The sequence below is a fragment of the Diospyros lotus genome, chromosome 5 (genome assembly GCF_014633365.1).
Source record: "Diospyros lotus cultivar Yz01 chromosome 5, ASM1463336v1, whole genome shotgun sequence".
NCBI lineage: Eukaryota > Viridiplantae > Streptophyta > Magnoliopsida > Ericales > Ebenaceae > Diospyros > Diospyros lotus.
This window is the reverse complement of record NC_068342.1, coordinates 15,671,371-15,920,888: the sequence shown is the minus strand read 5'-3', so window position 1 is coordinate 15,920,888 and position 249,518 is coordinate 15,671,371. Positions and strand designations below refer to the sequence as shown.

General features: G+C 37.6%; 8 protein-coding genes, 1 non-coding gene and 1 pseudogene across 26 annotated transcripts; 5 read left to right on the top strand and 5 right to left on the bottom strand.

Annotated features, from left to right (window-relative positions):
• Nucleotides 1–9,037: 9,037 nt before the first annotated feature.
• LOC127801293 (elicitor-responsive protein 3) lies at nt 9,038–11,837 on the bottom strand. The gene is made up of 5 exons (XM_052336257.1): nt 11,400–11,837; nt 11,187–11,252; nt 10,972–11,110; nt 9,516–9,651; nt 9,038–9,330 (listed from the first exon to the last, which is right to left on the bottom strand). The coding sequence occupies exons 1-5, from the start codon at nt 11,464–11,466 to the stop codon at nt 9,181–9,183; spliced, it is 558 nt and encodes a 185-aa protein (XP_052192217.1). The 5' UTR covers nt 11,467–11,837; the 3' UTR covers nt 9,038–9,180.
• A 128-nt stretch (nt 11,838–11,965) lies between these two features.
• LOC127801292 (pentatricopeptide repeat-containing protein At1g11290, chloroplastic-like) lies at nt 11,966–14,216 on the bottom strand (annotated as a pseudogene).
• A 6,190-nt stretch (nt 14,217–20,406) lies between these two features.
• Nucleotides 20,407–23,125, top strand: LOC127802314 (gibberellin 20-oxidase-like protein). The gene is made up of 2 exons (XM_052338047.1): nt 20,407–22,215; nt 22,309–23,125. The coding sequence occupies exons 1-2, from the start codon at nt 21,857–21,859 to the stop codon at nt 22,913–22,915; spliced, it is 966 nt and encodes a 321-aa protein (XP_052194007.1). The 5' UTR covers nt 20,407–21,856; the 3' UTR covers nt 22,916–23,125.
• A 1,742-nt stretch (nt 23,126–24,867) lies between these two features.
• LOC127801775 (transcription factor EGL1) lies at nt 24,868–34,479 on the bottom strand. Of its 2 annotated transcripts, XM_052337174.1 has the most exons (9): nt 34,203–34,479; nt 33,724–33,867; nt 32,423–32,677; nt 31,923–32,019; nt 31,722–31,736; nt 31,020–31,076; nt 30,001–30,909; nt 25,309–25,749; nt 24,868–25,155 (listed from the first exon to the last, which is right to left on the bottom strand). In XM_052337174.1, exons 2-9 carry the CDS (start codon nt 33,846–33,848, stop codon nt 25,084–25,086), a joined length of 1,971 nt encoding a protein of 656 aa, XP_052193134.1. In that variant the 5' UTR covers nt 33,849–33,867; nt 34,203–34,479; the 3' UTR covers nt 24,868–25,083. The 2 variants fall into 2 exon arrangements, with proteins under 2 accessions (XP_052193134.1, XP_052193135.1); XM_052337175.1 differs by lacking the exons at nt 33,724–33,867; nt 34,203–34,479 and having other exon boundaries at nt 31,923–32,051; nt 32,423–32,571.
• A 16,086-nt stretch (nt 34,480–50,565) lies between these two features.
• Nucleotides 50,566–82,889, top strand: LOC127801942 (beta-amylase 2, chloroplastic-like). The gene is made up of 9 exons (XM_052337487.1): nt 50,566–51,114; nt 57,950–58,027; nt 58,290–58,493; nt 77,294–77,488; nt 77,843–78,007; nt 78,229–78,489; nt 78,634–78,852; nt 80,942–81,161; nt 82,402–82,889. Exons 1-9 carry the CDS (start codon nt 50,860–50,862, stop codon nt 82,440–82,442), a joined length of 1,638 nt encoding a protein of 545 aa, XP_052193447.1. The 5' UTR covers nt 50,566–50,859; the 3' UTR covers nt 82,443–82,889.
• Nucleotides 82,890–84,384: 1,495 nt separating this feature from the next.
• Nucleotides 84,385–128,394, top strand: LOC127802584 (beta-amylase 7-like). Of its 4 annotated transcripts, none has more exons than XM_052338473.1 (12): nt 84,385–84,836; nt 85,276–85,825; nt 96,822–97,112; nt 98,861–98,938; nt 99,287–99,490; nt 122,113–122,307; nt 124,285–124,449; nt 125,234–125,494; nt 126,165–126,383; nt 126,582–126,801; nt 126,911–126,970; nt 127,831–128,394. In XM_052338473.1, the coding sequence occupies exons 2-11, from the start codon at nt 85,397–85,399 to the stop codon at nt 126,958–126,960; spliced, it is 2,112 nt and encodes a 703-aa protein (XP_052194433.1). In that variant the 5' UTR covers nt 84,385–84,836; nt 85,276–85,396; the 3' UTR covers nt 126,961–126,970; nt 127,831–128,394. The 4 variants fall into 4 exon arrangements, with proteins under 4 accessions (XP_052194433.1, XP_052194432.1, XP_052194431.1 ...); XM_052338472.1 differs by having other exon boundaries at nt 84,386–84,821; XM_052338471.1 differs by having other exon boundaries at nt 84,386–84,826.
• A 470-nt stretch (nt 128,395–128,864) lies between these two features.
• LOC127802586 (uncharacterized) lies at nt 128,865–159,917 on the bottom strand. Of its 5 annotated transcripts, none has more exons than XM_052338477.1 (6): nt 159,819–159,917; nt 158,423–159,254; nt 140,531–140,589; nt 139,696–139,824; nt 138,808–138,943; nt 128,865–129,433 (listed from the first exon to the last, which is right to left on the bottom strand). In XM_052338477.1, the coding sequence occupies exons 2-6, from the start codon at nt 159,125–159,127 to the stop codon at nt 129,113–129,115; spliced, it is 1,350 nt and encodes a 449-aa protein (XP_052194437.1). In that variant the 5' UTR covers nt 159,128–159,254; nt 159,819–159,917; the 3' UTR covers nt 128,865–129,112. The 5 variants fall into 5 exon arrangements, with proteins under 5 accessions (XP_052194437.1, XP_052194438.1, XP_052194436.1 ...); XM_052338478.1 differs by having other exon boundaries at nt 158,423–159,133; nt 159,819–159,908; XM_052338476.1 differs by lacking the exon at nt 159,819–159,917 and adding an exon at nt 159,612–159,808.
• Nucleotides 159,918–166,871: 6,954 nt separating this feature from the next.
• Nucleotides 166,872–236,191, top strand: LOC127801064 (acyl-CoA hydrolase 2). Of its 10 annotated transcripts, none has more exons than XM_052335878.1 (18): nt 166,872–167,017; nt 167,101–167,193; nt 167,295–167,362; nt 167,461–167,542; nt 168,060–168,106; nt 168,221–168,346; nt 188,215–188,292; nt 189,376–189,463; nt 207,304–207,416; nt 227,330–227,392; nt 227,468–227,523; nt 228,912–229,016; nt 229,152–229,208; nt 229,673–229,774; nt 231,719–231,767; nt 231,867–231,935; nt 234,035–234,531; nt 235,495–236,191. In XM_052335878.1, exons 1-18 carry the CDS (start codon nt 166,996–166,998, stop codon nt 236,096–236,098), a joined length of 2,319 nt encoding a protein of 772 aa, XP_052191838.1. In that variant the 5' UTR covers nt 166,872–166,995; the 3' UTR covers nt 236,099–236,191. The 10 variants fall into 10 exon arrangements, with proteins under 10 accessions (XP_052191838.1, XP_052191842.1, XP_052191839.1 ...); XM_052335882.1 differs by having other exon boundaries at nt 235,485–235,647; XM_052335879.1 differs by lacking the exon at nt 228,912–229,016.
• Nucleotides 236,192–243,463: 7,272 nt separating this feature from the next.
• On the top strand, nt 243,464–243,537 carry TRNAV-CAC (transfer RNA valine (anticodon CAC)). The gene has a single exon. It is a non-coding gene; the product is annotated as a tRNA-Val (tRNA).
• Nucleotides 243,538–243,731: 194 nt separating this feature from the next.
• LOC127801016 (UPF0187 protein At3g61320, chloroplastic-like) lies at nt 243,732–246,775 on the bottom strand. The gene is made up of 4 exons (XM_052335778.1): nt 246,007–246,775; nt 244,991–245,158; nt 244,671–244,877; nt 243,732–244,256 (listed from the first exon to the last, which is right to left on the bottom strand). The coding sequence occupies exons 1-4, from the start codon at nt 246,655–246,657 to the stop codon at nt 244,077–244,079; spliced, it is 1,206 nt and encodes a 401-aa protein (XP_052191738.1). The 5' UTR covers nt 246,658–246,775; the 3' UTR covers nt 243,732–244,076.
• Between the last annotated feature and the right edge of the window lie 2,743 nt (nt 246,776–249,518).

The window sequence follows — 249,518 nt, the reverse complement described above, 5'->3', positions numbered from 1 at the left end:
TTATTTCATTCTATTGATCCCAATATCTTTCATTGTGAAATATGCATTATTTCCAAACAACATCGTCTTCCTTATCCCATGAGTAATAAAATCAGTTCTAAACCCTTTGCTCTAATTCATTCTGATGTATGGGGCCTTGGAAAATTCCTAATTACTTTGAGGCTCAGTGGTTTATCTCCTTTATTGATGATCGTACTCGAATGATATGGGTATTTTTGCTAAAAGATAAGGCTGTCATAGGAACAGTGTTGCTAAATTTTTGTAAGATGATTACTACTCAATTTGGAACACCTATACAGAAACTTAGAATTGATAATGCCCGGGACTATTTTAATCACTATATGCATGGGTTTTTTCAACAAGAAGGAATTGTTCATGAATCTTCATGTATAGATACTTCACAACAAAATAGAGTAGTTGAGAGAAAGATAAGATATCTCCTTAATACGGCTCGTACCCTACTTCATCATCGTAGAGTTCCTAAAAGTTTTTGGGGAGAAGCTGTTATCATTGTTTCTTTTCTTATTAATCGAGTACCCACACAAAGCTCCTTCACCAACAAAGCCTCTTACTTGTCTAACCACTCATTTTCCATATTTCAATGTGCATAATCCTCTTCCTCTTAGAGTGTTTGGGTGTGTCTCATTTGTTCACATATCCAAACAATATTGAGATAAGTTAGATCCAAGGGCACTCAAGTGTGTTTTCCTAGGGTATTCTCTTACCCAAAAGAGATATAAGTGTTACCATCATTCTACTCGCAAGTTGTATGTCTCCCAATATGTTACCTTTATTGAGTCCTTTCCTTTTTTTGGTTCCTCGCTAGATGGTCCCTAGGGGGAGAGACTTTAGTATGGGGACTACAACTTCAATGACAGCTTTGATGATATTCTCTTGTTTGCCTCTCAACATACCCCACATTCCAATTCTAATTCTCTTGACCAAACCAGCCATACTACTACTCAAACAACTCAGCCATCACTAACCCCGACTTTCTCATCCTCTCATTGGTCTGTCTCCTGGAAATCAGAAAGAATTACATGATCAGGCTGAGTTGGGTGAACAAGCTACCATCAAAAGGCTACCTTCTCTAGTTCTATACAAGGGGCCTCCTTACGTCTACAAGCGAATGCAGTCTATCCAAGACACACAGCATACACCACCATTGGATTCTGGTCTAGGTATGAATCTCACGTAGGATATTTTCTCTTCTGATAGCCCTTATCTTTGATGATTTAGACCTATTTATTGCAGTTAAAAAGAGGGTTAGAAGTTGTACACAACATCCTTAACCAATTTTTTCTCCTATCATCGTCTCTCCCAGAGGCATAAGAGTTTCCTAGTTTCCTTGGATTCAATTATCATTCCTAAGTCAGTAAATGAGGCATTATAGGATCAAAAGTGAAAACAAGTTATGTTAAAGGAAATGAGTACCCTAAAAAGGAACCATACATAGGATCTTGTGTCCAAACCTAAGGGGATCAATCTGGTGGGGTGTAGATGGATTTTCAATGTAAAATATAAGGCTGATGGCACCTTATAGATATAAGGCCAGGCTAGTAGCTAAGGGATACACACAATCTTATGGAGTCAGTTATGTTGAGACATTTGCTCCAGTCACAAAAATGACCACGATACGAATCTTTCTCTCATTGGCAGCCTATTTTGGATGGAATCTATAGTAGCTAGATGTAAAAAATGTATTCCTCCATGGGGATTTGAAGGAGGACGTATATATGGAATTGCCACCAGGGTTCCAAAAAGGGCATGAAAGGTAGGTATGTCAACTTAAGAAAGCTCTATATGGGTTTAAGCAGTCTCTTAGGGCTTGGTTTGGACGGTTTTCCAAAGCTATGAAAGTTTTTGGGTATGACCAAAGTAGGTGAGACCACATTCTCTTCATAAAACACTCCAAAAAAAGTAAAGTGACAGTTTTGTTAGTATATGTAGATGATATGATTGTCACAAGGCAATGATAAGGAAGAGCAAGGAAAACTAAAGGAAATGTTGTCTGGGGAATTCGAGATCAAAGACTTGGGGATTCTAAAGTATTTTTTTGGAATTAAAGTTGCCTATTCTAAAGCTAGGATATTTCTTTCTCAAGGGAAGTACGTTCTGGACTTGTTGGCAAAAACAAGGTTGACAGGTGAAAAAATGTCTAAAATCCCTATTAAACCTAATAGTAGGTTGTGGAACAACCCTAATAGCCAACCAATGGACAAGGGAAGGTACCAAAGAGTTGTTGGAAGGCTGATTTATCTCTCTTACACAAGGCCTGGCATCACTTTTGCAGTTAGCCTTGTAAGCCAGTTCATGCACAACCCAACTGAGGATCATATGCTTGCTGTAAGAAAAAATCTAAATTACCTCAAGGCCACTCTAGGAAAGGGAATTTTATTTAAAACAATGAATGAGCTGGACATCAAGGGTTTCTTAGATGTTGACTATGCTGGGTCAATCACATAGAGGCAATCAATAGGTGGTTACTGTATCTAGGTGAAAACTTGGTGTCGTGGAGAAGTAAGAAACAAAGTGTTGTAGTAAGATTAAGTGCAAGAACGAAATTTAGGGCTATGACCCTTTGCCTATGCGAAGTTTTGTGGCTAAGAATTATCCTTGAAGACTTGAAAATTCAAGCCTAATGACCAATTGGGCTTTGGTGTGATAACCAATCAACAATCAACATAGCCCATAATCCTATCCAACATGACAAGACTAAACATGTTGAGACAGACTGACATTTCATCAAGGAGAAATTGGAAGCCGACCTAATTTATTTACCCTATATGCCATCTGAATAACAAGTTGTGGATATCCTAACCAAAAGGCTACCAGTGAAGAGGTTTGAAGACTTGGTAAACAAGCTGGGAATGTGGGATTTACATTTTCTAGTTTAAGGGAGAGTGCTACCATTCAAAGAATTCAAGGTGATATGGGTTTCCTAAAATCAATTTAGGGAATCTTGCCTAAACCAGTCTTAAGAAACTTTCTTAAATATACAACTGTTATTTTTTCCTATTGTATAGTTTCCTATTGTATATAGATCTATAGTTTCCTATTGTATAGATTGATTATTTTTCTTTTTATGTAAATATCTTTTAGATTGATTGTTTTCCTTTTTATGTAAAATCTCTTTTATAAGAGAAGAGCTCATGTAATTAGATCAAGGACATAGTAGAAATAGAGTTTTTATTCTATTGTTTACAAAAATGTACCTTCTCTTTTGAGGTGTAGTGTAACACCTCAGTATTTTGAGAATGAATAATAAATTAATTTTATTTTTGAGATAATTTATTTATGATTTATGGCTTTAAAGAATTTAATGGAGGACATTAAATTTAATTTTGAATGGGGAAGTGGTTAGAATTTTGTGAAATTTCTTGGGTTTAAATGTAATTTAAAAAATTTGGACTTGGATTAGTAAATAATAAATTTCGGCGTCCACATGTAACGAGGAAGGTCGCAAGTGTGGTGGTCACGTGGGTGTATGATAAGTGCTGTGGAAGTAGGTTCAAATCATGGTGACAACAAGTTTGGTATTTATTTTTGGCTAAATGAGCATACTTGGAGCTGAAGGCATACACGCTGGCTGTGCGGCCTAGCTGTCCCATGCGCCCACACATTTCTTTTTCAGCAGCCTTATTAAATTCAAAAAAGTGTTAACACGTCCCCTAAATTCGGGAAAGTTGTGAGAATTTTTATTCGTGTGAATTTGGTAGGTATCTAAGAAAAAATAGGCACTTTATTGTGGCTAGGAATTAATTTTTTTCAAACTAAAATAGTGTAAGTTGTGTATAAATATTCGACAAAAATCTAAAAATAGTGAATTAATTTGAAAGAAAATGAATTAGTGTAAATGAAGAGCAACATGTAAGCAGATGTGTGAATTTAAAGAAAGATTTGAAGGGGAAAAGCAGCGAAAGTTAAGTAGCAAAGTAAGTAAAATATATTTGGTATTAGATAAAATTGAATTTAGTGGTACCTATTTAAATATTTTTTTCTTATTATGTTTAATTGTTAATAGAGTAATTTTGAGGTGTGACATTGGTGATTCTAACAATTTAGAGAAATTTGTCAAGAAAGGCAATAAACATTATTTTGATAAGGGTTTAATATGTTTTCTGTATAAATTATTTTTGTCATGACTTACATATGATAATAAGGGAATGCCTAGGTATGAGACTATGAATTTTTATTTGGATAAGACAGAGCTTGTGTTAGGGTCCATAGAAAATCATAGGGGGCCACCAAGAGTTCGAGAATGGTGAGATGGATGGGCCTACATGCATAATTCATTTTATATTTATTTATATTTGTTATGATTTACAATTTACTATGTTTACATATTATCTTTACTGAGTCCCCAAAGTCACCCTTTATAAACATAGCAAATTGTAAACATAGTATAGGAAAAGCAGTGGTAATAGACGATTTATCGATGAACGTGGTTGACTAGCCGTGACAGAGTCCTTGATGTAATGCGGATTTATGAGTATAACATATTCCTAATTTGTAATATATTTGTGTGAGAGAGACGATATGTTAAACTTATAGTATTTCGTTAGAAAAATAATTTAATTGCAGAAAATTGAGTTTTTATCCCAAATCATTGTAAAGTATATAGTTCAGCCAAGATATGGGTGCCTTCGTTGCCTATATTGTTTATGGGACCCAAGTTTTTAGACGAGCAAAGGCGGTAAAACCTGAATCCCACCCAGGGCACCCTAACTTGTAAAGCATAACCGACCTTTAAATTTGTCCAATGACCGTGATTGTAACTATGGGTTAAGGTGACACCTCGGATGTGGGACCAAGGACACCACATGTAGTCAGCTCAATGAATTATGATCTCTATTTTTAATAATCATTTCTCAAAGTTGTTGCACATGTCCCTTTAAATAACGATAGTCTTTTTCTTTGTAAAAGAATTAAAGTATAATCTTTTTCTTTTTCTTTTTTTTTCTAAAACCTCATATGGGTGCCCTTCGCTACCTATGTTGTTTATGGGACCCAAATTTTTAGACAAGCGAAGGTGATAAAACTTGAATCCCACCCAAGTCGCTCTAACCTGTAGAGCATAACCGATCTTTAAATTTATCCAATGATTGTGTTGTAACTATGGGTAACGGTGGCATCCTGGATGTGGGACCGAGGATGCCACGTGTAGTCAACTCAATCAATTATGATCTCTATTTTTAATAATCATGTCTCAACGTTGTTATACATTTCCCCTTAAAGAACGATAGTCTGTTGCTTTGTAAAAGAATTAAAGTGTAATATTTTTTTTTCTTCTAAAACATCAAGTATACCAAATGGATTGAGACGTTAAATTTTGGCCATCTATAAATATTGTTAGCTTTGTGTAATTAATGACACCTCACACCCAAGAAATGAGTGAACTAGGTGTTCATGATTTTTAAAAATTTGTGAAAGTTTTCAACAATAAATAACAAAATAGTGATATATAAGCAAAAAGAATCAATCAAAATATGCTAGAGACATAAGAATTTAAAGTGGTTCGACTCAACCCAACCTACTCCACTATTCTACTTCCCCACTAGAGATTTCAAAATTTACTATAACATTTTGTTTTACTAAGTAAGCCCTCTAACAAAACCTGTTAAAAATTTACAACCTCTTACTTATACCTAAGTAGGTCTTCTAGTACAACTGTTAAGAAATACAACACAATGTACAAAGAGAATAATCTAAAAGTTGACACTCTTAGTTACAAAGACCTCTCTAAAAATTACAACAAGACTTAAACAAAATGATACAAACGATAAACAGACTTGATTGAAAGAAATATTTAAAATACAAACACTAGTAAGAAGAATAAGATCACTGGTAAACTCTTATCACTTTATTTGTCTCTCTAGTGCATCTTTGGACTATTATTTATAAGCTTCTCCGAGCATTGAACTTACTAGCCGTTGAAAACATTAAAAGCCTACAAAAACTAGCAGTTTAAACATGTCCGAAAATGAGCAATTGACAATTTACCAAAGTTGTCGACAATTTTCTTCAAGAAATCTGAAGCGCACTATGGCTTTGGACGAATGGTCGACTTTAAAAAAAAAATGGTCAACCATTTTCACAACAAGTTGACATTATATAATAGTTTCCGACATTTTTTGAATTTACGTAAGAAGCTTGAAATTTGTCCTATCAATAATTCAAGAGAACGGTAGATTGTTTTTACTAAAAGGCCAAAAACAATCGATAGTTTTAACAAATCGGTCGATAGTTTTGCCTTATTTCGACAATCCAAAACTCAAAAGCACAAAACGATTGACAGTTTCACTAACATGGTCGACAATTTTACCTTTAAAAGGAGTGCTCATGATATGAAAAATATTTTAATAATCTAACACATTTGATTTGAAAATAAACACACACAAAAATTGATTTCAAAATAAATATAAAATATTTTACATACATTAAAAGCATATATATTCTTTGGCATTGATTGGATTGATCATTTTCAAATTCCAAAGATAAAACAGAATTAATTTTCAAATGTCAAATATATAAAGTTTTTCATCATCAAAGACAAAACAACATATGCTTCTAAATTTTATCTCATGAACCTTATTTTGTTTCTCGAACCTTTTCTCATGAACAGTACAAGCAACCTTAAATCCCAAGTCAAAACTTAAGGAACACATCTAAAATCTATCACTCACCACAATCATTGAAAACCAACAATGATCTAAAAAAACCATAATCACCAAGGTATAATGTCTTATAATTATATGTCTAGCACAATGAACAAGATGGCCCTAACAAGTCCATTTATAGTCCCTGAATCTAAATCCAAGGACGCATCTAACATCTTTCCCAACAAAGTAAAACTTCATTTATGTCGCATTAATAGTTAGATTCTAATTTTTCATGTCATCCTATCTCCATTGTAACGGATATATTTTTTCTTTAGACCTCACCACAATAATCTTGTTATTTCAAATAATCAAATGTTATTGATGATGTTGTGGCCGATCACTTTCCCCTGTCTAGGGCTAGATACCTGCAATGAAGTCAGGGACTTGCTCCCCTGGGATCATTCCAACGCTCAAACTAGATCACTGGATTATCTTAAGCTCAAAACATATAGTTCAGAATTTAGAGACAAAGAGTGGGGGATCATTTACCCGTCCATGTTGCTTTTCTTTTATATCATTTTGTCGAGATAAGGATTTCTTTTCGAATCGTTGGGATCCACATTCCGTCCCCCGCGGAATCATGATCCTAACGACATAGGATATGGTAATCCCTTTCAGAGGGTTTGGGATTGTCCTTATCCCCACAATTCTTGGTGCGATGGTTGATCTCGAGGAATCCAGAGAATCTTTGCTGAGTAACATGTTAGTCGGTGTGTTGAGGCATCTTTATCACGTGTCCTCTCTATACTTGAGTAGGGTGACATCAGTGGAGTGATCCCTTAATGAGCACGTGTCACCTGTTGCCATTAGTCGTATTCTCGGGATATTGGAGTAATTATGGACCTGAGAATATTTTCCTTATCAGTTATCATCACAAAATATGTTTTTTTTTTTTATAATTTTCAATATTTTCATTTCCAACAAATGTTGTAATTAATTTTCACATTTTAGAAAAGTTGAGCGCATAGTATGGTATCCATGCCAAATATTTCACATGTATGGAAATAACTTTTCAAAAGATGTATACATTATATAAATAATCACTCACCTAATTCTTGCAATATTATCAGAATAGTCTAATTTCACAATAATCATTAACCTGCATCATTATAACAATTCTATATCAGTGTTACTACCTTCATAAGAATTTGGCCTAAAGGTAACTTAAAGGGTCTTTTCGTCATTTTTGTAAACTTAATTGGGGCTTTTCATAATTTTGAAAACTTGAAGTGTTGATGAGTTAATAATAGAACACAGGAGCCAAAAGGCAAAAATAAGTTAAAAGTCTCCTTAAAATGAGTTGGGTCAATTGTATTTCATGAAATTGGGATCTTGGCTCTATCCAAGGCCCAGAGAGCCCTTGTAAGATCCATTCAACAAAGCCGTCAACCTCTTTCTTGTTTAGCCATGACTAAACCTTCTAGTTGAGTTGGCTTTATACTTATTTATGGTAATCAGAAAAAGGGTAAGATGATTAGTGATAATTGGGTGGTTGTTAAAGTTTTCTATGTCTAGATAAGACAAGAAATCAAATACACCAGACGAAGAGGAGAGATTTTCAAATTACCAAATCAAATGCATCAAATAAATCTCTCTTTTTCGACAAGATCTCTAATTTTTGGTTCTAGCCTTTAAAAAAACTTTCAAATTAGCCACAAAAAAAAGAAAAAGAAATAGAGATTTTTACATTTGTTTCGTTATAGAGAATGCTCCTATAAGTCTTTTAATCTTTTTTGTTTCCTTTTTCTTACCATCAAAAGCCATGACAGATCCCTCCATAGAGCTCCACAAACTCCTCATACCTCTTCGACTCCTTGTTCTCTCTTGCTCTCACTAATTTGAATAATGATTGATACTCTAAAAACCTTACTTGATAATTATTTATAAGTGTCTAATAGACACTTGAATTAATTTTTAAATTAAATTTTTTTCTAACTTTGATCTCTCTACCTTCTATAATTGTTGCCTCTTGGTTGGCCCCTCTTCAGAAACCTCATGTGTACCGATATGAATTCAAATGCTTGTCCTTTGGCGCTCTACTCGAGCATTACGATTTGTTTAAATTTAGAATTTGAATATTGTAAAATGATATTTTTTAAAATACAAACCCTTCATAATTTTTTTTTCATTCCTAAATATGTGCCATGTGGGTCATGCCTAGCTTATAAAATTTTATTAAAAAAATTAGTTAAAATAGAATATACGATTGTATTTGACATTTTGGTGTGGTTTTCCAATTTGTTGGCTAAAATTCACCAAATCCAAATAGATTTTTCTTCTAACGATGAATCAGATGGTGCTTTTCATAAAAAACAATAATAAACAGACCAAAAAATAAATTCAAAAATCATGGATGTTCTCAACTTCTCGGAAAAGTTCAAGCACTTCCTTTCTTTGTAAGAAATTACATACACCATCACAAGCATACTTATTAGCACATAATGCAAACCCTTAGAAAAGCAATGGACAGCCATTAGTGAAGTATATATATCTATAAATATCACACATCAATTGCCTCCTAAACCTGCTTTTGCTTATCACATGGAAAGAGGAACCTCCAGGTCGTCCACCATGGGCTTCTCCAGAAATTCATGATAGCTCTGCAAATTGGGAGTCCTATTCCCTGCTCCTCATCCACAACTGTTGTTCTCTCTGTATAAGCTTCTTTCTGCAGCAAAGAATGATGGTTGTTTATGTTCTCATTGATCTAAAAACTCCCAGAAAATATTGGTATCAGAAAGAAAATTATGTAGTTATCCAAGTCCTAAGGCAAACAGAATTCTAATGGCATTTTCCGGGAAAATTTTGCAAGGATAATTTGCAAGAGATATTATTGGTAAGCTCCATTCTCACATTAGGTATGAATTTCAGCCCTATCCTTATCTCTCCTTTGTAGGTGTCGTCTTCAAGCACTACATTGTAGCGTGTTGGTCTTATTTCCAGAAAATCCTTGTCATTTGCTTCTGTGATCATCCCCTGGACATATAGTCTGCATTGCAGAAAGATGATATATTAAAAATAACAAAACAACAATGATTACATAGTTTTCCCAGAATAATTTGGAGAATGCAATAGGATTTCGAACAACACCCCCCCCCCCCCCCCCCCCCCAAAAAAAAAAAAAAAAACAAGGAAAGATGATAGATATAAGCAGCTTGTTCAATTGTAGAGAACATTTTTTAATTTTCTAACTCCAATGTTCTATTGGATCAACTAACAACTCTAATTAGAGAACACAAAACTCAATTTTCTAATTTTTTGACTTATTACAATAAATTGGAAACACATCAAAAAGATATTTTCTAATTTTCAGGAAATGAATGCTATTAGTTTTTGAAATATAAATTATTAGGACTGTATAGTTGTAAAATTAGGAAATATTCTCTACAACTAAACATACCCTGGATATTTAGATCCACTATTTGCATTATTTTATCAAATGCTTCAACATAGCTCTAAAAGCTTAATAGTCACAATGTTCACATCATCTCAGAAAATCTCATTATGTAGACGGCTGCAAGCTTAAACAGGGGAAATTTACCATACACCTTCTAAGTTGTGGTTATTTGACTCGATACCCCCCCTGAATTTTAAAATTGACCTAATTAGTCCATAAATTTTTCAAAAGTTAGCCACGACATCTCCTTCGATACTAACGACATTAAGTTACACTCGCTTAACTTTGGGTCTTTGGCCTAGCATCCCCTGAAATTTTATTTTCATCAAATCAGTCTTTGAACTTTCCCGAAAAGGCCAAGACTGATTTGGCAAAGAATAAAAGTTCAGGGGGCATCCAAGTCAAAGACCCAAAGTTTAGGGGGTATATGGTCAATTATGTAATGTTGTTAGTAATGGAGGGGGTATTGTGGCTAATTTTGGAAAAAAGTCGGGACTAATTAGGCCAATTTTAAAGTTCAGGAGGTGTCTCAGCCAAATAGCCAAAGTTCAAGATATGTATAGTCAATTTACCTACTAAACAGTCGTCGTTGCACATATCTCGTGAAATCTCTCTCTAAAAAATGACTAAATTCCATAGGTCAGGATGCTAATGTCAAAGTTATGACTAATATTCCTTCATAAGATTTTTTAGTACAAACTAAAAAGGAAGTTCAATGATGACAGAAAAAGGCAATCAAGGGTGATCATTCTCAAATAAGAAAGGAGAAAAAAAAGAGTTTAATCAATTAGAATGCCAACTGCAACAACAACAATCACAAGCTCCAATCTCACACTGGATGAGGAATCAATTCGAATGTCAAATAAAGCAAAATGTAGAAGAAAAAAGATGGTGCAAGTTAGAACTGCTCACATTGTCTCTCCAACAAAGCCGCCAGCACTGAAATACTCCTTGTCCATTATTCTAAATTTAACGTGGGTCAAGTTTTTCCACTCTGAAGATGCAAAATGGAATGTGAATTTTTCATTCCAGCAAATTTCTTTGTGTTTGCCTGCAGCAATGAATTCCATGACTAGGACAATCACAACATATCATGATAGAAGTAAAAAGATTGGCGAGGACCAAACGTTTTGAAGTTTTGGTTCTTTTCACTTGAGTTCCGCATTGAATGATGACATAGTAGGCTGGCCTTCCTGTGAAACAAAAAAGGTTGAATTCAAGCAACCAATAAGCCACAATTACCCAAAACATAAACAATAACATTCCAAAGGCAGAAACATAGAAGGTTTGATTTGTATAACGTTGCACCAATCAATGTAAGCTGAGGGGGAGGGGAGCACCGATGACATTGGTGTGTCTTATGCCTGCAGCACTAACAACTACAACTTCAAGGGTTCCTTCTTTCATTGGAGAAGATCTATGGAGATGTGAGGGAATGAAGAAAGTAAAGACAATGAGGGTTTGAAAAGTTAATTCTATGCGGTAGTATTTAAGAAAAAATAGTAACAGCCTAGATGAGTAATTAATCCCCTGCCAAATTATAACTGCGCACACACTAAATATACAAGTTGTAACTTACTTCACAAAATTTAAAGTACTTGCCTACTTGGCGCATGTCATGAGAGTGATGAAACAGCTAGACTCAATCCATGTAAGCCATGTATAATTTCCAGCTTAAAGTAGAGAGTCATTTCGTAATTCCTAAACAAATTGAAAAGAAGAGTTCGTCTATTCTTTTAAGAAAGACGGTGAACTCTTCTAATTCCGGTATTTATATCCGTCAAGGAAACATCATGAGCACAGAAGCTCAGAAGGGATAGAATATTTCGTGTAGTTGAAAATTTAATGACTATTTTTCAGGCGCAGGATGTGTTGTATTCTACATACGAACCCCACCATAACTGTTCAACAAGAGTATAATTAACATAAAAAGAGGATATCTGAAAAACCAAAAGGAAGATCGTTGAGTGAGAATAAATTCTACAAAACGTTTAGGCGCTTTCCAAAAAGTTGAAACAAATAACATGAAATCTGTCAAGAAAAATAATCTATTGCAGTTGATTTCTTTGATAGTACACGTTATAAATTGGCTTCAAGCATGCTATATCCTGCTTCCTTCCTTGACCCTTTCTTGTCCACCAATTCCCGCAGCCTCTCCATGTCCGCCCATCTACCCTGCTCTGCATACAAGTTTGACAAAACCACGTAACAGCTGGTATTTTCTGGGTCCAAAGGCAAGAAGCTGTTCAACAACAAATTCTGCCATCTCAACAGAACTACACGTTGATCTACATCCAGCAAGAAGTGCCCCCCAGATTCTTTTATCCGGCTGAATACGCATACCTTTTACAAATTCTAAAGCTTCTTCTACGTGTCCTTGACGGCTCAGCAAATCCACCATGCAAGCATAGTGCGCAAGTTTTGGAGTAATACCATGTATATTTTCCATTGCATAAAACCAGTTCCAGCCTTCATTCTGTAGACCACAATGACTGCAAGCAGATAGAAGAGAAATAAATACGACCTCATTGGGTTTTATTCCAAAATTCAACATTTTTGAGAAAGTCTCCAGAGCCTCATTTCCACAGCCATTTATCCCATAGCCGTTGATCATTGAGCTCCAACATACAAGATCTTTGGTTGGCATTAAATCGAAAAGTGCCTTTCCTTCTCTTATTCTTCCAAATTTACAGTACAAATCTATCAATGCTGAAGTTACAAATGCATTGGAGGAGTGCCCAGCCTTAGTTATATGCGCATGAACGCTCTGACCAGGCCCTTGGATTCCTGAAGTAGCACAAGCTTGTAATACACCCACAAAAGTCATTTCATTAGGCTTCTCATTTGTTAATTGCATCTCTTTGAATGTATCTAAAGCTTCAAAAGGATGTCCATTTTGTGCATATGCTGAAATCATGGCGCTCCATGCAATTAGATCTTTCTGATGAATCTGATTAAACAGAATTCTGCCCGACCCAATTTCACCGAACTTAGCATACATTTGGAGAAGTGCAGTAACAACCGAAACAAACGCCAAGAATCCAGTTTTCTCCACGTAACCATGAAACCCCAGACCAAAACTACGCTCTTTTGCTTCTGCCGAAGCCCCAATTGCATCCAGGGTAATTACTTCATCTGGTTTCAAGAAACATCTCCGCATCCCAGAGAAAATATCCATTGCAATTCTTGGGCACTGATTCTCAATACACCCATGAATCATAATTCTCCAAGTAACAATGTTCTTCCTGTCAATTCTATTAAAAATTTGAATTGAGGTCTCAAGAAATCCACATTTTACATACATATTTACAAGTGAATTTTGAACATTAGTAAGAGAGTACCACTCTCTTTTTATAGAGAAACAATGTATCTGCCTGCCAAGGTACAGAGTTCCAGGATCAGCACAAGCAGGAAGTATGCTCACAATGATAACATGGTTTGGCTGGACACCGTTGCATTGCATTTCTCTGAAAACCTCAAAGGCCTCAAAGTATAACCCATTCTTCGTGCAAACTGAAAGCATTGCATTCCACGAGACCATATCCTTCTCGGGCGCTTCATCAAACAGCTTCCATGCAACTTGCACATCCCAAAGAGAGTAAACACTGAAAAGGGCAGTCATAGCCGCCGGTTCTGATTCAAACCCCATTTTCATCAGCAAACCATGAAATGTCCATGCCATATTTCGGAAACCCAGAGCCCCAGAAGCCCGTATGACGCTCAAAATTGTCACGTAGTTTGGCCTTTGTTCATTTACAAGCATAGCTTTGAACAGCCCAATGGCCTCTCCGGGCTTATCTCTCCTCACCAAACTGGAAATCTTCGATGTCCAAGATATCACGTTTCATTTTCACCCAAAAATCCAATTGAGTCTTCGAAGTAGGCATGGGTCTTGACCAATGTACCCTGTGATAAAAAATGTACCAAGTTCCAGATAAAAGGTGTCCTTCTGGCTATTTCATCAAACAGTTTGTGTGCATTCCGAGAAATAATATACATGTCATAGATCCTGGAGAATAAACTGCCTGTGTATGGTTTTCTGCAGATTTAAAGACGAAAGAGAGATTTTACGGACAAAGACGGGACAAAACGTCCCGTATAGCTGACCCAAGTGGACTAAAGAACACAGGTCCTGCTTCTTTGGCTCCCGGAGGCAATTTTTTTTTCTTTTTTGGTGAATAAATTGGGTCTAAGAATATATAATAAATAGGGTAAAATATCAAATTGACTCTAATCTTTAACAAAGTTTATTGGTACTTTAAAATTTAAAACTACATTAGTATTTATAATAGAGGATGCTTAAATACCATCACGAATATTTATATTTTATAAATAAAGTTAAGTTATCTCAAATCAAATCTTGAAGTACAAATTTAAATTAAAATCAAAACTCCCTTCACATCACACATTTGGAATTATTGTCCTTACGTGGTTCTCGTCACTGTCACTCGTGTTCTCTATTTTGACAGATGAAATAAATCGCAAGTAGAGATTTTATCTTACTGCGCATGAACATTTATCTTTTTTGGTGGGTTTTTTCCTATTTGTAACAAAAACTAACAATGACAATAGTAACTTACGACAAGACTTTAGCTGACAACAAGATCTCACCACTAGTGTTGGTGAAAAATGGAGAGACAAAAACTCACAGATGGTACCATGGCAATTAATAGAGGCCTTTGATGATAGTGATGAAAAAGATAAGCAAGAAGAAAAATAGAGAAAGAATAGAGAGAATGAAGGCAAAATTGATCATCGATAGAGATGGAGGACCAACGATTGAAATGGGTTTCAAATTTGGTGAAACCCTTCATCTTCCCCAAGTAACAACGACGAAAATGATGAAGAATATGAGAGATTGAGAGAAAAAAAGAAAGCGACAGTGGTGGGGGTTTAATCAATTGAAATAGGTTCCAGATCTAGTGAAACCCTTCATCTACTCCAAGTAACTACAATAGAGGCTATCAATGGCAACAATGAAGAAGACAACAAAGAGAAAATGGAAGGGGAATAATAGAAAAAGAAAAGGTAGAACCCATTGCCGGCAACAATAGATTTCTAACGATTAAAAGCAAAGTTAATTCCCTTCTATGGTAACAAAATGAGACCCTCTCAAGCAGTTACCATGCATTTTATTTAGTCTTTCTTTTCTCTCTTTGTGAATGGCAACCGAATGACACCATAAACAACCATTCCATATTCAATGTTAGAGTAAACCACCATCATGAATTAACCACCTTTTTTCTACCTCCAACCTCCGTGGCTTATCTCTATTTTCCTTTTCTTTTGCTAAAACCAATAACGACAAAAACCTCATTGTCGTTGTTTAGAAGTTAACACCAGCAATGATAGGGCATTTTTGTATTTGTTTTTTGATTTTGATTTTTTATTTTTATTTAACTTATTTTAATATAATTAATTAGAGTTTAAATAGCTAAATTTCACTTAATTCATGTTTAATTGAGGGTGTTTGTAATGAAGGGGGTGTTTGAGTAAAAAATAAATAAATTATAGGGAGTTTGGGTGCTATTTGTCCTAAAATTATAAGGGTTAATTTGACCCCGAGTGTAAAAATATGAGATTCATTTGGCCTTTTCAAAGTAGAAGTACCAATTTAGCCTCAACTAGAATTAATTTGACACTTAATACTAATAAATATAAAGGACTATTGGAAAAAAATCATCACATTGCTATGTTTTTTTTTTCCACAAAATCAAACCAAGGGAACAATGCAAGCCCAATCATATATTAGGGCAAACTTAACGACTAATTTTGTGAAGGAATATGAGTTACCTAGTTTGATTACCCTTGGATGAGATATTATTTAGAAATTAATGTTCATTCAAAGTTGTATACTTTGGCAATGATTTGTTATTGTCTTTCTTGATAGGTGAATAGAAATTGGCATCTTCTATGTTCAAATGAATCGGTGAAAGACAAGCCTTAATGAGTATGTAATTGATCAAGCTTGTTCATTTGGAAAATATGAAGAACTTTAATAGATCCATTTTGATAATTAGAGGGTTGGTGAACTCAAGATTTCAAATTTGAATCTTGTGGCTTCAGATAAACCCCCCTTAGGTCTTATGTGGTCCCTTATTTTCATAGGGATTTAAGAGGTAAAAAGATGAGTGACATTATCGCAAAAGCCTAGAAAGGTATTGTTAAAATCGTTAAACAACATAAGGGATTTAAGAATAGACATAGTCCAACGTCTCCTATGTGTTGTGAATACATTTATTGAATTTGACTCGTTTCTCCTTGCCAAAAATGCAATGTTCACAAAATTTTAGTTTTTCAGTATTTTGCTCTTCTAGAAATCCTATTTTTCTTAATTCAGTCATACCTATTTCACTCATATATTCAAGACGCATATGCCACAATTTAGTGATATCAATATCTGACAAAGAAGAAGTAGTAATAACATCATTTGTAACAACAAAACCCTCCAAAACATATAATCTTTCATACTATTTTTTGCCTTTCATTACAACAATAGCACCTTACTAACATTAACGACTCCATCTTCACCAATGTCGTTGTACCCATTTAAATCAAGAGTACTCAATGAGATAAGATTTCTCTTTAAGGTTGAAAACATGTTTGACACCAGTTAAACTTCTAACAGTGCCATCAAACATCTTAATCTTAATTGTGTTGGATATGAGCCCTTAAGACTAGTTTTTAGTGACACAAAGTGAGTCGATCTTGTAATTATTTAATTATCAATAAAATGACAAGTTTATATTTTAATTTAAATTGCAATATGATTTAAATTAAAACATATATCTATTAGTATAATAAGAAGTGGATGCATTCCTTAAGAGTTAAGGATATGAGTGACGGTTAATCCATGATTCGTTATGCTATAAACATATTCCTAGCTATAGAGTTCCTAATGTAGATAATAGCAACTTGTAAAAACTAGCATATCGTTTTCCCTTTTGTTCAGTATGAGATGCTAAAGATAAATATTGGTGAGTTGCCATTCTATATGAGATATGGAAGGAAGATGAGTGGGTGATTGTTACATGAATGAATTCACTGAACAAGACTATTAATATCGAATCACGTGGGTCTTTACTCACGGTTCAATGATTCAATATTAGTTGCATATTTGCAACTAGTCTTGAGACCTAAGATGACATAGATGCTATACATTGGTGAATTAGGAAATTAATGATGTTATATAATTGTTCTAATCAAGAATATTTTTTGCATATCTATGTGCTTAATCTAGTAGTGCATAAGGTATGTGTACATCAGATATAGAATCTATTACATCGGGGTATGCGAAAAGGATATTCAATAAGATCCAATAATCACTTGACAATAAATTTTTGGACCAGGCTATTATGACAATAGAAAGTGTATTCCATGAATTGTGTCATATTAATCAAGAAGGATTTTAGATTTTGTTATATGACAAAATTGAGAGATTTAACCTACTGTCCATGATCTCATATCTTGTCGAAATATAGAATGATAGAGAGACTATATTGCATGGAGTCGTAAAAGAAAGGTTCACTATACTCGCTTCACATTAAATTGGGTAATCATGATATACTGTTAGATATCACTCATAACTTATAAGAATTAATATGAAATTATTCTTATTGTTAATTTAATTGTGAATCTAGAAAGTCTCACAAAAAAGAAATCATTTTATAATAGGAGAATACTAAAATTACTAATTTTATAATGTTTATTACGGAAATAAGAATAATAAAGTAACTTTATTATGAATAAAATTACTAATATTATTCAAAATTCGATTAGGATTTAATGCTAGCACATTAAATCCTAAACCAAACGCACCCTAAGGTTTTGTGTGGATTCCATATTAATAGGAACATAACACATAACCTAATAGAAAAGTTTTAAGAAAAGTTTTACCACTCTTCTTCCTTCTTGAATCTCTCTTGAATCAAGGTGATTTCGAGTGGACAGACTTGGTATCCTACACTTGGAAAATTATACGGCGAGTGAACATACGCTACAATCGAATTGCAGTGAAAATGTATTTATCTATTTTCTTTTTTATTTATTAAATTGTAAAATTAGAAGAAAAAAAAAGTGATACCTAAAATTAATTTTTTCACTACATATGATCTGATCTAATTTCAACAAATTGTTCCAATGCTAGTAATTTTACAAGAATAATTATTTCACAAGGTATCACCAGTAAATAAAGTTGATATGCCAAATAACAATCATTATTAGAAGACATATAAAACGTTCATGCTATATCAAGGATTCAATCTTCATAAAATTTGATAATTTCATTAGTTATCACCAAAAGTTCCTCAACACTACTGTTATTTTCACAAACACTGGTTTCACCTAAAATATCTTATTGTTTTATTTTCTACTCAGTTTCTTATCTCTTAAATTTGTTCTACAACTTAAAATACTTATTTTTAATGTGTCATTTCTTTAGGTTTTTTCTTTATTTCTAAACTTTGATCTATCTTTTTCTTTGCTACTAGGCTTTCTCTCATGTGTTTTCCTCTAATAAAAAAAACATGTCCCTAAGTTTCTGAAGTTCTCAATAACTACTTATTAATTTTCTCTTTTGAGAAAAAAGAATCATAAATTTCTTTTAAGATAAAAGTGTCACAACTATAGAGTATAGTATCTTTAAAAATTGAATATAAGACTAGCAGAGCATATAACAAAATTAAACCAAAATCTTCTTTATAATATTTGACCTCTATGTTTTTCAAATTAGAAATAATTCTTTAAAAATTGTTAAATGATTTTCAAGAAACGTACTTTTTAACATTCGATGATAATATAATCTTTGTTTTAGATACAACTTACTAGTCAACCTTTTAGTCATACATAATTGTTCTAGTTTCAACCATAATATAGTAGTAATTTTTTCTTTCAAAATAACTTGCATAATTGAATTTGATAAATACAAATATATCTTATATAAGTCTTTACAATTCTTACGTTGTTTTCCTTTAATACTCTAAAATTATAGTATTTTATCAAATCCCAACAATGCATCATCTAAATCTATCTATGTCAAAATTGCTCGCATCTTTACCTACCATGATGAGAATCTAAGGTTGCGTTCTCTTTACTGTTTTCAAGTCATTTTTAATTTTCAGTTTTCTAAAATAATGAAAACGTGTTCTCTTTACTGTTTTTAAAAATGCATTTTTGAAAACAAAAAAAAAATTGTAAAGAAAACTCAAAACAATAAAAAATTGTTTTGAGTATTTTTATCCAAAACAAATTTTAAACTCAAAATACATTTATTTATTTATTTATTCATATTTTATTATTGTAATGGAAAAAATATTACAAACTTCATTAACTTTAAAATGTATATATATTTTTAATAATATATTAACATGAAATATTTATAATTTACTTAATAATCAAATTTATTGAATAAAATATCATTAAAAAATATTTTCAAAATTTCAAAAAGAACGTGTTTTCTAATTTTCTGTTTTGAAAAATAATTTTTCAAAATGACAAAGAGAATGCGTTTTCAATTTTTTAAAAACAGATTATCAAAACAGAAAATTGAAAATAAATTTAAAACTCAAAACTGAAAATTGAAAAGTAAAGAGAACGCAGCCTAAGATTGCGTTCTCTTTACTGTTTTTAAGTTATTTTTAGTTTTTAATTTTCTAAAATAATGAAAACGTGTTCTCTTTGCTGTGTTTAAAAATTCATTTTTGAAAATAAAAAAAAATTGTAAAGAAAACTAAAAATAACAAAAAGTTGTTTTGAGTGTTTTTATCCAAAACAAACTCAAAACTCAAAATATATTTATTTATTTATTTATTTATATTTTATTATTGTAATGGAAAAAAATATTACAAAATTCATTAACTTTAAAATGTATATATTTTTTTAATAATATATTAACATTAAATATTTATAATTTACTTAATAATCAAATGTATTGAATAAAATATCATTAAAAAATATTTTTAAAATTTCAAAGAGAACGTATTTTCTAATTTCTTGTTTTGAAAAATAGTTTTTCAAAATGACAAAGAGAACGCGATTTTAATTTTCTAAAAATAGACTACCAAAATAGAAAACTGTAAATAAATTCAAAATTTAAAACTGAAAATTGAAAAGTAAAGAGAACGGAGCCTAATATTTTGATTTAACAACAAAATATCATATTTCAAAATTATCATTAGCAAGATCAAATAGTCCCAAACAGTACCAAAAGTCAACAGATGGAAGCTGGGTAGATCTAGATTTGTCAGATTTGGGCTGGACAAAACTGGATCTATTCGGTTTGGGCCAGACAAATTTGGACGGGATGGGTCGATTAGGCTAGATTTGCCCGATCTGAGCAGATCTAGGCGGCCCTTGGTGATGGTAGAAGGCTCAGGAGCTATCGGCAACGGCAATGGCAAACAACATAGGGGCCGACAATTATCATGACCACTGGAGAAGGCCGATAGTCGATCGCAATCGATCGGCGAAGACAAACAAACGATCGAGGAAGATGAATGCAAACAGCCACGACAGCCGGAGAAGGCAGACAGACTGCCATAATCGACCGAAGAGGACGAAGGCAAATGGACAATCGATTATATGCTCAAATGATTGCAATTCATAATTACACCTCCAAGTCTACTAGACCCTGTTGTATTCTACTCAATATTGTCCAAAAACTCGTTTCATCAACTGTTTAATCATTCTTTTCTGGTTTTTACTTCTTCTTTTTTTTGTCTTTGGTCTTTGAGTTTGTCGATTGGTTTCTGCCTTAAAAGTTCTCCTTTTCTACTACAATGATTTCCTGGTTCTCCTTGCTTGATGAAAATCTTTGGATTACTAGGCTGCACATCATGTAATGTCAGGTACAAACTCTGGGCACCGATATGCATTTTCCTTCCATTGCTAAATGGAAAACAAAAATCGTTGCCATCTGCATTACCAATCAATCTTCATTCCCACAATTTTGTCGGCGGGTTGAACAAAACTCCTAGACTTATGATCTGATTAGAACTCTGTGAATGACATGGTTGTAACAATTCCTCATCATTTCGAAACAAAGCAGGAAGATCCACCCCCTCCGCCCCTTTTTGTTTCCTTTTAGTAAAGATAATCATGCCTTTAATCGCAAAAGTTAACCAAGTGTGTGATCACAGAATCCATAAAGTCCACTATAATTGGAATGCTTATCGCCTTTCTGATCATTCAAGACAAAGTAGCTATGATTTTGCCGCCTTCTTTTCTAAAGGCAATTGTGCCTTTACCATCAAAAGCCCATTCCATATCATCCCATTGGAATTCACAAATATACAAACTTTGTCTCTAGAGCATTTGGAATTGGAAGTAACTACCTCATATAGTACCATGTCTTTGACCTTGTACATCTAAATTTAGGTGTTTCTGAACTGTACATGCTTAATAACAAAGTTTTGGACTGGTCATAATTTTCCCCAGCCATCCAAACTCGAAAGTTCATGCGTCGATCCATGAATGAACAGATTCAGGTTAGCTGTAAAAACTTCCAAGTTGTTTGTACATGAAGGTCACAGCATAGCTGTAATTCCTGTTAGTGCAATATATATATATATATATATATAAACTAGCAAATGGAATTTCATGTAGCTGAGTCAATGGACGTCCCCATCTGCTATAAAATATTTTTCTAGTGGACGTCTACAGTAATAGATTCATGCTCATACACACAAATATGCATCTATGCTGCTTTTCTTCTCCAAGGCTAGGACAACTAACAACCACCCTATTTAATATAGCCCCAACCTAGATGGACAAAGCCAACCTTTTCTGTATAATCTAGAAAATGGTGTTTGAATCTCAGACATCCATACAACTACCAATCGTAGACATTTCTCAGCCACTGGAACCATCTTCTCTGTCCTCTCTTGTTGAAGCCTGCAAAGAATTGGGTTTCTTCCACATTACCAATCATGGGATTTCGAAAGAGCTTTATGCCAAAATCCGCTCACTCTCAGAATACCTCTTCGGCCTCCCTGATGACAGAAAAATTAAACTTGGTCCTTTCTCATCGATAAGAACTTACACTCCGCATTACATAGCATCTCCTTTCTTTGAAAGCCTCAGAGTGTCTGGACCAGATTTCTCTAGCTCTGCTCAGAGTTCTGCTGATGTTCTCTTCGACGATCACAATTCTGAATTCAGGTATTATTATCACTCGCTAATCTGTCTCTACTATGCTCTCTTATGTCTGTTTCTTGTCACATATGGTTGAGAATCTTCGTTTCTTTGGATTAGTGAACTATTGCTAGAATATGGGAGCAAAATGACAGAATTGTCAGAGAAAATTGTGAAGATTGTGTTAAGGATCCTGGGAGATGATATTGAAAGGAAGTACTATGACTTGGAATTCAAAAACTGCCACGGCTATTTGAGGATAATAAACTACGCGTCTCCAGGGAGCTTGGAAGAAGTTGAGGGTCTCGGGATGCATACTGACATGAGCTGTGTAACAATTGTGTATCAAGATGAAATTGGCGGCCTCCAAGTGCGATCAAACCATGGAAACTGGATCAACATTGTTCCATGTGAAGGGACCCTTGTGGTTAATATTGGCGATATGCTGCAAGCTTGGAGCAATGAGAGGTTAAGATCATCAGAACACCGGGTTGTACTAAAGAAACTGGTGAACCGTTTTTCTCTGGCTTTCTTTTGGTGCTTTGAGGATGAGAAAGTGATTTTGGCACCTGATGATGTGGTAGGAGGAGGAGGTAAAAGGATGTACAATCCATTTGTTTGTGCAGATTATCTGAAATTCAGAGAGAGCAACGAGAAAGGCAACTTTGACAAGGTTGGCTTTACAGTTAAAGATTTTGCTGCAATTGGACATAAATTTAGCACTTGAAAATGTTGAAAGTAATTTCCATTCTAGTTGAATCCATTTTCATCTCTTCTTGTGCAATAAGTTTGCAAAACTGGGATTCGCTTAAAGCTCCTTGTATGAAGTTCTTGTGTTTGTTGTCATAATGCAATCTTAATTAGTTTCTTGTGATCATATTCGAGAATTGTATTACTTGTTTGACTTCTCAGTAGCTAATAAATTCCTGTACAATAAGATCTCCAACTTCCCCCCTATAAGGCCTATTTGGTATTGTTGTGTTGTGTTGTACTATGCTTTATTATACTATGAAAGCAATGTTGCTAGAGTTGTATTTAGTAATTGACAAAAATATTGTGTTTATTAATTTTAAAAGTAAGTATACACTAGTACATTAAATAGTTATTATAAAAAGTGGTTTAATTATGAGGAGAAAAAATGATTATAAAAATAAATATCATTTTTGACAATTATCGGTCTATTAAAAGTCGTCGTGTTTTTAATTAAAAACATTAGTATTTCTTGTTTTTACTTAAAAATAGTTTACCTAATTTTTTTAAAAGAAACATTTATCCTTTAAAAGCAAAATTACACTTTATCAAACTGTCTTTCTAATAAAAAGTAATTGTGTTTAAAAAGCACAACAATATCAAATATACTCTTAATTATATGTGAAGTTAATTATTGTTGCGTGTATTGTATAATATTCATAATAGATATGCAACACTAAATATAGAAACAGTTTCTTGGCAAAATAAGGTTGAAATTAAGTGTAACGATTTTTTCCTCACTCTCAAAAAATAAAAAATCTTATACATTAAAAACACCTCTTTAGAATTGTCAAATAAATACTCTCCACTTTCTTCCAATAATGCTCCACGAGGGCATGCCTATAGATCAATGAATTTTCCTTCTCTACCAGCGACCTCAATTGTGCCAAACCCACTGCATCCTTTTAAAAAGGGACTCAAAAAGTGGTGGATTAACTAAATTTTGCTTTTGAGTTTCTAAGTTACTTCTTATCTGCTACTTTCTATATGCTCACTCGTTGAATGGGTAGGAGAATTTTTGTTTGGGTGGCAATTAGATAGCAGATTTAGCGGCTAACCTAATTGAACTAATAATGTGTGGAAGGCATGAAAACATATTGTAAGGCATTTGGCAAGTCTCTTTGACATTCTTAGGCATGCGTCCCATGTTCATAGCTTTAGTTGGGGGGGTTTTAATTTAATTATATATCATACTGGGTCTACAAGTTAAAGAGGTGATAACTCTTTTGTGAACATATAATTATTGCTTGAAGAATTAATGGAAATCACATTAAGCATTTGAATAAAGTTAGCAATTTGTCTGTCTTTGGCAGACCCATTTTGAATAAAATACTTCTCTTTTAAAGCTGCTTTTGTCAACATCTTCTAAATTAATTTTCCAGCATGATTATGCAGCCACACATCTTTAATATTCAGATTAGTTCAAGACTCAAATGATTATCAGTTTCGCTGTCAGCCTCCGAAAGGGATAGAGCTCTGGAATGCAAAATCATTTTGAATTTCATGTCATATAAAATGAAGATATTAGCGGAGCTGCAGAGGTTTGGGAGAGTCCAATCAGGACAGGCTAACTAATCAATTGAATGGGGGGGAAATGGGGAGAAACCAACCATTCAATATCTCAAGATTGTTTTCTGGTTGTTGTCCCTTAGTCACAAGATGGCTAATTAATTGGTTTCTTGAGATTGAAAGGTTTGAAAACTGATTGTTGACCGTCCAGTGGCAGGCTAAGTCATGCATATCATACAGAATCATGAAAACTGAAATATTTTTAGCTTTTCTATGGACATTTTCCTTTCTTTTTCCTTCCCTTTTTTTTTAATTAGCGTCTTACAGGGTTTTGATATAAAAAAAACAATTATTAGCCATAAAAGCAATTAGAGTAAAGTATTACCAAAACTGAAAATTTAGAAGTCTATAGACATGAAATTAAATTAAACATAGAGCAGATAATTTATCAATTAAATGTAGAGTTATAGTTCTCCATCACTAAGACAAAGTCACCTGCCAAGTGATAGTTTGGACAAGATGACTGCATATATGGAATGTTTGTCAAGATTACACAATATACAAGAATAAGAAGCAAAACCCAAAGATTTCGGGCATTCAAGAACTGGTAGTTGGGAACCTGTATTTTCTCCATTCTCAACATTTTCCACCAATGGTTGAAAGTGCTTGTTTGATCATTCTTGCCGATGCAACTGCTGCTCCTCGAAACTGAAAGCAAATTAGAATCAGCATTCAAAGATGAAGAGTGCATGTTAGAGAATGATGTATGATGAACCTTGACGTTAGTTTCCAACTGGTTTATGCAGGATGGGCAATGAAATGAATCACCATTAAAAATCTCCTTAAATTTGCGGTACAAACCTTAGCTTGAAGGGTTACATTGAGAACGTCATCGGTGGTGGATGATTGAACTGAGAAAACATCTAGGTTGAGATTGTTGAGGGTGTCAATGATATCGAGCAACAAATAGTCTCTCCACTGACATCTCAGCTCAATCACAACATCCTGCTCTTTTATCTTGACTTTCATATCTAAAAGTGGCCCGGCTTTTGGAACAACACTGCTGAGCCCTGGATCTGTTTCATCAATATCACAAGCCTTCCTTTTGTTGAACCAATTATTTCCATTACCAATCCTTCTATCTTCAGTGTTTTCACATGTCTGCTCTACCAGATCTGAGTGTTTTCTTGTAGCTTCAGTCTTACGCTCACCAAAGTCATTGAAAGATTCCAGTTCTTCCAGTCTTGCCTCAAGCTGTCTCAAGTATTCTATTGTGTTATCCAGGACTGATACTTTATCAATCTACATAAACAAGAGGAAAAAGAATAAGAACAATGATACTTTCTATCACAATTTAGGATAAAAAAACAAAACGCAATCAAACTATCAGACACACAAACGAACACAAATTTTTTTGTAGAAACCCAAATAAGGGAAAACTATGGGCAGAAAAAACAAAATATCACTATAATGATATTGCTAGTAATTCTGAGGTATTGAGCACCTATTTATAAATCTACTACTCACCTATAGATATACACAAAAAATGATTTAAACAAATTTATATTCTAATCAAAGGATAAACCACAAAGATAAGTTTTTAATTGGAGATGTATCTCAATCACAATCAAAGTTGATGTCTTAATCACGGTCAGATTAGAAGACCCAATCACAGACAAATTTGAATTTTGAGTCCCAATTATGACAATCGCCACTTGACACGTAATTCAAACATGAAATTATTCAAAATTATTTCTTCTAGCAAAATCATGGAAAACTAATCTCCTGATAAATACCAACCAAATCCACACAACACTCACTGCAGTCAATGCCTTCAACCACACTCAAAGTATAGGCAACAAGATCAGGCTTAGCATACCTTTCAGGAGATTCGATATTTCTTCTAGCTCTATTTTTAACAATACAATATTTTAATAGATCGGCACTTTCTTTTGGGCTTGACTTAATCTAGGACGAGAACTCAAATATATGGCTCTTATTAATTTCAAGCTCCACCTAAATGTCAAACGTCTACTAACTATAAGGTTAAATTCTTATACAAACAAACCACGAAGTATGGTAATTTCATTAAATATAACATTTTTGCTAATTACGACTTTAGATGCTTTTGGATCCCATAACTTATTGCCCTTAACACAAGATCTATAACTAAGGAAGACGCATCATTTAGACCTTGATTCCAATTTTCCATCATCAACTGGGCAAATGCAGGACATCCAAAAATTTTCAAATCAAAATAATTTGCAAGAGTACCAAACCATGCCTCTTCTAGAGTTTTCTTATCAATGGTAGTGGAAGGAGATTGATTAACCAAAAAATATGTCATGTTTGCAACCTCAGTCCAAAATGACTTAGGTAAACCAGAATTAAACAACATACAACATACATTTTCTATCAAGGTTTTGTTCATCCACTCAACTACACCATTTTGTTGTACTATACTTGGAACTATTAAATGACTTTGAATTCTTTCTTTCCTGCAGAAATTATTAAATTCATTCGACCAAAATTCTAAATCATTATCTATGTGAAGATGCTTAATCTACCTTTCAATTTGTTTCTTAATCATAGTATTCCGTTGTTTGAAGGTAGCAAAGACATCATTCTTCTGTTTCAAAAAGAATACCCAACTTTCTCGAAAAGTCACCAATGAAAGTCAGCATATATTTGGCACCACCTTTAAAGGGTACTCTAAAAGGAACCCCAGAGATCAGAATGAACATAGTCTAGTATCCCTTTTATATTGTGAATATCTTTATTAAATCTAACTCGTTTTTACTTGCCAAAGATGCAATGCTCACAGAACTCCAATTTTTCAGTACTATGTCCTTGTAGAAGTCCTCTTCTACTTAATTTAACCATACCCATTTCACTCAATGTCCAAGACACATATGCCACAATTTAGTGATATCAATATCAGATAAAGAAGAACTAGTGATAACAATGTCACCTATAACAATAGAACCCTACAGAACATATGATCTTCCACACTATTTATCTTTCATCACAACAAAAGCACCTTTACTGACCTTAATAACTCCATATTCACCAATGAACTTGTACCTATTTAAATCAAGAGTACTCAATGAGATAAGATTTCTCTTAAGGTTACAAACATATCTAACATCAGTTAAAGCTCTAACAATACCATCAAATATTTAATTTTAACTGTTCCAATGCCAGCAATTTTACAATAAGAATTGTTTCCCATCAACACATCAACAGTAGTCAAAAGTTTTATATGTTGAAAACCAATCCCTATTAGGAGACATATGAAACATGCATGTTGTGTCAAGAATCCAATCTTCATAAGCCTTGGTAATTTCATTGGTTACCACTAAAAGTTGCCCATCACTACTGTTTTTTCAACAACACCAAATTCTTGCTTCTTAAGTTTATTCTGTTGCTTAAAACATTCCTTTTTTATGTGTCATTTCTTCTTACAATAATTATAGATTTTGTCTTTATTTCTAAACTTTGATCTATCTTTTTGTTTGTCACAAGAATTACTATCAAGTGTTCTCTCTCTAATCAAAAGATCCCCTAACTGATTTTATGAAATTCCCAATAACTGCTTATCAATTTTATCTTTCGAGAATAAAGCATCATAAACTTCATCTAAGGTGAGAGTGTCACGACTATAGAATATGATGTCACTAAAAGTTGAATAATAAGGACAGTAAAGAACATAACAAAATTAAGCTCAAATCTTCATCATCATATTTGACCTCCATACTTTCCAGATCAGAAACAATTTCCTTAAAATTGTTAAATAGCTTTCAATAGACGTACTTTCTGCCATTCAATGAGAATATAACCTCTCTCTTTTTAAGCAATTTATTGGTCAATCTTTCATTCATACATAGTTGTTCCAGTCTCAACCATAAAGCAGTAACAATTTTTTCTTTCAAAACATCTTGCAAGATTTGATTTGATAAATGAATATGTATCTAAGATAAGCCTTTACGATCCTTACACTATTTTTCTTCAATACTCCATGATTGTGGCATTTTATCAAAACCCAAACGTACATCATCTAAATTCATCTGTGCTAAAATTGCACGTATCTTAACCTGGCATAGTGAGAATCTAATATTCCGGTCCAATAATGGAATATCATATATTCAAGGTTGTCATTGTCAATATCAAATAACCCTAAATAGTGTCAAAAGCCAATAAACAAAAAGGTCAACAAAAAACAGACCAGGGTAATAGATCTGAGCAGCAAATCTAGGTGAGAGAGATCTAGATCTATCGGATCTAGGCTGGGCAGATCTAGCGAGTCGAATCTAATCTTGAATGATCAGATTTGGGAGGATTTGATCTGGATATGGGCAGGGGCAAAACTTGAAGCAAAGTGGCAATGGTGAAAGGCTGTAGGATCGTTGTTGGTAGCGATGATAGCGAAGAGCACAAGCGGCCGAAGATCGTGGCAGATCTTGTCGGCGGCGAGGAAGTTGAAAGGCACAAAGGTCGATGGTCGATCGATGGCTATAGCAAACACAACATCAACGACAATGGCAAAGCAAAAAAGGGTGGTTGAGGATTGAATAGTCGTGATCAGAGAAGATGATAGTGAACTAACATTTGGTCGATGAAGACGAAACAATGGCGACGATGGCTGAAGGCAAGAGTTGATGATTGAGGAAAAACGCAACAGGCAGTCATGATGCAGCCAACAACTTCTCCGAAGTAAAACAACGACAGTCAACGGTGACGGGGCACAGGAAGCTGACGACAGTTAGCGGTGATAGAGCAAAGGCAGTAGTGGTCGACGATAGCTAGAAACCCTAGCTATTGAAGATGATGAAGGATTGCAGATTTGACAGCGCAAATCTGCCAAAAGCTGATGGTTTGATCTAACAACTCTGATACCAATTTGTTAGAATTTAGGATCGAAAAACAAACCACAATCAAACCATCAACACAAAAGATTTATGTGGGAAACCTAAATCGGGAAAAACTATAGGCAAAAAGAACACAATATCACTATGATGATATTGCTATAATAATTTCAAGATATTAAGCACATATTTATAAATCTACCATTCATCTATAGATGTACACAAAAAATGATTTAAACAAATCCATATTCTAATCAAAAGATGAGCCACGACGATAAATCTTCAATTAAATATGTATCCCAATCACAGTCAAAATTAAAGTCTTAATCACGGTCAAATTAGAAATCTCAATCACAGACGAATTTGAATTTTAGGTCACAATTATCACACTTTCCTTGTTTTAAAATATACTAATTTTCATTTGAGTAGCAAAGCCATGGTGATATATTCAAGACTTGAGAGTAATCCATCAGCCAAGTACATTTTTTGTGAAAAGAGTTGCTAATCTTGCTTTAATGACTAGAAATCAGTAAAGATCAAAGATTATAGCACAGAGTAGATGTGTTAGGTCCAGAAATTTGAACAGACTTTTTTTTCTTTCTTGGTTTGGGGCTCAACAACACTACCTTCTCAGGTATCTTTCACATGGATGGCAACATGGTATTCAATGGATGACAATCATAATTACCTTGCTAATAGGAGGAATCATTGACCTGAGAGCCAAAAACTTTTCATTCTCTGTTCTCTCGTATGAGAAAGGACGTCGCATGCAGATCTCACCACTCATTGGTTTTAAGAGCCAACCTTTTGTGTAATTTACTTTCTGGGACTTAAATGAGCAAGAACCATGTAATAAAGGGATGAGAAATAAAATCTTCTTTAACATCTTCTGTTGTACCTCTGGCCAATGACTTTTAGCAATTTCTCCTTTTTTCCAACTTACAAAACTGGACTTGTAATCATTGCTCCCAAAACGCAAGTTCTCAAGAAACCAATGAGAATTTCTCAGAATATTAGTGAGTGTTCTTGCATAATACAAGTCACTATGGGTTGCCAGGTCCAAGGAGCTGGATTTCATGTAGTTGCATTCTTGAGGTTCTTTCAAGTGAATTTTATCCATATAATCACCTTTGGTGGGAGAAAAAATATTTTCCTGGTTCATAAACGGTTGAGATATGCAGTTACTCGAATTCATGGAATCTTGATCGCAGTTGCTGAAATCGTCATCTCTGAAATGCTGACTCTGAACTTGGGAGGATCCACCATTAATACCTTCATGCAGGAAGGAGTCCTGTGTCTGATGATGGTGTTCACACCCATTTGAACAGTCATCTGGAGAACTCACAGTGAGATCATCCTCAATATTTCCATTGAATTTATTTATTTTTTCCTCTTCAGATCTGGTATCTTTTCTAGGGGAATGGAAATTATCCAATACTGTTGTATCTTCTATTTCATGGTCGAACTTCGTGTACATGCAGTCCATGTCATCATCTCCACTGTAAGGAGCTGAAGAAGATTTCTCAGAGCAAATAGGCTTTGAAAACTCTAATAAAGAAACCTTGATATGCTGAATGAGACTAGGATCCTCCGGTACCTAAGGAAACAAATACAAAGCAGAAAACTTATTATGGGGATAGTTCATACAGAATCAAATGACTCTCAGGCCAATCTATTAGTAAACCTAGTTTTGCAACAGAAATTTACCAGTTCAGTCACGCCTAGCTCAATGACACCACGAAAATGTGGGAAACAGATGACAGTCTGCCATAAACAATGGTCATTGTGAATATTAATACTTGTGGTAGTGTTAGAATTATAGTGCAAGCCTAGGATATTAGTTTCTTAACATGAATGTATCACAACTATTGAGGAAATGGTCAACATCTTCTATCTGCCAAATGCAAAAGGGCAATTGTTATCACATGTAATATAATTCTTCCCTTTCCAGTGACAATTTCATGTTCACCCCAGGCCTTTTCAAGTGACAATTGCAGGTAACTTCATGTTTCTGTTTTCTTTCGTATGTTTTTGAGAATCTCATGCTCTATGCTCTCTGAAGAAATATTCAACTTCAAAATAAATAGCTATAGCAACCTCAGAAAATCTCTGTTTTTCAAGATTTGAAGACAGACATGCATTAAAATAAGTCTATTTTAGCTCTGTTATCTTAAAACATTGACCAAACATTTTGAGTGAAAACAGAAGAGAGAAGATGATAGACCGATGCTGTATTTAGAGGAATTGAGGGATCCATCAGCTGCATTAACAAATTGTTCACTTCTTACTTAACCAATAAATTTTATATAGAAGGTTTCAGCATGTGTGCACATATGCACTCAAGTGTTCTGGGTTCTGTGTGCATATATCCAGAATTGTTTGATTCTTCATAAAGGGAGATTTTTATACCTGAATCGATGCACTCTGAGGAAAGGTACGATGAGCCCAATCATTTGGAAAGGAACAAAACCCCAGTGTTAGTTGATGAAACCAATTGTTATGCAACTTGAACGATAAAAGTACATTGAGCTAGAGATCATGCAACCTATTAATTACTACAATCAAAATTGGAAGGAATCTAAAATCAATGGTAGGCTAAATCGAACTAACCTTTGCTAGAAGAGAGCGAGAAAATACTTTACTGTCAGCAGAGTGAGCATTACATAACCAGATGGGTTGACCAGTTGCTAATGATCTTCCAGGCAAACTATGCAACAAAATGGTCATAACAACATGGTACTAAACATACAGAAAAAATAGAAAGACTCAGAAAATTACCAATAATTATGGTAGCCAACTGAACATATCATCTATATTGATTGCTTCCAATATATTTACTTGTTGACTTCAAAAATGGGGCACACAAGAATATGCTGCCACCACCATGAACGAAGGTAAAGAATCAGAATGCTTTCCCTCTACACATACTACATCTAATCCTACCACGATGGCTCCTCGTCTCTGTAGTGTCTTATTCTGTTATCTTTTCTCTTTCTGTCTCAATGGTATTTTTGGCATTATGATTGTATAATTCTCAGTGACAGTAAAAAATAGATTTACAGCACCTAGGAAAGAAGAAAATGCACAAATTGATAGAAGAGATTTCGTACCCTTGGCCTGGATCGAATACAAAGGACATGCAAACCAAGTAATACCACTCCACATCTGTAAGATCATCTGGAGATAATGCAGCAGAAGCCTTCTTAGCTTGTTGATCCGGTTCTCCCTCTAAGAGACACTCATAAAGCTCTCTCAGTTGCTCACTCCTCTGCAAACCCATTCTATCTGGTTTAAGTTCCATGCCCTGGACCATCTTCCTTGTCTTAATGTCTCCATTATAGTACCCACCTCTCCACTCCAGAACCCTTAATAAAATTACATCAAATTTTTTTGGAGTAAGCACAGGGAATTAAAGGCAAAAAAGGCATTTAATTAGACAACATTCGGCACTATAATGTTTGTTTACTGAAAAAGTAATTGTGGCATAAACTTTTATATAAAAATTTGTTGACGTCCCCAGAGAAGTGTTATCTTAATTTTAGTTTGGAGTTATTTTCTTTCAATCCCTTCCCTACTAGAATCCTAAAGCTTTCCTATCATACAATGTCATGTTCAGCAATCAGAAAGGATAGATTTTCTAATCTAATCTCCTGCATTTAAAGCTTAAATAAGCCGGTAGAAGAATAAATTAGTGAGAAGTTGGGATCTGGGCTATGTAAGAGCATATGCTGATGGATTGCAAATACACGCCAACATTTTTTTTTTTGTTTTGAAAAATTCATGTATTGGAAGCGCCAAACCAGGTTGTAGGCCCAAACTTGACCAGTTTTTAAGCTTTTGCTAAATGCATTTCAACATTATGGGGAGTCCACCTTTACTTGAGTGTTAAAAGCAAACAAATACGGTAAAACTAGTTGGATAACCAACAGGAAATGGACTTACCCTCATCTACTTTTCCAGATATATCCAAATCACAATATAAGTCGATACGAGATGCTATTTAAACAACTATAACATAACAGTAATCTAAAAATTGGAAAACAGAAAGACAAAAAAAGGTCATAACTGACCAGAAAAATCTGTCTGTTCAGAAATTCCAAGTGTTTATGATTAGACATTATCACAACTTTCCATCCAGACAAAAAGAAAAAGAAAAGAAAAGAAAAAAAAAAAAGGCCACAACTGACCAGAAAAATCTTTTTGTGTTCAGGAATTCCAAGTGATAATGATTAGACAAGTGTTTATGATTAGACAGTATCAAAACTTTTTCATGGAACCAAAAACCATTTAAGGACTGGTGCATGTCAGATTTGGAAATTTATGCAAAACCCAGCAACTGAGTGTAAAGAAGTAGGTTGAATTATAATGTGCTGGACAAATAAAAATGTAGAACTCTAAGTAAGTAATCTACCCTTCTTGTCTGGCTGACAGTGACCAAAAAATTGCATAGCTCCACTGCACGCTCCTAACAGCAACGGCAAGTTGCCTTCTTAGATTTTCTGGCACCCCTTCTTGGTTTTGTACCGTATTGGCCATTGCCCACGCAACCCTAATTCTACTCCCAATTCAAAGAAGCCATTCAGTCAGTCAAAAGATGCAAAAGCAAAATCCCATATTAAAAGGGTGAATTTCATGGTTTCAACGTGAAAACAAATTTAGTCTGACCCAACAAAATAAAGCTAAAACCAACTTGATTGAGCTTCAGTTCAGCTTTTGCGTGAACTGAAAAGGACAACGGAATTCATCGACACCAGTTTTTGGATATTTTGAAACAAAACCATGGTTTTGCAGGTTTGAGAAAATAGAAGAAAAGGGAAGGCAAGTAAGCCATTTTGGGGAAGAAAATAGATCAGATAACACTGTGTTACTAAGATCACATGAGGAACTCACCCTGGGGGAGCTTTCCTGTGAAGGGTTTCTTCTTAATGCACAGTTTTTTGGCAAAAACTGAGTTCAGAACCTGCCCTTGAAGCCAAGAGAAGAAGAAGAAGAAGAAGAAGACGTGCTTTTATGGGGGCGATGAGAATGGCAAAGCAGGCAGTTAGATGATCCTATTATCATCAGCTTTGCAATAACTTCTCTTGTTTGGAAGCTCTTAAATGCAATTTTCTACTGCCCTGGTCCACTAGGAACCCCTGCTAAACACGAGTGAATTCATTCTTGTGTCATTCTAATTGAACACATGTTTCCATGGAAAAGGAATATATAGGACAATAATGGGGTTTAACAAGAAAAAGGAAAATAATTTCCCACAAGTTCCTGACAGAATCTTTAAATATGATTTTATGTTCATAAAGTTGTAAAGAAAAATGAGGCAAGTCCATGTTCCTGTTCATTACGGACTTTCCAGAGTTCTCCAAAAGCCATATTAACAATTTTCTTCTATTGTTAGTCACAACAATGCCTCTCTTATTAATAATGTTAAGTAAATTAATGTTATTGTTAGTCACAACAACCTTTATTTTACTAATAACGTTAAGTAAAGTAAATTGACCCAACACTTGTATATTTCATTTTTTTACCAAATGATTGCTTGTATAAAATAATCACGATACCCTTTTCTTACAATTAAACTAAATTTAGATTAAAATTATCTTTAATCCCTATTTAATTAAATCAAAATTAATTTAATACAAAATAATAATTAAATTGTACAGGTTCCAAGGGAAGTAGAAGAAGAATATGACAAGAGATTAGAGACAGGATTTAAGAAAGCCATCCGCTGGTGAATTGTTTTTTTTTTTTTAATTATATTTTGTATTAAACTTGACTTCACTTTAAGTACATGAGATACATGATGAACTTACTTTTACTTTAGTTAACATTGTTAATAATAATGAAAAAGGTGTCCGATTATTCTAACAAAGTTTAGAAATTAATTTGAGAAAAAATAAAATAAAATGGAATGTTGAATTAAAAACTCAAAATAGAAACAGTGCACAATGAATTTAAAAAAATTAAATAAAAAAAAAACGAAGATGGCTGGGAATGGACGTGCAATAATTTATGGGGTTTGAAAAATGGAGTGACTTGATAGTGATAGTGCTATATAGGGGTAAGTTTAAGGGGTTAAGGAGGGTCAGGAAAATAGGGCATTGGCATTGGCATTGGCATTGGCATTGGCTGTTCCAAAAAGTTACATGAATTATTGGGGGGAGGGAGGGGGGGGGGGGGGGAATAAAGCAAGGCATTGTTCACGGACAGAAAGTTACGTGAATATGAATTGTTAGGAGGACTTAGCTTAGGACCCACCTTCCTGTTGCCGTTGCTGTCCCTGGCACCTAAATACGGAAGCAGTGCACCACCACAGCCATTGGTTTCAGCCCAATATTCGAGGAATCTCTAGCACCGGTCCTAAGTTGTCGTTTTTGTCTCTCTTTTCACGCTCACCCTGCGCGTTAGACATTCATTCAGTCAGTTTGTTTTCTATTTCTAAAAAAATTATAATAATTTTTTTAAAAACTGCGTTTGAAATAATATTTTTTTTATTTTAAATTAGAGTAAAATAAAAACTAAAATAATTTTTTTATAATTATAATAATAATAATAAAATTTATTATTTTTTTAACTGCCAAGCATAATTGAAAAAGAATTTTAAGTGAGACCAAATAGATAAATAGATAAGATTATAATCAAATCAAGTCGATGTAAATTTTGTTGAGCTCAACTTGAACCTAAAAACTCAAATTCGATTAACTTATACCAAGCATGAACTCGAGCTTGAGCTCAATACATACTTGAGTTTGAGCTCACTAGGTTAGCTCAAGCTCCACAAGCTTTTGGCGAACCCGAGCATGGGCTCGAAAAAATCTATTAATCTAATATGTAAATAATTAACAAATATAACTTTAAATAGAATATGATAATTAACAAATCTTAATAGTAAATTAAATATTAATTAATTAATCTTCAAGTCACAACATATTTTATTATCAACACATTTATTTAAATGAAGTGTATTAAAATTTTACATTTAATTTTTCATTGTAAAACATTATCAAATCAAACTTAACAAAATTTAATAATATTGTTATAATAATTTAAAGTTTGATAAATTTATATTAAATAATATTTTTATAAAATTAAAAATAAATTTATTAATATATTTATAAACCATTCTATTCACAAATTCTAAATTAATTTTAAATTTAATTTATTTATCATAACAAACAAACTCAAAAAAAAATTATTAAGATAAAATATCAAATCAGTCACAATGACTGAACTCATTTAGAGGAAGGACTACCGAAGTGGCTTGACTAGAGTTGATGAATGGTTGGGGTGGGGCACCTTTTTCCTGTTTTCTTCCTTTTAACGCTTGACCTGTTGGTTTCATTCATTTGGAGAGGACAAAATAATTAATTTCATTGGGTCCGACTCCTACTCCTGCTCCTAGTCGATCACTACCAATCCCACTTTCATGCATCCATCATGGTGGGTTCAAAGCACAATGGGATTAATCTCTAGCCTAACTTCCATTATTGGACATCCCATCCTGTCTTTTCCTTACCTTTGACTGCCTCTCCTTACGTATATATAAAAAATAAAATCATCTTATATTTTTAAGGCATGGACAAGGATAGCGAGTGATGAGTCACATTACTACATTAATACATATTACTAAATAGTTATGTGTATTAATTATTGTTTGTAATAATTAAATTAATAATATTTTTTATTGTGATATATGTTAAATATTAATGTTAGTGTCTTAATACTAAATTCAGATGACATGTAGTAATTTTAATAATAGAATTAATGATATGTTTATTACAAATATAATAAAATATATTTTTATATTTTAAAATCGTATCTTCATTCGTAACTCTCCGATCAATATATATGAATGAGTTCTTATATTTTCTAATAAATATCTTATTCTTAAGTGTTAAAAATACGTGACAAATAACATTTGGATTAAGAATCTCTTAAGGTTATTCACAGTCCTTAGACTTCTCAGAAGGGAAATATGATTAGTTGAGTACGAATTGATCTATGTGATACTACATTTGATTAATATAAGATGTTAATAATAAAAGGTGGTGAGTCGCATGCCATAATTCATAGAATGTATATATTATACATGTGAGTAGATCCTAGTGAAACATCTATTGAATGTGACGCATGATCTATCATAGGGTTAAGAGGATATATGATCTATCATAGGCTTCAATTGTGTTACTGGTCCTTAGATTGGAAGCAACATAATTGTCTTATATGTCGGTGCCAGGAATTTGCCATTGCTAAGAACCATTTGGTTATCGAGTGGGAGATGCATTGTATGGTTCCTGTGTAGTGGCGTATGGATGCATGTTATTGCTAATGAGATTCGTCAATCTCCGCGTGTGAGGTGAACATCCTATGAAATCAATGGTGGTTCTAATTGAAGAAACCCCTGGCCAGGATACACTTGATTGGAAAATGGTTCCAATGTTGGAAAGAGTTCTGATGCGTCATCTCAATCTCACCACACTGATTTTGCCATAGATATCGAGTCAGTGAGTTTGATTAGTTCATGACTCTCACTCGATCGGGATGCTATTCAATGGAGAGATTATAGTTCACGAGAATCAAAAGCCCAAATAAGTTTTATTCTGAAGTAAAACTTCATCACTGGTAGAATCACTTTGACATAATGCTAGTTGTCATTTAAGATCTTTCGAGATATATTGAGGAGATGGAGAGATCCTTGTTATAGACCAAAATATTTTATTGACATCAAAGAGTTGACACGTCCTGATAAATGCTTAGTAATGAATCTAGAAGATCACATGCATATTCGGGTGTGGTTGACTAAGCGATTAAAGTTAAAATTATTATTAAGAGTTAATGATATTACCATTAAGAGTTAATGAATCGGGTTTAATGATCAAATTAATAAGAAGCAACTATCAAGATTTGATAGGCATGCCGTTAAGTGTTAACAGGGGCCTCGATTTTATCATGGATTGGTGAAAATGTTATTAAGAGTTAATGACAGACCTAAATGCAATTTATGAAAAAGTTGTCCAAAAACACTCTATAGTTCCTTAGAGGTTGTTGATTGTTCATGTCGATTGTGCCAATCGGTCGACAATTGCTTATAAGTTGTCCACCATTTTTGTTACAAAGGGTCGCGAATCGCACAATTGATTTGTCGTTTTTATAATAAATTTAGGGACATGTGGCATGGAAAGACGAAGGAGGCGACGACATACGTCTTTCTTGTCGCCCCTTGGTATTCTCTCTCTCTTCCACAGCCGATTTCCATCTATGGGTTTCGTATATAAAGAAAAATAAAAATAAAAACAAAGAGAATAAACCTTTTACATTTTATGTTAATCTTTCTCGACTTTTTTGTTTGTTTCTTCTTCTCCATCCAAAACTCTTGGCTCATTCTCCATTGCTCCTTGCCATCATTGCTATTGTATCAATTTCCACCATAACAATGAGACTGTTATTGTGTTGTTTTTCTATCCCGATTGAACCCCATTTAAGTTTAATCTCTCTCACTTTTTCTAGCTAGCACATAGAGTGAGTTGAGGGATTCACCCACTCACCAAAGCGTGGACTAACTAGGCATTTCGTGCATTCAGGGGTCAATTTGGTCTAATCAAAGTTCTATTCAAAATGAGATTGAAGGCACAACGATTGCTACCTAGGAGATTTTCAGACTCTACATCAGCTTTCAAACCATCTGAGAGGTATACCTTAAATCCCCCTATGGAATGGTTTGCATATGTATTGCATATGGACATTGGAACCGAATCTTGCAAGGTGATTCTATGTTTTCTTCTGTTGTCTTTATATGTGTTTTCGAAAAATATTTTTGAAATCTAACAAAACCCTTGCATTGATACACCAATAGTTAGCACTCCTCTTTATAACGACCTATATCCCCAATTTCGTGTCGTTAATCCAGGATATTTTTTTTCAGGAACCTCTATAATCTAAGATCAAAATCCCCATACATATGTGCATACATTTAGCATTCCAAACAATAAAATAAGGAAGGTTAAATTCTATACTCACAAAAGTAGAAATCGTAACCTAACAAATGATAAAATTTTTAGTAAACCCAAATCATATCACATTCTCTTCCAGTAATCATAAATTACATGGTCTAATAAATACATTAACATGGAAACAATATAGCAGGCTACAATATGGCCAAAACTACCACATCTTGGCCTAACATTTGTACAAAATAAAAAATTATAACCTAACAACTTCCTTATCTTTTTCGCTACTCACCCTATCTAGAACGTTAAATATCCAAAAAATAATGTTTGTATTAGAAGATGAATCTTCTAAGTAAAGGTTTTAAAAATATTTTTTTTTTCATGAATAAATGATGCAAAGACATGTACCAACCGACACCTTAGAGTAGTTTTCGTTTGCATTTTAATTCTAACACGGAACCTCAGGCAGTTATCCTGGCAAGCACACGCGACACGAAATGCCCTTATGGTTATTTCGGCAACCACACTGTTATACATATTTCTCACACCACTTCTTATGAGCTAGACTCAGTTTGATAGACCGACTCAATTGCCTAAAGCCCAGTAGGCCCAGCCGAGCTCGTTAGGGCAAGCTCATACATCGTAGAAATCCAAGCTCAGATTGCTGAACCAAGAGAGCTCCCAGCAAGGTTTCTGGCGAGCTCTCAACAACATACCCAAGGAGCTTCCAACAATGCTTCTAGCTCACTGACCTAACCGTTCAGCTCGCCAGTCAAACTATTCTGCTCGCATAACAACATTGTTGCTGAATAACCGAAGACAGGGACCCATCTACTTTATCTGATGTTAACCAGATCCCTGGTAATACGAAATCCACTCCCGATTTTATGGAATTGATAAGAACATTTTGTCCCCATGATGTCATTTTTCCACTTTGGGAAATTATGCAATTGTAAACACCCCTCATTATAAATAAGGGTCAAAAACACCATTATAAGGAAGAGAACAAGAAAAATGCTATACTGTTACTCTGCCGGAGTGCCCAGAGAACAGTCGTGGAGTAGATATCATTCTGGCCGAATTACGTAAAATTTCTCTGTCTTTGCTTCCACTTGATTTCTCCTCTTTGCATTTGGGCTTGATTATTCTTTGCGGACTTACGAATCACGGTCGGCTAATTCTGAACGTTGACACATACTTAGGGAAATGTAGGTCAAACTACTAAGGCAACATCCCACTCCCATCATGGACAACACAATTATTGATGTGCCAATAATTTCATGCCCAATGCATAGACACGTTTATCGAGACAACATAGTATGCACAAGTATGTCAAGATGCTCATAAATCACACATAATTTGACAAATCCTAAAAAATTCCATGCTTAATTAGACAAATTATTTCATGTATAATTTTTCGAGAAACCACTTACCTTGATTCTAGCTTCCAAAGCTTTCTCGATATGCATGCCCAAGTATTTTACTAATCAAAATTTTTGAAAAAAATAATAAAAATTAATTTCCTAATTTTTTAAAATATTTCCCATTTTCCCTATATTTGTCCATTTTTTTCTATTTTTCCTGACCCCACATGCCCGCGTCCAGTCACCTCATGTGTGCACTTCATGCGCTCAATCTGCAACCATTTTATCCGACCTTCTCTTCACCGCTAGCAACTGGTTCGTCTTTTTTTTCTTCGTTTGTCCTCCTCTTACTTGCCCTATTTTTTCTTTCGATCATGAAATACCAACCTTAGCTCGAAAATATGGCCAAAACATCATTAAATTGGCCAATTACTCCTCGACTCCAACAACCCACAATTTTCCGGTGAGGCTTCAAAACCTCTTTAAAACACCACCAAACTCCCTCAATTTCTCTAGAAATTCACCCCTCACTTTGGAAATCAAAAGCGCCCCCTAACAAAACCCTCCAATTTTTCCCCTAGCACTTGAATTCCTCAACTGAAGTTTTTGATGAAACCCTCGGCCAAAAACCCCTTATTTATAGCATTTTTGGCTGACTTTTCGGCCAATCCGGTTGCTCCTTTCCCTAGGTCTCATCCTTTAAGCCATGATGACCCTAGCCTTTACCTGAAACAACAATTTGACATTGATAGCCGGCAGCCACAGTGCAGTCGTCAACTTTGTTGTGGTGTTTACACTGCATTTTGCGTTTCAACCCTCATTGTAATACCCCATGTTCGTATAAGCTTTCCATGTAATTTCGATGAGTTTAGAATGCTAAAAAATGGGATTGATAGCAATTATAAGTACCGAATCGATTGTAGGGAATGCCTCGGAGTGAAATTGTCTAAGAAAAATAATATGGTCTTGATGAGCGTTCCGAGATAGGATTTATGGTGTTGAAAGAAATTGGATCATGAACGATTTTCAGTACATCTAAAATGTAGCTGTCATTTAGGCTGCAAAACCATATTGTCGTAGGGGACTCCTGAAAAATCAACGAAATCCTAGGGAGGCTCCGGTTTTTCCTAATGAACAACCTTTCAGTAGTTTCAGGATGAAACGATAACCCAGTGAGGACGCTGGGATAGAATCGCCATTATCGAGTAATCTTGGGTTATTAATTTTGTGTTTTCAGTATTAATATGAAAATTTAATTGATGTTTGAGGGCATGGTTGCAATAAGAAAATTACCCAAGTGATATTATGATAAAATTGAGATTTAATGTGTAAATTCTCTTAATTTAAAGTGTAATATATAATTATATATATATTTATATGTATGCGTGGGAGAAGCCACACCTCTGCAAATTTCTCATGCCCTGCAAGCTTTGCCTATGTCTCTACCAATTGTCCCATACCTTGCGACCCATTCCCTGCAACATTTGGAAGATTTTGCACGCCAAAAGTGGTGTCCAAGGCTGATTTGGGGGCGGTGAAATGCCTATAAATAGGCATGAAGCTTAGCAAAATGAGAAGCAGTAGGGAGACCGAGAGAGAGTTGAGTGAGAGAGGGAGCTTGGGCTGAGCATAGCCGAGAGAGAGAGAGAGAGAGTTGCACAAGAGATGGAGGCCGATCGATGGAGGCCCAAAGCAGCAAGCGGCCATGGCCGCAAGTTCAAGTGGAGCAGGGGCTGCCATGGCAACCGAGCAGCAACCATCGAGGCAGCGAGCTAGGCGATGTGAGCAGGGGAGGGCCAAGGCGGCAAGGGACGGCTAGCGGAAGCGCGCGGTGGTGCAGGCAAGCGACGACGAGGGCCACGAGGCAGCCATGCGCACAGGCGCACTGTGCGCATTGGTACGTTGCAGTGGAAGAAGAAGAAATGAGAGGAAGTATAAGAGAAGAGAAGGAAGAAGAAAAGAAAGAAGAAGAAAGAAAAAACAAAAAGAACCAGAGGAGTTGCAGGTCGCGTGGGAGGAAGAAGAAGGGAGGGAGAAGAAGGGAAGAAAAGAAAAGAAAAAAAAAATGGAGAAAATTCTTGAAAAATCCTGAAAAAATAGGATTTGGTGATTTATTATTATTCTAGAGATTTTGGCAAAGAAAAATTGTTCGGGCAAGCGTTTCGAGATTAGGGCACGCATACCGATGAAGCCGAATATGCTAAGTTGAGGTGAGTAAAATTTTCTAGAAAATTTTAGAAATTCAAGAATATTATTTTATGAATTTTCGTAGTGATATAGTTGAGAAAATATTTAGTTTGGATTTATTGAGGAAAAATAGGAAGAAATAGAAAGAAAAATAAAGAAAATGCAAGAAATTATGGAAAAATAATTTTAATGCTTATTTAAATAAATATGGTGATTAGGATGTTTTGAGGATTAAGTTGAAGTGACTTGTGCAAATTTTGAGGTTGGCATGCAAATTGAGGCGATGCACATATTTTAAGGTAAGGCACGAATATCGAGGTAAGTGATATTTCCCAACTAGATTTAGTTTTATGAAAAATAGTTGGTTGTAGGTGATTTATGTCTCAAACCCCGATCCTCGAGAATGCTTTCATCATATTAACATGCTCTGATATGTATCAATCACGTAGACTGCATACATGACATGCTATGAAATGCATATGTACATGTTGATATTATTGATCACGCGCATCATGGCCATAGGGAGTACGAACTAGTATCGCTATTTTACCAAGGGTGCCCTTATACACCTCAGCTTCGAAAGAGATGGCCGTAAAAATGGTAGGTAGCATGAGGGGTGCAATTGACACCTACGATAAGTAAGATGGCATTCATGCACGAAATATGTTTTTTGTACCTTTACTTAGATGATTCATCATCTAACTTGGGTTTTGCCCCTAAAATATTCAAACGTTCCAGATGGAGATTATAGCAGATATGAGGATGAATGAGGCATGAAATGACACTTAGAATAGTGTATGATAAATGAAATGTATGTAATGTACCCCCTGTATTTAAGTTATGCTACTTTAAATTCTGGATGTTTTAAAAGCATGAGGATGTATAACCTTATTTAGGGTTAATATTTGTTAAGAACTTATGTTTTGTATTAAGTTATGTTAAGAAACGATGATGTAAGAACTAAATTTCGATTTATGTTAGGATATCAGGTTCGATCCTTGCTTCCGCATTTGATGTGTATAATGATTCTCTTTCGAGATTAATGTATGAGAATTCTAAGACGGATTCGAGAAATGTTGTGGTTTAGCATTAGTTTGAAATAAAAAAATTTATGGTTCCAGAATTGTCCCAATTTATAACGAGCCCGGGAAAGCAGGGCGTTACACTTATTCTTTAATTCTCTAACACTTTGGCCCTTTGCCATCAAGTCCTCAACTTTCCAGAAATTACACATATCCTCACAACTTTAAAAAATTTATTCTTGACCCACAATTCTGAAATATTACTCTTATGCCCGAGCATAATTTTTTTTTTCTTTTTCGAGTATTACACTTTTCAACACCATTCAAAATAATCAAATTAACAGTTTTATGTCGTTAATAGTTTGGTGATGTGTATTAATTTAATGACGTGACTTATTTTTATTTGGAAGACAACTAAGGGAATAGGACATGGGGACAACATATCTAGACTCTCTGAACCCACCTAGTAACACCCTTGATTTTTTCAGGCATTAAATAACTTAGGATTTCAGGAATTTTTTTTTCCAACACATTAACTGATGTACAACATACAATTCCTAAAAATTCCAATTTTACCTTTTCAGCCTATCAAACCCAATGATCAAATAGCTGAGACATGTGATATAAATGCGGAAGCTAGATTGAATCTAATATGGTAGATAATCATAATGCTTTATTTATCATATAAGCAACCGTTCAAAATGTCTACAAAATGAGTTACATGGATATCTTATCTCGAAACGATAATTGAATGTTTCAAACATAACAAAGTTTATATAGGTTCGTACAAAAATCAAAGACATGTTAAACATGCTACATATGACAAAATAAGCTTATTTTTCAGTTATCTCATTTCTCTTAAAGTCGCTTATCAAACCTGAAATGTTTGAATATTCTAGGGACACAGTCTAATTAGAAGATAACTCTTCTAGTGAGAACCCTAAAACAATTTATATACATGCATGAACAGATATAAAACAAATTAATAAACACCGAGGACTATTCTGAAGTGTCTTGTGAACATGTCAGTCTCCTCCAACGAGAGCTTTCTCAATAGCGCATGCATAGCGCTTCTCATGAGATCTCTAACCATGCCACATTGGCCCGACTTCATAGAACTCCTGCAAACACTACATCCATTGTCCCTTAAGTTCACGATTTTTCCCATGAGAGCTTTCTCGATGGTGCACGTATAGCGCCTCTTAGGAGATATCTTGACTTTTGCCTTCGGGCAACAACAGATATGTACAACAGTATGGTCACACGAATTTTATAAATGCAATAGTTGAAAACCAATAACATACATTTCCAGGGGAAAACACATTTTATATATGCAACATGATTTCATGCAAGAAAACAACGAGATTTTGTGTACAAGAACGTTATACAATACACGTTTCATGCAATAAGAGCTTTTCATGAAATATAAGTTTGAGTATCGAAGTCTCACTTTGAACTTAATTCAGGATTCTTCGAAATTCGTGCCTTACCTCGATTCTTGTGCTAGGCTTACTATTACTCAACCTCGAGTTTCAACGATCCCTATTTATCATATTTATTCAAAATAATATCAATATTTATTTTTCCTTTTTTTTCATAATTTTCCTCTATTTTCTCCTTGAAAATTTCAAAATAAAAACATCCTCAAGGTTTTTCCCAAATTTTTCTTCACCATAAATCATAATTCATTTTTCTCAAAATAATTAAAAAAATTTCAAAAATTACCTAGACCTCACGCGCCCTCATGCATTGGCGTGTGGGTTCTGTGCGTGTGCTACACACGCGCCTTGTTTTTTTCGGCAGCCACTTCACCCCCGGTGACCTCCACTTTGCTCCGATGCTCGATTTCTTCCTTTCCTCTTGGCTTACTCAACCTTCCGACCAAGTTGGATGTAACATCCCGTTCGAGCGATAGGAAGGACCGGAACAACTTACCCTGATGGGCCTACACGAACTTCCTAGGGGGTCACCCATCCTTGGATTGCCCCAGGTCAAGCACACTTAACTTGGGAGTTCTTTGCCAACATTCAGCCCAAAAGGTATCCAGCTGGTGTTGTTTCCTTTCTTACACTATCCTCGATATATACTAACTTCTCTGGGCCCTCGGGGTATTACATTCTCCCCCCCTTAAGCACATGACGTCCTCGTCATGCGACCTTACAACTGGTCCCAGACCTTCTCCCCTTGGGAGCTGCCATCCTAGAAGCTTGCCAGAAGTCGCTCCTTGTACAGGCCCTCAAGCCCCGGCGCCACTCCCCGCCCTCATCGAACCGCCTTCGCCAAGGGTCGGCTCTGATACCATTTGTAACATCCCGTTCGAGCGATAGGAAGGACCGGAACAACTTACCCTGATGGGCCTACACGAACTTCCCAGGGGGGTCACCCATCCTTGGATTGCCCCAGGTCAAGCACGCTTAACTTGGGAGTTCTTTGCCAACATTCAGCCCAAAAGGTATCCAGCTGGTGTTGTTTCCTTTCTTACACTATCCTCGATATATACTAACTTCTCTGGGCCCTCGGGGTATTACATTGGAAGTGTCATTGACTCGAAAAACTCTGCCAAAGTCTCCGATTTAGCATATTAAACTTGTGGCTTCGGCGAGCTTCGACTTTTCGGCCACTCTTTAAAATACCATTAAATCAACACCAAATCGGCCCAAAATTTTCAGATTTCATCCTCTCAACACAAGGAACAAAAACCCCTTAACCATTTCCTTCGAATCACTGTTAAATGTGAGGAATTTGATGCCTCAATTCTTTGAAACCTCCGGCCTATTTATAGGTGAAACTGGTCTCTTTTCGACCAATCAACGGCATAACTTTGCCCGCACACTTCCTAGGCCCATGCTCGGCCATACCCTGGAAAGATCCAGCTATCTCATCGCCGAATTTGGCCCATGTGCAGTGGCAGGTCCACGACCATGTTTGCTGCAACAGTTTTGGGATTTTAAACTGTTGCCCCATTGCAAATTTCTTTTGCATTTTGGCCTTCTTCTTGAAACCCTTGAGTTATTCAATAATTTCATTAAGTCCTATAAGTTCTAAAACCTTAATTTCATCCCCGAAAATTTAGAAAAATCATCGTTTTGACCACTCTTAGCCAAAATTAATAATTTGCACTTAGGTCCGAATATATGTTTCGATCGTAAACCCTTTTGTTTCATCCCGAACGACATAAGAGTTTTTTAATTAAAAAATTAGAGCCTTTTTAGGGTTCTATAGATCTCCCGGAAATCCTTTATCATCATTCGGTCTTTCAGGCTATAACTTAGTTGTATCGAAAATTATTTTGGATTTGATTTTTTTCGGCGTCATAAATCCCATCTCGAGATGCTTGTCAATGTCATATGCTTATCTTTAGACATCTAAGTAATTTTGAGGCATTCTCTGTCATCGATTTGACGATTTATTTTACTATCAAACAAATTTTTCGATGTTTTAAGCTTGTCTAAATTACGTGGCAACTTCATGAAAATATGAGATATTACACACCCGATTGCCAACCTTAGCTTTATTTAAATTAATTTAATTTGTTATTATTAAGAAAAAATGTTAAAGTAATGATTAACAAAAAACGCATTTTGAGAATACAAATTCTTCTGATAGAGTGTTACTGTAACGTTCCAAAATTTTACGAATTTTTTCCAGGCATTAAATTACGAGAAAATCATTAAAATAAATTTAATTGATAAAAAAATTAAAAAATTTGATACCATGAGATTACCAAAATCTTTTAGCACTTTACAGTATCATTTTTTTAAAAAATATATATTAAATGAATTGTCTAACGACTTATTTGAAAATTTAGGTGCTAGTGTAATTATCAAATTTTGTAAAATTTTTGAAAATTAATTTTTGGGAAAAAACCTTAAATGGGTTTGATCGATCATTATTTAAAAATTTTAAAGTATCAATGTGATTATTCAAAGTTTGATAGTTAAATAGCTTGGGAAAGTAATTTTCGTGATAAATTATTTTTTTTAATTTTTTTTAAGTAAAAGTTGTAAAATTTGGGTGCAGGTTAAATTCGATTAGTAATTAGATATTTATTAAAGATAAAAAAATAGTAAATTTTAAAATTTTATTTAAAGAGTCAATGCTAGTTTAAAAAATTCATAAGAGTTAAGAAATAGTATAATTGACCAAAGTAATTAGTCAAACATATAGATATTTGTAAGTGAGAGAACAAGAATGAGATATAAATATATATGCATGCATAAGAAAATAGATTAAATAAATAAGTTACCTTAAAGATGGGGTGAATTCAGCTCATTTTAAAAAAATTATATAAATAAATCATACAAACAACATGTTAAAAGTTGAAATAAAGAATGCAAGACACTAAATTTTAAAGTGATTCAGTCTCAACTGTTTATGTTTATTATCTTAACACACTGTTAAGGATTTGAATAATTTACTATACGATAGTTTTTTAAGAGGATTAGATATAACCTTTATACGTAATTTTTTAAGAATTAAGTAATAACTCTTACATTGAGTTTTTTTATTTTAAGTTGAAATACAAACCCTTACAAATTAAGATAAGTTGAGGTTTTAGTAAACAATCGGAATAAGTTTAAGCAACATTAAATGAAGTGTACAAGAGGCTTCTCACATAAAATTTCAAAAGGTATAAAAGATGTGATTAAGTACAAAAATCTTTTTAAATAAAATAAATCAAGGGATGAGAATTGAAGGCCGCAATTCTCTTTGTTGTTTTCAATTTATTTTTAGTTTTTAATTTTTTAAAATAATAAAAATACGTTTATTTTGTCATTTTTAAAAATATATTTTTGAAAATAAAAAAAATTATAAAGAAAATCCAAAATAACAAAATGTTATTTTGGTTGTTTTTAGCCAAAACAATCTCTAAATCCAAAACATGAAAAACACAATCCATTTTCTATATTTTGGCTTTAAACAAGAAAATAAGGGAAAAAAGAAAAAAATATTCTTAAATTTTAAAAATAAAATTGTATATTTATTTAAAATTTAAAAAATGTAGTATATCTATATTATAATTAAAAATATATGATAACATATAGTATATTATTAAATATATTACACATATTATGTATAATAATATTTAATATAAATTATCATTCAATGTTAGTAATTTATTAATTAAATTCATTATTTTATTTTAATAGTAAAATTTTATTAAAAAGAGTTAATTTTATTATTTAATAATTAAATTTATTGAATAAAATATCATAAAATATTTTTTTTTTCAAAATTCTAATATAAACGTGTTTTCTAATTTTCTGTTTTAAGAGATAATTTTTTAAAATAAAAAAAAAGAACACTTTTTATTTTTTAAAAATAGACTATCAAAATAAAAAATTAAAAATAAATTAAAAATTAAAAATAAAAAACGCAAAAAAATACAGCCGAATATTTTGATCCAAGCCTGTCTTGACTTCAGTTATTTTTCAATTGAGAAATGTAAGTGTGTAGCTCAGACTTTTTTTTTCTGTCTATTGCTTTTTGGTCTGGGAGTTAGTTATATATATATATATATATATATAGTTTTATGCAGGATACTTTGTTAAGACTTTTGAACTTGAAAAAAATAAAAAATGCTATTGGCACACTTTAGACTACATAAAGATGTATTAATGATAAAAGTTCCTCATGAGATGCATAGAGACGCGTGAGGTGCATAGAGATGAGGGATATTTTAGTCACAATACTCATTTATATAACCTAAGATGTACAAAAATGATGTATATTTAACATTATTCGAAAAAAATATTATTATTTTTTCTATGCCAACGGTTAGAAATCAATGCAACAAATCAATTACAAGCTTATTTAATGCAAGATCATTCATATAGCATTTAATATAATTTTGATTGTTTGAATTTGAGAAATCAGTTGCATTTAATGCAATGTAGCGGATATTATTCATATAGCATTTAATATAATTTTGATTGTTTGGATTTGAGAAATCAGTTGCATTTAATGCAAAGTAACAGATATTATTTTGAAATGTTGTGAGGATTAATCAATTAATATCAGTGATTAGTTGATTAAAGAAATAATTACTCGATTAATATCAAGTCTTATTTAATTAATATCAATTACAAGAATCAATGATAGTTGAGTAATTTTTAAATAAATATTCTTAATCAATTAATATTTTTGGACACCTGATTAATAACAAGGTGATTTAGTCTAAGTGACATTTTATATGATTAATGACTATAATCAATCAATTATTATTTCAACAAGTTCTTTGAACACTTGTATAATCAATCAATCAATTATTATTTCAACAAGTTCTTTGGTCCAGTCCCAAGTTCAAATATTTAATTCCTGCAGGCTGCCCGGGGTGGGTGGACTTTTGTTAAGATTTATTGTATTATCTTACGTTCTAAGGGTTTTTTTTTTTTTATGAGTTTTTGATATTTTAAATAATTTTATTTAATTTATATTAAATAATATTGATGTGATAATTTTAATATAATAGTAGGGGTTAATTCTAAAATAATTAAATGAGTGAGTTTTATATAATAATTATATTTAAATTATCATATTAACATTTTTTTAATATAAATTAAACATAGTTAGGAGATTAAAAAATTTAGTTTAATTAATAGAAAAAAATTGAAGCCGAGGAGGAGTGACTTCAGTTTGCCTCAACTCAATATTTTAAATTAAATATTGGATCCATAAATCAAACCTCCAATTCCATCCATCGAGGATTGGTCAGGATATATATATGTATACATGTATATGTGTGCATACACAGGCGAGTGTCGACCTATGAATCCTTTGGGAGCAAAAGTGAAATCGCTCACCTTGATCGTAGTTCAGCCTCAAGATTTTTATATGGGGTTAAATCACAGAATCGAAGATCGAGATTCGAACACGGGATCTATACCTGTCTATATAGTAATCTACAGTCCAAGGCTGTTGGGAGCAACTCGTGAGTGCTGGGCTATGCCCGTGGGGCTGGACCTATGAATCCTTAGTCGTGGAGTTTGAAGAGAGAGAGAGAGAGAGAGAGAGAGAGAGAGAGAGAGTTCAGATGGCGATTTCATCTGTTCAGCTGTCCCGGAGCGCGACGTCTCTCAGTTCGCCGTCTCATACGGCGGCGAGGCCGCCTGTTTCGGCTCCTCGGAGCGCCAATTTCGGTCGCCGAGGCTCGGCGGAACACTGTTCGCATCTGTTCGGGGGTGTTTTTGTTAAGCCGACTGCTAGGGCATTGGTCAGGGAAAGAGGGGGGAGTACCGAGGACGGTCCTCTCGCCGGTGATTCAACGGAGACTTCTGATCACAAGCAGGTGATAGCAGAATTCCCCTTTGTTTCCACTCCATTTTCCTCCTAATCTTGTTTTTGGCTTTCATTTGGTGATAATTGTTGGCAACTAGGATTCTTAGAATATTTCTGAGAATATTTTTTTGTAACTGGCATATCCTTTTGTATATCGTTTATAATCTTTCTATACTTGTTTATTACCTATTTAGGTTAGTTATAGAATATATATATATATATATATATCCATTGTATTCATCCGAGACATAAAACACAACACAACACAAAACAATATGATAACATCATACTGTAGTGGTTGCTTGAATGAATCTGTGCCTTGTTTCTGCAACTGTCGTAAGTGGCCGTCTGTTTTCACCATCTACCATTCTAGCTATCCACCATCTGATTTGAATTTTGATGTAAAATTTTCTTCGTATATACTGATGCTTTAGACAACCCAGTGACGGTCAGACCAAGATTATTTTTGCTATGAAGTCCTAAAAATTGATAGTTATCACATTTTGTGAAATGATCACACAATTTTGTTGAATACTTTTGAGTTCATTTTCTGATTAAGTGGTCTAGCAGTCACATATAACATTCTGGGACCCCTTATTGAAACAGAAGGAAGAAAGGTGAGAAATGAAAGAAAACTCACAGAAGATTTTAATTGAATGAAATCAACCTCAAAATAAAATACAACCGAGAGGCTAGTTTATATACCAGCCTTAACCGCCTCTCCTACATTGTATACAGCAGCATTTAAAATAAATTTGATCCTCTACATGTACAAGCACAAACTAACAGTACAATCAACTAATAACAAACATAAGAGATTACACAAATGTACTGTCTAGCAACTATGTTGTCGACACAATCTCTTCCACATGACCCTCAATCTGGACTTCCCCAAGGTAATCTCTTAATCTCTATAGCTGCTGATTGCTGATGTGTAGGGGGTACTTTAAGACCGAGTTTTCACATAAGAACAAGAATCTATCTTTAGGCAACCCTTTAGTGAATACGTCAGCAACTTGATGCAATGAAGGAACATATCGAATCTCAACATCACCACCTTCAACCTTTTCTCTCACAAAGTGCACATCAATTTCTACGTGCTTAGTTCTTGATTGAAAAACAGGATTTTTAGCTATACACTTGGCTGCCAAATCATCACACCAAAGAATAGGAGTATTAGTACATCAAAACCCAAGCTCAAAAAAGAGTGATTTCAACCACAAAATTTCTGCCACCCCTTGTGCTACAACATGATATTCAGTTTCACCAACAGATCTTGCAACAACCGTTTGTTTCTTAGAGCTCCAAACAAGTAGATTATTTCCAAGAAAAATACATAGGCCACTAGTGGATCGTCTTGTGACCTTGCAACCTGCATGGTCAGCATCAATATACACATGTAGGGGCAGATTAGAAGAGGACCGAGTAAAGACCATACCTAAGCCAATGGTTCCTTTAAGATACCTCAATAATCTCTTACAAGCCAGCCAATGTTTAGGAGAAGCCAAAAATTGACTCAATTTGTTTACCACAAATGCTACATTAGGTCCGGTGTATGTTAGATACTGAAGAGAACCCACTATGGTTCGATAAAGAGAGGGATTAGAAAACAAATCTCTTTCATCAGTTAAAGATGTGGCTACACTCATAGGGATAGCACAAGACTTGCAATCATACATTGCAGCATTTTTAAGCAAATCTAGGGTGTATTTGGACTGAGTCAAATAAAACCCTGTAGAATCCTGATAACCTTCAAACCCTAGAAAATAGTTTACTGAACCAAGAGTCTTTAGAGCAAAATGAGTATCTAACTCATGAATACAACCATGTAAAGCGGCATAATTTGACCTAGTGATCAAAATATCATCAACATACACCAGCACAAACAACACAAATTCAGGGGTTCTTTTAATGAATAAAAATGCATCTGAAACTTCTCTCACAAACCCCCAATCCTATAAGGCTAACCTTAACTTAGTGTACCATGCTCTTGGAGCTTGCTTGAGGCCATAGAGAGATTTCCTTAAATGATGCACATGAGAAGGAAAAGACTGATCAACAAATCCCTCAGGCTGCGAAATAAACACTGCCTCATTAAGATCTCCATTTAGAAATGCATTATTCACATCAACTTGTTGGATATCTCAGCTAAAAGTGACAACAAAAGAAAACAACACTTGAATTGTAGGAGCTTTGATAACTGGACTAAAAGTCTTAGCAAGTCTATTCTTGGTGTTTGGAGAAATCTCTTTGCAACTAGACGAGCCTTGTATTTTAGAATAGAACCATCAGACTTATATTTAACTCAGTACACTCACTTATAATCGATAAGATTCATGTTTGAAGAAAAGGGAACAAGGTCCCAAGTTTTGTTCCTCTTTAAAGCTGAATATTCCTCCTCCATGGCTTTAATCCAATTTGAGTCTAAGAGAGCTTCTTGAACATAATTGGGTTCTAGAGAGCTCACTAAGGCATGAGGAGAAATGAGGGAAAGTTGTTGTGTTTTGGCTCTGGTAAACATGGGATGTATAGAAAGTGTTGGGGCAGCCTTAGTTGAAGTAGGTTTAGGCGTAAGAACTTGTGCAACAAGAATAGAAGAGGAAGAAGATAAAGGCGTCTCATGGACAACATGATTAGAACTGGTGGTAGGAGAAACTAAGGAATCAGGTGGTGCTACTGGAGGTGAATGACTAGATTTAGCTGAAAAAGAAGAAAACGAATTCAAAATAGTAGTGGGCAAATCCATGCTAGACATTGACTGTGGAGTATGAGAGTTAGAAAATAAATGAGGAAACGGAAACTTCTCAGGGTTAAAAAGAACATGCCTTAACACATAGATTCTACCTGAAGGATGCATACACTTGTATCCGGCTTGTATATGGCTGTAACCAAGAAACACACATTTGGTTGAATGAAAATTGAACTTGTGCTTGTTGTAGGGTCTGAGGTAGGGAAAACAAACACAACCAAATGGCTGCAACTACATATAGTTTGGCTATTTGTTATAAAGTTTCTTAAAAGGAGTAAGGAATTTAAGTGGTGAGGCTGGTAGCAAATTGATAGTGTAGACAAATTGATAGTGTAGACAACTATTTGAAAAGCCTCTACCCAGAACTTTAAGGGCATATTAGCATGGGCTAAAAGAGAGACCCATTTCAGCTATATGTCGATGTTTTCTTTCATCAACACCATTTTGTTGGTGTGTATAGGGACTGATAAAACGAGGTTGAATGTCAAAAGTATGTAAATAGGGTAAAAGGGCCTTAAATTCTCTACCATTGTCAGTTTGAAGGGCCTTAAGTTTGAATTGATATTATAATTCAGCAAACTTATGAAAGGTCTGAAAAATGGATAGGGCTTCGGATTTGAGTTTCATTGGATACAACCATGTATATCTAGTATAAGCATCCACAAACATAATGCAATATCTATAACCCTCAACAGAAAGAATAGGGGAAGGCCCCGACAAATCCAAATATACTAATTCCAAGGGAGGTTTAGCTGTGATTTTATAATTTGCAAAAGGAAGTTGATGCATCTTACCCAACTTACAAGAATCACAAAATGACAGATGAGTAGAAGAACAAGGAATATTGATTTTATTTGGAATATGTTGCAACACACGAAATGAAGGATGCCCCAACCTAGCATGCCACTATTGATAGATCCTATCAATACAAGCTAATTGCATGTTAGGTTTATTAGAAGAAGGCAGACTCTGTCTATTACAATTGTTCAAACTAGACACAAAAGACTTAGTAAACTTTGGTGAAGAAACACCAATAGAAGGGACAAAAACAGCTGGTGATGTAGCATGGACAAATGTTGGAGCCAGCTGATAGAGGCCATTCCTAAGAGTTCCTCGGAGTAGCACCTTGCTTGAATTCTTGTCCTTAATCAAGCAAAAATTAGAGTGAAATTCATCAACGACATGGTGATCATTAGCTAGTTGAGAAACACTAATCAAGTTCTTTGTCATATTAGGAACATGAAGGACTTAAGGTAAAGAAATCACAGAGGTAGGATCAGTTTGTGTAAGCATTTTATTGAGACCAACATTAGCAATAGGAAGCATCTTACCATTGCCTACTGCCACTTTATCACTACCACCGTAGGGAGTATGAAGAGAGTGGTTATTCAGGCTGGAGGTGATTTGGTTTGTAGCACTAGAGTCTACACACTAGGAGCTATCACCAGGATGATAAGATGAAGAAGAAGAAGGTTGCGATTGATTGTCCAAAGGTTGGGTGGAAAGACCATAATGAGTCCTTGGTGCAAACCGTAAGTCTGTCAAGAAAGCTCCATTAGCCTCATGAAAAGCCATCAAAGCCTAAGATTGAGAATCATTTCCACCTATACCAAAAGAATTCCTTTGAAAGTTTCTGTCAAACCTATGGAAGCATCTATCAGCAAGATGTCCAGGTTTCCCATACAGTTGGCAATAAGTTCGTCTACCATAAGATCGACCTTTGCCTCTACTTCCTCTAAAACCATTCCCTCGGGAATTAAAACCACTCCTACGAGGAAAACCTCCCCGACCAATGTTGCCAATGCTACCTTTAGCTACTTGCGAGGCATAATTGACATTCATAGCAACAGTATCAAAGTTATGAACAAAGGACATATTAGACACATTTTTCGTAGCCAACCATTGTTCATGCATCAAAAGTAGGTATTGCACCTTCTCTAGGTTTATATTATCTATTTGATATGTAATTAGGCTGACAACAATCTCATAATCCTCATCTAATCTGTGCAAAATGACCATTAACAGATCCTTATCATTTAAAGATTCTCCAATTGCTGCTAAAGCACGACTTATAGTTTTGATCTTCAAGATATAATCATTTACCGACATATCATGTTTCTTAATATATCTAAGTTGCTGCTTTAATTGAGAAGGCATTGTAATTGTTTGTCGAGAATAAAGACTTTTAAGAGTAGTCCATACCTCTGCTATAGACTCACAATGTATTATCTGACCAAGAGCCTCCTTGTCTATTGTCAAAAACAACCGCCCTAGCAAGAGCTGATCAGATTTGATCCAATTGAGGAATTCTGGATTGACACTTGACTTGTCATTTTCAAAAGTAATATATTTTGATGGAACATCTGTTTTGTTGATAAACGGCAATAGATCAAAAGGCCTAATTGTGGCTAGGATCTATGCCTTCCAATACAAGTAGTTGCTCGAATCTAGTTTTGTAGGAATGAAACTGTCACGCTACGAATCTGACCTTGGGAATATAATTTTGATTTCTTGCATTCTGTTTTTACTATGGTGTTATTTCTGTAATTTCAATACTACTGTGATTCTCTAGCTTGTTAGAGGATTGTTAGCCCAAGGGAATTCACGTGCAAGTGGAATGAGCTGGCAGAGGCGGTTACAACAACCTAGCTGTAAGGAATCTTCCTTGGCTGGTTGTATAAATCATCTACTACCCATTCCCTGGGATTTTATGAAAAAGAACATCAGATCAATTATCTCTCTCACAATCTCTCTCTCAATTCTCTCTTACTTCTCTCTATCTACTTCATTTCTCCCTCAGCTCATTACTTAGTCCCTTAGAGAACATCTCCCCATTCTTACCGAATAGAAAGAAGGAAGGTTTGCCCGGTTCAGGTCGTGATAGAAACTAAAGGTCTTAGCAACGGAAGAAAAATCGGACAAAGAGGTAGAGGACAAGGAAGAAGAAGATGAGGTTGAATCTCGAGAAGCCATGGACGCTAGTCGTGGCTCTAATACCATGAAACAGAAGGAAGAAAGGCGAGAAATGAAAGAAAACTCGCTGAAGATTTTAATTGAATGAAATCAATCTCAAAATAAAATACAACCAAGAGGCTAGTTTATATACTAGCCTTAACCGCCTCTCCTACATTGTATACAACAGCATTTAAAATAAATTTGATCCTCTACATCTGCAAGCACAGACTAACAGTACAATCAACTAATAACAAACATAAGAGATTACACAAATGTACTGTCTAGCAAATATGTCGACACAATATCTCTTCCACACTTATATTTCAAACATCTAGTAGATTAGCCTATGAAGGAGGTCTAGGAAATGATTTTACTCACCATCTTGTGCATGGGATCTGATGTGAGCTTCTATTTATTATGAGATCTTGACATTTGTAAATCAGGCAATATAGAACAGGGTGAGGAGTTATGGTAGAGGAACGATAGCAAGTGGCCTAGAATGATGTGTGGTTAAGTGTAGGTATGTCACTCCACGTTGCCATGCGAAGGCTCCATGGCATCTGCTATAGGTACTTGCTGATGTGCCATATTGACCTTTTGGAGTTGCTATATGGTTTCCATGGCAGGCTGAAGCAACCTGGCAGTGCCTGTGTCTCTGGGCCAGGCTTCTGGACATTCTTCATAGGCACTCCTAGTACAGTTGCCATGATGGATGGACACCCTGAGGGGGTGGGGACCTGAACAAGTGAGCTTCTACCTTATCCATTATCCTCTTCTGCAGTGCAGCCTAGTGAGCCTGCATTTTAGCATGTCTACTGCTTGTGACATGTTCCATGCCCTTGGCTTAACAGGGAAATAAACAAGTCATGAAATCATATTCTTCCATCACTTAGCGTCGAAAATGCATTAATGAAAACAGGAACTAATTTTGTGAAATTATGGAAGAAATCCTTCCTATCTGCACCACACCTTTTCATATTACATTACCATGGAAGCTTTCTCTTATAGTTTTCTGTCTATGCATTCATTATCCTAAGATAATTCTCTGGATCTTTTATAATACTTGTGTTCAAATCACATGTTGAATAAGTCACTTTAAGATGATCTAAACTGGAGCGTTGGAACTCATTACGCTTTGTAGGTTGCAAACAAGCCCCCAAAGTCGCAGGAGCGAGATTTTTCTGGCACTGCATATGTGCCTGTATACGTCATGCTGCCAGTGAGTTGCTCAATTTCTCTTGTTTTTGGCATGGATTATGTTCATTCTTAGTTATTGCTCTTCATCCTTCTTTTAGTTTTATAAGATGTGGCTGGCAATGCAATATCTTATTAGAACTTTTTTTTTTTTTTCAAATTTATTCATCAACTGAACAATTATTTTCTGTGTTAAACCTTTTGGCTTTTACCTCTTTGTCAATCCTGATTATGAAATTGGTAAAACTTTGTTCCTAATCCCTAGCATTTACTTTTGGTGGGGGCAGCTTGGCGTCATTAATATGGACTGTGAACTGGTTGATCCAGATAATCTGCATAATCAGCTGAAGACATTAAAATCAGTTAATGTTGATGGTGTTATGGTTGACTGCTGGTGGGGGATAGTAGAGAGACATGTTCCACAACAATATAATTGGAATGGCTATAAGAACCTCTTCCAACTTGTGCTTGACCTGAAGCTTAAGTTACAGGTCAGAATCATAGATTGTCCTCTATATCGTTTCTTACATCTGCTAATAGGGTATGCACTTTTTTTTTTTTTTAATTTTTTTCTTTCTGGCTTTTTTTTTGGTTAGTATTGTTTGTCCATTTGTAGATGGATGGATACATGGAATATATTGCACTACTAGCTTGTAATTATTAGAGGAAAGTGGATTTCTTTAAACTCTCTCTCCATGGTGTGTGTATCTGTCTGTCTATCTGGTGTTAGCATTGAATCATCTTAGAGCGATCGACAATCGCAAGCCCTAATTCTGCTAGGTGGGATCAATTACATGACTTCTAGACCTCTATCAATTTCTATTCATAGCCATACCTTTATAAGGCCAATTTATACAATGTCATGTCTAAGGATTTTTTTACCCAGCCTTCTCTCTCTCTCACTGCCTGCTACAAGTTTCCTTTATTTCATCCATTCTTCACAGATGTGCTTCTATTGGTTTTCTTCTCTATATCCAAACCATCTTAATTATGGCTCTTGCATCTTATCTTCAATAGACGTCTCCCCAACTTTACTATGAATGATCTTGTTTTTTATTTTGTCTTTTATTATATGATTGCTCTTCTATTATAATATTCTCATCTTAGCTATGCTCATAGTTTGCACATGTTGGTACTTACCTACTAAATGTTGAATTTTTAACCACCATTTCATCCAAAAGCTTAAATTGTTAGATAGAGGGTTAACTTTATTTATTTTTTATTATCATTTTTACTCTCAACATGCCCGCTCATATGTGGTAGATTTCATTGCATAACTAGTTTAACTTTAAACATGTGTACTATTTAAATATTGGGTTAGCGATGAGGTTTGAACTTAAGATCTTTGCCTACTTTGATACTATGTTGAATTACTAACTGCCATCTCATCTAAAAGCTCAAGATGTTAGATAAACAATTAATTTTATCTATTTTATTATCATTTTTACTCTCAACACTCAACATTCTAAGTTATATAAGAAAGATAGTTGTATAGTTATCCAACAAGACTTCCTTTTTAGTTGTAAAGGGATTTTACAATCGTAAAATGCTAGACACACTTCTCTACTTTTAACCATTATGCCTTTGTTCTATTGAAGAAATTGAATAAAGGAATGGAATAATAATTCATTCACAGCATAGGGAGAATATATACAACCGTATATTAGACTCCCATCATTGGTAGAAGTCTATCTACTTTACAACATATCTTAGGCTTATTTAAAATACAAACTATCTAGCTCTAAATTTTAGGAATTCAACTTATTACTAGATAAGATAAATAGACTTATCTTCTTTTAAGAATTCTGATCCTTATCCGACACTGCACAACTGCTTTTAATCCCATTATCCATATTTCAAAACCTGACTAATATCTCGCCTAACAACTTCCAATCCTTCTTGATTTCCACACTCCCCCTCAAGCTGGGTTGAAGATGTTATTCAAGCCAAGCTTGTAACTCAATTCATCAAATATTCTTCTAGATAGAGCTTTAGTGAGTACATCGGCCACTTGGTTACTAGTAGGGGTATAGATTAGCTTGAATACTCCTTCCAGTTTTTCCTTAATAAAGTGTCTATCAATCTCCACATGTTTAGTCTGGTCATGATGAACCGGATTTTTAGCAATGCTGATAGCCGATTGGTTGTCACACAATACCAGTACTGGTTTTGTTATGTTTATTTGCAGCTCTTGAAGTAATCTTTTCAGCCATATTCCTTCACAAAATCCATGAGCCATAGCTCTAAATTCGGCCTCTACACTGCTTCTAGATACAACCGATTGCTTCTTGCTGTGCCAAATCACTAGATTTCTCCATACGAATGAACAATACCCTGAAGTTGACATTCTATCTAAAATTGAACCTGCCCAATTAGCATTTGTATAGACTTTGACCCCTCAATTTGCTATTTTTTTTTTAACATTAATCCCTTGCCTGGAGTTGATTTTAAGTACCTTAGGATGCGATAAACTGCTTTCAAGTGCTCTTCCTCGGGATCATTCATGAATTGATTTACAATACTCACAGAAAACCCTATATCCGGCCTTGTATGTTATAGGTATATAAGCTTTCCCACTAACCTTTGATACCTTCATTTGTCAATTGGATTACTCTCTTTGCCAATGTCCAATTTTGCCGTAGATTCCATAGGTGTCTCTGCTGGTTTGCAACCTAACATTCCTGTTTCCTTAAGGAGATCCAGGATATACTTCCTTTGTGTGACTGAAATTCCCTCTTTGGACCTTGCAACTTCCATGCCTAAGAAGTATCTTAGACTTCCTAGGTCTTTGATCTCAAATTCCCTTGCAAGTACTTCTTTAAGGCTTTTGATTTCAATAATATCATCTCTTGTGACAATAATATTATCCACATATACAATAAAGATAGTTAGTTTAGCTTTCAAGGACCGTTTGATGAATAAAGTATGGTCAGCTTGGCATTGATTATATCCATGCTTCTTGACTGCCCCTGTAAACCTCTCAAACTAGGCTTAGGGATTGTTTAAACCCATAAAGAGATCTCTTTAGCTTGCAAACCTTGTTCTTTGTAAGTTTAGTCTCAAATCCATGGGGAATCTCCATGTAAACTTCATCTTCTAGATCTCCATTTAAGAAAGCATTTTTCACATCAACTGGTGTAGAGGCCAATCCAAATTTGTTGCTAGGGATAATAGAACTCTTATGGTATTTAACTTTGCTACAGGAGCAAATGTTTCTTGGTAGTCAATACCATAAGCTTGGGTGAAACTCTTTGCCACTAACCGGGCCTTGAATCTGTCAATCTCTCCATCCTCCCTATATTTTATTGTAAAAACCCATTTGCAGCCCACTGGGTTTTTTCCAAGAGGCAAATCATTGATATCCCATGTTCCATTCTTTTCCAAAGCCTTGATTTCCTCAAGAACAGCCTCCTTCCATCTAGGGTGTTGAAGAGCCTCTTGAATATTATTAGGAACCTGCATTTTGTCCACATTTGAAACAAACATACTGAATTTTGGTGAGAGACCCTTGTATGAGATATAATTTTGTATAGGATGTTTTGTGCATGTTCTCACACCCTTCCTCAAGGCAATAGGCCAATGTAAATTCTCATCATCAATAGACATAGTACCAGTATTCTCACTAGTTGTATTTCTTTCTCTTTCTACCAGTGATTTTGATTTAGCCTCTTGAATAGTCCCAGGGCGTGTTTGAGCCTCATTTTCCTTAGGTTTGGACTGTCTTCTAGAATAAACCTGCAGTTCTGTGACAGTAGAAGCAGGAGTAGGGGCAGAAAATTCCTTGGCAGGGGAAGGAAGATAGCTGGTAGAGGTGTTAGACACAAGTTCCTTGGTCTCCTCAAGTTGTTGGCTGTCAATAGAATCACAACTGATATTCTAAGGAAGTATCTTGAGTGTTCTCCCCCTGAATATCAGTTTTGTGATAATAGGGTTGATTCTCAATAAAGGTGACATCCATGGAAGTAAAGAAATTTTCCAACTCAGGAGAGTAGCATTTATATCCTTTTTGATGAGGAGAGTAGCCTAAGTAGATGCATTTGTGAGACCGAGGCTCAAGCTTGCTTCTAAGATGATTATGTACATGAACAAATGCACAACAACCAAAAATTCTTAAGAGGAAGATGTGAAAGGATCCGAGTGTGAGGAAAGGAAGTAAGAAGAAGTTGATTAAGAGTTTGATGTTTTAGGATGCGTGAGGGAATTCTATTGATTAGATAGGTGGCCGTTAGAATAGCCTCATCCCAAAAATGTGGAGGAACATTAGTAGAGAACAATAGGGATCTCGCAACTTCCAATAAGTGTTGGTTCTTCCGTTCTGCAACCCCATTTTGTTGGGGCGTATCAACACATATGCTTTGATGTATAATGTCTTGTTGGGAAAGATAATGACTAAGAATAGAATTGAAGTATTCTTTTCCATTATCTGTTCTCAAGATCTGAATTTTGGCGTTGAATTGTCTTTGCACCATTGAATGAATTGAAAGGTTTGAAAGATAGAACCAGCTTCAGATTTTTCTTTCATAAGGAATACCCATGTTAAGCGAGTATGGTCATCAATAAAGGATATGAACCAACTAGCTCCAATAATATTTCTAACCCTAGAAGGCCCCCACACATCACTATGAATCAAGGAGAAAGGAGAAGATGGAGTATAGACTTGGCTAGGATAAGTGTTCTATATATGTTCAGAGAATTGACAGATTTCACATTGCAACAAATGAGGATCTTTATTCTTAAACAATGAGGGAAACAATTTTTGAAGGTAAACAAAATTAGGATGACCTAATCTATAGTGCCATAACATGATAACACTATTATTGGAATGAAACATTAGACAGATAAATAGATGGTTTAAAGGAAGCACAGTTGTTGGATTGAACAAGTTTACTACTAGAAGGAGAAGTCCTTTTGAGGATGTAGAGGCCCGGACATGCTACAGCACTGCCAATCGTCCTCCTTGAACTCCGGTCCTGAAATTCATACAAATTTTGTGAGAATTTAACCACACAATTACAATCAGTAGATAACTTGTTCACTGATATTAAGTTACAGTCTAAATTTGGCACAAAGAGAACAAAATTCAGGGTCAAATGTTCTGAAACTACTACTGTTCCAATTCTAGCCACCTTTGACAATGAACCATCAGCAATTCTTACCACCCAATCTTGCTTGCTGGGTTGAACATTAGTTAATAACTTAGTCTCTCCAGTCATGTGGTCAGAAGCCCCTGAATCAATAACCCATGCAGTAGAAAGCTCACTTTTAGCAGTTAAAACATGAGATGATTTACCTTTAAGGGCTATAGAGCCAGACGCCAAGTTAGAGGGCTGAGAAAAATGGGTTTTTCCAAACATATTTTGGAGCCATTCCATTTGTTCTTTACTGAACATATTTGGTGCTAAGGCTGCTGCAGTTTCCTCTGTTGAAGCTAGTGCCCCTTTACTCCTTTCTTCATAGGCTGGTTTCCAGTCAGGAGGCTTTCCATGAATTTCCCAGCAAGTGTCCTTAGTGTGTCCAATCTTCCAGCAATGCTCACACTATGGCCGGTTCTTTTTTTGTTTAAATTGAGTTTGCTGGCTGTTGCGGGTGACCAAGGCCGATTGTTCTAGGGTTGGACTAGTAGACTTGAGCATGACTTTCATATAGCTCTCCTCCCTTTGGACTTCAGCATAAGCCTCTCTAAGGTTTGGCAAGGGCTTTGTTCCAAGGATTCTTCCACGCACTCCATCTAGGTTCTTGTTTAAACCTATAAGAACTTTGTACAACCTCTTCTTTTTTACAATATGTTTGTATGTAGCTGCATCCTCTGTACACTTCCATTGGATAGTATCACACTTATCCAATTGAAGCCAATATTTGTTTAGGGAGTTAAAATAATGAGTAACATGTGAGTCACCTTGCCTAAGGTCATCTAACATGCTCTTAATTTCAAATAACTCTGAGGTATTTTTAGCATGTGAGTAAGCTTCCTTAGCAGCCTCCCAAATCTCTTGTGCGAAATTATAAAGCAGAAAATTCTCACCGATTTCGTTGGTCATTGAGTTGATGAGCCAAGACATCACCATGTTATTTTCTGTCTTCCAAACTTTGTACCCTGATTTCTCTTTTCTTGGTTTGTCTATAGCCCCAGTTAGGTAGTCATCTTTGCCCTTGCCGCATATGAACATCAACATTGATTGTGACCATTGAGTTTGTGTCCCATAATGTTGATCATGCTGTTGTTATCAATGGTTACAACATTATTGCTTGGTACAGGAACAATCTGGGTGGACTTACTACCACTCCTGGCCATGGTAGATGAATTTTGGAACTACTGGGTAGAAGAAAGGGGAAAAAGAAGTGGGTAAGTGGTGGCTGGTCTCTGTAACGATAGCCTGCTTAGGGTTTGATAATAGGAAGAAATAATTCCTACTCTAATACCATGAAGAAATTGAATAAAGGAATGGAATAATAATTCATTCACAGCATAGGGAGAATATATACAATCGTATATTAGACTCCCATTATTGGTAGAAGTCTATCTACTTTACAACATATCTTAGGCTTATTTAAAATACAAACTATCTAACTCTAAATTTTAAGAATTCAACTAACAACTAGATAAGATAAATAGACTTATCTTCTTCTAAGAATTCTGATCCTTATCCGACACTGCACAATTGCTTTTTAATCCCATTATCCATATTTCAAAACTTGACTAATATCTTGCCTAATAGTTTCCGATCCTTCTTGATTTCCACATCTATGAATAATATTCTCCATAATCTCCCATTCTTTTTGAACAATTTATCAAAAATATCAAAAATTGATCCTTTTTTGGGGGTGATGGGGGGTGGGGGGATACTTCGATCTCCAAGTTTTACAATAATAACGTTCGTGCTTATATTTTTACTGAACTTACATTCCACATACTTCGTTTAAAACTTTTGGATTCTAAGGCGTTTCTCCATCAAGTTTATTATTTACACCTTTTATCTCATCCATAAAAAAAAAAAAAAAATCTGCAAATGGCATATATCAAAGCACTTTTTCTTAATGCATTTTGTGAGTTCATCCATAACTATATCAAAGCACTTTTTCTTAGATGCATTTTGTGAGTTCATCCATAACAAGATCAACGAGGTAAGAGCTCAATGGAGATCTTTGATGTAATCCAATTGTAATTAGGAAAACCTTAGTATCTCTTCCACAAGTTCTAACATATGTTTTTGCTTAATGATACATGTCTTTAATAACTTGAATACAAGCAATCCATACTCTCTTCTTCAGCACTCTCCACAAGACTTATATGGCGACTCTTACATAGGGGTTTTCCAAGTCTACTATATGCAGATTTGTTTGTTTATCTCTAGACCTTTCTGTTAATTGTCTATTTTAAATTGTTAACCACCATATCATTTAAAAGTTTAAGTTGTTAGATAAATGGTTAACTTTATCTTTTATATTATTATTTTTTCTCTCAACACACCCCCTCATATGTGTCTAAGCTTCATTGTGTAACTGGTCCAAACATATTCAACAATTTAAATATTTGGTTAGTAAGGAGGTTTGAACTTAGGACATTTACTTGCTCTGATATCATGTTAAATTGTGGATCTCCAAACATCATAATTCCAAGAGTATTAGTTCCATAAAGTTTGATATCTCATAGAAATGTATTAACATCTTCTTATAGAGAACCCTCATATGATAGTGTCAACATATGTGGAGTAACACTTATTCTTGGCATATACCCCGCCATCAACAATATTCCAAAATCTTTTGTTGCATAAGTTGGAGTATCGGGATCCCATTTGTTTGACATAAACAAAGAGTCATCTTCCATGAATTCATTAGTGCATCCTTCCCAATGATTCCTTTAGGGATGAATGTAAGTACTGTAGTTTCTTGGCCTAGTTTTTTGCACAATAAGATCATAAGCTCTATTATAGTTGAACTTAGTGCTAACACACACAATAGTGAAATACAGTCGAAGGGGCATCAAGAGAACCTTATCAATTACTATTTCCAAGGTATCCTTGAAAGACCTTTTGAAAGAGAAGGTGAAGGATAACTTTGGGTGACTTAGGATGCGGTGACAAACGAACCTCTAAAAGAGGCAAACACACACAATTGATGTGAAGCATTTGGCTAAAAACTTCTCTAGAATGTTTTGAAGCACATCTTGGCCTACACAGTCGGTTTCATTCTCTCTCTAGTTCCTCGTACTCCTCTACTTGGTTGTAGAGATTGTGTTATTGGAGTGGCTATAAAGAGATCAAGAGAGGCAAGACGACTTAGAGAGGCGGGGAGATCGAGAGAGGCAGGGAGCTTGGAGAGGTGGGAGAGATTAATAGATGTAGAGGGCAGGGGTGGTGCTGTGAGCCTGCAATAGCTCTTATGGTTTGAGATAGGAGAACCTAAAAGACTATTAGAGGTGAGACAAATTGAGAAAGGAAGAGACAAATAAGAGATGGGGAAAACCCTAAACTAGAGAAGACAATCCGCAGTGACAGATGACAATTAGTTTTTTTTTTTATTATTATCTCTAACCATCTCGTCCTTTCTCAATCTCTCTCACCTTTGATAGTCTTCTCTAGTTCTCCCAACCCAAAACATAAGCCCAATCACAGGCTCGTAGAGTCGCTCTTTGCACGTCTCGATCTCTTTTGCCTCTCGATCTCCCTCACCCCTCCAAGCTCTCTCGCCTCTCTTGATCTGTCTTTAGCCACTCCACCAACACAATCTCCATGTCACGGTTATGTTGTGACAATAACAATCCTTCTAATTCAATGTGAATTAGAAGGGACGATTGAAGAATCGTGAAAAGAGTGGGAGAGATTGGAGAAGAGAATGAGAGAGAGACAGAGAGAGAGAGAGAGTATGAATCGGATTCTTGATTGAAAATATTCGATAACTCTTACCGGAGTAGCCCCTAACTTATATAGTTTGCTCAAGGGTGCTACCACAGCAAATCATATCTCCTATAACAAACTGTTTTGTCCTATTCTAGCCACCTTTACACTTGACTGTACTATCTAACTAACTACCAGTTGGAAAAGGAAAATTACAATTAAAAGCAGCAAAGAGAAACCAGTAAATAGCAATTAAAATCCGTAGCAAAATCGGCCATGATTCGGGCTCTGTTTTGTGACACTCCACAACCATCACCAAGCAGAGGTAGAGGAGTATGAGGAACTAAAGAGATAATGGAACTGATTTTTTAGGTCAAGATGTGCTTTAGAAATTCTAGAGAGGTTGTTAGCCATATACTTTGCATTGGTTGCGTGTTTTTGCCACTTCTAGATGTTCATATGTTGTCGTGTCCTACATCACCCAAAGCTATCCTTTGCCTTCTCTTTCAAAAGGTCTTCAGAGGATACCCTGGAAACAATAATTGGCAAGGTTATCTCAGTGCCCCTTTGATTGCATTTCACTATTGCATGCGTTAGCATTGAGTTTGACTATGAAAGAATAGTTAAGGGAAAATAATTCTTTCACCCTTAAAACTGTTTGATTAACTTATGAAGGACTTGTATACAAAAACTCCTAAAAAATCTCCTACAATATCTCCTACTTTATAGCAATAGATAACAACAACTATTAACTTATCTATTCTACAATTTTGTATCGGGTAGGTCTTAAACATCTTTAGCAAATCACTTTGATCCTTGTCCTTCTTCATCTAGGATTCCTTCTTCATCTAGGAGTTTAACCTGCTGTTACCTCTTACTTGCATGCAACCTTTTCCGTATGTTTCCAACACTCCCCCTCAAGCTGGTGAATAGATGTCCATCATTCCTAGCTTGCCTCTAATCACTTCAAATCCTTGTTTTTGCATTGCCTTGGTCAAGATGTTTGCTTCTTGATCTTTAGTAGGAACATAAGTCAAGCTTATGTCTCCTTTCTCGATTTCTTCTTTGACAAAATGCCTGTCAATTCTAATATGCTTCATTCGATCATGTTGTACTAGATTATTTACTATGCTTATAGTTGACTTACTGTCACTATAAAGTAGTTTAGGTGAGGTTATAGGCATAGACAAATCTTTCATCAACCTTTCTATCCAAATTACCTCACAAATGCACTATGCAATGGCTCGATATTCAACTTCTGCATTGCTACGTGAGACAATTTGCTATTTCTTGCTTCTCCATGTGACTAAATTCCCCCAAAGCTTTGTGCAATACCCTAATGTGGATTTGCTATCCTCAACTGATCCAATCCAATCCGCATCTGCATAGCTTCTTATTCCTTTTTCTTTGTTCTTCTTGAACATTAATTCTTTCTCAGGAGTTCCTTTAAGATACCTTAGGATATGATAGGCAGCTTTAAGATGTCTTTTGGTTGGAGAGTGCATAAATTGACTGATTATGCTTACTGCATATGCAATATCTGGCTGGATATGTGATAGATAGATTATTTTCCCACAAGTCTTTGAAATCTTCCTCTATCAACTTGATGCTCTTCATTGTTTTCTTCTTTATTCTTCCAATTAGGCTCTAAAGGAGTGCTTGTACGCTTACACCTGAGCTTGCTTGTTTCTTTTAGCAAATTTAGAGTGTATTTTCTTTGATATGAAAATACCCTCATTGCTCCTTGCAACTTCCAAGCCTAAAAAATATCTCAACTCTCCCAAGTCCTTTACTTCATATGCTTCCCATAGTTGATGTTTTAGCTTTTCAATCTCTTGAGTGTTATCTCTAGGGATGATTATTTCGTCTGCATAGACTATCAAGATAGTCTTCTTACCATCACAATCTGTTTTTGTAAAGAGGGTGTGATCATCTTGCCCTTCCTTGTATCCAAGCTGGTTTAGTGTATCACTAAACCTCTTAAACCATGCCCTAGGCGATTGCTTAAGGCCATATAAGGATTTTTTTAGCCTGCATACTTTCCCTCTTGTATCTTCTCTTTCAAAACCAAGGGATATCCTCATGTAAGTTTCTTCCTCCAGCTCACCATTCAAGAAGGCATTCTTTATGTCTAATTGATGGAGTTTCCAATCCAAGTTTACTGCTAATGACAATATTACCTGGATAGAATTAAGTTTGGCCACTGGTGCAAATGTTTCCTCATAGTCAAGGTCTTGAGTTTGAGTGAAACCTTGAGCTACAAGTCTTGCTTTGTATCTATCAATTTTTCCATTTGATTTGTATTTTACTGTGAACACCCACTTGTTCCCTACTATATTCTTTCCATTCGACAATCCCTCTATTTCCCAAGTATCATTCTTTTCCAGGGCTTGCATCTCTTCCATGATTGCTCTTCTCCACTTTTCCTCATGTAATGCATGATAGATGTCCTTAGGAATAACCACATCATTAACACTGAATGTGAATGCCCTGAACTGAGGAGATAATTTAGAGTATCCCTGAAAATTGGAAATGGGATGCTTAGTGCATGATTTGACTCCTTTTCTTAGAGCAATGGGAATATCTAGATCATACATACTCTTGCTTCCTTTCTTGTTCATCTTCCCTGTTAGGAACCTCAACATCTCTTTCAGCTGTTCTTTCTGGACTTATCCTTGGTTCGGATAATATGACTTGCTGAGGGTTATGAGATCTTCTTGAGTATATCATCAATGGTGGTTTACTTTGAACTTGATCATCCTCCTGGTTTTGGTGTTCCTTATTCTCTTCCCCTTGATGGTTTTGGGTAGGAGGAATTGGAGCTTGACAAAATTCAGGTATAGGTTGGGAGGATTCACTATCAGGGATAGGTGTAGGTAAGGAAGTGGAACAATCTAAAGTAGGCGTCATAGGATCCCAATGGTTTACTGTTTTAGTGAGGTGTTCTTGCTTAGAATGAGCATGAAAGAATGGCTGATTCTCCATGAATGAAACATCACAAGAAACAATGAGCTTTTGGGTACTAGGATTGTAACATTTATATCCTTGTTGAGTGTAGCCCACAAAAGTACACTTGATGGCTTTAGGGTCTAGTTTGGACTGAGTGGTTCGATTTTTGTGAACAAAAGCAGTACGTCCAAACACTAGAGGAGTGAGAGAGTCTAGGACTCGAGTATGATGAGGGAAGGCTTCAAGAAGAACATCCAAAGGAGTCCTAAACTTTAGAATTTTTGAGGGAAGTCTATTGATAAGATAGACCGATGTCAATATAGCTTCTCCCCAATAAGAATTTGGAATTGAATTAGTAAACATTAGGGCTCTTGCGTTTCAAGCAGATGACGATTCTTTCTTTTAGCTATCCCATTTTGTTGGGGGTGTTGGGGGTTGTAAGGACATGAGTTTTGGTGAATAATACTATGCTCAATTAAGTATTTGTTGAACTCATTAGAAAAATATTCTCGGCCATTATTAGTTCTCAATACATGAATTGATGTTTGAAATACATTTTGCACCATATGATGAAACCTTTTGAATACAAGATAGGCTTCTAATTTGTCTTTCATTAAGAATACCCAACATATTCTTGTATGGTCATCTATAAAAGTGATGAACTATCAAGTATTAGTGAGATTTGGGGTTCTAGATGGCCCCCAAATATCATTATGAACTAAATGAAAAGGTTTTGAGGGAGTATAGACATGGTTAGGATGAGGACTCTTGGTTTGTTTTGCAAGAATGCAATGCTCACAAAAGGAAATCTTGAATTTTATTGCTAGAGAAAGAAGGATACAAAAATCTAAGATAATCAAAACTTGGATGTCCTAAACGCTGATGCCATAACATTATATCTAAATCTGAAACAGTAGATAAAGAAGATTGAATAAGAGACCTAAACGCAGTAGAATGATCAAGTCTTGGTGTTTGATAGAGACCTCCTTCCATCTCAACAGTGCCAATCATCTTTCCTGAGGATGGGTCCTGAAAAACACAATAGGATTGGAAGAATGTCACCATTCCACCCTTTTCATTAGTTAGTTTACTAACTGAAAGTAGGTTACACTTTAACTCTGGTACATATAGTATTGATTTAAGAGTTAAACTTGCTACACAAGCTATTCCTTTTCCCTTTGCAAATGATATTGTACCATCAGCCATAAAACATTTATGTGTTGATCACAAAGTTCATAATTTGACAACATATTAAGAGAACCTGTCATATGATTTGAAGCTCCAGTGTCTATGATCCAACAACTTATAGGAACTTTTGAGAAATAAGAGTATGTAGCATTACCTTTCTTTTCCAAGGACACCATTGGATTAGGGTTGTCTGAACTTTCAGATTTAGTAACCTTTGTTTGGCTTAGCAGTTATTGTAAAGCCTCCAATTGATTTGCTGTTAGGGTGAAGTTTGTGGAATTTCCTTTTTTAGCTTCTACCATATAGGTTGATTGCCCTCCAACTTGTCCACCCCTCCTTTGATTCCTTGGCTTCCAATTTGTTGGCCTTCCATGAATCTTCTAGCAAGTTTCTCGAGTATAGTAAGGCCTATTGCAGTGGTCACACCACTATTTCTCCTTTGGAGTCTCTCCCTTAGCTAAAATAGGTGTTTTTCCTCTAAAAATATTCAGGGCCGCTGGTGAATAGACCTCATTGCTGGAATGCTCTGAATCAGAAAACATTACCTTCTTCCTGCTCTCTTCTCTTCTAACGTCAACAAATACCTCTCTTATAGATGGAAAAGGCTTTGTTCCGAGTAGCTTGCCTCTTACCTCATCTAGGTTTGAGTTTAGACCATGTAGGAAGTCAAAAACCCTCTCTTTTTCTACCATCTTATCATATTTTTTTTTTCTCCATCAATAGAGCATTTCCATGTGATCTCATAAAACAGATCCATCTCTTGCCACAATTCTGTTAGGGTATTGAAATATTCAATAACTGAATTGGTACCTTGTCTTGTTGTTCAAATAAGTGATCTGATTTGGAAGCATTGGGCTGTATTCTCTAGGTCTGAATAGATTTCTTGGACTGCCTTCCATATCTCACAAGCTGTCTTGTAGAATAGGTAGGTTCTTCCAATTTTAGGTTCTATTGAATTAACCATCCAAGCCATAACAATGGCATTCTCGGCCTCTCATATGCCATAAGTTGTTGATTCTAAACTTGGCTTTGAAACGGCACCAGTTAAGTAGCCTTTCTTCCCTTTTCCTCTAACAACTAGCAAGATTGATTGGGACCATTTACTGAAATTGGTACCATTCAGCTTGTGTTGTGTAATCTAGAGAGAATGACTTTCAATAGCTGTTGAAACAGTTGGAACATGAGAATCCCTCACTGGAGGAGGATTGGTGGTAGAAACTTCACTGGCCGAGTGTTTTTCTGCCATCCCGTAGACTTAATTCTCCTTGAGGTAATTGAAACCTACAATCAGGTATCACAAGGACTTGGCTCTGATACCATGAAAGAATAGTTAAGGGAAAATAATTCTTTCACCCGTAAACTGTTTGACTAACTAAGGAAAGACCTACATACTAAAACTCCTAAAAAATATCCTACTTTATTGCTATGGATAACAACAACTATCAACTTATCTATTCTACAATTTTGTATCGGGTAGTGTCATGACCCTATGAGTAATAAAAGGGTATTATTGTAATAGGGTAAAATAGTTTGTTAGGGATATTCTAGCAATTAGTTAGGTGCACATGGCTGCATGTGCAAGGCTGTTAGGGGACAAATATGCCTATATAAGGCTGATGTAAATGGAGGGGATGTATGCTGAAAAATTGATATTGAATCTCTATTTTCCTCTCTACATTTCTCTCCAATTCTCCCTCTCGTTTCTCTCTATTACTCTCTCCCTTTCTACTGATTTCTCCCCCCATTTCTGCCCCATTTCCCCCTCCTACAATTCTGATTTCATTCCCCAATTCCTCTTCTAACCCATCACGAACCCTAGGTTTGTGACAATTGGTATCAGAGCAGTCGTCCTCGGCTGTGAGTTCGTAAATTCAATAGTGTTTGATCCGATTTGGAGGTTCCACCAGGAGTCGAACCTAGGTCTCTGGATTCAAAGTCCAGAGTGCTAACCAGCTAGAGCCGAAGCAGAGCAACGGTTCTTGGCGGTGGTTCTGATTCGTTTCAAAGGCTGCTGAAATCAATTTCAGTGATTAAACGGAATAGGCAGAAGTTCCGAGGTGATAGCAAGTCCGTTGGTGTTGATGCGAACAGCCAGGAGGTCGCGATTTGGACTTGGGAGTGTGGCGACTGTCCAAGACGAGCGTGAGTTCGTCGAAGGTGAAGCAGACGGCCTAGGTGTGTGCGACTGAAGCGGAAGACAGGTTGCAGGAGCTCCACTGGAGTTGACGATAGGGGCGAGGAAGGTGTCGCGACCATTACCAAACGCAACCAGTGGGTAGGAAGAACCAGAGGAGGATTCGCGACTAGAGAGAACGACTGGGACGGGAGATCCGCTGAAGTTGGCGACGCGGACAGCATCAGAGGCAACGCGAACTGTGGAGCCTTCGCAATCGGAGTCCATCGAAGGTGATCCAGCAATAGATTCGGAATGGGCGAGGCAAGATGTTGATGAACGGCAGCGAATTTTAATAAATCTTGCTCGGAATTGAAGAGGACACAAGCTAGGAGAGTGTTGACGGTGATACTGAGTTGAATCTAAAGTCAAATCAGAGTGGTGCAGTAGGTATTGGATCGGAATCAAAGCGACTATTGAAGGTGGAACAGTAGGGTGAATTGCTATTGTTTTCCGAGTTGCTGTAGTTGATCAGGAGGCGACGCGAGATGAGTGTAGGGACTTCTGCAACTGGCGAACAAGAAGGCGGAATCGGATCCGTTGATTAGTGGTTTATTTTGCTAGAGGACGGAAGATCGCTAGCTGTGGTGAGGCAATCGCTAGTCTTGGGCGATTGTTGTGAAGTAGAAGAGCAGGTGGATTGCGGCTATTTCCGAGGCTGGGCAGTGTGGGTCAGCAAGCCGAAGCAGATTTGGCGGAATTGGAAGCCAATTCATAAAATACTGTAGCCATCAAATTCTCAATTCTGGAGAATTCTGTTAGTTGCAGCACAATTGAGCAAGGGAGGCGAAGCCAACCCAAATCTCTGCGGATTCCGTTTGAGGCGAGTCGACTTGGAGGAATTTTGCGTCATAATTGAAGGCAATTTTGACGGTGACCGTGGACATAAGTGATCGTGAGTCGGTTTGGTTGTGATTTCAAGTCCGGCAATTATATACTTCTACGGATAATGGAAGTAGAAACAGGCTGATTTCCAGAAGGCTGATTTCCGGAAATTGATTCCGATGTCCGGTTGATAGACGACTGTCATTGCATTGTGGGTTGGAGTTCGGGAGGCAGACATCGTCGGCAACGTAGCCAGGTAAAGTTCGATCTGTTTAGTCTATTGCCAGCTGATATGATTAAATTCCAAGAGAGAGAGCAACCCTTCGTTCAGACGTTTGAATTTGGGAGGCGAAGCAGGGTGGACAGCGCTCCAAATTCTTGGCCTGTGTCTCGTTCTGCTAGCGAAAGTTTTGCCAAGGCAGGCAGTGCGTACATGAGGCCATGGGAGACTCAATGACAGCCAAAGAAGGCTGCATTTTCAGTGGGGTGTCCTACTCATGAAGTTAGGAGAGGTTGTGAGCAAAGGGAAACAAAGGCAGCCAAGGGGAGCAGTGCATACATGGAGCAAATGAGCCCTAAATTGCAGCAAAAGAATGCTTCATTTTCAGCTGGAATGGAGCCTCAATGGCAGCCAAAGAAGGCTGCATTTTCAGTTGGCAGCAACTAGGAACATAAGAAGGGGATCAATCAATTGGACAAAGGAACCAGCAGTGGATTTGATGAAGAATGCAAGGAATTCAGTCGAATGTTTCATGAGAAGTTGCAAGAATTTGCGATGATACTTATTAAGAAGTATCATTACAACTTTCCGGTGGAATACTTTGATGATTATCATGGAAGTTTTAACAAAGATGAATTCCTTAAAATGGAGCAGTCGAAGGAGAAATTTAGGAGGCAAGAAGCAGATTCACTGCCTACCTCCAATATGGAGTGGAAGAAGTATGTCGGCCTAGGTGGAATGGACAAGAAAGGTGACAATAATAACAATGCTGGCAGCAATAGCAGACTTTGCGGGGGTTTGGTACAAGGTGTGTGGGCAAAAGGAGAATTAAAGGAACACATCGATTCCTTTGGAGAAGAAGTTCTCGATGGTGATGTTTTTGGGATTCTGCAACAAGAGCAGTCCAACTTTAAGGAAGAAGGGGAAGAGGAGGAGGAAGAAAAAAGTGAGGAAAAGGGATTGGAGAATGACACTCAATCAATTGACAGCCTCTCAAGCACTCTTACTAGTGCTGAAACACTTGGTCAGGTGTCAATTATTGAGCAATCGTTGGCTGGAAGTGAAGTTGCAGCAGCTCCTAATGTTAATGCTCACAAACAGCCTTGGTATGAGTATTCAAGGAAAGAATACAAACCTCATTGCTGCATTTTGAGGTTGCTTTTGATATTTCTGCAGCAAAACATGGCTGTGGGTTGAATGGGGATAGAGTAACAACAACAATGGCTAAAGATCTGCCCTTCTTACTTGTTTTGGATGGTAATGAAGTTGTCCCTATTGAAATTCTGGGCCAATTCATACTTGGAATTGGTCTTGAAAACCTAAGAATGAAGAAGAAGAGACCTAGAAGTAGAAAAAAAGAAAGGAGGATTATGCGCATAGAAAAGGTTGGAATTGGATGAAGAGCAATGGCTACTTGCGGCAAGTTCTTGGGGACAAGAACTCTCTTATGGAGGGGGGAATTGTCATGACCCTATGAGTAATAAAAAGGGTATTATTGTAATAGGGTAGAATAGTTTGTTAAGGATATTCTAGCAATTAGTTAGGTGCACATGGCTGCATGTGCAAGGCTGTTAGGGGACAAATATGCCTATATAAGGCTGATGTAAATGGAGGGGATGTATGCTGAAAAATTGATATTGAATCTCTATTTTCCTCTCTACATTTCTCTCCAATTCTCCCTCTCGTTTCTCTCTATTACTCTCTCCCTTTCTACTGATTTCTCCCCCCATTTCTGCCCCATTTCCCCCTCCTACAATTCTGATTTCATTCCCCAATTCCTCTTCTAACCCATCACGAACCCTAGGTTCGTGACAGGTAGGTCTTGAATATCTTTAGCAGATCACTTTTATCCCAGTTCTTCATCTAGGATTCCTTCTTCATCTAGAAGTTTAACCTGTTGTTACCTCTTACACGTATGCAACCTTTTACGTATGCTTCCAACAGACTATAATAGAGCTTGTGATCTTATTATGCACAATTTGGGTTGAGAAACTATAGTAGTTACATTCCTCCCTAAAGTAATCATTGGGAGGGCACGCACTAATGAATTCATGGAGGATGACTTCCAATTTTTATCCAAGTGAGAGATTCTGCAATGGATTTGGTGAAATGCAGAGATGGTATTAGTCCTTCAACTGTGACTCATAGGGCCAACATGATTTGTTCCTATAAGTGAAATGGCTATCACCATTGTTGAGAAAAGTGATGTCCAATACTATGTTTTATTGGATGGATAGGTTACTAGAAGTGTTGATACAAACCATAGCCAACCAAGCCCTCGAGAAAAGAGAATTGTTGAAGCAATTTTGAAAGCAAGTGAATATCCCTTGTCGATAGTTTTAGTTGGGGTTGGTGATGAACTAAATATTGGGATAGCAATGATGTTTAAAATCAGGACTTTTACCTGCTCTAATACCATATTAAATTATTAACCATCATATAATCTAAAAGCTTATATTGCTGAGTAGAGAGTTAACTTTATTTTTTATATTTTTATTTTTACTCTCAACAGTATCAATGAATAAATAACTTTCATTGTTGATCTACCATGCATAAAACCAAATTGGCTTTCAAATACATTAGTTTTTTTCACTAACCTTGCTCAATTGCCCTCTTCAAATGTTTCAGAGTGACTTGTTAGCTTGACTCCTCTATAATTTTAGCAACTTTTAACATCTCCGTTATTCTTATAAATAGACACTAAAGTGATCTTTCTCCACTTGTTTGAAATGTTTTTTGATCTAAGGATCACATTAGATAATTTTATTAACCAAAAATTTCCCTTTTCTCCCATACATTTTCATGCTTCTTTGAGGATATCACCTAGTTCAACTGCCTGACTATTCTTCATCTTTTTCAATGTTTGCTCTATTTCATTTGATTCTTTTTCAAGCACATCTATAAAATATGTAACTTCTATCTTTTCATATTTACTGAGATGCCCTTTTCTCCACCTTCATGGAATGTGGGGAAAAAAAAAAAAAAGATTCAAGCCAAGGTGAAAATGAATATACACGAAGCATTGCGATAAGTATGAGCATTCTTCTATAATTGATTTATCAACTTCACAGCTTGGTATTGAGCATTAAAAGAATGGCACAGGTTGTTATGTCGTTTCATGAATGTGGAGGCAATGTTGGTGATGACGTTCATATTCCTCTCCCCAAATGGGTGACAGAAATAGGTCTAAGAAATCCTGATATATATTTTACAGACAGAGAAGGAAGGCGCAACCCTGAATGTCTGACTTGGGGAATTGACAAGGAGAGGGTTTTAAGAGGTCGAACTGCTCTTGAGGTATTGAAATTTGTTGTTTTCTCTAGGTATAAATGTAAATATAAAGTTTGAAATTTTTTCTGTGATATTTATAGCCTTAATCATATTATTTGTTTCTCAATATCTAACATTAATTGTGATCAACCTTCTGGCAACCTTACATGTTCTCTGCTGCTGCTGCTGCTATCAGTATTTCCAACTAACACTTTTCCATCTTCCGGCTAGCAGTTTCATTATTTTTAGAGATAAAAATGCACCCCATCATCCACATTTGGGTTATGATCAACTTCAAAAGTTCTATGACTAATGCTGAAGATTCCTTTCCTCTGAAGCTTTATTTTTAATCATAATCTTCAAGCATATCATTTGGTGAAGGTTTACTTTGACTACATGAGAAGCTTTCGGGTAGAATTTGATGAGTTCTTCGAGAATGGTATCATCTCTGAGATTGAAATTGGACTAGGGCCATGTGGGGAGCTCCGGTATCCCTCTTATCCTGCAAATTATGGTTGGAAATATCCTGGCATTGGGGAATTCCAGGTAATTTCATTAATCTTTGTATAAGATTTCTACTGTTTATGAGAGGATCTCTTTATTTGCAATTTGTGATATGCATTTTATCATACTAAAATTATTATTGATGGTTGCACATATACACCTTTAATATGTTTATCGCTCATTGAATTTTCTCTGATTAGCTCATGTAATTGGTCATCTCTATGTATTTACATAAATTTTCATGGACTTTTTGTTTCTGGCAGTGTTATGATCAGTATTTGTTAAAGAGTCTGAGGAAGGCAGCAGAAGTGAGAGGGCATTCATTTTGGGGGGAAGGACCAGATAATGTAGGTTCTTATAATTCACGACCTCATGAAACCAGGTTCTTTTGTGATGGAGGCGAGTATGATAGCTATTATGGAAGATTTTTCCTCAATTGGTACTCCCAGGTTCTGGTTGATCATGGTGATCGGGTCCTAGCTCTGGCAAATTTGGCTTTTGAAGGCAATTGCATTGCTGCAAAGGTGAGTCAACTCCATGAGTATTGTTCTTCACCAGGAAAATGAATAATGAATTTCTTTTTGCAAAATGAGGATTATGGTGAAGTTCATTGTTTCTGTGTTGCTAAAACTTCAAAATTGCTTTTATCTGTTTTGATTGGTGATCAGTTATCAGGTATTCATTGGTGGTACAAGACAGCAAGCCATGCTGCTGAGTTGACTGCTGGTTTTTACAACCCTTGTAATCGTGATGGCTATGCTCAAATTGCAGCAATGTTAAAGAATCATGAGGCTGCTCTAAACTTCACATGTGTTGAGTTGCGTACATTGGACCAGCATGAAGACTTTCCAGAGGCACTGGCAGACCCTGAGGGATTAGTTTGGCAGGTGAGTTATTAAGGGCCTGTTTGATTGCACTTTCATTTTCAATTTTTTTTGTTTTCGTTTTCAAAATTTTGTAGACAGGAACAGAAAATTCTGTTTGCTTACCTAATTTTGTTTTGAAAAGTTTTCAAAAATTTTCAAAATTTTGAACACAAAAAACTTCGTGTCATTTTTTGTTTTCACTTTTCAATTTCACTCAATGTTTAACTCACATTGATGCTCAATAACCACTACTGATTTGCTCGTCACTACAAATGTCAAATGAACTAGCGGAGCTTTTTGGACCAACTTGTAACTTGATGAGCCAGGCCAATCCAATAGTCTGTGGGCCTTAACTGCAAGCTTTTTTTATTTTGTTATTTTAAAACTATGATATATTTTTTATTTTTAAAACTTTCACCTTAAAACATAGTTGTCAATGGCACAGCTTTGTGCGCCTCATCATCCCCAAGGCGCAGCGCCATCCTTGAGGCACTACCTAGGTGCATGAGGTGCACACCTCATGCAAGGCACAGGCTAATGAGGCACATGCCTCATATATATAAGTGTATTAAAAGCCTATTTCTTGTTCATTTGTTATCTCAGATCTTATTTCTTGTTGATTTGATTGCATATTCTTGTATATTAGTGAAAGTCTAACTTAGGAATGTAAGTCGAAGGTTTGCTGAATCTCCCACTTGCTGCCAAGATCCTTTGATAGTGATGTTCACTCATAGGAGAATTACTCATGTCTGCATTTAGTTTATTTTTCTTTCTTTCTTTTAATTTCTTTTGCAATTTAGAAAAAGCTAATTCTTTGTTGTAATTGTTTTTCACTATGTTCTACTCATTTTTTTTTTCTTTCTTCTAATTTTTGTTGCAATTCACAAGAAAAATTGTTTTCATTGTTTATTGTATTGATTTTTTTCTCTTCTAATTTCTTTTGCAATTTGAAAGAAACTAATTGCAAACAAAACTAATTATTTTTCTGCAATGGTTTTTGCTTCATGTTCTACTGTAATTTTTTTCTTTCTTTTAATTGCAAAAGAAATTAGAAAAACTAATTTTTTCCTTGTAATTTTTACTTGTAGTGATCTACTATTAAGTTTTTCTTTCCTCTAATCTCTTTTGCAATTAGAAAAAACTAATTGCAAAGGAAACTAATTGTTTTTCTGCAATAATATTAGTTGTTATTATAGAGTTGGTTATTTGTCATTTATGATTTGAAAAGTTTGCAACTATTTTCTCATGGGTCTACTTTGAAAAGAATAGCATGTAAGTATTTTATAACATTTTAAATAAATGTTTGCCTCACGTGCCTAAGGCTCACACTTTGCCTCACACCTCATGCCTAGGCCCCAAGCACTAATTTGCACCTCAGTGCTCCTTGTACCTTTGACAACTATTCCTTAAAATTAAAATTAATATATTTTTATATATGAATCAGTTTATTTTTTTAACCACATAATGGTATAAAATGGTTGTAAACCAGTTGTATTCTAACTTAAAAAGGCAATTATTATCAGAATTAATATTATAAATCTCACAGAATTGTTGTTTCCAATGGTCGGGCACTGGCGGTTGCATGCAACTCGACTCGTTTGATGTCTTTACTCCTTACCTGTAGACCAATATTAAGCTATTGTCTATTAATTGACTTATTACTCATCCTCAAATTGATCCTTTTTTACACCAAACATGTTCATCTTTTTCAGTTCCAATTCGACTTCCTTGCCGGGGCACCTAAAATTTGGTGTTCTTGTGAAACCTTTCACAAAAATTTAACGTTTTCTTGAAAAAAAAAAGAAAGAAAAGCAATTCCAAGTGTGTCAGTTTGTGGTAGATTGCTTTACCAATTCAAACATATTGTGCTCCTTTTCTGACATTTGAGTTTCCCTTCTTAAGGTATATTTTCTTTACTATTTTACCATTCATTTTCCTAAATGACCTCTCTAATACATTGGTATGCTTGAAATGCATGTGATTTTGTGATGAGATTAAGCTTAGATAAAACCATATTGACCATGATCGTGACAGTGAGTTCTAGTTGATAATCATTTGCATATAATAAGGCTTTCAAAGTCTGCCTGTGACTGATCTATTTAGACTTCAGGTACTTAATGCTGCATGGGATGTTAGCATACCAGTTGCAAGTGAGAATGCTCTTCCTTGCTATGATAGGGAGGGCTATAATAAGATATTGGAAAACGCAAAGCCCCGAAATGATCCAGACGGGAGACATTTATCAGCTTTTACTTACTTGAGGCTCAGTCCTGTTCTTATGGAGAAACGCAATTTTATGGAGTTCAAACGATTTGTGAAGAGAATGCATGGTAAAACACATCCTTATTCAGTCTCATTTATTTTTTTCATTTGGCTGTAGTTACCTTCTATGTTTTCCCGCTTTGCCTTACATTTTTTGGTGCCTTGAGGGGTGGGGTAGCTGCTCTGATATTTTAAAGAAACTGAAGACAAAGATACTAGACCATTGAAAGCTATAATTTATATATGTACTCCAAAGCCTTCAAGAAGATTAAGCTAATTTTATCTTTGGCTATTCCCAAACTCAATCAAGCTCACAAGGCTTGGTCTGCAAACATTTGAGTCAGAGAATAGGTTCTGTTCCTAACAGAGGTGACAGAACCTATGGGATCTTTTATCTCTCTTAACTGTTTTCCTCCTCTTGTTGCTCATGTTTAACTTTACATGGATGACATGTTGAAATGTGGGAACAGACTGTCACAAAGGCAAGGTTACTTCCGTGTGACCTATCTTATCCCCTCATGGTCTATGCTTCCCATTGTTTATTTTTGCAAGCATAAGTTATCCTCAAGTAAGCATAGATTTGCGCCAAATTTTTCAATTGGTTACATGAAATTAGCTAAGGAGGGATTAGAAATATATCCTTTCTTAACAGAAACAAAATGACTTTTCATTTGGTCATGGTCATTGGACTCTTAGAATACATTTTAATGAGGTATGATTATACACCCACTCAAGAGTGTGTGTGTGTGTGTGTTTATTATTGTTTTTAATTTAGGGTGGAGGGAGGTCATTACTAGGCTATTACTTGGTGTAGAGTCAGTGAGTAGCATGTAGAATAGGCCTTAAGTAGTCGTGAGCTATTTCAAACTTTTGGGGTTCATATTCACGATCTCTTGGGTACAGATTCTCGACCTCATATTCACATATCTTTTATAATTTTCATGGTTCATATGTTGTGCCTACTATCCGTTCCAATGGCAATGGAGACATCCTCGGGAATGCTTCCCAAGAATATTTGCATAATCTCTTTTATATCATCTGGATATGAAAATGCATCCTGACACTGATGACTGCTTCAATCATCATGAGACAAACTAAGTTTCATCGATCTTGGAAAAACAGAACTAGACATTTTTATGACATGGGCTATCTTGCTACAATGATTTGAAATTGGCATGGGATCACCCAACGCGAGTCACCACGGTTTTTGTTTTTTGCCTTTTTTAATACAATCTTTCATGTTGTGATTGGAAATCTTGTAACATCATCTCTTGGACAGCAATTAACTGGAATTACTTTCATACGCAGGTGATGCAGTTTCAGATCTTTCATCGTCACTGAGTGAATAGAGTAACGAAGCTCAGATGATGAAATATGAGGTTGCAGCTAAGAAGGAAGAAACTGCTTATACAACTGTAAGTTGAAGCAAATTTACTTGACGGGTACGGCGAAATGGTTGCAGAAGTTTCATAGTTGAACAGTTATGGAGAATGATATGGTTCCTTTTGTGCCCTACAACCAGAGACAGCTTATATTAAAAAAAAAAAAAAAAATACAGAGAAAAGCCTCCAACAAAATAGTGGACAATTGACCCATAAAAGGATGAAATAGGATAAAAGCTTTTATAATCATGCACCCCCTTTTTGTCCTGTTGTGGCATAGTGGACTGGAGATAAAAGAAATCATCTATAGTTTGTGCCCAACCTGTTGTTGGTTTGGTTGGATATTTCCATAGCAAGAGACAGTTCATTCATAGAAAGATGATGACTTTTATATACAAAGTACTGTTAAAATGATACCTTTATGAGACATTATGCTGTAAAAAGGCAGATCATTATGTTCATATGATTACACTATGTGGTTCCAATTATAAAACCACATGGTAATCATATAACCGTTCTTTAAATGGATTCTAAAATTAAAATGTGGAATAATAGCAGCACTTGGTCGATTTTGTAGATTTGTAACATGTTTTTGGTTTAATTTCCAAGGGATAGTCTCTGTATATAGTTTCTTATAGTGACAAATAGATACTTTTGTGTATCATTCAAATTTTTTTTAGGGCAGTTTAATTACTTATATAATAGTGTAGATAATGGGTGTTAGATTCCTTTACAAGAAGAGCCCAGCCCAGATTTTTGCAGACATTCAAACGATAATATATATGCATGTATTTGATGAGTGACTGTTGGAAGATACTAATAAGAGTAAACAGTGATAAAATTATAATTTTATTTATCTATCACACACACATTTGATTCTATTCAAATCCAAGAATAAAAAAGCAAACTCGATCATCGAAGTATCAAGCCATGCTAGTAAATTTTTGTTTTTTGGGTGATGTTCTTAGCCTAAGCTTGTGATATTCTGACTTGAAGGAATTAGAATTAAATGTCTCAAGATATATGATGTTTATGGGTTACTATTATTTTGTATCTCTTTGCATGCAATGCGTTTCCTACGTTAAATAACATATTTCTTGCAGTACATATTATTTTTTTTTGTATTTATATTAATATGATATATATTTATAAATATCATAAAATTTCCGACACGATCACTGTATAATTGTTAAATCAGAAACAATTTCTGCATTACGTTACGTTACGCGCGTGATTAAACAGTAAAATGGAGGGCCACTTGCATAATTTAATTTAATAGTGGCCCTAGCCCCCATGCTTGACAAATAATTCATACTAGTTTTACTTACATTGAATAATAATTTATAATAGTAAATGGATTTGTTATTAATTTTATGTAAAATTATTGTGAATGTATGTGTGTCATGTTAAATGTATTTGAATGAATGTATTATGCAAATAAAGAATTTATAAATAATAATTATATAATATATTATAAATTATATATTTTATACTATATAAGAAACCCACATACATAAATAAAATAAAATTTTCTTAAATTATTTATTTAATTATTTAAAAGTTTGAACTTTGTTCGATTAATTCACAAGATGGTTGATCTTCTCTCCTGATGTATATTTTAAGTAAATTCGGATGCGGATAAAGTTTATATATATTTAGAATTGGGCATTCGGTATAATTTATGTGAGATTTATCTTTTAGTCTTATTTTTAATAATAATTTTATAACAATAATTATGTCTCGTATTAATTTAAATTTTGATATAAAATTTTAATTGCTTTACCGGACAATTTGCCCAATCTCTTGGTGACGCCTCCCATGGCTACAGCTACTTGAAGAGCAGACAGAGCCCAAAGTGATGGTCATGGTCGGCACCGCGACACTGAGCGCGACCCATAGCTCGTGACTCGCCGTGCCAGCTCATATAATATAAAATAAGCTCGTCCCTCAGCTACGCACGCTCGATCCCCTCTCGCACGCGTGTCAAACCCTAGCCCCCGCATGCTCGCACACTCCTCTCTCTCCTCCGCCGGACCTTCGCCGGAAAATCCATCCTTTCGCCGGAGCTCTGCCGCTCGTTTCTCCTCTCTTCCCCGCGTTCCCCTTTCCGCGGCCCGGCCTCTGCCGGGATATTCTCCCCCAACGACGCCGTGGAGATCTGCGCCTTTATCTGTGCAGTTATAGAATTCGGAGTTTGGTTCCGATTCAGAAGAGGGAGTAGGACAGTTGTGTGTGCGTGTGTGCGCGCGCGCGCGCGCGTATGGAAAAAATGGATAATTTCGACCTTTTCGGGGTTCGGATTTGTGGAAGGCTCGGAATTGACATGCTTTCCTGGAATCTGATACCGTACGGTAACATGAGGTTTTCCTTGTTATTTTGTTCTTCCTATGGTCTTCTTCGTTTGTATATTTGTTTGTAAGTTAAAATTGATGCCGTAGTACTCAAAATTTTGCTAAGAAAAACTCGAAAAGTCGCGTTTCATGTTTAATCCAATAACAACTCGAAAACTTCATGTTTAGTCCAATACAATTGTGTAGTTGAAATAATTTCAAGTTCTTTAAATTATGTTAATTGACGTGAAGTGTTACGTTTACGTCATAATTGTGTCAAAGCTGCTGGTATAGTTTCTCACTTTAAGTCGACGGTAACTGGATGAGCTGAATTCGCAGTTAAGAAGTAATTTTTTTGTTTCTTGAAGTGGAAATGAGCGATAATGTTCTCTTTTGGAAGTAGCAAAGGTGCCCTGAAATGTTGATCATTTGGAGGCTTGTGCCTTTTTTTTTTTTTTTTCTGGGTACAGATATTTCTCAAGTGTATGCCTGAAGAAGACAAGACTTGACAATGGCATTTTCATCAAAAATACTGATTGAGCTGTGACATTTAGGATTCTAAGAGTTCCATATTTCCTGCAAGGGGGAACAATGGCAACAGAGATGCAGAGGTTTGGAACAAGTGAGGATGATGATGAGGATATGGGGTTGGGTGTGAAGGAAGAAGATGAAAATGACAGCATTGAAGAGAACAACACAACATCAATAATGATGGGTGTGGATGGGGGGCTTGCATCAAGCAGCAACGGCAACCGGTTTCAGCAGCACCAACAATTTCAAGAGCTACAAACTCCCCAAGCAGGGGCTCGACGGTGTAGACCACTAGAAGAGAAGGAGAGGACAAAAATACGAGAGCGGCAACGGAGGGCAGTCACCGCAAAGATCTTGGCAGGACTTAGAAGACACGGGAACTATAATCTTAGGGTTAGAGCTGATATTAATGATGTCATCGCAGCTTTGGCTAGGGAAGCTGGTTGGGTTGTTCTTCCTGATGGGACCACCTTCCCTGCTAGATCACAGGTACTTATTTTGAAGCACAAAGCTTCGCCTTTTATCTTGTGTTCATGTATTATACAACTTATAGCTATATCTATCCATGCAAATGCTTGGTTTGTTTGATGTTTCAATTTTTAGTTTTAATATGATGTAATCAAAAGCAGTTATGCAAGATTCATACAGCTTGATGTGAGAATAGGTGTTATACCTAATACAAAGGGAAGCTTTTTTTGATAGATGGTATCTTGAAGGTGGCCATAGCTTCTTTTCATCAGCCAGTGTGCAATTTTGCTCCTGTTTTTAGGTTCTCACCTTTTTTTTGTTGAGTTGTATATTGCTCCAAATGAGAAAACTGATGCCAAAAAAAAAAAAAAAAAGTCAGAACAAGATGAAATTATATATCAATACGACTTTTCGTATCATAGAAGGATTGAAACCACATTCATCAAGGTTTAGGAACTGGTTTAGGAAGAGGAGAAGCTGAGAGGAGTGGCTTAATTCACATTTCTTTCATTCTCTAAGTTTGATTCAGCCACAGGTAGGCTGATCAAAAATAAATAAATAAAAAAAGGATAAATGTCACTAGCCCAAAGACAAGGGCAAAATTGATTTCATGCTACTATAACTTAAGTATAAATATCTTCTTGAGGTCCTGATGCTTTGAAGTGTGCTTTCTCAGTGTCAGTGCCCAGGCTGTAGAACAATTCTCCATGGCATGGTGTTTAACAAGTTACTCATATACGTAGATAAGTAACACTAGAAGCAATATGTGTAACACCTAACTCTCGTGAAAAGCTTGGGAGAATAAGGGAATTAAGTGAGCTAAAAAACTGGTACTCTAGGCTTCCTAAGATCCTACAAAAGGTACTCAAATGCCTTCAGGTAATTAGAGACATTAGAAAAAAGATTTAAAGGAAAGGAATAGTGGCCAAAAAGCTGTTAGAATTCTTTTCAGATAAGGAGAATGAGGTTTAACTTATGACTAAGTGTGAGACCAAAACCTACTTGGAATAGGGAAATTTAGTCTTGAACGTAAGGACCTGATTACTGAAAAAATTGAATTCAGAATTGACCAAGAAAGAGTGGGAATGGGGGCTCAGGTGGCCTGGAAAACCTGGTTGGGAGCTTGTCTGGGGATCAGCTAGCTACAACCCAGCCAAGCCAAATGAGTAGCTAAAGACAAGAAAGAGCCAAAACTGTAGCAGCATCCAGCTGCAACAGAAAGGTTTTGGAAGCTTTTCCTGTTGCTTCCAGGTTCTTGTGGTCCAGAGATGGTACAAGTCTGTCATTGGGCAGAGAATAATTTTATACAAAAGGCTAGGTGGCTGTTAGGTAGAGAGAGAACCAAATCTGGGCTGAGCAAAGCCAACAGAAAGTTTTCTCTGCAAAGTGCTGCATGAAGAAAGAAAATGAAAGAAGAAAGGTAAGAGGCACTAAGATCCAGCCCCTGAAGACCAACAACAAACTTTGAGGAGGCTCATGAGAAAGTGTTAAGAAGGTTTCTTCAAAGGTAAATCCATTCCACTGTTGGTTTGTTGCCTTTGCACATTTTCATTATGTTTTGTGATGCATTAATAATTTTTTTATGAAGTGCTGAGCCTCTAGGTTCAGCTAGGGATAGCTGAAGTCTCCTCTCAGGGTAGAGAGGGCTTCGATGCCATTCAACTAAAGAGGGGACTGCTTTGGCCCGCCTATGTTGTAGATTGAATCACATTTCTGGTGTGCACAGAGTTGAGGCCCTGGACACTTTTTTTGTGTGCTTTGCATATGGATTTACCGAGCTTGAAGCTCATCCCCTTGTGTGTTTTCATGCATACCAGAGTAAGGGATCCTTTGGCAAAGGAATGGCGGGTTCTTGGAGGTGGAGCCAACTGAGGTTCTTAGAGGATATATTTTGTATGTCTTGAGTTATACTAATTTTATGCTTTTGAACTGATGTACTGTTATTATCCCCATGTTGCGGGACTTCATATAAGCCTTAAGATTCTCATTGTGAGCTAGGTAGTAGGGGTTTCATGCTTGTAAGCATGAGGGATTAAACATTGTCATAAAGCTTCCCTGACTAAAGTTTTGAGTTGACGCAGGATGCATGCATGAAGAGTAGTTCCAAATGTAATATTTTAGAAGTAAATCTAATTTTATTAATTATCTTCTTGGATAAGCTTATAGGATTGATTATCTTATTAGATAATTACATCTATTTAGTTATCTTATTAGATAAATCTTGTAAAATAAAATAAGTGAATACTTAATTGTTTTTCTAGATAAGTCTTAGAAAATAAATCCCTAGAGTTCTAGTTAGAGACAAATTAGGTTTCTTTCCCTGGTAAATACCCACCATGTATGATAGAAAATTTCATTGAATACAATTCAATTATTTGACATTCTTTCTTTTGTCTGGCATTACCAGAATACTTTTCTTTGTTTTTACAAGGTTGAGGGTTCAATTTTCTACTTCACCCTTTTAACACTTCCTGCCTCTTCATGAGTTGTTTTGTATCTTTATGTGAAACCATGGTTATGTACTGACTTAAACTTCATTTATTTGAATATTTGGAACTCTAATTACTTAGATTTTGTGTCTATGTTGGCTAGCTAAGGCAAGCTAAGGATAGAAAAAAGGGAGCTCTAACTTAGTGCACCCAGCTTTCTTGTTCTGGTGTATGTTGGCTGCCTTGGGATCTAAAGGGTCAAAATGTATAGAAAATTGAGGAAAGCTTTAAAATAAAAAGGGACCTAAACTACATAACACATGTGTGTGCAAGTGAAAAGAAGAAAGCTGTTAACTAAGTTAAAGAGGAGGAAAAGAGAAAATGGCACCCAATTAGGCCAATGTGGCTTTGAAATGCTTATCAAGGTTCTAGTGGTCATTCCTAACCTTTTAGAGGGAAAAATCGTAAAAATATCACATACTCCTTAAGAGTAGGAAAAAATGTGTGTAAAGTTTCTGTCAGATCCTTGATCTGACCGATAGGTTCTTCCGTAATTGAAGAAGAACCGAAATAGGCGGGAAGTCGAATAAGGAAAGAGAGGGAAAGAAGAGAGAGAGAGAGAATTAGGAGAGAAAAGATCAGTGGTAATTTCCGCACACGATCCCCATCCTCAGTAGTATTCTCTTATTTATAGGAGAGACAGTTATTTACATCTTCTAGAACAGCCAAGTGGCCATGTGCACTTGGTTCTAATCCCCTAGATACAACCACTATACAATCGTGTAACTACCCAACTAACTAGGTGTACCCAATTACAAGATTACCTTCTCGAGCTGTGACAACCCTCCCCCCCCCCCCCCCCCCCGAAGTATATATTGTCCTCAAGAAATCAGAGAAGGCTAGCCATTCTGGGATGTTTCTGGATAAAGTTTGGAAGGTACTCCCAAGTGGTGTTGTCAGGGTGTAGATGTATCCATTGCACCAAGACCTGTGTAAGTGGTAGTGAGTCCTAGTAAATCACTCTCCTTTCTAGGACTGCTTTGGGCTCCACTTCCACTATGGAATCTTTAATTAGTTCCGCTACTTCCTGGCTAACCTTTTCCATTGTGCCCACGGCCTTCTTTAAAGGGGAGACATGGAACACCGGGTGTAGCCCTACTCCATCAGGAAGTAGCAGCCTATAGGCCACGGGACCCACCTTCTTAGTAATCCTAAAAGGCCCATAGTAATTGGAACTAATTTTAGATATAGGACCTTTAGTGAAAAGGTGTTGTTGAAACCTCTTTCACCCTTCAAAAAAACCTCCTCACCCACCTCAAAATTCCGATATGTGTGGTGCCTATCTACCATCTGTTTCATTCTTTGCTGAGCTAGGGTAAGTTCTCTCTTGATCACCTGTAGGGCCTCTCGTCTAGCTTGCAAATACTGATCTATTGTGGTTTCGAATGGGCTGTAGTGCATAATAGCAGGGATGATAGGGGGGGTGGGTATCCGAACAAGGCTTCAAAAGGAGTCCTCTTGTGGGCCGTGTGATAGTTGGTGTTGTACCACCACTATGCCAAGGCCATCCATCTATTCCAACTTCTTGGTTTAGTAAGACATAGGCACCTTAGGTATGTCTCTAAGCACTGGTTAACCCGTTTAGTTTGTCCATCAGTTTTCAGGTGGTAAGCTGATGACAAATGCAATCCTATTCCCTGTAGAATAGCTGCCTAACTCGGTGGTATGTTACATTCAACCCTAAATGCCCTCCAATGGGGGAATCATGTCAAGATTGTAAAATCTTCTTCTTCAGTTGCTCATCTTCCCCAATCACCACTCTAACATTGTATTTGAGCAGTCCTCCTTTTAGAGTATATCCCGAGTCATCTTAGGGTTGCACAGATAAGCGGGCCAGCACCTCCTTGATCCAATTAGTCTACTCATAGCTGCTGGTTATGCCCTGCACCCAATTGGGTACCAGAGCTGATATTGCATGGCAACTACCCTCCATCTCTCTTCTAGACAAGGCATATGCCACCAAATTCTCTCTCCCTTTTCTATAATGGATTACATAATCAAACCCTATGAATTTAGAGATCCCCTTCCTTTGCAGTTGATTGAGAGCCCTTTGTCGTGACAGAAATTTCAGGCTTTCATGATCTGTTTTGATGGTGAACAGTCGACCCTCCAAGTAATACCTCCACTTCTCTACCACCATGTGGACGATTAGCAGCTCCTTGTCATAAATACTTAGGCCAATATGCCTTGGGGCAAGAGCTTGACTTAGATAAGCTATTGGCCTGCTCTCTTGAATTAAGACTGCCCCTACTTTGGTGTCACTAGCGTCTGTCTCCAAGATGAACTCCTTAGAGAAGTCCAGTAATGCTAGGATGGGAGCTTGGGTCATGGCCTCCTTAAGGGACACAAAAGCCTCCTCAGCCTCTACTCCCCACTGGAAGCTGTTCTTTTTGAGTAGGCTGGTGAGGGGCTTACGAATCACACCATACCCTTTTATAAACCTTCGATAGTAGCTCGTGAGTCCTAGGAACCCCCTCAATTCCTGGGTCTTAGGTCTTAGCCATTGTGTCATAGCTTCAATCTTTTGGGGGTCAGTACTTACCCCCTGACTGGATATGATATGGCCAAGGTATTCCACTCTAGTCTCTGTGAAAGTACACTTGACCTTTTCTCATAGAGTTGATGGTGTTTGAGGATTTCAAAGGTCTTCCTTAGATGGATTAGGTGCTAGTCTAAGTTAGGACTGTAGACTAGAATGTCATCGAAGAAGACCAGCACAAATTTTCGAAGATGGGGAGCAAAAATATGGTTCATGAGTGTTTGGAAGGTTGCAAGTGCGTTTGTGAGGTCAAAGGGCATGACCAAGAACTCATAGTGTCCTTGGTGGGTGCAAAAAGTTGTTTTAGGATAATCATCTTTAGGGTTCATTCTAATTTGGTGGTATCCTGAAGTGAGGTCCAGCTTGAAGAAGATAGAGGCCCTAGATAGCTCGTCCAGGAGATCCTCAATAATGGGAATGGGAAACTTATTTTTGATGGTTATGGAGTTGAGCTGCCGATAATCCACGGAGAACGTCCATGACCCATCCTTTTTCTTTACTAATAGAACTGGGGATGCAAATGGGCTTTGACTTGGTTGGATCAAGGATTTGGACAGCATCTCCTTGATCAATTTTTCTATTTCGGCCTTTTGGACAAGGGAATATCGATAGGCTCTGAGATTGATTGGTTCACTGTTTGGTTTGAGATGGATGGAATGGTCAAGGAATCTAGGAGGGGAAATGTGGAAGGTGTGACAAATAAATCCTCAAACTCCATTAACAATGTGTGAATCGGGCCATTGGGGTGTACCTTAGTGGTTGTTGATGATAGGACTTGGCCATGTTTTGCCCACCACTTCTCTGTCTTCCTGTTGCATATTCCTCTTTCTCCACCCCCATTTCACGGGCATATAGGGAATGTAGCTGCCCTATTGATGTGCCCCCCCTGCTCCAATAATCTTTGCAATCTCTTCCCTGTTATTGCCTTGCATTCCCTTGCTCCTTGGCACCTCATCAGGGTCACCTTCTGGCCTTCTTTATCAAAGGTGACTTTTAAGGTATTGAAGTCAAATACGAGGGGACTTACAGTTCGCATCCAATCTACCCCTAGCACAATGTGGCATCCCCCCAACCTTAAGATTTGCAGATTAGCAGAAAACTCATGCCCATTCATCATCCATTTGAACCCAACACACTTAAATTGACTCACCATCCGGCTCTCATTAGCTATCAAGATCGATAGTGGGGGCGTCTCCTGTAAGTGGCATTGTAGAACAGTGGTTGTTTTCTCATCAAGGAAACTATGGGTGCTGCCATTGTCAATGAGGATTACCAATGTTCTCTTTCCCACTATACCTTTCACCTTGAGCACCTTACCTGAGGGCTGGCCTTGCAATGCGTGCATGGATAATTTGCCACCCTCTTCGCCTTCCACAAGTTCTTCCTCATCCGCTTCTTCCTCTTCTTCTTCTCCCTAACCTTCCATTGTTAACAACAACCTCTTGCATTGATGCCCTAGGCTATATTTCTCCCCGTACTTGAAGCAAAGCCCCAATTGCCTCTTTTGTTCTATAGGCAAAGCCTTGGTTGGGGTTGGGCTTGGTGTATTCCTTCCGGTCAATCCGCTCCTTAGCCAGGGTTGGCTACTTCCTCTGTTTATCCCACTACTTCCTCTATTTATCCCACAATAGGAAGTCTCATCTCTTCCACATTTGGTTGATAGGCGGTGCCTCTTAGCGAAGGTCTCTGATGACAGTTCGTGAAGGCGAGCTTGTTCTGTTGCTTGTTCGATTGACGTCGGATAGAGCATCTTCACGGTAGGGCGGATCATGTCATTCAGCCACCCAATACTAGTAAAAGACTCTTTCACATTGCCAGATCCACCACCGGGGTCTGTTCCTCTCAAACGGAGGAATGTCCATTCGTGGCCTTGGTATGGTGAAGTGATTACCCCCAATTCCTTGGTTCGAATTGTCTTGCTTTGTCTCCATTCTTTCTCCTGTCTCTCCTTGATCGTTGGGTCTCTGCCTCTCCATTGGTGTCATCAGAATTGGCGCCAAGAAAGATTTGGGAGGAAAATCTGTGGGAAAACTGGCATGAGGCTTCCGAGCAGCATTCAATTGCTGGTTGAATTGTTGACTTAAGCCAGCAATCTCCTCTCGGAGCCCACTTATTGCTTGATCCACCATTTGGTCCAAATTGGCCGCATACTTCGACCGGCTCCATCTCCTCCTACGTGTTCTTGATGCCCAATTCCAAGATATCCAAACAATCCTCTACTTGCTCTTGGTACTGTCGCATCCAACTTGGATTTCGTTTGTTTCACCCTTGTTCCTCCTGCCATCTCCACAGCCCTCGGGTCATCAGCTCTGATACCAAATGTTAGACCCCTAATCTGACTAGTAGGTTCTTCCATAATTGAAGAAGAACCAAAATAGGCGGGAAGTCGAATAAGCAAAGAGAGAGAGAGAGAGAGAGAATTAGGAGGGAAAAGATCAGTGGTAATTTCCTCACACGATCCCCATCCTCGGTAGTATTCTCTTATTTATAGGAGAGGCAGTTATTTACATCTTCTATAACAGCCAAGTGGCCATGTGCAGTTGGTTCTAATCCCCTGCAACAACCTCTATACAATCGTGTAACTACCCAACTAACTAGGTGTACCCAATTACAAGATTACCCTCTTGGGCTGTGACAGTTTCATGTCTAGGAAAAATCGTTTAAGGGGTGTTTAGCTTGGGAAAGACTGAGAGCCTATTTGGCTGTGTGCAGCAAACTAAAAAAGTGCTTCTTTTTTTTTTTTTTTAACAAAATAGCTTTTGTTTGTTTTTTTATAGTGTTTGTCCAAATTCAAAAGGTGCCTCTACACAACAACAAAATCTATTTTTCTGCTGTGTAGCAGAAGCAGAAATTTGGAGCTATACAGCAAAAGCAGAAGCATAAAGTAAAATTATTTTTGTCAAAATTATCCTCATCATTATTTAAAATTGCAAACATTACCCTCAATCTTATCTAATCCTTTTTCCAATCTTGCTTTTGTTCCAATCCTTTCTCATTTTTACACACCAACAGATTGTTGTTGTTCTTGACCAACAACAGAGCATTTTCTTCATACTCACAAATAAATAGTAGCTCCAAAACTGAGTGTTAAAAATGTGGTTGGTCATGGAGAGCAGACAAACCCACAGAGATGGTATGGCAAAGAGAGAATGATGCAACAGAGTTGGTGAGGGTTCTTGCACCTTCACTCTTTCACTAACCCTTTTCTGTGATCCGTAGCCCATGATCACTCCATGGCCAAAGCATTTCACACTATCTATAATGGCATCAACCAATCAAAGTGAATGAGAAAAAGGCTCAACAGAAGTTTTTATTTTTATTTTTTTAATTCCATTCTAGTGAGAAACCCTGTTTCTTCATAGCTGTCCATTGATTCTACTACAAACCAGCAGAACAATGAGAGAGACACAATCATCAATCTCTGGTTGGATGGAACATTGAAATTCCTGAGATGTTAGAAATTATTAGAAGATTGTTAGACTCTAAGGTGCTGGAATGCTACTCGTAAGTAAGTTGTGGGACAAATCAATGGCCTGGAGATTTTTGTGTTGCTTCTGAAACCCTAACAACAGTGGCAGAAGTTTCTTTTCTCCCTTTCTTTCTTTCTTTGAAGATGCATAAGTCTTAAGAAATTTGCTGAAAAAGGACAAAAATCGTATATAAGCTACACCTTTGTCAATGTCTTTTCTGGTAATTTGATTGTTAAAAGACTTTTCCAATAAATGGCTAAACATACATAATAATACTGAAAGCATTTCTTAAAACGATATGGCCAAACGCTAAACTGCTTCTTCCTAAAGTGATTCTTGCAAAATTGGTTTCATGATAGCAGAAATTTATCAGCAATGCCAAATAAGCCCTAAATCTTTGAAATTTTCTTACAAAAGTTTGGGTAAAAACAGTCATGTGATGTACAGAGCTTTGGGAACTTGACAAAATCCCCAAAAATGGTATATAAGTCTTGAGTGTGATTTTAGAGGAGCTAGCTATGCTTTGTGATCTCAACAGATTTGTCCATTTGTGAAAGCTTGAATCTATGTAGCTAGCCCCCATCTACAGGTATTAGCTTGTGATGCTGGTGATGCTTTCAGTTCTGGAAAATTTGATATTAACTTCTAATTAGTTTCACTTAAACATTGAATTATGTTGGAATCTCAGGTAAAGATAGTAGGGAAGACAGCTGTAAGTATATGGTTATTATGGAAAGGTTGACCCTAGTGATGCAAGGCTGTAAATGGCTGATTCTATGGCAGTGATCAAGGAAGAAAACAAAGCAATCAATCTAAAATAAAATAATTGTGAATGTATATAAGCTGTAATTAGGATGTTTCTTGTATATACTTTCCTTATGTATTCTTTCCTCTTTTAGATTCCTAAACTTTCCTAGATTTTGAGGATAATCTGAGGAGGCTAGTAGTCTTTTTTGCCTATACTTTCAAAGCCTGGTTGCTGCTATTTTTACAAATTACTTACTATTCATTGTGCATTATACTCATTGTTTGAACATTTGAATTGTAGGCTTAATTCCAAGGAGTTTAAACAAGTAGCATTGGTTTGATATTTGAGCTTTTATTTAGTTAAATGCAAAATGAATGGAACTCATGAGCTTCAAGCCAGCTTGTTGACATTGATTTTTAACCTGTGGAAAATGAATCCTGTTATCTGGTCTTTAACCTAATGAAGCAAGGCTTTTCTTTTTCTGAATATACTATAGGTTGATCTGTTGTGGCATTGTGTTATGTAGGAGTTATGCTGCCACTGAAAATTAGTTGAACAGAAGAGATATGTTAAGAGAAAAATAATGTGATCATGAATAAGCATATCTCAATTCTCAGAATAATTATGTATATCTGAGATTTTGTATATTTAAAGAATTTTTGTTGCAAAAGATAAGGTCACAGATAGAAATGATTGGCAAGTTAGAATTCATGTAGCCTCCCCTTGTAGTGAAATAAGTCTTGGTATGTTGTTGTGCTGCAGAATACTTTTTGCCAAAGTATCCTTATGACATCATAATGTGAACAACTAATGTAATAACATTATATGATTGATTCTTTATTAATCCTTTTCCTTAATGGAGTTCATCACCGTTTTGTGTTTTCAAATTTGATCAAAGACAATTACCTGGCCACTTCTTGTTCTGACAAGATTCTCGTGTGTAGACCTTGACAGTCATTATATTCCAATTGACATCCAATTGTTTTCTGTTCAATTGTAAAGTGTGTTGTGCTTCTTGCCTTTGTGATCTGTCTTATATTAATTAGCGTCTGCTACTAATGGATACATCTAGTTTAAAACACATTGCAAAGATTTGGTCCGTTAGTGGAGTTGTATGTGACAACTGGCAGCTTAATCTCTTCCTGACATAACATGGGAGGTGGATTGGTAACTTAATTTCCTCCTGACATAACTCAAAGGTGGATCCTGGGAAGACCTTTTCATTTTTTCTCACTGAATGGAGACCAGTTAGTTGCCTTGATCATGGAAACCAGAATATCATCTCTCTCTCTCTCTCTCTCTCTAAAAGCAAAGAAAAAATGCAAGAAGTGCCCTTTTCAACTTCTATTTTTGGATGTTCCATCGATGTGATTTAGTGTAAACTCCAAGGAATCCAGTTTCCTATGGAAATAAATTTGAGCACAGAGGTGACTCTTCAGCTACGGTAGAAGATAAGGTGTAATATGGAAAATTAATCATAAAGGTCAAATATAGATGCATTAATCTCATCTACCAAAGAATGAGATTTTGAATAAAGACTGTCACTGTGGGATGGAATACACACTAAGAAAGGAGACTGTGATTGTGGTTTTTGTCTACATCTTGCTTTCTTCCTACAAGTAAATTGACAGTGGAAAGTTACATATTTTTTGTCTTCTTTTTCCTCTACAACATCACATTTGTTGCTCTCTCTAGGCATAAATGATTAATATATACTTCTGTAATACATTGAAGAAGATTCGAATTGGGTATTTGCCACTTAACTTTGTAGGGAACCAGACCTGCTGGTGGTGGCACGTCTACTACTGCTTTGACTTCAACATCTTCAGATATGCCAATGGAACAGACCCCACCTATTTCATTGAGAGGAATATGTTCTGATTACAAGAGTCCAGTGGAATATAATGCAGGTCACATGAAAGGTGTTTTTGTGCCATCTTCATCCCCTTATGATGTATCATCAAGTGCCCGGTCACAGACATCAGCCATGGGTGGAGATGGAGGAGCAGCAGAAAATCATCCTCTTATTGGGGGCTCCATGGACTCTGTCGAAAATAAAATGGTATTAGATTCTGCACTGTTTACTGAGGTTACATGTATTCCAATGTTTCCATGCTAGTATATTTCTGGCAACCTGCAGGTTTTGTAACATGACCAGCTTTGTCTTCCAGGAGCAAGAATTTATGACTGAGCATTCTTTATTACTTTTTTCCTCTTCAGTTTTGGCCTTGTGGAAGTTCATGCTAATCGAGACTTTGCAGTTGATGGCATCCCATTTCTCATACTCAATATTTTGTGTTATGTGATAGTAAGGTCAAGCACTGAAATCTACTAATCAAAAGGAGAAAGAAAGATCCAGCTAATCAAGAAGAAAGATCACTCTGACTATAGATATCACCCTTGTTTTTGTTCTTTGAATAACTACAGCTGTGATCATTCAACTGATACTTCCTACCTGTGCCTCTCAGATTGTGTTTACAATTGAAAATATCATTAACTTGAGAAGCATGAAAACTTTTAAATGATTCGACCATCTTATAACAATACCTCTCATAACCTAGTGGAAAACTATCTGATGTTTCATAAAGCATTAAATCAGGGTTTGATTGTAAACAAACCAAGCATGTCTTCCAAATAATTGAACCTTCTCCTCAAGGGGATAAGCAAACTTTGTTGACTTTGTTTCCAAATATTTTTCTTAACGATATACTCTTCAATGTAGTAGTTGCATTTGTTAACAAAATAACTTTGCTCTCAATAGATCTTTTTGGTTTTCTTTCTCTTTTTTAATAAGTTACATTTTTCCTACATTTAGAGCTGCAATTGATACTGATGGTACTCTGTGAAGGACATGCTTTTGAGTTGCGGAAGCAACCTTTTTGCAAAGCAAGGATAAGGCTATGTACAAAAATGACCCTCCCCCAACCCTCATAAAGCAGGGAGTCTTGTGCACTAGGGATGCCCTTTTAGAACAGTGATTTATAATATATTTTTTATATATAACTTGAAGGAACTTGAAACCAAGTCTCTTTATTTAGGGAATTTAGTCTAAGCAGCTGGGGAGGGATATTTAGAACAGTGATCATATCTAATAATATGAGTCAACTTGTATTGTATTTCACCATTTTGGTTTTTCAAGGGCAATAATATGATTTAAATGCAAAATAAGATATCTTTCTTTAATATTTGAACTGAAGTAATTTTTTAACCTTCTTCCTTTGGCAATTCTATGGATGCCGCACTCATTTAAATATGGGGATTTATTGGCCTTTGTTGTACTTGCTTGTGCCATCATATTGATCTCCCTCATGTCATCTTCAATTCTTACTATCTCTCTATCATCTCACAATTTCATTAATTCTTAACTGCTTCTCTTAATTTACTGTACATCCAGTTTGGCATCATCATCCCAGCTATATTCATCTGCTAGCATTTTTTTTTTTAAATTTCCCCCATAAAACCTAGTTGATCTTTAATGGTGTGTGCCATTACATAAAATACCTGAAGCATTGTACTCAGGAACACATTCCCATAATGATATGACAAACTAAATTGTTGATTTAATTCTTATGCAGATAAACTCATGCATACATACTGCACTATAGCTGTCATCTCAATGCCTTTTTCATTTTAAGAATAATATATGTCCCACATCAATGTTGGTATTCATAACCCACAGGCCTGGGTCAAACTAACTTCTATTGACAAACCACACTTATGTTCTCATTTTATGTTTTTAATCTTACAATACAGTTTGAATGCCTTCTGAGGTTATTTTCCTTGTCACGTGTTTCTTGACCTTTCTGTTAGGTTGCCAATATTCCACAAAAGTTACAGGAGCGCGATTTTGTGGGCACACCTTATATTCCAGTTTATGTGATGCTCCCAGTGAGTTCCAATAACATGTTTGATCTCTTACCTCTAATCTATTTTAATCTTCATTACATAATTTATTTACTCATTCTGACAATTTGTTATATAATCCTTTCCTAGGTGGCAACTTTCTGATTTTTTTGCAATATCATTAATTTTTGCGCGTGGAACAGTTCTCCATTCACACTTTCAGTCAACTTCAATATTTTTACTTTTGTTTCCTCATCGTACTATAACCTGAGATATAATATTCTAAAACCAGTGTGTATATTTTTTTTTTTTGGCCCTATACCAATGTTAATCATGACCGTAATTCAATTGGTTCTGCTGCAATTGTAATAAGTACACACTTGTGAGTTGCAGTTGGGTGTCATCAATATGAAGTGTGAGCTTGTCGATCCAGATAGTCTGGTAAAGCAATTAAGAGTTTTGAAATCAATCAATGTTGATGGTGCTATGGTTGATTGCTGGTGGGGTATAGTTGAAGCTCATTCCCCGCAGGAGTACAATTGGAGTGGCTACAAGAGGCTGTTTCAGATTATACGTGAGCTTAAGCTGAAGTTACAGGTCAGTTATATTCATAAGGATATGCTGTCATGCAAAATGATGGTTTCATCTTTTATCGTCCTATATTGAACAATGCAATCAAAATATTTCTATGCATATGAGATGAACCTTGATACTCAATTTTAGATTTTGTAATTTCAAAGTTATAATCAATCAAATACACCATGTGAGATTTTGTAATCCTAGCCTATCACGGTCCATTGTGAGTCCCATGACCAACTGCTAATCCTTAACTAACCAAAGACCCATTAAGATTAAGCAAGCCTCTGTACATATCATATCATGATAATAATAACAATGTCGAATAACTGAATCATAACAATATCTATTCCAAGAATAAACTGAATAATTGTTTGTACGATCCCTGCCTATAACAATCTTGGAGCAAACCAATAAGAAAATTAAAAAGTTCTAAGACAAAACTAATACCCACAAAAACAAAGTGGGACATACCGAAGCGCAATAACCAACCTAATTGAGATAAACCAAATTGTCTTCCTCCTTCACACTGTCTAATGCGCTAGTTCCACAGTTGAGTAGTCACTTAAAAATTTATAAGAATCTATAATGAGTCCAAACCCAATGCATAGAACAATATATATATCGTGGGGAATCGAGACAAGCAATACGTGGTTTTATACAAGAAATATTTTCTCATGAAATAAACGCAAGAAAATTTATTTTTCGTAATAAAGCAAATAAATTCTTTTTCAAGAAAATTCTTTCTTCTCCAAATAAAACTATTTTCTTTTTGAAACTTATTGAGAAATCAATATTATGCAGAAACCCAAACCAAAGAAACAAGAGTAATTTCAATTACTCAAACCAAATATCATTAATTAATATTATTCACCAAAGTTTGACCTCCAATACATCACTAAAGGATTATTTATCGACAACTAATAGATAAAAATCTACTTTAACTAGGATTCCTTGATCTGATCTATTAAGATTATAAAGATAATCCTAATTTAATTAGGATTCTAAGAAATAAAAGAAATCAAAAGAAACTAGGAAACAAATTAAAAATAAATAAACTAATAAAACAATATTAATTTCTATTTTTACGTCTAAAATATTATTTTCCAAAGTATTTGTTTCTACAATCTTCATCATTCTCCTTTGGTTGAAAAGAACTTGGCTCCGACAAGTTGGACTGTATATACCACTAAGAGCTTAGGATCTAAGACTGAAAAATCCTATTCAGTAATGCAAGTGTTATTTGAATCTAGTCGATCTTTCCATTTGACAAGAAATCATCGATAACCACCACAACAGGAAGAAGCCACAATCTCATCGTTATGCACAACATCAATCACATCCTTTTGTTGGGATATGTGGGATACAAGGAACCTAGTGACCGGCAGGAACACTAGTAGGCAAGAGAGGAGGCTCAAATGTGCCTTGGTAAGGAGTTAAATCTTCCTCATTGAAAGTAGGACTAATATTCATTTCATCAAGTAAGTCAAGTAAATAAGCATTAGGTCCAAGTTTTTAAATGATAGGAAAGGGGCCACTAGCTTGAGCATGTAGTTTCTTGAAGGAATGATTAGGGAAGCTGTTAGCGGATCAAGTCCATGGGCGATCAACTAGATCAAAAGCTAATCCCTTCAAAGACTTTTGTCCCTATTGGCCTATGTTGAAACTAGGGCTTGTTAGAGAAAACCTTTCAATCTCTTGCACACTAAGTATGTTGTAAAACTATTCTCATTCCTTTTCATAACTACAAGAAAATATTTATAATCACACACTAAAAGACTCCTACTAGGAGACAAATAGAAACTAACTGTAGTCTCCTAATCCAATAGGAAAACAAAGACTCCTAATGACACAGAGCTTTCATTTTATTAATTTTAATAATTTTAATAATTTAATTATTTTAGGGCCTATTTTACTATTTTGTAGGAAGATTTAATTTATTCCTTATTCTAGAATATTTAAGATTCCTATTTTGTTCTAGAATATTTAGGATTCCTATTTTGTCTTTGACTTAGCTCTAGTTTTCCTTTCTTAATTAAGATTCATTTATCTCTTAGAATAGGGATTGTAAAACCCTCTATAAATAGTAGGGCCTTAAGTTTATTTTATTCAGTCAATAACATAATTTTTTCCCATACAATTGATAGAGTTTTCTCTGGTTCTTACACCTTTGTGCTTGTGCGAGGATTAGCGACTGTTTTCCTTTTGTTTATCATGCTATTCGTTACATTACCTAATAGTAATAAGAAACTAACTAAAATTAGGAATAGGAATAATCCTATTCTAATCAAAATAGGAAAAGAAATAACCCTATTCAGTCGTGGGTTTATTTCTATGCTTATAAATTTGGTTAATTGGAGGTCGAGTGGTATCTCCCCTAACATCGCCCCCTGCTTTGGAAATGTGTTTGTTTGCAAGCTCAAATGAAGGAAAATTGGCCTTAAGAACCTCCTCTTGCTCCCAAGAAGCTTTAGTTGGAGACAAATCAACCCAATGGATAAGAAACTCCCTACAACCATTTGTTATGTACCTAGGGTTTAGCCTAGGGTTTGGATTGGAAATCGGAAGAATCCAAGGGGTTTAGGATCAAGAACATGATGATTGGAGGGGAAATTAGACAGAAATGGGGGGAGATAATGGATAGAAATGAGGGAGAGTTGCAGATCTGAACAGAGAAAGAGAGAGATTAGAGAGAGCTAACAGAAACGGGAGGGAGATTGAGAGAGAATTCAAGAGAAGGAAAATGAGAGAATTCATTCATCAATTCAAAACATCCTTACCCTCCTACAATAGTGGCTTATTTATAGTCTCATAGCCCCTGCACCCATGTGCAATACAACCGTTTGGCCTCAGCCCATGCACCCAAGTGCAGTACAACTGTAATCCTAACAAATTGAAAAATATATCCTAACAATTATTATATCCCTATTACAATATTACCCCTCTATTGCTCCTAGGGTCATGACACCATTCTGGATGTGAGTCCAACATAGGTTGAGGGCGAAAGCGAGGTGTTACCCTGCATGGCAAGTAGTCCACCATGAAAGCACTTCAGACACAAAACATGAAACATAGTGTCTACTTGGCTGTCCATTGGCAAGGATAGCTCGTAACCAACGTTGCCAAGGTGGCAAAACATGTGAAAGGGTCCACAGAAACATAGAGATAACTTCTTATTGACATGAGAAATTATCGAAATCTATTTGGAAAGTCGCAACTTCAATAACACCCAATCCCCCACACCAAATTGTAGATACCAACAGTGTTGATCTACTTGTTTCTTCATGATAACCTGGGCTTGTAACAAACAATCCCTTAAGGTCTGCAAAATGGATCTTGTTGTATTAAGGCATAATCCACAGCCTCTAATCAGGTTGTACTCAAATCATAAGATCCACGGAGGAGCGCGCCCGTAAACCACCTCAAAGGGTGTGGCTTGCAAGGCGGAATGAAGCCCTATGTTGTAGCAATTTTTGGCCTAAGGCAAACAATACAACCATTCCTAAGGTCGATACCCCATAAAGCAGCGGAAGTTCATCTCAATGGTCCGATTAACCACTTTAGTTTAACCATCAAATTAAGGATGGTAGATTGAATTGAAGTTAAGAGACGTGCCAGCCAATTTAAATAGTTCTTTCCAAAAGTCACTGGTAAAGGTAACATTGTGGTCATTAACAATAGACTAGAGCAACCCATGTAAGTTGAAGACATTGTCAAAAAAAATACGAGCCACCAACTGCACTAAATAGGGATGAGACAAGGGAATAAAGTGAGCATACTTCGAGAAACAATCCACCACCACAAAAAGGACGCTCTTCCCTTGAGATTTGGGTTGTCCCTCCACGAAGTCCATGGAAAAATTAGCCCGTATTTGTTGCGGCTTGGCCAGAGGATGTAACAATGCCTCTAGCTCTAAGTGCTTGATCTTATTGTGTTGACAAACGACGCAAGACTGAACATACTCTTTGGACTTGAGATTTCATCCCTTGCCAATAGAAGTTTGATTGTACCCAATGGAGAGTTTTCTGGTATCCTTCATGTGTTTGATCATGAAAGATAAAATTGTCTCCCTGAGAGGGGAATTGGAATGGAGATACACTCGTTTCTTGAATAGAATTAGGCCATTATTAACTTCCCATGGTAGGTCAAGCTCCCCTTGCTGGATTTTAGTCAAAAATTCCCCCAGAACTGCTGACCCTTGAATTTCCTCTTGAACGGAGTAAAAAATAATCAATTGAGGCATAGAAATGGCCATTAGGACCCCCACATCTTGATCCCTATTAGACAAGGCATCAACGACAACATTTTGTTTTCCTGAACGAAATTCAATTGAGAAGTCATAGCCAATTAGTTTACTCAACCATTTCTGAAGTGGAGAAGAGACTTTTATATTCCAATAAGAATTTTAGGTTGTAGTGGTCAATTCGTTCTAGGAAGGACCTGCCCCACAAGTATGTTATCCAATGCTTGCCTTTACCAATCCCATCAACTCTTTCTCATAAGCCGAAGGGCAAAGGTGTCGTTTTGCTAAAACCCAACTGGGGTTATCCCCCTTGGTGTAGCATTGTGCCAATACTAGCATCATAGGCATCACATTCGACCACAAGTGGTAGAGAGAAATCTAGCAAAATAAGTACTGGGGCCAAAGCCAAAGCCTATTTGTGGCAAATGAAGGCTGCTTTTGCAGCCTGATTCCATATGAAGGCATTCTTGTGAAACAAAGTTGTCAATGGTGGAAAAATAGGGCCAAAATTGAGGATAAACTTCCTGTAAAAACCTGCAAGTCTATGTAATTTGTGGAGATCTTGTATAGTGTGTGGTTATTGCCATTCCAAGATTGCTGTAATCTTATTGCAATCAACTTCCACCCCCTTGTGAATCTCTCTCTCTCTCTCGATTCTCCCTCTTTCCCTTTGTTCCTACCTTAATTTCTTTTCTTGTTCTTGAAATTCTTCTTGATTTCCCGAATTGTCCAGACCTCATCTTGAGGGTTGACACCCCCCATCTTTTTTATTTCGCCCAGGGAGAAGGGGGGGGGGGGGGGGGGAGAATTACACACACTCACTAACATGTAGTGTAGAAAATCATGTAATTACAATTTTGTATTTAAGTGTACAATTAATTTTATCTCCAGGCGACAATTTTTCTTCTTTAACCAACTTAGTTTATTCCCTTCCTTAATCAACTCCATATGGGTGGTTCCTCCCTTGTAATTTCTATATATGTATGTTCAATCAAATGAAAAAGTAAGGAGTTTTACGGTCCAAACTTCTTCATGGTATCAGAGCATTTTTTATTATAAAATTCCTCCATCATCCCAATGGCATCCTTCACCACAGCAGTCTCTACTTCTTCCTCTCAAGTTCTCGTTGTTCCTAATTCTAATGGACATTCGGTTGTGATGTTCATAAGTGGCAGTGGAAAAGATGACTATCTTAATGGTGAAGCCCCTAAATTGAATTCAATAGATTCGAAGTACAAGACATGGAAGGCAGAACACAATATGGTAATGTCATGGCTTGTCAATTCTAGGACTAATGAAGTCGGAGAAAATCTCATCGTCCATGAGATGGTACAAGAAATTTGGGATGCCGCAAAGGAGATGTATTCTGACACTAAAGACACAATAGAGGCATTGTCAAGTAGACCTCTCAGTCACCCAATATTTTAGTAGTCCAACTAGATATTAAAAACAACTCAACATGTTCAAAGTGACCTAAATTGATAGGCATTTCATAAAAAGAAAAATTGAAGGTGGATTTCCTACATGCTAAGGATCTACTGGAGACTACCTACTAAAGACTTAGTTTGAAGATGTGAAGATCCAAGCTAGGCTTACTTCATATTTATAGCCCAATTTGAGAGAGCGTGTAGATAACCATGTGCAGAAATATAGGAACCGTTAGGCAGTTAGGCAAATTAATAGGGACAATTTAATTGATTAATTATATAGTTATTTGTTTTTCTAAGTTAGATAGTTTTTTTTGTGTTTAACTATCTCCATAGGGCAATTACCATTTGTAATATATATGCATGTCCAATCCGAATAATAGATCAAGGAGTTTTATAGTCCAAACTTCTTCATGTAGTTCAGCCACTGAACCAATCCTTACAATCGCATGACCTAGTCACCTTGTTGAAACACCATGGTCATGTGCATGAAATCCCATTCAATTTTGCCTACCTGTCATGAACCTAGGGTTCATAACAGGGCTGTAATTGGCAATTTGAAGGATCCGAGAGGCTTAGGATTAAGAACAGAATGTTTAGAGGGGAATTTGAACAGAAATGGGGGAAGATAACATATAGGATTAAGGGAGAGATATTGAGAGAAAGGGGGGAGAAACAAGAGAGAAACGTGAGGGAGATTGAGAGAGAGAATTCTAGAGAGAAATGAGAATATTCCTTATCAATTCAAGCATGCTTTCTTCCTACAACAGTGGCTTATTTATAGCCCACTGCTCCTGCACCCATGTGCAGTCCGTTTGGCCTCACCCATGCACCCATGTGCATAACAACTGAAATTCTAACAAATTGCAAAATACCCTCTAACAACTATTTATATCTCTATTACAATTTTGCTCCTTTATTGCTCCTTGGGTCATGACACTAGCATACTCAGCCAGTCTACCCCTAAAATGACATCAAACCCTCCTAAATGGAGAACAAACAAATCACCCTTGAATGTCTGCTGACCCACTGTAAACTCAAACTTTTCTGCGCAACCTGGTGCTCCTAACTCGCTCACCATTAGCCACCATGCTTAAAAATCCTTGTTTGCCCCCTAGAAATGTTGTCAAGTGTGCTGTTAATGTGGGGCTCACAAAACTATGAGTGTTTCCTGGGTCAATCAGAATTAGGATTGGAATCCCTGTTACCTTAGCCCTGAATTGCATACTTTTGAGAAGTTATCACACTTATAATTGCATGTCATGATATGGCAGGCAGGCTTGGGTAAAAACTTCACTTCCTCCTCTGGTTCGTTTTCCTTATCACAATCGCTTACAATGGTGGTTCGGTGTGAATAACTCGTCACAATTAAAACACAGGCCCTTGGCATGGCATTCTACCATCTCCACACATGTCAACCGCTACTTGGGAGGGGTAGTAGATCTTGGTGTAGTCAACTGGTTACTGGTTGCAGTCTCCTTGGGAAACGCCCCATAACCAATTTGGACTTGATATTCTTTTGTTCATAAATGCTGGTCAATCGCATAGCCATGGCTAGCTCTGCGGTTGTTGTACTTCTACATCAATCTGTATTGATCCTTGCCCATTGATGTACATCTCAACCTCTTGTGATTTGGTCATCTTCTCCGGTCTTGCCAACAATTGCTCAAATTTCCATTGATAGTCTGCCATTGATCCCATTTGTTTCAGTTTGGATAGCTCTCCAAATCTGCTTCCTTGAATGGGTGGACCAAATCGGTTGTAGCAATTTTCCTTGAATTCTGCCCAGGTTAATGTCAAAGCTTACTCTTTAAAATTCAGGAACCAGATCTGTGCCTCTCCTTCCAGGTGAAAGGTTGCTAGGCCCAGTTTTTCCTCTTTTGTGGTCCATTGGTGTCGGAAGAAGTGCTCACACCAATTTAGCTAAGGTAAGGGATCCTTCTTGCCACTGTAACAAGGGAAATCCAACTTAGTATAACGTGGCACAAATCCACCTCCTGTATCAATGCCCCTGGCAATTTCTTCTTCTTGTTGTCTTGGCCGAGGCACACTGGCCTCCTCTGTACCCGACTCTGTGGAACTCCCTTTCATGGCATTCATGTCACGCATAAGGGTTTGTATCTGAGCTGACATTCACTCTTGTTCTGTTGTCTCAATCGCTTGGTATTCTTCTTGCCCCCACACATTCTCACCATACTGTTTCATGAATTCATCAAAAGCTTGTCAGAAACTGTTGTCACCCATGGCTGGGTCTGATTCCAATTTGTTAACGAATCTAACCCTTCAATCATTACAATCTATTGGAACCAGAGTGAGCAATCTCAAGAGTCTTTCAATTATAGTGGGAAGACTTGATGAACAAATGGCACAAGTTCTCAAAATACTAGGTAAGCAAGAGATCAGATATGATTTTGTAGAGTGCCCTGATTCTAATGAGTCTGTGCATGGCACACTCAATACTCCTACGATACACATTACTTCCAATAACATTACTTACTCACATGTGACCCTACCTCCTTTTGGACCTAGGCAACCCCATGATAGAAATACACATCATGAAGCACCTAGGTATCACCGTAGGCGTCTAAACTTTAAAGAACATGTAGGTGGCAATCCTAGAATAGACACACATCATCAAAGGAATCTATAAAGAGAATATAGGCAATCACCTCCACCCCATAGGTATAGGCAGGAAGATCATAGAGACAAATAATAGGAATGTGAAAGTGGATGTTTAGGAGTATGATGGTAGGTTAGGACCTAAAGTGTTTTTAAATTGGTTGGATGACATGGGAAATTACTTCATTTGGTATAACACGACTCATATTGAGAGGGTTCGTTTTGTCAAAATGAAATTGATTGGTTATGCAAAGAAATATTTTCAAAAGGTTCAACATAATTTGAAGAGATAAGTGAGCCTCCTATCCTATCACCCAATAGGCTGTCATGAAGCAAAAGTTGAAAGAGAAATACCTATCCTCCTTCCATAAGCGTCAGTTTTAACAACAATTGCTAAACCTAGAACAATTAACTTCAAGTGTAACTAATTACTTGGCCCAATTTGAAAATCTTCTCATCAGATGTGATTTAAACGCTGGTAGGTTCTTTCTTTACAATGCAAAGGCTTATAAATAGATTGAGGATAAACATTCAGAAAGAGATTATGTTGCACTCCCTCGAGACTGTAAAGGAAGACTATTGTAAGGCCTTACAAATAGAAAAATACCTTAAACTCTTGTTTGTCAAGTGTCCACACAATCATCTGACTCTCATCCATTAAGGTCCTTGTCATGAACCTAGGGTTTAGCCTAGGGTTGGAATGACAATCGAAAGGAGCTGATGAATAGAATCAAGAACATAATATTTGAGAGGAAGAAATGGACAGAAATGGGAAAGAATGTAGAGGGAAGTAGAGAGAAAATGAGAGGGAGATTGTAGATAAATTGTAGAGAGAGAATCAGATTTCATTCATTTAATTCAAGCATATCCTTCTCCTCTTACAATTGGCCTTTTTATAGGCATAACTAGATGTTTAACTAATTTCTAACAATATCCTAACAGCACCTATGTGCTTCTAACAATTTGTAAAATATCCCTAACTAACTATTATACCCTATTATAATAATGCCCATTTATTACTTCTAAGGTCATGAGAGTCCTTTCCTCAACCTCTTCCTAGAGATAGTAATGTCAATAAGGTAGTCTCTTATTCAGCCTCTAGGGATAGCATTACTCTGATACTAATTGATGTAGAACTTGAACTAAAGAAACAAGAGTAATCTCGATTACTCAAACTAAATATCATTAATCAATATTATTTACCAAAGTCTAACTTACAATATATCACTAAAGGATTATTTATAAACAACTAATAGATAAAAATCTACTCTAATCAGGATTCTAGGAAATAAAAGAAATCAAAAGAAACTAGGAAATAGATTAAAAATAAATAAACTAATAAAACAATATTAATTTCTATTTTTATGCCTAAAATATTGTTTCTCAAAATATTTGTTTCTATGATCTTCATCACAATACTTTTAGTTTCATGGGAGTACACTAAGCAAAACAAACCCATATAATAGTCAATGGCCACATTTATCCCAAAGTATAACCACGAGTTGATCTACGCATGTGATTAGCATTACCCGCTAACTTGCGTCGTCTAGCTGCACCAGGGTAAACATTTACTGCCGTTAACTTGCAGTATTCTATCAAAGGTCTTCCCAAAAATAAATTCATGTGTCAATCAACTGTACTAAAAGTTCAGTTGATAACAAATTAATCATCAACATTTAACAAACTGATTTATAATAAACAATCCAGGGCACTATACAGTCAAAATTAGTTAACCATTGAGTAGTTAGGAGGAGTAATAAGGAACTTGTCCTGACAATCTAGGCTCTAAAATTTTAACATAAACAATTTGGCATAGAGGAATAAAAGATTTTGAAAAATTATTTTTCTTTTCCCATAAGCGTTGCAAATTTCAGTTGAGATAAAAAGAAATTATTGCATGCATGATATTTGACAAGGAAATAAAAACCATTTGTCACAATATATATTGTCTACTCACCTTGACCGTGTTTGACTTTAAGGAACAAACTCGAATGTGAGCTTCTTAAGAACTAGGCTAGACCAAAACGTGCTAATGATTCCTTTCTTTAATCCTTATCTCTTCTCTCTATCTTCTACTTTCATCTTTGTGTGCTCTCTCTACCTACCCCTCTAAGTGTATATATACATCTACGAATGTATATTCCAACTTGGATTTGGGAAACCTATTCCTATATGAATTTTGAATAAGATATATCCTTATTTCTATATTTATTTAGGAAAGCATGTATACATACCTATGCCTACATGGATTTAGTGTAACATATATATAACAAGGATTTGACATAATCCACACTCCAGTAAGGATTTGGTTCCACAAGTCCTTCCTTAGCAAGGAATTGGTTTGTTTACTTATTTATTTTTAAACAAGTGATTATTATCTTTTCTTTTTGTGAGAAAATAATTAGGAGAGAAAAATCTAAGAGATTATACTCTCTTAGCTTACCATTATAAAAAGCATAATGGGCCTTAATCTACGAGCTTAACCTATGGCTAATTACAAGGCCTAATAATTATAATAAAACACACATAAAATATGTACAATTATACTAATAATTCTAATACTCCCCCTCAACCTGGAGAATAGATATCTTATGCACCAATCTTGTTACAAATATATTCTACTCGAGGATCCTTTAGAGACTTGGTGAAGACATCTGCAAGTTGATCATTGGAGTTAACAAACTCTATAACAATAACACCTTCAACCAACTTCTCTCTAATAAAGTGATAGTTGATTTCAATATGCTTGGTCCGTTCATGGAACACTGGATTGGAAGCAACGTGCAAGCCAACCTGATTATCACAAACAAGGTTCATAGGGGACACTTCACAAAACTTGAGTTCCTACAGGAGTTGTTTAAGTCAGACAAGCTCGCAAGTTGCATTAGTTATAGCCCAATACTCTGCCTTTGCATTGGATCTAGCTATTATATTTTGTTTCTTACTTTTCCAAAAAACTAGATTTTTTCCCATAAAAACACAATACCCAGAGGTTGACCTACGATCAGGAGGAGATCCTGCCCAATTTGCATCTGCATTACAACAAATATCTGTGTCCCCCTTATCCTCATAGAGTAGCCCTTTACTCGGTGCTTTTTTGATGTATCTCAGAATTCGGATAACAACATCCCGATGAGAATCACATGGAGAACTGAAAAACTGACTAACTACACTCACAACAAATGCAATGTCAGGACGAGTGACTGTGAGATAGTTCAACTTGCCTACCAATCTTCGATACCTTCCAGGATTTGAAAAGAGCTCCTTTTGTCCTGGCAAGAGTTTTGACATTTGGGTCCATTGGAGTGTCAACCGATTTGCAGTTCACCATACCAGTTTCTTCTAAGATGTCAAGTGCATACTTTCTCTAAGAGATTGAGATACCATCTCTTGATTGTGCAACTTCAATACCCAAGAAATATCGGAGTCTGCCCAGGTCTTTGGTCTGAAAATGCTAATGTAGATGTTCCTTCAGCTTCTGTATGCCAACCTAATCACTCCCTGTGATAACAATGTTATCCACATAAACAACAAGATAGATGCATAAAGAAGATGAGTGTCGATAGAAAATCGAATGATCAGCTTCACTCCAGGTGAGACCAAATGCTTGAATCACAATGTTGAACCTGTTGAACCACAAAGAGACTTCTTAAGTTGCAGACTACATTAGATTCCCCCTGAGCAACAAAACCAAGTGGTTGCTCCATATAAACCTCCTCCATCAAATCACCATGGAGAAAGGCATTTTTAATATCCAGCTAATAGAACGACCAATGATGCATGGTAGCCATAGAAAAAAATAGGCAAACAGATGCCATCTTAGCAACATGAGATAAGGTATCACTATAATCCAGCCCATAGATCTGTGTAAAGTCTTTAGCAACCAGGCGGGTCTTAAGACAATCCACCTATCCATTGGGGCTCACTTTAGGGGTGAACACCCACTGGCAACCAATGGGAGTCTTTCTTGAGGGTAAAGGCACAAAATCCCAAGTACCATTTGAATGTAAGACTACAATCTCATCTAACATAACCTGGCACCAACCAGGATGCGACATGGCTTCACCTGTGGTTTTAGAAACAGAAACAGAGAATAGACTCGGAACAAAGACACTATAATCAGGTGACAAACGGTCATAGCACAAAAAGTTAGAAAGAGGGTGTGGATTATAAGTAAACTGTGTACCTTTGTGGAGAGCAACATGAATGCTATCTAGCTTAGGATCTGTGGCAGGATGAACCATTGACGGAGAGAGTGAGTTAGGAGAGTCATATTTGGGAGGAATGATGGCGCCGACAACGAGCTGAGGACGATGATGATATATAAGAAGTGGAGGATCTGTGGAATGTGGACCTAAAAATGGTCATGGGGGGTCCACAAAAGAAGAGACAGATGGAGCCGAAGAGGGCAGCGGAAGAGAAGAAAAAGGAATAGGCAATACCTGGTTAAGACACTATGAATCGGGCTGAGCAACCAAGAAGAAAGACTGTTGTTAAAAAAAGGTGACATCAGCAAGCATAAGATAGCGGTTTAGCTCAGGTGAGTAACACTTGTAGCCTTTCTGCAACCAAGAGTAGCCAAGAAATATACACTTGAGAGATTTGGCAGCAAGTTTATCATGTCCAAGTGAAAAGGAATGCACTAAACAGATACATCCAAACACACGAAGGGGAACAGAATAACGTGGTTGTGTAGGGAACAAAAGAGAATGAGGAATTTTGTTCTATAACACTGAAGATGGCATGCGATTTATCAAATAACATGCAATAAAAACAATCTCTCCAAAATTTGGTGGGAAGATTGGCATGTAAAAGTAGTGTCTGTGCAGTTTCAATGAGATGACGATTTTTTCGCTCAACACCACCATTTTGTTGAGGTGTGTAAGGATAGGAAGATTGATGCAAGATGCCATTAGCAATCATGAAATTAGTAAATTGGGAGGAAAAGTACTCAGGGACATTGTCACTATGTAAAGCACGTATAGAAACTCCAAACTGTGTTTTTAGTTCAGTAGTAAATGTTTGAAAGACAAAAAACAATTTGGACTGACTCTTCATGAGAAACAACCAAGTGCAATGAGAGAAGTCATCAATAAAAGTAACGAAATATGAAAAAAACTAGAGTAGAGTTGACTCGACTGGGCCCCCATACATCAGAGTGCACGAGGGAAAAGGGAGCTACAACCCTATTGTTGATGTGACTAGAAAGAGAACTATAAGCGTGTTTAACACATTGACATGACTCACAATTAAAGTTGGATAATGACAACAAACTAGGAACTAATTTCTTCAATTTGGAGAGGCTGGGATGACCAAGATGAGAGTGGAGAAGGTCTGGGGAAGCCGCACTGGTGCAAACTATTGGCGAACTAGGCACAACAAGATGATAATGGCCCTGTGACTCACACTCAATGTCAATCGTCCTCCTTGTACCCCGGTCTTGCACACAAACAGAAGTGGAAGTAAAGGTTACTGAACAGTCTAGTTTTCTAGTAAGCTGACTAACATAAAGCAAATTAAAAGAACTATGTGGGACATAAAGGACAAATTTAAAGAGAAAGAAGAGGTAGGAGAGGTTTTCCCTATCCCTTTAACTAGCGTTTTGGTGCCATCTGCAAGAGTGATTGTTGGTAAATGTTCAGAAAAGATAAAGGTAGAGAAAAGATCTTTATTACAACACATGTGATCGGTGGTGCCAAAGTCCAAAATCCAAGTCCTAATAGAAGGGCTTTGAGTAACACAAGCCATGAGATTACCAGTAGATTGCTGAGATGCCTGGAATTTCAAGAAAACCTCATAGTCAGTAGCAGGCAGGGTTACCATCAGAGGGCCCAATGCTAGACTAGGGTCACTCCGTGCAACGTGAGCTGCTCGGGATGTCTGATATGCATGAGGGCTGTAATACTCGGGAATGATTTGAGGCTATAGATGGTATTTGATAAAGGGTATAAGTGGAATTATCGAAATAATGAGGCTATAGGGTACACTGATGCAGTTTTAGACAACTGAATCAGTCGGAGGGAGTACCCCGGACCCGAGATAGCCAAGGAAAATGGTATAGTATTGACGGATGATACAAATTATGATTTTTAATGATGAAAAAAATTGGATCGGGAACAGTTTTCGGTACAGCTGTGGACCGAGCTGAGAAAACCGAATCGACGTAGGAGACATCTGGAAAATCAATAGAGCGTGTCAAGGACGAATGGATTTAGGGTCAAAACGAACAATCGGGCCAAAGTGCAATGTTCTAATTTCCAAAAAGATAATTTTTCAGAAGTTTCAAGGATGGAATGGATAATACAAATCTTGTGGGCCTTAATGTCAGTATTGGATAGTTCAGGGGTGCATGAGAAAGGCCAAAATGAGATTTGATGAAATCAAGGGGTGAAAAATGCAATTTAGCAAAAATGGGCAGTGTGGACGCGAAGGAGAATTTGGCAGCCGCAAATCGCCGCACGTGGAGGCCGAATCCAGCGATGGGACGGCCAAGGGTGACTTGGGGAAGGTAGCATACAGCCGTGGGAAGCTTGGAGGCCAAGCCTCGGCCGGTGATTGGCCGAGAGATGGCAGGAATTTGGATATAAATAGAAGCAAAGTGGCTTGGTATAGATCGAGGATCCTAAGGAAAGATTACCAAAAGGAAACAGTATGTGTTGGTTTCATAAGATATTCCAGGGTAACGAGGATCAGGATGTAGCCTTGAGTCTTATGGAAGTTTTAATAGAGGAATAGATGTATCGAGGAAATTAACCTAGGATCAGACGAGGAAATCAAATTAGGATTAATTGAGGATCGAATTCTTGTGTGAGGTGTTCTAGAAGTTTTTCTCGGTAGTAGTTGGCTTGAATAAAATGCTCTAGGTAATAGTGAGAATTTTCCTTTTGAGTGAAATCTTGGAGATTAGAAGGATTTTGGAATTTCGAATAGTGACTACAAGACAAAGAGGGAACGACCGTAAATCAGCTATAGTTAAGGTCGAGATGCGACCGAAAACTACTAGGTTATGCAACATGAAGTTCGCATGTTTTGGGGATTAGAATTTTCCCTTGGAAATTTGAAAGAATCTTTTGGCTTATAGAGGATTTGCAAAATAAAACCTTACTTGATGATCTTGAGATTGTAAGGATCAACGATAGATTAGAGATTCGTGATTTAGGACGAACCTTGGAAATTAGAAAATTTTGGATAAGAGAATTACAAATTTGACTTTGATGTTTCTACAGGAAATTTAAGCGTACTGTATACACTTGGAGATAAAAAGATATTTCAACTTATGGAGACAATGTTATTTTAAGCTTGAAATGACCCTAGTCGATTTAGGAAGGTTCAAACTCAGAGGAAAATAATTAGCAAGGTGTGCGGCAGTCGGATCAAAAATTATACGCACAAAGGGTCGTATGAAAGATAAGTTCTTATAAGCCACATAGTTAGCACGATAATTGTCAAGGACCAAGAGGTAATCATAAAAGTCTTGGCTTGAGTTTTAAGGCACCGAGCAATGAGATAGGACTTGATAAAGCTTGATTAAGCTCGTAAAGATATCTTGGGACATTATTAGATCTTAATACGTTGAGGTTGATCCTAATTGATCCAAAGAGAGAACTAGGAATGATTGAAAAAGCGTCCTGTAAAGTGAAGTGTCAAGTTGAAAGTCAATCGCAAAATAAGATGTCTAGAACATATAAAGGAGGGCGGAGCTTCTAAAAATAGATTTGTGATAGACGGAGCATGTGGTTGTAACATAAGTACGATTACACCCCCTATTATAATTTCCGAATACGATAGTAGTGCTGGATGGATTTCAAATAATTTTGGAGGAAATGATTATAGCACCTATAATGGTAGCAACAAGAAAGAGAGGTTCTATGTCAAGTTGGAAGTTAAAGGAGATTAGATTGTAGAAGAAAAGTTGAGGTACTGAGAATGGTTGGGATAAGGATGCACCACTCAATTGAGTAATATTTTCAAAAAAGAAAATTGAGAATCAAGGAGATCAGAGATTTGGACTAGTAATAATAGAACCATTATAGCTCCCGGAGATGGAACAAGGAATTCTAGCGTAGCAGTAACACCATCGGTGTTTGGCCTGTAACAACGGATCTGAGTCTAGGGACCAAGGCAGAGGATTGGTGGTTGGCTTGCGGTTTGGGGTGAGATACCCATGGGTCGGAGCAACACAGTGAACTGTGGAGACGGTCAGATGTCAAGGTTTGGGCGGCAACGTGGAAGTTATGTACGGATTAGAGTCCAAGTTCCAAGGGATCGGAGCATCGTGGCAGGATCTCTAATCATTATAAAAAGGTTGAGGGCTAGGAAGATGACCTAAGCTAGATAATTGTTATGTGGAATGATAAGTCAAAAACATAATCGAAAGAAAGAAATGTAATCTCGAGCGAAGAAATAGTGTTTGAAAGACTATTACTAGAAATTTGCGGAAGGACTTTTCTAGGATAATTGTATTCACAATAGAAGCTCGTGAAGTTATGGTTACCAAGAATTGATGAGTGGGCCTGAGAATTCAAAAGTTGTGGTTATGTTCCTAGGTCGAGGTATGGAATAATCCTTGGTATAGACATGTGTTGTGGAGTTGTTTAGGAAAAGTGTATTTCCACATTAAGCAAGTGGTGGGACGATTGTTTCTCAGATATAGCCTTTTGGAAGAATTTAATTACGATTATTGACCTAGTTTTTGGTTGAGTGTATTTAATATTACGCATCTCAGGAGTGTGAGCAATTGGCTCTGATTTAGTTGTCTTGAATCTTACTTTTGGTATAATTAGAACAATAATAGGTATATCTTGGTATTTTCAAGAACATGAGTTGATCTATAAAATGATACGAAGACAACATGAAGATGTGGTAAATTAGATGTTGATAGGTAATTGAAAGTGTTTTTCTTCTCGAGAGACATGTTATGATTTGGAGAGGCATATGAATGAGCCATTATAAAGGAAGACGTGAGTTTTTAGTTCCACTATGAAAATTTTATTTGTGAAACAGTAGGCTAAATTATTAAAGCTATGCTAGGTGTTGCCAAAAACCCAATGGAAATCAGAAGTTGTCCCATAAGGTTTTCCTTTAAGGAAGTTGTGTGAAAACTAGATCGCCTAAGAGGGACGAGATTAAATCTATTCTTAGGATCGAAGATGATCGGGGATCTTGTCTGACTCAATAGAGAAATTGTTTCTCACGTAGGAAGGATAAGGGAAAACATCACTTAGTTGATAGAGCAATTCAGCAGTACTAGGTTGGATACCACAAATGATGTATGTGTCTAAGGTATAATTATGGAATGTTGTTTTGTGAAAGATGAATTGAAACAACACTAGAGTTCTGTGTTGAGACAAACTGATCGGATTTATGGATAGTATTTGGAAGAGAAATAGTATCATGTCAGGATGTTAGGTAGCCGTAAGAGAAATTGTGTTCTTGAGAGACCTAAATGGATAATTTGCATGACCAATTGTAGGAGGCTAAGAAATTATCTCTAAAGCTAATATGCAACCAAGGTACTGATAATTGGGAAAAGGGTACGCCAAGTTAGTTCAATGTTATCAATTTCTATGCAATCATGGCAGCCGAGTTAGTTCAATCTTTATGTGATCATGACATATGCATTAGCATAAGAGTGGGTTGAGAGATTTAGGAGTCAAATGAAATGTATTTTGAGGATACAATTGGGAATGATATTACATATTATCTTGGATATTTACAACCGCCTGTATAAAGCTACAAGGGGATATCTTGGAAAATAAGTAAGATGTTTGGTAAGCATGGATCGTGTTAGGATGTAAGTTGTGAATGATTGCTAAGGATTATGAATGGTATTTAGGACATTTCAATTGGGAGTCATTAGTAATAGTAGTGATACAATTATCACGAATCAAATTTCGAGCACGAAATTTATTAAGGGCGGGAGAATGTAATACCCGGGAATGATTTGAGGCTATAGATGGTATTTGATAAAGGGTATAAGTGGAATTATCGAAATAATGAGGCTATAGGGTACACTGACGCAGTTTTCGACGACCGAATCAGTCGGAGGGAGTACCCCGAACCCTAGATAGCCAAGAAAAATGGTATAGTATTGACAGATGATACGAATTATGATTTTTAGTGATGAAAGAAATTGAATCGGGAACAGTTTTTGGTACAACTGTCGATCGGGCTGAGAAAACCAAATCAACGTAGGAGACATTCGAAAAATCAACAGAGCGTGTCAAGGACCAATATTTTATGTATAGAACAACTCTTAAGTGATTTCGGGTTAAAACGAATGGATTTAGGGTCAAAATGAACAATCGGGCCAAAGTGCAATGTTCTAATTTTGCTCGAGGGAGGTCAAAAAGATAATTTTTCAAAAGTTTCAAGGGTGGAATGGATAATACAAATCTTGTGGGCCTTAATGGTGATATTGGATAATTCAGGGATGCATGAGAAAGGCCAAAATGAGATTTGATGAAATCAGGGGGTGAAAAATGCAATTTAGCAAAAATGGGCAGTGTGAATGCCAAGGAGAATTTGGCCGCCGCAAATCGCCGCACGTGGAGGCCGAATCCAGCGATGGAACGGCCAAGGGCGACCTAGGGAAGGTAGCATACGGCCGTGGAAAGCTTGGAGGCCAAGCCTCGATCGGTGATTGGTCGAGAGATGGCCAGAATTTGGGTATAAATAGATGCAAAGTGGCCGAGGGTTTTTGCAAAAATGGAGCTTCAAATCGAAGGGGTTAAGAGGTCGAATCGAAGAGAGTGAATAAGGGGCTTTCGATCCTTGCATCAAGGAGAAGATTTTGAGAGTATTTTGAAGGAACTTGGTGTAAGTTTGAGGCTGGTTCGAGGCTCACCAGAAAACACGAGGCGGTCTGCCTCGCCGGACCTGCAAGTGCCCGTTAGGGACATCTTCCGGTGGCCTTTCGGCCGAAAATTGGTATGGTAGTGATCGACATATCGAGGGCTTCAAAGGGGTATCATTATTTTAGCCATCGGAGGAGTCATCGCCGGCCGGATCTAAGGAAGAAGACGGTGGCGCGTGGCTACACGCGCCAGCTTTCACGCGCAGCCACGTGCAGGGCACGTGGATAGGGGTATTTTGGTAATTTTTCTTCCAGAATTTTTATTGAATTATTTTAGGATTTATTGTGTTGAAAGATTTGGAAAAATGTTTGAGGAGATAATTATTTTGGAATTATCGAGGTAAAATTGGGAGAAAAATAGAGGAAATTAAAGAAAAATGGATTTTAATGCTTCTTTAATTAATATGGTGTTTAGGGTGTACCTTGGCTTGAGGTTGAGAATAAACTCGGGTGTTTGCGATTTGGCACGCAAATCGAGTTGGTGCACGAGGATCGAGGCAATCCGAGTACGTTCGAGGTGAGTGGTCTGACTCTAGTTTTACCCTTGTTTTGGAAATGTCTTGGTATGAGTATAGTGAGTATAGGTGAGCGGTCTTACCAGAACTTGGGATGCTATGCTTATGCATTTTATTTATGTGTTTATGGCATCATTTGCATATTGATCATGTGTGTATTGCATCAACTGTTTTTACTTATAAAAGAGTTGGTGCATGGTGTGTGATTTTCATATCATCGGGGTGTCGATTTTCATGTCGTTGTTGGGTCCGTATGGGACGGGATGGGGTCTACTTGAGAATGGGACAAGGTTAATCCAAGTGAACGAGTGATACGGTAGGGCTCTCGAGAGATTAAGTATGTCGCGGCAAGGTCAACCCCAACAGTGTGTGGAATGGATTTTCCACGGGAGGTTGAGTATGTCAGGGAGATTTCTCAAGTTAGACGTATTGCATGTTGTTGTGTCTGTATAGGCCATGCTCGTATGTCTTTCACGCATTATGTAAACTGTTTCATGCCGTTACTTAGATATTTTATCATCTAATCTGGGTTATGCCCCTGGAACATTCAAACATTCAAGTCAGGGACTGCTGCGAGGGCGAGGACGTGACTAGTTGAGACCAGCAGTGTGTAGCTTGCTAGTCATTGTATCATTTGGAAGCTTTAGTATGTGTTTGGTTGTGTATGAACGGTAGTATGAAAATATTGTTATCATTTGATAGTTTTGTAATAAGTGTTTCGGTGTTGGAACACCTTGTATGAACTCGTGGTAGGCCACGGTATTGATGTTAATGTATCTGTTGCGTTATAATATGTCTCGTTTAGTTGTTAAGATTATTTATCTTGTTAGTTAAACGGGCAAGACTGGGGTTCTCGATAATTGTTTTCTATATGTAAAGATGGTTCTTGAAATCATCGCGCGTGATGAACTTAAAAAAAAAAAAAAAAAATTCTGGGAATACCCTTATAGTGACACGCCTGGCGAGGCGGGGTGTTACAAGGGCCAGCTGGTCTACCATGCTTCTTCCAACATTTATCTTCCTAATGCACCTTCTTTTTTTGCAAAAGTTGCACTGAGGACAAGAGCGGCTACCAGACCGGCCTTGATTACCACCTAAAGCTTGAGATATAAGAGCTGAGGCCTCGAGAGGGGTACTTGTAAAAGCACCAGTAGAGGAAGAATTGCTAGCCATATTAAGTAATCTTTTGTGTATATCTTTCATAGTAGGGTTAGTGGACCTAGTCAAGATCTGATGGTGGACAGCCTTCAACTCGGGTTTGAGATTGGATAAAGTAAGGACCATGAACATTTTTCCCCGTTGAGAATCATGATTGGCTTTGGAAGTAGCGTATGGAAGAAGAGCTTCAAACTCTTGCATGAGAGAATGCATTTGGCTCAAATAGGATTCCATAGATTGACCCTGCTAGATGTTCTTGATAGAGTGGACAATAGTATAGAGACGTTGAATGTCGTTGGTATAACACTCAGCGGCTTCTTTCCAAACCTCATAACAAGTTTTAAACGGCCGAAAAAGTTGCAAAACATATCGGTCAATGGAATTCCATAAAATATTACACAACTAAGCATCAACCTGTTCCCATTTAGCCTTGTTGGCTACGTCAACATCCTCTGCCTTCTTGGTGAGATGGTCTACTTGTCCCTGCCCCTTGAACCATATCTTAACAAAGCTGCCCATGAGAGAGAGTTGGCAAACCCTATCAACTTGTTAAAGGTGATAACAAGGGTCCCTATGTTGGAAATGGTGAAAGGTTGAGATGCAGATGGGGCATTAGGAATAGAGTTAGCATCACTCAAGGATGACATGGTGGGGTTCAAGCTAATAGACTGAAACTCCGATGTTTAAAAAGCTTTTGGGTAATTGATACACATAGATTCAGGAGGCTCCGTTGAGGCTTAGGTGAGAAGACGGCAAAATTCCGGTGATGCACGTGCTCCCATGCGCTAGCGCGTGGTAACTTGCCAGAAAAAGTCAAGCAGCGAAAGACAACACTTGGAGGCTCCAGGGACGATGGGTCTTCGGAGGTTAGTCGATCTAATGATGGGGAACCCTATGGTGGCAGCAGTGCTAGCAACCAGTGGCCGAATAGTGGAGTTTCGGCCTTGACAATGGCGGCGAGAAGAGAGAAAAAGATGATTTTTTAGGGTTTGGAGACTATTGGAAAAGATACATAGCGGCAACTTAGGGTTTTTTTCATCGGTTGCTCTGATAGCATGTGAGAAAATAATTAAGAGAGAAAAACCTAAGATATTAGACTCTCTTAGCTTCCTATTTATAATAAGCATAATGGGTCTTAATCTACAGGCTTTAAGCTATGGACTTAACCTATGACTAATTATAAGGCCTAATAATTACAAACAAAACACACATAAAATATGTATAATTATAACACTTTTTATCTTCAATATTTATTTGCTATACACAACTTTATTGTAATATGTGTAGATCTATTTCATTATCTCTTCTTCTTCGTTTTTTTTTTTCTTTGTTTATGTTTCAGATTATCTTTTATATATGTCCATGTTTATATATATACACATCTATATATATCTTTGTATATTTATATGTTCTTTATTGTTATTATTATTATTTTTCTAAAATTTTGAGTTTCGACATAGCACTTAGAGATTCTTTTGAGAAGCTGGACAAGTTGAGGGCATTGATTCAGAGGTAGAAATGGCTCCCTTTATCCTGATCCATTAACCATGTGGCTTCAAAAACATAGTATGTTTATAATAATTAATAATGTGAAATAATGGCTATGTCCCACTTTAGTTATCATTAAGCTGACATGATATATTTGCTTGATTATAACTTTGAAATGTGATCTAGATTGGTTTGAATGCGTTAGGATTTATGGGGGGAAACACCTACAGTTTGGTACAAAAAAGCAATGGGGCAATGGAACTTTCCTTCTATCTTGGTTGCATTTACAAAGACCTCCTTAAAACCCATGCAGACATTGATCGAGTTTATTGGCTCAGGTTGTAATGTCCTTTCATGAATGTGGAGGCAACATTGGCGACGATGTTTGTATCCCATTGCCTCATTGGGTGGCAGAGATCGGTCGTGCCAATCCTGACATATTTTTCACTGATAGAGAGGGAAGACGTAACCCTGAATGCTTATCATGGGGAATTGACAAGGAACGTGTTTTACGAGGTCGAACTGCTGTAGAGGTATTGTAAATGGCCTTAATATATCTGATTTCATGTGACCTTTATCAAATTCTTAGTCATCATAGTCCTTATCTGGAAATTGTTACTATAATCTTCATTGAGTATAATTGTTTACAGCATTCATATTGTAGAAATAAATACAGGATAGGTATCTCTAAAGATATACTGTTTCTACTTTGTTTAATTATCACTCAACTTTTGTTTGGAATTTAAGACAGTTCATGGATGTTCTAGGACCTACAACTCATGTTTCCATTTCATTTTTTGTTACTAATTATCATATAATTTTTTCTTTTGGTGACAACTGCTAAATGTATGAAAAACAGAAATCCCAAGTAGGACTGCTTCATGACACTAATTTTCACACACCCCTCCACAAGTTGTGTAACTGGCCATGAACCCTAAGCCAAGACTAGTTCACAATGTCTAAAATCCTTCCATACTTACATAACTGAAATAACAGAAAATAACTGAATATTAAACCATCCTAAACTGTGTTCACTGATAATCTCCTAATCCAGGTGGGTCCAGCCCTTATTCCTGCTCACCTGAAAAATATGTTAGGGAGATTGGTGAGTTTAAAGCCTAGTGAATGTCACCTCGCATAATAGATCAATACCAAAAATAAAGAATTTCATATGTATTCAATAAAAATAAAATTCAGTTTAAAGATTCACCAATATTCCCTATGCAACAAGTATCATCAATACCGTTATATCACATCAAAGCATATGATGTAGCTACAATTTTCCATGATGTATAAAATATCATTTAACCAAGGGAACCATAATATCATTCTATAATCAACTCATATCTCAATGGGCAATATAACCCTAGATCCAATCAATGTACAAGGGGATCCAGTAACTTCCCTGGGTTCCACCCCCAAGTACCCAGTGGAGCATGGAAAAATAATCACTTCATCTCCTCCCGTTGAGAAACTAAAATGGCACCTTATAGATACCCAAATTTTAGTTGCTAGAGTAACCCCTGAACTTCTTCCAATGGTTCCATAACAATTTAAAAAAAAAAAACATGCAAACACCATCAATACTCTTTTCAAAATGATTTGATAACTCTGCTTTCTCAATTTATTGTCAAATCAACAATTCGTTAGGACTTTGCTTCTCATTAATTCTCATCGCTCAAAGTTTAATGATTTAATCCTCCTCTAAGCTTGTATTTATAAGCTCCTTAGGTTTTATACAAATCCCTTTTGGTTTTGGATTCAATTTCCTCTTTTATTTCTAATTCCCCAATTAATCATAATCCTTATTGAATCCTAACGAACTAATACATAAGTTTTTCTTCCTATTTATCCTCAAAATTTACGTTACCAATCCTAATCCCTTTTCAACAAGGAATTAGTTTGTCTCTAAACTTTAGATGAATAATTTTCTCTTCTGCAAGGAATTGATTTGTTTTCAATTCCATAAGTGTGAATTCTAATCCTAATCGTTATTCTTATCCTTCTTAAACCTTATGAAGATAATATTCATATATGTTTATGATTTATCTCTCAATCATCCCCTAGAGTCAATCCCAATCCTTATCAAATTCTTTTCCAATAATATATAATAATTATGATTTTTTCTTATTTATCCTAGGCTTGATCAAGTTTAATTCAAAATTGCAGACCCATTTAAATCCCTTCACAACTAAGATAATCCCTCTTATCTCAATCTCCACTTGAAATCTGAACTCAATTTCAATCTATAATGGCTTCAGAAATGCTATTTCCTCTTTGATTTTGTTTTCCCTTTTATTTGTCTCTTTCTAAAAATTTGGGTGTTACACTAATGCTTTTCTATAGCAGCCATTTGAATAAGTCATTTTTGCATAGCATATTATTTCTTTTCTATCTTTTTCCCCTTCATTTTTTCCTCTCAAATTATAATTCCCCCTTTAGCTACTCCATGGATGTGATGATTTTAGTGTGGAGTTTTTACTTTTTTTGTGTTCTCAACACCAACATAGGTTTATTTTGACTACATGAGAAGCTTCCGGGTCGAATTTGACGAGTTTTTTGAGGATGGTATCATCTCTATGATTGAAATTGGACTAGGTCCATGCGGGGAGCTACGTTACCCCTCTAATCCTGTAAAGCATGGTTGGAGATATCCAGGTGTTGGTGAATTCCAGGTAATGGACTCAACATTTCAATATTAGAATACAATTGATGCAATCTTTCTATGTTTTTTTTTTTTTGTCTTCCTATTTCTCTTTTCCCTTCCTTTTATCTAATAATGCTGTAGAAAGGAAATTCACGAAGAATCTATCTGAAGTTGTTTCTAGAATTTGTGAAAATATTCTCACTAGTAAAGGGATTGCAGGACCCCACAAAAACCGTTTGATTTAAGAAGAAAGAAAGGAACTAGTTAGGAAAGGGGGTCGACATTGTCACATCTCAGTTAAGAGATTTCTGCAACATAGTTTTTAATGCCTTTCAAATTTCCCATCCAAGGTCTCAGGAACATTTTTATTTCCAAAGAAAGTATAGAATTGCTTTAATCCGAAGGCACCAGGGGATAGAACATGAATATATACCAAGAGAAGAAGGCAAAGACCTCCAAGTACAAACAAACTCGGGTTTTAGAAATTGATATCAATTATCAATCTATATCTTTCAAAAATCATTTAATAGAAAAATGGATAAAAGGTAACTCTTAATTCTAGGCAATTCACACATATTTGTCTATCCAGCAATGTTCTGAATTATCAATCAGTAGAAGTGACGGTTGTAATTTCCATGTTGAAGTTGAAGGATGTTCTGAAATGCTTTCACAATATAAACTGCTATTGTTCATTTACAATCGTTATTTTCTCATCCATCATCTTCTGGGCACTTCGTGTGTGTTGCATCATGTCATTTTGAAACATTTCATTTCATCCCCTTCTATCTTAATTCTACTTTTTTCCTTTGCAGTGTTATGATCAGTATTTGTTGAAAAGCCTGAGGAAGGCTGCTGAGACACGGGGACACTCTTTTTGGGCACATGGACCAGATAATGCAGGTTCCTACAATTCCCGGCCACATGAAACCGGATTCTTTTGTGAAGGAGGTGATTATGATGGCTATTATGGCAGGTTCTTCCTGAATTGGTACTCTCAGGTTCTGGTTGACCATGCTGATCATGTGCTTTATTTGGCCAAGTTAGCTTTTGAAGGAACTTGCATTGCTGCAAAGGTCGGTCAACTTTGAGTCTATTTTTCTTCTCATAGAAGAATTTCTTATTACTTGTCAAGATAACAATTGACCTGGGTCAATTTCTCTGTTGCACTTGTTATTAGAATCTCTGGATGAGCTAATATTACTTTAAGATTGATAGCTATATTTGCTGTTATTGTTAACCATGTTAACTGGAGGGTTCTTTAGTGATAACTTACAGAAGTTCATCTAATTCTTCTTGTCACTTTTTTATTTTTATTCTTTTGCCAGCAAATGCATCTTGTGAGAGGAATAAACTGCCAAGTTTATCCTTTCCTCTTTCAAAGTGTCATCATCATGATAATACTTGATTTTGAAAATTTCCTCCTTTGTGGAGACATAGGTATTGCTAGCACGTTCCTACTATCAAACAGTACAAATTACAAAATCTTGGTGTTGTCTTTATTTTATTTTATGAACTGAAGCACTATTAACTTTTATTATGGATTGGTTCTACAGGAACATGTTTTCATCGTATATTCTTGTTTAGGTAAAACTTTTAGGAAGCAATGCAATCACATTTTATTAGTTTATAAAGGTGCTGTAATTGCAAGTCTTTGGCCACAACATTTGCATATCATTGAGACTGAAGTTTCACTTGTTTTTGTGGCTCTATCCAATTATTTTGCCTATTTTGATTTCTAAGCAGCTATCAGGTAATCATTGGTGGTACAAGACAACCAGCCATGCTGCTGAATTAACTGCTGGATTTTACAACCCATCTAATCGTGACGGTTATGCAGCAATTATGGCAATGTTAAAGAAGCATGACGCTGCCATAAATTTCACATGTGCTGAATGGGGCATGTTAGACCAGCATGTGGGCTTCTCAGAGGCACTTGCAGATCCCGAAGGGTTAGCCTGGCAAGTAAGCAGTGGAGCAAGCTCCTCGTTAGCCTAGACATCTGGCTATTTAAAGAGTTTGTTATTTCTTTCAGAAGCACGCATCTTTTTCGTTGAAAATAGGGTGTTAGTTTAACTGGTATATGGGGAGGATTCTTGTAGAAGATTTTGCATCTTTTTGTTTGAATCTTCCATATTTTCACATTTATTATCTCATTTTCAGGTTCTTAATGCTGCATGGGATGTTTGCATTCAAGTAGCCAGTGAAAATGCTATTCCATGCCATGACAGAGAAGGCTATAGCAACATCTTGCTAAGAGCCAAGCCTTTGAATGATCCAGATGGGAGGCACTTTTGTGCCTTTACCTACCTTAGACTTGGCCCACTTCTCATGGAAAGCCACAACTTTGTCGAATTTGAACGATTTGTCAAGAGAATGCATGGTAAGACACTGAAAAGCTTTTTCATAGTTTATCTCCATTGATATTCTTCAATAAGCGCATTCATTTGCAAGCAAACAAAATTCTGAGTTACTTGACGCCACACATGCAGGCGGGTGGGAAGGGAGTCCTGAGGTTTGGGAGCAGAGATATAGGACATGAATCAATTTAGGTGAATTCTTCTTAGTTTACTTTATCTAAATTTTATGGAACTAGTCAAACATAGCACAGTGGCAGTGGTTGCTTTTATGGTAGTGTTCTTGGTGGTGATATTACTGTTGCTTCTTTTTTGCGGTCGAACTGCCATTGGTGGTGGTGGTGGAGATGGCAATGCAAGGTTTAAATGAATTTGAATATGATGAATTTATTAGTATTGTTTGGGGGGAATTGCCAGCTGTCGGTTTATGATGTTTCTTGTTCTTGCTTGGGCAGTTGGTTTGCCTTCAACTTTATCATGGATGTGGAACTGATTAGTAATCGCAACTTGGGCAACTTTCACATTCGCATGCTCAAAATTTTATCAACTTCTACTTTGGTCCTTTCAACTTGACTTGCAATAGATGAACTCTATATCTTTTGGTAGGTTTTAGTTAAGTCTGGTCATTAATTCAGTTGAGAGATTTGGAGATAAATAGCTCAGAAGCTATGAGGATCTGAACTGCAGCTTATCGCAATTGAAACAACTCAGGACTGTAGCATCCAATTATCACAATTGAAATGAGCTCACTGAAACTATGAAGATGCAAAAGTATGTGGCCTACCTAAAAACACAAAAACCCTACCTGTGATGCATAATTGATATTAATGATCATTTCTTTCTTTTGCCCTCTTCCAAATGTACATGGTTAATATATACTAATAAGCAAGCATACGCAGCACACTTCTCTCTAGTAGTTTCAGTCTGATGGTTCCAGTTTTATGTTTGGTTATTTGAGTATCTTGCTTTATCATAATGCTCCTTGACACTTATACCTAGCTTGTAGAATGAGAGTCAAGAGTCGCGATTTTGACATTGTTTCATAATCATTGCAGGGGAAGCAGTCCTTGATCTCATCTCATAGCACTCCAAGGAAGAAAGGATCTTTTGACCGCTGTATTATTTCTAGTCTTCCCACAAGAATTGGTGGGGAAATCATATTCTTAATATTGGATCCGGATGCACCTCTTCTGTAAATGGAACCGAAAATTAAAAGCAGGCTACTTCCTGGGCTCAGATTTTCTTGCTGCCTCCCCTAACTGGGACTAGCACGTGAGTTCATCGCGTATCTGAATCACTGGCGGAAATGAGCTGGCTGGAGTTAATAAGCATGACGATAAGAGTTCATTTTGGGGTTGAGACCTCCTCGATCCAATTCCCGTTCAATGGCCAAGAATTGATAGGAAATGGGAAATGAGGATTAAATGGAGTTGGAAATCCAGTATATTTTATGGTGGTAGCTATAGCCTTGTAGTTAGACGGTTTAGCAGATCGATTTTTTGCAGTTGAAATGTATTTTTTTTGGTTTTTTTGTCGGCTAAACGATGGCCCTTTTAACTTATGGGGACTCCCTCAAATTATGATGCAATGTCACCAATCAAAATCTAGCTGTGCTAAAATCTCATGGTTCGCATTCAGCCTCTGCTTTTCGTCTTTGGTTTGGCAATCCATGGCCTCTAAACAATCCCATGCTTGGCGGAAGCGTAAGGGTATTTTTTTTCGACCTTTAGTCCGATCAGTTCTACTCGTCTAGTACTCAGTCAGTGCAGCCGTGCCTTGAGGGAATCTTAGACAGGTAGTTAATTACCCATATGGGTTTTGTGGGTGGTAAAAAGTTAAAATTACCTCCTCTATGGCTGGACTTTGAACTCCTTTGAAGGTCAATTTATACAGATTCTTGTGTATTTATTGAGTATGATTCGTGAATTGTTGCTTGTACCGAATGAATTTACTTAATGCACACTTTAAAAAATAGTGGTTTAAGCTGTTATCGGTAACTGAAAAGAACGAAAGGAAGAGTGAGTGGTAATTGGTTATGAAATTCATTTCTGATCTCCACACAGGAATCTGGGCTGCCTATATTGCGATATTCATGTCAAGAGTGCCCAAAGCTACTAGTAGATCATGAAGATGCACATTTACAATTAGTCCCTGGGAATACAACATAACTGGAGCAACTGCTTTTTTTCTACGAACCCTAAAAGTTTAAAAAAAAAAGGAAACAAAAAAAAAAAAAAAAAAAGCAAGCATGATACATGTCCCCCAGAAAAGAAAGAGGCCAATATGAATAAATACAAAAAAAAATTACCCCTGCTCTGCTAAGCCTGCTGCGAAACCTTATGTGGGCTGTGACTTGAGTACCATGCGGCCTGACTCATCTGTGTCGAAAAGGCGATCTACCAATTCATCCCAGGTTTCCTTCCTACTCTTGGGTGACGTTAATGGTGATTCTCTGTGTAATCTGCCCGAATGGTCCCCTTCCTCTATGTCCTGGAATGTTCCATATGAAGATGGTGAGTAAGCATGAGGGACATCGAGTGCAATCGCCTTCTGTAGTGCTGCCTTGTACTCCTTGCTGTGTTCTCTCGCAAGCGAGGCCTGCCGCTCCATTTTCTGTTGGGGTGGAATCTCCATAATCCGTTCCTTCTCCATCATTAACTGAAATTAAAGGGAATTATAATTCAAGCCACCAAAAATAAGGAAAGAAATAAGAGCTTCAACTATCTTAAGATAACAGTCTATTTTTTCCCAACTGGAAGAAGAGGGAAAATAAGATAAAACTGAAAGGAAAAATAAGGCAGATACAATTATCCTCCCTTGTTTCTGTATGTTGTTTGCATGTTGTCCCAATTAGTTTTATCTCAACTTCAATCACAAATTTACTTTCCAAATTCCTCATAACTGCAAAAAGGTCCAAGGTAGAAGCATAAAGTATATGGGAGGTCTTTCCTGTTTCTTTTCTCTCCTATGCTCAAAGTTGGGGGGTGGGCATTTTTTTATTAAAATTGAATTTCCAACTGAACCAATTACTACAATCACAACCCCTAACCCCACTGTGAAGTTTACATGAATTTTAAAGCTCCAACCATCTTTATCCATGGTAATATCCTCAGCAAGGCCATTATATTTAATTTTTTATTTTAGATTTTCCTACCAAGTTTTCCTCAATCTTCTTCTCATTTGGCTACGAACTTCCTTTGTTTCACCCACTTGCCTCATAAATACATCTATTGGTCCTTTTCTCACATGTCCAAACTATTTTTGTTGCGACTTTGGCATCTTATCTTTAATGGGCATTCTCCAACCTTAAATATGATCTCGTTTCTTAATTCACCTTTTTTTAAGGCCTCACATCCACCAATATGTTCTCCTCTTAGTTATGCACATAAGTTGTACATGTTAGTACTTAACTACCTAACATTTTGAGTCATACAACAATAATTTTATAGACATCCAAGAAAAATTTTCCTTCTAGCTTTGAAGGGATCTTAAAAGCGTATAAAATATTGGATGCACTTCTCCACTATAAATAGTTTGCCTTGATTCTATGACATTACATCCTTCTATAATCTCCCTATCTTTATGAACAATTGACCCAACATGTCGAAATTGATCTTTAATTGGGATAACTTAATTTCCAAATCCCACAATAACATTATTCATACTTCTATTTTCATTAAACTTACATTCCATATGCTCAATTTTTAACGTACTTAATTTAAAACCTTTAAGGTCTAAAGTGTTTCTCCATAATTCAAGTTTATTATTCACACATTCTTTTGTCTTATCTACCAAGATAATATTGTTAGCAAATAAGATAACACCAAATCACTTCTTCTTGGATGTGATTTTGAGTTTATCCATCTCAAAAACAACTAGGTAAAGGCTCAATGTAGATCCTTGAAGTAATCCAATTGCAATGAAAAAGTCTCAATATCTCCTCCACATGTCCTAAAATCTGTTTTCATTTGATGGTTCATGTCTTTAATAACCTATATATAAGCAATCCAAACTCCTTTTTTAAATCAAACCCCTTCCACAAGACTTCTCTAGGGATTTTGTCACAGGCTTTTTCCAAGTCTTATACCATATGCAAGTCTTTTTGTTCATCTTTAGACCTTTCCTCAGGGAGTAGATAGCTTCCATTGTTAACCTCAGGCATAAAACAAAATTGATTTGCAAAGACCTTGGTTTCTCTCATTATCCTTTGTTCAATCACCCTTTCCCAAAGTTTCAGGCTCATTAGTTTGATCTCTCTATAATTTTCACAAACTTTGAATATCTCTTTTGTTCTTATAAGCAAGTGCCGAAGTATTCTTTCTCCACTTGCTTGACATCCTTTTTAATTTAAGCATCACAATAAATAATTCTGTTAACCAAAATGCCCTTTTCTCCCATACATTTCTATGCTTCTACCGAGATTAAACCATTTTGTTAATTTCAGTTAATTTGATCCTATTTCTTTTTAATAAATCTGGTACAATTTCGTTTCATTATATGAAAAATTTCAGTTCTAATACTAGCATTTAAATTTTTAAAAACCAAAATATATATCCAATGTAGAACCCAAAATAAAAACATGAGTAATCCCGATTACTACCATGACCCTAGGAGCAATAGAGGAGCATTATTGTAATAGGGTTATTGTAGAATAAAACTGAAAAATGTAAAACAAGACTGAAAACTTAGTATATTTCTCACTTACTCTTCACTAGGACTGATTACAATATATATAGGAGAAAGAAAACAATCAAATCCATATAACTAAATGAAGGAATCTTAATTACATCAATCAATCAATCAATCAATTCTAATTATATCAATTACTAATTTACATCAATCAATCAATCTTAACAATTAAGATTGATTATAATCAATCTCGTAGATTGTGGGATCATTGGGATTGATAATCACCCATAGATTGTGGGATCTTTCCAACAATTTTAATACTCCCCCTCAAACTAGTAAACGAATGTCGATCATTCCCAGCTTGCCAATTAGATCCTCAATCGGTTGAATGCCAAGCCTTTAGTAAGAATATCAGCCACTTCCTGTTTGGATGGTACATAGGACAGCAGAATGAGTCCTGAATCTAACTTTTCCTTGAAGAAATGGCAGTCAATTTCTACCTGCTTGGTTCTATCATGTTGAACAGATTTTGGGCAAATACTAAGAGCTGATTGATTATCACACAACTGCTCAATAGGTCTCTGCACTAGTATCTTTAAGTCTTCTAGGATGATTTTTAGCCACAAGAGCTCACACAACCCAAGGGCCATAGCCCTGAATTCTGCCTCAGCACCTGATCGAGCCACTACTCCCTGCTTCTTGCTTCTCCAAGACACCAAGTTACCTCCTAAGAACACACAATAACCTGTTGTGGATCTCCTATCAACTAAGGACCCTCCATTATCAGCATCTATATATCCATGAAGCTGTAAATCAGTCCCTAGAGTAAAGAGAATACCTTTGCCCGATGTAGCCTTTAGATAATTCAGGGTCCTCCACACAGCATACATGTGTTCCTTTATGGGACAATGCATGAATTGACTCACTAGGCTAATAGCAAAGGCTATGTCAGGCCTAGTGTGTGTGAGGTATATCAACCTCCCTACTAAACTTTGAAATCTGCCCTTATCCACTGTCTCTCTGGTATGATTCCCCTTCAACTTAGTGTTTGGATCCACTGGTGTGCCAACACCCTTGCCCCCTATCATACCTATTTCAGCTAGTAAATCAAGTAAATACTTTCGTTGAGACAAGAAAGTCCCAGCCTTATATGCTACTTCGATGCCCAAAAAATATTTCAGCATACCAAGGTTCTTAATTTCAAATTCCTTGGCTAAATTATCCTTGAGTAGGTGTTGTTCTTCTTCATTATTTCCTATCACCACAATATCATCAACATAAACTAGTAGGGTTGTTACCTTTTCTCCCAAATGTTTGATAAAAAGGGTATGATCCCCTCTATTCTAATGGTACCCCATAGATCTTATAACCTTAGAGAACTGGCCAAACCAGGCTCAAGGGGACTGCTTGAGTCCATACAAAGCCTTCTTAAGCCTGTAGATTTTCCCTACTCCTCCTTGTTGCAATCCTAGAGGTAATTCCATGAAGACCTCCTCCTCCAAATCTCCATGTAAGGCGGCATTTTTTATATCTAGTTGCTGCAACTGCCACCCGAACGTAGCTGCTACGGATATAAGGATGCGAATTGTTGTTATCTTTTCCACAGGAAAAAAGGTCTCCAGATAGTCTATGCCATAGAACTAAGTATAGCCCTTGACGACCAGCCATGCCTTGTACCTCTCTAGGGTGCCATCAACCTTGTATTTGAGATTAAAGATCCACCTGCAACCCACTGGTTTGACTCCCTTAGATCTAGGCACTACTTCCCATGTTTGATTTTTATTTAAGGCTTTCATCTCCTCCAACATAGCCTCCTTCCATTTTGGATCATTTAGAGCCTCCTCCACGGTGTTGGGAATAACAATAGTATCCAAGGATGTGAGGAAACTTTTATGGTTGTGGGAAAGGCGAAGGTAAGATAGGTAATTGGCTAGAGGGTGTTTGGTGCAGGTTCTGGCCCCTTTCCGTACTGCAATGGGTAGGTTCAGATCAGTAGGCTTAGGGGTAGGCATTGTTGGAATGGCATCCACTTGAGGTGTTAATTCTAGTCGAGGGTCAGGAGCTGATGGTGAGGCTGCCTGAGGTACATCACCAGGCTGTCTTCTTTTAAATACGTAAGGAGAGTCTTTAAATCTCATCGGAGATGATAGCCTCAAATCTGCTTGTTCATTGCAGCCTTCACTTTGAGGAGAGGAATTAGGTAAAGAGATATGCTGAGGATAGGGAACAAAAATGAGATTAGGAATTGTATTAGAGGAGCTTCATGTTGCTGATTCTAGGGATGGAAAGAAATGCCTAGGGTCATGATCACCACCTCCTACAATCTCCCCCTAAGGTCTAACTTGGGGAGAATTGAAATATGGTTGAGACTCAACGAAGGTGACATCTTTGGAGACATAGAACTTCCACAAGATAAGGTTGTAACACTTATAGCCCTTTTGGGTAAGAGAGCACCCAAGAAAGACACATCTATGAGCTCTGGGATCAAGTTTGTCTCAATTGGCTTTAGAAATGTGAACAAAACACACACAACCGAACACCTTAAGAAGTAGAGGAGAATGCAAATTCAAATCTGGAAAAAAGGAAGCTAGGCATTGGAAAGGACTTTGGTTGTTGAGGACCCTAGAGGGAACCCTATTAATCCCTCTATTAATCACATATGTTGCTGTCAAAACAGCTTCCCCCAAAAAATGTTTAGGGACATGGTGATGGTGGAGAAGAGATCTTGTTATATTGAAGAGATGTCTCATCTTCCATTCAGCTACTCCATTTTGTTGTAGAGTATCTATGCAAGAAGATTCATGGATTATCCTCTCTTGTTGGAAAACTGATGCAAGTGATTGCTGAAATAATCCCTTGCATTATCAGTCCTAAATTTTTGGATAGAGGTGCCAAATTGAGTGGATATCATTTCGCAAAAATAGGGCAAGACAATCCCAATTGCAGCCTTATCTTTTAAAAGGAAAATCCAACACATGCGAGTACAATCATCTATAAAAGAAATAAACCATTTTGCCCCAAAATAGTTTGGTATCTTGGATGGACCCCAAACACCATAATGGATTAAATAAAATGGTTTTGATAAAAGGTTGTTGCCAATAGGATAGGACACTATGGTGTTTAGCCATTACACACACATCACATTGAAAATTACTAGGGTCTAAGATCTTGAACAAGGCTGGAAACATGCTTTTTAACAAAATAAAGGGAGGACGTCCTAGTCCAAAGTGATGGAGCCAAATGTTGGAAAGGTCCACGGCTGATTGAGATGAACAAAAAATCCTCAGCTATCTCCTTTGCGGACAAGTACTCTCCCCTTGTAAAACATACAACCCGTGTTGTTCCTTAGCCACACCAATCATCTTTCTTGTGTCCTTGGCCTGAAATTTACACATATGTGGAGAAAAAATAGCATTGTAATGTAGGTCTTTAGTAAGTTGATGAATGGAAATGAAATTGGTAGCCAAATTAGGTACATGAAGTACCCAGTCAATAGATAAATAAGGGCTAAGGTTGACCTTACCTTGTCCAGTAATGGGAATAGAAGTGCCATTGACAATAGTTATCTGTTTAGTAGTTTCAAGAGGCTCATATGTCTCAAAAACATGAAGATTAGAGGTCATGTGATCAATGGCTCCCGAATCCAAGATCTGCATATTATTCCTATCAATTTTGGAGGCTGAAAAAGAACCAAAGCTTAGGGATTTACCTTGTTGTGCAAGAGAACAGGACGCTGCTCCATCATGGATGGTCCTTAGAAACGACTTCGGCTTGTTAATCTCCTCTGCATTTAACTGATTCAGATCAGTTCCAAATGCCTCTCCTTTATTAGTGACTTCCTCCTACTCCTTGTTGGAGATGTAGGCTTGGTACTTCATGCCCCTCAACCCTCCTATCTTGTTTAAAACTGCATCCTTCCCATGCAGTTTAAAGCAAGTATACCTTGTGAACTGTGGTTTCTTGCAGTAGGAACACCACTACCCATCATGACTTGAGTTTTTGGTTTGAACTTCTGTCTTTCCCACTCTAACTTTTGCCCCATCTTTGTTGCTAGACATCAAGGCTGATCCTTCAGAACTGTACTCATTGAGCATAGCCCCTCTTATGTTTTCCTCACTCATAACAATAGCAAATACTTCATGTAGAGTAAGGAGTTTATCCTTACCAAGAACTTGGATTCTTACTTGATCGAATTTTGGATTTAGGCCTGCAAGAAATTCCACAATCCTGTCTCTTTCAAAAATTTGATTCAAGGTGGTAGCATCTACATTGCACACCATTTTTATGTCTTGATAATGATTAAGCTCCAACCAGAGGCCCTTCATCCGATTATAATACTCTATAACCATTGATTGACCTTGCCTAGTAGAGTTGATCTTAGTCTTAATCTCAAAAATCACCAAGGAATCCTAAACTTTGGAGTATGTTTGCCTCACTGTTTCCCATATCTCCTTTGCAAAACTTAAAAAAAAACACAAAGTTCTTACTCACCTTAGGTTGCATTGCACTCCACAACCAAGACATGATGAGAGAGCCCTCAACATCCCATGTTATAAAAGTGGGATCTGATTCTTTAGGTAGAGATGCAATCAAGTGGTTGATCTTCCCACAGCCCTTGAGAAAGGTCCGGATGAGTTGAGCCCACTGCAAGTAGTTCCTACCATCTAGACAATAGGATTGATGCACCCCCAACAAATCTCCAGCTCTAGTGGTTTGTTCAACCAGAGCTGATTCTCCGATTGTTAAGGTGGGAACAATCTCTAAAAGTTCTGACATGTTCATCGGATTGATCTGTTTAACAAGAAGGAAGCAATGAAGGCCTAGAGAAGAGAAAAAAAAAGGGGGGCAGAAGAAACCGTGCAATGCACGCTAGGGTTCAAGGAGGATCAGGCCATAATCTTCTGCTCTGATACCATGTAGAATAAAACTGAAAAATGTATAACAAGACTGGAGACTTGGTATATTTCTCATCTACTCTTCACTAGGACTGATTACAATATATATAGGAGAAAGAAAACAATCAAATCCCTATAACTAAGGAAAAAAAGGAAGGAATTCTAATTATATCAATCAATCAATCCTAATTATATCAATTATTAATTTACATCAGTCAATCAATCCCAACAATTAAGATTGATTATAATCAATCCCATAGATTGTGGGATCATTGGGATTGATAATCACCCATAGATTGTGGGATCTTTCCAACAATATTAATAGCTATAATAGTTTGTTAAGAGATATTTTGCAAATTGTTAGGAGCACATGGGTGCTGTTAGGAAATCAATTAGCAGCTAGCTATGCTTATAAAAGGTCTGCTTGTAAGAGGATGGGTTATCATATGTGTAATGAAAATGAATTCCCTTTCCTTCTAATTTTCTCTATCCTTCTCTCGCTTCTCTCTAATTCTCCCTCCCATTCTGTTGATCTCTCCCCCTCTTTCCATTCTATAATTATGATTTCTCCCCTAATTCCTATCACAACCCTAGCTAACCCTAAGAATGTGACAATTACTCAAACCAATTCTCAAACTCAATATCAATGATCAAAGTCTCCTTAAAAATACATCTCTAAAGGGTTTATATAGACTAAAGATCCTAGCTAATTAGGAAACATATCAAAGATCAAACCCTAAATCTTGGAAATATAATATTTCCAAAATTAATTAGGAAGAAATACACAAAAATATTCTGAAACAAATAACAAATTATGTTAATAATATAATCAAAAATACCTTTCCTATCTTGTTCCCCATCAATACAATTTGACAAAATACAACGTTTAGTTTAGTTACAAAATGGAATGGGTTACAAAAGCTCCTCTTTTAGTAAAATCTTGTAATTCGATTATTTCAGTTATTGGATTATTTAGATTAATACATTTGGATTTTTTATTTTTTATTTTGGTTCAGATAAGTTTCATTATATGTTAATTCAGTTCAGCCTTTAAACCTCTTCATAACTGACCGAAATAATTAAATGTAGACCCCCACTCAAAGCCAACTAAAGAATTTTAAAAAAGGACTTTAAAGGTTTCGTCTCAGCTTTTCTCCCACCTTTTAAGATTACATAAGGCTATCTATCAACAAATGCATTGGCATGAAGAGTTAATCTGTACATAAACTGAAGACAAGCAGGGTGAACCTTGTAGAAATGCAAGGATACAAATTATACCATATCCCATTTTCCTCTTCTCTCTCGTTTGAATAATCATCTAGGTATAGTTGTCAAGATAATGGCCAATGCATAGCTGCAGGTAAAACCATTTCTTGTATTTACATCCCAGGGTTAATTGTAAATGTGAAAAACTAGTCAAAGGTCAAAAGATGAAAAGATTGTGGGACCATTTGAAACCTTTTTTGTCAACTTGTGGGGTTAACAAAGCTAAAGAATTTTTTTTTCCAGTTCAATAAATTTGAAGCTTAAGCTATTTGATTTTATAACTTTTCTGGTTTAAAAGAAGAGAACTTTTTGAATAAAAAGGTCACAAAAAGATAAAAATGATGCCTTTTAGGTTTTCTTCTATGGTAATGAAAGAATATAATATATTTTAAAAATTTCATGCAACTATTTTCATAAGATATAATATTCACTTTATTCTAGGAGTATTGTTATCATCTTTTAAATCAGACTACAACAAAAATGATTAACAAAAGACTAGAAATGGTATAAAACAAAGCCTCAAGCAATCAAAGTGTATTTAAAAGTGACCAAGAACTGGAAAGGTTGCTAAAGACACAAACAATAGGTTTCTGGGATTTGAAGGTAAATCGTACTCATGTAAACTATATTTCTAAAGCTATGGACTACATATCAAATTTTCATGCACGTGGTATCATATTCTAACCAAGATGTAAACAGAGAAATTACTTATGATAGCCAGATTTCATTCCACGGATCATTTGATGTAGTTGAAGTTGTTGAACCCTAGACATGACACCATTGGTATAAGTTCAATTAAATAATTTGTGTTGATCTCAGCCAGGATGACTTAAAAGGAGGGAAGGGGAGCAGTAAAGCACCTTCATTAAGTTAGGGGATGTAAGTATGGAAGGGAGAGCAGAAGGCGAAAGCTCTACCAATATAACATCCTTTTCAATCTTCCCAAAGTGTAACAGAGGGCGACAGAGAATCTCAGTTTTTTAAACTTGAATTTGCACCTTTTTTTAATAATGTAAACTTTCAATCTTGCTACCTCATTAGGTTAATCTTTTACAAAGTTGCACTCGAATCACATAAAGGCAAAATATCATGTCCCACCTCTTCATTTTCCAGTCCCTCCTACTTTGATAAGAATGAAAACTATAATTTATTCCCTATGGAATATGGATATACTCCTATGTAGTATGATGATGCTTCAATAGGTGCCTAGCCTATAGCTAACAGCAAAAGTTGAGAACTTACATCAAGAGCACGTTGAGATTCTCTCTCTATCCAAATGATGGCATGATCTGAAGTTAAATTGCAAGAGAGGACTATGTGCTCAAATCTTCCATCAACGGGTACTGCCGTCTTCACAATGGGGGGTATTTTTCCTATCCTGCAAACAAGAATTGAAAATGTGAGAGTCAGCAACATAAAAACATATCCATCAATTGAAGTTAGAACCAATATGGCCTTACTATATATTTTTTTTCTTTTCCTTTTTTTTTTTTTTGGGGGGGGGGGGGGGGGCGGTGTTGGGAATGAAATCCAGAAAACTAAACCATGGTATGACAACTGCTTCTTTAGTTATGTCCACAGTCCACAATACTAGGTATGCTTGGAATAACCTAATCTAGTCATCGTGGACTGTTTATTTTAGAACATCTGGTTCGTGCAGTTCCTCAAGTCTCATATGGCTCTATTCTCAGATCCTATGGAGTCAACCTGCCGCATGCTCCACACTTCCTGAAATCAAAAACACCTTCACATGCTTCCTCTTTCTCATATTCAAGTCCACCTTTCCATATTGACACATGCAAAAAGTACCATCATTGAAGCAGAGAAATGCATCTATTAGCATGAAACAGTGGAAAATTTTGAACTTTTATTTGGGTGTGGACACAGTCAAGTTCTTGTCTCCTTGAAAAGTTGAATTCTCATGATGGTCAAAATTTAGGGACAGAGGAAGTAGATAACATAAGTAGTTGCACGACTCCCCTTGGGCTTCATTAGAACAAATAAGCTCCACTAACTCCCACATCCTTGAATTGTTATATTTGAAGTTTTTTCCCACAACTCCCAAGCACATGGGATAAAATCCATTTATGTAAGCAACCCTGCTGGATTGTACAGGAAATCTGGCCATACCTGAACGGCTTCCTCACAATGATATGATAGAGACGACCAGGTGCATAGAGCCTCCTAGGATCTTTAAGCATTTTCTCCTCTAGAGTACATGTGTCTTTTAGGCACATGAGGCATAATAAACATGGCAAGCTGTTGAAGTGAAGGCAGAACAGCTCAATAAGTATCTTGGCTTAACACTAGTGGTGCAGTTGCTTTTAAGAGGACCCATCAATTATGAAGTATAACCAACCAAAAAAAGATGCAAAGCATTTGTCCAAGAAATGCCTAGCAGGTTTCACTTAAAAAGTGTATGTATGCCGGGCAAACATTTTTTGCTTCAAAACAATTTAAGAAGTGAAAATGAGTACATATTGGGCAAGGGGTTGCAGAAAACTATTCTGTTACTTCATGCAGATGCATTCCAGTTACTTAATATTTCAGTATGTATTTTTTGGAATTAGAATTCAATTGAGAGTGCATATTTCAGTTAGTTCATTCAGATGCATTCCATGTTCCCCAATAAAGGGGGAAGGGGTTGCAGAAACTATTCCCTTGAGATAGGCTCATGCAGTTTGTTTTCACCATCAAACTGTTGTTTATAGTAAATCTAAGTATGCAGGCATAAATGATTCCAGTCACTAAGTTTTTCAAGCTCCTGCTTGTTATGAAAACAATCCAATATGGCAATGCTAATACTGAAAAATGAAGGTTTAACAAATGGCATGGAAAACTTGGTCTAAAATGAAAAAAATGACACCAATGAAATGATTCTTTTTATTTAACATTGCAAAAATACGTAATCACTGTACACAACTGGAACTACAACAAAAGGAGACCAAGACCTGCAATCTTTTACCAGAAAACTGACTTGAAAACATCTTCCAAAGCCACGGTGGTCCGCGGTAAGAAATCATCCTGGTTCATTAATAAAATATCAGAACATAAGCACATTCATATGCTAAACAGAAGAATAGCAAGCCATCAAAAAACTGGAAACAAAAAAGTGGACAGCTTGATTGTTAAGATTAAGAAGAATAACTAAGAAAAAGATGAAATATGTTGTTCAGATAATTTATGGAAGTCACCAACCCAAATCTGGAAAGTGTGTAATCGTGTGTGTAGATAAATGGCTTTTGATTTAGCGATATACATGTATATTTTTCCTATCATCTATCTTATGCCACACTGATCACTGCTGTAAATAAATGAGTTTGAAGGGGCAGATTCCATTGCTCAATCAAAAAATGGCTATCATCCCATATTCAATTAATGCACTTGCTCCATTGAACAGTTTGGGTTTTCCAGTTAAAAGTTACTCAAAAGACAATTTCCATGAAACAGAGAGATGTTGATTCTACTTTCATTGTGATTCAATATCATACATCCAAATTGTGTGCCAAATAATACATAGCGCAAGGCATTGCATATATGACACTTGTGGTATGCACATTTCAGTCAATTGCTTCCTTTTTCCATCCTGTGTTCTTTATTTATTTATTTTTTGCTGTTGTTGTTGTGGGAGGGAGTACTAAGAAATTCATCATTCTTCCCTAAAATGGCAGAAACTTATATCTTAACAGGCCATTTGGTATCTGGATTAAATAGTGATGAGATCAAGTTAAGGACGTGATAAAATAGTAAAAGGACTTGTTTTGAGGAAGAGACAAAAATTTGTTGAATATTTTTTTCATGTGTACGTATATATACAACTCCACAAGGTACAATTTAGCAAAGCAAATAACTAGGTACAAGGCTAAGCATGTACAACACTATAAAGCTAACACTCCCCATCAAGCAAGAGCATATATATCATATGTATCTTGCTTGGTGCAAACGTAGTCAAGCCGTGGACCTTATAATGCCTTTGTAAGAAGATCAACCAGCTGATCATTAGAGCCAATAAAATGAGGTACTAAATTCTTTAGAAATCAACTTTTGTCTAATAAAATAACAGTCTATCTCTATTTGTTTGATTCACTCATGAAAAACTGGATTAGAGTCAATATGAAAGGCTGTCTGATTATCACAAATAAGCTGCCTAGGCCCTGAATATTCAAATCTCAACTCCTTAAGAAGTGAGCCAAACCAACTCACATGAGGCTGAAGTCATAGCCCAATACTCTGCTTCTATGCTAGATCTAGCCACAACATTTTGCTTCTTATTCTTTCAAGACACTAAATTACCTCTAACAAAGATACAATAGCTCGAGGTAGAGCATCTATCTATAGAATAACTAGCCTAATTTACATCAGTATATCCAACAAACTATTTGTGTCCTTTGTTCTCAAACAAAAAACCTTTACTAGAAGCACTCTTAATGTACCTCAAGATACGCACTAAAGCATGCTAGTGGCTATCACAAGGGTGTGTTCAAGAACTAACTCACCACACTAATAACAAAAGTGATGTCGAGTCGTGTAATAGTGAAGTAATTAAGCTTCCCAACCAGTCTCCTATATTGCCAACTCACCAAGGATCCTCTAATGGCTTCCCTTGGTACAAGCTTAACATTAGGATCCATAGGAGTATCTATAGGTTAAAAATCAAGCATACTAATCTCCTTCAAAATATCCCAACACATACTTTTGTTAAGAGTTGCACACACTATGAACAGATTTAGCTACCTCAATGCCAAGGAAATACTTTAACCTGCCCAAATCCTTGGTCTCAAAATGAGAGTGCAAATGAGTCTTTAATTGCCCAATACCAACCTCATCATCACTTGAAATAATGATATCATCTACATATACCACCAAAATATTACTCTATCAGTAGAATGACGATAAAATACAAAATGATCAACTTTACTTCTAGTCATGCCAAAGGACTGGTTGACGGAACTAAAGCGACCAAATTAGCACCAAAGAGATTGCTTTAGCCCATAAAAGGTTTTTCTCATATGACATTCATCTAAACTCCACCTGAGCAACAAACTCAAGTGGTTGCTCTATATAAACCTCCTTGTGAAGGTCACCATGAAGAAAAATATTCTTGACATCTAGTTAATAAAGAGGCCACTCTTGAATAGTTGTCATAGCAAGAAAGACATGAACAGGGGCAGTCTTAGCCATCAGAGAGAATGTATCAGCATAATCATGGCCAAAAATATGAGTACTATAACCCTTTGCAACCAACTGGGCTTTTAGAAGATCAACAATGCCAACCGGACCAACCTTAACAGTAAACACCCAGCGACAACCAACAGTAGACTTTCCCTGAGGGAGAGGAACAAGATCCCATGTCATGTTAGCCAACAAGGCAAACATCTCCTCCTACATAGCATTGCGCGACCCAGGGTAAAGAGCCTCTACATCAATCTTACTAATAGCACATAAGAAAGAGCATAAACAAAAGCAGAATAAACAGGTGGTAAACAATGATAACTCACAAAAGTATAAATGGGGTAAAGATTCTGAGTGAAACGTGTACCGCAACAAACAAGAGCATGGACAAAATTGGAGGGAGACTAAAGAATGGCACCATCTGGAGGAACATTGTTGGTGGAGGTACTACAAGAGGCGTTGACGATGGCATAGAACAACGCTAATAAGTTTGAAGTGAAGCAAGAACAATAGGAACAAGAATAGGAATTGGGACCAAAGAAGGAAAAGATGGGGCAGCAAGAACCTCATGAAGAGAGGAGGAAGAGACATTAGATGAAGAAGAGAAAAAGGGGGTAGACTTGAAAAAGTATCTACCAATATCAAGTGAGTTTACAACCCTTTTGAAGATAAGAGTAACCCAAAAACACACATTTGAATGAGTGAGGAGACAATTTGTCATGACTAGGGGAAAGAAGATGGATTAAACAAGTTAATCCAAAGACATAAGGGGGGAAAGGATAGATGGATCACAAGGAAAAAGTAAAGTATGTGTAATGACTCCATTCAAAATAGAGAATGGCATACGGTTGACCAAATAGAGGTGAGAATAGCCACATCCCATAAAGAAACAAGAACATGCATGTGAAGAAAAAGCATTTGAGCAGTCTCAATGAGATTACAATTTTTACATTCTACCACCCTATTTTGTGGCAGGGTATAAAGACAAGAGAACCAATGAACAATATCCCAATATAAGAGAAAAGCCTGAAATGCAACAGAACAATATTCCTTAGCATTATCACTTCAAACAATCCGAATTGGAAGACCAAATTGAGTAGAAATTTCACTATAGAAAGAAGTGAACAAAGATTGCAACTCAGTATGATCCCATTAAATAAAGCCAAGTACAACAAGAATTATCATCAATGAATGTAACAAAATAGAAGAAACCCCATCTAGACTTGATTTTGCTAGGACCCCAAATGTCAAACTATACAAGATTAAAAGAGCATCATCTTGTTTATTGAGAGACTCGAATAAGAAGCATGAACATGTTTGCCTAGCTGACAAAACTCACATTCTAGAGCGGTTAATGAGGATAATGAACAAATCATCTTGCGCAAAGTGGATAAGTGAGGATAACCAAGATGGGAATGAATTTGGAGAGGAGAGGCCCCTGTAGTAAAACAAGCAGATGCCATAGATGATGGCAAAGCAAGATGGTAAAGTCCCTCAAACTCATGTCCGATGCCAATCATCCATCCTATACCTTAGTATTGCATAAGAACGAAATCGAAAATCAAAGATGACACAATCATTCAAAGATCAAGTGATATAGCAAATAGAAATGAGACTGTGGACAACTAGAAACATGTAAAACATAATTAAGAGAAATAGATGGAACTAGATCAACCCTACCTATACTGGTGGGAATGCTTTTAAAACCATTAGCCATAGTGATAGCCAATAGGGAGGCAGATGAATCAAAAATGAGTAAATAAAGATTTATTACCAGAAATATGCTATGAAGCAGTAGAATCAAGAATCCAATGACTAAGTGGAGTATAAGTAAGGCATATATGAGGATTACTAGTAGATGACAAAACAAAAGGAAAAGATGCTTAAGCAACAGAAGCTACAAGAGAAGATGCCTACCAAGCTACATGCAACTGACGACACTCTGCTAACTCCTTACAAAGACCGTTTATGTAGGAGTCAATCACTCAATATGAGAAGAAGTACCAAGTACCACGGATTGCACTTCTGCACCCTTAGGAACTGCAACATTGGCCTTAGGAGGCCGACCATGGAGTACATAACAAGTATCCTTATAATGATTAGGGCAACGATAGTAGTTAAAATAGGTTGCTTACCACCCTAGCCATACCCAACACCCCCACCACAACCACCTCCAGATTAAATCGTAAAAGAAGATCCGTAAGTCTAAAAGGCAAGTATGGATCACTCTGCAATCGAAACATCAAAAAAAGTTTATATTATGTAGAATTTGAGCAAACACCTCTTCCATAGTAGGTATAGCTAGATTGCTCAAAATTTGGGTATGAACATCCTCCATATCAGCCCCAAGACTTGCTAGGGTAAGCACTATAAACAGTTTGTCTCTTTGTTTCTTTTGCTTCATAAGATCAACAATAACAGGGAGCATCGCATTAAAATTTGCCACAGCAGATTGAATACAACCCTAGTAGCCACATCTAAATCTCCCTTCTGAAGATGGAATAAATTACTAATGATAATGTATAAGCATACAATATACAATATCATTAGTATATAGCTATTGAGCATGGGGCCAAATGTCAAAACAGTTCTCATAGACAAAAAATAAAGAGATTAAATCAACATCTATCAACTACCACAACAATATAACCGTGCATCCAAGCAATCCCATACAATCCTATCAGACTCAACAATGTCAAGGAGCTTCATAGTCATATGGTCACTCATACCATGTCCACAAAACCACATGCGAACAAAGGCTAACCATGATAAATAATTCTTGCTATCCAATTTTTCAGTTGTAATGGCAGGAATACTAGCGATGATAGGAAAATCACAGGAAAATTCACAAGTGACGACAAACTCACCACTCCAAGATTGGACTATGCCATATCTCACAAATTGAATTGTGAATCAAAGTTGAAACAGCAACAATAACCAACCCAAACCAGATCTAAAGGAAATTTGATCAGGGACCACACCTAACTTCTTGTGTTTGCCTCAAGTTTGTGCGATAAGAGATCAATAAAATATTGGAGATGCATCGACTGGAGTTAGTTCAATTAGGTCTAAAATATTAAGTGTAATTTACTTAGTCTTTTGAGGTCTAATTGTAATATTCCAATGATAGTTAGTTACATTGGGGTGTCCGCCCTTTTTATAAATAAGAGGGCATGGCAGGTAGTCAAGAGGCAATCCAAAAAGGGAGAGAGTTTCTATTCATCTGTGATCGAGTACTAATTTCATTCTTGAGAAAAGAAAGGCTGAGTAATTAAGATTTAGTATTGTGCATTCTTGAGAGAATGAGAAGTTTGTACTCGGGGATATAGATAAGGGCTAGAAGCTGATGTATTGATCTTATTTCATCTGAATAAAGATTGCTCTGTGTGGGTGTTGGACTGCTGGATGTAGGTTTGCCTAAGGCATTCCGAACCAGGATAAATCTCGTCTCTTGGTTGTTTGATTTTATCTTTCTGTCATTGTATTTTCATTCTGTTATATCTAATTACTTAATTGGTTTCTAATTTCGTGAGTGCGTGAGGATTCATGTGGAAGATCTCTTCTGTTTGGTCCTGGTTTTGTAAGTCCTAATATCTACATAATTGAGGCAAATCTGAAGGTTGTAGATAGAGAAGAAGGGACGAAATGAAGGTCACAAGTTGCAAATCTAAAAGTCATAGATCTTGTCGTCAGGTCACTGGATATGTCATCATCACAGATCCGATTCTAGTCACAAATGGGTGACATTGTCACAAATCTGGTTGTCAAATGGTTGTCGCTCACAAATCTAGTTGTCGGATGGTTGTCGCAATCAATGGCGACAGTAGCAGAGAGAGAAGTACAATAGAGAGAAGTGAAAACTGGTCACCTATTATGGATGGTCGCGACTTATGATGGCAAAGAGAAAGAAAGCGACAGAGAGAAACACGTGACCAATTGAAGAGAGATGGGCAATTGGGGGTGGATAATGGTAGAGGCAGCTAACTAAGGATTAGGGTTAGGGTTTTTGCAGCATTGGAGTCTCTGATACCATGTTCTAAGGAAGAGACAAAAAGTGTTGAATATTTTATTCAACTCCAGAAAGCAAATAACTATGTACAAGGTGTCACAGCCCAAGCCTGACAATGTTCTTCTTCCTAATTCGATATGAATTAGGGAGGCACTCTCAAGAACAGAGAACAAAATGTAGAATGAGAAAGAAAGAAGGAACAAAGAGAAGGAGAGATTGAAAGAATACGAGAGAATGCTAGGAGGGAGAGAGAATTCTTCTTCAATATTCTCGATGATCAATCTATGATGATTGTTGGAAATTTATACAAGTTGCCAAAGTCACAAACCCAAGGAATCCCCAGGATAAAATAGTCATACGTATTACAGTGTTCTAAAAGGCACTAGGCGCTAGTCGGGCGCCAGACCGGGGCCTAGCGCCTAGGGAGCCTAGGCGAAGCCTAAGAAAACTGTTGTTTTCAGCACATAAACCTACATTATTTTGTAATATTTGTTGCTTCCTTTTATTATTTTGTGCTTTCATCTAATAATAAATCACACACAAATTAAATTATATATTAACAATAATTTAACCCATGAAATGTACTTTTCTTGACTTTTTTTCCCACAAATTTCTCCCAAATTTCTTAACTGTTGCTCATTCAACATGTGCTTTTTGACCATTGCTTTGGTTTACTTTGGTGTTTGGTTTCTCTCTCTCACCCCCCCCCCCCCCAAATCTCTCGTCTCCCAGACAAGTTCCATTCTTCTCTGCTCCCTCTGTTCAATGACTACTCCTGCAAGAGGTAAAGAGCCTGCCTCCTTTTCCGCTTCTCGGAGCAGCGACAGTTACGGCGCGTTCTTGAGCTTCAGAGGCGAGGACACTTTGTCCACCTTCGTCCACCATCTCTACACGGCTCATACAAATCGCAGCGGCCAAGCCGTGCGCGACCCAAGTAGGTAGGCACCTTCCTCCACCATCAGCTCTTACAAATCGCAGCGGCCAAGCCACGTGCGACCCAGGTAGGTAGGCAACCCATGCCGTGCTCAACCCAGGTAGGTAGGCGGCCCATGTCGTGCTCAACCCAGGCAACAAGGGGCCGCCTAGGCGTCGATCAGGCCTGATTAGGGCTTAATCGCGGCGACCAAGGGCCACCTAGCGCCTGGGCGACCGCCTTGGTCGCATTTTAGAACATTGACGTATTACATGTTTTCCTTTTGTTTGAATTTTTGTTATAGCTATTAGCACCTTCAGTTGTAAGCCTATAAATAGGTTGGAATAGTTAGAGGATGGAAGCTTATGAATGATAAAGGAATTCCACTTTCCCTCTCTCAATTTTCCTCCTTTCTCTCTCTCTCTCTCTATAAATCTTCTCCAATTCTTGTTGTCTCTTTCCCTCTTTCAATCTAATCTCCCTCCATTTGTTCCAAATTCCCTTCCTAAACCCTAGCCAAACCCTAGGGTCATAACATTTGGTATCAAAGCTATCGTTCATCAACGGTTCTCTCTGTTAAGTAATGCCAACGATTCTCAACGGTGAATTCTGGCCATTCTAGTTCAACTTTTGAAGCAGAAGCAGACCAGGTGATTTTCAAATGTGATTCCGACACTTTCTACTAGCTGATCCAACTAAGCAAAGGAAAGAAATTCTCGCTAATATTGAAGCACATCGAAGTGGCAATTCCGTGAAGTTAATTCAACAAATCAACAAAGAGAATCGATTCTCATGAGACTTTAATGAGTATTGATCTAGGTGAGCAGAGGCAAATCGGAAGCCACCACTTGCATGGAAGTGGATCGAAGTGGCCAGAGAGTAAGTGACTTCTAGCAATTGATCGCGCAACGATTTAGACGGAGATTAAGGCATCGAAGAGAAGAAGATCGGAACCTACCGCAATTACAATTGCTTTCAGTGACGAAATCAGATCAGGTAGGAAGAGGAGTTACATAGAGGAAGTTGCTTCAGAAGCGAGACAGTGGACGGTGATTGGGTGGCAACTCTGTTGGGGAATTTGATTCGTAGTGATCGGGCTAGTTACAAGGCGAAATTGAACTCGAATTTGAATGGAGAAGCTGAGCAAAGCAAATGTCAAACAGAATTGAATCGAATTTGAAAGGCGAAGCCGAGCAAGGCAAACTTCGACTCGAAATTGAAGACGTGTGAAGGTGACGCTAACCCAGGCATCTTCAGTTGTTGTTCCAAAGCAATTGGAGCTAGGTCACTGCATGTGACCAAGGCGTGAAGAAAGGCACGATTGAAACAAAGCCTTAGGTGATTCAAGAATTCAGGGGAATTCCAAGCAAAGGCCGGTGATTGGGTGAGGCTGGGGCGATCCTGGAATCACTTTGATTTTGGCAATTTTTCACTGCAAGACTCAGAATTGTTGAAGGTGCAATCAATCAGCTGCATCTAGGTGGCTATTTTGGGAGTTAAGCGAATCAGGATAGGGCTAATCGAGGCTGCTTTGTGAGGTTCCAGTGACGAAATTCTAGTGAAGTTAGAAGCTATGAGTAGGCGAACTTGAAGGCCGAACAAATTCAATCTTCGGTTGTAGAATTGAAGTTGAGGCGGGAAGGAAGCTACGGTCGAAAGTGGTGAGAAGGGAATCGATAATTTTCATAAGTAGCTTGTGGTCTTTGGAAGTTGTTACAGGGGTGGGCGATTGCTGATCTACAGCAATTCTGATTAGAATTAGCGATCAAGCCAAAGAGCAACTCTGGTCGTTCGTTTTACATTGCTAGGTCCAAATTGGGAATTATCTAAAGAAGTAAGACGCATTCAGAATTGAGAATTGAATGATGATTGAGGGAATTAGGATGAAACAGATCGAATTGAGGATGGAGGCATTGAGGTTTAGGATGACACAAACAAAGGGGCAATGACCCACAGTCGAGGGGATATTGCGACCATCAGAGAAAACATACGGGAGGATGTAGCTGCCTCTCAAGAAGGACTGCAGAGAGGTTGGGAGAGGCATCGGAAGACGAGGGAGCAACATGGGTAGCAGATCAACAAGAAGTTCAACATGTTGTATTCGCCACATCAATTCCGATTTCCACTGTATTTTCCTCCTTGAGTAGCAGCTAATCCAATTTTGCCCAACCATGGTACCCTCCCTATGACCTATGGCTTGCAAGAGGCAGAGGAACTGCCGGCCTTGAAACTGGAAATTTAAGTAAGAGGTTCATCTTCCCTCACTCCCCATTACGCCCCAATGCCTAGGGAAGGGAAGGCCAGGGGAACTGATCTTGCTAGAAATTTACGTGACCGATTTGGAAAGAAGATGAACATGACCAAGGTGACTGAATAGTTCAACAATTTAAGGCAAGAGGGATCGATGGCAAATTATTGGGTTAGATTTGAGGAGCTAAGGCCCCTAATGTGGAGTGCTCAGCTAGCCCTGACAAAGCACTAGTTTGTATCAAGATTTGTTAGTGGTTTGAAGGACAAACTAAGGTTAATGGTCAAAATGATGATGCATGCAACCGTGAAAGAGGTGGCCAAGAAAGCAAGGTTCCAAGAACTCGCCTTGGAAGCCATCTTTAGGAAGCATGGCTTGCAGCCTAACGCATCTACGGAGAGCAGCCAACAAATTGAAGGAGCCTCTAAGGCTGCAAAATTATGACTAGCAGGAATCTGAGGAAAATTTGGAGCTAAATCGGCCAATTGTAACTGAAAACTCCAGCAATGAAGAGAGATCAGACATGGATATCAGCAAAAATCACAGCTTATATTTGCAGGAAGCTAATGGAGTAGCATCGGAAGATGAGGATGACGTTGCAGATAGGTTCCATGCCACTGATGAAAGACAGCCATGCAACAAGGACTAGGACCAAAGGAAGAAGTAGGAGGCTAAGGACTTACATAATCCTACAGCTGCTGTGAGTGACAATCTTCTTGTTACTTCAAAGGGTGTAGATCAGTTGCAGGTGTTAGCTCTAGTAGAAAAGGAGCAATTGAAACTGTAGTTTAGAAGATGATGGAAAAAGAGGTTGCTGCCACACGGTTCAGGAGTTCGGATATTGGAAAAGGGATAGTTGACATGGAGATCTTGGAAGTCTCTATTGAAAATGAGGAAGGAGAAGAGGTTGTGAAGATGGGAGAGGATATGACTACACCAACCTCGAAGTTTGAATATTACAATGGTGAGGGAATCGGTGCTTTAATCAAAGTGAAAGCCCAGTGGAGTACAGTTCAAGGTTGGCTAGAGATTGACGGAGGATGCTTGTGCTTGGAAGAAATTTTTGTTGAGGAGAACAAGACTCTTGTTGTTTTGTTTATTCCTATTTCAGTTGGAGAGTTGTAACGTCGAATCAGATTTTAGCCTGCAGAGAAGTTGGAATTCTTTTCTATAATAGGAAACGATATGGTTGCAGTAATAACGGATCAATTGGAACCATTCTCAATGGCAATCAGGATGAGGGGGATGGTTGGACTTGCTGTTGCAGCAAGTCATAGTACTGTTACTGTTGAGGAAAAAGAAAAGAGAAAGCAAAAGGAAAGGAGAACAAGAGATAATAACAAGAAAGGGCGAAGGAGAGACCAGATGGTGAAGATAGGCATTGGATGAAGAAACAATGGTTTAGATGTAATAAATTTCTTGGGGATAAGAAACCTTTCAAGGAGAGGGGATTGTCACGACCCTAAAGAATCCCCAAGAATAAAATAGTCATACGTATTACATGTTTTCCTTTTGTTTGAATTTCTGTTATAGCTGTTAGCACCTTCAACTGTAAGCCTATAAATAGGTTGGAGTAGTTAGAGGATGGAAGCTTATGAATGATAAAGGAATTCCATTTTCCCTCCCTCAATTTCCCTCGGTTCTCTCCTCTCTCTCTGTGTAAATCTTCTCCAATTTTTGTTGTCTCTTTCCCTCTTTCAGTCTAATCTCCCTCCATTTCTTCCAAATTTCCTTCCTAAACCCTAGCCAAACCCTAGGGTCATAACAACCAAGAGGGTGGAACCCTGCTAAAGCAGAATCTACACTCTTCTATGGTTATAACAACCCTCTGCCACTCTATAACCACTTGCGTGTGTATACCCCCTAAGTTAACAAACTTTATAACAGTAAAAATTTAAAATTTCCATAAACCCCAGTCCTTCTCGTGACAATTCTCCTTCTTGTCCCCAAGAAATGCTGAGGAGGCTGGCAGACATGAGAAATTGCTTGAGCAAGTAGAGCAGGTACTCCCAAGTATTGCTATCTGCAGGGCTATTCTGCCATTTTATTAGGACATGAATAAGTGGTGCCCCATGTTTGTACACCACTCACCTATCTATTATGGCTTCGGGCTCCACCACCCTGTTGATCTCCTTAGGAAGTAGGGGTAGTGCAGGACTCACCTGCTGTGTGCCCACACATTTCTTCAAGAGAGAAACGTGGAACACAAGGTGAATGTGTGATTCCTCTGGAAGCTGCAAACGGTAAGCTACCTTCCCAATCTTAGCAATTATAGGGAATGGTCCATAATACATGTGGCTGAGTTTGGACACCGGCCCTTGAGAGATAGACTTCAAATGAGGATACCTTAACCTTAAATACACCTCCTCTCCTACTGCAAATTCTCTATCACTTCTTCTTCAGTCAGCAAACTATTTCATTCTATTATGAGCTTATGCTAACTCCTTCAACTGTTGTAAAACCTTCTTCCTCTACTGTAGATACTCACATTTTGAGGGAGGTACCATTGAGCCAAGGACAACCACCTATGCCAACCTTTGGGCTGCAGAAAACAAACACACCTTAAGTAAGTTTCCAAATTTTGGTTCACCCTCTCTGTTTGCCCATCAAATTGAGGATGATAGGTTGTAAACATGTTTAACTTGGTTCCCTAAGCCTTTATAAGCTATTGCCACAAAAGACTAGTAAAGATCTTATCGCGATCTGAAATTATAGACTTAGGAGTCCCATGTAATTTCACCACTTGGTCTAGAAAAACCCTAGCCACATCCTGGGCTGTATAAGGGTGAGTATGCCCTATAAAATGGGTAAATTTTGTCAACCTGTCAGCAACCATGAGTATGTTGTTTTTTCCTTCTGACTTAGGCAAACCTTCGATAAAATCCATAGATACACAAGCCCATGCTTGGTCAGGAGTGGGTAGAGGTTGTAAGAGACCCAGGTAAGCCATGGTCTCATACTTGCACCTCTTGTAGGTGTCACAAGCCAACACAAACGCTTTTACCTCTGTTTTAAGCTTAGGCCAATAGAACAATTGCCTCACTCGAAGGTAATTATTCTGAATCCTAGAATGTCCCCCCAATGGAGACTCATGTAAGGCCTACAATATTTTCTTTTTGAGATCTTCCTTGTTGCCAATCACCAACCTGCCTTGATACCTCAGCATGTCTTCCACCAACCTGTATCCATTTTCTTCATTCTAGCTAACAGCCAATCTCTCCAACAAATCCCTTACTTTTTTAGTAGTAATGGTTGCTAAACTTCCTTCCTCGTGGCACCTTGAGAGTGCATCTGCTGCTACATTCTCTCTACCCTTTTGTACTACATAGCATAGTCCAATCCTATCAGCTTGGCCATTCCTTTTTTCTACAATTGAGTATGCAATTTCTATTGTAACAGAAATTTCAAACTCTCATGATCCATCTTTATTATAAACCTGCCTCCTCCTAAATAATGTCTCCACTTTTCAACCGCCATCAACACTGCTAGAAACTCTTTCTTATATATGATGAGCCCCATGTGCCTAGGGCTCAATGCCTGGCTTAGGAATGCCAAAGGCCTTCCTTCTTGCATCAATACTGCTCCAATTCATGTCCCACATGCATCTGTCTCCAAAACAAAGGGTTGCCGAAATCAGGCAACCATAGGATAGGTACTAGACTCATAGCCCTTTTTAATCTTTCAAAAACTTCCTCTGCCTCTTGCCCCTAACTGAAATTTCCCTTTTTTAAGAGTTCGGTCAAGGGTTTACTGATAACCTCATAATCCTTCACAAATCAACAGTAGTATCCGGCTAGCCCCAGATATCCCCTAAAAGCCTTTATCATAGTAGATTTTGGCCAAGCCACCATGGCTTCCACCTTCCTTGGGTCTGTGCCTCAAATACTCCACTTGACCTTGACCAAAAGCACACTTAAACCTCTTGATAAATAGCTAGTTAGACCTAATGACCTTGAAGGTGGTTCTTAGCTGAGCCAAGCGTTGGTCAAAGGTGGGGTTGTAGACAAGTATATCATCAAAGAATACGAGCATAAATCTTCGAAGATAAGGCTCAAAAATTTTGTTCATAAGGGACTGAAAGGCACCTAGTGCATTGGTGAGCCCAAATGGCATCACCAAAAATTCAAAGTGTCCATGGTGTGTTCTAAAGGTTGTCTTGGGTATATACTCGAGCTTCATTCTAATTTGGTCTTAGCGCGAGCGTAGGTCAAGCTTAGAAAAGAATTTGGCATGGTGTAATTCATCCAAAAGGTCTTCCACAAGGGGTATAGGGAATTTTTCTTTGATGGTCATGGCATAAGTTGGCAATAGTCCACACAAAAATGCCATAATCCATCCTTTTTTCTTGACTAATAAGACTAGGGAAGCAAAAGGGCTCTGGCTAGGTCTAATGATAGATTATTGTAGCATATCCCTAACCATTTTCTCAATTTTTGTCTTTTGGATTGGGGGGTAATGGTAGGATCCAATGTTGACAGGTTCAATGTTGGGTGTAAGGTTAATAGCATGGTCAAACAATCGGATAGGAGGGAGGGTTGCAGGTTCAATAAAAAGATCCTTAAACTCTACCAGTAATTTATCAAGAAGGTTTGAACTGTGTACCTAGTCAAGCATTCCCAGGGGTGTGTTAACAATTAGATAGAACTCCCCTTGCTCTAACTTGTTGTTATGGCCCTCCTCCATTGCCACAATAGAGAATAATTGTGTCAACTGGTTCCATTTGCTCTTGAATACTTTTTGTAGCCTTTTTCCTGTGATCATTTTACAAGTTTCAGCTTCTCTTCCTCTAGTTAGGGTCATCTTCCTTCCTTCTTTTTCAAAAGAGACCTCCATCTGATTGAAATCAAAACTTATGGGACCCACCCCCTTCATCCAATCCGCTCCAAGTACTACATCACAACCTCCTAGTCGTAAGAGTCTTAGATCAACTTCAAATTCCTCCCCCTACATTTCCCAACAGAAGCCATTGTATGATGACTTACTCATCACCCAATTTCCAGTAGCCACTATCACACTCAAGGGTTGGGTTCCTGAGAGTTAACACTTCAACCTCCTAACTGTGCCTTCATCTAGGAAATTGTGGGTACTCCCACTGTCTATTAATATCATGAGACTGCAGTCCATCACCGTACCTTATACCTTGATAATTTTATTATTGGCTACTCCTTTCAAGGCATGTATAGAGATCTCTCCATTGTCCTCCTCCCCAAATTCTTCATAGTCACCCTCCTCTTCATCCTCCTATAATTCCACATCCTCTCCTTCTAATAATAGTATTTGCCTTTTGCACTGATGCCCGAGATAATATTTATCCCTACACCAGTAGCACAGGCCAGCAAGTCTCCTCTACTCAATTAATTTCCCTCCATATGGTGTTGTGTTGTGGCTCGAGCTTGGTCCAGCCACATTCTTCACTCCACTATTTCCCTTCACCAACTCTCGGGTATAGCTTCTCCCTCCTTGGTTGGATGCCCCCAGAATCACCCCCTTCTGTTGTTGCCTCTACTTTCTCATTAAAGCCTCCGCCATCATCTCCTGCAACCTAGCATTCTCATATGTCTGTTCTACTATTCAGGGCCTCATCATTTTAACCATTGTCCTAAGCTCATCGTTAAGACCACTCATGAAACTTGACACATAATAGGCCTTCAAGAGATTGGATTATGACTGATCACAAGAGATATCAATTCCCCAATCCTTCGTTGATAGGCCCCCACATCCCCAATTTCCTTTATGACGTTCATCATGCTCCTTTCACCAAAACATTCACACAACTTCTCTGAAAATTCCTCCCAAGTATGGTTCCCTCTTACTCTAGTACACCCTTGAAACTAGGCATCTACTACATCATTGAAATATGTCGTGGCTAAGGATACTCTTTGGCCCTCAGGGATGTTATACCAATTGAACATCCTCTCACATTTTCTTAACAATCGTCTGGGATTGGTTCCTTCAAACATGGGGATCTCCATCCGAGGCATGGGAAACCCCAGTTGATGAGGGTAGGCATGACCATCCATTCCCCTGTCCATCACTCCTTCTACTTCTTCCTCCGGGTCCACCTCAATTTCAGAGGTCCCATTCATCCTATTTCCTTATAAAATAGGCTCAGTTCTCTCCTTGAGAGGAAAATCAGAAGAGATCCTAACCGAAGTATGGCGAGTGAACATCACCATGAATTATTGTATTTGTGCTCCCATTCCGTCTCACATATGCGAGAGAGCTCCGTCCAATCTCCGTTCTAGCCCCTCAAGTGAGCTCTCCATCTTGCGATCCATCGCCATGATCACTTCATGATTTCGGGTGGATCTGATCTCCAATTGATCGGCTTTGTTTTGGAATTTGTCATAATCGAGCTAACTTGTTGCAGTTGCGACTCGAGATTCTTCATGTGAGTACCCTCTGCCATTGGTTCAATCCAATAGAGCTCCGGCCTAGAATCGTGCTTTGATACCAAAATTGTCATAGCCCAAGCCTGACAATTTTCTTCCTAATTCATATCGAATTAGGAAGGCACTCTCAAGAACAAAGAACGTAATGTAGAATGAGAAAGAAATAAAGAAAGAAGGAAGGGAGAGATAGAAAGAATACGAGAGAATGCTGCGAGGGAGAAAGAGAATTCTTCTTCAATATTCTCGATGATCAATCCGTGATGATCGTTGGAAATATATATAAGTTGCCAAAAAGGTGGAACCCTGTTAAGGCAGATTCTACACTCTTCTATGGTTATAACAACCCTCTGCCACTCTATAACCACTTGCACGTGGATACCCCCTAAGCTAACAAACTTTATAACAGTAAAAATTACAGCAGTAAAAATTTAAAATTTTCATAAACCCTGGTCCTTCTCGTGACACAAGGCTAGGCATGTACAACACTAGAAGGTTAACAAGACTATATAATCTCGTTCCATGTTTGGTATCCTAGATTTAAAGGAGGTATAAACTAAAATTATATCTAACCCATGTTTGGTATAGTAAATTTTGAATGAGGTATAACTAACTTTAATTGCTAAATGACATTGACCAAATGCAACTATAACTGAGAACCTACCGCTAGAGTCACCACTCACTGGCCACTCCAGAGTTATTGTCACAAACAAGGCTCCCAGATTTAGGAGCCTCATCTCCCATGGTAGGGACTCCTAGATCAAATGGGTGTTGCCAACAGCTAGAGAAAAGATGAGAGAGAGAAGAGAGGATTTGGAAGAGAGAGAGTTTCTATGGCTATTATATGTGGGGGGGAAATTATCCACTATGGCCAGAAAATTAATCCCAGCAAGATGGGATTAGATCATCCCATAAGGACAAGTAGGATAGTCTTGTCCCACTGTGGTGGGATAAAATTATCCCAACCTTCCGTAATTCCACCTGACATGTTTTTCCCAACAAGATAAAACCTTGTCAAATGGTAATACCACGAGCTAATCCATGTACCAAGCCCTAAAAATGTTAACAATGAAAAGATGGATTCAAATGTTCAAATTTGTATTCCCTAATGTCCTTCAATTTTTGAAAAGTTCTTCCTCCCTTTCTTTTATATATTTAAGAACTTCATTAGTAATTTCAACACCAGCCATTCCACTTGGGGGATGAAACATATTTAAACAACTAACTTAAACAAGGTGCACAAACAAACACATACATGCACAAAGTAATGCAGAAGCACCATGATCCTTGAACCTAATATCTATTTTATTACATCACCAGTAGTGCAAATCTTTAACCTGTAAGGAAATAGATCCAACAAGTGTAACAAACATGATCAGAGTGTTCAAAAAGTCCTACTAGCAACAAGGCACGGTGGTAAAAGCATGAGATTAGTGGCAAAGAATCCTCAAAAAATTCACTTAATAGTTTTCCATAAGGGTAATCAGCTTCAGAACAGGTGATTTCAGGAACACAGGCAATCAACCGCTCAATTATCCAATAAACATTTTCTCGTTGAAAGAATCCGTGTGCCTCTATTTCCATCTCTATTGCTTAAACAGTTTCATTCATCAACTTGATGACATTTAAGTATCAGCCTCCATGAATTTGACCTCTTTACAGAAATGGTCTCTTGAGCAGCAAACAAGAAGTTTAGCTAAAGCATTTTATGGAATACAGTAGAGCATGGGTACCTGTACTTAACTAAACAGCTCAAAGATAATCACTGGAAATGGTAAACTTGGTTGATTTATTTTTGGATGTTTTAGCATCTTATTTTTTGTTCATGTCAGTCTACTAGAAAGCTTCTACTTATTCCAGAAGAAATAAAAACTTATACAGAAAAAGAAAAGGAAAAAGAAGAACATGTTACCTTGTGGTGATGGTCAGGAAAATGTTAACATTGAAACATGACGCCTTAATTTAAAAATATGCTATATGTTATTGGGACAGCTAGATTGTATGAATTGTTTTACTAAGAAGACTGCATTGGCAAATCAAAATTCTGCATCCACTTAATTTCTGAAATAAAAATCATTATATGTTCGCAAACCACACAGGAACACTACTTAATCTAATGAATTTACCTGAAGGACAACAGAATTGATAACATCTGCATATCTCACAGCCAGATTTAGTGATATACACCTAGCTGGAGCAATAGCAAAGCATCTGATCCTTTTCCTCTCGATGTTTCCCAGTTTTCCCCGATTCTGGACTGCCAACAATGCTAACAATGTTACAACCCCTGCCCCTAGAGAATGGCCCGCAAAAGTCAAAGTATAACTTGGATTTGTCTCAATTAGTTCCCTGAGGATCTCGCACTCTGCATCCAAAACCCGCTGAGCTGACTTCAGTAGCCCATTATGGACATAACCTCCGTCGAATTTTGTCTGCCCCAGTTTGTTATCAAGTAAAACCAAAAAATCACTTTCCTTTCCCAAATTAAGACCCCTAATGGCTAAAACTATGTCATCATTTTGATGATCAAGGTATATCATATAGGGAGAAACCCTCCCTTCAGTTTCTTCATAGTCTCTCCTTAAAATTACCCAATCAGGATCCATACCATACCCACCAGGAGGAGCCCAAATTGGGTTTCGGAGATCATCTTCATAGACTGATAGAATATACCGACAGATACGGGGTACAGGCTCAAATTCAGCAGCTCCAGCATGACCCCAGTTTTCACTTTCACTACCAGCAGTATAGAGGAATTTCTTCCACGCCCAACGAGCACAGGCCAGACAGTATACACATTCTAGAAGGGGAAGGCCACAACAGGCTGACATTGATGCCTATCAAACAAGCATGTCAGTAATGATTTCAGAACCATGAATCTCTACAAAAGAGCAATGAAGAAATGATGGGTCTTCTTAAGCTTCTGAAGATATTCCAACTATATATCTGAAAAGGGAGCTGAAAATCCGGGACACAATATAATTAGTAAAAAAAAATTAATCCGTTCACAAAATTTCGATGCAGCCCAAATTGTGTATCAGAAAATAGTATTACTAGTGTAGAAAGAAATATATGGACCATATAGAGATCTCAAGCTACCAGGATACTAAAAGAAACACAATAATTGGGACAAACAAAGTTTTGAAAGGTATATGGACCAAAAAAGCACAAGTTCTTGAGCCGTATGAATCAAAACACACTGAAATTAAATACAACTCGGGTTCAAGAACAAAGCAAAGACGTCTGGCTACAAGATAAAATGTCCAATTAACATCAGCCAGCCTGAAAAGATCATAGCAGAATTCAAAAGGGTACCCAGGTTAGATTCAATTCAAAGCGCTAGGGTTTCTGGATGGAACATAGTTGTGATCATCAACTACGGGCGCCGACACATAGTTCCAGTTGAGCAAGATAAAGTAACACGAATCGAAAAGTCATGAATAACAATCAATAACGGACGACGCCAACAAATTTAAAAGAAAAAAGTGAATGATGGATGGATGGGAGTTGGCGTTAGTATACCTGCAGGTCAAAGCCATGCCCATATGATGTCTCTCTTTAAGAAGAATCTTCGGGTGGAGTGGAACTGCTTTTGGTGGTCACGAGTTTGGCATGGCATACGCAATGGCTGGATGACGGTGGGCGGACGGGCCGTTCTGTGATTTTGTCTCTTAGTGGGCTTTGGTCTGGGCCCAAGTTCTCGTGATTCAGCTTCAATGGGTTAATTTTTGGAGGCCCACAAATGGGCCTTTTGCTTTCATGTATTTTTCAATATGTTGGATATTTTTGAGGTTTAAACTAAAAGTAGATGGTACCTTCAAAATTTTGAAAATAATAACGGTCTCCCAGTTTATACGCCATCTTACACTAAACTTCTTACATTACTTAATTGTAGATATTTTTTAAAAAATTAATTAAAATACTCTCATTTCACACCATTGTCATGTCCATTGTTAGTTCACCCACCAAAAAGTAACCATCACCAATTCACAATTATTTTTTGATTGATACTTTGGTGGGTATGACTATCTTGACAATTGTTGAAATCAACGCTACTACATTGCACAAATCACCAATTTTTTACGATAGTTGTATTTGACTTTATTGTAAGTTAGGTTAAAACAACATGACCTACAATACGATCAGAAAATTTACAATAATAAAGTTGAAGAATTTTACCATCAAGAATGTTTTTTTTATTTTCGTAATCCAACCAAGACTTTTTGGCAAATTTTTTTAATTTTATATAACTTGAGTTAGTTACTCTCTTTTTGACAATTTTTTTAATTTTATATAACTTGAAATTACTATTCTCTTTCCTCTTTCCCTGTCCCTTCTTTTTTTCTTTTTCTTTTTTTTCTTGACCACACTCTTGGTATTACCATTATCTCTATATACAACAATCACAATTATATACAAATATTAACCCTCCACTCTCTATATGCCTTTCTCTTTCGCATTCTCTTTATCTCAACTCATATTTAATAAATTAATCCATACGACAAGGGTCGTATTGGGGTTATAAAACCCTAGCCAGTTGCTTCCAACATCATTAGTCTACATTTGAATGAAAGGTACAACGTCGGAGATGGGAGAAATGAGCGAGCATGAGAAAAAAAAGTGTTGGGATGGAGGTTTCATAATGAAAGGAATTGTATATGATATCTTTCCATCTCTTTCCATACCCTTATTTTTCTTATACCTCAATTTGGGATGAAAAGAGAGGAAAAATATATACTTATAAATATGATCATTATTTTTAGTATCTTACCTTTTTAAATTTTGTATTTGTTTATTTATTTTGGAAATTAATGGATATATTAATAATTTTATTTTATTTTTTAACTATTCCATCTCCCTTCATTCCCTTTCCAAATAAAGTAAAGTTATATTATGTTAATTTACATTTTATTCTTCTTAAATAATGAAAAATTAACAAACTTTGTTATTTCTTTCGCTCATGCCTTTGGTTTCATTATGTATTATTCCATTATCTCTCAAACATAACGCTTGGAGTAAATTTCATATATATTTTTAAAATATATTGTTATGGGTAAATTTTATACACCTTCAATAATTTGACCTATTTTCAAGTACTCCCGATATAGTTTAAAATTAGCCCATATAAGTTTAAAATTAGCCCATATAAGTCCCAACGGTTTCATTTATTTTCACCCACACCCTTTGTGTCAATTTAATAGTTAACATAATCTATTTTGAGTCAAAACAATATAGTATTGTTTTAATATCTTTAATTAAATTATATAAAATTTAATTTAATTGAAGATAAACTCAAAAAAAAAAATAATCAAAATGAGAAGAGTCACTAGTTGGAATCTTTTTCTGTTCATACTTTTATTTATTCGTTGGCCAAAACGCTTCGTTGGTCAATGACTTTTCTTCTTCTTATTATTTTTCTTTTGTCTTTCTTACCATGTAAACCCTACCACAATGGATTTTAGAGATAAAAACTCACCAATCACAAACCCAAATGCCTAAACCCTTATCTCCAAGTCAAGCCTCTAAGCCCTTTAAACCTTTCATAATAAAGCCATTGATTTCGACAACTCACTAAACATCAACCATGTTTGTGACTAACTATAGTCCAAGAACCTCTCTTTATTATCTTTAGTTTGTTCAATCACTTTAGCCATGGAAGTAATGGCCCATTGACTAAAGGTTGTCGGCAATAAAGCAAGAATAGCAGTAGTTGGGGTTAGTTTCTTTATGGCCTCTGGCTAAGACTGGTGAAAGAATGGATGGGTATATGCTTGATATCAAATAGACATCCTAGCATTCTTAATGTCATAGATGACCAATGAAATGAATAAAGCGAGCCAGTTAGGTATCACAAATACTGTCTCCGACATTTATTAAGCAACTTCAATGCCAATTTCAAGAACACAATATTGAAGATGTATTTATACAAGTTGACCATGGATAATCAAATATAAAAGTTCAATACTAGAATGAGATGGATGCAAAAACACATTTCGAACACCCACTAATGGATCTTTGAGACACCGATTGAGAACTAGTCCATGGCACATGATGGTTGGTGCTGATGGGGGCTCATGATAACAAATATATTTGAATCATTTAATATCATATTAAAGGGTGTGAAGAGCTTACCCATCACTACACTTGTGCATATGACATATTATAAGGAGATAAAATAATTCAAATGGATGTGCTAGATTGGGACCGCCAGTTAAGTGAAGGGATTAAAGTATGTACCTAATATTGTTATTGAGCTCCAAAAAGATGAAAGGGCATCAAGTATGCACAGAGTCGCATAATACAACATCTAGAGAGGCATTTTTAATGTGAAGATAATAAAGCACTAGAACAACACAGACAAGGGTGGTAGATATCATGATGTCATGATAAACCAATGTACATGTATTTGTCAAAAATGGCATATCCAATTATATTCATGCTCATATACGATGGTAGCTTGTCAATCTGGTTGCATTAATTGGAAACAATTTGTTGATCTTGTCTAGACGATGGATGTATGTGTCAGGACATACGAGGCATAATTTTATCTGATATAAAACCCAGCGTATTGACCAGAAAATAACATTCCTGAGGTCATGTTGGCAACTACGCGGAGCTATTGATGGAGATGGCCTTATTCCACGAGATTACAAATGAGGTAGATATACGAGAATGATAGCCAATACAGCATTGTGGTATATGTGAGCAAGAAGGTCATAACTTGTGACGCCCCCGACCCCACCTTCGAAGTGCCACTGTAACCCACGGTTACAACCACGGCCGAACTTCTAGTTTTTAAAATTACACTTAGATCCCAAAAATCTCAAAACTTCCAATCACTTCTTTATTCAAAATGCATTGAATTTTATTTCCTCCCTAAATTCGACAAATCCACAAACCACCAATAAATAATTTCAAATGCAAAAATTAATTATTATTATTTTGTCATGATACCAGGATGTTACATAACTGTAATGCATGTTAGAGCTCTCAAAAAACAAATGGCTTACTTGCCATCAATGAAGGGTATTAAATATATGACTTTGTGCGTTGTGTTTATTTTCATGCACTATACTTAAGCGATGACATGTTAGATTAACTAAACTAAGTTACCTTTGATATATTTTATTTAAATGTACTGACATATTTGTCATCTAACTTTTTGTTGTGTTGCCTTTTATTTAATTGTACTAACACATTTATTATGTATAGAGTTATAATGTAACTATTACGGTTCCAAACTAATATTATTACACTTAATGGTTGACAGGTATAATGGATTCGTTTGTTCTAGGGCCCACCAATAGCTACATGCTCCATTTATAACATTCACACAAGTTTATTGATATATGGAGGATGAAGAGTAACATATACTTGGTTATTGCATGTAGATGCAAAGTCACTGAGGATAAAGGAGTAAGAATTGCACCATCGTTATCCCATATTTGACGCAAGCTGGTTTCATACATGTGCACAGACTTGTGCTCGACTTATAGATCGATTGTTCACTTATCACAACATTGGTTGAGTGGAAACCCATACATTTCATCTAGGTGGTAGGGAGGTCATAGTTACTCTACCGAATGTGACGATGCTTCTTAGTTTGTGGATTAACGAGATATTAGTGACAAAGACAAGGTTATGGGACTGGTGACTCCTATATGATTTGTTATTATAGGTACGACCCACAACAGATTATATGTTTAGGGCTGAATTAAAGATAATGTGGTTGCAATCTCATTTTAGAGACCTACTAGGTGATGTACCAGATGTGGTGATTTGAGAGATATGCATAGGCTTACATGTTTTACTTGCTTGGGGGACAATTATTTCTAAATAAGTTAAGGTTACTCGTTTAACTATTGTTCATACAATTGTTACCTATTTTTGACTTACAAGAGATATCTTAGTTTGGGTAAAGTCGCCCTAGCTTATCTCTATAGAATGTTGTATCGTGCATGTTAGTGAAGCTTTAATGAGATCGGGGGTCTATTATTATTACTGTAAGGAAAATGCTATTGGTACACCTTTGTGTACTCCTTAGGCTACATAAAGGTGTACCAATGACAAAAAAACCCCTTATGAGGCACATAGAGGTGTGTGTGGCGCATGTGAGGTGCAGGGTATTTTAGTTATAATACCCTCTTATGTAGCCCAAGATGTACAAAATAGTTGTACATTTAGCATGATTCTTACTGTAATTGTGGGTATAGGAGAGACTTCACATTGGTTGACCATTCGGATTACCTATGAACCCTTATAACCATGTTGTGGAGCCACATGGACGACATTTGAGGGGGCCTTATAATTGCCAGGATAACCTGATTGCCCACACATCATAATACTACCGATATCGGCTTGACCACTAAATTAATTCACAAGTTGTTACCCAAACGAGTTGGTATCCATATGCTTGTATTTAATCACCATAATTATATGTTTTTTTTTTTCCATCATTGTAGGTCACATTGGAGCCATATAGCAATGATATGATTGGAGTCTTGTTTCCCATGTGTTGAGACAAATAGGACATTTAGATATAAGAGGTCCTATTGATATTATTTGATGTCGCCAAATGACATCTATTGTTGAGTGTGATGCATCTGTTTAATATGGTGCAACACATACCATCAACATGTCACACCAAGACCAAGCTGCATAAACTGAGTATGAAGGACGCAAGAACACATAACTAGCATATTTATCACCAAGGATATGTTAACATATGGAAGCAACACCGTGCTATGGTCATTTAAGGGATTCGGGGTCCTACCATTTAGATACTGATTATATGATGTGGTACTGCTATAACACCCATGGCATTATATCAATCCTATCTTAACAACCAATGATATATGAGCTAACAATTCTCAGCAGATGAGATGAAGTATGGCTTATGAGTTATTTTTTCATTTGAATATTTATTTTATTTGGTCAAATTGTATCAGTATGTGCTAACTCTTTATATATATATGTATGTATATTATCTAACACATGCACTTCGCATTCTAATGATCTAATAGGTAGGGTTAGGTGGCTTGTCTTGGGGCAACATTGATTTGTGTACTATCCTTGTCAATATCACATCTTTGTTGCATCATCTAGAGGATTTACTACTTTTTACATAAGGTAGAGATGGACTTTATGAGGTTGAGGCATCATATCGTGTGGATGTTGCGGACGACGATGCTGGCCAGTTGTATCAAGATGATACAAGGTGCGACAATGATGAGCCATGACATCATATGGATGTTGGAGATAGTGATATATCAGTCCATGATCACATTGAGGCAGAGGTACATGTGGTGTTAATGTAAATAGACTATTGTCACATGTTGTTTTGCCCACCATTGATGTTCTCATTAAGATCACTAAGGCCACCGTTGCAAGTGTATAAGGGTGGACCACAAGTGGTAGAGCAACAATATTGAGTGTGTGACTAGGTTATAGCTGTGGATCATCTAGTTGTGGAGTAGCAACATCCACAAAGACAAAAAAAAAAAAAAAAAATCTACACGCTTCATTTTTACGTGCTTGGGGTTGATTGTTTTTTTTTTTTGTATTTTTATTCAATGTTAGATGATGTTATTCGATTTAGGGATTTTTATATAGGTGATATTATTTTTGTGCATATAATGTTTTCACATTTATTTTGATTTGACATGCTTGTGATTTTTTTTAGAATATATTTTTGTGACATGATATCGGTTGGTAGGGTTATTGATTGTAAATATAATTTCTTTCTACGTGATTGAGTTGGGATGATGTCATCTTCTGAACTCCCTTCCACCCCAAGCCCCACCAGTAAGAAGAAGATGTAAATCAGGGAACAGGTAGTTCTTGATTTTGATCATGGGTGCGAATTGTTCTGTGTATGAATTGTTGTTGGGTTGGATAAATTTATAACTTGTTACTAATAATAACGAGTTTAACCAAAACTACCTACTCGTTACCGTAGGTTGCAAGTTCTACCAAACTCTTAAGGACCATTAGATGAGTTTTTGGTAGTTAAAAGCTATTCATATAGTTGTCATAGCGAGTCTCGCTATAATGAGTGTCGAGTGGTGAGTTATAACTTTTTGCTATTAGTGGTGTATTTTTCTAGCCTAGTATCCCCCTAAATTTATAGTATTTTCTTAAATAGTTTGGAATTAGTATTATTTTTTTAACTAATTTAAAAAACAGTATTATTTTAAAAAATTTCTCATTGTTTATAAGGCTTCATTCCTCACAGATGATTCCATGTGTTTTTTTAATTTTTTTCCTCATTGATTTCATTAGTTTCAAATGATGCTACTTCAAGAAACTCATCTCTTTTGTCTTAGAACATAGATCACCTAGTAAAGGAAAAATCACTGGGGTGTTGCTCTTTGGATCCCCAAGTTCCATATTCGAGCCTTGATTAAGAAAAAAAGTTCAATAATTAAGGGTTATTTTTTAAAATTAAAAAATGATAGGCCGCTCTAACGTCAATGGAGAGAGGCTAGAGATAGAGACCGATTGTTGAGTTGTTTAATTTACATCTCCGGCTAGAATCATGGGTAGAGTAGCATAAGCGTTCGTGATGGTGCGTTAAAAAAAATAATAATAAAATTCATCCCTTTCTGCGCCCGTACAGTTGGACCTATACGTATATGTACTCGATAGAGGGAGTCCTCAGCAATCGTTAACTTCTATCTCGGTCGGAGAGAGCTCAATTATGGCTATGGACACAGAATCTGGTCATCACGAAGGCCCCTAGTTTTTCCTGAATTCAATCTTCAGATTTCCAAATTATGTCTATAATTCTCTCATTTCTTTGCAGTGATCGAGTTTTTAGGTTGCGTTCCTCTGCTTCAAAGGCTTCCCGGCTCGTCTCTCCGGGAAATCGCTCAACTAGTCATCGTCAAGCACTACGGTTTATATTTATTTTCCTGGAAATCTCTTCTTCAAGTCGTGTCTGAAACATTTATTTTCTTTTTGTAAGTTAATTTGTTTGCTTTATCGTTGATTGGGAAGATCGTGGGGACTATGTCGCTCGCGAAGGTGAACCTGTGGACGGAATTTACTTGGTCTGGGATGGAGAGGTTAAGTTTGGGCTTGGAATTTTGGTGGGATTTTGTATGTAATTGGAAATAACATATGTGATTGAAGCCATGCATTCGTACTCTTTTTTGGTTTACAGGCTGAAGTCACTGGACCGGAACGTGTTGACGATGAAAACCGTCCTGAGTTCCAGTTGAAACGTTATGATTATTTCGGTCATGGTGAGGGGTTGATATAATTAGTCATGATGCACTTGTGCTTCCAATTATCATTTCCTATTATAATGTCGGATATATCTAAGCATTTTAAAGAGTTCGTTGCTTTTTGGGGAGGTTTTTGATCTGGTCGTTCTTCAGGCGTACCCAGAAATCAGAATTGTGCACTATAGTTACTGGAAATAACATCTTCAAAACTTGTATCTGTATAGAATCATGCAGTAGTGCTAGCATTAGGCTGATGGGTCAATATCCCATGTGTTCTGCTCCCATTTGAGTAACATTGTATACCCTGCATTTGCTTAGTCACTCATGTATATACAATATAATATAGTGTATAACAATACAGCGGTTGACAATATCTGAGTAATTATTCTAAAATTCTATTGGAGTTAACCTGCTGCATCTACTTATAGTAATGAAAATTAAGAGACATGAATTAGCAAAAAAAAAAAAAAAAATTAAGATACTTGAGTTGCTGCCAATAGTCACTTCTGAAGAATAATCTTAAGATATTTTGCAGGTACTAGAGCTTCTCTTCAGCAGTTTGATGTCATTGCAATGTCTAAGGTAGCTGCACTACTCTTTGTCTTACATATCAGTTCTGATTTTGGACCAAACTAAATACTTCAGGTAAATGTTTATGAGGATTCCTGTTGCAAGCTAAAATGTGTTTGATGGCAGCTGACCTGCTTAATGCTTCCCGATAAGTATCGTGGTCTTCTACAGTCAAAATCAATTTGGAATGCAGATAGAACCCATGATATGTGTGCACTTGTGGAGCATATACTGCATTTGGAGCCATTAGAAGTATGGACTCACTACTTTTCTTGTTATTTTTTTAATCAAATTTTCGATTTAAAGCTCAAACTGACATCCTCCGCGATGGAAGCAGAATATGGATGCATATGATTGCATACCAAGCATTATCTACATGTTTGTAAATTTGTGGATCACCGTGTCAGATTACGATTCTGACAAGAGATAGTTTCCTCGCAATTCAGTAAGGATTGCGCGGGAACCAGTGTATTAAGAAAGAGAGAAGAAGAATAAGGGGAGAGAATTGGAGAAGAGAGAGAGAAAGAGAGAGAAATTGAGAGGGAAAATGAATCAATTATCTTTCCAAAGTTGCTTTCTCTGGACGCGAAGGCTGGTTATATAATACCCAAACCTTGGCGCCACTATTTGGTTACATTTGAATTAGGCCCATGTGCTGTAACTGCCAACCTAATTCATATTATTATAATATCCTATATCCTCCCCCTATTTACATACTAATCTCGTGACAATCCCCCTGGCTAGAAACATTACTTGTCCTCAAGTAATTCATAGGAGACTAGCAACCTTGGGAAATTGTTGCAGCAGGTTAGGGAGATATTCCCACGTGTTGTTTTCTGGGTGCAAATTGGACCAGCGAACCAACACCTCGGTGATAGGGGCCTGCTGTCAGTAGATGATTCTTCTGTCGACTATAGCTACTGGTTCCGCTTCTTGGCGTGTTGGTTGTATAGCGGTGGGTAATGTAGAACTGATAGGATGGCCGCCAGGGGAGGGTTTGAGGAGTGACACATGAAACACAGGGTGTATGTGAGACCCTTCTAGCAGTTGTAGTTTGTACGCCACCTGCCCGACCTTGCCAATTACTTCAAAAGGCCCATAAAATTTGGGACTTAGCTTAGAAACTGTCTTAGGAGCCAGAGTCTTCAATTGGGCTTGTCGCAGCTTCAGATACACCCTGTCTCCCACAACGAATACCCGTTCACTTCTCTTTCTGTCCGCATATTGTTTCATTCTATTTTGTGCAGTGGCTAGTTCCTCCTGTAAGGTCTGTAACATTTGCTGCCGCTGAATTAAGTAATCGTCCACTGTGGCTTCCTCTCAGTGGTAAGAGAGGTGGCTTGTAGCCGTATAGGGCTTCAAACGGTGTCATCTTCAAGGAGGAGTGTGAAGTGGTGTTGTGCCACCACTGTGCTAGGGAAAGCCATTTGTGCCACCCTATAGAATGCATTAAACTCACGCATCTTAGGTAAGTCTCTCGACATTGATTGGTCCGTTCGGTCTGACCATCTGTCTCCGGGTGGTATGAAGATGACATGTGTAGCTGGGTGCCGAGGGATTTCATCAGTTCTTTCTAGAGGAGGCTGGTGAAGATTTTGTCTCTGTCCGAGACAATCACTTGAGGTAGCCCATGCAATTTGCCCACCTGATCCAAGAAAACTTGTGCCACTTCTTGGGTAGTGAAGGGATGGGCTAAACCCAAGAAGTGGGCGTATTTGGTCATACAATCCACCACCACCAGCACACAGTCCTTACCTTTTGAGTTCGACAGGCCTTCTATGAAGTCCATGCTAATGTGGGTCCATGCTTGAGTGGGAATGGGAAGTGGCTGCAGCAATCCGAGAGGATGTATGTTCTCATGTTTGCATCTGTTGCAAGTGTCACAGCCTTTAACATACTCCATCACGTCTTTCCGTAATCCTGGCCAGAAGAAGAGTTGCTTAACCTTGCTGTAGGTGTTCTGTATTCCCGAATGACCCCCCACAGGGGAGTCATGCAATGTTTCTAGGATCTTGTGTCGTAGAGCCTGGTCCTCACCAATTAGTATTCTATCCTTGTACTGTAATAGCCCATTTGTCAACACATAACCTGGCCTGCTGTCTGGTGCCAAAATTAGTTGTTCCAACAAGTCTTGATCCATTCCCCTTTGGTGTAACTGGACGTCACCTCTCGGAGCCAATCTGGGGTGATTGCGGTGATGGCAGTAGATGCTCCTTCTTCCACACAACGAGACAGAGCATCAGCTGCTTTGTTCTCCTGGCCCTTCCTATACTGTATACTATAGTCAAGGCCCATTAGTTTTGACATGCCCTTTCGCTGAAGGTGGGTATGCAATTTCTGCTGTAGTAAAAACTTAAGGCTCTCATGGTCGATTTTTATAATAAATGAGCCTCTTTCAAGGTAGTGTCGCCATTTCTCTACTGTGATTAGAACAGCCAGAAGCTCTTTATCATAGACACTTAGGCCCAAATGTTTGGGGGCTAGTGCTTGACTGATAAAAGCCAAAGGTCTCCCTCCTTGCACCAATATGCTCCCACTCCTCCATCACTAGCATCAGTCTCCAATATGAAAGGCTGATTGAAATCGGGTAAACTGAGTGTAGGTACCGTACTCATGGCAGTTTTCAATCTCCTGAAAGCTTCCTCTACCTTCTCATTCCAGCAAAATCCCTCCTTTTTAAGCAACTCCGTCAACGGTTTACTTATAATGCCATAATCCTTGACGAATCTACGGTAGTACCCTGTAAGGCTTAAGAATCCGCGTAAGGCTTTCACATTAGCAGGTCTGGGCCAAGCTGTCATGGCTGCCACCTTTTGTGGATCGATGCTAACTCATTTTCTTGAAATGATATGACCGAGATACTCCACTTGGGATTGTGCAAATGCACACTTCGATTTCTTAATATACAACTTATTGAATCGGAGGATTTGTAGAGTAGTCCGTAAGTGCTCGAGGTGTTTGGCAAAGGAAGGGTTGTATACCAAAATATCATCAAAGAATACCAAGATAAATTGGCGAAGGTAGGGTTCGAATATTTGGTTCATAAGGGATTGGAATGTGGCTGGGGCATTGGTTAAAACAAAGGGCATAACCAAAAATTCATAATGCCCTTGGTGGGTTCGAAAGGCTGTTTTGTGGATATCTTTGGGATGCATTCGGATTTGATGATATCCCAATCTTAGGTCAAGTTTAGAGAAAATTTTGGCGCCATGCAGTTCATCTAATAGGTCTTCAATAATGGGTATACGGAATTTGTTCTTTATGGTTTGTGAATTGAGTTGGCGGTAATTAATACAAAATCGCCAACTTCCATCTTTCTTCTTTACCAACAATAAGGGGGAGGCATAGGGGCTGGTACTAAGCTGTATAACAGAAGTGTGTAGCATGTCTTTGATCATGCGCTCAATTCCCACTTTCTGTTTTGGGGGTATCTATATGAACGGATGTTGATGGCCTCAGCACTGGGTTTGAGATTAATGGTATGGTTTATTGGTCTTGGGGGTGGTAGAGACTTAGGTTCGTCAAGCAAATCCACAAATTCATCTAAGAGTAAATTAAAAGAATCGGATTGAGTTACCTCCCAAGGAGTGTGCGTAGCCTCTACTAAGTTCAGCCCGCAGTGCTCTTCATCATTTGTGTCCACCCTCATGTCTATGGCCTGTACTGAGAATAGCTGGGCTACTTGTGTCCACTTACTCTTGAACAACTTTTGTAGCCTTTTACCTGAAATCATCTTACATGTTCCGGTCTCCATGCTGCCGGTCAGGGTCATTCTCTTTCCCCCTTTCTCAAATGTGACCTCCATCTTGTTAAAGTCGAAACAAATGGGGCTCACTTCTCTCATCCAGTCCCCTACACAAGCAGATTTGCACAAGACCTTTTGACCGTTAGCTATAGTTACAGACAAGGGTTGAGTTCCCATGAGTCTGCATTTCAGTGTTTTTGCTATCCCCTCATCTAGGAAGTTGTGAGTGCTTCCACTATCAATTAGAATCATCAAGCGGCTATCTCTTGCTTTGCCTTCCACTTTGATAATTTTATTGGTCACAACTTCCCTTAGTGCATGTAGGGAGATCTCTACCTTCCCATCGTCACCATCTTCTTCCACAATGTTACTATCCTCTTCCGCCATCTCTCCCACTTCTTCTGCCCCTTCCAATAACAACAACTGTCTTCTACATTGATGGCTAGGTGTGTACTTATCTCCACACTTGAAACACAGGCCTGCTAATCTTCTCTGCTTGACCAATTATCCTTGAAACGGTTGGGAAGGCGCTGGTAGGGCCGCCAATCCCCTGTTGCTAGTCCCCACATGTCCCCCATTCCTCCCCATCCCTTATTATTGGATGGTAAGGGCGTCGTCTGCCATCCTCTAGTCATACTCTTCTGTTTTTTTACCAGGTCCTCCACTGTTAACTCCTGCAATTTAGCGCATTCAACTGCTTGTTGGACAGTCTTGGGTTGGAACATCTTAACTGTGGGATAGACTTCTTCATTCAAGCCGTTAATGAAACTCGACACAAAGTAGCCCTCCGTCAATGTGGGATTCGATAGTAACATGAGAGCCTTCAGCTCCTCAAACCTTTGTTGATAAGCCTGTACCAATCCTCCCTGTTTTAGTTTTTTAAACTCTTATACCATATCCAACATTTCTTTCTCTCCAAATTGTTCACAAAGTCCTTCCACGAATTCTTCCCAAGAGCACTCTTCCTTTACCCCGCTCCAACCTTGATACCATGCATCTCCTTCGTCATTGAGATACGCAGCCGTGAGTGTCACCTTCTGAGCTTCAGCCACTGTGTGCAGGCTGAACACCCTGCCACATGGTTCTGGCCATCAAAGAGAGGTATCTCCATCTTAGGCATAGGGAAGCCGATTTGGTGTCATCCGGTTCCGTAGCCTTGCCTCCTAATTCCCATATTCTCTTCTCTGATTGGTGGTTTGATCTCCAATTCCGTCGATCCTTCCGATCGGGAATTACCCCCACGGTCATGTAAAATTGGCTCCGATCTATCCCTCGGAGGAAACTCAGGTGAAAGTCGTACCTGAGTTTGGCGAGTGAGCATCAAAACAAATTGTTGCATTTGATCTCTGAGGGCCTGACCTTGCTCCCTCATCTGCTCCTCTAACCTCACTGCTTGCGACCTGCTTTCCTCTCGCTAAACCTGCACCACTCCGTCAATTCTCTGATCTACAGAATTCTCCAATGCCTCCATCCGATTCTGCATCTCCCCCATCGTTGTTGACACCTGATGGAGTTGCGATTCCATCTGTTTCATTCAAGTCCCGTCTGCCATCTCCGACACTAAATTGTCACCCAAGATGATGATCTGATACCAAATTGTTAGATTACGATTCTAACAAGAGAGTTTCCTCGCAATTCAGTAAGGATTGCACGGGAACCAACGTATTAAGAAAGAGAGAAGAAGAATAAGGGGAGAGAATTGGAGAAGAGAGAGAGAAAGAGAGAGAAATTGAGAGGGAAAATGAATCAATTATCTTTCCAAAGTTGCTTTCTCTGGACGCGAAGGCTGGTTATATAATACCCAAACCTTGGCGCCCCTATTTGGTTACATTTGAATTAGGCCCATGTGTTGTAACTGCCAACCTAATTCATATTACTATAATATCCTATATCCTCCCCCTAGTTACATACTAATCCCGTGACACACCTTTAGTTCCATCCAACAGCTATCCTGATAAATTTTTTGTTTTACTCTTTATTGGCCATGCTTTGCACTATGCTATGTGTTATGGGCATTTTTTTATGTATAAAGCATTTAATATTCTCCTTTTTCTATGTTTTTGATTTTTGATGGTAAGAACTCTACATAATTTGGATGCTCAATTGAAGAAGTAGCGGTGAACCTTTTTCTTTATTATTTTATTGGCTAGTTAATTTGTAGATGAAATTATTTGTAGAATGTCTCAGTTACTGAAACTTAGGATTTTTAACCGACTAAACCTCAAACTTTAATTTCACCTAAAGCTAAAATGAGCTCAATAGCACGTTTGGTGACTTTGGTCTAAAGGAAATAGTGGAGGACATGGACCGACATAATGAATTTTCTATGTGCTTTCTATATCTGACTCAAAGTTTAAGCCCTATCTAAAGTTGCGATGAGCTTGATAACATGTTTGGCCTAAATGAAGTTTTATAGGACATGGGCCACATTGCCAATTTTGTTTGCAACAACATCACAATCCCTATTCCCACCAGGTGGGGTTGGATACATGAATTCCAGCTCTCCAGTCATATATGTTCATGCCATATTTTCTGAGTACCAGTTTTGTCTATAACCACTAAATTACTTGTACAAAATAATCACTAAGTTATGCTGTTTTTAAGTCCTAAAGCTTCATATTAGTAGATGTCGTTTTTTCTAGCCCTTCACCCATCCTTGGACTCCTGTGTGTGTGAGAGAGAATAACATTGTCAATGTTGCTTATTCATTCCGGTCAATGTAGTTTATTCATTCCGCTATTGTTATATTACCACAAAAATTATGTTTGCTCATTGAATTGTTCATTCATCACAAGTGCGTCTCAATGAGCTACTGTCTTTTTGCATAGAGATAATGAATCTTCAATTTTAAGTATTACTTGTGCATGTTCCTACCCATTCAACTTTTCTCCAGTCAATAGAATAAGCACTTTTTCCAGTAAGGGGGTTGAATATGTATTGAAAAGGTAATATATACTTTAGCAAATTTTCCAATCTAAGTTGAGCAGAGTTCTGCTCATCCGATCTTAACGTTCATTCCTTGCAAATTATCACAACTACCTTTGAAATCAGAATGATCAATCTCTAAGGTTTTGTAAGACAACACTTTGACTAGTTGGTTCAAGTCCTCAAACATTTAGGTATATAAATTGTAGGAGGTAACTAATTAAGCATCTCCATTTTAGTGAGTCTAGTAATCTACTTATGATGAGGATAAAATCATTGACCCATTAGAGTACCAGAGATGAGGGAGAAGGTGCAGTTGATTTTGAGTTAGATATTCCCCATGGCCATGTAGTAAGGTGTGTGCTAATACAAGACTACAGATAATGACAAGTGGAAGCACATCCAAAGTTTTAAACCATGCATTAGGAATGGAGAGGATCGTCCACACCTATGGGATTAAGGCGTTTTTGTTGTTGTTGTTGCATTAGAAGTGGAGAGAGCACCTCTAAGTTGATTATTGATTAGGGAAGTACCATGAATGGGATTTTCAATGTACCATTACTTGGTTGAATCTTAAGGTAGAGCCACATCCTAAGCCATTCTGGTTAGCATGGGTGAAGCAAACAACCTTACTAGTCTTCAAGAGGTATTTTGCTTCAATTCAATATGGTGACTACAAAGATGAGATTACCATTATGTCTTGCCAATGGATGTTGCTTATATCCTTTTAGGCCGCCTTTGGCTATATGATTGAAGTCTGGTACATTATGAGAGTGAAAATATCTGCCTTTAATTACAAGAATCAGAAAATTATCAGACACCTGTTAAACTAGCAAGTAAAGACACTAGGATCAAGTCTTAGTCTTAAGTTTTAGATTGTTTATGACCGTTCTCCTTGCCCATCTAGTAACCTTGTGCCATCACCCCTTGCTACCAACTACAAACTTGTTGAAAACTTTGTCAATACATCCATGATTTGTATGCTGAGATCATAAAAAAAAAAGACCACCCATGAGTAATGTTGATTATAAAATACAATCTTATCTTAATGTGCATCTTAGAGCTTAAGACCTTTTACAAATGTGATCATTTCACGATTCTTGTTCAGCTTGAACAATATCCTAAACATTCTTTTAAGACATTACATGCTTGAGCTAATGGACCATTTCCCATCTTAAGAATGCTTGAACCAAATGCATACTTGCTTTGCTTAGCTTAGCTGATGACATCAATACTAGTAACATTTTCCATGTAAAAGTTTTGTATCCTAAAAACAACAATATAACAAGCCTTAATTTGTCTAGGTGGGGTTAGCTAAAGATTTACCACCTAGCTGAGGCAAATTGAGCATCCTTTCTTGTGTACCAGTATTCCTGCAGTTTGTCATGCTCCTAGATTTTCATGTTTTTTTTGCAGAACAAGGATGTCATTGTAGTTGTGCTCGATGATGAGATTATTTCCTCATCTCATGGAGGCTTTCAAAGATTCCTAGTCAAACAGGAAGGTGGCCCTCAATACAAATATAGCTTGGTTCATCATAGCCAACACCTTGACTCTTACATCTAGAGTTTGTGGAGTGATTCTTGTAGTTCAACTCATCAAAATTGATTTTTTTTCTAGCCAGGAGAGAATGATAGACAACCTGAATATTGGGATTGGGGATTTTTAGGAAACTCTACTTTCGATTTTAGGAAGATGTAGTCAAGGCAAAAATTTGGAAATTAGAAAATTGGTTATTTTACTTATTATTTTAAGCAGTCTCTCCTTTACTTAATTTTAAAAAGTAATTATTTAATTTATCATAGTGGGGTTTGCTGATACCTTATATGTGAAAAATAGACTGAAATTCTTCCTTACATTCTGTATGAATGAGACTACCCTATTAATAGGGAACTAGGTTACAACATTGGAAAGATTACACATGCTAACAATAAGGAAAAACTAAGCTGTACATGGTACTGCCAAGAAGAAGGGAAAAATCCAATCGTAATTCATTCCAAGGTATCAGAAAATAAATACATACCCTATCACTCGTATAGGCAGTTTCCTAAAGTCTAATTAGGCAATTTCCTAATTAGATAGTTTCCTAATCTAGCTTAGGAAATATGTTCAAGAAAGGAAACAATTATAAATACAATCAAATCAAAAGAATACACGATACATGATGCATATCAAACAAATAATATATGCAGATCAGTGAATCTTCTCATTTTCTAACACTCCCCCTCAAGATGGTGAGTGTATATCATGCATTCCCATATTGCTCAATATCTTGTGACACAAATGACCCGACAATCCTTTAGTCAAAATATCTACCAGCTAATCTCCTATAGGAACAAAGGGTGTGCAGCTCAAGCCACTCTCTAGTTTTTCTTCGAAGAAGTGCCTATCCACTTCAACATGTTTGGTCCTATCACGTTGAACAGGGTTATGGGCAATGCTGATTGTTAACTTGTCACAATAGAGCCTCATAGGAGTTGTCCATGTGATCTTTAAATCATCCAGAACAATTTTAAGCCATAGTAATTCACATATTCCTAGGGCCATTGACCTGAATTCTGCTTCAGTACTAGATCGACCCACCACATTTTGTTTTTTACTTTGCCAAGTCATAAGATTTCCACTTAGGAATGTGCAATAACCTAAAGTAGACCTCCTATCAACAAGGGACCTTGCATAATCAGCATCAGTGTATGCTTCCAAAGACAACTCTGTCAAGAAAGATGAAAAAAATGCTTCTCTTCAATCTTATTTCCCTTAGACGGGTAGGACAAAATATATACAAAACTCCTTTCCTAAATCAGGAGGTTCCTAATAAGAAAGATTACAAGAATGGATGGGAAAGCAATCCTAAAATACAACAGCTAAAAGATACAGCCAATAATAGGAAATATACAGCAGATTTCTAAAGCAAAAATACTATCTTTATTTTAGGAAACATATCACAAACATATCAATCAATCACTGATTTGCTCTTGACCGAGAATAGGAACTGGATTTAGTCCTTTATTGCTAACAAACTCCTTTCCTTTCCTGAATAGAATACCCTTACTGGGAGTCTCCTTAAGGTAATGAAGGATCTGGTGCATAGCCTTTAGATAACTTTCTTTAGGGCTATGCATAAATTGGCTGGCCACACTCACTGCATAAGGAATGTTTGGTCGTGTATGGGATAAGTAAATAAGTCTCCCTACTAACCTTTGATAGGATTCCTTGTCAATTGTACCATCTTCAGGGGCATTACCAATTTTGTGATTTGGTTCAATAGGTGTGTCAAGTGCCTTGTTGCCTAGCATACGAGTGTCAGTCAACAGGTCCAATACATATTTTTGTTGAGAAATGAAAATACCTTCCTTAGATCGAGCCACTTCAATGCCAATAAAGTATTTTAGTTTTTCCAGCTCCTTTATCTCAAATTCCTTAATCAAGCACCCCTTTAAGAGCTCTATTCCCTCTTTGTCATTAACGGTGACAATGATATCATCCACATACACTAACAATGTAGTAATTCTCCCTGTGACTGAATGGAGTACAAACAAAGTATGGTCACCTTGAATTTGTTTGTACCCCATATCAAGCATCACTCTTGTAAACCTCTCAAACCAGGCTCTTGGCGATTGTTTCAGTTCATGGAGAGCCTTTTTTAACCTGCATACTACATTCTCATTAGTTTGTAACTCAAATCTCAGAAGTACTTCCATATAAATCTCCTCCTCTAAGTCCTCATGAAGAAAATCATTTTTACATCAAATTGTTGTAGTTGCCAATCAAGATTAGCTGCTAGGGACAACAACACCCTGATAGTATTCATCTTTGCTATTAGAGTAAAAGTCTCAAGGTAATCCACCCCATACGTTTGGGTATACTCTTTAGTAACCAGCCTAGCCTTGTATCTTTCTAGAGACCCATCAGACTTGTATTTCGCCGTAAACACCCACTTACACCCTACTGGTTGCTTCCCCTTTGGCAATTGAACCAATTCCCAGGTTTGGTTCTTCTCATGGGCTGCCATCTCTACCATCATGACATCATTCCAATTTTCATTACCTAATGCTTCAGATAAGGTCTTTGGGATAGGGATAGTATTTAGGTTGGTTAGGAAGGCTTTGTGGGCAGGGGACAAGTGTGAGTAGGTCATGAACAAGAGGAGAGGATGTTTGGTACAGGTCCTTGTCCCCTTTCTAAGGGTAATAGGAATGTTAAGATCCTTAAGGTCAGGTTTAGGCTGGTTATAGGCACTAAAATCAGGCTCTGATGTAGCATGGCTGGATCAGTTTAGGGCATAGGCTAAATAGAGGATGGAGTAAGTATAGAATTTGAACTTCAAGGTTCTGGACTTGGTTCAAACAATACAACATGCGTAGGTGGAAGAGTTGAGACCTTTCTCCTTGAATACACCTATAGTGGATTAGAAGAAGGCTGGAGATTTTCCCTGCATATCATATTTAGTGAGTCCCGTGGGATAGTCTTTGGAGGAGACAAAGAAGGATTAGAGGAGGAAGAAGGAAGAGCAGGGAGAAACAATTCCCTATTCCCATCTTCCAAGAATGCAATCTCCCCCTAAGGATAAGAAGTACTAAAATAGGAACTCTCCTCCATAAAACTTACATCAGCCGAAACAAAGAACCTTTTGGTTGGGGGATGGAAGCATTCATACTCTTTTTGAGTGGAGGAGTACCCAATAAAGATACATTTAAGAGCTCGAGGGTTAAGTTTGCCTCTTTTAGGTGAGTGATTATGAATAAAATTCAGACAACCAAACACTTTAGGGGAGAGACCATTAGAAGTCATGAATCTTGGAAAAGCCTTAGTGAGGAGCTAAATTGGGCTATTGGAGTCAAGACTTCTAGAGGGTAACCTATTGATGAGATAGGTAGCTGTCAAGGCAGCTTCTCCCCAATAATGTTCAGGAACATTTTTGTGGAATAGCAATGCCCTTGCAACAACTAGCAAATGACCATTTTTTCTTTCAACCACCCCATTTTGTTGAGGCCCTGAGGGGTATAAACACAAGAAAACTCATGTATTATACCCTTCTTTTGGAAGAAAATAGACAAAGATTGGTTGAAAAAATCTCTAGCATTATATGTCTGAACCCTCTTTATTTCAACCCCAAACTGAGTTTTGATCATATTATAGAAGTTTGGAAAGATGGTGCACACTTCTGATTTAGCCTTTAATAAGTATAGCCAAACCACTCGTGTACAATCATCCACAAATAATACAAACCATCCAGCCCCTGAGAGATTAGGAATAGGAGAATGCTACCATATGTTACTATGAATTAGAGCAAAAAGAAGAGAACTTCTGTTATTATTAAGAGGGAATGAGACCCTTCCATGTTTAGCAAGTTCACAAACATCACATCGAAAATCCCTAACATCTAATCCCTTGAACAATGAGGGAAACAGAAACTTAAGGACCCTAAAAGATGGATGTCCTAGGTGAAAATGATGAAGCCAAAGCATATCCTTATTAGACTTAACTAGAAATGATACAAGGAAAATCTGTCTTTTGTCAATCTGTCCACTAAGATCTTCAAGATTATATAGTCCATCCTTTACCCTAGTATGCCCAATCATCTTTCTCAAGTCCTTTGCCTGAAGTTCACAAAAGGAGGGATAGAAGATAACACGACAGTTAGCATCATTGGTTAATTTTTGAATGGAAACAAGATTGGTGAAAAGCTTAGGGACATGGAGAGCTTTCTTTAGGGTTAGATTGCTGTTTATAAGGATATATCTGTTAAAGTTGTCTAGAGTATAGGCAAATGAAGTATTAAATAGAAGTTGTATCCCAAAACTGTAATTAGTAAAAGTTATGGGGTGAAACTGTAAATATTTATATCTTCATAGGGATATCCACCCTCTATTATAAATAGAGGGCAAGGGGTAGAGAGAGAGAGAGAATTCTCAGTTTTTCCTGTTTGTAAGACTACTGGCCATCCTCTTATGTGCTGAGTGCTGTGGGAAGAAGATATCAAGATTGTGAGAAAAGTGATTCTTGAAGCGATCTGGTGGAAATCTCTTTGGTTATTTTCATTGTACTTGGGAGCGCTGTAACAGGAGGGAGTAGGGGACATTTGTACTGCTGTAATCACTCTTGGTTTCTAGTGGATTTGTCTCGGAGAGAAGGCTGGATGTAGGATTGCTTTTTGCAGTCCAAACCAGGATAATTCTGTGCTTCTTGGATGGTTTGATTGTTCTTTTCTCTCATTTCTTTGCTGTTTTCAATTGCTGTTAAATCTATTCTGTTGTGGTTTGATTTCCGGGTGAGGAGATTAGAGAGATTGGCAAATCTAAGTCTTGAATCGATTTCTAAGAGCTCCTAAACATAACAATATCCTTGTCCAACTACAGTTGTTAAGGATCCCTCAACCAAAACTATTTTTCTTGTGCTAGGACATGGTTTATAGGATAGAAATTTGTGTGAGGAAGAGGTCATATGGTCTGTGGCTACAAAGTCAAGAATCCAAGTGTTTTACAGGGTTACATCTGAAGCATGAAAGGTAAGAGAAATGGAAGAAATACCTATGAAAGCTAGATTAGAAGTACCTGCCCCTGGCCTTTTCTCTAGTGTCCCCAGTAGGTTCCTTACCTTCTCTATTTCCTCTTGGTTTAGCTCGATTGATTCAACTTGATCTGGGGCTTTCCCTTAGTGACTTGCTAGCTGTTGACCACATATGCTTGCCTCTTTTGCTGTTCACCCTTGGTTGGCTTATCATGAAGCTTCCAGCACTTTTCAATAGTGTGCTTAGGCTTCTTGCAATATGTGCACCACAAATTGTCCTTGTTTATTGTCTTGACTGAATCTAAAGTCTTCCTATCTTCTCTGGCTTGTTTCTCTTGGCTAAGGCCTCTCAAGGTTAAGAGGGTCGAACTCTCCATAGAATTAGTTTCAAGCATCACCCCTCTTCTACCTTCCTCACAATTGATATTGCCTCATTAAAGGAAGGCAAATCAGTCTTGCCAAGAATTTGAACCCTGACTACATCATACTCCACATTAAGCCCCGTGAGGAAATCATAAGTCCTCTCATTTTCAACAAATCTCTTCTGGATGGTAGCATCTTCATTGTACCTCATTTGGATACACTGGTAGTGATCCAATTCTTGCCACAAGGTTTGCAATAAATTTGCATACTCGATTATAGACCGAGTCCTTTGTTTAGTTGTTGCCACCTTAGTCCTAATTTCGTAAATTTGAGTAGCATCGTTCACCTTTGAATATGTGAGCTTCACAGCTTCCCATATCTCCCTAACTATTGTAAGAAACATCACCGTGTCACTGATTTCTGGAATCATGAAGTTTCAGAGCTAGGACATCACTAGTGAGTCTTCTTCATCCCATGTAGCATACATGGGATCATCCTCTTTAGGCCCGGTTCCAAGCAAGTGGCTCAACTTCCCTTTGTCCTTCAAGAACGTCATAATTAGTTGGGACCACTTTAGGAAGTTTTTTCCATTCAACCGATAGGCTGCTTGGATGTTTTGTAACTCTCCATTGGATATCGCACCATTATTGGAATTGCCCGCAAAAGGGACTTCAGTTGTGCCACCGGATTCCATGGAGTCGGTCATGTTTTAAGGTTATGAAAAAAGATGGGATTGAGTAATGCTTTGGCCACAAAGAAACCAAGAAAGCGCCTTACTTCGAGGGTAGGAATCTAAGGCTCTGATACCATGTTAGGAAGAAGGGAAAAATCCAATCGTAATTCATTCCAAGGTATTAGAAAAATATATACATAGCCTATCACTCATATAGGTGGTAGAACTCTTCTCAATTGATTGAACTTTTACTCAAAAACAGTAGCAATTCCTCAATTACAGTAGCTTCAACAATGGAAGTAGCAAAAAAACAATGAAAGAAACAAAATAGGCCTATTCGAGAGGGCCTCTCTCTCTCACGACTTCTCCAACAGAATTCTCCACCCCTCTCTCTCTTTCTCTCCTCCCTTATATACCTACTCCCCCCCCCCCACTTGTTCCAGCCACATGCTAGATTATTCTCTTCTAACTAACTTGTGATTTTTTTAGCCTTGGGTCATTTTACTTGGTTGCCCCCTGTGGTCCCCCACCCCTTTCCTTCTTTCTCCTTTGATATGTTTGTTTAATGGGAGCCCTAACAACACTCCCGCCCATAAGTCGCACCTTGTCCTCAAGGTGAAATTCTGGAAATTGAAGAAGAATCTGATGGTATGGCTCCCAGGTTGCTTCCAATGGGGGCAACCCCTTCCATTGAGTAAGGACATCAAGGTTCCTTAGATTGTTCCCTGCGCCTGGTCTTATTCCCAACAAAAATTCCGGAGACATTGTCATCTCCAGCTCAGCTGAAAGCTGATTAGGGATTTCGAGGGTTTCCCTAATTGCTCCTTCCGCCTTGCGCAGCTGTGACACGTGGAACACGGGATGGATAGCACTAGAAAGGGGTAAGGACAGCTTGTAGGCCACATTCCCAATCCTTTTCTCCACCGGAAAAGGCCCATAGAACCTTGGTGATAACTTCTCATTCAATCTCTTTGCCAATCTCTTTTGTCGATAGGGCCGAATTTTTACATAAACCATATCTCCCACATCAAACTGCACCTCTCGCCGCTTCCTATCTGCTAACTCTTTCATCCGAATTTGAGCCTTCAACAGTTGGGACTTTAATTCATCAAGAATGGAGTCTCGCTCCAACAGTTGCTGTTTGATTGCTGAAACTGCTGTTGTACCCCTCTCAAATCTCAATAATGGGGGCGGTTCACGCCCATAGACAATCTGGAACGGAGTTAATTTTGAGGATGTATGAAAGGAAGTATTGTACCAATATTCAGCCCACGGCAACCAGCTGCACCATGCCTTAGGTTTGGACGAGCAGAAACAACGAAGATAGGTCTCCAAGGTGCGGTTTAGGACCTCCGTTTGACCATCGGATTGTGGGTGGTAGGAGCTGCTCCTGTTCAATTTAGTGCCCTGCAATCGAAACAACTTTTCCCAAAAATGACTAACAAAAATTTTATCCCTATCAGAGATAATAGAGTTTGGAACCCCATGTAACTGGACAACCTCCTTCACAAAAATCCCTGCTATGCTTGCTGCTGTGAAGAGATGTTTTACAGTAAGGAAATGTCCATATTTGCTTAGCCGGTCAACCACCACCAATATTGTATCTTTCCCCCCTGACCTTGGCAGCCCTTCAATAAAATCCATAGACACATCCTCCCAGATTTGGCTTGGAATTGGAAGCGGCTGCAACAACCCACCAGGTGATAATGCTTCATATTTATTTTGTTGGCACACAGGGCAATCACGCACATATTGTTGAATATCCCTCTTCATCCCCACCCAAAACACGTTCGAAGAGATCCTTTTATAGGTCTTGAGGACCCCAGAATGTCTTCCAATCCGACCATCATGCCCCTCCTTCAGTGTTAACGGAATCAAGGTGGAGCCTTTAGGTGGATACAGCTTCCCTTTGAACAGCAAATGCCCATCCACCAAAGTAAAACCAGGCTTTCGCGTGGGATCAGCCTTCACCTCCTTAACTATTAGTTGGAGTGTCACATCCTCCTCCACCTCCTTCTTAAGCTGGTCAAGTTGCACCACTTGAGGAACGGTAAGAATCAATAATGAAATGGAAGATTGGAGACGTGAAAGGGCATCCGCTACCCGGATTCTCCAATCCGGGTCGATATTGAATCTCACAATCATATCCCATCAACTTCATGACCCATTTTTGGCACTCCGGACTGATCTCTCTTTGTTCCATTAAAAACTTTAAGCTTCGTTGGTTTGTCCGAATAACAAATTTCCTCCCAATCAAGTAGTGTCTCCACTTCTTTATCGCAAATACCATGGCCATCAGCTCTCTCTCATACACGAACCTTTGTCGACCTTTGGGATTTAGGGAATGGCTGAAAAAAGCTATAGGTCACTGCTCCTGCATTAAAACAGCCCCCAACCCATGCCCGGATGCATTAGTCTCTACCACAAACTCCTTGGAAAAATCTGGTAAGGCCAACACCGGCAATTCGGTCATCACTCTTTTAAGAGATTGAAAGGCCTGTTATGCTAATTCGTCCCAAAAAAAATTCCCCTTCCGAAGGTAGTTTGTCAATGGCCACGCTAGCTTCCCATAATTCTTCACAAACCTCCTATAATATCTCGTAAGGCCCAAGAATCCCCAAAGCTCCCGTAAGGACTTAGGACTAGGCCAGTCCATGACTGCCTTAATTTTTGAATCATCCGCAACCACCCCTTCGTGAGAGATGACGTGTCCCAAGTACTCAATCTTCTGTTGCCCAAATTGACACTTCTTCGCATTAGCATACAACTGGTGCACTGCTAATAGCCCCAAAACGCACTTCAAATGTTCCTTGTGCTCAGCCATATCCTTGTTATAAACCAAAATGTCATAAAAAAATACCAAAACAAATTGCCTCAGCTGCTCCTTAAGGATCTCATTCATCAAGGATTGAAATGTGGCGGGGGCATTGGTTAACCCAAATGGCATAACCAAAAAATTCATAATGTCCTTCATGTGTGCGAAAAGTGGTCTTAGGAATGTCCTTAGGACTGATTCGTATTTGATGATACCTCGATTTTAAGTCCAACTTGGAAAAAATAGCAGCCCCATTCAATTCATCCAACAATTCTTCAATAATTGGAATGGGAAATCTATCAGGAATGGTTACCTTGTTTAAGGCTCTGTAGTCAACACAAAATCTCCAGTCACCATCCTTCTTCTTAACCTTGTTTAAGGCTTTGTAGTCAACACAAAATCTCCAACCACCATCCTTCTTCTTAACCAACAACATCGGGCTGGAAAATGGGCTTACACTCGGTCTGATCAGCTCTGCTGCCAACATCTCCTTAACCAGCCTCTCGATCTCATTTTTTTTGAAAGTGGGGATACCGATAAGGCCGAACATTCACTGGTGGTACGCCCGATTGCAGTGTAATCACATGATCTCGCTTCCGATGCGGGGGTAGACCCCCCGGCTCCCCAAACACAAGTTTGAACTCCATGAGCAGCTTCTGCAAGCTGTCTGGAACTGCCCCTCCAGCCTTGCTTTCAGCAGCAATCAAGCTCCAATGCTATTCAAGTAGCACCCTTTCCTTATTTTCCCTGAATGCCCTCATCATTGATTTCAATGTTACCAAGGTCTTACTGAGGCTGGGATCCCCATGCAGTGTCACAGTAGCCCCCCCGGCCTTAAATCTCATAACCAATGAGCCCCAATCAACTTGTGTCTCCCCTAGGGAAGCCAACCACTTCATTTCGAGGATCACATCTGAACTCCCTAGCTCCAATGGCAGAAAATCCTCCACTATTTCCATATTCTGCGGCCTTAAGACCACCCCCTTACACACCCCCGCCCCTTGAACAGCCATACCCGACCCCCTAATCACCCCATAACCTCTTGTCTGTGTCCTGGTCAGTCCCAAATTCTGCACTAATTCAGTTGCTATAAAATTATGGGAAGCTCCACTATCAATTAAGACCACCACCTCTTGTCCCCCCACTTCCCCTTTTACTTTCATGGTTTGTGGAGGGGTTAATCCCACTACTGAGTTAAGGGATAGCTCCACCACCTCTCTTAATTTGACCTGGTCTTCCCCTTCCCCTAGTTCATCCCTTGTTTCAGCCTCCTGTACATTCTCTTCTTCTTTATCCCTTTCCTCCTCATAAATCACCATTACTTGCAACTCCCTATTCTTGCATTTATGACCCACCGAATACTTCTCGTCGCAACGGAAACATAACCCCTTCGCCTGTTTGGCGTACAACTCACTCTTACTCAACTTCTTGAAAGGAGGGGTGCTCCACTTACCTATGGCTAATGGCCGATGTGAGACGGCAGCGCTGGTTGTTGCCCATTTCGGCTGAAGGTTTGTTGTCGGAGTGGAAGGGGCTGATACCCGAGTTGGGTTTGATCCCGAATAACCCCCACGGACCACCCGATTCCTCTCCTCGATTCGTTGGGCCAGCTCCATCATTTGCTCTAGTCCTTTTGGCTGCAATACCCTCATCTTTGCCTGGATATCCGACCTCAGGCCATTTATAAAATGACCCTCAAGGAACGCGTCTGGCAGCTCTTCAATGGAAGAAGCCCATATTTCAAAACAGAGACGGTAGTCCTTGACGGAACCGGTTTGCCTAAGCGCGAGGAACCTCTCCTCTGCTGTGCCTTCTTGAGTCGATCGGAATCGACTTACCAACCGCGCCTTGAGCTCGTCCCAACTCCTCACTCGCCGTCGCCTTTGCTCCCATTGAAACCAGGCGAGAGCGGCCCCTTCAAAACAGAGCGCGGCCGAATCCAGTTTCTCTGCGTCGGCCAATCGGTTCACAGCGAAGTATCGCTCTGCCCTAAAGACCCACCCATCAGGGTCGTCTCCCTCAAATAAGGGCATCTCCAAGCGTCGACCCCTAGTCTCCAGCCTTCCGAAGCCTTTGGTCACATCGCCTTCGTCCCTTGCCCGTTCTCTCACCCCTGGCGTCTCGTCCATGGTAAAGGAAGAACCCATGGGTACATTGTCCTCTCCTTGTTTCCCCTTCCTATCCTTCTCCTGCGACTCCCACTTCTCTATCAGTAAGTTAAATTGGTCCAGCATCATCGTCATGTTCTTCTCTATGTTATGCACTTTCTGAAATTCATTCCTCATAGAATCCAACCCGACTTGCAATCCCTCCATTTGTCCTTCTATCTGTTGTTGATAAGTCTCCAACCTCCCCTCTAACTCGCCCACTCTCTCAAAAACGGATATCCCCATGAATCAGCGCTCTGATACCAAATGGTAGAACTCTTCTCAATTGATTGAACTTTTACTCAAAAACAGTAGGAATTCCTCAATTACAGTAGCTTCAACAATGGAAGTAGCAAAAAAACAATGAAAGAAACAAAATAGGCCTATTTGAGAGGGCCTCTCTCTCCCACGACTTCTCCAACAGAATTCTCCACCCCTCTCTCTCTTTCTCTCCTCCCTTATATACCTACTCCCCCCCCACTTGTTCCAGCCACATGCTAGATTATTCTCTTCTAACTAACTTGTGACTTTTTTAGCCTTGGGTCATTTTACTTGGTTGCCCCCTGTGGTCCCCCACCCCTTTCCTTCTTTCTCCTTTGATATGTTTGTTTAATGGGAGCCCTAACAATAGGCAGTTCCCTAAAGTCTAATTAGGCAGTTTTCTAATTAGGTACTTTCCTAATCTAGCTTAGGAAATATGTACAAGAAAGGAAACAATTACAAATACAATCAAATAAAAAGAATACACGATACATGATACATATCAAACAAATAATATATGCAGATCAATGAATCTTCCTGTTTTCTAACAATATGAAACAAATAAAAATCCCCTCTTTTGTAGCTCTTTGCAATTCAGTTCTAGTTGAGCCTTTTGCTTGATGACATGCTCAAGAAATTTATATTCCACATTATACTAAGACGCTTTACATTTGTTTGAAGGTAAATATTTTTCGTGGGATCACCCTGCCGGATACCCCAAATTATGGGAAGGTGTTTGGAGGACAGTTCATTGGACAGGCATGATTGATTTTCTTTTCTATGGTAGTTTCTTGGCACTTGCATGTTCCTGAATGAAATTTTGTTAATTATGATAAAAAGAATGGTGCAAATTTAAGGTTGTAATTTTGTATAGAATGATCACTGCAGTTCGTTTGCATGCACATTCACAGAACACACTGCATTTCGTAATTCATCCCACTTCCATTTTAATAATGTGCCAATGATTTTGATATCTGATTCTTGCTGGACATAATTTGTGATATGTTCATTGGTTGTCTGTCAGGAAAATCATTTTCTTGCTGGACGATTGGATGATATCCTATTCATCCAGCTTCCATTTTAATAATGTGCCATGATTTTGATATCCTATTCTTGCTGGACCTGTTTTGTGATATGTTCATTGGTTGTCTGTCGGTTTTCTTATCAGCTAAATGCTTAAACTTTTTTTCGTTCCTAGTTACTTGTTTATATTGGGCATGGTTTCAGTTCAAAATGCTTCAATGAAATTAAGAAAGCAAGAAGCATGAGTTAAGTGGGGAATGTAAAAGACCCAACAACAACATACCAAACCTTTTATCCCACCTATGTGTTCTACATGAGTTCTAGCTTTCCTTTCATTTCAATCTATGGTCTTATCTTCTATAAGGCCTATATAGTTAATATTAAACCTACTGGGAACCTAAAAGACATGAAGCATATATTTATTTTTGCACTTATCTCTTATTGGTGTGAAGTTTCTCAATTTATTTTTCATCAAACTCTCATTGGTTTGAAGTTTCCCAAGTGGCCAGTATCTTGTTTTACAATGGAACTAAAGACCAAATTAATGTTTGTTGGTGCATTGTTGCCTCTTTATGCTTCCTTCAGATGGCTGCATTGTTAGTTAATCAGAAGATGGCACTGGAAAGTTGGAATCTAAAAATTTGATACTTTATTGCTCCTAAAGTATTTTTATTTACTTGTATATTGCTGTTAACTTTAAATATGTTTTCAATACAGATTGACTTGGTTAATTTCAGGTAGACACTGATCACTAGGTGGAATTCATATCAGTAGCAGCTGCTTTTACATAGTCATAGCTAAATGGTCAATGATATGCAGGCTTTGGCTGCAGCATCAAAAACAGTCGATTGTCTGAAGTTTGCTCATAGTCTGCATGCTTGCTTCCTTCTTGCGGGGGATCTTCACTGTAAATATACTTTCTGTCCTTCAATGGAATAAACTGCCACTAATCATAATAGCTGTACTTTGTCTTTGTAGTATACTGATTTGTGTGGGTGGTTATATCATTATCTTTATCAAAATTTAAGGTGATGGATATCACATTTTATTTTGCACCATTTGAATAAAGAAACTGATGATTGTTGGTGGATGCATGTCTTATTTCGAGCAGATAGGAGAGTTGATCTGGGTTCGCTTTATTGATTCCCTCATGCCAAAAAGGGGTCCATTTACTTACCTGCAACACCCATTTGAGAAACAAATATATTCGTCTTTAATTGATTTGAACTATGGAAAAAGGAAAAACAGCATAAAATGGTATTTACATCAACAGGTGACAGTATTTTGCCTTAAATACATTTTAAGGTCACTGGGAAGAAATTAACTGTTTCCTCTTAACCCCTCTTAGATGATATTGTGAAATATCATCATTATTTACACCTTATAGCTCTGCTGCTGCCGAAGTGCCTTAGATGGTTCCCTAAGAACTTTGGATGAGGTGGTAAAGTAAAATGAAATACTTGATGTTGAAGTTGGTCCTTGTGAAGTGAAGATTACATATGTGTTCTTGTCACGAATTGGGAAGAAAAATGAATATTTTTTTTATTCATTCTGTTTAAATCTATATATATACAGAAAACTAGCCAATCTACAATAGGAAACTCTTAATTAGAAATTTTCTCTAATGGAGATAATCTCTAAGTGATTTGCAGAACCTACCAAATCTATACACCTAATCTTCTATGTATACATTAGGAAATAATTCAAAAACAAGGTACAAGGAGGGAGATTCAGCGTTTGCAGCATGGGATAAGGAGGATTCCCTGGTGATGTCCTAGTTATGGAACTCTATGGTTCTAGAAATCAGTGATACGATGATGTTCTTGACAACAACTAAGGACATTTGGGAAACCACCTATTGCTTCTTGCTTCTCTCCAAGTCACTAGATTTCCCCATAGGTTGGTACAATACCCTGAAATGGATCTGCTATCATCAATAGAACCTACCTAATCTGAATCAGCATAGCCACAGATTCCTCTATCCTAAATTTTCTTGAATATCAGCCCCTTCTTGAGTGTTCCTTTGAGATACCCAAAAATATGATGAATTGCTTCAAGATGTTGTTTAGTAGGGAGATGTATATATTGGCTGATAATACTTACAACATATGCTATATCTAGCCTTGTGTGGGATAGATAAATGAGCTTCCCTACTAGGTGTTGAAACCTTCCTTTGTCTACCTGATACTCTTCTTTTCCTTCTTTATTCTTCCAATTTGGCTCTAGGGGAGTACTTGTTGGCTTACACCCTAGTTTTCCTGTTTCCCTTAGCAAATCTAAGGTGTATTTCCTTTGAGTTATAAATATACCTTCCTTGCTTCTAGCTACTTCCAATCCTAGTAAGTATCTTAATTCTCCCAAATCTTTCACCTCAAATATTTCCCTCAGTTGATGCTTTAACTTTTCAATCTCTTGCCTATTATCTCTTGAGATGATGATATCATCTACATACACTACCAACACTGTTCTTCTCACATCATTCTCCATCTTTGTGAAGAGAGTATGATCAGCCTGCCCTTGCTTGTATCCAAGCTGGTGTAAGGTATCACTGAATCTCTTAAACCATGCCCTAGGGGATTGTTTAAGACTATATAGTGATTTTTCAGCCTACATACCTTTCCTCTTGTGAAATTCTCCTCAAAACCAGGTGGTATTCTCATTTATATTTCTTCTTCTAGCTCTGCATTCAAGAAGGCATTCTTGATATCCAATTAATGTAATCTCCAATCTAGATTTACTGCCAAGGATAACAATACCCCGATGGAATTTAGCTTAGCTACTGGAGCATATGTTTCCTCTTAGTCAAAGCCTTGAGTTTGAGTAAAACCTTGAGCCACAAGCCTAGCCTTATACCTGTCAATACTCCCATCGGCTTTATACTTCACAGTGAATACCCATTTGCTGTCTACTATCTTCGTTTCATCTGATAGGTTTACAACTTCCCATGTATCATTCTTTTCTAAAGCCTGCATTTCTTCCAAGACTGTTGCCTTCCATCTATCATCTTATAATGCCTCATAAATGTCTCTAGGAATAGCCATAATATCCAAATTAGTGGTGAATGATCTGAATTGTGGAGACAATTTTGAGTATCCCAAAAAATTAGAAATAGGGCACTTCGTGCAGGATCTTACCCCTTTTCTTGGAGCAATGGGAATACCTAGATCATCTTCTCTGTTATTTCCTTCATTTTCCATCTTGTTCAGTGCTTCAACATCACTTGTAGCCAAATTTTCTGGACTTATCTCGAGGTTAGATGATTTAGTTGCCTAAGGATCACGAGGCTTTCTGGAATAAACCTTTAATGGTGGTTTATTCTGGACCTGATCATCCTTTGGAATTTTGGTGCTCTCTTTCTCTCCCCCTTGATGGTTTAGGGTTGAAGGAACAGGATCTGAACTGTCATATGTTTCAAGATCAAGAATAGGATTGGGCAATGGATCATTGTTTGGAATGAAAGTAGGACTAACAAGCATAGGACTGATTGGATTCCAATAATCTTCAGCATTGGAGGTATTCTCATGCAAGGAGGTATTTTGAAAAAATGGTTAATGCTCGATAAAAGAGACATCACAAGACACAATAAACTTTCTGGTAGTGGGATTATAACATTTATATCCTTGGTGAGTGGGAGAGTATCCAACAAAAATGTACTTGAGTGCTTTTGGGTCTAATTTGGATTGAGTAAGTTGGTTTTTGTGTACAAAGACAGTACATCCAAAAACCTTAGGAGGAAGGGAGTTTAGAACTCTGGTATGGTGAGGAAAGGTTTCAAGAAAGACATTCGATGGAGTTTTAAACTTTAGAATTTTAGAAGGAAGCCTATTAATAAGGTAAGTTGTTGTGAGAACAACTTCTCCCCAATAGGCATATGAACTGATTTGGTAACATTAGAGCCCTTGTTGTCTCAAGAAGATGGCAGTTCTTTCTTTCAGCTACCCATTTTGTTGGGGGTTATAGGGACATAAGTTTTGGTGAATAATACCATGCTCGGTTAGATATTGATTGAATTCATTGGAAAAATACTCTCGGCCATTATTAGACCTCAATACATGAATAGTTGATTGAAAGACATTTTGAATCATTTGATGAAACCTTTTGAATGCAAGGCAGTCTTTAGATTTGTCTTTCATTAGGAATACCTAGCTAACTCTTGTGTGGTCATTTATAAATGTGATGAACGATATAGTGTTAGTTAGATTGAGAGTCCTAGCTAGTCCCCACACATCACTATGAATCAAATGGAATGGTTTTTAGGGTTTATAAATGTGATTAGGATGAGAGCTCTTAGTTTGTTTTGCGAGAATACAATGCTCACAATGAAGATTTTGAATTTTATTGCTAAAAATAGAAGGATACAAAACTCTAAGATACTTGAAGCTAGGATGTTCTAATCTTTGATGCCATAACACTATATCTGATTCTGAAATAGTAGCTAAAGAGGATTGAATAGATGACCTAAATTTGGTAGGATGATAAAGTATTGAAATCTAGTAGAGTCCCCCCTTTTTCTCAGCATTGCTAATCATCTTTCCCGATGGTAGGTCTTGAAAAACACACAAAGATTGAGAGAAAGTTACTACACAACTCCTTTCTTTGGTTAATTTACTCACGGATAGCAGGTTACATGTTAAATTAGGTACATAAAGTACTGATTTTAAAGTCAATCCTGTTATGTAAGTTGTCCCTCTTCCCTTGGCTAAAGAGGTTGTACCATTAGCCATAAAAACAGCAATCCCTTGATCACAAGGTTCATAATTGGATAAGATTTTAAGAGAACCTGTCATGTGGTCTAATGCTTCCATATCTATGATCCAAACGTTTGTAGACAACTTTTGAGAGAGTAGAGAATAACTTGTATTACCTTGTTTCGCTAGGGATACCACTGGATTTATGCTTTCAGTACTTTCAGCCTTATTCACTTTAGTTTGACTGAGTAATTGCTGCAAAACCTCCAGTTGATCAGCAGTGAGGATGATATTGGTTGAACTCTCTTTTTCAGCTTCTACCATGTATGTAAATTGCCCTCCTTTTCTTTGATTTCCTGGCTTCCAATTTGCTGGCTTTCCATGGATTTTTCAACATGTTTCCTTAGTATGATAGGGTTTGTTGCAGTGGTCACACCATTGTTTATCTTTCTGAACTTCTCCTTTAGCTGTAGTGGGAAATCTCACATGAGAAATATTTAGGGCAGAGTTTTGTGTGTATACCTCATTGTTTGAATGCCCTGATGCTGGTAACATTATCTTCTTTCTACTCTCTTCTCGCCTTACTTCAACAAAGACTTCTCTCATGGATGGAAAGGGGTTTATCCCAAGTTATTTGCCTCTTACCTCATTTAAATATGAGTTTAGGTCATGTAGGAAATCAAATACCCTTTCTTTCTCCACCATCTTGTCATATTTTCTGCCATCTTTTGAACACTCCCATTTAATCTCATAGAAAAATTCCATCTCCTACCACAATTTAGTTAAAGTATTGTAGTACTCAGTAACCGAATTTGTACCTTGTCTTGTGGTTTGAATGATTGATTGGATTTCGAAGCTTTCGGCTATGTTTTCAAAGTCGGAGTAGATTTCTTGGACAACCTTCCAGATCTCACTAGCTGTCTTGTAGAATAGATAAGTGTGGAAAAGAGAGAAACAATGTTGAACAAGATAGAAAAGAGAGAAAACCCTTTTTAGGAGTATAACTCTTTATTAGGTCTAGCTTTCTTCTATTGAAATTTATAGTAAGTTGTACAATAATCAAGGCTAAAAATAAAGGGCCTAAATTAAGTCTAAAATTGAGGCCTAAATGGTAGCTAATTACATCTAATCACATGCCAATTGATTGCTAATTACATGCTAATTGACAACTAATCCAATAGTGGCAAATCTTCATTCCTTGATTTATGGAAAATCTTATGATTGTCAATCTTCTTGATGTATCCTTCCTTTGATTTGTGGCAATTTTCCTTCCTTGATTTATGGTAAATCTTCTTGATTTTTCTACCTTGATTCACAACGCTCTCTCTCAAGTTGGTGAATAAACATTGTTCATTCCCAGCTTGGCTATAATCTTGTGGAAGATAGGACTAGGGAGTCCATTGGTTAGAACATCAGCTAGATGGGATTCACTTGGTATATAGGTGTCACGGCTGTGGCTACTTCTATGTTTAATTCCAGTATTATTTCCATTTCTTGCTTAAATATATTTTGCTGTATTTCCTTTATTGCATTTATATTCCAACTAATAGATATATTCTAGCTACCAGATTCTGTTAGCTTTAGGAGGCCACGTGTAAAGGCCTTAGGAAGAGACAAAACATTCTGTTGTAACCGCTGGGGAGGGAAGGATCCGTTGCATCTTCTCCCACCTTTTGCGCCTATATGTAATACTCCCATTCCACGGGAGATGATAGGAAAAGATTGAATACAAAAATTACTCTGTTTCTCTCTCTCTCTCTCTCTCGCCTTCTCCAATTCTCTCGCTAACCCTCTGATCTTTCTACTCTCTTACTCAACTTCCTACTCATTTCCCTTCTAAACCACTGAGCCCTGGTTAGTTCATTGTCACGGTGACTTAGGACCGTGACAATAGGGAGTACAAATAAGCCCTCTGTCTAGTTTTTCTTTAATAAAATGGCGATCAACCTCAATGTGTTTTGTTCGGTCATGCTGTACAGGATTGTGTACAATGCTGATAGTAGACTTATTATCACAATAGAGTTTCATAGGGCTATTCCACTTGAGTCTCAAGTCTTCAACAATAAATTTCAACCATAGTAACTCACATATACCTTGTGCCATTACTTGATATTTTGATTCTGCACTTAACCTAGCCACAACAATCTACTTTTTACTCCTCCAAGTAACTTGATTTCCTCCCCAAAAAGTGCAATACCTTGTGGTACACCTCATATCAACCATTGAACTTGCATGGTTTGCATCGGTATAGGCTTCTAGGGTAAGTTTAGCCCTCTTTTGAACAAAATTCCCTTTCTTTCCTTTGAGATAGTGTAGAATTCTATAGACTGTTTGCAGGTGAAGCTCCTTAGGTTTGTGCATAAACTGACTTACTATGCTCACTACATAGGCTATGTCCGACCTTGCGTGAGATAGATAAATCAGCCTGCCAACTAATCTTTGATAGGCTTCTTTGTCAGTATCCTTGTCTCCCTCTGCTTCTCCCAGTTTGTGATTAGGATCAATCGGGATGTTGGCTGGTTTGCAAACCATTTTTCCTGTATCCCTCAAAAGGTCAAAAACATACTTGTGTTGAGATATGAATATCCCATGCCTAGATTGTGCCCCTTCAATACCTAGGAAATATTTTAAATTCCCTAGTTCCTTGATGTCAAACTCCTCAGCCAAACATCTGCCCAAGTTCTGCCTTTCCTTTTCATCATTTCCTATCACTATACTGTCATCAACATAAACAATAAGAGTTGTGACAAAACCTGAACCTAAGTGTTTTATGAATAGAGCGTGGTCCCCTTGGTTCGGTTTGTAACCCATTGCCTGCATTACTTTGGAAAATCTCCTGAACCAAGCTCTAGGTGACTGTTTTAGGCCATATAACGCCTTCTTGAGTTTATAAACTTTAGTCCCAGGTCTGTTTTTGTTGAATCATTGGGGTATGTCTATATAAATTTTCTCCTCAAGGTCTCCATGCAAGAAAGCATTCTTCACATCAAACTGTAACAAAGGCCAATCAAAGTTAACTGCTAGGGATAAGAGAATTCTCATCGTGTTCATTTTGGCTACGAGGGCAAAGGTTTCTTGGTAGTCTATTCCATATGTTTGGGTATAACCCTTAGCTACCAACCTAGCCTTGTATCTTTCAAGTGTCCTATTTGCTTTACATTTGATTGTGAAGACCCATTTCCACAATCTCTCATGTATTATTCCTCTCAAAAGCTTGTATTTCAACATTCATGGCATTCCTCCAATTTTCTGAGTTTAAAGCCTTTGATAATGTGGTAGGGATGGATGCTGTGTGTATGTTTGTAAGAAAGCTTCTATGAGATGGAGAGCATCTTTTAAAGGAGACAAAGTGAGAGAGTGGATATAAGGGATGTTTTGTGCACTCTTTAATTCCTTTCCTTAGTGCCATAGTTCTGAAAGGCGCGAGGCGCAGCGAGGCGCAAAAGGTCCTGGAGCTTGAGGCGCGAGGCGCACGAGGCGAGGCGCGCCTTTGCGAAGCGAGGCGCACCTTTTAGGAAAAAAACTCAAAATCTTGTAAAATCATAAACAACTATCAAATTATCAATAATAACACATTCAAAATAATTCCATGTTGGGTCCGTTTTGGAAGTGGTTGACGACATTTATTGGGCTGTTGCAACACAGTTCCAATTTCATCAAAATTCTCCTAATTATAGAAATAAATTATAAAGACTTAAAAGCAAATTTCAGCAACCAGCTGTCAGCAAAATAAATTAAGCAAAAATGCAAGAAATAAACAAATAAAATACAACTAAAGAACTTACAATATGAAATTATGAATATAGGAGAAGATGTGGGCAGCGGCGGCGGCAGCAGCTTTAGGCCCTTAGCAGCTTCAACTTGAAGAGCTCAAGAGAAGATGAGAAGAGGCGAGGAAGAGAGGAGAAGACCGTGGCGTGGGCAGACTCAGTAGAGGAGAATAGAAGAAAGGGTGCGGCTGGAGACTGGAGAGGAAGATCGAGCAAGCAGCGAGCTGGAGAGGAGAGGAAGAGAGGAGGCAGGCGCGGCAGAGAGGAAGAGGAGGATCGGGCTGGGGCTGGAGAGAAAGAGAGGAGGGGGTCGCAGCTGGAGAGGAGAGGAAGAAGAAGATCGGGCGAGGGCGAGCTGGAGAGAAGAGGAAGAGAGGAGGCAGGCGCGGCCGCGCGGCTAGGGCTAGAGAGGAAGAGGAAGAATGGAAGATCGGGCGAGGGCGAGCGAGCAGCGAGGGCCAGCGAGCAGCGAGTTGGGAGGAGAGGCAAGCACGGTAGATGCTATAGTCGGGAGGAGTGAGGAGCGAGCAGCGAGCTGGAGAGGAGAGGCAAGCGCGGCTGGATGCAGTCGGGAGGAGAGGCAAGCGCGATTGGGCTGCAAGATTTAAGTAGAAAACCTCAGTTTCATGAGGCACGCTTAGGCGCGCCTCACGCCCCAGCGCCTAGGCGTGCAAGGCGAGGGCCTCGCCAAAACCGCCTCGCCTTGGCCAAGGCGAGGCGCCAAACTGGCGCCTTAAGGCGCCTCGCGCCTAGGCGCGCCTTTGATAACTATGCTTAGTGCTATAGGAAGGTCAATATCAGCCATTGAATCAACATTAGAAGATGACTCAATAGATGTTATCTCATTTCCAGACATTGGAATTGATGATAGGTGTAGCCTTGGTTCGGGTTCTGGATTATTTCTTCTTGAGTAAATATGGAGAAACCGTTCATCAATGGTGGTCTCCTCCTTGGCAATTTGGAGAACAGGTTGGATGGAGGATTTAGGTTCATGAGCTTGTGAGGTAGAGTCAAATGCAGGTTTGGGCAGTAGGTCAATGGAAGGTTCAAATGCAGGTTGTTCAAGTAAAGGTTTAGGAGCTAGAGTTGGCTGCAAAAAGTTAGGAAGAAGCAGCTTATCCTTATCTTCCATACTTGAGGTCTCCCTTTGAAGAGAAGGGTGGGTAAAATAGGGTTTAGTTTCAACAAAGGTAACATCTGCAGAAACCAAAAATTTTTTAATTGGAGAATGATAGCATTTGTACCCTTTTTGTGTAGAAGAATGGCCCACAAAGATACACTTAAGAACTCTAGGATCCAACTTCCCCCGATGAGGGCTGTGAACATGACCAAATGAAACACACTCGAATACCTTAGGACTAAGTTGATTTGTGGTAGGAAAAACGTGATAGAAGTGGGATAAGATTGCCATTGGAGTTTGAAAATGTAACACTCGAGAGGGTAATCAGTTTATGACATGAGTGGCTGTGAGGACAGTTTCTCCCCAAAATTGTTCAGACACATTTTTGTGAAACAATAATGCCCTGGTAGTATCTAGGAGATGGTTGTTCTTTCGTTCTGCAATCCTATTCTATTGAGGGTTAGAAACACACAAGGATTCATGAATAACTCCCTGTTAAAGGAGATAGTGGAAAAGGGTTTAGTTGAAATAATCCCTTGGATTGTCTAACCGAAACTGTTTGATTTGTGCCCCAAATTGATTGTGGATCATAGAAAAGAAATTGGAAAGAATATCACTCACATCAGATTTAGATTTAAGAAGAAAGACCTATGTAACCCTTGTGTAATCATCAATGAATGAAACAAACCATTGTGTCCCAGAAACATTTGGAATGGTTGATGGACCCTATATATCACTATGAATCAATTCAAAAGGAATAAGACATATGTTTTTACTAGTTGGAAAAATAGTACGTCTATGTTTAGCAAACTCACAGACATCACAATGAAACTCTCTAATATCAAGGTTTTGAAACAACGAAGGGAATATTATTTTAAAAGTAGAAAAAGCAGGATGTCCCAGCCTGTAATGATGCAACCAAATAGTGTCCTTAGGGGGTATATGTGGTTCTGAGAGACATGTTAAAGGTTGCTTCCACCTGCTAACAGGTAATTTCTCAGATTTCTCAAGATAGTATAAGCTATCTCGTTCCTTAGCATGTCCAATTATCAGTCCCAAGTCCTTCTCCTGAAACCAATAACAAGAAGGAAGAAAAAACACTCTGCAATTAGTGTCATAGGATAGCTTGGATATGCAGATTAGGTTGGTGGACAGTTTAGGCACACGAAGGTAATGTTCTAAAATGCAGCCTAGGTGGTAGCCGAGGCATTAGGCGGCCCTTGGCCGCCGCAATTTTGTGCAAATCAGCACCCCTAGGTGCCGGGCCCGATTAATCCCTAGACGTATTTAGATTTCCCCTTTCCCTTTTATATCCTCTCGCCGTGGTTTGGGTTTGTCTCTGGTGGATTCATCGATTTCTCTCTCGCGTCACCGCCACCACCGCCAATCATCTCATCACTCTCTCTCTCGTCACCGTCGCTAATCGTCCTTCTCAACCATGTTCTCACTGCCTATCTCCCTGCCAGTTCAGCCACTCCATCACCAATCGTCTCATTGCTTTCTCCCTCTTGTCACCGCCAATCGTCCTTCTCAGTCATGTTCTTGTTGCCTATCTTTCTGTTGGTTCTTGCTCTTCTTCCTCTGGTACGATCTGAGGCTTAGCTTCGATTTTCAGCTCTTTCATCATTTGTTTAGCTTCTTTTATCAAGAAGCTTCGATTTTCAGCTCTTTCTAGGTTTGAAGCTTCTTTCATCATTTTTGCAGCTCTTCTCAAGAAGCTTCGAGTTTTGTAGCTCTTCTCAAGAAATTTGTTTTTTGATAGGATTCTAGGAATCTAGGGTTTCCAGTTAGTTGTTAGATATGTGCACAACTGAACTTGCAATTGGATTCTGCTGGTTGTAAATAATTGAGCATTGTTTGAGATTCTTAAAGGTTTATTCTGAAAGTATGATCAAATTACATCAAAAAGTTAAAAAAAATAGCAATTTTCCTAGGCCCCGCCTAGGCACTAGGCCCCAGTTTGGCACCTGACTAACGCCTAGCGCATTTTAGAACACTGTATGAAGGACATTTTTTAGGGTCAAGGAATGGCTGATTTTGATCTCTCCTATTCTAGCTACTGTGATAAAAAAACCATTAGCTGTAGCAATTTTTCGATTGCTAGAACAGGGTGAGTATGAGAGAAAAAACCAAGAGGAAGGATTTATCTGGTCTGTGGTTCCAGAGTTAATAATCCCTGACTCTTTAAGTGATGTATCAAAGGCATTTAAAGCATGTGAAATTGGGGGTTTACCTGATTGTTGTAGTGAGCATGTACTTGAAGAGGATGGTGCCTCAAAGGTACTTAAAAGGTACCGCAGCCTTTCAATCTCCTCCTTATTGAAATTCTTTTGGTTCATGGGATTGTTTTTCCTTTTGCGGAGTTACCATATTAACTTGCCCCTTGCTCCTATGTCGGTGTTGTCCACCTCTATTTCCCCATTCCTTGCTTGGTGGCTTTCCATGTAGCTTCTAACACATTTGCCTAGTATATCGTAGTTTCTTGTAGAAAATACACCACATATTCTCACGGTTGTCATTGCCCATGGATTTGAGACCTATTTTTCCATTTTCTCCTGGCAATTGGTCCTTCTTAAACCCACGATTTCCGCCTTTTGCCACCATTGCTGAGGCCTCAACTGGTTTGTGGTCCAACATGACACCCCTCCTGCTTTCCCCAGTTATAATAATTGAAATCACTTCATTAAGTGAAGGTAAGTCATCATTGCCTAGGATTTGAACTCTCACCTGATCATACTCCACATTTAGGTCTGCAAGATAATCATAGGTGCGATCTTTGTTTATAAAATCTTTCAAGGTGGTTACATTGTTAAAATTATTAGTATAATTTTAATTATTATATGTTTGTATTTAATTTTGTAATTAGGATAAGTCCATAGGTGTTTAAGGCCCGTTATGCCTATTATAAATAACAAGCTAAGAGAGTCTAGTCTTTTAGATTTTTCTCTCATAATTATTTTCTCACATGGTATCAGAGCCACCGGTGATAAAAACCCTAGCCATCGCTGTGTATCTTTTTCCAGCAACCGTCAAACCTTAGCCGTCACCATCATCGCCACTGCCCAATACCAGAACCCCACTATTTGGCTACCATTGGATAACACCGCCACCACCATAGGGTTCGCTGCCACTAGATCGGCCGACTGTCGAAGACTCGCTGTCGCCAAACCCCCCATGCGCCGCCGCCACTTGCTGCCTCCGTCTCCACGCGCTGATAGCGCGTCCGCCGACCAATCTTCTTCGGCTTCTCCAAATCTGATCTCTAGCGACCCCTTAAGTCACTTCTTGTGTTGAAACTCTCGCCATGTCTAATTTCAGTGACGCCATTTTTGTCGGTGCTATTCCTGCTTCGGCACCTATTTCCCCTGTTGCCTCTCAATCCTTTATTGTCTCCAATCTTGGGACAACCAATATTACCATTGTCAAGTTGATAGGGTCGACCAATTATCTCTCATGGGTAGCCTTTGTCAAAATGTGGTTCAAAGGACAAGGCCAAGCGGATCATCTTACCACAAAGGCTAAAAGTGTGCCAGAAGCGAATCGGGCTAGATGGGAACAAGTTGATGCCCAGTTATGTAGCCTCCTATGGCAGTCCCAGTTATGTAGCCTCCTATGGCAGTCTATTGATCCTTCCATCATGCAACTCTTTCGCCCATTTGAAACTTGTGTTGATGTGTGGAAGGAAGCTGATGAGTGTTATACAAATGACATCTAACGTTTGTACACTGTGGTTTCAGGTATCAAGAATCTCAAGCAGGAGTCGTCCATGGAATCTTATCTGGGGCAGGTTCGGGCTCTCATGCAAGAATTTGATGCTCTTCTTCCTCTCATTACGACCCGCACCGAAACAAATTGCTCAACGAGAGAAGTTTTTTATAGTTATTGCTCTCTTTGGTCTGAAACCAGAGTTTGACGCCATCAAGCATCAAATCTTGACCAGCTCCGCTTGTCCTACCATGAAGAACTCTTTCAAAAGGTTGTTGAATAAGACAGGTGCACATGGTATGCCCTCTTCTTCTCATGTTGTTCCTCGAGCCGAATCTTCATCTCTTGTGTCTCAGGCTTCCATTGGATGAGGAAATAGAGGACACAATAATAATCGCTCACGTCCACAGTGTACATTTTGTAAGAAATTGGGTCATCTTGAGAACAAATGTTGGAAGAAACACGGTCGACTAGCTGCTCCACCTACATCATCTACCAGTGCAGCTCATGTATTTTAGAGTGATCCTAGTCCTGCTCAATCTCCACTAGGTTTGCAATTGGTACCTATGTTTGCAGTTGAGTATGATGCCTTCTTGAAGTTCCAGGCCACCCAACAGTCTCATCCTGGTAATTTCATTGCTTGTGTTGCTCAAGGCTCATCTGTTAGTCATTGGATTATAGATTCGGGCGCCACTGAGCATATGTGTGGTAATGAACTTCTTTTCTCCTCACTTACCTATTCTGATACCTTGCTTATTGTTACCCTGGCTAATGGTACCAAAACTACAGTTAAAGGAATCAGCCAAATCACACCCACCTCGTCTTTCTCATTAAATTATGTTTTATATGTTCTTGATAGTCCTTTTAATTTGATTTCAGTTAGCCAACTCACCAAAACCCTTAACTATTATGTTATCTTTACTCCTACCTCTGTTTGTGTTTAGGACCAAGATACGGGGTGGACGATTGGCGTCGGGCATGAGTCACAGGGTCACTATCATCTTGTTGTGCCTAATTCGCTAGTAACTTGCACCAGTGCTGCTTCTCTAAATCTTCTCCACTATCATCTCGGTCATCCCAGCCTCTCCAAACTGAAGAAATTAGTTCCTAGTTTGTTGTCATTGTCCATGTTTAATTGTGAGTTGTGTTAGCGTAGTAAACACGCTTGTAATTCTTTTTCTCGTCGAGTCCATAATAGGGCTAAGGTTCCCTTTTCCCTTGTGCACTCTAATGTATGGGGGCCTAGTCGCGTCAATTTTACTCTTGGCCTTTCATATTTCGTTACTTTCATTGATGACTTTTCTCATTGCACTTGGTTGTTTCTTAAGAAGAGTCGATCCGAGTTGTTTTCTATCTTTCAGACATTTACTGCTGAAATAAAAACATAGTTTAGAGTTTTTATGAGTGCCTTACGTAGTGATAATGCCCCTGAGTATTTTTCTTCTCAATTTACTACCTTTATGACTACTAATGGCATTCTGCATCAATCCTCTTGTCCTTACACACCTCAACAAAATGGTGTTATTGAGCATGAGAATCGCCATCTTATTGAGATTGCCCGGACGCTCCTTTTACATGCCAATCTTCCCACCAAATTTTGAGGAGATGTTGTTCTAACTACATGTTATCTAATCAATCGCATGCCATCTTCAACATTATAGGACCAAATCCCTCATTCCCTTTTGTTCCCTACACAATCGCTTTATTCTGTTCCTCTTCGTGTTTTTGGCTATATCTGTTTTGTGCATTCTTTTTCACCTGGACAGGATAAACTTACTGCAAAATCTCTCAAGTGTATCTTTCTCGGCTATTCCCAGTTGCAGAAAGGCTATAAGTGTTACTCTCTTGAGCTGAACCGCTATCTTTGTCTGTTAATGTCACATTCTTTGAACAACAGTCTTTTTTTTCGATTACTCAGCCTGATTCACAAAGTCTTCATTAGGTTTTACCCGTTCCTTTTTCTTTTCTTCTGTTGTCCTTGTCAAGTCCGTCTGTCTCCTCTGTGATGCCTACCCTACCATTTTTCAGTCCACCTTCCATGGCTCCTCCACTTCTTACATATCACCGTCATCCTCATCCCGCTATTGGCGCCAACATTCCTCTAGCCCAGGACTCCCCTGACTCACTCTCTCCGTTTGTGGTCCCTCTTGCTTCGGATCCTGAGCCCGACAGTCTCCTCGTTACTCTTCGCAAAGGTACACGGTCTACTCGTAATCCCCATCCTATTTATAACTTTTTATGCTATGACCGTTTGTCCTCTTCTTATAGTGCCTTTGTTTCGAGTCTTTCCTTTGTTTCTATTCCTAAAACCACAAGTGAAGCTCTGTCCCATCCTGGTTGGCGCTAGGCTATGTTAGATGAGATTGACGCCTTACATTCAAATGATACTTGGGATTTGGTGCTTTTACCACCAGGAAAGACTCCTGTTGGTTGCTGGTGGGTATTTACTCCCAAAGTGGGTCCTGATGGCCAGGTAGAACGTCTTAAGGCCTGCTTGGTTGCCAAGGGTTTTACACAGATCTATGGGCTGGATTATAGTGATACATTCTCTTATGTTGCGAAAATGGCCTCTGTTCGTCTCTTTCTCTCTCTAGCTGCCATGCGTCATTGGCCACTCTATCAGCTCGATATTAAAAATGTATTTCTTCATGGCGATTTGCAGGAAGAGGTCTATATGGAGCAACCACCTGGTAAAGGTCGATATTAAAAATGCCTTTCTTCACTTCGAATTTCTTCATGGCGATTTGCAGGAAGAGATCTATATGGCGATAGAAAACTGAATGATTCTCATCGGGATGCTATTATCCGAATTCTGAGATATATCAAAAGCGCACCGGGTAAAGGATTACTCTATGAGGATAAGGGACACATAGATATTTGTTATGTAGATGCAGATTAGGCATAATCTCTTTCTGATCGTCGATCATCCTCTGGGTATTGTGTTCTTGTGGGAGGAAATCTGGTTTCTTGGAAAAGTAAGAAACAAAATGTAGTAGTTAGATGTAGTGCAGAGGTAAAGCATCGGGCTATGGTTAATGCAACTTGTGAGCTTATCTGGCTTAAACAACTCTTGCAGGAACTCAAGTTTTGTGGAGTGTCCCCTATGAAGCTCATTTGTGATAATTAGGTTGCCTTACACATTGCTTCCAATCCAGTGTTCATGAGCGGACTAAGCATATTGAAATCGACTGTCACTTTATTAGAGAAAAACTGATTGAAGGTGTTATTGTTACAGAATTTGTTAACTCCAATGATCAACTTGCAGATGTTTTCACCAAGTTTCTAAAGGGTCTTCGAGTGGAATATATTTGTAACAAGTTTGGTGCATATGATATCTATGTTCCAGTTTGAGGGGGAGTGTTAGAATTATTAGTATAATTGTAATTATTATATGTTTGTGTTTTATTTTGTGGTTAGGATAAGCCCATAGGTGTTTAAGGCCCGTTATGCCTATTCTAAATTACAAGCTAAGAAAGGCTAGTCTCTTAGGTTTTTCTCTCATAATTATTTTTTCACATACATCATCACTGTTCTTCATCTCAATTACCCTGTAGTGATCCATTTCTTGCCATAGTCCCTTTAGGAAATTGGCATACTTGGTGACAGTTCTGTTATCTTGCTTTGCTACAACTATTTTAGTCTTCAACTCGTAGATCTAGGCTGCATCCTTCACCTTCGAGTAGGTTTGTTGGATAGACTCCAAACCTCCTTTGTTATTGACAAAAACATGCAGGTATCGCTGATTTCGGGAGCCATGGAACTCCATAGCCATGTAATGATCATAGAATCTTCTTCATCCCGTGCCGTATAAGCTGGATCTCCTTTCTTTGGTCTGGTTCCTATAATATGGTTAATCTTCCCTTTTCCTTTCAAAATGGTTTGAATCAACTAGGACCATTTAAGATAATTCCTTCCATCCAACTGATAGGCAGCATTGATTTGCTTCAGTTCTCTCGACGGCTGAAGCAACATAGGTGTCGGTGTTTCCCTTGTATTGTGGGAACTAGTTTCATCAGTGGTGGTTGACATCTCCGGTTAATGGGAAGGGCCAAGGGAAGAATGGGAAATAACATTCTATTGCAGCAATAAAGGAAGCTCGTGATGGCTGTAGTATTGGGTAAGGCTAGGCAACAATGAAGGTTGCTGGTGCAGAGGAGTAGTTGGTGATGAAGGCTCAGAAAGAAGAGTCCTAGGGTTTCTTAGGTTCTGATACCATGTGGAAAAGAGAGAAAAACAATGTTGAACAAGATAGAAAAGAGAAAAAACCCTTTTTAGGAGTAGAACTCTATATTAGGTCTAGGCTTCTTCTATTGAAATTTATAGTAAGCTGGACAATAATCAAGGCTAAAAATAAGGGGCCTAAATTAAGGCTAAAATTGAGCCCCGAATGATAGCTACTTACATCTAATCACATGCTAATTGACAACTAATTCAACAGTGACAAATCTTTCTTCCTTGATTTATGGAAAATTTTATTATTGTCAATCTTCTTGATGTATCCTTCCTTGATTTGTGGCAAATCTTCCTTCCTTGATTCACAACAATAACAAGTTCTTCCAATTTTGGGTTCCATGGAATTGACCAACCATGCCATAACAATGGCATTCTCTGCCTCCCATATACCATAGTTTGCTGCCTCAGGACTTGGCTTAGAAATAGCTCCTGTTAAGTAGCCTTCTTTTCCCTTCCCTCGAACTACCAACAAAACTGATTGGGACCACTCTCTGAAGTTGGTTCCATTCAATTTGTGTAGAGTGATTTGAAGAGAATGACTATTGAGAGCTGTTGGAGTGATTGGAACTTGGGTATTCTTCAATTGAAGAGGAATTGTGGTGGAACTCTCACTTGCTGCTTGATTCTCAGCTATACCATGAGCTTAGGAGTCCAATACGAACTAGAACTCAAGCTCTTGGGTGCCAAAAGAATGTGGCTCTGATACCATAAAGGAATTAGGTGTAGAATTATGATTCTCCGTGAATGGTTTCATTGAACAATGGAAATATATACTGAAAGCTTCCTAAAAAATCTGCTAAAAACTCTCTTTCCTATCGCCTATTTCATAGGAGTTGATTACATATCTATCTCCTACTTTATAGGAGTGGATTTACAACACTCTTGGATAACTATTTTACAGATTATGATTAGCAAGAATTAGGATATCTCAAGACTGATTTATCCTTATTTCTTGGGCTGAATACATGCTGTCAACTTTATCTTCATTCCCGTGCCATTCTTTCTTATCTCCTTCCAACAGTTCAACTATTATTTCAGTTGACAGTGTATACGCTTTTAATTTTTTTGTGTGTCTACTCACTATACTGCTATGAGAATGAACAAAGCATCTTCATAATTATACTAGTCAGATAACTGTAAGGACATTTAAAAATAAATAAATATACATGTATATATATATATATTTTGCAAGATGTATAACCTTCAAACAATTTAACTCTGTGTGTTTCAGTGCCAATCATATATCAAGTCCACCGCATACGTGACGGGAAGAGTTTTGCTACCCGAAAGGTGGAGGCAACACAAAAAGGCCGCTGTGTTTTCACATTGTTTGCATCATTTCAGGTAACAGTGTAGTCAAACAAAGCCTGGGGTGTTTCATTCTATGTTTTGATTCCAATTTCTTCTAAAATGCACAGAAACATGCAGGGATACCAATGTATTCATATTCTTTTCCTTCTCCATTTCTTTGTAATCATGAAGTCTGCAACAATTACATAAAATTCCTACTGACAACGAATAGGCTTTGCTTAATTTTGACTCTGGAGCATAGCTGCCACCAATACCTTATCAATCTCCCTAGCAGAAACAAGTAGAGATACAGATGTATTTGTATTCTTTTCCTTTTTGATTTCTTGTAATTATGAAGCCTGCAACCATGACATAAATTATACTTAAAAAGAATAGGCTTTGCTTAATTTTCATGTCTGGAGCTATGCTGCAACCATATCTTGTTGATCTCCCTAGCAGAATATGAAATCAAAGTGACAAAGGTCCACCCGCTGTGATCAACCAACCTGAGAGTTGCTTAAAGTATTTCAGGTTCAAAGAATTTCTTTTGCTATCCTTCAGTTTTGTGTGTGTGTGTGTGTGTGGAGAATTCAATCACTGGCTCGCTAGGAATTCATTTGAATAAATGATGGAGATATTTCAAGTTTTTTTCTGTAAATCAATAGGAAATAAGTGATTGAAAGGGTGATTCTGAATAGATAGATAGATGCAGTGGGCATGTGTAAGTTGAGAGAAGTAGTTCTATTTATCCTATACAAAAGAATATTAGATGCAATTCTGTTAAGTGTAGTTATAGTTTAGTTAACTTCGTTAGTTAGGACCTGTCCACTTGTCTTTATACAGCTGTCAAGGTTAGTTGTATCTCTAACAAAATCAGTTGAGTTCACAGTCTATAAATACTCAATTGCTATTCCGTTTCTAATGTCAAGAATCATTTTTAGCAAATTTCAGTTTAAGTTCTCTCTTTTTGGTTTCTTTTTTTTTTTTTTTTTTCTCTCTCTCTTCATAGAAACTCTCACTTCATGGTATCAGAGCTAACAACCTACATCAATGGCTGGAAATCAAGAACAATTGAGTTCTTCTTCTCAAAGTCGATCATGCTTCTTTTCTTCTGCCTCGCAATATGGTTTCTCCTCCATAGTGAGAGCTTTCAATTACAGTCCTATCAAACTAGATAGTAATAACTATCTATTTTGGAAAGCTCAGATCTTGGCAACAATTAGGGCTTTCGATTTGATCTTCTTCATCAACAAATTAGAAAAATCTCCAGTCAAATATCTTCTACCAGATCTAGATTCTGGTGATTCTAATGCACAAAAAGTAAATGAAGAATATCTCTCTTGGCTCAAATCAGATCAGTTACTCCTTGGGTGGCTTTTCTCTACAATTGACAAAGAAGCTCTAGCTCAGGTGATTCATTGTGAATCCTCACCAGAGTTATGCTATGTTCTTGAGAACTTATATTCTTAGCAAACTATTGTCAAATCTTTTCAGTTAAAACAACAATTAAGATCTATCAAGAAAGGTTCTCTATCTGTGAATGACTATATCTTGTAGATTAAAACAATAGGACATACTCTTGATGCAATTGGTGAACCAATCAGGGATAAGGATCTTTTATTGGCTATTTTTGCGTGGACTGGACAGAGATTATGAAACTGTTGTTAGTTTATTTACCTATCAAATGGATGATATTAACCTAGAGAAGGTTCAGTACTTATATTGATTCATGAACAAAGGCTATTTGTTAGGAATTTTTCATCATCTTCAGCCCTAAATTTTGAAGGAATAATTATATGATGAATGCAAATGTTGCATCTCACTGGTTAAAGAATGGCAGTTGTTCTATTAATAGTAGAGGAGGTTTTTCTAACAAAGGAGGTAAAGGTCAAGGCAAATCTAACACTAGAAAAATATGTTATCAATTGTGTGGGAGACCAGGTCATTTTGCTGACAAATATTACCATAGGCTTGACATAAATTTTCAATGTTTTCCTAGTCAACATTTTGGCTGCGAAAGATTATTTCAATCAGATTCAGGAGCTTATCTTGTGGCTCCTAGTGATCCTAGTGAAGTATTTTTAAGTGAGAATGGTGCTATTCAAGGTTCTCACTATAATAATTCTTTGGATAATCTATTTACTTCCTCAGTAACTTGCAGTGATCCATCTTGGTTTGTTGACTTTGGAGCAATAAACCACATTATCTCCAATCTTCGTAACCTTGCTCTTCACTCTCCTTATCAAGGCCCTGACAAAGTTGCACTTGGCATTGGTAAGAAACTATCCATTTCAAATGTTGGCCTTAGTCAACTTTATACTCAAATGTTACCTATTTATATTGTTTCTTTATCTAATGTGCCTCGTGCTCCTCACATAATGAAAAACCTTATAAGTGTTTCTCAAGTTACAAAAGACAAGAATGTGATAGCTGGCTGCACTCTCACCCTGCAATTAAAACACAATAAAACTTTTATTTTTTTTCTTTATTTAGGTGAGAGGTTTATACTTATCAGTGTACGAGTGCAGTTGTAGTCCAAATTTAAATTTATATTTTCTGGATGAGTCCAGGTCATCCACTGAGAGATTTATTTATGAAAAAAGCAAAAGAATGTTACACACACGCACACGCATTTGGACGAATTGGCAACAAGATTTTTTATGATTTTTTTAGATAATAGTTACTAAGAAATAAAGCAATGCAGAAGTTGAAATAAATACTGAACGTGAGAATATGAAATTGGATAGCACTTGAGTTAAGACAATTTCAGCACCAACCCGTTGATTCCCAAATTTTAGCAGACAAGATTAGTAACATTAATTTAATTTCAGATATGAGGGTTTGTTATTAAATGCAATTAGAGATGATGATAGTTCTAGTTTAAGCAATCCCCATACATGATATGCAGGATTCTAGTTTAACCAACTACCATAAATTCGATTGCAATTAATACACAAAACAACTAAATTAATCATCCGGGTTTGGGTATGATAGCGTTTCCAGTTTTAGTAACTCTCATGCGTGACATGAAAGCTCTAAGTTAGGCTTATGTTCCAATCCAAACCTAGTGATTTCTTAATAATCAAGACACACTCATACTGAAATTTAAATTAATGTTACTCATTTAAAGCGTAGCTTTCTTTGGAAATCATTGGCGTTGGACACTGTCATTGCCTTAACCCAAGATTGGATTTAGCCACTCATCTCCATTTGAAAGTTAATTGATAGAAATTTAAATGTCGTAATTTAAATGACAGGAATTAAAATAGCAGAAATTAACCGGCCATTTAGGCGGTGGATAATTTAAATGACAGGAATTAAAATTGCAGAAATTTAAATACAGAAATTAACCGACCATTTAGGCGGTGGATAATTAAGTAAAAATAAATGACATAAGAATTCAAGAGAAGAAAGAAAGAAAGTAAGATCACATGAGAAAACAATAGAGAAAAGAAAAGAACAAAATCAATTCTCAAAGAGAGAATTCTAAGAAAACAACTAAGTTTTTATTCAAGAATAATAATCACCCTTACAAGCAATCAAGTGAGCTATTTATAGCCCACAAGATGCAATACAAATCACTCAATTTCAATTATTCAACTAGACATAATTATATCTAATGGGTACTCACACACTTAAAGTTAAATGAATTTTAGTTATAATACACTCCTAATATTAAATGGATTTTAGCTAAAATACACACCTAATAAAACACTCATAAAGTTAAATGGATTTTAGCTATAATACACACCTAATAGTTAAATGGATTTTAGCTAAAAAACACGCCTAATAAAGCACTCACAAAACAAATATTTAAAAAAAATAAATTTCTACAATTGGGTTTTTTATCTTCATTAGGATTAAAAATAATGTTTGGGCCTTCTCCAAATGATATTTTCCATGGGTTGTTCAAGTTGGGCCTTAATTTTTCATGGGCTTTAATTCTTCATGAACTTTAATTCTTCATGAGTTTTAATTCTTCATTCTTCAATCCAATTTGAGTCTCCAAGCCCACATTCTTCGTGCCTACAAACAAACAATTGAGTGTTATTAAATTATATATTATGTATATATTTATATGATATATTATATAGTATATTATATACTTATACATTATATAGATGCTCCATGCATGCACTCCATTGAGTATATGTATTATGTTATGATATATATATTATATTTACATGTTTATTATAATATATTATATAATATATATATATATATATATATTACACATAACTATTCAATTAAACCAATTTAAAATCAAAATGGGGGTTATAATTATAACAAAATTTTACAAATTAACCACTAATCAATAGCTGAATTTCATTATGATTCATGTTTAATAAGGACAAGGGCATGGGAATTGTACTACGAGGACTACTTAAAGATGCTCTTTATCAATTGTTACCTACATCTAGTTCTGTTTTTACTTCAGCTTCTGTTTGAACACTGTAAATCTACCAAGTCTAAAATGTCAGTTTTGCAGTCCCTAATCATGCCACATCTCTGAATAAAAACACAGTAACAGATAAAACTATTTGATCACTAGCATGCCAAATTGGGACATCCTTCATTTTCTATACTGCGAATGATCTTGAATAAAATTCATATTCCTTGTTCCAATTCTTCTCTTTCTTTTTGTGAATCATGCAAACATGGCAAACTGCATCAGCTTCTGTTGGGAAATAAGGAATAATTTTTCAGTTTATTAGATTTATGAATTATTGTTTTCTCCTATAGTTGTTGGTTGTTTTTTTTGTTGTTTTTATCTGGTAGTGGGCAGAGTTATGGTCCTTAACTTGTGTTTTGTTTCAGATTAGGTAGTTAGATAGTGGTTCCTTATTTTAAGGAAGTGGGTAGTTCATCTCCTAAACTGTGTATATAGTGAGTCTACTTTGCTGGAAATATACAAGTTTTTTTCCCTTGCCTAAATCCTAACATGGCATCAGAGCCATGGGCATTCTATTTCTGGGAAGCAAATATTTTGTTCTGTTGTGACCTTAAGCCTAGCAATCTTGTCCCACTACAAGATCACATTCTACCTTATTTTGTGACCCGAGAGATCAAGTGCAATTCATTTGGAAGCTGTGTCTACTGCAACATAATCGAGTGGTGCATCTAAAGCACCAGTTATAATAACTGTTAGTGGGGAGAACAAGAGCACTACTCTAGTTGGAGAATTGCAGAACATCCAGGCAACTTATAGGCTAAATGGTAAGAATTATCTGAAGTGGTCTCAATTGGTGCGTACGTTCCTGAAAGGGAGAGGCAAGCTGAGTCATTTACTCGGTATTGGACCTAAATAAGGGGACCCTACATTTGAAGCTTGGGATGAAGAATAATCTATGGTAATGTCTTGGTTATGGAATTCAACACTTCCAAAGATAAGTGACATGGTTATGTTCTTAAGTACAACTTAAGAAATTTGGGATGCAGTCAAGCAAACTTATTTTAAAGTTCAAGATGCTGTCCAGATCTATGAGATTAAAATAAAAATCTCAGCAACAAAGTAAGGAAACCGATCAATCACTGAATACTCCAATCTCCTGCAAACTTTGTGGCAAGAAATGGATCATTACCAGTGTATCAAGATGACCTGTAGTGAAGATGCAGCTCTTCTAAAAAGGTATGTTGAAAAAGACAGGATTTATGAATTTCTTATTGGTCTAAACATTGTGTTTGATGCAGTGAGGGTACAAATACTTGGGAAAGAGGAATTGTCATCCTTAAATGAGACTCTAACTATTGTTCATGCTGAGGAAGGAAGGAGAGGAGTCATGCTTAAGACTCCTACAGTGGGAAATTCTGCACTAATGACAAGAAGGATGCCCATACAACATTCTAGTACTGAACACCAGATAGGTCTCGATTAAACAAGGATTTATTGTGGTGTACATATTGTAAGAAGCCTAGACATACTATAGACAAATGCTGGAAGCTACATGGAAAATCACAAGCTGAGAGTAAAGAGACATCAGGCAAGAGTAAGCCTATGTGGCATGTTGAATTGTATATAGAAATAGTTAGCATTATGTCATGGCTTCTGTCATGATGATGTCATGGTATTTGTATATATATGTTTTCCATCTCTTAGTTTGTAATCAAGAGAGAATTCTTCAAACTATCTCTCTCTCTCTCTAAATTCTCACATGGTATCAGAGTCACCGGTGAGAAAACCATAAGTCGCCGCTATGTATCCTTCTCTAGCGGTCTCCAAACCCTAAACTTCTTTTCTCTCTCCTTGTTGTCTTTGTCAAGATCAAACCTCCATTGTTCGGCCACCATTTGCCAGCACCACCGCCACCATAGTGTTTATGTCATCAGATCGACTGACCACCGGAGACCCATCGTCGCCACCATTGCCATGCGCTGCCCATCATCCCACTTTTCGACCACCAACTACTCATGCCACCACCGCTGTTGCATCTCCGGCCTCAGATCGGCCCAATCCCAGAGCCCTACTGTCATCGATGCTGCCACGCGCTGCCCATCAGATCTGTAAGATCTGAACCGTCGGTTGTTGCACCCATTTTCCCCCATCGTCGTTGCATCGCCGGCCTCAAATCGTCCTAGCCCCGGAGCCCCACTGCTGTCGGTGTCGCCACGTGCCACCCAACAGATCTGTGCGCTGAGATGTTTTTGCCCTGATCTCTCTCTCTCTCTCCAGTGCTCCGATCGCGACGCCATCACCACCATTGGACTCATCTCCCTAATTCCATCCTGATCCTGGTGGTTTCGTCGCCATCCACTGCCGTCTGTTGCCGCTAGCCGTTGTCAGCTACCGCTCGTCGTCGTCCATCTTCGTCAATACTCCAACAAGCCTCTGTCGTTGCTTGTTGCTCCTTCCATCTCATTTTAGATCTAATTTGCAGTCCTCGACGTGTTTGACCTTAGCAACACCAACCCTACGCGCGGTGAGTCCATTTCAACATCTGTTGCCTCTCAACCCTTTACCCTTTCCAACATAAGGACCCCCGTTATCACCTTTGACAAGTTGATAGGGTCTACCAACTATCTCTCATGGGCAACCTCTATCAAACTGTGGTTCAAGGGGCAGGGACAAGCAGATCATCTCACCACAAGGGCAGATGATGTCAACACAATCGACAAAGCTAGATGGGAACAACTTGATGCTCAGTTGTGTAATATTTTGTGGAATTCCATTTATAGCTCTGTTTTGCAGCTCTTTCGTCCGTTTGAAACTTGTTATGAGATTTAAAAGGAAGTCATTGAGTGTTATACCAACGATATTCAATGTCTCTATACAGTTGTCCACACTATTAAGAAAATCCAACAAGGTCACTCTATGGAATCCTATTTGGGCCAAATGCGGTCTCTCATACAGGAGTTTGAAACTCTTCTTCCATACTCCGATTCCAAAGCCGCTCATGATTCTCAATGGGAAAAACTGTTCACGGTCCTTACTTTATCCGGTCTCAAGCCTGAGTTCAAGCTTGTCCGCCATCAAATCTTAACTGGGTCCACTAACCCTACTATGAAAGATACATACAAAAGATTGCTCAATATGGTTGGTAGTTCTTCCTCTATTGGTGCTTCTACAAGTACCCCTCCCGAGGCCTCTGCTCTTGTGTCTCAGACTTTAAGCGGTAATCAAGGCCGGTCCGGTAGCCGCTCTCGCCCTCAATGCAACTTTTGCAAAAAGAAGGGGCATAATGAAGATAAGCGTTGGAAGTAGCATGGTCGGCCAATTGCCCCTCCTGCATCTCAGATATCCCGAGCGGCTCATATTGCATAGAGTGCCCCTAGTCAAGCTTCGGGGCCTCCGATGGTAACCCTACCTGCTATTGACTATGAGGTTTTCTTGAAATTCTAGGTGTCTCAGCAATCTACTGGCCATCCCATGGCTTATGTTACTCAAAGCCCTTCTATTGGGCCTTGGATTTTGGATTTTGGACTTTGGCGCCACCGATCACATGTGTGGTAATAAAGATCTTTTCTCTACCCTTACCTGTTCTGAACATTTACTAACCATCACTCTTGCAAATGGCACCAAAATGCTAGTTAAAGGGATAGGGAAAACCTCTCCTACCTCATTTCTCCCTTTAAATTATGTCCTATATGTCCCGTGTAGTCTTTTTAATTTGCTTTCTGTTAGTCAGCTTACTAGAGAACGAGACTGTTCAGTAACATTTACCTCCACTTCTGTTTGTGTGTAGGACTGGGGTACGGGACGGATGATTAGCGTCGGGTTTGAGTCACGGGGCTTCTATCATCTTGTTGTGCCTAGTTCGTCGGTAGCCTGCACCAATGTAGCTTCCCCAAATCTTCTCCACTCTCGTCTCGGTCATCCCAGCTTCTCCAAACTAAAGAAGTTAGTTCTTAGTTTTTCATTATTATCCACTTTTAATTGTGAGTCATGTCAGCGTGTAAGCATGCTCGTAGTTCTTTTCCTAGTCGCGTCCATAATAAGGCTGAGGCTCATTTTTCCCTTGTGCACTTTGATGTATGGGGGCCCAGTCAAGTCAACTCTACTCTAGGTTTTTCATATTTTGTTACTTTTATTGATGACTTTTCTCGTTGCACTTGGTTGTTTCTCATGAAAAGTCGGTCCGAATTATTTTCTGTTTTTCAAACATTTATTGCTAAAATAAAAACACAGTTTGGAGTTTTTGTATGTGCTTTCCATAGTGATAATGCCCCCGAATACTTTTCCTCTCAATTTACTCTTTTCATGACTGCGAATGGCATCTTACATCAATCTTCTTGTCTACACACCTCAACAAAATGGTGTTGCTAAGCGTAAAAATCGCCATCTCATTGAAACTACACGAACACTACTTTTACATGCCAATCTTCCCACCAAATTTTGGGGAGATGCTGTTCTTATTGCCTGTTATCTGATCAATCGCATGCCATCTTCCGTGTTACAGGACCAAATTCCTCATTCTCTTTTGTTCCCTACACAACCACTTTATTTTGTTCCCCTTTGTGTATTTAGATGTATCTGTTTTGTGCATTCTTTTTCACCTAGACAAGATGAACTTGCTGCTAAATCTCTCAAATGTATCTTTCTCGGCTACTCTCGGTTGCAGAAAGGCTATAAGTGTTACTTTCCTGACTTGAATCGCTATCTTATATCTGCTGATGTCACATTCTTTGAACAATAGTCTTTCTTCTTGGTTGCTCAACCTGATTCACAGAGTCTTGACTAGGTATTGCCTATTCCTTTTTCTTCTCTTCCGTTACGCTCTTCGAGTTCGTTTGTCTCCTCTTTTATGGACCCCCTACTATTATCTTCAGGTCCACACTCCACGGATGCTCCACTTCTCACATATCATCGTTGTCCTCAGCCCATTACCGGCGCTAGCATTCCTCTAGAACTAGACTCTCCTGACTCACTCTCTCCGTCGATGGTTCCTCTTGCCACGGATCCTAAGCCAGCTAGCCTTTTTGTTGCTCTCCGCAAAGGTACACGATCCACTAGTAATCCACACACTTTTTATAACTTTTTGTGCTATGACCATTTGCCACCTGCTTATGGTGCTTTTGTTTAGAGTCTTTTCTTTGTTTATATTCCTGAAATCACAGGTGAAGCCCTGTCACATCCAGGTTGGCTTCAGGTTATGTTCAATGAGATTGAAGCCTTACATTCAAATGGTACTTGAGATTTGGTGCCTTTACCACCAGGAAAGACTTTCGTCGGTCACCGGTAGGTGTTCACCTCAAAAGTGGGCCCCGATGGACAGGTGGATCATCTTAAGACTCACTTGGTTGTCAAAGGATTTACACAGATTTATGAGCTGGATTACAGTAATACATTTTCTCATGATACTAAAATGGCATTTGTTCGCCTATTTCTCTCTGTATCTGCTATGCGTCATTGGCCTCTCTATCAGTTGGATATTAAAAACAGCTTTCTCCATGGTGATTTACAGGAGGAGGTTTATATGGAGCAACCACCCAGTTTTGTTTCTTAGGGGGAGTTCAATGTAGTCTGCAAACTCAAGATGTCTCTCTATAGTCTAAAACAGTCTCGACGAGCGTGGTTCGGCAGGTTCAACACTGTGGTTCAAGCCTTTGGACTTACTCGGAGTGAAGCTAATCATTTGGTTTTCTATCAACACTCCTCTTCTTTGTGGATCTATCTTGTTGTTTATGTGGATGACATTGTTATCACATGGAGTGATCAAGTTGGCATATAAAAGTTGAAGGAACATCTACATCAACACTTTCAGACCAAAGACCTAGGCAGACTTCGGTATTTCTTGGGTATTAAGGTTTCACAATCAAGAGATGATATCTCGATTTCTCAGAGGAAGTATGCCCTTGACATCTTAAAAGAAACTGGTATAGTGAACTACAAATCGGTTGACACTCCAATAGACTCGAATATCAAACTCTTGCTGGGACAGGGGGAGCCCTTTTCAGATCCTGAGAGGTATTGAAGACTACTATCTCACCGTCATTCGTCCTAACATTGCTTTTGCTGTGAGTGTAGTTAGTCAATTTCTCAGTTCTCCATGTGATTTTCATTGGGATGTTATCCGGATTCTGAGATACATCAAAAGAGCACCAAGTAAAGGGCTACTCTATGAGGATAAATGACACATAGATATTTGTTGTTATGCATATGTGGATTGGGTAGGATCTCCTTTGGATCGTAGGTCAACCTCTGGGTATTGTGTTCTGTTAAAATATCCAAAGATATAACAACAAGGAGGCAGTCGAGATCAAGTTTAGATATAGGTTGTTTTATGTTTTATTCTTTTATCTCTTGTATTTATCTTTGTGTTTTATCTTCTTATTGTATTTAAATTAATGTAATCTAGTCCTAGATAGAAGGTAAGTAATCTAATCCTATAAAATAGGAATGTAATCTAGTCCTAAAATATAGGATAATTCTTAGGAAACTCTTGTATAAATTTTATTATTGACATTAATAAAATTATAAGGAATACCGGTTCCTTTTCCAACATGGTATCAGAGCTTGTCGATCCAAGCCTGTTCTTCTAGTAATCAGTGCCTTCATTGCACAATCCTTTTTTTAAGCGCCTTCATTTCTCGTGCCTTAATAGCACCTGGTTTTTGGGTTCCAGTCATCTAAACCATTTATCTTTCTGCTCTCCCTTCATAACCATCAGCAAATCCGTCTTCTTCACCAACTATCATCACTGGAGAAACAGTTCCAGTGGATCAACCTCCTCTTGCCAATGAACTACCAAGTGTTCACCAATCCTACCAGCTAGATGGTAGGAATTTTCTTCAATGGTCGCAGCTAATCAAAACCCTTCTTAAGGGCCAAGGAAAGAGCACTCACCTAACTGGGAATCCTCCACCAGAAACTGACCCAGGTTTTAGTACATGGGATGTGGAAGACTCCCACATCATGTCGTGGCTATGGAGCACAATATAACCAGATATCAGCAAGAACTTTATGTTCCTTAGTATTGCCCGAGAAGTTTGGGAGACTGTTTATCAGACTTACTCGAAGGCCAAGGATGCATCCGTAATCTTTGATGTCAAAACAAAGATCAATGGTTCAAAGCAAGGCCAATTAATAGTCATGAAGTATTATAATCTGATGCTAGGCCTATGGTTAGAGCTTGATCAATACCAAGCTATAAAGATGGTGTGCCAAGCGGATATTGCTGCCCTCAATCAGATTCTTGAAAGAGACCGAATAGTAGAGTTCCTAGCTGGCTTAAATCCCGAGTTCAATCAGGTATGGGTTCAAATTCTCGGTAAAGATAAATTACCTAGCCTAAATGAGGTGTTTGCTATTGTTAGAAGTGAAGAAAATAGGAGAGGAGCCATGCTTGGTGGATCCAATATGGAAGGATCAGTACTCATTTCCAGCAAAAAATCATGGAAGTAGCCAACAAACTGAAATAAGTTCGGACGAGAAGGGCAGTGGTGCACCTTCTGTAATAAGCCGAGACACACTAAGGAGACCTGCTTCAAGTTGCATGGGAAGGAAGCAGTCCTTAACAGACTTGGTGGATTCAAGAATATAAGAACTCAAGGTCCTCCACAAAATTACCCTCAAAGCTACCTTTCAAACAAAGAGCAAGAGGGAGAAGCAGAAAAGGAAGAAAGGCCGGGTGTTGGAACTGGTACTGGTGCTGGAATGGACTTCAACCAACTCAATAAAGAGGAGATTAATAAGCTGAAGGAGTTCCTAAAGACCATTCAAGATGGAGGAGCATCCTGCTCCATGGCTCAACAAGGTAAACAAATCTATTTTACTCCTTTTTTAGCCTCCAAAACTGATAGGAATAACACATGGATCTTGGATTTAGTGGCTACTAACCATATGACACCCAATTTCCAGTTTTTTGATACTTATGAGCCTTTTATATCATCCAAACAAATCACTATTGCCAATGGGACCACAATTCCCATTAAAGGAAAAGGCAAAGTTAACTTTGGTCCAAATTTGTCAATAAATCCGGTACTTTATGTACCAGATTTAACCCTTAGCCTTATCTCCATAAAACAACTCACTCAAGACCTCAATTGCAATGTTGTTTTCTCTCTATATGTGTGTAAATTTCAGGACATGGACACGGGGAGGACGATTGGTGTGGCTAAAGAGCAACATGGGCTGTATATCTTACAAGGGAGGAGCACTAAGCCTAAAGATCAGTTGCAGGCAGCCTACTCAACCTAGAAAACAGCCTCTGACCAAGCTGCCATTTGGCTTCATCATCTTCGCCTAGGTCATCCTCCTTTTAGTTTAGTGAAGGAAATGTTTCCTATTTTATTAAAAACCTTTGATCCTAGTATTTTTCAGTGTGATGTGTGTGTTATGGCCAAACATCATAGAACCTCTTATTCAATTAGCAATAAACTATTATCTAGACCTTTTGCTTTGATTCATTCAGATGTTTGGGGTCCTTCAAGAATTTCAAATCAGTTGGGGGCCAAGTGGTTCATCTCATTCATAGATGATTGTACTAGAATGTGTTGGGTTTTCCTAATTAAGGATAAGGCTAGCATTGGGACTGTTCTCCCTTATTTTTGCAAAATGATTCACACACAATTTGGAACTCAAATTCAAAAATTTGGGACAGATAATGCAAGGGATTATTTCAATGATCACTTACATCTCTTCTTCCAAAACGAAGGAATTGTCCATGAATCTTCATGCATCGACACTCCACAACAAAAATGGAGTGGCCGAGAGGAAGATGAGGCATCTTCTTAATGTCACTCGAACCCTTCTTCATTATCATAATATTCCTAAATATCTATGGGGGGAGGTAGTCTTGACAACTACTTATGTCATTAATAGGGTCCCATCTAAGATTCTTAACAATCAAAGTCCTTTCCAAAGTCTAACCAAGTTCTTCCCAGGCCTGAAACTACATTCTCCATTGCCTCTCAAAGTTTTTGGATGTGTATGTTTTGTTCACATACCTAAGGTCCACTGAGACAAGCTAGATCCTAGAGCAAAAAGATGTGTCTTCATAGGGTATTCTCCAACCCAAAAAGGATACAAGTGTTATGATCCTATCTCTCGAAAAGTCTATATTTCTAAGGATGTCACCTTCATTGAGTCCCAATCCTTTTTTGATTCTCAGCCTAAGTGGGAGCATACTCAACCAGAAACTATGGATAATTTCTTTCCAGAAACCCCTACTTCAACCAGTGATTCTATCCACCATTTCCTTAAGCCTTTCCCATCAAATAACACTGAATCAACAAACTAGCAACTGATTTCTACCAATTGATACAAAGGCTCACCCTATGTGTACAAGAGACGATCTTCAACCCACACCAATTACAGCCCCTAATTCAAGAGTGGAGGAACACATATTTGAAGAGCAACATACTAGCCAAACAGAATCAGAATTCCCAGATCTAGACCTTCCTATTGCCATCCGGAAAGGGGTCCGAACATGCACCAAACATCCCGTACCAAATTTTCTATCCTACCATCGCCTTTCTCCTATCTACAGAAGCTTCCTAACAACCCTAGATGCTAGTGTTATTCCAAAATCAGTGGAGGAGGCACTAAAGGATCCAAATTGGAAAGAAGCCATGTAAGAAGAGATGAGGGCCTTGCACAAGAATCGAACTTAGGAGGAGGTAACTCAACCCAAGGGAATTAAACCAATGGGCTGCAGATGGGTCTTTAATTTAAAATACAAAGCTGATGGTACTCTTGAGAGATACAAGGCAAGGCTAGTGGCCAAGGGTTATACTCAATCCTATGGGATTGATTATCTTGAGACTTTTGCCCTAGTAACAAAGATGACAACAATTTGAGTTCTCATATCATTAGCAGCAAATTTTGGGTGGAAACTACAACAACTAGATGTTAAAAATGCATTCTTGCATGGGAATTTAGAGGAAGAAGTATTCATGGAATTATCTCCTGGATTTTCTCATAACAAAGAAGGGCAAGTGTGTAGATTGAAGAAGGCATTATATGGACTTAAACAGTCTCCACATGCATGGTTTGGGCGATTTTCTACAGCAATGCATAAAATGGGATACCAGCAAAGCCGAGGGGACCACACCCTCTTCATCAAACACACAAAAGATAAGGTAATTGCTCTATTAGTTTATGTTGATGACATTATTGTGACAGGAAATGATGAAGCTGAGCAAGAAGGCCTAAAACAAAATCTTGCTAAGGAATTTGAGATTAAAGACCTTGGAAGGCTAAAGTATTTCTTAGGCATTGAGGTGGCCTATTCTCAAAAGGGAATCTACCTATCTCAGCACAAGTACACTCTTGACTTATTGACTGAGACTGGACTGCTAGGAGGAAAGGGAGCTTAGGTTCTAGTAGATCCAAACATCAAGCTACGAGAAAATTACTCTGGAAAAGCAATAGATAAATGGCAGTTTCAAAGGTTGGTAGGGAAACTGATACATCTCTCACATACTAGGACGGACATAGCATTTGGAGTAAGCCTAGTAAGTCAATTCATGCATAGCCCCAATGAAGAGCACATGCAAGCAGTAAGGAAAATTCTTCATTATTTAAAAGCTACACCAGGCAAAGGCATTCTTTTTGCACCAAGAGCTATTCTAAAAGTTCAAGGGTACGCGAATGTTGATTATGAAGGTTCTTTAGTTGATAAACGTTCCACAACTGGGTATTGAATGTTCCTAGGAGGAAATTTGGTATCTTGGAGGAGTAAGAGACAAGGAGTAGTAGCACGATCAAGTGCTGAGGCAGAATTCAGAGCTATGGCTCTTGGTGTGTGTGAACTCTTGTGGCTAAAAATTATCCTAGAAGATTTGAAGGTTCTGTTGAGAATCCCACATCGCCTCCACAAGGGAGACCTGGGCTATATATAAGGAGAATGATCATTCCACCTGTTAAGCTAGCTTTTCAGGTTGGAGTTCTACTTTTAACTTCTCACATGGGATCAGAGCTAACCCTTGGCTATCGTGGTCATGGACCAGTACCTTGCCTGATCACCTGGGCATGTATCAGTTACTGGAGAAGCTTCGGCGTGGGGGGGAGTGTTGAGAATCCCACATCGCCTCCACAAGGGAGACCTAGGCTATATATAAGGAGGAGGATCCCTCCACCTGTTAAGCTAGCTTTTCAGGTTGGAGTTCTATCTCTAACTTCTTATAGGTTCAAATACAATATCCTCTTGAGCTTCTATCCGACAATCAATCAGCAATCAATATTGCTCATAATCTGGTACAACACGACCGAACCAAGCACATTGAGATTGACAAGTATTTCATTAAAGAAAAACTAGAATCCAAGCTATTGCAAATTTCCTATGTTTCAACTAATCAACAGGTGGCAGATCTTCTCACTAAAGGATTGCCTATTAGGAAATTTGAGGAACTAGTAAGCAAGCTGGGAATGGAAGACATCCACTCACCAGCTGAGGGAGAGTGTTAAAATATCCAAAGATATAACAGCAAGGAGGCAACTGAGATCAAGTTTAGAGATAGGTTGTTTTATGTTTTATTCTTTTATCCCTTGTATTTATCTTTGTGTTTTATCTTCTTATTGTATTTAAATTAATGTAATTTAGTTCTAGATAGAAGGTAAGTAATCTAGTCCTGTAAAATAGGAATGTAATCTAGTCCTAAAATATAGAAGAATTCTTAAGAAACTCTTGTATAAATTTTATTATTGACATCAATAAAATTATAAGGAATACCAGTTCCTTTTCCAACATGTTCTTATGGAAGGAAATCTAGTTTTTGGAAAAGTAAGAAACAAAATGTAGTAGCTAGATCCAGTGCGGAGGTAGAGTATCGGACTATGGCTAATACAACTTGTGAGCTCATCTGGCTTAAGCAACTCCTGCAGGAACTTAAGTTTTATGAAGTATTCCCTATGAAGGTTGTTTGTGATAATCAGGCTACCTTACACATTACTTCCAATCCAGTGTTCCATGAACGGACCAAGCATATTGAAATCGACTATCATTTTATTAGAGAAAAGTTGGTTGAAGGTATTATTGTTATAGAGTTTGTTAACTCTAATGATCAACTTGCAGATGTCTTCACCAAGTCTCTAAAATATTCTCGGGTAGAATATATTTGTAACAAGCTTGGTGCATATGGTATCTATGCTTCAACTTGAGGGGGAGTGTTGAATTGTATATAGAAAAAGTTAGCATTATGTCATGATGATGTCATGGTATTTGTATATATATGTGCTCCATTTCTTAGTTTGTAATCAAGAGAGAAATTCTTCGAACTATCTCTCTCTCTCTAAATTCTCACACGGCAAACACTCAATAGGCTGGAGTAATGGACTCTTCAAAATCATTGACAACTGAGTTCAACAAGAAAGAAATTACCAAACTGAGACAACTAATTGGATCCCTAGAGAAATCGACTAGATCAGATACTTGTACCCTAACTTTTTCAAGTATTTCTTCCTTCTCTCATCACAGAATGCCTCAAATACTACTCTCTCAAGTGTTTGGATCATTGATTCAGGGGTCACAGATTATATAACCTGTTCCTTCCACAAATTTATTTCATATACCCCTTGTCCTAGCAACAAAAAGATTACCATAGCTGATGGTACAACCACTAGGGTAGCAAGTCAAGGAGATGTTTATATCAATGAATCTCTTACTTTAAAAAATGCCTTACATGTACCTAAGTTATTTACTAACCTTGTTTCAATTCAGAAACTCACCACGGATACTAATTGTAGGGTGATTTTTCATCTCTTTTATTGTGAAATTCAGGAGTAGGACACAAGGAAGATGATTGGACATGCTAAAGAGAAAGGTCTCTATTATCTTGAGGAACAAGGTGGATAGGAGAATAGGATAGCTAAGTCCTTTCCAATGTCCTGTATGACTAAATCCTCATGGTCACGTAGAGAAAAGATTTGGCTACAACACCCTACATTTTGGTCATCCATCTTTTAACGTTCTTAAGATAATGTATTTATTATTCAAAGGATTAGGTGGAGAAGACTTTCAGTGTGACATATGTGAACTTGCAAAACATAAGAAGACATCCTTTCCAATTAATATGAAAATGAGCCCTTTTCCATTTGCTCTTATACATAGTGACATCTGGGGTCCATCTCCTATTCCTAACATCACTGGGGCTCGGTGGTTTATGTCATTTATAGATGATTGTACTCGTGTCACTTGGATTTATCTTTTAAAGAACAAATTTGAAGTGAGTTCTATATTTCCTATTTTCTATAATATGGTAAGAATTCAATTCAATGTTGAGATTAAACAAATTCGATCTGATAATGCTAAGAACTATTTCAATAAGTTCCTTACTTCCTATTTCCAAGTAAGAGACATAATTCATGAGTCCTCTTGTGTGAATACTCCACAGCAAAATAGGGTGGCTGAAAGAAAGAATGGACATCTTCTAACTATCACTAGAGCTCTCCTATTTCAAAGGAATGTCCCAAAACAGTACTAGGGGGATGCTAGCTTAACTGCTACTTATCTTATAAACTGGTTGCCATCAAGAAATCTAAATTCTCAAAGTCCCCTCCAATTGTTGTCTCAATTCTTTCCACAGGTTTCAATCTCTAATGGTCTTATACCTAGAATATTTGGGTGTGCAGCATTTGTTCATTTACACTCTCAACAAAGGGGAAAACTTGATCCTAAAGCTCTTAGATGTATTTTTGTTGGACATTCACCTACTCAAAAGGGGTATAAGTGTTTTCATCCCCCAATTAAAAAATTCTTTGTATTAGTGGATGTTACATTTGTTAAACAAAATCAGTCTTAGTCAGAATTCTCTTCAAGGGGATACCTCAATAACTGAGGAAAAGGACAGAAACTTATTTCTTCTTGAGTTTCCATCCTCATTACCTCCATTTGTTCAACACATACAACCTATTGTTGCATCCTTACAACCTACATCTAATACTCAGTCTAAGCCTCAAGAACAAATACAAGAAGTTCTAATTCAAGAGCCTAAACATTGTCCATTTCAAGTATACTCAAGAAGAAAGAGACCCACTACTCATTCAACATCTATTCAAGTATCTAAATCAGCACCTGGTCTTAACATTGATCATAATGAGGTAATCACTTCTACTTCTATCTCTCCTAATGAAATTGAACTTGTTGCTGCCTTATCTAACTTGAGTGATAGTGACCTACCTATTGCTACTAGCAAAGGAACTAGAACTTGCACAAAACACCCCATGCACCTATTCATGTCCTATAAAAATTTGTCTCCCAGTCATAAAGCCTTTCTTGCCAACATAAACTCAATTCCCATACCAAAAACAGTATCTGAGGCATTAAGAAATGAGAATTGGAGGGATGCTATGAGGGTAGAGATGCAAGCACTTGAAAAGAATAGGACATGGGATCTAGTAAGGCTACCTAAAGGGAAGAAACTAGTGGGGTGTAGACGAATATTCACAGTTAAATACAACTCAGATAGGACATTAAAAAGATATGAAGCAAGATTTGTTGCTAAGGGCTATACCAAAACCTATGATGTAAATTATCTTGAGACTTTTGCTCCAATTGTAAAAATGAATACCATAAGGATATTTCTATCTCTAGCAGCTAACTTTAGTTGGAAACTATAACAATTTGATGTAAAAAATGCCTTTCTACATGGAGATCTAGAGGAAGAAATCTATATGGAAGTACCACCAAGATTGAGTTTAACAAAAGAAAAAGGTGTGGTATGCAGGTTAAACAAAGCTCTATATGGGTTGAAGCAATCACCAAGGAGTTTGGTTTGGAAAATTTTTCAAAACCATGCTGAAGTTGGGATACAAACAAAGCCAAGGAGACCATACCCTATTCATAAGATATTTTGTTGATAGAAAAGTGACTGTTTTGTTGGTCTATGTAGATGATATTATAATGACAAGAGATGACTTGGAAGGAATGGAAAGTCTAAAGAAGTGTTTGATAAAAGAATTTGAAATTAAAGAGTTAGGCAAGCTGAAGTATTTCTTAGGTATCAAAGTGGCTCACTCTCAACAAGGGATTTTCATATCCCAACAGAAGTATATTCTTGATTTATTAATCGAGATCAGTATGCTAGGGTTAGTTATTATTAAATATTTTTCTTAACAAAAGATGCCCTCTTCTCCCGTGCATTTTTCATACTTCAATCTATATATTATTTGGTCAAACTCATTATCTTTTTTATCAACTGCACCTTATCCTAAACAAGTTAGGGTCGGTGATTATTTGGTCAAACTACTTTAGTATTTTTCATCTTTTCAATGCTAGCTTTACTTCACTTGGACATATATGTCTATAGAACCTGTAATTCTTATCTTCTTCAAAGTTACTAAAATGCCCCAATATAACGCTTTTTTCTCCACCTTCATTGAATAACTTCAAAACATATGCATTCCATCTCCCTTGATCACTTCCTCATTTACTAGTGCTTTTTAGTTTTTGTCTTTTATACATTTCACTTGGCTTAAATCCCCTGTTTTTTCTCTCTCATGTTTATCTAATGTGTGTGTGTGTATATATATATATATCTTTGTCCATACATCTCCAGATGCATTTAATAATGAGTTCAAGATGATTTTACAGAAAGAAGAAGAAGGGTTTGATCATCAGGAAGTTGCAGTGCCCCTTGTATCTGATCCAGAGATGGTAACTGATTTATGCTTAGTTTGAAGTACCAACAATCTGCTAAAGTGGTTGCTGAAAAAACCAACTCTCTTGCAGCTTTTGTCAATGGAAGAGTTGCGAGAGAGACGTATCACTGATCCCCGTCTTCCCAGGTATAAGATTTTCAGATATGGTGTCACTTTGGCCTTTGTATGTCATTTTTGTCATTCTCTGGAGTGGAAATTTGGAATGCTTCTATCTCTGTCCCTTTTGTCTTGTTCTAGAATTGTTTTTATTCTGTGTTTCGCTAATAACAAGTTTTATACAATTCAGTGACAGTTACTGATTTGTTTACCACATTAGCTACTTGATAGGACAACTGCTAACTGACACACAAGCTTGATCTCCCCTTGTTCCAGATCAGTTGAAACAAATTTGCTAAATGAGACGTGTAATGCTCATGTCAACTGTGACCTCTTACCAAAAAAAGAAAAAGAACTGTGAGAACCTCGCTATTGAATTTGTTAAATAAGAGATTAATTTAGTTCTAACAATAGCAATAATAATCATAGGCCTTGATCCCACTAGGTGGGGTTGTCTGCATGAGTTCTAGACCTCCATGCATCTCTATCTATAGCCATGTTATCTATAATGCCATCATATCCTATGTCATGTCTAAAGGTTTGTCGCTAAGTTTACTTCGGTCTTCCTCTCTCTCTTTTTCAACAAATTTCCTCCATTTTATCCAATTCCTCTGAATCTATTCTATTACATTAACAATAATCACAAGCCTTACTCCCACCAATTGTCTACCTTTAATTATATTTTATTAAGTAAATGAATTGCAAAAGATGTCTTGGTGGATGTGACAAAAGGAGGCATGAATACTAAGTTTGAGTAATGAAGGGATACCTTAGAATCCAAACATTTGAAGTTGAGCAAATCAAAAATCAAATTTATGAAATATAACTCAATACTCAAGTGAAAATAGAAGTGTAGATGATGTTATGGTGAGATTTGAAGATCAAGATTTTCAATGAAAAAAATTAGTTAAGATATCTTGGATCAATTGTTTAAAATGATTTTGAATGTTAAACACAAAAATTAAGGTGGGATAGTTAGAGTGGGGAAGTGCTTATAGCCTTTTATGTTCCGTAAAATTCTAAGAAGCATTGGTGAGGAGAATGGATGGAATTGAAAAAGTTTGTGAGAGAGAGAGAGAGTCTGAATTGCTTATATATAGGCCATTAAAGAGACGTATCATAGAGCTAAAACACATGCTAGAAAGTATTATTTTGATCTAAAAGAGTCTGGTTTTGTATCTGTAAAGTATTATTTTTATATATTCTTGGTTTTTCCCTTCTCTATCTTTATTAAAATTTAATTTTGATGTTTGCTTCATTGTATGGATTTAGCTTCATGCAATGTTGGTACCATTAATGTGTGGCCAAATGATTTGATTTTTAACAATGGTTATCCTGAATAGTTGATCTGGATCATCTGGAATAAGAAAAATATGTCTTTTTCTATTTCAATGAAGCCTAACAGTCAATTGTAACAGAACATACCGGAATAAGGTTGCTACTGCAAATTTTGTGCCATGGCCCATAGATATAAGATTCTGTGAGCCTAATACTTCGACCAATCAAACTAAATCTCCTCCAAGGTTAGTCCCATTAGCCCATTCATGACTTTTCTCCGGAGTTCTTAGTGCTTGAATATATAGGCCATCTTTAAGCTTTTGAATATGCTGGTACATTCACAATTTATCTCATTGGAGAGCAATACGAATATCTTGCAGTTTAAGGTATTGGTTTAGAGCAAAAGGGAAACTCTCAGATGACCAGGCTTTGCATAGGTAAGAAACTTCTTTCTTACAGTTCTTTTGTTAGTTATTCTTTCATGGAGGAAATTGAACAGATTGAGTGTTAGTAAAGCAGATGGCAGCTCATTTTAATTTCATTATGCTTTAATTTTGATCAAAATTCTCTGAATGTTTCTTTCCTTTTGTGTTTTGAACCATCTAATATCTCAAAGATTGATATGCTGATGACTGAGGGCACATAGTATCAAGTGATTGTGGAATAGAAGATGCCCCAATTTTGGATTTGAAGTGTGTGCATCACAAACTTTCACAAGAACATCCATCCATATAATTTTCTCGGCAGAACAAAAAGCTAAATCTAGAATGATTTTCTGAACCATGTCATAATTCACTAACAGGCATCTCTTGAGATGTTATTTAATGTATTCATCTAGATCAAGGTCTATGTATCTTGTTAATTTCATGTGATAATAAATGTAATCATGTGAACTTTGCAGATGTGTAGTGGCATATGCATCAGATTTAATATTTCTTCAAGTCAGCTTGAATCCTCATCGGAAAAGGGGGTTAAAACCTACATCGACCAGTTTAGATCATGCGTAAGTATGCATGCTCTTTTGCGATGTAACTAATTCTCAAATTGCAATTTTAATGCACATGCTTTTCCTTTTTTCAAAATGCATTCTAGCTTCTAGAACACGTATAAATGTCAGCCCAACTGTCTTATCAGGTCCATTGCCTTAATACCAACCAGGCTTGATCTCCATCAAGGTTTGTCAAAGTCGGTTGGATGCTGGATATTCTAAGACAATGACAATATTGTAGTAGATATTTTGTGGATTTTCATTTACTGACATTATTAGAGTAAACTATTTAAACGTGTACCAAACAAATTGAACAAAACTTCTCTCACCTAATAGGCGATGGTTCAAAAACTACCAAAGGGATAGGCCTGCCTTGTGCTCCAGTTGACTGACCCATTCAGTCTATAGAGCCTTGCACTTGCAGTTTAGGTAGTATTATTCATCGCTCTCTTTATTGACTCGTTAACTAATCACTTATACACAAAAAACCCATTTAAGGTTTTGGTTTTCCTGTTAGGGCATGACTATTGTTGAATCTAGATCATATATTAAATGGGACTAAGCTCGTTAGAATATCTGAATGATCTTTATGAAAACCAAGGTTGATGAAGTTCCTTATCAACTATTTCTGTTTAATACATCTGCTTGAAGCCCTAGATTTCCTAGTAACCTCTGTGCATCTGGTGGTCAGCCAGATTCTCTGGGAAGTAGATTACATATTTAATAAATACTTAGATTCAGGATTTTGTCTGATTAGGGTGTTTAAATTTGTGAAAGCATATGTCAAATAGTGGTGTAATTCTGTATGATAGGGTAGGATTGAGTTGTGTGTAAAGCTCCCCATTGTCCCTGACTAATTCTGCATCTGGCGTGATGATGAGCAACCCCTCCAAGCCATATTGGAACTCCCCTGCCCCAAAAGAAAAAATATATAAAAAACAAACAAACAAACAAACAAAAAAAACACTGACTGGTGGTATTCATCTGCAAACCACCTGTTTCAGTTAAGCATGAGATGCATCAGAACAATTCCAACCCTAGACTATCTCTTGCTGATTACTTGCTAATCAACGTTAATCAAGTGTTCAAAGAGATGAGGAGAAGGAAGAGGAGCAGGAGGAGTGTGAGGAGAAGAAGCAGGTGAAGGATATTTCTGTGTGATGTTTTTATTTTTTATATCTAAATTGCAACTATTTTTATTTAATTAATTTATTATTTTGAAACCTATTTGATCTCAATCTGACTATTGAGCCTTTCCCTTTTATGGTTTGATACCCGGTCCAGTGTTCTGAACATCGGTTGAGCCACAAAGGTGGCTAAGTGCAGATTAATATGACTGAATGATGGGAAGACACAAAATGGAGTGAACAATAATCTAGATAGATGGTTTGCCCCACGCATTATGATCCTGTCCCGTACAGCAGTTTGGTGTCTCTGGATCTGAATGCTACTTCTATGAAATAACAGTAACATAAAGCTCCTCTGCAAATTTAATGTGACTCGTGTGTGAACTGGTATAACATGATTTCTATCCTTAGAAAACAGGCAAAGCCATCTAGCCAGTAGTTAATTTGAAGAGAGCTCTTTGCTGCTTATCCTTGGATATCAATTTCAATGGGACAAAAACCTACTGATCGGTCTGTTCACAGCTCACAGCTCAACTGAAAGCGAGAAACATATTATTTACTTATTCTGTATAGAGATGTAAATCAAAGCAGATAATCTGACTAGTGAATCTTAGTGAGCCACTGTTTTGTTGGAAATCCAAACGAACTCAATGTGTTAGGCATTTGCTTCCCCATTCAACATGTTTATCATGTTTACGACTTGGTTCATCAAAACTTGTTTTTTGGCGAAGTTGAAAATTCTGAAAGTAGAACGACAACCTCAGTACACATCTTTCTTATTCCTTGTGGAAAATTAACTTGCATCGATTATCATATCTTTTTCATTTTACAGGATGTGGTTTCACAGGCCTTTTAAAGCCGATGAGTGGCTGTTATTCGTGGTTGGTGGCCAGGCCCAACATCTCTCTCTCTCTCTCTCTCTCTCTCTCTCTCTCTCTCTCTCAGAGTTCTAACTTTGCTTAGCTTTGGCGGCTTTGCAGATGGAGAGCCCTACTGCTTTTAATGCACGTGGCTTTTGTTCAGGTCAAATGTTTAACCAGAAAGGCGAGGTGAATATATATATATATATATATCACAACTTGTAGATGAATTAATATGCCAATACGTACATTATGATCACTACCAATCATACATGTTTTCTTCCTTATTAATTGAGTTGCTCTTGTCTTGTTTGTGGTGCTGAGTTTTTAATATTATGCTATGCTTTTTGTTGATTGGGGGGCAGCTTGTTGTATCATTGACCCAAGAGGGCTTACTCAGGAAGGCAAAGAACCCCCCTCCTACTGCCTCTGCTGTGCCGTCAAAGCTTTGACGTTTGATCTTATATTTCTTGTACCAAGTCCGGCGTAACTTCTCATTCCATCCAGAATATTCTAGATTCGCTTTGTTTTGTCATATGCATTTGTATTGCATGATCCATGCAACTTCATTGGAAAGGCAACAAAAGACTAATATCAGTAGTCATTCATACTAATGGAAATTTATAATCATGTATCACGCTACAACTCTCTCTCTCTCTCTCTCTCTAGCCAAAAGAACAAATCTGGGTGTCAAGTGAGGAGGCCTGCCTAGTCCTTCGCCTCACCACACCCATGGTTAAGCTTGGTGAAGCTAGTTTTATGTTAGTCTCCTCCTAGTGTATTCAAGTGCCATATGAAATTGACACGATCTTGTTAACTTTTAGTTAGTGGTTGCACCATGTATCTGTCTTCATGTAGCTTATTTCACTTTTTAATCTCTGCTGGACTACTGCCATCACCTTCATCTCGTGGTGTTGCGGTGGTTGTCACTTATTTGTGTTGTCCAGAATTTACAAGTTAAACCCGTGAATTTCATTTGAAGAAAAGTCCAAATTAGTGAAAATTTTAAAATTTAAAATCTAAAATCGGCCCAACCTTGAGCTTGGGGCCTATTCCAGTTGGGTTGGGCCTGGTTCCAAATGTTGAGCCCTACGCTTGACTACACTATGGGTCCTTAAGTCAAAAAATGAAAGGAAAAAACTTGAACCGGCCCAAATTTTCCTCTCAACCTCAACCCTGGTCCAATTGGGCCATGGGTTGGGCCTCCACGAGGTTGAGACCCAACCTGGAGCACGATTTGGACGATCTTGAACATCTCTACTAAACCAAATAATATGGCACTTCCGAAATATGGTTAACCTTAGATTCATGTTTGAAATATATTCATGATTTTGTGACCTCGATTCATAAGTCTAGAAGGATCCGGTCTGTCCCAAATTGAGATGGGCCCTAACAGGCCCATATAAAATTAATTATAGCCCATTGTAAATCATCTTCCTGGGCCCAACACAGTACCACAAGCCCACAACAATTACGGATCCTTTTTGGGCAAGTTCAACAATTAGGTATCGCAGAAGAATCTGTTCCATCTCGGTGACATTATCAAGCCCGTTCCCCAACTTTACAGAATTACGTTTCGTACCCCCGGCAAACATCTTCTTATGCAAATCTGCTCCACAAGCATCCATAGAAGCCCTCGGAGTTCCTTCATCCGTTCCAATTTCCTCTTATCTCACGGTCAGTGTTTACATAGATACATTAATTACAAATTTGTCCGAAATTTGGTCGATACTGCCGTATGAATCTCGGGATCTGTTATGATCCTTCATGTATTTGAATTGGGTTTCAATTTTTGCCCATTTTCTCGATTTAATTCTCTCCAATTGTTGCTACCATTTATTTTGGGAATTCGTGGTCTGTTGATTCATCGACGTGGTAAGAAAATTTTAGTCGATTTCTTGATGGATCTGAGAGAAGTGTGAAGAAAGAATGGAATTCTGGTGAAGAAATTGTCAGATTCACTTTTTCCGAAATGGTTGCAGCGTGGCCTCTGTAAAATTTGAGGTGTTTATGTTCTTGAAATGAGGAAATTGATTACGGTTACTTTAGGATTTTGTTCCAATCTATGAAAAACTGCAGATATCATTGGGTTGCTTTGATTAGTATCAATTTGACCTCCATTTGGTTGGGCTGCCAAAATGGGCTTTGATTGACTTCTTGGTGCAACATCAAGGAAGCTTAATTTGTATTTATGTTGGTGTAATATTTAATGTGAGCAGTAGCAACAATTTTTGGGATTTCATTGGACTTTTATGAACATTTAAATTATAGATTTCTTCAACTTGTAGGGGTTCAATCAGCAACATATGGACCCCATGGAAAGCGGAGTAGAGCATTCTGGTCATATAGAACCAGCTCAAACAGCTCTTATATGTGGGCTACCAGATGACATTGCTATTTTCTGTTTGGCAAGGGTTCCTCGTAAGTATCATGCGTCACTGAAATGTGTGTCAACGAGATGGAGAGGGTTGGTGTGCAGTGAAGAGTGGCATTCTTATCGCCAAAAGCACAATCTAGATGAGACTTGGATATATGCCTTCTGTAGAGACAAGTTTGAGCAGCTTTGCTGCTATGTGCTAGACCCCCAAGCGCCAAGAAGGTGCTGGAAGCAGATTCAAGTTCCACCTTGCAGCTTGAAAAGAAAAGGCATGGGCTTTGAGGTGTTGGGAAAGAAAGTTTACCTGTTGGGTGGCTGTGGTTGGGTTGAAGATGCTACTAATGAAGTCTATTGCTATGATGCTGCAACAAATGCTTGGAATAAAGCTGCTCCCTTGTCAACGCCAAGGTAATTCTATCTCATTGTACTATTGTGCTGATATAAATATATATATATATATATGCATAATGGACTGTTTCTAGTGCTTCTTAAAGTTGGTTTATCCACTTGCTCAATAGCACCTCCTTCTGGTTGCAACTCATCAATCCTGAGAACATCATATATCTATTTTATTACATGAGCAGACACCAAATTTGGTGTTCGAAAGCCCTGTCAGGTTTTTTGATTTCCCAAAATACCCTTTATATATTTTGATTGAAAAAAAGACAATTCGTTTCCAGACTTAAACCTATAATCTCTTAGCCACAATAGAGCAAGAGCAACCGTGCCATTTACTTGAACCGGGGCTCATCTTTATTTGAAATTTTCTTAAAAAACAAAAACTACTACAGTAGACAGTCCACCCTCTAGTAATAATTATTCCTATGCTTGACTAGTCTAATAAACAAATTATAAATTATAAATTATAAAAGGATCTATTTAACTCATTTTAGGATTATCAGTTCATGGATTCAACGTTTTGAAACAACTCTCTTATGAGTTTCTGTTGAACAGGGAGATTATTTTGGCCTTTTTTAACTCTTTTTATGTGGAACTAAAGTAAATAGGTGTCATCACTATATCAGGCAAGTGGTCTACTATGATGACCGTTTTCTTTCTCTATCCCTTATTCTTGAAACTCACCCCCTGGGTTATTGAGAGTGTCAGTGATTAAAGATTCTTCTCGTTGGCAAACCATAAGCCTAGTCCTTGGATATATGGGTTTTGGCTCAATTATTACACCGACTAAAAGAGATGAGAGTGTATCCTTGCAACGCTTTACTGAGCATTTGTCAGTTGCTCTTTACTTGTGCAGTACTCCAAAGATCCTTGTTGAAGATCAAATTACTAATTGGATTACCGCTTATATTTTGTGTATGCTAATAGTGATTTGGAGTTCATTAACTCATTTGACATTGAAGATGCATGCAGGTGCTATTTTGCTTCTGAAGTCTTGGGTGGGAAAATTTATGCAATTGGTGGCTTAGGGTCAAACTCGAACTCGAACGATCCACATTCTTGGGATACATATGATCCGTGCATAAACAGTTGGAGATCTTTGTCAGATCCCAATATTATCCCTGATATTGAAGATTCTATTGTTTTAGGGGGCAAAATCTATATCAGAAGTGGTTCTTCTGCTGGATCATCTCATGTCCATGCAGTTGTTTATGAACCATCGAGCTGCACATGGCAGCATGCAGATGCCAATTTGGTGTCTGGTTGGCGCGGTCCAGCTGTTGTAGTAGACGGGGTCCTTTATGTTTTGGATCAGAGTTCTGGAACCAGGTTGATGATGTGGCAAGAGGATACAAAGGAGTGGGTAGCTGTTGGAAGACTGTCGCCCCTACTTACAAGGCCTCCCTGCCGGCTTGTCGCCATTGACAAAAGTATATATGTCATAGGGAAGGGGCTTAGCACCGTGGTGTTGAACGTCAGCAACGTAGGGAATGTGGGAGGGGTAATGCTGAGCTCTTCTGTAACCAAATCAACTTCTGATGATGATGTAATTAGCTGTAAATGCATGGCAATCTGAATCCCTTTTGGAGATTTAAGACTTCCAAAAGCTGTTTATTGCATCTCTTAACTGTGTTGTTTATACTTAAATGGAGTATTTTATGATTTTCAGTTTGCATTGTTTCCGTTTTTTTGATGTTCATGGAATCTGGATCTGTTTCCATTTTTGTGTGTTTATAATTGGGGCGTATAACCCAGTAAGGCACAAAACTTAAAAGCAAGGACTGATACTTCATCAAATAACTTTTATCACTGATATTTATCATCAACCTTTGAAACCCTAATCTCCAAATGATCCAGTCCCTGGATAGATAGATTCATGAAACATTGAATAATACTTTCTCCCAAGTAATGGATACAAAAAGTCCTGCAAACCTGACAGATGCTGGAGCAGCTAGCCCTTCGCCGTTTCAAAGCTGGATGGATGAATTCATTCCATGATTGTAGATTGTCAATTCTGGAAATACATTTTTTCATCCTCTTTCAAAGGGTCAGATATAGCAGAGATATTAGTAGATACCTTCTGTCTAACCACCTTTGACCGGATTCAATGGGTCCTCCTGGCTTTATGTGCAAGACATCTATATTTTCAGTCCCTCACAACATAAGAAACCACAAAAACATGTCTTTCAAGCAACTGTGAATTCATCTACTATATCAGCTTATTACCATTGGGGGAAATGAACAAAAGACATCATTTCCATCATCTTCCTCTTGTCATTATTTCTTGCTTCAAACAGGAGCTAGGATGGTCAAAATTTTGCATTTGGTACTATAATACAGAACATCAAAGAACTTCCTATAGTGGCAACAAAAGTTCTCCGTTCTGAAACTATTGTTGTTCCATCATGCAATTCGTAACCACCTCCATGTCAAACTCAATGATCAACTCATCAGCACATATAATAGCAGTTCCATGTAAGAGGCATAAAATACTTCTATTCAAGTGTTGTGCCCCAGTCTCAATACTGGTACTGACATGTTGCCCTGTTTTACTTGTTTTTAAACAGTGACCTCTTCAGACACTGTATATGTCCATTGTTAAAATACAGGCATATCACAAGTTTGAGAAAATAATTGGTAATAAACTTTTACCATGTATATAAAATACATGCACTTATAATGTAGACAAATGAGCAAGTATTTTTTTTTTTTTTTCCATAGCTAGATACGTGAAAAAAAAAATAGATTCGGTCATGTGTTGACTATTTTAGAAATTGATGTTTTCAGTTATCCATGTGTAATAAAATTAAAATACCTTTATTAAAATAAAAAAAAAAGTGCTGAGGGTGAGCCTTGGATTTCATGGTAAAGGTAGCTCCTTTATGACTAGAAGGTCACAGATACTGTTGCAAAAATAGCCTCTTTGGAGAAAAGTAAGGATAAAAAAGCTGCAAACAAAGAACCAAAAACGATAGGGAACTTGTATGCTAAGGATGCCCTATAAAGAGAAGTACTGAAATGAGGGGCACAGATGTTGTGTTGCTCCATTTTGATGACCTGGTTAAAATTAAAAAGGCGAAAAAATGAAAGAAAGGAAACAAAAGAAAGAAAGGTCCAGAAAACTTCTCTTAATATTCCCCAAAATCTTCAGTGGGTCAAAATCACCACAGAACTGATCAAAACAGACATAAGATATCCACCTTTAGATAAATGTGGGTCAGCAAGTTTAGAAAGGAATTGGAGAAGTTATTGTAGATATATTTTACAGGACACTGCCTGCTCTAAATCATGCATCAGAATCATGATTTATCTCCGAAAAGAACTGGAGGTGCAAAATTGTTGTAAAATCTGGAGCAATCTAATTTTATTGAATTATGCTCTGCTTAAATACATGAGTTTGCAACTAAAATCCAGAAATAACGGCAACAAACTTCCTAAACTTTAGCTACTAACGTTAACAGCCAGTAGATAACAGAAAATGAGAAACAAATCTCCTAAAAACTTGGTCAAAGAGCATCTATATCAGCAATCCTACAGCTACTGATGCACACGTTCAACACTCCTCCTTGCATCAGTGGGTGAAGATTCCAAGTTTCTCTCTTAAAAACTCAAACCTGCTTCTAGAAAGAGCTTTAGTAAAGATATCTGCTAGCTGGTTTTCAGTCTTGCAATACTTCAAACACATTGTACCATCCTTTTGAACATCTCTGAGAAAGAACAATTTTATACTGAAATGCTTTGTTTTTCCATGAAAAACTGGATTGTTAGAGATGGCTATGGCTGCCTGGTTGTCCACCATCACCTCTGTTTTCATCCCTTGCTCCAAGTGCAAATCAATTAGAATTTTTTTTAGCCATAAGGCCTGATTAACAGCTGCTGTGGCTGCTATAAACTCTGCTTCAGCTGTTGATTGTGCAACAATTTCTTGTTTTTTTGAACACCAAGAGAATACACCTGATCCAAAGCTGAAACAGTAGCCTGTGGTACTTTTCATGTCATCTAAAGACCCTGCCCAATCACTATCCGAGTAACCTTGCAGCTTGAAACTCTGACATGTACTGAACTTGATACCATAACTTAAGGTCCCCTTGACATACCTTAGAACCCTTTTTGTTGCTTTAAAATGACTTTCACTTGCACAATTCAAGAACCTTGATAGTACACTTACAGCATACAAGATATCTGGTCTTGTTGCTGTGAGATACATTAAGCAGCCAATTAAACTTCTGTAAAGAGTTTCATCTGCTTGTTCAGCTCCATCATCCTTACACAACTTCTCCTTTTGACACATTGGAGTACTCATGCTTTTACAATTTTCCATGTTGAATTTCTTTAGGATCTCTTTTGCATACTTCCTTTGACAGATGAAAATTTCATTCTTTTCCTGCTTAATCTCCATTCCAAGGAAGTAAGTCATTTCTCCCAGGTCAGTCATCTCAAAGACTTGCATCATGTCTTCTTTAAAATGCTGTACAAGTTCAGTATTGTTACCTGTAACTAGGAGATCATCAACATATAAAGAGATCACGATAAAATTAGCTTGATCACCTTTGATATACAAAGTTGACTCACTAAGACTTTTAACAAAGCCTAAGTCCAATAGATGCTCATCAATCCTGCTGTACCAAGCTCTTGGGGCCTGTTTTAAACCATACAAAGCCTTCTTCAATAGATAAACCTTGTTCTCATGTCCTTTCACAGCAAAACCTTCAGGTTGATCTACATAGATTTCTTCCTCTAGAAATCCATTTAGAAATGCTGATTTCACATCAAGTTGGTAGATTGTCCATCCCTTTTGTGCTGCAATGGCTAACAACAACCTGATTGTGTCTAGCCTTGCAACAGGAGCAAATGTATCAAAAAAATCCACACCAGAAACTTGAGCATACCCTTTTACCACTAGCCTTGCTTTGTGCTTGTTAATTGAGCCATCTGCGTTTAGCTTTGTTCTAAACACCCACTTGACTCCAATCACCTTTCGGTGTTCAGGCCTTTCAACAAGTTTCCAGGTTTGATTTTTTTCAATCATGGAGAGCTCCTCCTGCATTGCAGCCCTCCATTTGTGATCCTTTTCAACTTCCCAATACCCTGCAGGTTCAAGAATTGCAACGTTGCATCTCTGATAAATATCAGAGAGCAATCTAGTTCCTCTTATAGGAGGATGATCAACTAACTCATCCTGATTTTGTAAAGGATCAGCAATCAGTTTCTTTTCTGCATCTTTCCAGCTCCATTGCTCATTCTCCATAAAGTGCACATCCCTGCTTATCAGAATTTTCCTCGTGTGAGGTTGGAAAACTCTGTAAGCCTTGGATATTAAGCTATATCCCACAAAGATGCCAGGCTCAGCTTTCTTATCTAGCTTGTCTCTTTTAATCTGTGGCACATGAGTAAAGCACAAGCATCCAAACACTTTAAAATTTTGCAAAGAGGGCTTGTAACCATACCAGGCCTCAAAAGGAGTCTTCCCATTTACAGCTTTGGTGGGAAGTCTGTTTAGCAGAAATACTGCAGTGTTTGCAGCCTCTGCCCAATACTCCTTAGGCAGTCCTTTCTTATAGAGCATGCACCGGACCATTTCCACAATTGTTCAATTCTTCCTCTCACTCACTCCATTTTGCTGTGGAGTGTATGGTGCAGTGAGTTGATGCTCAATGCCTGCTTCATCACAAAACAAGTTAAATTGTTCTGAAGTATATTCTTTTCCATTGTCAGACCTTAGAACTTGAATCTTGCAACCACTTTGGTTCTCAATCCATTGCTTGAATTTAAAAAAAACTCCTGCAACTTCTGACTTAAACCTGAGAAAATAAATCCAACACATTCGAGTGAAGTCATCAATGAAAACTATGTAATATTTACTCCCTTTAAGTGAAGGAGTTCTCTGAGGTCCAGCCAGATCAGTGTGGATGAGTTTCAGCTTCTCAGTTGCCCTCCAAATTGACTGTGAGAAGGATAATCTTGTTTGCTTGCCCAACTGACAAACCTTGCAATTTGGCACATCAGCTTCAAGATGAGGCAATCCCTGAACCAACTGCTTCCTTTGCATAGACAAGATTGCTGTATGATGAAAATGACCTAACCTCTTGTGCCAGATCTCTGTATTGTTTACAGTTACTGGATAAGCTACTTGTTCCTCCTTCATTGGATCAAGTGAGAAACTTTTACCTCTCATTTTGATTCTGAAAACTTCCTTGTCATTGGCATCCTTGATCAAACATTACTTATTTTCAAAGATGACTTTAAATCCCTTCTCAACTAATTGTCCCACACTTAGCAAGTTTTGATCAATATCAGGTACATACAAAACATCAGAAATTAATTTTGTACCTGTGCAACTTTCAATGGCTATAGTTCCCTTCCCTTTAACAGTAATGAGTTCACCATTTCCGATTCTGACTTTACTGGTAGTTGACTTGCTTAGTTCCTGAAATAGCTCCTCATCATTTGTCATGTGATTAGTACAACCACTGTCCACCAACCAACTTTCTTCAGAACTGGCAGTGGAAAAACAAGTAGCTACAAACAATTGTTCCTGCTCTTGCTCTTGTTGATCTGCTACTTGTGCACCTGCCTGCTGCTGTTGAGTTTTGTTCTTGCATATCTTAGCAATATGACCTAATTGCTGGCACTTATGGCACTTCACATCAGGTCTCCTCCAACACTTAAAAGGAGAATGACCTTTTTTTCCACAATGCTGGCATGGAGGATAATTTGATTTGTCTGCTCCCCCAGGTGTGATTGAATTGCAAGGCTGATCAACACTTCCTTTCTTTCCCTGCTTCTTCTTGCCCTTGGTATGTAATTTGGCCTGTAAAGCCCCTTCAACAGCTCCTTCTTGCCTCATAAGTCTTCTCTGCTCTTGTGCCTGAAGAGCATTCAACAATTCTGCCAAAGAGATGCTGGACAAATCCTTTGAGTTCTCCAAAGCAGAAATTGTTGATTCAAAACGTTCTGGAAGAGTAACCAGAATCTTTTGAACTATTCTAGAGTCAAGAAACTCACCACCAAGTATCCTTACCTTATTTGCTATGCAAAGAAGCTTATCAGAATACTCTTTCACAGTTTCTGAGTCTTTCATTCTTTGCATCTCAAACTCTCTAATTAGGTTCAGCATTTGCATCCCTTTGATCTTCTCATTTCCCTCGTACTCTTTCTTGAGAAAATCCCAAATTGCCTTTGCTGACTTGAGAGTCATAATCCTAGTAAAGATAGTTGATGAAACTGCTGTAAAAAGGCAGGCTTTTCCCTTGGATTTCTTCTGCTTCTTCTCTTTGTGATTTCTGATCTGTGCCATCGTTGGATTCTCTAGTAAAGGTGGAACTTCATAGTCCTCTTCCACTGTTTCCCAAAGATCATTGGCTTCCAAGTAGGCTTCCATCCTCACTGCCCACATTTGATAGTTTTCTCCGTCGAACACAGGAGGTGCTGCAGCCATAAAGGATGTCTCAGATTGCATTTTTACACTCACAAGGTCCCTCAAGATATGACGGCTCTGATACCAATTTGTTGTAAAATCTGGAGCAATCTAATTTTATTGAATTATGCTCTGCTTAAATACATGAGTTTGCAACTAAAATCCAGAAATAAAGGCAACAAACTTCCTAAACTTTAGCTACTAACGTTAACAGCCAGTAGATAACAGAAAATGAGAAACAAATCTCCTAAAAACTTGGTCAAAGAGCATCTATATCAGCAATCCTACAGCTACTGATGCACACGTTCAACAAAAATAAAATGAAACTGCCCATACTTCGTAGTGTAATACTTCGGAGAAGAAAACAAACCACAAGTCACAATATCATCAGCTCCCATGAAACCAAAAAAATAAAAAGCATTAAGCAACATTATGTTGCTATCACAAATTGGGATCTTGTCTCACAATCAGACCCCGCCATTGAAGTGAGAAAAGTAGCACATGATTGGTCAACATTCATTCACTAACTTATCTCAATAAGCTCCCCATGGATTTCCTCTTTTGTGTTGGTATTAGGAATGAGTTTGAACTTCATCTTGTTGGGTGGGCATGTGTTTTGTTTGTGTGTGTGCGTGTGGGGGGGTGGGTTTGTTGTCAAGAGAGCTTCTCGAGTTAAATTTTGACTGGTTAGTAGGTGTGGTCATCATCCTCTTTGTGAGGATGATAGGGAGGTCTCTCCCTGCTCCCCCCACACACTTTTCTTGTGAACTAGGATTATCATTGTAGTTCTCTTTCGTTTATTAGATGCAGTTTCTTTTCTTTCTATAAATCATTACAAAGCAAAAAAAAAAGAAAACAACAGAACTGTCACCATTTAACTAGGCCTGGCAAAATATGTTCATCTTTGTGAAGTGCTATTTAACTGGTGTATGGCTATAATTGTAAAGTTCTAATTCAGGCAAAAGTTCAACAAAAATATTTTTCGTGCCATCAGTAATGCCATATTTCATCTACACAAGAGGCACACGCCCAATACACTGATATATTGAAATGAATGTGAATTGTCATATAGCTACAGCAAACATATGTACCAAATTGCAAAATTAACCTGACCAAAAAGACTAGTAAAAATGCACAGAATGTGAAATGCTTCCGAAAGTTATATAACCAAAAATGGCCTTAGAATTTCAAATTCCAAACAAGAAATCCAGATCCAATCTAAGAGAATTTGATTGTTGAAGAAAGTTCCAAAAATCTGCTTCACATATAGGGAACTAAAAGGCCATGTAGACAAAACCATGAAGAGAATGAATTGATAACCCTATTAAACAAATTTCACTATCACCATGCCAAATTAATGGAAGGGAGTTAATCTAAAAATGGGAGAAGGGTTTTTTCAGAAGAAGCAAGGGTACAATTTGCTTGACATCGAACTCTCTAACTTCTTGTGTGTGTGTGTGTGTGAGAGAGAGAGAGAGAGAGAGGTGGGATTTTATAAAATTATGTGAAATTGTAACCAAAACCGTCTGGGTGGTGTAGTTGGTTATCACGCTAGTCTCACACACTAGAGGTCCCCGGTTCGAACCCGGGCTCAGACAACATTCCCTATTTTTTTTTAATAATTATTATTATCATGCTTTTTGCTCGGAATTAGAATGGATTGACTTTGGAGAATAACATACTCTCCTCTGTCTGGTGATTTCTCTCTCACATTATTATAATCTCTCATTTTCAACAACCATATATATATATATATACACACACACGCACACATGATGAAGATGAACAAAAATCTGCAACTTTCAACCAATCCAACACCAACACTGGGAAATTTCATAATTCAAAATCCATATAAAGAGCAGCAAGCAGTATGTAACGCTGCATTTTTCTTTAAGTCAAACTCTGTTTTTAACATATATACAGACAGGTGAGATGAATGGAATCCCCATATCCCCTCTGACGACTATGTAGTAACCCATTTCATCTTTTACGCTACTGACTGCCACTGTTCTAGAATTTGTCGAACATGGAGCCGATCGTGAAGCCCTTTGAAGCCAGGCGAGACATAATATATTATACAAGATGGAATTAATTTGTGAACATCTCTAAATGCCGATCCAGTTTCATCTCCGCCTAGCTAAGAACTTGGCCAACCATTTGAGGAGTGTCGCTCGTTCGAATGGCTCTTTCTTTTCGCATTAAGTTGAGCTTGAATCAGTTTCTGGGAGGCGATTGCTTCTTGTACGTTGGTCTGAACCAGCTTACACAGCTCGTCAAGGGCTAGCATTGGAAAGGGCTCCTCAATGAGAACACCCACCTGCAAAGATTGGTTATCGAATCACAGGCTCAGTATTTTGACTAACTGGAGGTTGCTTTACAGGTTACTGCATTTGCAAGATGACTACTTTACTCGAGAGCATGAGACTTTTTCTTCTTTTTTTTTTTTTTTTTCTTTTGCAGAACATTATAATTTGAACTATTAGCAATGAACATAATCACTCATTAGAAAAAAGGTTAGATATATGGACATCTTTGCATTGATGCCAAAATATGCACGTAATATGTCAGAATTATAATTGTAATTGTGAAACGTGATTCAACTGAAAACTATTTCCATGTGCTATGACAGTAGAATTTGGAGATTAAACGTAGAAAGCTAAAAGAACTTGGATGGTTCCGATTTGAATAAATGTGTGTGCTCAGATAGAGAGAGAGAGAGAGAGAGAGGTACTTCTTCAATGCAGAACAGTGAAGCAGCGCTAACGAATGTGGCAGGAACCACAATCCAGTTGCAGTCATCCCAAAGTATAATGGGAAGAGTAAGATGCCAAAGGACCAGAAACCTGGAGGTCAAGCGAGTGTAAGAGAGGGGGATTGGTATGCCCACGAGCTGTTCACAAACACCAATACCTTCATAGAAACACGAGATTTTTGACTCCTGCAAAATGATATTGCAATTAAATGAAGCAGAAGAAAAGACGTGGAACCCTTTAGGTCACTGTAGAAATATCAACAAGATTTCACTGTAGATGTATCTAAGAATGCAATTACCAGCAGGTTTCGCTTAGACTCCTCCAAATTTAGCAACTGAAGACCTTGGGAGATGAACTCAATAATGCAGTGAGGGCGATGTACTGAACGAAGAACTACTGCTAGATCATCAACTTCAAGCAAATTTTGAAGGTCACGCGCAATATTCGAGCCATGAATCAAATGGCACTGCATTCAAATGTTTGTATATAGCATTAATTGGCAAACAATAAGCGGGAAACATTATCCTCTGTGAAATGCAAATCTCATTTTCTCTTATCATGGCCACTCTAAATGATAAGTTTTTACACTAAAAAGACATATGGCTCTTGAAAGAACCACTGATGGGCATGTATTGGCACACTTACATTTATGTAGTATCAAAATTCCTTCCAAAAGGGTAAGCGTGAAGAAAGAAAAAAGAAAAGCCTACTAGAAATTCAAAATCTGACAATCAACTTGACTACTCTTGAAATTTGTGTTCCATAGCATTTCAGAGTCCAAGGTAAAACATGTCACCGCATAATAGTCTTCTCTCAAGTATTTCACTCACCAGTGTAATGAAAGTAATCTTCCAAATCTCAAACATTTAATATATAAGTAGAAAAATGCCTGCTCCTTTGGCTTTGAAGGAATACTAAAAACAAAGTTAAGAAAGGATAGGTACTATTCTTTTTGCTAAATTGAGATACACGTGTGTAGAAGCAGCGTTCTCCAGCCCTCTCTCCACCCATGAGATTAGGGCCTGATAGGGCTGTCCGCAAAGCGACAAGCCAACACTCCCACTGGGTTTCTTCAATACCCTTACTGGGTTTCTTCAATAACAGCGTCATAAAGCCCTTTCTCTCTTAAACCCCACTTAAACACAGTGAGTGGCTCACCAGGCACACTATGGTGGAGTAAAGTCGCTCACAGGAGTTGAACAAGTGACCTCCTGGGCATACAAATGCAAGCATCACCACCAGGCTACCACCCTGGGGGCGAGAAGTCACAATTTTCAACAGATAAAATCAACTACGGGAAACCAATTCACAAACCTTGAGAGCAACCGGAAATGCCACAATATACTGCAGAATTGCCTTCTTGAGGGAGGCATCACTCGGGCTCTCCACTGTAGCAATAACTTGGCGCGCAAAATCATTACTCCCCGAAATTACCTTAGTCCAGGCCTTCTTTCCTTCCTCGAACCTCGAATACGACGCTTCCGTCCTGAACACCAGCAGCAGCGCCAACGCCGGCGCCGTCAACTGGTACGGCAAGGACGAAGCCCGAAGGAGAGGGAAAAACTCCGGCAACCAGCCCACTGAAACCGCTGAATTGTAAGCGGCGATGAGCGCCGCCACCGAAGTGAAGGTGATCACCGGCGGGACGAGGGAGAGAATGACCCGGGAGGAGAGGCTGGAGAGGAGATGCCGGATGTGCCTTAAAGAACTGCGGTGCTGCACCCAATTGTCATGGTTGTAAAGGGACTTGCTCTTCTTCATGCCCCTCTCCTTGATGCCGTCGGCCCAATCGGGAATTGCGCGGAGAATGGAGATTAGGGTTAGGTTTGGAGGGTGAGGGGATTGGGAGGAGTGGGAGCAGAGTATCTTGAGGGAGAGATTGCGGGGCTTGGGGGAAAGAGATGGGTGGAATTGGGAAGGGGAGAAACAGGTGGAGGGTTTGAGTTGGGTTCTGGGTTTTGTCATTGGTTAGGACTAGGGTTAGGGTTTGGGGAAAGGGGGAAGAAGATTGAGAAACAAAAAGGAAATGGAAGAGAAGGGACATGCTTTGGTTACAGAGAGTGAGTGAGAGAGCGAAATAGTGTTTTTGTTTTGGGTTTGGGTTCGGGTTCGGGTTCGGGTGGGGGGAAGTGGTTGGCTGGCCGGCCAGTTAGTTAGGAGCGGTTACTTGTGTGAATGAGCTTTTTACACATATATATCCTCCATTTTTTTTATTTATCCATTTGTTTTTGAAGCTCTCCCTCAGACCTTAAAAATGCACAAATATGTTTCATTTTTTCAGTATATCTTACAACGTTACTAACTATTGTTATTATTTGTTATATATTGTATTAATTTAACATAAAAAATGTCTTTGAATTATTAAAAAAATGTAATTTTTAGTCTCTCAAGTAAAATTTTGACATATCCCTTGCTTCAATCATTTTTTTATGACCTCAAGTCTCTTTCACATGCTTGTAACGCGGGTGTAATTCACGCTTATGGTATTTAGATTTTGGCTATGATAAATCAACAATGATAAGTTAGTGTTTTTAAATTTGAATTAATCATTTCACAACAGGGTGACGTTTAGCAACAATTTTAAAGTTTATGTCATGGGCAAATGTTAGGTAAAAATCAACACCAAAGAAAACACTTATGAAATTATTTATAATGTTTTGTTTGTTCCATAACTAAATACCAATTTGCTAAGTATTGGTCAAGTGCAAGAAAAAGATTACGAGATCTTTATCAAAAATAGAATATGCAAAATCCAAGATGTCAAATTGGCCTTTAATTGTAATGCCCAAGAGATTTGGATTAATTAAAAATAAGCAATTTATTAGAGAAATAGGATTTCAGAGAAAATTAGTATCTGGATAGTTCGAAAAATTGACCAAATCGACTACCGGGAGTGCCCTGAAACCGAGATGCCAAAAGAAAATGATATGGTATTAACAAGCACCCCAAGATATGATTTATAGCATAGAAAAAAATAAGATCTGGAACAGTTTTCGGTATAGCAAAAATATAACTGCCAATTAGGCTACAATACCGAATTATTATAGACGATTTCTCGAAAGTCAACGGAAGCTTGAGGAGACTTCGATTTTTAATAAGGAACAACTCTTCAGTGATTTCAAGAAGAAATGAATGGGTTTAGGGCCAAAACAAATATTCGGACCTAAGTGCAATTTTTGGAAATTGCTAGTTAGAGGCCGAAACAAGGTTGTTTTGAAATCTTCGAAAGTCAAAATGATATTTTAGGACTTAAGGGTTCTAATTGCAATTAAGGAAAGTTGAGGGGTTTAGTGAAATGGGCCAAAATGAGATAGCCCAAACTTTAAGGGGCTAAAGTGCAAAAATGTGAAAAAAAACTAGCAATGGGAGACTGACCAGCACATGGCCGGTCGGCCATGGCTGATTTCGGCCACAGGGATGGCACGAGGGCTGCTCAGGTATGACTTTTGATGAAGGCGTGGCCAATAACGGCCACAGGGGAGATTGGATTTCAAGAAAAATTGGCCGAAAAATGGGGTCATTTTTATCAAAGCCTGCAAGTAATGATGGTGGTTGGTTGAGGCTGCTTGAAGGTCGATCTAGGGGAGGTTTAGCCTCCTAAGGTGATGGGTAAGGCAGCCAAGGGTGTTTGAAGGTTTGAAAATGCCTATAAATAGGCGTAGAAGGAGGCCGAAAATTTCATAACTTTGAGCTTCAAATTGGTCGTGAAATCGAATGAATTGGTCGTCCATTTTAAGGGGCTTTTGAAGCCTACGAGAGGTAGAGAATTTCTGGAGAAAATGAGGCATTTTCATGGTGGTTTGGTGGCTATTTGTGGCTCGCCGGAGATGGGAAGCGGTGGTTTCGGCCGAGGCTTTAAGCCTCCGGTTGGACCCCCTCCGGTGGTCCTTTGGGGCATCAAGATAACCCATGGTGATCGATTCAAGGAGAGGAAGAATCTGGTAGAAGAAACCAACATCGCCGGCATGGCCGGCGTTGGAAAAGAAGGCCGGTGCGTGGCCTTCACGCGCTGAGCCACGCGCCAGCACATGGGGGCACGTGCAAGGGCCTAAAAATTTGGAAAAATTCCTAGAAAATAAAGAAAAATATTTTATGGAAGTGTGTGCAAAAAGATTAGGATTTGGGATTCCTGATATCTCGGTTTTCGTACCAAAGGGCCTCATTTTGCGTGAAAACGCAACATCCGGGTAAGTTCAGTATTTTTTCTTTGATGTTCATAGCATATTATGAATTGTTGTGAAGATAGATTTGAGAAAATGGTCCCGATGTAATTATTGGGATTTTTAGAAGGAAAATGAAGGAAAAAATGAAATAAATGGAATATTGAGATATTTAGTAATAGAATATCATTTTCATGTTTGAGGTAATCGAGATGATATGATTGGTGCAACTTTTGAGAGTTGGCACGGGAATCAAGGTCGGACACGTATATCGAGGCGGTGAGCGCTTTTCGAGGTATCTTGGTCTTTAAGGCAAATGTGAGTTTTCCTATCCTACATGAAATGATTGTTTATTATGCATGATATTTATGAAAGATATGATTGCTTATATATGCATAATATTTACGAAATATATGATTCATTTTGTCATATTCCATGGAAAGTCGTGATAATTGCATGACACGATATTATTGTCACATTGATATTTGTGCATAGGAATGGAATGTCGCCCCCAGAGTGTAGCCGTAATTCCCCAAGGACGTTGAGGGAATAACGTTAGGCTTATCCTACAGAGGTTCGGGATTTGCTTAGGATTCCTAGCCAGGCTTGCTGGCCAGGGAAGTTACACTAAGGGCAAATGTTGTTCATGTTATTGTATCATGTATT

Coding starts and splice junctions, on each gene's coding strand:
- LOC127801016 (XM_052335778.1), bottom strand. CDS start 246,657: ATGACAAAACCCAGAACCCAACTCAAACCCTCCACCTGTTTCTCCCCT. Junction 245,159..246,006: donor CATTTCCGGTTGCTCTCAAG/GTTTGTGAATTG, acceptor ATTTGAATGCAG/TGCCATTTGATTCATGGCTC. Junction 244,878..244,990: donor AGTCTAAGCGAAACCTGCTG/GTAATTGCATTC, acceptor ATCATTTTGCAG/GAGTCAAAAATCTCGTGTTT.
- LOC127801293 (XM_052336257.1), bottom strand. CDS start 11,466: ATGAAAGAAGGAACCCTTGAAGTTGTAGTTGTTAGTGCTGCAGGCATA. Junction 11,253..11,399: donor AAGACACACCAATGTCATCG/GTGCTCCCCTCC, acceptor TTTGTTTCACAG/GAAGGCCAGCCTACTATGTC. Junction 9,652..10,971: donor GGCTTTGTTGGAGAGACAAT/GTGAGCAGTTCT, acceptor TCTGCAATGCAG/ACTATATGTCCAGGGGATGA.
- LOC127801942 (XM_052337487.1), top strand. CDS start 50,860: ATGGCGATTTCATCTGTTCAGCTGTCCCGGAGCGCGACGTCTCTCAGT. Junction 58,494..77,293: donor ACCTGAAGCTTAAGTTACAG/GTCAGAATCATA, acceptor AGAATGGCACAG/GTTGTTATGTCGTTTCATGA. Junction 81,162..82,401: donor ATTTGTGAAGAGAATGCATG/GTAAAACACATC, acceptor TTTCATACGCAG/GTGATGCAGTTTCAGATCTT.
- LOC127801775 (XM_052337174.1), bottom strand. CDS start 33,848: ATGGCCAATACGGTACAAAACCAAGAAGGGGTGCCAGAAAATCTAAGA. Junction 32,678..33,723: donor CTGTCAGCCAGACAAGAAGG/GTAGATTACTTA, acceptor AATTTTATTAAG/GGTTCTGGAGTGGAGAGGTG. Junction 30,910..31,019: donor AGCTAGGCGTGACTGAACTG/GTAAATTTCTGT, acceptor TTGTTTCCTTAG/GTACCGGAGGATCCTAGTCT.
- LOC127802314 (XM_052338047.1), top strand. CDS start 21,857: ATGGTGTTTGAATCTCAGACATCCATACAACTACCAATCGTAGACATT. Junction 22,216..22,308: donor GATCACAATTCTGAATTCAG/GTATTATTATCA, acceptor TCTTTGGATTAG/TGAACTATTGCTAGAATATG.
- LOC127801064 (XM_052335878.1), top strand. CDS start 166,996: ATGGCTATGGACACAGAATCTG. Junction 167,018..167,100: donor GGCTATGGACACAGAATCTG/GTCATCACGAAG, acceptor ATTTCTTTGCAG/TGATCGAGTTTTTAGGTTGC. Junction 227,524..228,911: donor ACTGATCCCCGTCTTCCCAG/GTATAAGATTTT, acceptor CAATTGTAACAG/AACATACCGGAATAAGGTTG.
- LOC127802586 (XM_052338477.1), bottom strand. CDS start 159,127: ATGTCAGCCTGTTGTGGCCTTCCCCTTCTAGAATGTGTATACTGTCTG. Junction 140,590..158,422: donor TCAATTCTGTTGTCCTTCAG/GTAAATTCATTA, acceptor TTAATGAACCAG/GATGATTTCTTACCGCGGAC. Junction 129,434..138,807: donor AATCTCAACGTGCTCTTGAT/GTAAGTTCTCAA, acceptor CTTTAATTTCAG/TTAATGATGGAGAAGGAACG.
- LOC127802584 (XM_052338473.1), top strand. CDS start 85,397: ATGGCAACAGAGATGCAGAGGTTTGGAACAAGTGAGGATGATGATGAG. Junction 122,308..124,284: donor GAGGTCGAACTGCTGTAGAG/GTATTGTAAATG, acceptor ACACCAACATAG/GTTTATTTTGACTACATGAG. Junction 124,450..125,233: donor CAGGTGTTGGTGAATTCCAG/GTAATGGACTCA, acceptor TTTCCTTTGCAG/TGTTATGATCAGTATTTGTT.